The 277,815-nt window shown below is 50.7% G+C and overlaps 13 protein-coding genes and 1 non-coding gene across 39 annotated transcripts in view; 7 read left to right on the top strand and 7 right to left on the bottom strand.

Annotated features, from left to right (window-relative positions):
- Positions 1-65,338, bottom strand: part of MTMR3 (myotubularin related protein 3) — an 85,876-nt gene extending 20,538 nt beyond the window's left edge. For 4 of the 6 annotated variants that reach the window (XM_074921337.1, XM_074921340.1, XM_074921341.1 and 1 more), the window contains exons 1-13: positions 65,216-65,338; positions 33,426-33,506; positions 28,296-28,376; positions 27,812-27,901; positions 26,500-26,616; positions 19,140-19,222; positions 16,581-16,747; positions 12,703-12,799; positions 11,079-11,192; positions 4,303-4,508; positions 3,953-4,084; positions 1,823-1,934; positions 517-712 (exon numbers count right to left, since the gene is read on the bottom strand). In XM_074921337.1, coding sequence (XP_074777438.1) covers positions 517-712; positions 1,823-1,934; positions 3,953-4,084; positions 4,303-4,508; positions 11,079-11,192; positions 12,703-12,799; positions 16,581-16,747; positions 19,140-19,222; positions 26,500-26,616; positions 27,812-27,901; positions 28,296-28,298 — 1,317 coding nt within the window. In that variant the 5' untranslated portion in view covers positions 28,299-28,376; positions 33,426-33,506; positions 65,216-65,338. Of the gene's footprint in view, positions 1-516; positions 713-1,822; positions 1,935-3,952; positions 4,085-4,302; positions 4,509-11,078; positions 11,193-12,702; positions 12,800-16,580; positions 16,748-19,139; positions 19,223-26,499; positions 26,617-27,811; positions 27,902-28,295; positions 28,377-33,425; positions 33,507-36,844; positions 36,978-64,484; positions 64,529-65,215 lie in introns of those variants that run through there. The other 2 variants (XM_074921338.1, XM_074921339.1) reach the window with 2 other exon arrangements.
- Positions 65,339-74,645: 9,307 nt separating this feature from the next.
- ASCC2 (activating signal cointegrator 1 complex subunit 2) lies at positions 74,646-100,986 on the top strand. Of its 4 annotated transcripts, none has more exons than XM_074920858.1 (19): positions 74,646-74,758; positions 76,880-76,979; positions 78,050-78,208; positions 78,539-78,709; positions 80,403-80,532; positions 82,427-82,494; positions 84,182-84,292; positions 85,205-85,317; positions 87,379-87,453; positions 87,999-88,106; positions 89,669-89,737; positions 90,456-90,530; positions 90,798-90,984; positions 91,535-91,749; positions 93,349-93,468; positions 96,958-97,182; positions 98,991-99,102; positions 99,661-99,737; positions 100,251-100,986. In XM_074920858.1, the coding sequence occupies exons 2-19, from the start codon at positions 76,899-76,901 to the stop codon at positions 100,417-100,419; spliced, it is 2,265 nt and encodes a 754-aa protein (XP_074776959.1). In that variant the 5' UTR covers positions 74,646-74,758; positions 76,880-76,898; the 3' UTR covers positions 100,420-100,986. The 4 variants fall into 4 exon arrangements, with proteins under 4 accessions (XP_074776959.1, XP_074776960.1, XP_074776961.1 ...); XM_074920859.1 differs by having other exon boundaries at positions 74,652-74,758; positions 76,884-76,979; XM_074920860.1 differs by having other exon boundaries at positions 74,655-74,711.
- A 2,399-nt stretch (positions 100,987-103,385) lies between these two features.
- UQCR10 (ubiquinol-cytochrome c reductase, complex III subunit X) lies at positions 103,386-105,718 on the bottom strand. The gene is made up of 2 exons (XM_074920999.1): positions 105,546-105,718; positions 103,386-103,660 (listed from the first exon to the last, which is right to left on the bottom strand). Exons 1-2 carry the CDS (start codon positions 105,705-105,707, stop codon positions 103,622-103,624), a joined length of 201 nt encoding a protein of 66 aa, XP_074777100.1. The 5' UTR covers positions 105,708-105,718; the 3' UTR covers positions 103,386-103,621.
- Positions 105,719-105,728: 10 nt separating this feature from the next.
- Positions 105,729-123,139, top strand: ZMAT5 (zinc finger matrin-type 5). Its single transcript, XM_074920998.1, has 6 exons — positions 105,729-105,780; positions 110,290-110,491; positions 112,256-112,318; positions 112,547-112,627; positions 119,148-119,259; positions 122,892-123,139. Exons 2-6 carry the CDS (start codon positions 110,365-110,367, stop codon positions 123,019-123,021), a joined length of 513 nt encoding a protein of 170 aa, XP_074777099.1. The 5' UTR covers positions 105,729-105,780; positions 110,290-110,364; the 3' UTR covers positions 123,022-123,139.
- Positions 123,140-129,032: 5,893 nt separating this feature from the next.
- CABP7 (calcium binding protein 7) lies at positions 129,033-136,253 on the bottom strand. The gene is made up of 5 exons (XM_074921075.1): positions 135,459-136,253; positions 131,721-131,864; positions 130,096-130,208; positions 129,405-129,558; positions 129,033-129,267 (listed from the first exon to the last, which is right to left on the bottom strand). The coding sequence occupies exons 1-5, from the start codon at positions 135,565-135,567 to the stop codon at positions 129,140-129,142; spliced, it is 648 nt and encodes a 215-aa protein (XP_074777176.1). The 5' UTR covers positions 135,568-136,253; the 3' UTR covers positions 129,033-129,139.
- A 9,339-nt stretch (positions 136,254-145,592) lies between these two features.
- Positions 145,593-194,526, bottom strand: NF2 (NF2, moesin-ezrin-radixin like (MERLIN) tumor suppressor). 5 transcript variants are annotated; one of them, XM_074920888.1, is made up of 17 exons: positions 194,333-194,526; positions 182,866-182,991; positions 181,700-181,822; positions 179,374-179,457; positions 174,788-174,856; positions 174,208-174,290; positions 173,435-173,510; positions 173,001-173,135; positions 170,644-170,718; positions 169,105-169,218; positions 166,641-166,763; positions 166,039-166,256; positions 164,543-164,648; positions 159,376-159,506; positions 157,400-157,559; positions 155,563-155,622; positions 145,593-147,010 (listed from the first exon to the last, which is right to left on the bottom strand). In XM_074920888.1, exons 1-16 carry the CDS (start codon positions 194,444-194,446, stop codon positions 155,587-155,589), a joined length of 1,773 nt encoding a protein of 590 aa, XP_074776989.1. In that variant the 5' UTR covers positions 194,447-194,526; the 3' UTR covers positions 145,593-147,010; positions 155,563-155,586. The 5 variants fall into 5 exon arrangements, with proteins under 5 accessions (XP_074776989.1, XP_074776988.1, XP_074776990.1 ...); XM_074920887.1 differs by having other exon boundaries at positions 155,578-155,622; XM_074920889.1 differs by having other exon boundaries at positions 155,578-155,622; positions 159,376-159,503.
- A 933-nt stretch (positions 194,527-195,459) lies between these two features.
- On the top strand, positions 195,460-200,253 carry LOC141967306 (uncharacterized). The gene is made up of 9 exons (XM_074920959.1): positions 195,460-195,638; positions 196,304-196,379; positions 196,894-197,073; positions 197,708-197,780; positions 198,094-198,191; positions 198,295-198,398; positions 198,645-198,825; positions 199,653-199,749; positions 199,835-200,253. The coding sequence occupies exons 2-9, from the start codon at positions 196,311-196,313 to the stop codon at positions 200,161-200,163; spliced, it is 1,131 nt and encodes a 376-aa protein (XP_074777060.1). The 5' UTR covers positions 195,460-195,638; positions 196,304-196,310; the 3' UTR covers positions 200,164-200,253.
- On the top strand, positions 200,183-203,425 carry NIPSNAP1 (nipsnap homolog 1). Of its 2 annotated transcripts, XM_074920961.1 has the most exons (10): positions 200,183-200,347; positions 201,184-201,311; positions 201,455-201,500; positions 201,800-201,894; positions 202,068-202,138; positions 202,257-202,397; positions 202,586-202,617; positions 202,733-202,827; positions 202,932-203,015; positions 203,121-203,425. In XM_074920961.1, exons 1-10 carry the CDS (start codon positions 200,265-200,267, stop codon positions 203,183-203,185), a joined length of 840 nt encoding a protein of 279 aa, XP_074777062.1. In that variant the 5' UTR covers positions 200,183-200,264; the 3' UTR covers positions 203,186-203,425. The 2 variants fall into 2 exon arrangements, with proteins under 2 accessions (XP_074777062.1, XP_074777061.1); XM_074920960.1 differs by lacking the exon at positions 200,183-200,347 and having other exon boundaries at positions 200,368-201,311.
- A 458-nt stretch (positions 203,426-203,883) lies between these two features.
- Positions 203,884-218,076, top strand: THOC5 (THO complex subunit 5). The gene is made up of 20 exons (XM_074920918.1): positions 203,884-203,993; positions 204,402-204,515; positions 205,183-205,326; positions 205,882-205,995; positions 206,664-206,761; positions 207,624-207,770; positions 210,216-210,330; positions 210,811-210,943; positions 211,740-211,817; positions 212,188-212,228; positions 213,279-213,378; positions 213,866-213,974; positions 215,378-215,479; positions 215,661-215,757; positions 216,105-216,219; positions 216,720-216,823; positions 216,907-216,994; positions 217,130-217,245; positions 217,457-217,647; positions 217,871-218,076. The coding sequence occupies exons 2-20, from the start codon at positions 204,420-204,422 to the stop codon at positions 217,932-217,934; spliced, it is 2,052 nt and encodes a 683-aa protein (XP_074777019.1). The 5' UTR covers positions 203,884-203,993; positions 204,402-204,419; the 3' UTR covers positions 217,935-218,076.
- A 949-nt stretch (positions 218,077-219,025) lies between these two features.
- NEFH (neurofilament heavy chain) lies at positions 219,026-224,621 on the bottom strand. The gene is made up of 4 exons (XM_074921387.1): positions 223,794-224,621; positions 222,460-222,659; positions 221,577-221,701; positions 219,026-221,235 (listed from the first exon to the last, which is right to left on the bottom strand). The coding sequence occupies exons 1-4, from the start codon at positions 224,581-224,583 to the stop codon at positions 219,549-219,551; spliced, it is 2,802 nt and encodes a 933-aa protein (XP_074777488.1). The 5' UTR covers positions 224,584-224,621; the 3' UTR covers positions 219,026-219,548.
- Positions 224,622-225,658: 1,037 nt separating this feature from the next.
- Positions 225,659-252,624, top strand: AP1B1 (adaptor related protein complex 1 subunit beta 1). 5 transcript variants are annotated; one of them, XM_074920984.1, is made up of 25 exons: positions 225,660-225,948; positions 229,083-229,163; positions 231,026-231,139; positions 232,507-232,569; positions 233,663-233,768; positions 235,580-235,715; positions 236,527-236,772; positions 237,572-237,762; positions 238,348-238,569; positions 239,915-240,035; positions 240,256-240,351; positions 241,799-241,914; positions 242,771-242,936; positions 243,711-243,809; positions 244,196-244,455; positions 244,869-245,070; positions 245,970-245,990; positions 246,321-246,350; positions 246,460-246,606; positions 247,134-247,279; positions 247,838-247,967; positions 248,537-248,621; positions 249,129-249,215; positions 249,936-250,090; positions 251,460-252,624. In XM_074920984.1, exons 4-25 carry the CDS (start codon positions 232,533-232,535, stop codon positions 251,532-251,534), a joined length of 2,874 nt encoding a protein of 957 aa, XP_074777085.1. In that variant the 5' UTR covers positions 225,660-225,948; positions 229,083-229,163; positions 231,026-231,139; positions 232,507-232,532; the 3' UTR covers positions 251,535-252,624. The 5 variants fall into 5 exon arrangements, with proteins under 5 accessions (XP_074777086.1, XP_074777087.1, XP_074777088.1 ...); XM_074920983.1 differs by lacking the exon at positions 229,083-229,163; XM_074920985.1 differs by lacking the exons at positions 229,083-229,163; positions 245,970-245,990 and having other exon boundaries at positions 225,659-225,948.
- On the top strand, positions 247,404-247,508 carry LOC141967640 (small nucleolar RNA SNORD125). The gene has a single exon (XR_012634726.1). It is a non-coding gene; the product is annotated as a small nucleolar RNA SNORD125 (small nucleolar RNA).
- A 1,048-nt stretch (positions 252,625-253,672) lies between the features above and the next one.
- Positions 253,673-261,734, bottom strand: GAS2L1 (growth arrest specific 2 like 1). 2 transcript variants are annotated; one of them, XM_074921474.1, is made up of 6 exons: positions 261,611-261,734; positions 259,896-260,550; positions 257,277-257,384; positions 256,878-256,974; positions 256,240-256,567; positions 253,673-255,678 (listed from the first exon to the last, which is right to left on the bottom strand). In XM_074921474.1, exons 2-6 carry the CDS (start codon positions 260,538-260,540, stop codon positions 254,418-254,420), a joined length of 2,439 nt encoding a protein of 812 aa, XP_074777575.1. In that variant the 5' UTR covers positions 260,541-260,550; positions 261,611-261,734; the 3' UTR covers positions 253,673-254,417. The 2 variants fall into 2 exon arrangements, with proteins under 2 accessions (XP_074777575.1, XP_074777576.1); XM_074921475.1 differs by having other exon boundaries at positions 259,896-260,553; positions 261,611-261,727.
- A 773-nt stretch (positions 261,735-262,507) lies between these two features.
- EWSR1 (EWS RNA binding protein 1) lies at positions 262,508-273,965 on the bottom strand. Of its 8 annotated transcripts, none has more exons than XM_074921608.1 (13): positions 273,622-273,954; positions 272,111-272,278; positions 270,500-270,714; positions 269,793-269,973; positions 266,954-266,991; positions 266,388-266,420; positions 265,509-265,627; positions 264,868-264,997; positions 264,371-264,493; positions 264,110-264,278; positions 263,807-263,904; positions 262,872-263,145; positions 262,508-262,721 (listed from the first exon to the last, which is right to left on the bottom strand). In XM_074921608.1, the coding sequence occupies exons 1-13, from the start codon at positions 273,828-273,830 to the stop codon at positions 262,682-262,684; spliced, it is 1,797 nt and encodes a 598-aa protein (XP_074777709.1). In that variant the 5' UTR covers positions 273,831-273,954; the 3' UTR covers positions 262,508-262,681. The 8 variants fall into 8 exon arrangements, with proteins under 8 accessions (XP_074777709.1, XP_074777710.1, XP_074777707.1 ...); XM_074921609.1 differs by having other exon boundaries at positions 266,954-266,988; positions 273,622-273,953; XM_074921606.1 differs by having other exon boundaries at positions 264,110-264,287; positions 273,622-273,945.
- Between the last annotated feature and the right edge of the window lie 3,850 nt (positions 273,966-277,815).

Genomic DNA, 277,815 nt, shown 5'->3' with positions numbered 1-277,815 from the left:
AACAAAGGCATCTTGCATGTGGGCTGGCAGATGGAATCCAGCCATCACGTATCACACAATGCTGAAAAGTGATGGGGGAAAAAAAAAACTCAGGCTGAAAAAACAGAAGAAATATAACTAAGTGACAGAGGACAACGAAAATGTGAAACTGGAAAAACATGCAGTTGGGAAATCTAGAAAAGAGAAGGGCTTTGTTTCAATAGTTGGCTGAGAAATTGCAATGGTGTAATGGAAACTGCAATATGTAGCACTTTGTACTACATATTCCTAAACTAAGTATGTGGAAGCATAGACCATGACTGTGCAGTTACTGCAAAGGGGGAAAATATAATCTGCTCTTGAATTACAGACTATAGTTACACCTATATGTAACTGTATCTGCAGACTACTGTTTGTGAACTCCTAGCTTTAGTGGCCTCTCTAGTGGAAAAAAATGAAATAATTTACAGACAAACCTCCTCAGAAAAGGACCAAAGTCCAGGAACTACCTCATGCACTAACAGACAGTTTACAAACCTCTGTGGTCCTGTAATATGGATCTAGCAGCAGTTTGGCCAGGGCCACTATCTGGGGAGTTCGGTCCCAGCCGTCGGAGCAGTGAACCAAGACTGGTCGCTGGTCTCGGTCCACAGCGTGAACCACGAGTAACGCAGATTTCAGAAGCACAGATAAGTGCTGCAGCCATTTGGTACTTTCCAGAGCTGATAACCAACTAGAGGAAAACAAAGGAGGACAGTTTTTGCTCTTTTAAAAAGCTTTCAGGTTTGGATCTCTGAATTTATCAAGTCAAAGCTCCTATTTTTTTCATTATGTTTTGTTAACACTTTCCCAGATTTCTAAGAAACAAAGCCATGCATCCACCTCAGGAACAGCCAGTCTCTGGTATGCACTTTGCTGTGTAAGACTTGCAAGCCGCTTAAATAATATTTTCCCAGACAAGAGCATAACAAGTCACCAGCAACAGACAGTGTAAGCGCTACTGGGAAATCATTCCTTTCAGGAGCCTCTGCTGTCTCCCTTCCTCTGAGCTGAGGATTCAGATCACACAGTAGTCCCAGCACCACTGGCTATCTTGGGACTCTGCCATACGCTCCTGACAACTCTGTGCTTCAGTATAAGGGTGGAGCCTGAGGTGCCTTTGAAATCCCCTGTACCTCAACTATTGCCAGGCTTTACAAAGTGTGCTGAAGGTATCTTAAGAATCTCTACCCTATGAAGATACGCATATCCAGTTTAGCAAGGGTGGCCATTCCGGATCTACTTTGAAACCATGAAAGACTCTTAGCAAATTCAAAACAGGGAAGTGGTAGGGGAAAAAGAACTGGTGCAACTACAGTGTCCTAGTGAAGACCCAACCTCAGAAGCTCCTGAGATGGTGGGCCATTAGAGGTTAGTCATCCCATAGCACTGGAGGGCTACGAAACATGTCTCCTGAAATGACACTATAAATGTATGAAGTACATGGAACACCACTAGAATTTTCTGGAGAGCCAAGCTGTAAAGATTAAAGAACTGGGAAAGCAGGTAAGCCTACATGCTAGCACTTAGAAGCCCATCTGAAAGTAGTAACATTCTAGTATCAGCAATACTCAAGACTACAGTAGAAAATGAGATCTGAGATTATAAGTTTACTTCAATGATAATAAGCCAATGACTTCTTTCAGCTCAAATTCAATGGAAATTCAAAAATACAGCTTAGTGTTACTACACAGTAAAGTCACCAAGGGAAAGAAGACTGAATTTCAGTTTACAAATCAGCAGCAAAAGAATGCAGTTGCAGAAACACGTAAACAAAGGCAAAAACCACCAAACATCCACTTACTTTCCTGGATCTGGCATTTGTGTGCAGAGCAAACGCAGTGACTGAAAGCTCTTTCGGATAGAATGAATGTTTGCCATCCCCATGAACACTACTTCACAGTTTGGATAATATTCTGTAGGGAAATATCAAGAAAGAGGGAAGAAACTAAAAACTAAGCTAAGTTTAATTTCTAAAAGAAGCTTTTTCATAAAACCAAACCACTGTTGGTGTGGACAGATGAAATAATCTGTTTACGAATATTCTGTAAGGAGAAACTAGTACTTGGAGTTCGGTAGGTATTCCAGACATTACAACACAGCACAGCAAAACAGGAAAGAGTTAGCAAAGAGTTTGTGTATTTATTTTCAGTGTTCACTTCACATTACAAAAAGGAGAGTACAAACTTATGGGAATAGTGATATTGCCGTGCTTGAGGTTATAGAATGTTTTTAGAAGGCTGAGAAACATTAGAAGAGACTGTGAAGCATAAACAATACTTAACTGATAATTACTGATGTTCTTAAACGTGGTAAACTAATGTGTATTTTTATATAAATTATATACTCCTTTTCCTAACCACTCAAAAAGGCTGAAAGGTTGCTTCATTCTGAGTTTTTCTATTATGAGGAATAAGCACCACACGTGTGAGAGACACTCAAAGCTCAGGAAAAGACAACAGAATTGCTGAGCCTGCCTTCAGACGTTGCTATGTGATGTACTCAAGCAACTCCGCTCTGCTGGGCAGGCAGCCTCTGTACAGACTGGGTCTGCTGCTCAGAGGGAGCACCTAAGAAGATGCAGAAAAATAATAAAATTGATAGTCTTTGCTAGATTTAGTTTTCCTCTGTCCTGATGCTTCTATCTGTACAAAAATGACAAATGACCTTTTCCACAAGAGAAAAAAATAATTCATCAGGATTCAAAAATAGGGGTATTGAGTACTTGCACAAGAAAATGCAGCAGCCTCTTAAAGAGCATGTTTTATATTATTTGATTTCTTAACTGTTTATCAGCCCAACAAATTCTGGCCCAAACCAGAACATCCTGTTAGTGATTAGACTATGTACCTCCAGTCAGAAGTGACTGGCAATATCAGACAATTCAAACATTTTTTTGTCTTTTTACTGAACTATGTTATATATAAAGCACAACATAGATATTTTTATAGAGAGAATGATGCAAACTTGGCAATATCTGAAGAAAACTTATCAGCAAAAAAGGAAGCACTAAATGCAGGTCAAATTTATTGAAGGTGACAAGCTGCTTGGAAATTTTCTACAAAGAATTCAAGAACAAACATATAGGAAGAAAATTAAAATTCTTGTATACTCAGCTTTTCTGTTTTGAATTTTTACTCTCTGATGATGAGTTATTTAGTAGTTTTGAAGTGTTAAATGGAAAATTAATCTTTTCTTACTGGTAGCTAGATACCAAGGTGCAGCTACTGCAGCAAAGACCAGAACAAGAATATATGGTCTTGATATCTTATCTGTAGTTTTTCTGTCTGGTAATTTTTTCTAGACTCTCCACCCATGGAATTTTAACAGGCTGCATTCATATCCAATAGTGACCATAAAATAACATCTTGTTTATAATACCAACAATTTACAAATGCCAAAGAACACAGAAAGTGATAATTGCAAATGTATTACAAATACAAGATGAATCAGGATTTCAGATGCTTTGGGTTATGACACAAATGCTGAAAAATGTTTCAGCTTCAGAAAAATTGCTGAAAAGTTGTACTGTGCAGAACCATTCTAGAAAATTATTGTCCTCTACAGTTAGTGAATTTTTACAAGTTTGTTCAGGGTTTTTTTTGACATTTAGCACACTGGACACCTTTGTCTCACTCTAGTTTACATATTTGACTCAGCAAGGGAAAGCTAATCAGCATATTCTACACAGTTCAGCATTTACTGAACACTGTTACCAGCTGGTTTTATGCTCTGAGAAACAGACTTAATTAACAGCTAAACCTGTCCTTTTGAAGGGATGTGTGATCACTGCAGCGATCCAGAACTTTCAAATAGATGAACAGTATTTGGATCCATGCAGCCTGTCAAATATGCATTACTGAAGTATATCAGTATAGTGTTATTTGAGCAAATCCTTTTGATTAATAGAAAACTAAGAAGAAACATTGCTTACCTGGGCACTCACAGCCACCACCTTTGGCTCTATTTGCCACGGCTGCTGCGTAAGATCGTGCATCTAAGATCAAAAGCTTCTGAGGCTGTATTGCCAAACTCTCTGCTCCTGAAGCATTAGAGATTGAGGAATCTGGGGAAGAGGATATGAAACTGATGAGTAACTAAAAAGGATATTTCTGATATTGCTTGCACCAATGATTCATTCAAGCCCCACAATGCATATGCATTGCACATGCAAAAATTGGAGGATGCTTGATTAAATACAAAGGATTGGATCTCTTACAGTACATATAAGAGCTTTTATATAAAGCTCTGCCCTTTACAGAAAAAGAACAGTGACAAACTTACCAAATTCCACGTCAGAGAGGTCTCCTCCGTTGGAGAAATCTCTGGAACAATTTCCATTCATTAATTTGTTACTGTTGGACCTCGAATCTGAGGCACAGGCTTTGGCAACAGACTGGACAAGGTGTTCATCATCTGCATTCCTCCAGCCCCACCAACTGACCTCAGGCTGTCCACAGCGGGAAATAACTGCTCCATTGCTCTGGTGCCTGAAAAAGAAAAGAATAAAAAGAACAGTGGTGCATGACGTGAAGAATCAGCAGGAAAAACACAGAGGTCATGAAAAATTAAACGGTGCACTCCAGTAGTTTAATTCCCATTGGGGATCTCTCTACCTTTAAGCATTTATCTTCAACCTGTGATTCAGTGGCAATGTATTCCACATGCTTCCCTTCAAAATGCTGACTGCGACCCACAGTCACTGAAAGGTAGAAGTCAAAGCCGAGGTCAGTAAGAGAAAACAATGCATTTTCTTGCTCAGTATTGTAGCCTGTGGGCCAGTAAAAGCTGGAGAACATTCTGGAACTGCAGATGAGGCATTAAAGAGGTATTCAACACCTGCTGGCTAGTCAGGTCTACTGCTGCAATACCAGTGTAAACAGGAAAGTTCAATTTAACTCGTGCTAATCTTAAAGCTAGAATACAGGAGTAAAACCACAGATTATTTTTCTGATTAGATTTTAAAAATCAAAAGATACCACTAATTAAATCTGAAGAACGTTACAATTTTAGTAGGAAATACTGGCAGAATGTGGCACACCTTCTGTCTGATGATGTCTAATGGTAAGCCAAACCCTTACTCATGTACATTGATGGTATCCATTTCTAGGCATCACCTAGAAATCACAGGAGGCAGCCCTTGAACACTGCAGAACCATATCTAGAAGCCCATATATTGCAGGCACTGTTTAGCAAAAAGGATGCTAAACATCTGCAGTTTTACTCATTCTGAAGTTTGGTGTTAGCATCTGTTGGAAAGGAGTAGCTCTAGCATCCCCTTTTCAGCTTCTCCTCTATGTGGGGGTCTTCTCTATCCCCCTCCCAGAACCTCTCTGGGTGGTGTTTCACCCGCTGCCTTCAAACACGGATCACATCTAGCAGAAGCAGAAGCAACAGCAGCTCTTAGATGTAAACACCAGTGTGGTGCCAGTCATAAATAACAAAGTCCACAAGCAAGTAAATCTTGCTACAGACAGCTAAGTAGCACTAAAAAAAGGATATATTGTTTATTAACAGAATTTTTTTCTTCTAAAACATGATATAAATTGCAAGCACTCTATATACTGATAAAACTTCAGAGGAGTGGCAAATGGAGCAGAGAGATGAGTCTATCAATAAAAAAATATGTCAAGGTGATAATTGAAGAATGACCTATCTTGACCATAGACATCTTCTTCTGGGAAGTGATATTAAAAAAAAAAAATCAATCAGATTTTCTTTTTTAAATGTCTGAAGAATTAGTAGTAATTTTCTTAAATTTGAGCTAGCTTCTTGTACTACACATAAAAAACTGATTAAAGCATATCCAACCATTGCAAGTATACTTTAAAAAAGATTAAAAAACTCTCCCCCTGTAATCTACTATAAAGAAAGAGTACTGAAACATATTATCATTGTAATTTCACTTACTGCCTCCAGGCTGGTACATCCCACTGCTGCCAACAGAAATGTAATTCCTCATTCACTGAAGTGTTTACATCTGGAATTAACAATGCTCTCCTTGACTTTCACTAGCAGTACCCTGAATTCGGAGGACCTCAGCCACGGCAGGAGGTCAGCCATCAGTAGGTAAGTAGAAGCCCAGCTGTCAGTAAGAGGAGCTGCAGGTGGAGTGGCCGAAGCAGAGGAGAGACACAACTTCTCTCAGGCCACATGGCAAGTCAACAATGCTGAGGAATGGGACACCTAGAAAAGTTTACTCCCTACCTCATGGCACATCTGCAATACCCTACCACTTACCCACACACTGCTGTTCTCCATTTGAATGGCCTGCAGATACACATCCCTTTAAGCAAGGGTGCTTCTAGGCGATGCCGTTCTTGCTCCGGAGAGCCACCAGAACCCCGTATTTAGAGAGTGCACACGCCAATTACAGTTTCTATATGTTACAATGCAACAAAGGATTTCAGAGTCTTCCTGCAAACAAACTGGCCATCTCAGCTTCAATTCAACCAAGAGTTGTTTAATTCTCTCTAATAAGACACAGAATGGTGAGGGTCAACTGAATCTTTAAGCAAACTAAGAATTCAACTTGGACAGCCCTGAACAGGAATAAAGCCCACCCAAACCTGTAAATCTTAACTTTTTTTGCTCTTGCCACTCTAATAAATGTTTATGGAGGTGCGACAAGCTGGTTTATAATTTGTTTTCAGAGCTGTCAAGGCCCCGTCAGGTGCTGAGCAGCACCACCTCTGCAGTGTCACTGCGGGGCACAGCAGGAGGCGGCAGTGGCTGCCTTGTGCTACTCATTCAAAAGCAACACTTACATCGGGTTAAGGCTCCCTGTTGCAAAACTTCAAATTATAAAATAGGTTGTGATATGGTATTTTAAGTATTTTTCATAGCTCTTTTGTAACTGTTTCATATAAAATTCCTTCACCAAAAGGAAGCAACTGACACACTGCATTAACTGAACCAAAGGAAACACAATCTGAATGCCACGGCACTTACACCAGGTGCCAACTGACTGCATGTAAAGGAAAATGTATTTCTGCTGAAATGAATAGCCTTCCAGAAACAGCTCTATTGATATCAAATTAGTTCAGAAAAAAATACGTGCCAAACACTGAAAGACCACCTAGTTCCCTGCTATGCTTGCACAAATAACAAAAGAAAATAGAACATCATTATACACGTAAGAAATCTATTTTGAACACTTGGATAAGCTCATTTATTTTTCCGTATGTTCTCCCAGATTTCATTACTACCTGCCAGTGGAATCATTTTCATAGCTTCATAAACAGTTATATTTTCATCTCCAAGTTCCTGGCTCCCATTTATACCACAAATAATAAAGAATCATTAGGCCAAAAGTTGAGTTCATTGGTATCTGTGAAGCCCCAACACTCCTAAGCCTCCACAAATATGCAATGTTCAGATGTACCAGCAGAAATCAGCAAACAATTCTATTTACGGTAATGTTGGAGGTCTAAGGAATCATACTCATTCCAACTGGACTGGCCATGGGAACGAAAAACAGCAAATAGTTCAAGTGTGATTCTGAGGTCCCTAGAGATAGAGCTGGGGATAAGATGGTGTCACTCAGATCTCAGCAACCGAAAAAAGATTAAAAAAAATTTAAGCAAACCCACCACTGAAAATTTCCTAACCCTCTAGAGACAAAGCAACATGCAGCCTCCCTGCAGAAACAAAATAGTAAATCACCATTAGATAACCATAAAGCCCTTTATAAAGCACTGTATAACTGTGATGTACGGTACACCTCTGCACATGCTTAATCTTCCTTGTGTTCAAGCAACCTTTTGAGTACAACAATAAATCCACCAAGTCCTTGTAACTGCAAAGACAGGGAGGACTAATGAAGGTTTGAATAGCTCCCTCCCCAGCATTACTTAACTATTGGTACTTGCAACTGAAAAAAAATCATTGCTGCAATTCACAAAGATAATTTAGCAATCATGGTACATGGCAATCTTCTGTTTACCTTTTCTTCCTGTGCTGGCAGAAACGTTGCCTGCACGGGTAATCATCCTTCAGCAGTCAGCAAGACAAAAAGACGCCTTCAACACAGATAATTTGCAAGTAGGTTCTCATGAGTTTAAGCTGCTGCTTATATAACGTACGAAGTCCTCTCTATCGTCTTGCCACAAAATCCAAAAAGGCTTCTCCCTAACACTGATATTCTGGGACCAAAACAGATAAGCTACAAAAACCATGTTACAGGCCAGATTTATCTATGTAAATATGTGCCTAGATTTGAAAAAAAAAAAAAAAACCAACACCAAAACATGCTACGTAAATATATGCCTAGATTTTTAAAAATTGTAACCACAGAGAAAAACCCGCAGAAGCTGAGTGTGAGATTCTTCTAGAAATCTGATCATAAAATAGAAGCAATGTTCCTGACAGTCCAATCTCAACTTGAGTATTTTTGAAGCTTGCCTCTGAATTCAGCCCGCTCAGCTTTTCAGCCTGTTCACACTGCCATAGCTCTTGAATGCTTTACAACAACAGACAATGAGTTTTTTGTTGCCAAGTTCCTGTGTCTCTCATCTCTCTCTGTCCCAGTGTTCAGTATCTGAGACAAGTTATTGGATAAATGTTTAAAAAATCATTATTACATTTCTTTCCCCTGAAGTAAAGCAAAAAGAGAAGATTTTTTTAATGTGATCAGTAATGAAACTAGTAGTCCCAAAATCATCTTCAACAGATAAGAAATGCTGAATGAGCTTTTGTCCCTTACTTACCCAAAAATAAGAAAAAAGCTGGTTTTATGGCAACTTATACAGAGAGAAAACTATACATGGATTTCCAATCACACGGATCATCAACCACTAGCTGATGTGAGTTCTATTAGAGTACAGAATGATGAACTGGATGCCTTGAAAAATCTATTACTAAATGTCAAGATAAGGAAAAAGAGGAATCAAAAAAGAGAAGAATGTTTCTCCCACTGATTTTAAGATTACAAATGAAAAACTATGTGGTAATTTAACATACATAGTCTCATGAGAACTGCAGAGAATCGAATGCCAGGGATTAAACAATTTCAGTCTATGAGGTCTTTTGAGCATTTAAATCACTCCCCCATAACTTCCCCAGAAGGCAAGTTGTACTCAAGAATGCAAAGGAAGTGATTTTCTTCTCCTGTATAGCGATGAAAGGAGGAGGGATGCTTCCCTGGGTTAAGCATGCTTGCAGGTGAGGTGTCCCCCAATTATGTGACGACTGCATAAAAGGCACAAAATGGCTTGAAATGCAGCGTTCAAAGTTGAACACAAAACAGCATATAAATTACACCCTCTTTTGTACATATATATAATACACATTTTTATGTACTACCATAATAATAAAAAACCTTAAGTCTTAAAAAATTAGCATATGCTGGAAAGCACTTTTCCCCCCTCACAGAGCTGAACAGAGGATGGGGCAATTCCTTAACATTCAGAAAAAGACTGTGCTAACCCCTTTATTATTTGGAATAAAAAGGAGAAAAGATAGGAGGATTTAAAGATAATGGTCTGCTGCCACCAGCTAATTTGTTCTCCCTTCAAGAGCTCTTCAAGAACAAGAACTCTTAAGCTAGGTAAATAACGTTTTGTGGCCCACTCTTAACTCTTGTATGTTTGCTCCTCCGATCCAGGCCGTACGAATTTGTCAGATTTATTGCTCTCTAAATTTAGCTTGCCACTCAGAGAACAGCTTTCCCTTCTGTCTGTTTAGAGGTAATGGGTGGCTAGGCAGACTTAATGGAATTATCAAGTATTCATTATCTTTTTAATCCCTTTGTCATCTGATTTTTTGAAGAGATTTTAAACATTTACAGGAGGATAACTACCCCAGGAAAATGGCCAAGGTATTAAATGACAGGTTCCAGAATATTTGGGGAAAAAAAAAAACGCAACACAAACAGACACTGAAATATATTTCTTAGTAAAGAACTGCCAAAAACAGCCTCTCAGAAAAGCAATTTTGTTATGAAGAATTGCTGGAGTCAATCTAAGGAAGAGATGGACTGATTAAAACTATCTAAAATATCTAGAGATCTAGCATGTACATTCTTTTGTAATGTGAGTTTTTATCTCCTTTAAATAATTTCGGTATTTGTCCTTGTTTATACTGCAGTCTGAGTGTTAGCCAGATGACAATTAGAGAAAAATCAAAGGAGCACCTAGCCAGAGATGCCATTTATCATTTCCTCTGCAGCTTTGATGTCTTCATCTTACATTTTTTCATTTTCATATTAAGAAAAAATAAAATCAATCTTAACAGAGGTGACTACCCTAGGAATGACTTGCAGGAGATGCAAATGCTGAGTGCTCCTACAATATGTGTTGGGAATTAAAAGATACAAACCATTATTCCCACTCAGAATGTGAATGTGTAGTCAGTCTGCCTTACCTCACTTAAGGCTTGACAAGGGCCAATGTGTGCTGCTGTCTCACACATTCTTGAGTTTTGATTAGGTATAAAACCATACATACAGAAGTAGCAAATACAAAGTCCCCAAGCTATCAGGCCTAACAGGTCATACTTTGCTGTCAGTTAAATATAGGTCTGAATGTTTTCTCATGAGAGGGGATCCCTGTCTTCCTTGTTCAGTATCTAAAACCTTAAGGTGGTTTGTGTTTTGTTCCAAGGTCCTGTTCCCCACACCACTTCTGGGATCCCTCTGTCTGGAGTGGAACAGCAGGACCTCACCCCAGCCAGAGTCCCAGCGTGGATCAGCTTAGGTACCACTCCACCACGCAGCACAGAGGAGACTGCACCAGGTTTTGTTGCCTCTTCCCAGCCTAGTTCTCCAACTCTACCCTAGCAGGTCCTGGGCCTTCACAGAGCATCCCTCCACATCATGTTATACATGGAAAAATACAGCAAGATGCAAGCCAGGCTGCTCTTTACTTTGAATAAATTATATTATTTTAAAATACCTTTAACACTTTTGCTAAAGTCTGTCAGGCTCAGTGAGGGGACATCTAGGGCCCAGAACACCTTTTATTACAAGCCAAGCTTCCCAGTCACAACTTATTTCAGCTTTTATTTGCTAGGACACCGCATTTACACCCTGCTGAAACCTCTTCCACCTACAAGAGCCTCACCTGTACACAACAGCAGGGATGCGCTTCCAGGACCGAAAGCTTGCCACACTCTCTAGCTCTTTATCCGTGATCCAGGCAGGAACTATGATTTCCTGGGGGTAACTACCACAGAGCCTGTGAGAAAAGCGGTGCAAAGGGTTGAATGTAAGTGATACAGAGCAGTTACACACTTCCCAGACAATACACAAAATAAGCAGTATAAGCAACCTGACAGCTGTTCATCTCAGCAAACTGCCATTTTGTTAATTCCCATTTCATTGCATGTTAATAAACTCCTCCTTCAACTATACAAAAGCACTGTGAACATCAAGGTGCATAAATGCATTTCAGAATTAGAAGATTCAAGCTGGTGCTTTCTCAGGAAATTCGCATGTAGGTGGTTTTAAACTCCAGCTACTGAAATGAACTGGACCACAGAAAAGAAATTCCACACCTCTCCATGCTAAAGTAATAGAAGCAGAGCCACCCTGGGCTACTGGATACATGACAGAAATCTTGTGTAAGTGTGGAAAAAGTCCACTGGCTAATCAACCCTCGCTGAAGGCAGGAAATCTGAGTGCAGTGGATTATATCTGACTAATTGGAACTTTCTTCTACTAGATGCACCTCCTACTCCACTACTTAATAGAGCCATGACCGCCAATGAGAACAGGGCAAGCAGTCAGTAGTGACTGCAGTATATTGCTGAATCATAAACTAGTTCATACCCAGTCCATCCCCTTAAAGAGATGCATTTATTGCACAAGAAGGACAGACATGAACACGTGTCTAAGACTCTTCCATTCAGAAGTATGTATCAAATATCCTGAAAAAATGCTCTTTCCTCAAGTGCTGGCCACAAGAAAGAAAGGAGTTGTTTGTGTCATTCTGCTTCCATATGACATGTAAACTTTTTTTCCTTTTTCTTCAGTATTAAGTATATATGGGATAGTTATTTTTTTTCCCCTAGATTTTTAGACACCGAGACAGCTATTCTTCTTGCAGTGACACCAACCACCAGCTGCAAGTCATTATCCTGCAAAGAAAGAGCAATGAAACATGTTTCATCACAAAGTGTAACTGCTGGTTTTGCTCTGAATTGGATTAGGGACCAGCCAGTCCCCTCTGTCCTACCAGCCGCAAATAGAGGAACACCTTCCTCTTCTCCAGCAGCTAGAGAAGAGGACATTTGTGTATGCTTTCAGGACCATAGGAAGTGTTTTCTCTTATTTTCAGGATCTACAAGCTTAACTCTTCCAAATCACTTTTTTTTTTTTTTTTTTAATACAAGTCTTTGTCATAAATTAAGAATTAAAACACAATAAAAAACGTTTTTTAAAAGTTCAACCAAACCACTCTTCGCTCACTTAAGGCTTTAATTTCTTCCATTAGAAAGCTTATTCTCTAAGAAGTCCTCCAGCAAGCACATGAAAATCTGGTATTTCTAAGCCTATAAAAATTGTAACAGCTAATACATTAAACTTTAAGAGCACATTTTTGTCTATAAAACAACAAAAAAATTCCTAATTCTCATTGTCCCTTATTAGGAACTGTAGAACTTGGAAAAAGTTCCAGTAATATGCTACAACAAAATTGGTGTTTTGAGATGTCATTTGGCTGTGAATCAGCAGCCCACATAACTTACTTGTACTTCTCATTGATGTTGGAAATCCTCCAGGCATTGTTCATATCAAAACCCATCCGTTCCACTTCATTTTTAAATCTTGAAGTTACATGTTCTCCTGGATATCAAAAGCAGAGAGAGAAAATAAATGTGAAATCAGTAGTAAGAGTCTTACCTTTCAAAATAGTTAGAGAAAAACATCACTGCACTCAAAAACTGAAAATAAAAGGAACAGTCCAAAAACACAATCTACATTTCACAATCCAATTCTGAAAATCCATATCAGGAGAACCACAGCTTGTACCCTGGTCAATTCTCCAGAAATATCAAAGTCCATCAAGGGCTTTTTCTCTGAAATGACCAGCTTCTGTAAATTCATGTAAGAAATAATAATGCTGCAGACCGGAACCAAGTACATCAGCAAAAGCAATTTAGATCCATCAGCAGTCTTACTGGGAAAATGCTAGTAATTTTTCTTTTCTGAAGTTCAGAAGAATTTTGTATCAATGAGAAGGTGAAGCTCTGGTCTGACCAATACTTGAAGGGCTAATATATGGAATGTGGTCTGGAACTTGGGTGATCTCCATTTAGTATTTAATTTCAGCCACAGGTTTCCGGTATGACTGTAGGAAAGCCCTGTAATTTAACCTTCATCTCAGTTTTCCATCTGTAAATTGGACGTTATTCCTCTGCAAGTCATGTGGAGATATGAAGATAAATGCATAAATGACTGTTTGGCACAAATATCAGTCACAAGATTCTCACAAATTCCTGGGTTAATATATTAAAGGAATTGGAATGAACTCCATTTATTTCCTAACGCTTTTTTAAAAGTATCAAAATACAACTGAAAAATATACAACGGCAATACAGAATACTTATTCTGACAGACAGAAAGTCTAGAGAATTAGAAGGTACTCAATCAATATGTAGAAGAGAATAGCGTACAAAATTTCCAGGTTCAGAGCTACAACATGTGATAAATTTAATGAGCATGTGAGCAACACGAGATAAAAAGATTCTGAAAGTCTGTCCATTACTTGTCCCTTTAAATTACTGTATCATTAAATCATGAGGCAGAGCATCACCCAACGGGGGGGAAAAAAAATCTGTTGAAAAATTAATGACTTAAATATTACATCTTTCCATTATATATTACAGAAAAGCCCTACAGTTTTTCAATACCCAAGACATATGTAGATACATATTTATGTCAAAGATGTAAATGTACATGTCTAAAACAATTTTTTATGTGATATTACAGAACAATGAGAGATAAATATAGAGAAATAGCTAAATTAAGAATAAATATAGCAGCCTAACTACAGGACTTAAATAACCGTGAAAGAAAAGCTGTAATGTTATTCGTTCCTACTGGTCAGATCATACACTGAAAATGGTACTTTGCAAATCCAGACATGCTTTACAATATGGACAATGTGCAAGAGATCTGTATAATGAGTTTATTTTTCCTACACTTTTTGAAAGGTAAAATGTGAGAATGACACTGTGCAAATGGAGAACATTCATTCTTTAAGGCACATGGTGGTAAAATCTATGGACCTGAGTGACCTTCATCACTTCTTCCCCTTACATTATGCCACTGCTACAACAGTACCATAAAAAAGAAATAGTTCTGCCTCCCGTGTCATGCATTTTATGCAGAAGGCTAGTTCTGCATATTACACAGGCACTGTAGTTCTGCTCTACCTTCCCTATCACCAGTTCAGTTAGACTGGAGCTTGCCAACAATTTCCCGCTTCTCACATGAACTCTGCATGAGCTTGAATTTATGATCTTCTAGCCACCTACTCAAATAGATCAGCTGCTCGAGTCCCTGTTTCACAAAAGCTGGAGAGATGGCAGCTATGTGAGGAGCCCTCTGATCTTGTCAAGTGCAGAGGTGAAACTGGGACAATACATTCCAGCCAGACAACCACCTCTGTCATGTTCTTCCTTAGCAGTGACTTTTTTTTTTTAAAAAAAATCCTTTTATTGGAACAGCAGCATGCTCTTGCAGCACATGAGGATGGGGTTCATTATCAGGTGCTTTGAGGAATGGCCATTAAAACTCAGGATATATGCTTAAGGATTTTTCTGGATAGCAAATGATAATACCAGAAATATTCCCAATCATCAGTGCTGCATACTGCTAGTGGGTTTTAAGAAAAACACATACAACTATATGAAAATGCAATATTCTGTTTGATTTCTCCCTCTTAATTTTTTAGCTACTGTGGATGTCATGAAATCATACATTTTCCTCTGAGAAATTCAACTCTAGCCATAACATTTTGTCTGTTCCTCATGAAACACTGATATTTTAAGAGGCATTTTGAGCCAAGATGGATAATATTTTCGAAGCATCCCTATCAACTCTCAAAATCAGAGAAAAAGCAAGCCATACATTCTGTGGACTTAAGCCTTCTGACTATAAAAGCTGATCTTGTGAGCCACCCTTCATATCTCCCATTACATACGCTGATAACAATTTACATTTTTTCCCCAGAAGTTGATACTTAGATAGATTTTGAAGCAATTCAGTATTTTTGTCTGTATTGACCAAATATTGGGCTCCTTGGATGTAAAAAAATAAATTATGTCTTCGGATTCGCTTCTTCAATTACATAATTACATTCCCATTGATTTATTTCAACTATACTTCAGCTCTTAGGAGAATGCCTACCACCAGAAAAAAGCAAGTTACAGGGAAGAAAAAGTTCCTACGTTAAAGAGAAGTTGATAGACACACCTACAAGGAAAAAAAAATGATTGCTGAAAGTTAATTAAAAGGTAAATGCTGCTTCTCATTCCTAACCTTGTGTTAGGGTGAAGCTCATCTGTTTCAGTGAGGAAAAGGACTAGAAGACTTCACAATCCATCTACATGTCTGCTACCATCCAGTTCCTGAATTCAAGTAGGAGGGAAAAGACCTGGGTTTCAAATTCTGCTCTGAGGATTTGTTTGCCTTTTTTCAGTAACTGCTAACATAAGTGCAGCAACAGGAACCAGAAACACAGAGCACCTCCTACTTGCACACTACCTGTGGACTGCTCCTCCTCAGGCACCAAAGAGATCGTAGTCTTTGGTCAGCCCCAGACCAGCTTCAGTAATAAGGACAGAATCACACTAACATTCCTCAACCTCATAACTGGGACACTTTTCCCAGCAAGGTGAGTCATGAGTGAATTGTGAGTGGAGAGGGCCTGGAACTCAGATTTCCTTATATTTAAACAAGTGCTATAAGCACCAGCATCCCAATTTTTGGCTTTTATTTACTTGTGGGCTTCTAAAACTTTCCAGCAAGGATGGTATTTCACTAAAATAGGTCATTGTCTTGCAGCTGTGAATGAAGCTCAGGAGCAGCTTTGGGACTTCCTTCTCCTTCACCTCCTGCTCTTCAACATCCATGTTGAAGACTACTGCTCTAGGCAATTGCAAAAATGTGGGCAGAATCAATACAAAACATTTTAGATTGAACGTTGCTACCACAGTGAGCAAATTATTATTAGTATCATACATGACTGATTAAATTAAATCCACCGCAGTAATTTCCTCAGGATGTTCAGGTGCTGCTTTGCATATTGACCCCAAAGTAGCTATGGTGGGAGCTAATGTCTCCTTGGTTCAGCCCAAACACAGCTCAGTGTGGCAGACATGCAATACGTTAAAGGACACTTTGCTGTAAGTGAAGGTATAAATTACCACAAATGGTATGTTCGCCAGCTAGTGAAGAAGTGCAAGAACTTATGTACAAAAAAAATTTCCATACTGGAATATTCCAGGTTCAGTTTACAACAGCACTGACTAAATTTGTTTATAACTTTTTTTGAAAGTTCTGGATTTCAGCAGTTACCAGTCAACGCATTTGTGATAATCCCCAAAGTGTCTCCACGTACCTGGCCGACACAAATCCCCGTGCTGTTCCTTTTCACTAGCATATACCTCCATACACCAAGCGTGATAGGCAAATGAGAAAAGGTCTTCTATCTTCGAAGGAGGGCGGATGGCATTGTTCAGTCGCTTAAGCCAATCTTGACACTGCTCAAAAGTAGAAAACTGACACCTGTCCCAGAAACAAACATTTACTGATCAACTTTCAGTAAAAGATGCCAGACTACAAGATCTGACAGACTGACTATGAAAACATCCATGGAAGCAAGAAGTGAGAACATCTTAGTGATAACTTAGTTCTGCTTCCATTTACGTTCTATTATAATGGAGAGTAAAAATGAAATCTTTGGATATTAGTAAAGAAATACACACTCAGGAAGCAATGTTCTGTGACTGTGAATAAACCAGCAGTATGCCCTACCAGTCATGAATGAGGAAGACATTTATGCGTACATTTATTATAAAAACCAAGGACAACATCACTGAGTTCAGACTGCAAGTTTCACACAATCAAATACAGGAATGTGTTACAGGGACTTGCTGACTGGTGGTCTCACACAGAACCTCACAGAACCATCACATACATTATAATCTATGCATCGTATTCTTGTAAACAAGAACACATTTTTCATCAGACACAGGAGAAATATCTCTTTGATTAATGTACTTAATTTGAGACTAATGAGGACAAACTCCAGTATATGCAATCCTGCATTATTCCCCTATCTCACATGTTAAGATTCTCCTTCTGGCCTTGGTGGGAAGCACAGTGTTTTTGAAAGTGAGCTTTGCTTAACATTATGGACTAACAACAACCAGTGAGAACATTCTTTGCACAGGAGAAACTTATCTTCAGAGCAGTATATTAAAATTACATTAGCTTGTCTTTTTAGAGAGGATTCCTGGACCCTTTAGGATAAAAGGATGGAAGAAAGATCAGTGATTTGTTTTTGCTCTGATAGATTTCTTCAAGATTTTATCATTATAAAATATTCACCAAGTATTTACATTAAGCCCAGTCTGTATTCTACTGCATTCATAGTTAATGACAGCATCTGTATTCTCTAAGGGCAGGATTTATTACCCTTACCTGCAAATATCTTAAAGTCAGTCAGTGGAAGGAAAAAGACATGTCCAACTCATGAAACGTGTCTAAGTAGCTGTGAGGAACTGCAGCCTGGAGGTCTTTATTTCCCATCACTGAGTATAAAGCAAGCCAAGACTACTAGCTTAGATGAGATAATTCTCTATTAAATATCCAGAGTCAGACAAGATACATGTCACCCTTAAGATCCCATTTTCTTTCTAAATTCTTTTAAAGTTAAGTGTTGCAAATAACAAGTACTCTCTTCGCTTGGGCCCTATTATTCAAAACACACACTACCTTGTTCATGAAAAAGAACATGAACATTTTCTAAATCCAGTATCTCTGCCCCATACTTCATGATCTTCCAACTGCCAGTGTCACCAAGTACTGATTCTCAGAGATGCAATTTTGAAGGGCAATTCATAAAGAAGGGCATAAATACAAATAATTTGTATTCATTCTACAATTGAAGACAAATAACAAATTAATGTAGAGAGGAAGGGTGACTTTTTTAAATGTCAAGAGCTACAAGTTAAGAGGAAGTTAAATATTTAATTCAAATTAAACTAAATATTACCTCTAAAGTAAAATCAGTCCTCATCAAAATACACCATTTCAGGAAGCAGCTGGCCTGTTAAACATTCTGAGTGCTTAGATATGACTGGGGCTCATTTCATTATACAAAAGGTACTGCCAGCAAACATTTAATCAAAAAGAAATGTTCCTTTCTTGTTAATTAAAGTTTATAGATCAAAATTCATTTCTGCAGCAGAAAAGTAGGAAATAGCTGTAGCTCAGGCTCAGTAACTCAGAGACTCCTGGGGCAGACTCTGAAGTCTGCTGAAGGACAGACATAAATAAATGCTCCCTTCTACATGATGCTCTCTACTGTGTTATAGAGTGGGTTGCAAACCCGGCTTTACCTTTCTTTTCCAACAAGTTACTATGTCTTAAGGACAGCAGCTGTACCCTCACAGCTCTTAAAAATGCAGGGTGAATGATGCTACCCCCGACTGAAGGTTTCACATTGAACTGCAAAAGCCCACCTTGTGCAGATGAACCTTAACCCTCCGAACCCCAAATCTTGATTAAACACTCTTCCAGTAAGTATGCGTTTCAGTGGTTCTATCTAGTTCTGCATCTTGTAACTAATTAAAGCTTCTATTATAACTGATTGTAAGGCAGGGAAAACTCGGTGAGAATAAAATTAATTTCAGAATAAAATCAAGATTAGCCACTTAGGCTCAGGCCAAGGTTTGCTGCTACACTGTATCATAGCAAGCCAGAATGCAGACCAACTTGCTCCCATCCTCTTTACAAAAATGCCCAGCTATCACACATGAAATCAGACAAAAGAAAATCTTTGAGGGAAAGCAAGTCCACTAAGGAAGAAAAACCATTTCCTTAAAACATTACAGCTGTCCACATCATATGGAAAGCAAAGTTACCCCCCATTCAACATTCAGCCTATTCATACCTTATAACCTTGCAGTCTTTGCAAGTCAAATGAAGTTGAAATATATCACGGCACTCAACACTTTCTATAAGCTGCAATGGAACCTGCAATTAAAAAGATTATATCATTTCATTTCAAACGGTACTAACACTGTAATTTCTTTGCATATCTCACAAGGGTTTATTATAGGACTACATGGAATCTGAAAAGACAGAGATAAAAAACAAACAAAAAGTAAGTATAGCTCCTTCAACAGCTCTGAAGCACAGTACCATACATCAAGTAGTTTCAGCTCCATGACTGTACAGTCCGAAAACCTTAAGGGATCACATGAAAACAGCCGAGAAGATGGCAGCACTAGTGACAAATGTGAAGGCAGGAAAAGCAGCGGAAATGCACAAGCTCCCCTCTATGAAAGCATTTTTCTCTCTCATAGGTCCAAAGTTTAGGGATCTTGGGAATACCATTTTAGCTGTTGGTGTCAAAAATGAACCGCTAAGCCAGATCCCCCTTAACAGACTGTTGCAGTCTAAATGCTTGTTATATGGAAATATCCCCCATTTCCTCTTCAGGAAAAAACAACACTCATGATCAAAGCAGCCTTATTTAGAGTAATAATGCTGAATCATTAATTTTAAAAGGTGTAGTTAATATGCACTTATGTTTTATGGCACATGTAACTAGCAGAAGCTTGAACACGTAAGCACCTTTAAAGATAAGGAGAAACCACAAGATGAAAATATTAGTTTTCATTAATATTTTTGGACCTTTACCTGAGACAGGCAAATCTGTGTCATTAGCTTAAATGAATAAAAGTTAACATTCAACTACCTCATACATAAATGTCTAAATTCCAAACACAGAGTTTTAGCTACTGTAATAAACATAAAGTGTAAGACTGTTTGAATTGTTTATTAGATTATACTCAATATTACACAAGGCAAGAAAACCTCTCCCATTGAGATCCTTCAATACAAAGGCTAGCAGAGAAACATTCAAATACTCTGTTACCTTCTTTTGCCATCAGAGGAGTATGATCCAGCAGTTTAAGTTCTGCCTTGGGGCTTACAAGATGTGGCTGTAAGACCCTGCTCTGCCAATGCCTTTCCATATGACTCTGGGCAAGTCCTTGAAGGTCACCTCCAATCAAGGATCTGGGCTGAGGAATCAAGATAGCTTCTACTCAGGCACCACAAAGCTTAAAAAGTACCTGATTTCAGTGGAATGAAAAAAGGAAAGGGAACTAAAAACAGCAGGAAAGGGCAAGAGGTGTCTCAGAAATACGAACCACAAGAAAAGTTACTTTGAGCATGAAGATGCCTAGTGAAAGCTAGTGGCAAATGTGCCCAGGGGAGTGATCAACACTCCCGTGTCTCTCGGGAAGGCAGGCACACAGCTCCCAGCTACACCTCACGTTTCTCTAAAAGTCAGAGTCCAGAGTCCTTTTCTGAATGCGAAATCATTGCCCAAAGCTCACAATCCCCAAAATACAACAGGCAGGTGTTGTCTTAATACTCTAACTTTATCCTTGCCCCCACCAGACCACAACCAAGAAGCAGTGCTGGACTCTCCTTAGCTTGGAGAAAGTACTAACCCTCATCTCCCATGACCAGTGAGGCTGGTACAGGTAAGTTATTCTTTGTTCCACCAAAGAACAGAAAATTCATGCACAAGGACACTTGACAGCCCAGTAGTTTGAATATTCAAATAAAGCTGGAATTTTGTCCATGTTTTCAGTATTATTACTGTTTTAAGATCTATGATAGTCTGATATAAATTACCTAACTAGCAACATGAAGGGGCACATGAAATGAGGATTCCACCCTGCAAGATAAGCTCCTTCTTTATTTGCCATCCTTAAGCTCAACCTGACTGCAGTCACCTGCAGAGAGTATTTAGATACCAATGTAACAGATATTTAAATGCATTACAGACAAGATCAGATGTACCGTTGCGATAAGTTAATATTTTTATTTTAACTGCTAATTTCTTCCATGCCTTTTCCTACTTGATCCTACTCTGCAAGATAAGTTGTTGTGATAGTTTTGTCTAATAAATTAAGGGACTGAATGGACCTGACTGGAGAATCTTCCATTCTTTCCTCCCAACTGGACAGCCTCACATACACCCAATGAATTATTTAAATCTACCACTGACTTAGGTGACACCAACATGGAAAGTAAGATACCTTTCCCCAGTTAAAAGAGTTAAGACTCTAGAAGACTTGCTTTTTTAGTCAAATGCAGCTTTTTCTGTTAATATTTTTTTTTCCCAAGCCCTCTTTTACTGCATTTTTTCCCATGTCCATCTTCATTTAAGCAGTTCTTCACCTTGCTCCCTCCTCCTAGCAGTCTGGTTCTGGATACTCCTGCCTGCACTCTAATGACATACTAAGTATTCTTCTACTCCCGCATTGTTTTTTAATTTTCTTCTTTCAAAGTTGCTCTTTGTTCTATGACCTTTCAATTTGCCCTCTGCTCAACAGCCATTCTTTTTTCTCTTGACAGTCTACTTGCAGCTCACCATCTATTTCCTTAGAGTCTGCTGGTTTTTCTTCAGGGCAAACTTCGTATCAATCTTTTTAACTTTCTTTTCCGGTCATAAAAATCTGTCCTGTGATCCTCTTGCATTTTCAATCTCCTTCCTGTCCATTATTATTCTCCCAGTAAAATTGTGTAAAATTATCTGCCTTCATTCCCCATTATTTCCCACTGATAACCTTCCATTTTCATTATGTTTTTCAGGCTGATGCATGCAGCAAGTCAGACACCCAGTGCAGTTAGCCTGTTCTTGAAAGAGCCATCAATTCTATTTGCAGGCACTTCACCATATAATAATGGCTATCGCAATGAAGCGGTGGAGAAGCAATAATTTTTGCTTTTGTAAGAATAAACATGCATTGTTATCCAAGGCCAATCATATCGCATTATGGAAAGTACTAGAGCAGCATGCTCTTGCAGTATCTGTCCCTTAACTGTCTCTTCCTTAAATTTATCTCATTTTAAACAGTATCAACATTCTACAACTCAAACTTTTTCCTTTTGAACTTTTTTTATCATTATTTTAATTACTGGAACTGTCTGTTATCTAACAGCAGTACAAGATATATTTAGAGAAATATACCTCTGTAATTAGAAAAAGCACAAGTTATGTTTACGCTGCTGAAACAACCCACCCATGGCTCAACCCCTGACCACAACGCCAAGCAGTATGCAGTGGACCATGGCCAGGCTGCTCTAAGCCAGCCCTTTCACGAGGGACTATGCTATACACTCTACCCCGTGTACCACTTGGCCTGACTCTCTCCAGGATACCATGTGGCACGCAGGGGCCATGAGCTGTAATTAGTACTTTATTCTTGTTTTCCCAGTTCTGAGTCTGAAATAATGTCAGGGTTATGTTACAGACTGGTTACTTTAAACAGTACAAGGCCAAGGCTACGTGCTGTACGTCCTGAAGCATGGGATAATAGGACATGTGGAGGAACTGAGGATGCAAGGTCAGCTCAGAAGGTCTTCAAGGACTCTCCCAGGTGGAGGGAGTCAACCCTCCAGGTGTGATCTTGTTCATATAACCTACAAGGAGTACCTGAGGCAAATTTTGCTTTTAATTACAACTAATTACACTTAGGTTTTGTCTTGAAGACAATCACTCAGTCCCCCCCTCTGCTTTCACAATTAACATGCAAGCAATGTTAACAATTTGAGCATCAGGAGCTGAGAACAAAACAAGCACTAAGCTACTGTTCAGCACAGATGAAGCACAGCTGTGCTGCATATGTAAGGGAAACACCAAACCAACCACTTTGCCATTAAGGGCCAAACAAGGGAAAGCTCATACTAAAACTCACCTAATCACCAAGACTGAAAGTCTCCCTCAGCTTGCCAGTGTGACTTTTTTTTTTAAATACTGTGTCCAAAATCTACTATGTGAAAGAGGCTACATACAAGTTCATGGTTTCATAAACTACGCTAAAATGTTAATTCTCTCATAAATGCAATTAGGTTACAGGGAGAAAAATGTTTAGACAGAAACACCAGCTGCAAAGTTTGATTTTTCTTAAGGAAAGACAATCAATAGTGATCAGCCTGGGAACCAAACTTCCCATGTGTCCAGAGATCACTGTTGAGTCTGCATTTTTATCCCATGGATAAATGTAAGTCAACACTTTTGAATGTCATAATCCCTTCAATTTATGCATGGTCTGCTGGATCTTTTGTTTTTGCATTTAAAACACCATGTTCCTGTTACTACTGTGATCTAGGAAATTATCCATGGAAAAGATTTACGCATACAGCCGTTTTCTGCAGTGTTGCAATGTGAGCATTAGCAACTTTAAAATGTATTTATTTTCAAGCACAGGTGCAGCAAGTGATCCAGCAGCATTGTGCTACTTACTGAGGTTTCACAAGCATCATTTTGACAGCCAGTCTATTGAATTGTAAACAAAAAGAGAACAGTGAGGTAAAAAACCAAGGACCAGGAACCCATTTTTAACTGGATTCCATTTCCTTCATGCAGTTGCCTTTACTAAGGGGCAAGTAGTTGACAAGCATCCTGCTTTCTCTGGAAGACCATTTCTACCATGAGAATATCCCATCTATTTCAAGAGGAGATGCCTACACAGAACAGCTGCACATTCAGACACAGGGAATCAATTTGTTTTGTAAGTACTGTAATACAGATATTTGCTAAGAATCCTCTTTCTTACACAAAAGCAACTCTCTCTGCTGAGGTGACAAGGTCATTAGTGTGGCTGGACTTAGGATAGTGATTCTTATGAAAATAATTCAAAATAATAAAAAAAACAACTCCTAACATTAGTAAACATACAATTCTAAAAAAGGTCTTCTTACAGGTGTTTTCTAAACAGCCGTAGCTATATAAAAACAGTAAGAAAGAATCAAGATGAACTCAATCAAAAATTACTCAGTGAAGACTTAATTTAGAAAAATCACCATGTGATCAATAATTTTGATCAACAATAACCAAAGTGATTATTACTCCAGAATTTAACATTTTAAATATGGTTCCTAATTATTGCATCTAAGTTCTATCCTTAAAGAGACTCCAAATCCTGTCTGCCTTGGATTCCAGTACAGTTCAGACTATGTTATTAGTGATGGTCATATATGATTACGGAAGAATAATGTCTATTCTGCTCTACCTCATACACTATCTAATTGAATCTTTCTGGTTAATGATGGGATATGAAGCAGGACTAACAACCTTGGAGACATCAGACAGACCAAGAGGGCAGAATACTAGATAGGAAATCAGGGAAGCAAAATTAACATGGTAATACTGACAAAACATTTATGGACTGTTTCCTGAACACAAAGAATATTATTTAAGAAAACATGAGTTCTTGTTACTGTTCAAAAATAAACTGAAAATTCTTAAAAATTAATACTCCTAATTATCCTAAGGGCAGATATGACAGTAAGTGCAGTACATGCATTAGTGGCTTCTCTAATAAAGTTACTCTAACTTCCTGACATTCCTCAGAACAACTCTCGATTTCTCATGTCTCGGCAAGTTGTTTTTAAATATTCAGTCTTGTTTTGTCAATTCTAGTGTCAATTTCATACAACATTCAGACTCTGAATTAAGAAAAAAATCTAAAAGTAATAGAATATACACATTTATTGTAGCAGGCCCCTTGGCAGAATCCAGCCCTAGAATTCATGTTTGTATCACAAAGCAGCAAAGGAATCCTATAAAACACATGCCTTGTAACACATCTTCTCTGTTGCCAGCAGCATGTAGAGATGTCTGGCTGGACTGCACTCAAGGCATCCCAGCACCTAGCTGACCCCTGGCCACCATTCTGATGTGTGGTGGCACCTACTGCTTAACTTGTAGGCCTCCAGTTGTACTTCAGGATTGACTACAGAGAAGTGAAAAGTAAAGTTATGCTACCTCTGCATCTGCACATACTTCTGTCATCTCCTTTGTAGGGTCAGCAGTGGAAGACAATAGCCCTTAAATTTCCAATTAAATTTTTTGCCATAATTTTGCATAATTGCCATGTTCCGAAATAATACCTTTATTTGATGAAAAACCCCACATCATCATGAACTTCAGCACTTTAATGCTGTACGCAGATGTTCACCAGCCTAGCAGACATGCCTATTCAGCCTACTACATAGACAATTCATGAGCTAAAACAGCACTTGAAGTGATTAATAACTATGACACAGGCACATTTCAAAGTCTGGAGATAACATAACTATATGATTAGAGACAACATAAACCAGTAAAGACTGAGTTTCAGTTAGTACACAACATTTTTAGAGAGTTAATAATTCAGTTCTGACACAAAACAACAAAAAACCAATTTGAATTTAAGATTGACATGGCATCAAAAATTAAATGGTTAGGTGTACAGGAGATCTCACTGATGTTCCCAACCAGTGTGTCACTTGTGTCTCAGTCATGTATGTGTTGGACACTTGTCAATTCTTGTATTTTGTTTCCCTTGCTTTTCTCAGTTTTGGAGTAACACGCAGCCTTGGTGTTCTACACCTAACTAGCCACTGCATAGTTCAGGATTTGTGACTGACATGTGGCAGTTGTGAACTAGGTCAGGCCTTATCTTGAAATAAGGAGACCAGTAAAAAGCCCATCATCAGGGGGGTGGAAGCTTTGATTCTTTGGATTTCATTTTACTGGATTTATTACAGATATCCACAAAAGTATTTCTGTGCCATGTATAATGTCCTATCAAATTCTATATAGTTCACACATGGTATTACAACTAGCAAGACTAGTATACATCAGCATTATACTACTGCAAAGGACTATAAAATGTCCATTTATGTCTATGATCTTGAGCAGCTGGATACATAACAATTTTTAAGAATGCATACATAAGAGTAAAGCTCTTTAAAGAAATGGCAGGCATCTGAAGATGAGGTCAAATTCACAGATCTCTTACTTCAATATCAAACTCAAAATATCCAACTTCAGGCATGTAACTTCAGTAGCTGGACCTACTTCCACCTTTTGAAGCTCCAAGCAAGGCATGAATCCAGCTTAGGTGCTCCAAACAGCTCTTTGGAAGAACTTTTATTTCTCTACTGAGTATAGAGAGACATTAGGGAGAACAAATGGCTGACATAACCAGCTGTAAAAAGAACGTAAAGTTGAGTGATGTGAAGTTTCCTTATGAAGCCTGATTTTCAGAGGTGCTGAGTCACCTTTTGATGCCTAAATACCTATCTGTTCTCCCTGAAAAATGGGATTTGATCATCATAAAGAAATTTTTCCTTACCACTAACTTTAAAAAGGCAGGATCACCATACTCTTATCCTAAATTCTCTTATTTGGACTGCGTTCAGAATACTTGTATTACCATAGTAGCATGAATAACACTTACATTCACAACAGACTCCTTGAACTTGATGTGAAGCCTGTAATTAGAAAGCGCAATGATGGCATCCTCTGCTCGTCCTACATACTCTGTACTCTCACCATGGAGTTCAATGAATGGGACCTTCAGAATGGGAATAAAAATCTTTCAGAAACCATTTACAAAATATGTACCTCCAGTAAGCATACACTAAAGCACACAGTACCATAAAATCAAAATGAAACACTGCTGAGAATTCAGCCTAGCTATTACTGCTAAGAAGGAAAGTCTTGGGTAAGGTTGGTTCACAGGTTAATTGTCGCCTTTTTAAAAAATTATTCCTCATTTTCTCTTAATTTTCCTAAGTAGTAAGTGCTTGGTCAGGGAAAACAATGAATTTTAATGAAAAATCTGAGCAAAATATCCTCACATTTTGGCAAGCAGTCTGACCAACACCTTGATTTATGCTCTTGCTCCTTACTTAATAGAGAGTGGCATTTCCATAATGTTATTAAAATCATCCTAAAGTAGGCAAAACATGCAAGATGAATAATTTTATATGCTGTTGATGCCCAATATTCACTAAGCAAGCTCAGGCTAACCAGCTCAGACTGGATACTTAAATGCTACACAGCTGATGTCAGTTGGACAAATCAGTTTTGCTTCATATTTCTCACTGCAAATATGAAAATGGATGACATGCTGCTGTTTTATGAAGTAAAAAACCATGCAGTTGTATTATACTGCACATAGAAATTGCAACTGTTTAAAATGTGACTTAAGCCAAATTTAGCTGAGCTGGGTGAAAAGTGTATATGGTCAACTTGAAAATAACCTGGTTTTACACCAACTTAGCTTAAATCAATTAAAATATTTTCTATTAAAATGAAACAAACTACCTTTTCAGTTGATATAAGAGTGTCTACATTTGAACTAAAGTGACTGCAAAAGGAACTTTAGAAAACTATGAAACCAAAAAATATTTATTTTGTGCAACGTAAGACTTTTGGCTTCTCAGTAACAAGAAGTAATGGTAGCATTTAACGAGTTAAGCTTAGTGTTATTCTTTTAAAAAACAAAGAGTTCTAGACTACAGAATAAAACCTAGCGTCTGAAATTACTACACAAGTAATGGCCGTATTTTTCAGACACTCTAAGGAATCTCTTGTAATATAACGCACAAGTTCTCCGTCCTACCAACAGTATGTGAGTATTTAAAAAGAAAATGTGTTTCTCCTATTACTGTGCTCAGTTGCCAATGAAAATTCTATGGGAGAGGCCAGAGAATACACAGGTCAACTAGAGATACGGTGAGCTTAACTGGCAAACTGGTGATTACCTGAAGGTTCTCATCCTCTCGGATTAGCTGCTTCCTGGGAAAAATCTGATTAGCCTGGATGCATTCAAGGCTGTGCTGAGTCTCTTCATCCTGAGAAACAAAGCATTACAGTTAACTTCAGCACTGTCACTTGCTGCCTTCTTCACCACATAGCAAGCTATCAATGACCAATGAAAAGCTCAAACAGAATGAAGTGTTTAGAGAATTCATGTATCAGTAACTTACTAAAGTTACTAACCTTCCAAAGACAAGCACTCAAAACAATCAAATATAATATTAGAAACCAGTTTCCCTCCTGCAGCCCAGTTAGTAAAGTCATAAAAAAAAACACTTGTAATAGTATTAGAAAAAAAGCATTAACTAGCCTAGCCTAGTACTATACTTAAAATTCAACAACTCCCCACATAAACATTAATTCTCTATTGTTTTTCAGATTTTAGCCTACTCTGCTCTGTAACAGACCCTACAAACCCCTTTTGCTTACCATGACAGGCCCTGGATTGGAGGAGAAATCCTCGTCTTGACTCAAAATACTTTAAGGCTCTTCTTCACTTACTATTAAAATCTAGAAAACCAGAAAAGTATAATGATGAAGTTAAATTCATTTTCTTTTGGAAAAAAAACCCAAATTAACTTTCAAAGACTAAGAATTCAGCTGTTAGAAAACTGCAAGAAAACAGTAATTATGAAAAGATGAAATCCATATAAACTAACTCTCCTGAGAGATAAAATTGTTTCAAAATGTGTCTGGCTCCTTCTGTTCATTCTGAAAAATCATCTTTGAATGTACTGCTGGGAGAATACCCATCTGAATGCAGCAATTAGACCAATGTTTATATAATTTAAATTAAACCATGTTCATCTTTCTAGATCACTGTCGTGGTTTAACCCCAGCCAACAACTAAGCACCACGCAGCCGCTGTGATCACTTAGTCTGACCCGTTATGTAACACAGGTTGTCGGATCCCCCTGGAGTAATCTTGTTTCAACTACTGCATATGAATTAGAATTCATATACAGATAAAATTCCTCATTTTACAGTTATGACTCATCTTCTACATCCATGAACGTATCAAAATATTTCCTGCACCAACCTTTTCAAGAGCTCCAGATCACTATACACTGCTCTCCCCACTATCTAATAATCCCCCGATCTTTTATCATCTGCAAATTTTCTGGGAATATTAAAGAGCATACAGTCTTGAAGTTCATACAACTGACCCTATTAGGAACTTAATGATTGAAGTGAATCCTGAAGTTATAATTTGATTTTGCGATTTATCTTATACTCAGTTTTTTAAATTCAGGTAGGTTCTCCTCTTTTTTAAAGAAAAGGATTCATTCAGGTATTTTATGGTTTTTGCAGTCTACAGCACATAAAAATACAAATGAAAACACATCAGTCGAGTTCAGTCAGTTCTCAGTTCATATGTCAACTTATTTACAAAAATATTTCAAACTATCAGTGTTGTGGTTGACAGAAAAAATACTTCAAATCCATCAGCTCACAAGCACACCCCCACTGCAGGAAGTGCTAACTACATCCTGTGTATTGTACAGAATATTTACAAAGGGAAAAGGAGCATCAGATTTTGAAACATATTCTGAAGTGAAAACACCCTGCTGTCTAATGATGATCAACGAGAAGAAAGCATTACACTGTCCCCCAAATCCCTGTTAAATAGGAGCATCACAATAAACTGCCTGTATGTCCCCGGAGTAGGGGAGAAACAGTATATAAAAGCTTGCAAGTTGGTTCAAAAATCACACAGCTTGCAGAAGGACATGTATGTGTCTACATATATTTATATAAAAGGAGGAAATGATGAGCAGAATCGAGCTGGAGCTGGCACCAATTCACTAAAAATTAATGCAAAAAGTAAATATAAAACCCCAATTTTAAATAAGCAAGAAAACCTAGGAGACTTGATAGAAGTCTGAATCTATCAACTATGGAAATCAGTAAGGAAGAATTAAAAGCAGCACAGAAATTTCCACACCTGCAAGAACAATGGAAAATAGAAACATTCTTTTAAGTTATCAGAAATTAAGGAAATCTAGAAATGCTATCTACCAACAGCAAGATGAAGATGGTACTATTGTTAATATTGATTTTTAAAAGGCAGAATTATTTAAGGTTTTTGTTTCAAAAGAAGCAGAAGATGGTTCATTTGTAACCCACAGTGTATCCAATGAGAATATTCAAAGAATCACAATGATCGAAGCTAGAAAGGACATAAATCCATCAGGTTTGATCTTTAATGTATCAGAGGCCATAAAATTCCAGCCCTTGTATTCAGAACGAGATCTTGTGCTCATACCAGCATGACTTGGTATTTTACGTATGCTGTGTTTGGGTACACTTATCTTCCAAAAACATGTCTACTCTTCACTTGAAGATACCGAGAAAGGAGGGGTTTAGCAGGTCTCTCCAATGCATCTGGTTTCAGCTTCTAACCTTTGGTTCTCACTGAATGTTTTTCAAGATTACATGACGCACCATTCTCCTTGATCTACAAGATTTAAAAACAGATCCTCCCGCTCAATCAAATTTAAAATGATGGCTGGCTAAGCAACAGGCTTATTCATCCAATCTACCTCTATCATACAGCTCATCCATCAAGAAGGGTGCAGACTGGATTAACTTTAGAGTATATCCTGATACAATGAAGACTAATGATTCAAGAGAAGACGGGTTTAAAAACTGTAAGGTTTTCACAAATCTCCTTCTCCATCCTTAAAATGACGATAAGCTTACACATTCAGCTCTCGGGTCTAGAGCCAGCCAGCAGGAAGAGGCAGGAAGAGCCATGAAGAGTTTGGGCATGTTTATATGAACATTTTTGAGGAGGACATCTCAGTTACTGCTCCTGCAGACTGGTGGCACAACGGCCTTCTGCAGCCAACTACCTCTTCACCAGCACCAATTGTGCTCTTCCAGAATAGCAGCCACCGTTAAAGTCATTAAGACCAAATATTTCCAGCTCAATTCTAGACAATTTATGAATAACTTGAACAAAGATTTAAACATTAATAGTAAAGCCTTCTGAATATGAAAGATACCGTGCTATTTCAGAAAATTCCTTCAACTTCAGGCACAATTATCAAAGAAACATGGACCTAATTAAAAAGATGAGCTTTATTACAAATCTAAAGCATGCTTAGTGTTACTGCTGAAGTTTTGATATATTAGGCACTGTGCTTAACAAAATTGTTCTTTTATACTTCAGATTGATTAGATATATTTATTTTTAAAGTTTACTATATAACCATATACACATTAATAAAAAAACAGTATTAGCTTAGAAAATTAGGTCTTTTAAAATTTCTTACAGCTGTTCTCCTAAAATCCAGCATAAAACATGAACAAAGACTATCCCAATTACTGCAGAACAAGTTTATTATTCTAATTGCTGCATTCAGCTGCAAAACAGCTTCTATTATAATACTGTGGCTTTTTACATGACTGAGAATCTTCCTTTTTAGGGCGAATTCTGGGAAAGCTGTGTGAAAAAAAATGTCAGTTTCAGTTTTAATCAGGATTATCACATATAAAGTGTGATGTTGCCAAGACAAATGGCACAAGAACTTATAAGACAGGTTCTAAAACAAATAGTTTGCAGTCTCATGCTGCTCCTAGGTATTAGTGAAATGCTTCACCAACTCAACTGCCACAACACAAGTACTTCTAAAAATTGCTGGCAAAAAAAGCAAGAAACATTGAACTGTTAGAATTAAGTTCACTGATCTGATGGACAGTGAGTATACCAAAAGAAATAATTCATTTCCCATCATGTCAACTAGCTGATTCCACTCCCTTTGTGATCTCACAATCACTGGATTGAGCACAAAAGAAAGGAAATATGCCATGGGGACCAGGGACAGGGACCACACACTGTTCTCAGTAGAAGCCCATACTGAGATTGTGTGAATTAACTCTGAAACCACACTTTCAATCTCCATTTTGTTCTATACCAAAGCTTTCTAATCCATTTCCATGACTAATTCTTCCAGGTTAGTCATGTGAATAGAAAAAGGATTGTAGTGCTTGTGTGACACCTAGCAAGGAGGTTTCTGGCCCTCACTTTAAGAGCACTGCCTTAGAAGTAAGAACATGAACGTTCTTCATTTTGTCAACTCCAGCAAGCCACTCTGTTGAATTTTACCCATGATAATTAACACACTGTGCTGCTCTGAAGGACAGCTTGATACCAAGTGAGACTAGCACAACTGGCTGACTTGTGTATCATTTGACCAGTTGGCCTGTACCATTTTTTTTTATTAGTTGGAGAATGGAATCAGAATTCTTGTTTTGTTTAACTGCAGCTGGCAAATAATCAGCTCTTCCATGACAGTAAAAATCATTTCCCAGAAATGAAATGGAAACGTTCAAATACAGCTTAGATAATAACTGACCAAGAAAACGTCTTCATAAAAAACATCCACAAATTCAGGCTCCTACTTATAAACAGAATCACATATAAATAGTAGATAGCTTATACGTAGTGCAGTGAAACTTGCTTTTATTGTTAGAAATAGGGGTTTTTTGTTAGGACTGAGGACAGAAAAAGTTATCAATCTATTGTGCTGCCCTTTCAACTGTAGTTTCACATATATTAAATTACACCAAAAAAGAGGTTAGTCTTGTTAATTCACCGTGCTTATGTTCTGCTTGAAAAGACATATGATTAGTAAAGGTTGTAACCTCAGACTCTGTTCTGCCAGTATGGGAACATCTTAATTACCTTTCCTTTCAGATGTGCCTTCTGGCCTAAATTATGTATATAATTAAGACTAGCAATAACCATCTGTTTGTCAGTGATTCTAAACAACAAAGATTACATAAATATAGGATCACTTAAATTCAGATATATTTAAACGTAGTTGGACTTATGGCAAGGAAAAGAAAAACTGGAGGGGAAAAGAAGGAAAAGAGAAGTACCCAATCATTTCACTTTGTTCCCCTGACTTCCTCGTCCAGATCCTCAATTCCATTCATTTTAGTATATAAATCAAATGCAGTTGACCCTCAGTCTCAAAACATAGCTATTTACATGCTGTATCACAGTTGCCCTTTAAGTTTTAGATAGGAATCCAAAGGTTTTGACAAAGCAGCATTAGAAAATTTGAGAATTAAATGTTCAAGAATGTGATCTAGCTTTAGCAAAAGATGCTTCTGTTACAAACTGAAAACACTTCCTCCCCTTTCACAGGTGGAAGGAAATTATTCTGAGATAAGGATAAACACTTAGTTTCCCACGTTTCAATCCCTGACAGCAAGGTTTCCCTGCTCTTTCCTGGCACCACACATAGAAGTAACTGAATAGCTTTCAAAAGTTATTTACTGGGAAAGTAGCTAACAATATGGACATTTGCACATTACTCAGGAATATGAGCAAGATAGACAAAGAATCACACTGTGTACAGACTGTGTACAACTAAGAAGTCGCTTCTTTTATATAATTAAAGGTTGCAAATTCCAACTCAGTAAAATATTGATTTTTGTTTAACATCTTGGAAAATGCTTTATTTAATTAAGAGAGTAATCAACGATAACCAGAGAATCCACCTTCAACAGGCAGTTCATTTTACCAAAATAACACAATTAGCTTACCACAGAATGAGAGGTAATAAAACAATCCTCTTTGTCCCAGAAAGTTTCAAACGATACTCCTCCAATACTTCACATTGGCAACTGCAAATAAAAGGACAGTACTTCAAAACATGAACCTACATTAAAAAAAAAAGCTTCTTAAATAGCTAGCAACTTATACAGAGCTTGTCTTAATTAAAGAGGGAAAGTAAAAAGTACTAACTACTATGTAAGTCGTAACTACCGACATCTTAATGCACCCAAAGAAGGAACTCAGTGACTGGATTCTGACAGGTACATGTGTGCTGGTTAAGGCCTCTTTTCTGGAAAGGAACAGTTCAGAAGTGGTGGCCACGAAGCAATTCAATTTTTTTCTTACACTTCTTTAGTACATAGAAGTGAAAAAAAAAAAAAAGGCAATATAAGCTACAGGAGAACTCTTTTATAGGAGATCCAACTGTTTTTCTATCAATCTTCAAAAGTGTTTTTTAATTTTACACTAAAATTAGCTTTGTCGCCCCCCAAGCAGATGAAAGCCTCCAAACAGTGGTTGTTAGTACTTAGTACTTTTGGACAAAGCTGCAAAAAAGCCAAGGTGAACAGCAATGCTCATATGATACCATTCCTCCCAAGCACTATCTTTTTGACTTTCCAAGTGCTGTACAAACAGCTATTTCCTCAAAAATACATTTAAGTATTGTGTCCCAAATACATATTTGTCAAAAAAATTATATGGAGAAAATATCTGATTTGCTTCATTCCTATGTAGTCACTTCAGTAGGTATTTCTATAGCATCTGAATGACTGCTGGGACACAAAGTTCTATACTAAAATACCCAAACCCTGGAATTAAAGTTCCAGACTAAACCCAACCATTCCCAAAGCATGCAAGCAGCCAAACTGATGGAATACTACTCCCTTGTATCCAGTGTACCAAGAGATTTGTTCTTCACAGTAACTTGGAAGCTATCCAAATAGCATTCTGCATGTGTATGTGCCTGGAAGGTCTAACTTCTATACACATATAATCCTACTGCTACAAATAGTTTGCTGGTACTCTGATGTGCCACAAACACATTTTCCATTAAAAAAATAATCCTCTATTTTGCTTTTATTGTGTCCTTTAGTTTATGGCTTATGACAGAGAAAAAATAAAAAATACTTTCAGTACACAAGGATATATACTTTCAGGACTGACATAGTAGAAAGAAATAGTTTTAAAAGTACAAACAAATGCATCAAGCAAAAGAAATTCTAACATTTCACACAGTGAACACACTATAAGGGAATCTCATAGATACTGACATTCAGCCATTATTTTTAAAAATTATGATATTAGAATGCTCTGCTTTAACAGAAAACACCCTATGAATGATCACAGCTGTTAAAAACCTCAAGTAATCATCAGTCAAAACTTTGTAAAATAGTTCTAAAAGCAACATTTGTTACCTGCAACAGGGGTCAACTTTTTAAATATTAAAATCTCTCTCAACTAACAAGTCAAATGCCAACTCCAAGAGCTTTATGGGTTGATAATTAAATATGACACACGAAGCAGAAAGGACACAGTTTTACTTTGAGGTACCAGTTTGATCAAGCAACAAGTTCAACTTTACAGCTGCTTGGTTATACAAAGTCACCTTTGACGGGAATACTTCGCAAGCTTATTAAACAAAAAAAAAAGCTATGAAAGCAGACTACACAACTCTAGAACTACTCTTCAGAGACAGTTTTCTGGCTAGATCCTTGCTGTTTAAAAGGCAAGATACACATTTAGGGTAGCAGGAGGTAGACTTATTTTACGTGTTTTAGGTCCAAGAAAAAAAACCTTCACAAAATCTGCAACAAGCTTTTTATTGAATTTAATGAGGTTTGGAAGAAGCCACTGAATCTCAAGAGTTTTGTAGAGAGTTTTAAAAACAGGAGAAAAATGTTCCAATATAAGTGTTAATAATTCCGCTTTATTCCTGCCAGTATTCAAAAAACACTTCATGACACGCTCATCAGCATTCCTCTTGCAAGGCTGCTAGTCACAGATAAGCACCTCAAATGTTATCACTTCCTAAGTCAACAACTTGTGCCAAAATAAAATTTAAAAAAAAGCGCTGACTGTAAGAAACATTACTCTGAATTCTACTACCGTCTCAAAAACATTAATTACTCAAGGGAGGAGCAATCCCAAGTACTGGTGTATAACTGTTTAATTAATAGAGCTAAGCACATCTCAGTTTGCCGCCACTGAGGAGGGTGACGCAGCCTCCCCCTCCCTGTGCTCCCACCGTTTCCTCTGCATTAGCTCTTCTGTCGGATCCACAAAGAACAGATTCAGCACCGTTAGGAAAACAAAGGGTAAGAGATGAAAAAGGGAAGAGGAGGGTTTCAGTAAATCCTAATCTAGTAAAGAAACTGGCTTTGCACCATCTTTCTTATTATAATGGCTGTCATTATCAAAGCTGGTTTGGTTTAGATTTTTAAGCACAGGTGCTCAAGGACATATTAACATTGCCCAATTTGTAACAAATTCTGCCACAAAGCTCCAGTACTTAGGGTGATGTGAACACAAACACTTAAACTAAGATTTTGTTTTGAACCAGCTGCTTCAGATCCTTCTCTGTTGACTATTTGAGGAAGCTGGGCATTAGGTAAACACTAACTAGCACACAGGTCATGGCTCCATTGTTTTTTCTTAGAAGATGCTATGGGGAAGTAGTGGTGGGATGAGATATCAATCATACTGTAATGGTAAAACAAGTATAATTGCAGGGGGGAATTCAGAATAATGGTTGTGAAGGTGTAGAACTTTCATCCCTGAAGATATTTCAAACCCAAGGAGCCCTTAAGCAACACAATCCAGCATCAGTTGGCCCTATGCTGAGTAGTGTTGGACTACATGACCTCCAACCTAAATTATATCAAGAGTCTGTGACCATGATTTTCTTGACACTTATTTAAATAAAACATTGGCAAATAACTAGGAAAAACACTCTTGAGAAGTTTTAATAAACATGTTTGTTTAATTAGGAGATTGGAAAGTTGTCACTTCAGTTTCTTAGCTGAAAGGCTCTATCTAGCAGGAACAGGTGTGATTTGACAAGCATAAAGTGGAATGACAAAAGAGAAGAATAGCTTTAGAAAACAACAAATCCAGCTTTTCTCTACCCACAAAGCTATCCTCAAAGATGCCTACAAACAAAACCAACCCAAACTTCTAGCAACTGACTATTTTGAAGGTGTATTTTTTTCCTCCCTTTGCTGAAATACATCATTTCTGCATTGGTTATGCCACACCATGTCACAACCTTAATGTTATGCAAGTGCAGCTTCTGATTAGAAGTTCTCTATTTCTGTTTACATTTCTAACTCTGCGGTATTACTGTTCCCACATAACCAAGCTCTGCAGTGACCGAACCTCCTCCTGCACCATATTATCACACACTTACCATTTCATCACCTTTTTGTTTATCTGCTTTCTGCTCAGCTTTAGCTTGAATATTGGCTGTAGACTGTTCTCCTCTTTCCTTTTTATGTTCTTCCTAGTGGACTTTAGCTTGCCTCCACACCCCCATTTTCACCCTTATTCTTGGGTGCTCAAGAACAGGAACAGAGCGCTACTATCAGCTGCCTACCACTTGGGGTGACGTCGTTTGCTTGTGGCCAAGTTCAAAACCACAGAGGAGATGAGAGCAATGGGACTGTTCCCCTGAAGACAGTCGTTCCTGAGACTGGGTAATGCAAGGTTACTACTTAATAGAAAGTTTTAAAACATACACAGAGAAGGGGGAATGCTGATCTTCAGGGAGGTATTTTCGAGTTTCTACTGCCATGTGTCTTCTCTGTCATACACTTCCCCAGATGAAGTTACATAATTTCCATTTTGGAAAGCAGCTGAATATGGAGTGTACACATCCATACTCAAGGGCATGACAGAGTAAGCAGAGATCAACAGCCATACTGACGACCTTACTTTCCATTAACACAGATGGGAAAGTGTCCTATGTAAGAGCATTTCAAGAGTGTCTTACTCCATCTTCCACTATACCCACGCTTCTATGAGTGAAAAATAAAAATTAGTCTAGAGCATCAAAAAAGTTTCTGTCAACATGTATCACTGCACTGACTCATTAATGGTAGGTAATTTAGTTTCCTGTAGAACCCTTTACAGGTAGGCATATTAGCTTCATCTTCCCACTCAGAAGAGAGGCATTCATCTGTTTTTAAAGCAGTTTAAGCTGATTATCTCTGCATAATAGTTAAAAAAAGATCACATTACACTCTTCAAAAATTAAATATAGAAGCAACAGTTCAAAGCTAAACCAAAAAAACATCTCAAACAGTAAAGAAAGCTTGAAAGGGCAAAAGAAAGCAGTACAGAAGGCAGTAGAAGCACTTCCAAGACTGCACCTATCTAACAGTTAATGGCAGTAAAAGCAATTTGATCTTGCATTAGGAAAGGTCCCATTTTACATAACTGATGTAAAGAATAAAAAAATCAGTGTAACTTTAGGTGGGATTATAGTATTTATTCCAATACATAAGACTTAAGGAAAGTTTCTGAATAAAAGAGTATATTAATATTCTGCTTCACTGATCTCAAAACAGGTCAAAAGATCACAGGAAGCTTGAAACCAAAATCTGAAGAAAATGTCACTTTCTTCTAAGATTTCAGGTTTTTAATTCCTTTTTCATCCCGATAAAGCTGAGATTCAAATGCTGCAATTGTTCATACATAAGCCAGGACACAATTTACTTAGAGATGTTCTGATCAGCCACTGGAAGTTTAAAGCTCAAATTAATTACCCATTCCATCATGTTCATTTTATTTCAATTACTCCATATTCTTCAATTTTATGTGCATGACAGACAAGTAGTATCTACCAAGAAGGACCAACATGGTACACATGTTGGTCTGAGCTGCAAGGATGGGGGCTGAATGAAGTAGTCCTATATAAAAGTTGACAGGATGCAGAACACAGGCCAGGGCCTGAGCTGTGGAAACTCAAGACTTGTTTAGGGTCTAAGCTAAGAAGGTGACCAAGTGTGCTGCAGAGGGGCTGTTATGTGAAAAGGTATATGAAACAGAAAGCAAGTCAGCAAGACTGAGACCAGGCAGCAAAGTTTCCACTTGAAATGGCAGAACAAAATAAGAAGGGAATAATTTTACTCCTCATACTTCTCATTTTTCCACTGAGGTCCTCATAGCCCACTTGTCATAAGTCACCCTCCCTTCCATATTTCTTCCTTTCTAGAAGAAAGGCAACAAACAAGGATAAGAGGCTGTTAATCACAGGTTTTACTCATCCTCCAAAAACCACCTCTTCATCCTCCTTCCCTCATCAGGTAACACTTTGCTTTAACCCAGGCCATTCTGTTAGCTGGATGAATACTGGAAGAAGGCAGCTGCTGTTCCAGAAGAGCAGCATTACACAATACCCATCAAGACAGGCTCCTGACATATTGTATTTTATTGAAAGTCAATGCAACACTAAAGAAATATACAATAAAAAAGTTTCAAGAATAGGAAGAACCAAGAAGCAAATTTGATTTGAAGACTCCTTGGGACTTTCAAGTTATACTTCCATGAGATTTTTTTTCCCCCCCATTGAACCACTTTAGGACAATGTACACAGTTACAGCTATTAGCTCCCAAGTATGCAAGTTAACATCATTTTCACCATACTTTGGTCTGGCACAAAGCTTTTAAAACCTCTTCAGCAAAACACCACTCAATGCTTTTGTCATAAGAAAACTTTATTGAAATACCAAATGCCTGTAAGAATAAACATTTATTTCTCAATGCATTAAGTAGGTTCAGTTACTATAAGGTGTCCATAACAGGAAACTCAGCCCCCCACAGACTCAGAGCAATAGCACTGATCAGCTACACATCTAGGAAGAGGCAGGACAAAAAAGTCTGTTTTGTTATCAAGGCCAATAACAAGACACTTTCTTTTATTGCACACAGCATAATTATTGACTACTGTTTTAATCCATTAGTTCTTAAATCGCATTGAAAAAACCTGTTCTGTCAAGGAGGTCATATGAGTAAGATGCACATCCACCTTCACTGTCTTCATCTAGGAAGAGGCAGCCATGAGACACACTGTTCCGTGACTTACACCAGACTACTTTATACAAGCATGAAAGTTTTTCAAATGCCCTAACACTAGCACTTGGTAAAATTGTGCACAGTGCGTAGGTGCTTTAATCTGACACTTACAGTGGTTTTGCTCTAAACTAGACTATGTTTGCATTCTCTGAAACATGGTGAGCCATCAGAAAGAGTACTGCTCCCATACTCCACCCCAACAAAATGCTCCCCTTATCTTACAACAACTCTGACATTTCAGACCCCTTATGACATAATCTAACTCCTAGATACAAGACAAAGAAATCGGATTATGGAACCACTACTCTACAATGTTGTACATGTTTGCTTCCAGAGCAGATGCTGGTACAAAGCATAGTCTGAAAGCAACTGCATGACATTTAGAATTTATAGTTTCAGGCAGCTTAGGAATCATTTCGACACTTGCAGAAGTGACATTTTCTTTACAGAACTGGTCAATTAGCTTGCTCATCTCAAACTGTTTACACATGTATTTCTCCAAGCATTAAGCAGGGTAATTTTAAATGGCAGAGTTTACAGTTCAAATACCAGTTACCATCAAAAAGCCCTGATCTGCATTAGAGCTATTCAACATACAACTGTCTCCTGTAACAGGACCTCAAGTTGTCTTTGGGTATTAATACACAGTGGGATTTGTCAGCATCTGTAAACTCAGGAATGAAGAGCTAGTCTCTTCCAACCAACCATGGCAGGGTATAAGTAAATCTGATGACAGCATTAGTACTACTAGTTACAGTATGAAATAGTAGTTAATTCAAGAAAAGCACTGTTCAGGTATTTATTTAGTACATGCAAAGCAATCAGTATGATTACTTGATTTGATTGTCACTAGGAAAGAGCTGACCTAGGTAGAGAGCCAGGTTTATTCAGTCACGAGCCCCTTTTTATGAACTGACCACCTAAATTTCACATTTCAGGAGTTAATCAAGGATCAGGCTAGCTTTTCTAGGATCATAAACAGTATGTTTTCTAAAGAGCAGTCCAAACACTTGTTTGGGCATCATCCACAAGACCGCCAAGACATGAACAGCACTCAATGACTGTTCAACCAGCCACTTAGTGCATGTAAATACTGTAAGGCAAAAGTTAAATTATTAAGAGATAAGACCATGTGTGCTTGTGCATGATCAGGAGACCAGCAAGAGATGAGTAAGGAAACACTAGCAGCTTCAGTATAAGGAATTTTCTGCTAGCTCCTATTTAGACATCAAATTCCAGTTTAAAGCCAGACATATTTACCAGAACAGGTTACTGCCTTACATCTGATCAGCTAAGCCCTTCCAGACTAGAACAAACAGGTTATTGCATCAATCCATTTCCAGTATCAACTTCTCCAAACTCTGCAGTACACTCTGTTACTAGTCAAAGTTTCTACGGAAAGAGAGAAAACTCACATGAGCATCACCCTCCAGCTAGGCACTGAAAAGCTTCAGCTCCCTACATGTATTAAGACATACACAGAACTCAGATGCCTTTCCCAGTTAAGGAGAGTCCCTATATTTAGCTCACAATGGGCAAACTGGTTTGGCTGATCTACCAGCATACTGCCTCCAAGAAACATGCAGCTTGTCCTTTCTTTGGTCAGCTGATTCAATTCACTAAAGGAGAAAAAGCAGGAAGAACAAATACCTTTTCTCCTGTAGTTATATCACTTCAGTATCTTCCAAATATTAAGACAGTTTATTCCCATCTTTTTCCATTCATGGAAAGTAATAGTTACTTTCAGAAGCAGGAAATGTAACTGGCAAAATACTACTTTCCATTTGCAAGTTGCACTTAAATAAGACCTGGAGGTGGGACTCCACAACTAAAATAAGAGGCAAAGAGAGTCTTTAAAAGGGTCCTACAAACATATGTAGAGAAAAGGGCACTGAGCCATCTGCATATCAAACTAGGGTGAGGAGCTCTGAACAGCCAAGACTGCATCATCAAATCCCAAGGGTTTCAGCAGCATTTGTTTGATGTGGGAGGCAGGAGGCACAGTAAGCAGTCCTGTATCTCTTAATATCACCTACAGAAACCTGAAGCAAGTCTTAATGTGTTTCAATTTCCATAACTAATTTTGAAGAGCAATTACATACAAGTATCTAGTATTAAGTACAGAGGTCTCCAACAGACTAGTTAATTTTGTCACACTGCAAAATTTACTCCTCTAAAGGCACAGCACTGGTGTTTTGGAACTAGTTGGCTCTATTATGTAAATTGAAGCTTAAGTCCAGTACCCTCCAGCTACTAAACTGAGGTAGTATGCTATGCAACCATCTTGTTCAAATCTAACATGTCAAAGGCAAGAATAATTACCGTTTCTAAAGTCATGTTTCCAGACAACTCAGGGAAGCCGAGTTCAGTCACAACTCCCTAAAAATCTTTTCTCTGTGTAACAACTTCCATAATACTGAAAGTATACAAGCTTGACAGTTTACACTGAAGTTACACAGACATTCATAGCCAGGAAAGAATTTACTTGGATTAACAGAATATGCTTATTCTAAAAAACTAAACAGCATGAAGCCAAAGTTAAATATATTTAGGCATTTCAGAGAGGCACCTAAGAAGGTTTTGTGGTTAAGGCACATACATATATCTCAAAACACTGAATTTCACTTCGACTTGAAGTTAATTTCTGCAATAGACCGCAACTCTGATAAAACAAGGTTTGACATATCCCCAGTTAATATTTACTAGCCAGTCTCTCCCCCTCCTACACTTAAAGTTAAAAATCCATTGACCCACCAAATGTTCAGGCTTCCTTATGAGGATACCAGCAGATATTCGCCTTACGTGGAAAAAGAACTCAATCCTATATGGTTACTATATCTCCTTTGAAATCACTATTTTTATGGCAAGATCAATCAACATGAATTAATTTCTCTAGGGAACATGAAGATTTAAGTCTTGATTTCCTACCTGCTCATTTAATTAAATTCTAAATCTAGAATTAGATTATTTCACACAATTCTGTAGAGATGATCAGTTTTTCCCAAAAAGAGGTATTACTCCAGTATCCTACTTGATACTAAATGCCCTTTTAAAAAAATTGTGACAAAATAATGCAAGACTGTAACAAATGCCTGTATATACAGGCAAATGCATTGCTACAATTCAACACCAGAAACAATCTACAGAAATCTTTGCTTCGAGTGTTGCATTGTTGTAGCAATGCATTTGCCTGTATATACAGACACTCAGGTCCTGGTGAACTCTAATGGGAGTATCCAGAACACACTTCCCCCCAAATCTGGTTTAGTGTGGATTCATTCAAGTCAGGCAAACCTGGATTTAAAACCTCTATTTTCCCTAGAGAAACTGCTTCATATTGATAGATATACAAACCCTGAGAAGGAAGAACTCTAATAATGCAAAGAACATGTCATTCAAGTGTTTTATCCTTTAGAGAACATTAATTCCTTCCCTGTGTGACTCTAACCAAACCTAGCTTACTAGAAAAGACTTTGTTGTAATTAAGAGATAAACCATCATTTTAAAGTACCAACGAGTTTGGGCTCTTCAGCAAGTTACCTAAACACAATGCATCCACATCCCTCCCAGAAGCATTGTAGAAATGCATGCAGTTCAACAGCTAATTCTGTTATTGATGCATCAGGTAAGGTAATTTTCATTTTCAATATGGTTTAATCCCATAATCTTAAAAAATATGTACATCAGTACGCAGGAAACTTCAGTTACCCACTAATTTTGTTTTGCATTTGAATCATCAGCTAGCAAGACTTAACCTTCCTTTAAATATAAATATTTATAACCATCCTTACAGTAAATTTAGCATGCCCTCTTCAAGCTGTATTTTATAGACATGCAAGAACATGCACATATTGGTCCATGAGCTTGCTTAAAGATGTGAAAATAGCCAAGTTACACATTTGTAACACTTCAGTTCTTACCTGTGACTTGCAGAAATCAAGCTTCAATTAAATACACAGAAGTAGCATTTCACAGTAAAAATTAACTAGATTGGTCTATTTTTGTTCTTTATCCTTCAATTTGAAGTACCCTCTGGTAACCAATTTAGTATCAAAACCAAGTCTGTACATACTGAACACAAACTCAGAAATGTCTGTCAAACCCATGAAGGTAAAATATTCAAGTTGATTTGCTCAGATTCAAAAAGTAATTCAGAAAAGTTTTGGAAAAAAAGTAGATACAATGTAAATACGGAGCAACAAGGAGGCTTAGTACTTGAGGTTTGGGTCCTATTTACTGCTTTGCTCCTGATGAAATCAAGTGGCAAAAAAACCCCTGACCTCAACTTACATCATCTTGCTTCACGATGCATAAGCAGGATGAAGCTGCTGACATCGGAAGCACAATACTGAAAATCAGTTTGTTCAGGTACTTAAGGATCTCCTTGAAGATCCTGAGGTGTCAACCTTGGTCAAAGACCAAACCAAGAAAGGGCAGGAATTTCTTCCCTTCCCATAACTATAAAAATAAAAGCTGCCTGCAGTAAAGCTTGCCATCAGGTCCAGGAGGACCAAACTTTACAGAAAGCTTTCCTTCTGAAAGAAACTCAATTCAACACCAGACATTCATGCTGTTAACGTTACAGGAACAAGATTCAATATTCAATTACAAAAAAAGCAGAAGTCACTCTGCTCCTTTAAGCCCAAAAAGTATGAAGAACCAGGATAAATACACACAAAAAAATCCAATTTGGGACAACTGAACATCAGTTAGTCCAAGCCCCTATTTGACACAGTTCCAATCAGATCAAGTTGCAAAAGAGACTTGTCTAGCCAAGGTTTGAATATCACCATTCTTCCTAGACAACCTGTCCCAATATTAGGGTTGGAATCTTAAATGAAGTTCAGAAAAATACTCAAAGGCAAAGGAAGCCTTCACACTCTGAACAAGAACAGGGAAAAAAGGATAAGAATATAGGTCAGAGTACTTAAGTCTACCTCACTTCAAGAGGTTATGCAGTTGCTGCAACAAATCTACATGTTAAGACTGTTACTGATACATCAGGTAAGGTAATTTTCATTTTAAATATGGTTTAATCTCAGGTTTTAGAAGAAGATGTACTAAAAACTCAGAGATGAGATGAAAAAGCATTTATAATTTGGATAAACAACAGCTTGCTGTACAAACAACCTCAGAATTCAGGCCTTGTATGTCTGAAAGAACTTGCATACAGCTTTGCACATCTAGATCTAAAAGCCAGAAAAACAGCCAAACTCCTTTCCTGGATGAAAGGCTACATCTTTATGTAGAAAAGCTTACTTGGCAAGCTTAAATTAGTCTGTCAATCAAGTACAAGGATCTAAGGCATGTATGTTTTAATGAAAGTACCACATCTGTGTCATTAGCTTGGAAATGTAGTATCTCTGCATCAGTTTCAGATCCAGCTGACAGAACTGTTTTGAAAGTCTTCCCTGATGGTAGAGGCTTCCAGAATAACCAACAACATCCATGAACCAGCACTTGTACCCAGACTTCTATGTTCAGGCTGAACAGCTTGACATGAACTGAAGATGATCTTTTTTCCAGTTCCCATTACCATAGGTGCTGAAAAACAGATCTTCCAAAGAACAGGTAAGAGACAATGGCCTGTGTTGGCATTTTACTGCTTCACATACAACAGCTCAAGAAGTCAGAGCACTGATGTGTAAATGCTGCTGTAAAGGAAGAGATCCTTGACAGAGCAGGCATGCTTTGGTGATGGATTTTTGGACTAGGTAGTTACATGTAGTTGCACAGTAAAGTAAACAAGAGAAGCAAAGCTGACAGCCCAAGACCCAAGTATTAATGACACAGCAGATATTCTCACTGCTCATACATGCTGAGGAGATCACTGTGTAACTGCATCTTAATATGTCTATAAATACAAAGCATGGAGTGAAGAATTACACATTAGGAAATGCAAGCACTAAGGTCACCTGGAAAGCTTTTAGTTCAGCTTCTCTTGGAATATATATGATCTCTAATTCCCTTCTCCATCCTTTCCTTCCCATAAACCCCCACACTCAGCAAACTAGGTGGACAATACTCCCTGAATCCACAACTTCTACTTATATTCATTTTTATTAAATCTTGTAGCCAGTGGGGAGTTCTGAATCGAGTATTTTTTTTTTTTTTTACACTGCTCATTTTATAGCACCTCTTCTTCTGAAGATCTACGGTGCTTACCACAGTTTTCACACTGTCCCATATGGTTAAGTGGTAGTAATGTATTTTTAAAAGGCTGAAAAACTAAGCATAGTAAGAGTTCAAGGCACCAGAAGGATCTTCTAGCTTTGGTATCCAGAACAGATGCCTAAAGTCTAGTTCAAATACTTCAATTTTTATAGTATTCTGCTATGTATTTGGGAAATACAACTCCACTAGCTGGGGGTCTGAGCTGCAGAAATGAGCACTCAGGCCTGGAGTTGTGTATTTAACAAAGCCATAAGTCTACACACACCTGTAAAAGTTTCCAGTAACTTCCCAGCCCACAGCACAATCCACAACAGGGCAGGGACACAGCTAGTTCTCCAGGATGGCAGTCACCTGACTCACCAGACCACCACCTAGAACTTCTTCCTAGATAAAGTCACTATTCCCTCACCCAGGGCTTCTACAAATACTGGGTAATTTAAGATCTTACTGGGCCACCTATAAGTTCTGGATTTCTTCAGGTGTCCAAGCCTACTGCAGCCTCTTAAAATTATCTGTTATTACCTGTGGGGATGAAATACTGATGCCAGTGCACTCACAGCAACAGTCAAAAGATCAGACAGTTTGTTAGGCATTTGAATATCCAATCATCATTCCTCCCACAAACAGCTTAATCTGATTATATTAGTTTATTAGCTCAATTGCACAGCACAGATAAACCTCTTTTGGAGGGAGATGAACTCCCTGCCGAGCCTTCAGAACAGAACAGTACTCATCTGGTGTGATAGCTCCATCAACAGCTACAGCCATATTTACCAGGAAGATCAGGTCTTAAAGGACTCACATTAGAGCCAAAATGAGTCAATACACCTAATTCCCATAGAGGTCCTTTAAGAGCCAGCCCTAAAGCTAGGGGTAGAGTTGTCCAGTTTTACTATTCTGAACGTGTCAGTGAAAATCCCTTCACAAATTAGGTTATCTTTCTCCCCTTTAAAGTTTTCTTGCAGAGTAGCATATGGCAGTTTAAGCTGACAAAGCTGTGTACATGAGGGGGAAGCGTGCATGACACTAACACTTAAGGGATATTCAAATTTTATACATGCTCAAGCTACATTAATGCTAAAACTAGAAACCCAACAAGGTCCAACAGGCTCTTGTACCAAAACAGGAGCAGCTGTCCTTCACTAAGATGTTTTCCCTCCATATGGTTTATTGTTGCAGGTCCCCCAGTTTATTTGTTGGGCTCCCACACCTGCCCTGAAGCACTGCAATGCTAGGCTGAACATCACCTTTCTGTTCAACCAGGTGCAGCCTCCATGCCAAGACCATCATCTGACTTCTTTGAGCACTAGTTATTCCTCCATCAACTTTAGAAGCAGGCTACTTACTTTAAACCATTAAAGAAAAAGTCATCAAATTAGTTTTGAAGTCACTACATGTAATATACTACATGCCACCTGCCTCAGTGCCATGCTTAAACTTTGCCTGCCATAGCTAACTCTTGTTTATCTTATCAAAAGGATGTCTGAAGTCTTATGCAAGTTCACCTCTAACATGCTCATTATCCTCTTAGGAGCCACTGAATGAAATGTGAGTTAATGAATAACACAGTAGGAATTATTTCATTATCCCCATGGTGAAAGAGCCATCTAATTCTTGGATATGATGTCAGACTTGAGAACCAGCCAGTGATACTTACTCAGGCTTCCAGTGCTCAATCAAGTGCTACACCAGCAGCGTGCATAGTGAAAAGCTTGGAGGCTGCACTGGCAGCTCAAGCAAGACTGCCAGAGCACAAAGCAAGAGCTACTCTGATAGCAACAAGAGTGAGGAACTGAAGCCTGTCATTTTGCTTCCACAGGAGGGGAAGTTTTTAGTAGAATACTTGTAATGTACAGGTCTTGCACAGGTACAGAAACCAATGCAGTAATACTGTGTGAGCTCTTCACATTTTTCTCTTGCCTCACCCTCCACTTTTACAGTCTCAACCGCACTCCAAGTTACCATCTGTCTCTGGTACTACCTAAGTCAATCTGCCTATTGAACTCCACCAGAAACCCAAGACACTTACAGGGAAGTGTGAAACAACGTATAGATCCTCCATCAGTCATTGGCAGTCCTGTCTTCTGGCATTCAAGGCTACCTCACTTCCACTTTTAAACTAATGCTTTTCACTATAGAACATGATGCCTTATGACTTGAAGCAGATGTTCACACCCATTCCCTGCTAGTATGAGTAGCAAGGAGGACCACTGCAAGAAAGATTTCCTCAGCCTACCAAAGTTCTCCTTCAGGTCATCAAGACATGTGCCTGCAATTAAAAAAAGAAGAGCTTTAGATTACCTGAAGAGTTTGTATGTTTAAAAGACTGTCTAGCTCTGCCAAGGAGACCAGGCAGTTTAAGACAGTGTTTAGAGATGATATTTTGCAGATTTCATAACCATGAAGTCCATCCTCATTGACATTAGGGCAGCTATGATGGGCAGTGCCCTTCAGATAGGTTGACTCTTAGGATACATGTTCCTTCCTGTCTAGAACACCCTCAAGCTTTCTTTAAATTATGCAGTCTGGAGCAAGCAAGCAGCAGAGGTTTGCCCAGTTCATAACAATCCATCACAGAAGCTTGCAAGTATTACTTACCAGGTAATTACTTTACCCTTTAAAAACTTGACTGATGAGGAATAAACTAGTACATAAGCAAGCTAAAAACCTAAGTAAGAGTTAAAACCAGAAAACCTGCAAGACCAAAGCTAGAAGGCAGACATCATGCAGATGGAAAAACAGAACTGTCTGCTTGACATGTCATACCCAATGACAGCACCCAATGCAAGCAGGTTTCTCTGCATGGACTGCACAAACTGAGATGCATTCGCTTTTGAAGGAGTCAGATTTTCCCATAACCTGCAGCTTGCAGTCACTTTTGAGCAGCCACACATTACTGAATTTGCATAACACATCAAAAGCAAAGGATAATTGTACCATACTCCAAATCATTCTGAAGGAAACACTATCTTCAAGCCTAGCATGTGCTGTTCTGTGATTCTAACATGAGTGTGCACACGTAAGATGTATTCGTATTCAAGTCCTGGCATCACAACTACTCTCTCAAGAATGCAATGCTGAAGTATATTTAGCAGGATTCTGTTAATATGATAGCTAGCTTCCATAATGCCATTAAGGTATCCTAGGCTCTGAACCCACTATTGTTCTATAAGCATTCACCTTAAGTTCTTGAATAGTTGTTCAAAATACCTGTATTTAAGATACCACCATGGGATTAGTATTGTATCTGTAAAACAGAAGTTGGCTTTGGTGCAAGTTTCTATTATATTAGAAGTTTCTGAACCGGTATGGGACAGGATCTCTGCATGTGAGGAGCATCTGCATGCAGGCACTGCCTGAGCCTCTGCTCACCACCTCCACACAGGCACTTCCTGCCAAGCAGAAGGTCCTGAGGCTCCCCCAGAAGTCAGAGCCCATTCACCTTTCAGCTGCCCAGCAGAGCACAGCTGGAAATCGATGCCTAAAGGTAAGCACAGTAGTGCAGAGTGAGGTAAGAAACAAGTCTGAGATAGCATGCAATTTTAAGAGGGTAATGGGACAGAACCAATGCCCTCACTTGTGAGGCTGGAAGTGATACTGCTTTGAGTTTAGTCACGTGTTTACATTCCCCACTGAGTCAGAGCTGTCCTTACATAAGGCATCAAGACAAAGTTCTTCAGAGCTTTTCAGTGGGGTCTTAAGAGGCTGTACCTATATTTCTACAGCAGTGTTGGTTAACCAAATCTTCATGCCAAGAAAACTGGCAAAGCCATCTGCAGCCAAAAGAGATTGATCTTTACTGAAAGCATCCTCAGGACCACATCCACACCAGCTGTACACAGAAACTGCCCTAGAGACCTTAAGTAAGATTCTTCTCACCTAAAGCCAGATTTTATGTCTGACCTTGTCTCTTAAAAAGGCTCACATTCTATCACTTACTGAGCAATTCTTTTATATTTAGGACACTCACTTCAAGGGACACACACACTTGATTCAACTGTGTGGTTCAGTGGAAGGACACGGCAACAATACCTAAGTGTCCTAATGCTGCAGTTTCCAGCTTAAATACATCTAGATACAATCACTAGAACGAAGTAAACAGTGTCATCCAGACTGTGGAAGCATCAGTAATTAAAAAACATACCTGCACACAGCATTCTTTGGTGTTCAAATGGGAAGGACAAGCAGGGCACCAGACATTCCCTGTATTAACATAACAAACAGCTGTTAATCCTCAACAGCTGTAAAGCCACTGCAGTTCTTCACACACACCCCAAGCTTCTCACTAGCATTAAGTAGATGCTCAAGTGAGTCAGTTACAAAGTCATTCTATCACCACCACTTTTCTCAAAGCTTAAAAATTAAATCAAGTATTCCACTCCTGGAATTTTCATTACCAGGAAGCTGCAATAATGCTTATTACTTTATGGTTATTGATTTGTTCTCCCAATAAGATAACTCAATCAGTTCCATGCTTTGAGTTAATTATTATTGCTTAACTAACATTAATGCAAACAGAAACCTGAAAAGCATGAAATACACAGTAGGAAACCAAGCTCAACTACCTACAGATAAATGGAATACTTTGTGATCACCTGCAACTGTGAGGGAAATTCTCACACAGCTCTTAACATGCACAAGAAATTTAAAGCCCTGATGATTATATTCAGAAAATGGCCACATGAATATGAAACAGTAAAGACTCAGACTTTTTACTTTATCTAGACACTTTGGATCAGCAATGAAGAAAGGGTTATAATATATAAAAAGCCAGAAACTGGATGCAATATTTCCAGGATATTCTATAAGACTTTGATTCTCTCAGCAATAAGGCACAAATAAGTATGAAATGATTCTCTGAAGAGTCCACCAAAACTCCAGAGATACTGGTACTCTAGAGCTTCTTCTGTGCTGATCAAAAAGTACTTTCAGTCATACTCTTCACATACAATAGAGCAGATCTAGTGTCAAGGATGTGATGGAAAGCAGCAGTAAGATTCAGCCCTGGCACAGCCTTATTTTACAGATGGGGCTACCCATTGTCAGAGAAGTTTTACTGACTGACACTGACAAGGCTGAACTTGGAACTGTTCAAACAAGTACCTCATTTGAAATTGCCAGTATGAGATGTTCAGCCTATAGATGAAAGCCTCTGTACTTAGACAGTGGAAGAGACTTCTACAAAACAATGCCCTTCACTCAGCAAGAGCAGCATGCTCAGAAAATAAGTGAATAGACAACTAGAAAGAGTGATTTAAGTGTCAGTCTTCCTGAGACTAGCCAGGACAAAGTGCTCTTTGTTTTTACGTTTGAGATCTTGACAAATCAAAAATAGATTAAATGTGCTAGCAGACTAGCTTCTACCTCACAGACTGATACATGATCTCATGGAAGGGATCTGCCAAAACTCTGAAGTAACTTACACCAGAGCAAACACAGCAATGCATATGTTCTATTTTCCTTGTCAGTTTGAAGCAAATCATGCTTTTTCAGCATTACAGTAAGCTGACAGGTAATCAATAAAACCTCTGAAGAGCTAGAGGTCCTAACTCTATAGGCATTAAATAACATTAATAAGTTTGTCTTGTTAGAGCCAGAAGGACTATTTGCTTGAGTACCATTACCAATGAAGGCTTTATTACCTCTAGTAACAAGCTCTGAAATACATACATTTGCGATTTGAATGTTTTTCATTTAACCTTGCTAAGTTCACCAGCATTACTTTTTGCAGCTCAGTGACGAAAACTGAGTTACTGAGTAACTTTCCAGTATGAAGTTTCAGTGCATTAGCTCTCACTACTGAATTAAATACACAGCCACCTTAACATCCACAAATCCAATAACCCACTACACCATAACCCACAAGGACTACACACATTTTATCTGCAGAAAACACATGAACATATCAAGTAACATCAAATCTTACCACAAATACTAAACAAAAACCAGCACTTCAGCTGTTTCGGTTAACAATTAATAAAACAGTTCTGAGGAAAAGGAATGAATCTGCTTCCACTGGCTACACAAATCTCAAGCACAACTCAAGCAGCACCACAGGCACACAACCCAGCACCAGACAGCAGAAGAGGCAAACCCTAGGAGAGCTGCTGCATGCTCTGCAGGTGACACTTTCAAACTTAGTTTGATTGATACAGAACACTTTCAGGAGTTACATTTTTGAGGATAATTTGAAATCAGTAGTAACAGCTACCCTTTCAGCATTTAGACCTTCCTGCACCAGAAGTTCAGCTCAATACCCCAGTGCCCTAAGGCAAACCGTGCCCTTAGCTCCAGAGTTGCACAACTCAACGCAGCCCTACTACTCCACAGCCAGCCTAGACGGCAGCACCCTACCTAGTGAAGGCTGCTGTAAGTCAGCAACTAGACGATAGGGACCTACAGAAGCACTTGTTTAATGCTTTACTTGCAGCAACCTTGGTCTAGAAGCACTATATTAAAAAAATCCCCCTTCACAGCACATCAGTCTAGTCATACTGAACATGGCACTAAGACTAAGTTAAGATGCAATGGGCTGACACAACACTGAAACAAAGGTTAAGTTGCAGATTTTCACCTCATATCTGACTGCAAGAAATGCTGTCACTTCTGACAAGGAGTTAAAGACAACAAAGAATCACATTTCAGTTGTAATAAACTCACCTTAATTCCCATTCCACCAGCTCAGTAGGAGCAACATTTCTGGGAAAAGTTTACATCAAGCTACCTCAAAATACCAAGAAAGGATATAATTCAAGCCTACTGTTTTCCACAAAAAACCTCCTAGTTCTCCCTTTGAAAATTCAGTGAGACTTGAAAGTAGGGCAAACCTAACTAGACAGATTAGAAAACTTAGTCCCTACTTCAGAATTTAAGTCTTCAGACCCTTCCATTCAACCAACAAACACTTCATTTTTAAGATATTCCATACACTCAGTATGTGTTATAGTATTCAGACAGCCCATTTTCTTTAGACAATACATTAGTAAGGACCTTTCTCCATTCCTCCCTAAAAAAGAAAACCTGTAAAACTGACATCTGATACAACAAAATACATCACTTCCAAGTTAAGGTGAGGTTAGACACTTCATCTCAGACGTATCTGGACAAATCTCCAGAATTTCACAGGCAAAAACTCACCCTCAGACCAACTCCTAAATCCTAATTTAGAAGCTCAGCACTGTACATACACAAAACTGAAGAATGAAAAATGTGTAACAAGATAGGCACAGTTGCTTGTTTGCTACAGGTCGCATTTACTTCTTTCTGTTAAAGGAAACACCTACCCAGTAAGTTTAGAGTGACACACACCTTGGTATTTAAATAACTGAGATCTAGAGATGTAGGACATAGGTGAGTAAGTAGGAGCTAACTCTTTAAACAAATGCAGGTTTTGACAGGACAAATTCCTATTCTATACTTGAAGAGTTTAAAGGTTACAAAAAAACTGTGTTGGAGGAACAGATCAGCACTAGGCAACAAGCTTATGGCAAAGATGCTCCAAATTCCATGTAGAGGCTGAGCTGTTACTTGTGCAGCACCATCTATTGATTCCCACTTCAAACATTCAGAACTTTCTCTTCCACATTTTTATACGCAATAAAGTATCAGTATGTTGTTTAAACTCTTTAGGAGTTCTGGTTAAAGTGTTATTAAAAAAAGTAACCAAGTCAGCATTGGTTTTGAGAGGTTACAGGTAAAGCAGCTCTTCAGAAATCAACTAATGAGCAGCAGATTCTTCAGACAAGTTCCAAGCCATCATATTTGTTTCAACATGTACAAACTCTGCTAAGTCGAGTCTTTCAACAATACTTAGCATAAAGTCACCTAGGGGAGAATACAATGGCAAAACCTGACTAATTGCTATTGAAATATGGTGCTGATTGTGTTTTCTTTTGCAAGCATGATGGATGCACTGAGTTGTTTTACCACAATTGATGTTAACTCAGCTGAAGGAGCTTCTCTGCATTGCCCCCAGGGTATTTCTTCACCTTTTGTATTTTAGTTAGCTACAAATAGTTAGACAGATCTTAAGAACACCAACCCTACACAGGGACCCTTCCTCCTAAGTTTTCCACCCTTGGAAGTTGGAGGCTTGAAGCTCTTGAAAACAGGTGCTACAACACCAGTTTAAAGTTCACTGTTCATCAACCCATGAAAGTTCAAAAGCTGACCTTTTACAAGCAGTAAAAACACCCAGCTGGCTACATATGCAACTATGCCACAGATGTGCTTCACAGCAACATCCTCAGACTCCTAAAACTCCTTCCAGCAATAAACCCAAGACTCATCAACCTACCTGAACAGACCTGAGTGTCCTCTGCACCTGCAGAAGCAGCTATTGCACTCCAAACCAAGCCTGGAAATTCAAACTAGCTCTAGGAATTCTTTAATTGTCTTGGCAAGACTTAGTATAAAAAACTGTGGAGTTTAAGCACATAAATTCGTTTTTGGAAGGTTTTTTGGCATTAGGCATTTCTTTAAACTGTAACCTTAACCAGATACTCCCCAGCCCACCTGCGTACTTCTAACATGGTAATTCTCACACAAAAATATTAAGACCCTTCTTGCTATTTTCATTATACAAGTCAGTTAACACAGACTTTTGACAAGGCATATTTTAACTTACCACTCCCTGCCTTTGGTAAGTTAAGTCAGTTTAGCTCTATAACAAATGTTACTGGATCTGCAGCATATTTTAGAAAAATTATTTCTTAACCAGTATAAAACTTGGTCTGCTGGGATTGACACACAGTAGCAAGTGTTTATGATGAGACTAAAAAACTGAATTTTGATGGAAGAGCCAGAAAAAACAGCAACAGTTGTTAGGAACTGAAAAGAGATGACGTAGGTTAAGCCATATTGCAGTTGTGGGGCTCTTGAAATATACTGAAGTACACAAGGCTTAGCCCTACCAGGTATCTCATTTCAATGCCAAACAATTTGGGTCTAGGAGCAAGAAGCATGCTAGAAGCAGTAAAGGAACTGCATTCAGCAAAGGCTGACCAGATAATCACTACCTCTGTGTGAGCAGTGGCCCAGGCAGTTAGACATACTGCTAAAACAGTTTAGAAAGCTGGACAATAACCTGAAATAGTAACATTTAGAAAAGTAAGCTACAGGGCACAGTAGCACACAACTTACTCTTTAGTGAGCTGCCAAACCGTTTCCTCCCCAACCAGAACAAATCAAGTTGTCTTATGCAAGAGGAAAAGTCTTCATACCTTAGTGCTGAATGAGAACATGGCGGTCTAAGGAATGATGCAATAGCACTATTAATTTTAATAGGACTGCTCTCTGGGCGTGACCCTCAGAAAGGACAGGAGCACCTAAACTTGTACCTTATACAAACAGCTTATTAAAACACTTGTCTTAAAAATGAAAACAAGAAATAGCTCTTATTGTCCTTGTTATACTCGTCATATACTTGTCAAATCAAGCAAAATTCTTTCATCCTTTGTCCACAACTCCCCAGACTGAATCCTCCACATGACCACCACACCCACCCAGTTCAGGCATCAGCCAGGGCAGTGACAGTAATGAACCTAACCACCCTCCACAGGTGAGCATCATATCAAGCTGGTTTCAAGATTGCTTCCTACTCCAAGCTGATTACAACAGCAGGTTTGGCATTGCTTTTCTCTCAGTGAATTACTAAGAATTCCCATCCTCAGACCCTTCCACTGTTAGATTATTACCAGCCTTTCAAGAGTTCATACAAACCATGCAATAACAATACTGCAGAGGAGTTCAAACCTAGCAATGGAAAGCTAGACAGCTCTTAAGCCAGCCTACCAGTCAACACTGGGGAAGCAAAAGATAATTTGCCTGGAGTAATGAGCTAAGTATAGAGCCACTATGACTACAGCTCCCCAATTATTTTTGCATTTCTTTCAATGCAAATGAAACAGCTTGGGAAGAAGCAGGCTTCAGCTGCTAGTAGAATTAGTTACTGAAGCTACTCCAAGCAAAGATTGGTACTTAAGGTACCAAATTCTACAAAAGCAGCACCAAGAGTCAAGATCAGCATCTTCTAAATTACTGAGGATGTTTTTTACCATCCTCAGTTCATTATCATATTTCAGCATTTTAGGGAATCTTATTCTACTTTAGAAAACCCCAACAACATACTTATCTTGTCTAGTCCTCTCACTAGATCAGTGTTCAGCAGTTATCCTTATAAAGTATCAGCATTCATCCTGTCATTTAAAAGCCAAAATTCCAGTTTAATATGTGGAAGACATTTTGGTTCCAGATAGTTCCTGCAGAACTGAAGGAGGTAAAAAGCAACATAACAGCAACCAGGCACACTGGTACCATTATGCAGCTATACAAGAAACTGCTATCTTCTGAAATAATCTGTTAATGAATAATAACGATTTTTTTTACTTTAACAAGGCTTTATTAGCACTACTTACACAGCTATACCTCCACTGATGCCCCATATGGTCACAGATTCTGAAAGAAGGACCCATGATTACTTGTACCACCACAGTTTTCTTGCAAGGAAATTTCCATACAAGTACCCTAATACATGGCTTAAGCATTTTTAGGTATACTGGACATATAAAATATTGATATATTGAAGTTGTAGTCCTTTTATCACAAACTAAGGAGTTTTAGAGCAGAAATCTGATCTCCTTAGGATCAGATGCTTCCCTTTGGCTTTGCCAGAACACAACCCAGCAACAAAATATTCAACACTTGGACATGGAACTCCAAAACTGAAAATTTCCATGTGGCTTCTCTCTGCAGTCCCAATTTACTCATCTGTTATGTACAGGGATGCTCTGCAGCAATGAAGTACACTAACCAAACACCTCCAAATCATGTGATACCCATGCTTGAGTCTGAAGGGATTAAGAGATTCCAGCCCAGAGTAAAAGAAAACAAGCAAGCTATTGTATTCTGAATTAGAAAACAACTATGCCTTGACCATAATCCATTAGCCAAACCTACAAGGAAAGCCTAGCAGACCTCAAAATATTTACCTTGTTCCATCTTCCTTTTTCCTCAGAGAGTTCAGATTTTCCCAAAATGCGAAAAGGTGCATTCTTTTGGAAGTTACTCAAAGAAAGGTTCACTGAACATAGACAAAGATGATAATTTAATAATAACGGGTATCCAACCAGAATATAATGCCCTGTTCACAGCAAATTCCTGCACCAGCAGTGAGAGAAAACGAAGAATCTGAATTCTCAAATGCACTCAGTAGTATGCCCATCAGTCACCATACAATTAAAGAACAGGAACACTTAATCGTAAAGATGAACACTTGTTTGGTAAGGATTAATCATTAATTTGATGAAAATCTTATCCACTCTTAGAAAAACATACACAGTGTTTAGATGGAAAGCAGTAAAAGGTCTTACAAGTTTATTGCCTCTGCCTGCAGTCTACATTAAATACACCTCACTTGCTTTCAGCTTCTATTTGTTAAAGGAAAATAATCAAAATAACCTAAAAATGAACCTGTTTAGACATTTTAGTCAGGTTTACTGGATCAAGAGTTCAACAATGCCTACCTTAACATATTTGTTCTCAGAAAAAAAGATAAGGAAAATTCATGTAGAACAGTAAAATCAAAGCTATCAGCTCACAACACTTCAAAAAGGTGTTTTTACTCTAGTCAGACCACAGCAACCTGGCTGCAGACTGGATAGTACTGTCTTCACACTGATTTTCAAGCAAAGCTGCTCTGCAGTATGACAGGTGAGTTTTCTTCTCATAGCCTCTTGTCTTGGCTCATCTGTTCTTTGTCAGGAGATAGACAAGTATTTTAAAAGCCTGAACTTACAGAGGACCCACAGGACAGTAAGTGAGCTTTGATAACAGTAGTTTTTAAAGTTAGAGAAGGCTGGAGACAGGTAAAACTGAGGACAGTTTTCAGCTGCAACAAATCCAGAACTAGGTCTGAAGAGATCTCAAAGCAAACACCCTATCAAGGATGCAACAAACAGTATAATTACAAACAGAACTTCACAGCATCTCATTTTATCTCAGGTTTAAGTTTCAATGATAGCAATTACAAGCTTACCGATAGCAATGCAGTAAGTAAAGCTTTCACAGGTACACATTTAGGTCAATTACAGCTACAAGATGAAATCACACTTCCACAGCAACTAGCTTACTCCCTTTCCTGATCTACTTGCAGAGAGAACAAGGAGAGTCAGACTTGCTGGTCCCCTTTTAACTACCAGAAAGGAAATTCCAGGGGAACGCTTCCCACCAACTCCAAACCTAGCTGTAACCACTTCCATGAACAGCTTAGAACTTAAACTCATTTTGAAAGCACACAGCAGTAGCATAAGAGTGATAGGACAAATCTTAATACTAGATCAACTAGTAGACTGGATCGTTCTAACATTTTTCTGTACAACAAAATTGAGGCTTCATTTCAAAAGTACTGAAAGTTATCTTAATCATGTAACATCTACTGTAAAATGTTAAAGGTATTAAGACACCAGCCATAAGCAGTTCCAGTGTTACAGCAAGTTCAAATAAATTGTTCCTAATCTCTCTGGGTGTTCAGTCTTTTTGTTACCATTTCTTTAATTCAGCCTTCAGTTTCACTCTTTGATACTTTCAACTACAATTTCTAGCAACTAAATTAACTGAAATCAAAATTGTAGTAGTCTGCCCTTGATCTATGAAGTGTTAAACTCTACATGACAAAGACTCAAGAAAAGATCTGCTTTTCCATGTATTTTCTGAAATCCAGTCACTAGCTGTACAGAAATCCCCCAAAAATAAGACTCCTACTTGTGCAGAACAGTCAAACCACAGAGAAACTGAGGAGTCATACTCACAGGACTTGGAAGGCTTGTGATCCACATCTCCCCTACATAAAAGGCTGTTCAGAAGGGTGAGCTGGGGAGATGGCAAATGCAACACACCCTGCAGGCAAGTCCTGCCTTCGCTCCACTCCCCAAGGGTAGTCAGAAAGCCAACCAAGTGCATCTTGTCTTCACAGACTGGATTTCAACCCACACCTTTCAGCACGCAGACAGGCACTTCTGTCCCCTCCTCACACAGGTGGCTGAGAGCCATCTCCCCCACGCGCTTCCACGAGCGTAGAAAGCACTCCTGAAAGCAGTCTCATTCTGTCAGCAGCCTGCCCTTTCCCGATTGATAGAGGAGTCAAAACCTTCTTTTAAAAGGCACAGTGAACAAGAAACTATTTTTATTTCTTCCTAAAGATGTCCTTTCAGGTAACACTACAGAATTAATGCTTTGATTATAGCCCTAGTTTCCAGTCCCAATGTTGGAGAAGCAAATGAGGCCCACAAAAGGGCAACAGAAAACTGTTCTAACAGTGTTTCTATAAATAATGTCTATACCAGTGCATAAATCTCTGGTATTAGAAAGAAAAACTGCAAAGACTTAATCATGGCAATGCAGCAGTCCTTCTCCACAAATTCAACTTGAAGTGCATTACTTCTCCCCGTACCAACTATATATTCTAGGAACTAAGCATTACAAGGTAGCAGAACAATCAAAAATACTTAAAGGTTATTAGAGTTGTATATGCAAAAGACATCATACAGACAGGCACCCTAGCTAGATATCTCTATATCAAGCTATTTGGTTTTCAGAAATCTCAGTTAAAGCATGATGTATAGCTTTTCACAGGTTTTTCCTGATGAAAATCTTTCCACAGTCTTAAAATAGAGTAAGAAATACCACAAATGAGAGCCTTTGGTAGAAGTCTCACCCATGGAGATTGTGTACTCACATCATGGGAGAAACACATACAGATAGTAAGTTACTCTGATAATGTTGTTTGATTGAAAAGTAGGAAACTGAAATTTTAGTGAAAAAAGTCTTTTCCAATTCTCTTCCCAGTAAAGGCTAAACAAAGCAAGACCTGAGAAGGTAGATCCTGCACATCTGCTAGAGATAGTCCCAAAGCATAACTGTAGTTCTGACATTAAACCAAGACAAAAAAGCTCAAGATATCCAACATTCCCCAAGTATGTTCAGCCTTGAGTTTACTAGGTACCTGCAGCTGTAGATCCATGCACCTGCAGAACTGCCCCAACTCAAGAAACCAAATACCTAAGTCCTGCTTCTGCCTCACAGGATCTAACAGTAGGCTGATCAGCACAAGCCTTCTCAGGGACCCAATCCAGCGGGCAGAAAAGCACATTGAAATCGATTCTTCCTGTAACCAAGTTAAAATGCAATCACAGCTTCTTACTTTAAAGCTCTTCCAGAAGATAAAAAAAGACAGTACTGTAAGAGCTTTGACATTCATGCGCTTGCCTATGAAGAGCTCTCCAGCTCTCCTCACGCTGGAGGCTTCCACATTCCCCCAGAAGTACGCACCAGACAACACACTAGAGGGAGTTCTGTGAGAAGCGCGGCCTAACCCTGCAGAAACTGTCACTCTGCAGAAGATGCAGGAGTGGTTGGACTAAAAATCAAATGGAGGGGAGCACAGAACACACAGCTTGAGAGCAACATACACAACAGGAAGACGACAGTTAAATATCAAAGTTCAACTACCAGAACACAAATCTTTCCTACATGGATATTCACTGTCTTCTAGGCCATGTTCTGGAAGCCCAGAGGCCCATGGCAGCCTGCCTTGCTGTTCAGTCTCCAAAGTTCAAACATTTGAACATCCTCTGTCTCAGCTCTCACTATAAAGACACACCCCAGTCAGTGTGGTGGGCTGTTCTGACTGCCCTTTCAAAAGCTCAGCTCTTAAGTAGCCAGGGACTAACATTAAGATTCTGATTTCATTCTCACTTCAAGCTAATTCCACAGGTGAAAGGATAATTTTCCAAGCTATGCTCAGGCTTCACAGCCAGCACTAGTTCTGCTTCACACAATACACAGTAGCTCAAAACCCTGAAGTTGACCACTACCATGCTATTCACACACTGGACAATTTGATGAAGAATTGATGTCACAAGTCAGTGAAAGCATCAGCTGGATCAGCATCTCAGATGAAAGCCATCAACAGCATACCCAACATCATTTTCATCGTGGCTAGTCAGTCCATCACAAGGAACACTGAAAACAGTGAGATGTGCTGAGCAAGGCCAAAGACAACCTGTTTTGCTTTTCACCTTCCAGCACTTCTCTAAGGCTTGGTTTCTTTGATGTTCTGTCCTCTTTCAACTAACACTGAACTGCAAAGTTTTATTTTAAAGTCTTTGCAATTCAGTATTTTTGGTTTATCTAAAAAAGGGTTTTAAAGCTACTTAAAATTATCAGCACATGTTACTGAGGACACATTCCATTACTGGCATGACTGGTACAACAGCCTGCCCCCAAGCCATCCTATCAATGCTGCTTTACAGCTTTTCACTTCATCCCTAGCCAAGGGGAAAAATAACAGACTAATTTCTCTAAAATTCGGTTCCACTAAAATCTTGTTCAAAGTATTAACTTTTTCAGAAGTGGTAATACTTCAATACAGCAGCTTGTACAAGTTTAGTTACAATGTCACTTAAAGGCCGCTCAGCTTCAAGACTTCTGAAATCCAACTCTCCCAAGGGCAAGAACCACCTATTTAGAGACTTTTTCAGAGTTTAGGGGTTTTGCTCCCCCACACGCCACCCCCCCTTAACAGAGTTTGGAAGGGTTCCACCACCTACATGATGGCTATTGCAGTGTCGCTACTTGCCTCGCTCATGGACATACACACACAAACTTCAGAAAAACTTCAAACTAGACCATACTAAGCTTACTTTGTTGCAACTATTTTCAGAGGCCTTGTTCCTCCTCATGGGCATTAATGCTGAAGCACTCAGCTGCCCCCCAGTAAGACCACAGAGCATATTTCCAGTTAACAGCTTAACTTGCAGCCACATATCAAACCGACTGCCGCTTTCTAAACTTCAGATTAATATTCTGTCAGAGGTGTTTCAGAAGATGAACCAAAGGCAGGAATCAGCAACTGTGTTTTAAGCTAAGCCTTCAAAAACTGCTTTTTGATGGATATCTATGACCCCAGAAATAGCTTATCCATTTCAATTAACATTCCAGAAAGCCTTCTGCTTTACTCTTCCTCCCTAGCTCGCTTTGCATGGTGTGGCACTGCAGTTCCAAGCTTCACTTCCAGGCACATATTGCTGCTTAGTGAAGGGGAACAGAGCACCTCTAGCTCAGAGCAACACAACGCAGGCACTTCATAACAGACTAAAGGTGAAAGATATCACTGGTTTCAACAAGATAATGCCAAACTTCTCTGCTACTACGGCTGTTCTTCCCTCTAGTTCTGATTAGCAGGGACTGACCTGAGGCCTTCCTTATGGGATAAAACATTACCTCCAGAATCACTGCAGCCAGTTGGTATTCACCTCCTTTACACCACCACCAGAAACTACTAATCAGACAAGGGAAAGAACAGGTCTGGGCTACTCATGCTCTAGCTTACAATTAGATTTCTATGGTACCATAACCTGTCAGTCCTTCTCAACTGCTCACCCCAAAGCAAGGGGATGAAATCTTGGCTGTTTCTGTTACCAAATACATTCTGAATATGGACAGTTGACACCAAATGATGCTGTAGTTTGTGACCTCCTCCCATCCCACGAGCAGCACATACAAGCAGCTGAGATGCATGCAAGTCAATATACCAGTCAGGAAACAGCAGCCGTGCACCGTTCAGGATTACTGCATCCAGGGCAGCTGTGATGCATTAGGAGTTATTATCTTCAGTTTGTTATTGGGCATAGCAAGCCTCAGTAAAAAGTCCGTATTTCAGATTCCTGAATTAGCACTAACTTCACTTTTAGGTCTTTCATACAAGCCATTCAGTCACCCTGTAAATCTGAAGTACCACAAAGATAGTTACCTTTTAACAATCCTGTTAATTCACAATAATTACAGCATGCATTGAGTGCTAGGCATATTCCTAAAGTTCTCCTAACAGCACTGGGAAGTTGTGGCATAAATGTTCAGAAGGAGGGAAGGAATTATAAATCATGAAGCTCATTTCCCAGAGTTAAAACCCATATGGCATCTAACAGGCAGATCTTTACATCACCAGCTACTCGAGCTTGAGACAAATGCAGAAGAGTTGCACATTATGGCTTAAGACAATTTAGCACTTAGAAGCTTATTTTTGAGAGAAACGTATTACTTTGATTCAGCCAATGAAAGCAACTATGAAACAAATACATATTTAAGTATCTAGACTTTTCATCCTGGTTTACAGTATTTGGTAAGTACTACTGCACTGTCTGGAGTTACATGCTCTGGAAGACACCACCGATACCAAGTAGAAGACTCCAATCTCATATCCAGTTACACATCCCAGTAGAAAGCTACAAGAGCAGGAACAGCCATCACATTCCTTTGACCTCTGCAGGTGAAAAGATCTCAAATTTTGTGCTGGACACTAATCCAGGTTCCTCTAATTCGCTCCATGAAGACAATTCCTTTTTCCTTGCTACAGCAGACTTGTCAGACTCCTGCCTATTACTTAAGCAGCCTAACAATAACCTTTTGCTTGAGTTACTCCTTTTTTATGGGTTAATTGCCAGCAAAGCACTGCAAAGCCACGTTCCTCCTACTCTTGAAAGGCTGACAACATATTTCGCTCCACCATCCTGGGTTGCCTGTAGGTGGAATGAGATCTGAGATAAAACATTGTATCTATCTTCAGAAGCTTGGGCATGCTCCTTTTCCATCTCCTCCAGCTGTGGATGGCCATTTTTATGAAAAAAGAGAGCTTATCAAGCTGACCTATTCCACCTACTTGGTACCATCTGTGGGATGCACAGTATATTACTTAAGTAGGCTGACAATGATATTTTAATACTTTCTAGCACGGACAGTTTTTATAATAGATATTAACAGTATCCTAGATAGGTGCCTATAACACTGCCAGCAAGAGAACTAAACTCAATTCTCAATATATCACTCCTATAACTTGAAGCAGGACAAGAGCATCTTTAAGCACAACTGCTCAAAAACTCACCACTGCTCAGCAATATTCTTTCTGCACATTTGCCCCTCCCCAAACTCCAAAGCAGGCACACACAAACACTTGCCACTGAAGCATTTTAGAATCCCATGACCTGCCTTTACTTATCTGCAGAAAGTTTCAACACTTACAGTTCACAGTATTTCCTGTACTAAGAAAACACTTTTTCTATCTTCCAAAACCACTGTGATCAGTAACCGCTAAAGCAATGCGGATATCATATGTCAGCCTCCTCCCCTGAAGTTATCTACAAGCACTCCTTCATAAAGATTCCTTCACCTCCACCAAAAAGTTAATTTTCAAATACTACAGCACATGCTTTAATAACAAACAAAAGGCACCTCAGCCCTTTATCTTGAGCTTAAAGCATGACAGGTATTACAACAAACCTGCCATAGTTCCTTCAGTCACACTACCATCCCTTCCCAATGGACTCACCTCAGCATTTAAATATACCTTTATATTCATCATAAAGCCAAGCTGTACCACTACGCTCAGCACTACCTGACATGATTCACTAGACTGGCTCTTTTCTTCTAAAAGAAAGCCCATGGTTACAAGGGCTCTTCACACAAGAAAAACAGGTGAAACACATAGGAGAAGAGCACATATCAGACTTGAAAGTCTGTAAACAGAGTTATAAGCTTACACCCAGCCTTCCCCCCAGTGAGGAAAGTATGCATGGAAAAGAAAGAAATCAGTTTCTGGTACAAAGAGAGGTGAAGGAACACAAGGTCTCATCTGTTGATAAAACAACATTCCCTAAAAGACTCAACAGCAGAAGGAACAACTTCAATGCAAAAACTTAAAAATCCATGTTGGGGGGAATGGCAGGAGGGGGTCGCAAACCACTACTTACCGGAGAAGGGCAACATCTGCTCAGTTCTCAGCAAAAGAATAGGACTGTTAAAGAGGAACACGGGGAAGAGGCACAATTAAAGCCCCCAAACGACGTAAATAAAAAAGCCTTAACAAGTCCCACTTATAAAAGGGAAATTTTGACCCCATGCGCAAGGACAGTTGAACACAACTGATACCACGGCCAAAGCAGCAGGAGAAGCCGAGCACGGGACCACAGCTGCCAGCGGCATGAGGCGATCCCTCAGCTCAGCTACGCGGGCGAGAGGGAGTCAGCCACCCCCGCGGGGCGGGCAGGGAGGGGGCTGGCGCCAGGTGAGGCCCACGGACAGCGGCAGCGACCAGGCAGGGAGCCCACCTTCCCCCTCCCGCGCCCCGCCGCGAAGGGACGCGCCGTCAGCCCGCGGCAGGCCCGCAGCCGCGCCGCCGCCCGGGACGGCATCCCTGCCTGCCCGGGGAGGAGGCCGCCACCCTCGGCCGCGGAGCCGGGCGAGCTCCTCAGCCCGCCGCCTCCTCCCGCGGCGGCCCCAGCCGAGCAGAGGGGCGCGGAGCAGAGGGAGCCGGTGCCGGGTGCCCGCCGCTGCCCCTCACCCCGCCGGCCGAGGGGGCGTGCCGGGCCCGCGGCCCCGCAGCTGACAGCCCGGCCGCCCTCCTCCAGGCCCCGGCCCGGCGGGCCGACCCACCCCCCCGCAGGACGCCGGGCGAGCCCGGACGCCCCCGCCGGCTCCTTACCGCGGGGCAGGGCATGGCGCGGAGCCCCCACACCCCCCCGCGGGGCGCGGCCTCCTGCCTGGGCCGGGGTCGCTGGGCTCCGGGCTGCCTCCGCCGCCTCTCACAGCCACAACAACATGGCGGCCGCACGGCAGCGCCAAGCGCGCGCCCGACGCCGCCGCCTCCTCCCCCTGCCCCGCGGGGCGGCGCCGGGCGCGCGCCGTTCCCGCCCTCCGCGGCCCCGCCGGGCCCTCTGGAGCGGGGAGTCCAACGGGCAGCGCCGCGTCCCACGGGGTCGCCAGAGCCGCAGCCATCCCCACGACCCGGCAGCTGCTCTTCCTCGGCAGGTGAAGCTGCCTCCCCCTCCCTCCTTTTATAACCCTGGGGGGTGCTTACCCGTCCGCAGCTGGCGGAGGCCGGTCCTCGGCCCGGCCCTAGGCACCCAGAGCCCCGCCGAGGCAGGAGGTGCGGTGCGGTGCTACAGACGGTGCCTCAGGAGAAGGCTCCGCGGCCGCTTCGGCCAACCTGTAAGACAGGTAATCGGTGGAGGCGGGCTGGAGTTGAGTGCTGAGGGGAGCTGCGAGAGCAGGAGCTCTGTAAAGCCGCGGGCTGCCCACACCCCGCAGCATCCCTTTAGCAGCAGGGCCTGCAGTCCTGGGATCCTCCTTAGGAGTCCTCCAAAGCCCACGTGTCCCTTGGAGAAACACCCTGCACGACTACAGAAGTGTTCTTGCGCACAAGGTCTTCTGGCCGAGGCTTTCCTCTGCTTTTGTGACATTCAGCTCAGCTGTAAGAACATGCGTGGCCGTATGCCATCAGTAGACGCACTGTCCAAGCCACCCTGAGCAGCCCGCAGCTCCTAGAGCATGAGGTAATGGAGAGCAGGGAGCCAACGTGAGGCACAAGAGCCAAAAAATACATGGAAATTGAGAGACAAGTGATAAAAGAGTATGAGCGTCAAGCAACAAGAAAGGCACAAGAAAGCTTGAGAGGCAAAGGCAGCAGTGTCAGAGGCAGCAGGGTACAGTTGGCAGGAAGCGTTGCAGTTTCCAGAATGAAGCTGTAACTAAGCCTTGTGCAACGGAGTTCCTTTTCAGCAGCAAGATTTATATCTGGGTTTTGTTGCAACTGTGACGGATCATTAATGCTTTATTTTTATACATATCTTTAATTTACAATAGTGTATGTAGGTCAGGTTGTACTTTTGAGAGATATTTTCACCTGCTCCTCATGTTCGCCTTGATCTGAAATGAAATGCTTGCAAGTAACTATAAAACGCACTCCTAAATTATCCACAGGACTCTCCCTCTGAGTCCAAGGCTAGTCATTGTAACAGATGGACTTCAGTCTGTCATTAAGTCATGTTTAAGCTAGAAGCAGCATTAATGTTCAGAGAGAACAATACAAAATACAGGATCCCATGTCTTTAAACTCAGATATAAGCCACGCAGTGAGTTGTGTTCTAGTTTTGCTCCCTTGGTCAGGGACAGTAAACATTTGAAAGGAAGTTAATGCCCCTCTAAAGGGATTTTTTCCAACAACAAGCCATCATCTGAATGCAAATGTGATCTGAAAGTCAATATGTACCTTCAGAAGAACTTTGGAAGAAATACAGGTAACTGAAGGGAAAAACAGGATTCCTGGCCTGTTTATACCCAAAAGCAATGAAAAAATGTTCACCCAGTATAGCTGTATCTGAAAAGGATGTGTGTTGACCGCCTTAGGAAGCAGAATATGAATTTTGAAAAGTCCCTGTTAAATCATTGCCTTTTGCAGAATGCCTGGAAGGAGATCAAATGTGACCTACTTCAGGAAGCCAAATCCTGGAGACCTGGGGCTTTGGTGCAGCAGAACCTGCTGGTCACTCCTTCTGGTTTTTAAAGAGGGGGAACTAGCCAGAGTGCCATCACTGTGACAGGAAAAGCTGTGCACTTCTAGCTGCTTATTTCAGTGACACAAATCATCATCTTGGCATTATCTTTACCAATACAGTGAAACACATTGTGTGGAGACTTTCCATGTCTGAATGTGAACGAGTCTCTCCATTTCTTGTATTCCAGTACGGTTTTGAATAAATGTTAGGTATAACTCCATGTTAAATGGCTTTTGCCTCTATTTTCTATGATGAGCGGGGCAAAGGATGATAGCTAATAAGAATTATTTTATAGAAATGGAAATTACAGTACCCAAAGGGGGAGTGAGGCCTGGGAGACTCTGACATGCCACTCAGGGAGCGAGGTGTTCCCCAGCCCGTGGTTCCGACAGATCTGGAACGTATCCTCACTCATCCAGTACAAAGTTTTTAATTTGTCAGGTTCAGGGTGGTTATGAATTACCGGGGAACTACAGAATCACTAGTTGTGTTAAGCAGGAGGGAGAAAAACAATCCAGTTAGTCTGACCTCAAGAACAGCAGAAGCTTAGAAAATAATGGAAACAGTAGTTGGGGACAGACAAGTGGGAAATAAAGTAAAAATGTGACATAGTTTTACAAAAGATAGATTTCATTTAACTAAGATTATACCTTTGATAATTGTTTTCTAGACAATGGAGTATAATAGATTTAATCTAACTGGATTTAATATTAAAAACAAAGCCACACGGCAAATGTATAGTTCATCTGGGGAGCAATATGGTAGGTAAGAAACTAGCTACTACAGACAGGTGACAATAGTTAGGGTGGAAAGGTAGACTCTGAGGGTGCAGCTGTGCTCTGTAAGAAATGTCTTGGACACTACTGGCAGATTCAAAAATTCAATAAATTAATAGAGACCAGGTCCGTAAAAAAATAGCCAGGTGGAAAAGGTAGGGAAGTCACATCAAACAGACACCACCTGTGGATGTATGGGGAGTGCAAAGGGAGGAGAGAGCGGGAAGTGGCTGGGCTCCAGTGTTGCCCTAAACAGCGTCACTGGCTGCCCCTCTCAGGGACCACGGGGAGCACAGGCTGACCCTGCGAAGTGTGTCTTCCGTTCTTTTGATCTCGCACAGTATTTTTGAGGCAGGCCTTGGAACAAAGGGTAGGAGTGAGCTGATGGCACAAAGTTGGGAGGCACCAGCAGTGCAGAGGGAATAGCTGTATTGCTGGAAGAGTTGGATAACAGTGAATGCTGGCACATTGGAAATGGGATGAAATTTAATAGTGGAAAGTACAAGGTCACGCACTTGGGAATTACTAATGAGAATCTCTGCTGCAAGCTGGGAGCTCATCAGTTGGAAATGACAGAAGAAGAGAAAAATCTGGGTGTATTTGTTGATTTCAAGATGACTGCAAACACCCAATATGAAGCAGCTCTGAGGAGAAGCACATATCAACTAAGATATTTCCAGGAGAAGGGAAAAATGCTAATACCATTTACAATGGTATACAAAGCTCTGCTGCAACCTTCTCTGGAATTATGCATGCAGCTCTGGTCACTTTTAATCAAGGGAGACAAACATAAAATGTGACTGGAGAATAATTACAGGGTAATCCTGATTTTTTTTCTTATGTAAGGATCTTGAAATAATTTGTTTAGCCAAAAAACTGAATGCTGAGAAGGGATACAGTTGTTCTCTATGAAACTTCAGGGAGTAAACACAGAAGTAAACACATCTCCCTTAAGAGCAAGGGTGATGTTAGTGGAAGAGAAAACAAGTATCCGATGGCCATGAAAAGTCTGGGCTGAAACATGAGAACACCAGAGCTTCCAAGAGCTGGAGTCCCGAGGCTCTGGGTCATCCTTCCCAGAGCTGCCTTACCCGGATGCAGTTGCTACCAACAGCTGAGAACTGACCCGAAAGACCCAACAAGTCCTTTCCAAACCGCTCTTACTGTCTGAGATGCAGGCACTGAGTTACTTATGAAAAAGGGACACCTGATGTGGAAAGATACTCTTTGGGCTGCAGTTGTAACCCAAATGTCATTGGAGTTACTGGCTGCATTCAGCAAGGATGCATTTAACATCTGTGTGTGGTGGTGGTGGAGGCTGACAGCGTCCCGTTCGGGATCATCCCACCCTGGTGCCCCAGGTCAGCTTCCCACAGAGACCAGCTCTTGTGCCCACCCCGTACATGAGACGCGATCCTTGAGCAATCTGCACCTGGCACGGCAAGAAATGGTGAAAACAAGCGTGTGTCAGGTACTTTCTTGCCCATTACCATCCAGTAACCTTTAATACACTTTATTCATGTGATCCAAACAGCCAGACTCAGACTCTGTGGGCTGCTTCTGTTATGATGAAAAACTGATGGTAAGGTCAGATACGTCTTTAAAAAAACAAACACACCAAGTCCTGATTCTGTTAGAACAGTCAGACCATGAAACGCAGGGTAGTTTTCTTTCTCAGGACCCCAAACTGGCTTCTTTGGCCAGTTTTCTACCCAAAAGCAGCTCTCTTCATCCTTTCTCTCCCATTTTGTTTTTTCATCTTTTACCTTATTTTGATGTTTTACTCATTTTACTCTCCTTGTGTTATACGAACGCCTGAACAGAATGCTGCGCTCAGGCCCAACTCTGACCACTGTATTTATACTGTGTTCCTCGTTGTGTAGGTGCTTCCATTGTTTCTGCTCCTCTCAAACAAGCAGTTATTTCATTGTGCATTTAATCCAAACAGTGGGCGGTGGGGACATCAGGGCAGCACAGCGTGAGGCCACCCCGGATTAAGATGTGCCAGGTGAGAGGCACCCACCCTGTCAGTCATCCTGATGGAACCCAAAAAACTGATGCTCCGACTCATTCCCTTGAATAATTTGAAAATAATGAGATTTTTATTACCCATAATTTTTGTTAGAACATTGTCCCACAGTCTCATTTTAGGATTTTTTTGTCTTGTAGTAACCCTGTTTTAAAACAAAATGTACTATTAGTGACGCTTTGCTGAACGGAAGCTAGCACATGGCTACAGCTACACATCAAGATGATTATTAAAGGACTAATCAAATACGAAGATTTGCGGGACCCTGAGAACTTCAAACCCAGGGGAACAGCTACATTTTTGAGCAAACACTGGAAACGGCTCTGGGGGCAGTGTTTCCAGGTACAGCTCACAGCGAGGATGCGTGAGCTGGTTGGCCCGGGAGAACCCAGCTCCATCCCCCAGATCAGCCAGAGATGTGCTACGCCCTGAAGGCCAGACAGCACTTCATTCCAGAATTTATATTGAACATACTAGTTCTGCTCGGGTCCGTGAGCACGGAGCATTGCTCTGCGGATGATGGATGACACCTTGTTTGTGCAAGGCATTTCTGTACCTGGAAGTGAAAGCTGAAGACATCAATATTGAAGATATGCCAGCAGTTCGATGAGGGCAGCATGTTTGGAAGACATGTTTTATGTCTGCTTATATTACTTTCTTTTACTTAAAAAGACTAATAATCCATACTGTTTGCCTAGTGAGCTAAAAATAAGTAAAATGTTCAAAGCATTTAATGCTGCACATCTTCAGAAAAGTTAACTGACACAACTCTAAGCTGTGTTATGTGCTATGTTGCTACAGCAATGCTGTCTGAAAAATGTTTTTAATAATAAAGCATATGTATTTTTCTTAATAAGCACACTTAAGATCCTTCCTTAACAGGCTGAGAGAGTTGGAGGTGTTCAGTCTGGAGAAGAGAAGGCTCCAGAGAGACCTTAGAGCGGCCTCCCAGGACTTACAGGGGCTACAGGAAAGCTGGGAAGGGACTCTTGATCAGAAAGTGAGTGATAGGACAAGGGGTAACGGTTTTAAACTGAAAGAGGGGAAGATTCAGATTAGATACGCAGAAGAAATTCTTCCCTGTGAGGGTGGTGAGGCCCTGGCACAGGTTGCCCAGAGCAGCTGTGGCTGCCCCCTCCCTGGAAGGGTTCAAGGCCAGGTTGGACGGGGCTTTGGGCAACCTGGGCTGGTGGAAGGTGTCCCTGCCATGGCAGGGGGTGGAACTGGATGATCTCTACCTCCCAACCCAAACCATCCTGTGATATTCCATAGTAGTCTAATTCTCCTGAAGTTGGATAGTTGTTACTATCCTATCATACAGAAGAGAAACACCAGGCAAAGGAGGCTAAGAAGCTGTCTGCTCAGAGGAGCTGTTTCGAATATTCTTAGAAAATGGTATTATCTTAACTGACTATCTTAAGTGATAATTCTTTACTGTAGAAATAGACTGGTAATCCACTCAGGACTGCCAGCTGTGGTGCGCAAGTGTCAGAGCAGGGAGTTCCCACCCACAGGAACTTGCACCGTTAAAGCTCTGAGAAGTTGAGCAACTCCTTGGTTCCAGGGGCCAGGCGAACACTGTACCCGCAGCCTCTCGGAGGAGGAGGAGAGAACTGGTGTTCCTGGCCCTGTGCAGGCACAGTGCCACGCAGAGAATGAACTAAGAAGTATATTGGGCCATCCCTGGTGTCTTTCATTAGTGACCAAACTAAAAAGTATTCTATGATGACACTTTATGTTAAGAATATACTTAGAGGGGTTAATTGGAGAACAATGGGAAATTGGGAAAATAGTTAATAAATTATTGTAAGATCCATCAGGTCCATAGTTTAATGATAACACCTCTGTCTCTATGACTATCAAGAACATGCTGTGGAAGGCTTATAACTTCCATTAGCCCTTGGTAAGTTAATGTATGTATCACTAAAATAAAATGTAAAAAAGGAGAAGTAGAGCTGGTTTGAAAAATTACAAAGCCCAAGGCTATACTGATTCATCATTTTTACTGTAATTGCATTTCAGCTGCTTAGAAAATATAATGGCCAATTTCCACAGCTTTGCAATTTAGTACTATGGTTATGTCTTCTTTTAGATTACACTGACATTTTCCTCTGGTTATTTCATAACTCATTTTATTTATATTTTTAAATGTGTTTAGAAGTGACGGTCCTTCAGGGTTTCCTGCACTGTCAGACCTGCGTGTAAACAGTGCCTGGGCAGGCTGCTGGCTTTAACCCCTCCGTTCGTGGCCTTTTGGAGGAGAAGAGGGGACAGCAGGTGTGCCTCACCCGGCTTGCGTGCAGGGAAGAAGGTCACTGGGCCCATTAACCACTGAGACTGCTGTGCGATGAGGGGAGAAACAGCCATCCTCCCTGACTGCCTGAAGAGAAGCAGATATTCTAGCAGATAGTCTGCTGGGACTCAGGCAGAATTTGAGAAAACACAAGAACTGTGGAAATCTGGGTGCTGTTCAGGAAGCAGAGTGCCACATTGCAGCATTTGTGACAGACGGACAAAGAGACCAGACTGACCTTCGATAGCACATTCCTGGGGTCGCTCCAGCGTTTCAGTCCCGCTCTTGGTGCTTTTTGTGCTGCTTGAAATGAAAAAGCTGCTTTTGTGTCTTATCAGTGGCATTCTCAACGCACAAACAGAGGCCGGGAGGTTATTGGTGTGTATCTGTCAAGCGCTGACCGTGCTGCCGGAACCAGGGCGCTCTTCCCAGGCTTTGGCTTGTGACATCTGCTAATCTGCATTGTTACATTCAGTACTGAACAACTTCCTCCAGCCCGTGAATCATACCAAAGAAGATTTTTTTAATAAAAGCTCCTTTTCCAAAAGCTTTTTGTCCAGAGAAGTTCTCCACATGGGATCTGACCCGAAGCCCGCTTGCCTTCGGACCACTCTGGGTCAACCCTTGAAAGAGGGATTTTTCAGCAGAGCCCAGCAGCCTACGAGCTACTTTTATCCTTTGCCTTATCTGTGCAAGAGGGGCCAGCAGTTGCCCTGTGTGGCTGGGATTGGAAAGATGTGATTTGCATTAAGAGTTCAGATTCAACTTTTACTGTTGTGAAGTGTTAAATGTCTCTGGCACATTTTACACAGGTGAACGGATGCACTTTTGGTTTGCCAGATTAAACTTGATTTGTACAAATAATGTGTATACATATAATTATCTAACGGGGTTATACATACATAGGTAGTATCACCAGTGTTTTGGGCAGACACTTCAACAGTTCACAGTGCTTTAGGAAATCAAGTAGGTAATACACAATTGGTAAGGTAAAAAAAAAAGAGGAATAGTGATTCAAAACAGCCCGATGACAGATTCAAAGCCCACTGAGTCACTTGGAGTCTTGCCAGCACTGCTCGCACTGCTCTGGAGGAAGGTTGGCACAGGAGAGGAAATAAACAGATGCCTTTGCAAGGGAATCATGTTTCAGTTGCCAAATGTTATCCTCCGCCAAACAATCAGAGCAAACCTTGGTCTGACATCATTACTAGAGCTTTGTTCTGGTAGGTTGTTCTGCATAGTGTGTTGGTGCTGAGGTGCCAGTCCAAGGGCCTGGCTCATGTAGTGATGTTTGAGAAACAGAAATAATAAATATTTTATGTAAAACTTAGTAATTCAAAAGGTATGGCAAAGGAAGGGTGAAAATGGCAGGTTCTGGACAACTTGTTATGACATTCAAAGTGCAGATCAGAAGAACCCCACCAAATGTGATGGCCACAGAGCCTACCTGCATGTCGGTTGGCGAGTCGGGAAATGTCAGCCAGGGCAGCGCTGGGGAGGAGCAGGGAGCCACCAGCTTCCTCCACGGAGCTGTGGGAAGCCCTTGGGGGGTGCCCCCACGCCCCTCATGGGGGTCACGGGCATCCCAATGCCAGTGCACGCAGCTGGGAGACAGGAAGTCAAAATACAGACTACTCTGAGTGTGTGAGGGCTTGGATTGGGGGAGCGGGAACCTCCTTACAGCCCTAATTAGCTGCATGCAGAGGACATGGCGTGGTTTTTCTTTTAGTAAACTGGGACTCTGGCCTAAGTTTAGGAGGAGTTCTCTGGGGTCAAACAGGAGAACTGAGACCCTTCAGAGCACCCAAATCAGTGACAGTTGGACGTGTGCGTGCCCCCCACAGCCCCGATCCCGGGGTTCCCATGTGCTGCGTCACTAACCGCATCTTTTCTTAACACCCACGGTGCTTGTGTTAACGGGCAAGAATCATCCTTGTCCCGCAGCCTCACACCGACACGGGGTAACCCCCCCCCCCCGAGGAGAAGCCAACGCTGAGGGAGCGGGTGAGGGGGCTGCGGGGACTATGACAGCCCCCCTGTCCCCCCGGAATCCCGTCCCGGGTGTCCCTCCCGCCCGTGGCACCACACGGGTCGGTGCCTTTGGGTCGGTAAGCCCTGCTTTAGGAAAAAGGTGACTTCGTGAACCACCTGGTTTTCTTTCGAAAACCAACCACCTTGCAGGTGGAGCCTTTCTACCCCTCACAAAACAGCGCCACGGACTGTAACTGCAATTACAAAACCAGCACTGTAGCCTTGCACAGAGACGGGCGTGGGATTCGGGGCTAACACCGCCTGTTGTGGTTACCGCAGCACCGCCTGGGTTAAGCGCAGTCTCGCTCCCGGACCTCAGCTCCAGCCCTGGCTCCCGGCTCCTCGGAGCCGCCTTGCGGGGCGGCCCCGGGCCCGGCGGGACAGGCCGCGAGGGCGGCCCCGCCAGGCCCCGCCCGCTTCCGCGCGGCACCGGAAGGGCCGTTTGGCTGCGGAAGCGCCGTGCTGGCGGCGGGGGGACGTGGCTGCCCGGTAACGGGGCCTGCCGGGGCCTGGGAGTACGTGGCTGCGGCCGGGCGGGGTGACAGGGCCCGGGCGGGGCCTGGTAAGGCGGGGGCAGGGCAGGGGTCGCAGCTGGGGGGGCGGCGGTGGCTGCGGTGACCCAGAGCGGGGCCTGGAGCGACAGGGCTGGGCTTAACCGGCGGGGGCGGAGAGAGTGTCTGGGGCGCGCTGTGGGGCTGGCGGGGCCGGGCCGGGGCGGCCGGGCCTGAGGCCGGTGGCAGCGGCCGGTGGGGCGCTGGGGCAGGGCCGCGCCGAGCTGACGGGGTTGGGGCTGGCGGCGGTGGCACAGAGGGGCGGTGCGGGCAGAGCCCGGCTCGGGGCCTGGCTTGGAGCGGGGCTGGGGGCTGCGGGGGGCTGGCCGGGGGCCCTGGGGGTGCGGGAGCCGGGGAAGTTAGGCCTGGGGGTGTCCAGGCAGGCAAAGAGGAGAGGGCTGGGGCTGGGCTGGCTCTTGGGCCGCTGGGGGGGCTCTGGGGGGTGCCCGGGCCCCAGCAGCGCGGCCCTGGCCCTGGCTGGCCCCCTGGCTGTGCGGCGGGCAGGGCAGGGAGCGTGTCTGACCCTGGGAAAAGAACTTGCCTTGGCAAAAGTCGGGTTCATTGTATTCTTTGTCAGTCCTGTTTGGCTCTTACACTGCGTGCCTGAAATCACAGAGTACAACAAATTAATCGTGTCCCTGTAATTTAGACCAAAGCTCTTGGGGAGAAAGGCATGAGAGTGATCGGGGATAATCCTCTGTGCTGAGGTTATTCCACGCTCACGCTTATTCTCCAGGTGAATAAACTTTTGGCCAGGGGCCTGTGTCTTCCAAGATGTTTTTGTCTTGGACTGGCAGTTTTGATGCTTGGCATGCTTGAAATGAGACACTTGACACTTTTTTCCTTGTTGCAAGCACATGTAGTTTTCAGAATGACTCTAGAAATTTTAAAATCTAAACTAAATATATGACGAGAACTAAACAGCTTGGCTTATTGTACTGAAAAGTTGCTTGTTGGGTTTTTTTTTTTAAACTGTTCATAAAAAATTGAAAACACTCATCAATATTCTAATCTTTAAACTCCCTTGGAAAGACGTAGTTATTTTGAGTTTTCTAAGCTGCGTGTATTGGTGTTGCTCTGTAACTTTTTAATTTTCTTTTTTTTAATTGAACTCTAAAAAGTTAGATGGCTTGAGTTTTTACTAAGTCCATAGGTGGAAAATTCGCTGGAACTAAAACTCTTTCATTTGCTGTCTAAACTGTGTTCTTGCTCCAGAATCAGTATTATTGAACTATAGAGACACTTTTCTTGTTTTAATTGTTATTCTGCCAAAGCAATGCGGTTGTAATTAAATATGTATATAAGGAGACTTGTGATCTTAGACCTTAACAAGAACATAACTTTCTAGTGCCGTTTCACAGAAATCATAATACTGTAAATTCCCCAAGAAATTAAAAGCTCTGTTAACTTGCAATTTTTTGGTTTTGTTAATACCTGAACTTTTTTAACAATGCATGTAACAGCATACTTTCTTCTGAATTACTCTAATGTTCGACTTACAGTTAATTTCAGAGTTAATTGAAATATTTCTGAGCCTAAAAATGTTGTTGCAGATTAAACCATGGTTTTGTGAGCATGTGTGAGTTGGCAGGGGAAAAGAAGGCTGTGTTTTGTAGGCTCACTCTGTATACCTTATCTGGATGAGTACTAAGTGATTCTGCCACTTCAGCACCAAAAATATTCTTTTAATAGTATGTTGGCAGGATGTGTTTTGATTGCCTCTCCTATTTATACTGTCAGGAGATAGACTGCAAGCATTAAAAAAGACTGCAAAAGCAGAGAGTTCAGCCTAACTCTTCAGGAATTGGATTTAAATATCAAACTTCCATATTAAACTATGACCCAAAATGCTTTTTGTTGCCCTGGAAGGTATCTGTGGCCTCTCAGTAAGGACCTGGGATGAAAGTATAGCAACACATTACAGGTTTCTTCTGAGGCATGTGCAGGTGGCTCTTGGGTGTTCCCTCAAGGTTTGGCATTCGCGTGGTGTATAAATTGCTTTGTATAAGGATATTTCCAGCCGCTCTGTGTATGTGTGTTACACTAAGGCTGTAACCTCCTTTGTTATGGTTTTGGTTGACTGACCTTGTAAAATGTATCCTGTGCTGCTTTTGTTTTTCTGTTTGCTGAAGACAGGAATAAGTCATCACAATGCCAGCGTTGCCTCTGGATGAACTCCAGCTGACAGAAAGGGATCCCAAGACAGGAAAGCTGAGAACTTTACCGGCACTGGTGAGCTCTGTTTTTCCTGAAAGCAAGACAAAACCTTTAAGAAATAATTTTCTTATGTTGAGGCCTGGGCAAACTATCCCTTGGTCCAGGATATGATGAAATTTGGTTAGCTTGCCTGTTAGTGAAATTTTCTTTGTGTTTTAGTGCATTCATATAGTTGACATTTCATTTACCTGCCACTGGAAGAAAAAACCCAAAAACCTTACTGTGTTCAAAATCTGTAGTAAACTGTGTTCTCCTGGAACTACTTACTCTCCTGAGGAACAGCCCGATTAGCAATATAAACTTTGCTACAACAGAGAGAATGCTCTGGGAGCTTTTATAAGCTCTGTGTGAAGTTTAGTCTGAGCTATAGCACTGGGATAAGTCCATCCACTTACTGCATCCTGTGGCTGCAGCTTGGTGAAATCAGAAAAATTAAATCCACAGTAGCCTTTTTTTCCTGGAAATAAGAAGGCATGAAGAGAGCCTTCTGGGCACGTTGCAGAAGAGAGACATGTCGTTAATGATGCTTGCTTATGAGGTTTCCTGGGCATACGTGTGGGTTGAGGCAGAGCTCAAAGCTGCTGCTAACTGCTCGACATGATTCTCATTCTAGGATGGGAGTATTTAGGCAAAGCCTGTTCAGTAACCCTTGGGAAGGGCAGTGAAATGCTTCTCTGTTTTTGGAGGTCAAGTTGGTTTGACTTCATGAAATGTTGTGCAAGAACCAGGTTGGAGGAAAAAGAGTGTGCAGGCCACATTTCAAAGGCATGACATTAAGCTGTTGCTGTTTGTTTTGAAGGTGTGGGAGGATTGCTTTGAAAGGCTTTTGGTTAATAGAATGCAAGGAGCAACGTGTACCAAATCATGAAGGTCTGAAACTATTGCTGATAAATAAGGGGACAAACCCACTGATCTGCTGCCTTGAAAGATCAGAAAATGGGAAGTTAGTAGGGAACTGAGTGTCAGATTGTATTAAAATGTGATTTTGTGTTGGTTTCCTAAAATGCAGTGAGCAGTGCAAACAGTAACTGGGCATTCTCGTCACTTGATCTGTAGTTTTAATACAGTGTTTTGGCTTTCTGCAGCACCCAGAAATAAAAGCAGATCGGTCTTTTGTGCTATACAGACCGCCACCTGTTGTCAGAGACCCTGCTTTAGTGGAAGAATTCTTGGAGCGAGCAAAATTCATTGCAGATGACCTGAACTGGCTTCTGGCTTTGCCTCATGACAAATTTTGGTGCCAGGTAATAATTGTTTTGTGGACTAAAGACAAACCATGAACAATCTAGGTGCTTGTAAAAGCCACAAACTTTAAACCAGTTTTCAGAAAGACTTTTATATGCTTCTATCATTTGTCAAACATTTTAATTTCAATTACTGCACCTTAGATTGCAAAGAAAGTAGTATTTCCGTATAGATTTTAAGAGTTTGCTTGTATTTGATGCATATGTGAATCCTTCTAGCACTTCTGAATGATTTGGATTGCTTTTAAATTTTACTGGGCTGCCCATGAGCACAACCTATGGATGTGTGTCATTCCCTTCTTTCCGTTTTCTTGTCTCTTGTTGTGCAAGGTTATATTTGATGAGACACTTCAGAAATGTCTGGATTCCTACCTGTGCTATGCCCCTCGCAAGTTTGATGCGTTGTTGGATTGCCATCCAGAGGTGAATGACATGCAGAAATGTCTTCATCGGAGCGTCTTCCTGACGTTTCTCAGAATGTCCACTCACAAGGAATCCAAGGTAAATATTTCTTTGCCTTGCAGGTACTCTGGGCTGTATGGCTTGAGAAAAAAGACAATTAAAGAAATTAATTGTGTTTCTTACTTGCATGTCCAACTGCATTCCTCTCCCTGGCTATTTTTATCGGTCTGTTTCTCCATATGGAGATGATACTTCAGCTCTGAGTGGTTATCTGAACTATGCAATGATTTCTTAGGAAGGAGATCCAGGCAATCAACTAAGTAATAGCAGGTTAGCCACGCGTGGCGTATGATACATCGCTGTAAGAGAGGAAAGAGCAAGTTGGGCTCTGTATGGCTGCATGGAACAGAGGCCCTTCAGGCCACCAGGAGCTGAGTGTTTGCTCCCTCAGTGCCACTTCCTGTGCCATGCAGGGTCGTGTCATGTCTGCTCATACTTGTCTCTCCTTGAACTTTCCCCAAGTTTTGGACGCGCAGTGAAATTGGTCTAAATTACTGTTTTCTTGGCATCATAAATGTAAAACATACTCATCCCTAATTGTGTGAGTGCAACTCCCATCAGGAGCTGTGGAATTTTCACAAGGCCTTTGGGCAGGATGAGTGAAGCACCTTGTGTTTTAGCAATTACTCCCTTCGTATCCTCATTGGTTCATGGTGTGTTATTTACTGATGTATTGATTCTCTTGTTTATCACAATGGTGACATTCAGGACATTTTGAGGAAAGGTCTTGGAGTGGGAGTTGGAGGACTGGGGCAGGAACAGGTAGAAGGAATGCTGGAGCCTGCAGCTGGCACCGCTTCAGCAAAAGTACTTGACACCTCTATGGTGTCTTTCATTCCAGGATCTGATTAAATCTTACCACTCCAATGAGGCAGACAAGCATTTGAAACCATTTTATAGTTGAGTAATTTGAAGAGAATGAATAGTCTGTTGTCATGCAGGCAGTCAGCAGGAGTTCTAGAAATTGAATCTAGCCAGCATAAAGCCCTGTCCCCTGCTTTAGCAGGGAAAATGTGTGTACTGCCTTTCACAGTGATTGAAAACATTTGCTATCACAGGCAAATGTGTCTTCTGAAAAATACAAAATCATGTTTTAGCTTGCTTGTTTCTCAGTGTCAAAGATGATGGAATTTTTGTCATCTAGAGTTTTGGAAGAAATTCCTTCTGTGTTATGAGTCACATGTTTTTGACACATTTGCAGTTCCTGAGGTTTTTTTCCTACTTGTCACTGATGCAGCTGCCTTGATTCTACTCTTCAGGGGTACCAATAACCTCAGGCTGTGATCTCACATGTATTTTTTCAGCATCAGTGCCAGTTAAGCTGTGCCAGTTAAGCTGTGCTTATGCCTGGTTACTTGTTCCTGCTCTTGAGCTGAGCTGTTTTTGTGTCAGCTCAGCTGTTTATTTGGCCATGTCACGAGCCAGGCCTGGGAACTGAACACACTGTAGGTAGCTTTTTGTTTTAACTTTTATGTCGATTGATTCACTTCACGGGGCAGCCTGGCCCTGTGGGTGGTGTGAAGCCAGTGTGGTGGATGGTGTAGTGGCAGTGACAAGTAGCTGGGAATATGGAGTTGGAGGGCTCTGCATGAGCTGGTGTAAGCAGAGTTCTATGAAACAAAAACCTTAAAAACATCCCTCAAAGGTGTATTACAGGTGTTACTATAATGCTCAAGTTCTTGTAGAGTAAGATATGGATTATCCTTTAAATTACTTTTTTTTTCCTTTGTAGGATCATTTTATTACTCCCTCTGTCTTTGGAGAAATTATTTACAATAACTTCCTGTTTGACATCCCTAAGATTCTGGATCTCTGTGTGCTTTTTGGGAAAGGAAATGGTCTCCTGCTCCAGAAGATGATTGGTTAGTTAAAGCCAAGAAACAATTTCTGGCATTTAGGCTTTTACTTTCTCGTATAATGAGTGGGGTTTTATTTTTATACCACTGTTAGTGCTCTGAAAATGAATTGTTCAGTAGCAGCTAGAATCTGTAACTTCTAGACCAATTTCTAGGTCGGAATACTTTTTTTCTTTTGAACTGCATTTATGTTGAGGAAAGCATTATGTCCTGGTGCTTAGCTGTCCTGGGCTGGGCTTGTGGCATTAGGCATGAACCAAGGCTCAGTTACGCCTCAGCAGTTGTTTCCCATGCCAATTAAATGTGTCCTGAGCCACTGTAAGAGGACCACGAGGGCTCTGTAAAATTCTGGTAGAGATGGGAACTCAATTCCTAGGCAGGGAGGGAGGAGGCTTAGAAGATGGGGCACAGTCCAACTGCTCATATGAATGCTTTTGTTCCCAGAGTTGGAAGACAGGTGAAACGTGCAGCATGAGGTAATCGCTGGTCTATGATGTGGGAGAACTTGAAATTTCAGTGCAGACATTGATTTATATAGTGCCTTCAAACCACAAAGCACTTTAGAGCATTGCTCAAGCTGTGCTTATCCCTGGAGTTCTCTGTATCTATACAGGCAGTCTTAGTGGCAAGTGCATATTAAGTAACACCTCAGCCTTGGACGCTAGAACCTGCATAGTGAAGACAGAGCATATTGGTTTAGCTTCTGTGTTTATCCTGTGCTCTCTTCACAAGAGAACCACTTGTGATCTGTACATCCACCTGAGCACAGATGGAAGAGTACCTAACCTTGGACTGTGAGCTCTTCCTAAACTCTAACCCGCTTTGCAGGTCACATAATGAAACTTTTTCCTTGCTTTGGTAGTTACTTTTGTCTCCTTTCCAAGTTGACTAACATGAGAAGCATTAGAGATCATGTGATGCAGCCAGATTTCCAGACCAGAAAATCTTAGATAAACCTTTGCATTTTTTAATCACTTTATCCTTTTTCAGTAACTTCCACTCTAAATTCATCTGTCAAGCCTCAGAGGTGGAAAAGAGGCATGACAAGATTGATACTTCTCTTTCAGATGTGAAGCTTAGATTATCTGGATCCTAAAATATTCCAAAGAAGACCTGAGTGTATGAAACCTCATTTGAGTTATACATATGCTCTGGAGTGCAACACAATAATGCTGCACGCAGGTGACCAGTGATTTGCTCACCTGATTATTTGCATTATGTTGTGACAGTAATGGCATGAGCCATTCTGGTGTGTAATGCATAACTTGATAAACTTTAGGTTGTTCTCAGGGTATAAATTTTTCTGAAACCTTGTCTTGTAACTCTTACCTTTGCTCTTGCTGGAGGACTCTGTTAATTTTTGTTGTCAGAAGAGTAATTCAGAGGAAAATAGGGAGCCTCTGTGCTTACTTGGTGAGGATTTATGGTATGCCATTACTCAGTGAAGTATTTTGTAAAGATAATGAAGTCCTAGTAATATAATAGCAGGTATTACTAAAGCCTCATTACCTTTAAGAAATATTCTGCAGAACATTTTCCAGTGTATGCTGAGCTGTTATCAGTAATTAAAAGTCAACTCCAGTTGTCAAATAAAGGAACTAGGAATGTTTAGCGATAGTATTTGCATTATTCATTGGTTCAGCCTCTGGGGCATGAATGATCTAACATCTCGTTTGCTCTGCTCTGATGAGCATATTCTCATTACCAGTTCTTCAGCTGCACTGAAGAGTTGATGGGCCAGCTTTATAGAAGTGAGCCTGTGCCCATGTCCTAAATGGTTATTAGCTCCAGGGGGTGGGGGTGTCAGTAATAATACAAGTACATCTTCTGGTGCAGATTTCCTTGCTGGCATGAATGCCTGAACTAATGGCAAATGGTCTCCTTCCCCCTCTTTTCTCAGAAAATATCTTCACTCAGCAACCAAGTTACTTCAGTGACCTAGACGAAACTCTGCCCACTGTCCTCCAGGTACTGCTTTCCTGCTTGGCCTGCTCAGATTTCATCTGGAAATGTGGCATGGCTTAGAGGGTGAAAGGGACCAAATGTGGTCATAGGCAAGCAGAATCTATTTGCTATTGCTTACTTTCTCTAGTTCATGCTAATATCTGTCAGGTAGGTTTTGAACATTTATCTAAAACTGATTTGCTATTACCTTCCTTCAGCTTCTGGCCTTCTCTGCAGTTAATCTCAAGGAATTTTCATTAGGTGGTTCCAAAAGTATTCTCTGTATCCCCTCCCCCAAGCGGGGGAAGCATTGAAACTTGAAACAACAAAACAGAGACCATGAGAGGTAGCTAAGACATGGTGTAGTAGAATGGGTTAGCATCAACACTGCAGGTTCTCAGGAGTGAATGAAAATCTGTTGGAAGGGATGCATTGTTGCCATATAAAAGGTATTTAGCACCTCTCCATGTCTAAGCTTTCATTTTTATAAGCAGCTTTTATATTCCCCAGACTCGGTAAGCAGGATTCACACTTAACCTGAAGGGGAAATCAAGGGGTCTTGACATCTTTGTGCCCTGAAAACATCATGTTTATGTCATGTTTCTGTCCTCAAAAAGCTCACCTATGCACAAAAGTAAGCAAATCCATTTTACCATTTACCCCAAGGCACCTGTAATGTCACTTAACTTCTTGGAAACCCACATTCTTCTTTTTTTCCCATATGTTAAGAAACTGTTAGGTAAATCTCAGAGGTGGTATCATGTTTAAAAAATATTCTAGGATGCAAGACCAAACCTTCAAATGAATTACTGGGGAGGAGAGCAGAGATTCCATTTGCTTTTTGTGATGTACCATGTTGGGGCAGTTTCTCTGCAGAACACTGGTTTCTTTACGGTGTTTTGGTAAGCATTGCAGGGTGATGCCACTGTGTCTCAAGTGTATGGATAATAACAGCTCAAACAAAAATGTGTCATTACTAGTTCATAAAAGTATTTATGTGCTTACACTGTCACTGAAAGGAGTTGATACCTGTGCAGGTTTAGGAGCTTACATGCCCTGTAGAATAGTAACATTAATCTCAAGAATACAACTTCAGTACCTTTAGCCACCCATTCACATACTTCTGAGAGGAGGGTTTGACAGATCTCTCAAGGTGCAAATGCAGTGGAAGTTGCTTTAAAGCCGGTCCTACACCAAAGGTTGTTAGAATCCAGAACCTAATTCTGTCAGCTTCTCCGCACATTCTTTGTCCATAAATAAGAGCCACAAAATCTGTCCTGCTAGCTCAGGGGAGAGGGCAGGAAGGCTTGGGGACTAGCTCATAAGCAGGAGATGGTATTAACTTCCCAGCTGTCCCAGTGCTCTTTTGCAAATAGGGATCCCACATGTCCTCCCAGTGTTGGCCTTGCTGGCTGATTTTTCTCACATATCTAAGGCTTTGGATTAGCTGCAATCCCCATCTTGGCATCACAGGCGAACGCAGCTCCACTTTACATGACTTGCAAGTTGCATGGTATTTCAGAAGCATGGTGTGGCCCTTCTTGCTGTAGCCTGCAAGAGTCTGTTGCAGCTTTCATCTTACACAGCTCCATGCTCTATGGAAATAGTCCCACACTGCCTATGTCGTCATAACAGCGATTGCTGACATGATAAAACATGTCCCACTGCTTTCTCCCATCTGTTTTAACACTGTTCTGTTCTCTTGGTTTAGGTGTTCAACAATATTTTGCATAAGTGTGGTTTGCAGTGTGAAGGAGCCTCTGCTGAGCCCCAGAAGTTGGAAGAAAAAGTCAGTGTGACCCCAGGGAACATGCCCCTCCAGGTAGAACCACTGCCTCTTGCACTTTACTGTTTGTACTCCTGCAGGCTAAACGGCCCATGGAGCAGTAAGACCAGAGGGTCATTCACTTCCCAGATACCTGTGGCTCATACAGCACATGGCTCTTTGTCATTGTCTCACTGTTTGTCATATGACTTATGATAAATCCTTTCCACCGTTAGTGCTTTGCTTGTGTGCATTTCAGCCATATCCATGCATTGAGGGTTCTTTTTAAACTTGGCATCTTTTTTGCTTAAACAGCTTGTAAGTAATGTTATGGAGTATCCAGCACAAGTCTCCATGTAACCCTGACAGTGATCAGAGTTGATTTTTTTTTTTTTTTTCTTCAGAAATGTTTGTTTAACAACAGTGTACTCTAGATAATTAAGAGGGATTTTTTTTTTTGTGCTGGGTGCTGTATAAAGACAGCCGCATGTCAGTGAGCATGGTCTTCTACAAAATCTTAGTCATACAATTTGTGGCAGGAGTTACAGCTACCCTGAAAGGGCATCTTGCACTGAAGTGAACCACAGAAATCCTCCCTCTAATTCCTGTATTACTGCTATGCAGTGATTCCAGCTCGATGGGGAAGAATACTGTATGTGGAAAACATATTGAGGACAAAGCCACTGTCCAAAACAGGGTATGATGAGGATTCTCATAATTTCACAGAATCTTTAATGGGAGTGAGCAGCTGGGACTGCATTATACATCTTTAAGGATAGAAGTTTTAGTAGAGGTGTCTGACTCTAGACCTGGTAACATGTAATGTGTTTATAACTGATAGCAGTCTCTCTTTGTGCAGTCAGGAAAAAGTCTTGGTCTGAACATGATGTGTCCCTGTTAGTGACTTACAGTGTGTTCCTAGGAAAACTTTTCTGGCTTTTCTCTCAGTAATTGCTCTTTCTTTCTCAGGAGCTGAAGGATATTGTGCTGTACTTATGTGACACTTGCACGACACTCTGGGCATTTCTTGATGTCTTCCCGTTGGCTTGCCAGACCTTCCAAAAACATGAGTTTTGTTACAGGTACATCTTGGACTGCAGACAGAGCTTGTCTTGGCAAAGTGAAAATACTGAATGTGCTGCTGTGTCCTGTCCAAGTCCCTTCATTGTTAAAAGCATAGATAGATTTAATGCGACTAGAGGCTGCTAGGTTCACACTGACAGGAATATAGAATAATAAAAAATGAATATAGGGACGTCTAGAGTTTGTCTGTGTTCACCCTCATCATTATGTATGAGTGATCCTAGAGCCAGCAGCCATGAAGATTTCAAAACCCAGCTAAACAGTACTTGGTGTGCTTTGGAAAGAGTGGAGAGGGATGAGCAGAAGAGTTGTGGACATAAAGAGCTTCCTGCCATAGGACCCAAAGCAAAGGAAGTAGAAAGTGTTTCAGAGTGATAGTCCATCAAGGTCTGAAAATAAACATTTCTGTTTGATATTATGCCCAAGTTTTATGCTAGAGAATATTATTGAGGTTTGCCAAAAGCTGAGCGTCTGGGAAAGAATGACAAGCCAGCGCTGTCGCAGCTGGGGTGACTGCTAACTCCCTGTCTAACTCTGGATCACAGTGGTGATGAGTCAGGATGGTCTCAAAGACCAGGCAGCAGAGTGTGTTCCCACAGAGGCTACAAGTCCTCAAGTGGCACTTACCTGGTGTGCTCCAGGTGTTTTAAGCCCCCCTGATCATCTTGTAGAGAGTCTTGCCATAACAGCCTTTGTTTAGGACCAAGTGGAGTGTTAATCTGTTGCCCTTATTTCCACTGTTTTGTTTGCTTGTTAGTGTGAATGAACACACATTTGTATTTTGCTTTTGTTTCCAATCATGTTGCAGACCTCCGAAGTCTTAGAGCTGGCAGTGGTTTATGGACCACAGGTTGAGTGATGCCGCTCTGGGGTGTGTAGGTTTCTGTCCTCTTTGGGTGTTGTTGAGTTGGTTATTGAAAGAAGAGCAGATTGGTGGACTGCTGGTGGCTGTTTGGATTGGCAAGCAGCACTGCTTGCATCCTTGGTTACTCAGAGGAGGAAAGCCTTTTGCTTTTAATTCTACTGTTGATGTCAGAGATGTGCTAAAACAGTCTTGATCTCTGTGCAGTGGGACCACAGCAACCTTGTCATTACTTCTCAGTATGGACTAATGGCTGGGTCTTTGGAGTGTGGGGAGGGAAAACTGATTTACGTGTCATCTTTTTGGAACCTCTGAGTCTGAATCAGTCTGTTGGCACTTGCTAATTTATCCCCCTGACTAAAAGTATCAACCAGCTTCTGCTACATTTGCCTCAAGAATACTCATTTAGCATGTTTGGCTGTTAATATGAGACATGGACATAATGTTCCTAATGGAGCCTCCGCTCATCAGTTCAGCTTGGCTTTTGTGCAAAGTGCTGTAAACCCTTATTTGTAACATCTAGCTACTGATGAAGCAGTACTGGCTGTTACTCTGTGAGGGTGTTTCTCAGCATCTCTTGGTGCTCCATCCCTAATGGAAAGGGTCTGTGTGGGCTGCCTGGCACGGGAAATGTGAAACTGGAGCAAACTGACTTTCTGTGTTGCCTCCCTGCCCCATCCTGTTGAAAATTCTCTCAGGCTTTCTGCATCTTAGATCCCTTCATCTAAACACCCACCTAGAGCAGATCTGAATAGCAAGACCGGTAGGAATTTATTGGAAATCATACCCTGTTTCATACCCAAGATATACAGCAAGATAGGGCCATAAGAATATTGGAGCAGGAGGGGCTTTTTCAGGATGAACTCAGGCATATCAGCTTTTTGCAAACTGCAGATTTGTGTTTGGGGTGTTTCTCAGTTGGGCAGATGGTTCTTCTGTTGGGTAGCATGGCGCTTTTCAAATGCATTTCTTTGCCTACATCTTCAAACATACTTTGATGGTTTCCTTAGAGTGCTGCTCTTTGTCTAGTGCACATTTGCTTGCTTGTGTTTCAGGGAACAAATAACAAAAATGGGATAATGCTAATGAGTACTGCTAGTGAGAAGAATCTAAGGACGTTAACCATTTGATTTGTCTTTTACCAGATGATTTTTGAAACGTCAGTTGACAGTTACTGTTTTATTGCCCCTTTCTACAGATTGGCTTCATTTTATGAATTGGCAGTTGTTGAGCTGGAATCTGCAATTAAGAAGAGGCGTTATGAGGATAACAGGTGAAAATGTCTTCAAAGGCTTGCCATTTCAGTAAGGCTCTCCCAGGGCTTAGTTAAAAATTCACTTCATGCTGCTTTACCCACCTCTGTGGAATCTTTCTATCTTTTTTTATGCTGCTTCAAAGAACTCTTAAGAGATGGCTTTTCTAATTCTAAATTTTCCTGGGCAGTAGGGTGACTAATGATTTCTTTCACTGCTGTCTAAGAAGAAATTTGATGGGAGATGCATTCAGATTGTAACACTGTGAAAACAAATGATATCTCCATGTATAGATTGGTCTCATTTTAAGGCACAGACTGTCCTGGTACAGTTGAGATAATCATGTGTCTAGCTGTCAGGACAATTGGTGATTGAGACCAGTTTTGTTTAGAGCATGGATTTTCCTTAATTACTATGAAACGGCTCTAATCTATGGTCTTTAGAGCAAAGAAATGATTATGCTAATGAAATTCCTACTCCAGAGTGTTAACTCTGGAGTAAAGGTGTGTTGAAGATTCAGATCTCTTGTGCTGACACCAACAATGTCTTTTTACTCTCTCTGAAGTGTTTTTGCTGATTTATGGAGGAGAATTTCGCATTCCAGAAAGAAGATGATAGAAGCTTTTCACATCCTAATAAACCAAGTCTGTCTGCAGCCCATCTTAGAAAGCAGGTATTGGCACTTGGGCTCTGTGTTACTAGCCAGTTATTTGATTGCTGGTGGGGGGGAGATTGTTTCCTCATTTTCAGATTTACTGGAGAAAATGAACAGATACTGCTGTTTGTTTTGGGGTTGTAGCCAAAGACTTTGGCTCCCATCAAAGTCTGTTGTCCTGCACAACAGGAATGTTCCAGATGAAGCTGTATGATTTAGAATTGGTGAGGTGAGCTGTGTGTTGACCCCGCTAGAGTGGGATTATGCTGTGGTCCAACGAGCTTTCTAAACTCGGTTTATGGCAGAGATGCAAATTCTAATGGTGTGTGTAGACACCTTGACTGAGATGCCATAATAAAAGTGATGCAGTGTTATAGATCACTGAAAACAGTAATTTAAAATCTAGATAGTGGTGTCTTGACCTAGTTCGTCCCCCCTTGCTATTGTGAAAATGGTTAACTGATAGATCTATGAGTAATCTCAAAAGGAAGGCAAGTACAACTATCCTTATTTTAAAATAGGGAAATGAACTGAAATGACCCAGAGTCCCGCTGCATATTGTGGACAGAGCCAAGAACTTGGATCTTGATTGCAAGGCTAGTGCTCCCTTGGGCTGGGCTCTCTTTGCCTGTACTCGTTACAGGTTTTGTAGATTACTGGTCCCAGCAGCTCTTGTTCTGCTTGAATATTTTCCCTGGTTTGATATCAGTAGAGTTGTCCAAGAAGATGAGGAGGGTCTGTTGGTGAAATTTCTTATGAGACCCCTGGATTTCATTCCTTGACTTCCTCTGAGACCTGGGCTTTTACCACCAAATCTGTGTGTGCTGTAAATCCAGTCTGTAAAGGAGCAATAGCGGTCTTGCCTTACCCTCGCTTACCTGAGGAATATTGAAAGTATAAATCAACCAAAGAGTGTAACGTGTTCAGATTCCACAGTATTAAGGACTATATATACTTCAGAGATAGGAAAGGACAGCTCCAGAAACTCATTGCCAGTTTGACGAGAGCTGAGGCTACTGTGAAAATGTGTCTGGCTTCTAGAGGAATATGTTTTTCTTAACACTGATCTACTTCGGAGAGCATTCTGTCCTGCTGTGAGGCTTGATGCATCAGCGGCAATGGGAAGTTTAGGCATTATAACAGAAAGGTTGCAATAGGAGTTTGCTTGGCATGTGTTCTTACATAGGTGAGCACATACTTTCTGGGACATTCACTGGTATAATCGCAAGACATATAATAAGAGCACAATTACAAAAGCGCTACACGCCCTTTTCTGCTTATTGCAAGTCTGAGGCATCAAACTATGATTTGTAAAGTCTGTCTCAAGTCTTGTAATACTATGATACAGCTTTAGATCTAGCTGGCTGAAATGTTTGCTGAAGCCATAAAAGAAACTTGTTTCCATTTGACCCTTTGCTCCTGTGAAAGCCAAAATGTGGTCTGAAATCTATTTTCAAGTGGGATTTTCCTTTGATGTATAAATGTGACTAGTTTGGCTAGTGAGACAGAATGGGGAGATTGTGCAATGTGGTAGGCTTACCACACTGAGTGTTTCACTGTTGTGCCATTGTTTTCTGCAGCTGTGAGAATATTCAGCCTTTTATTGAGGAATTTCTACAGATCTTCACTTCGGTGCTTCAGGAAAGGAGGTGAGTCTGGCTGAAAACAGGCCCAAGGGGAGGGTCAGCTTGCCTTCCTCTTCCATTCTTTACAATAGAACTGCCTGAGACATTGTTACGAGGCATTATGATGCATTTGGGAGTTAGAAATCATTCTAACTAGTTGGGAGAACTGCTGTGAGAGGATTTCAGACTGCACTGTAGAGGTGAGTAGGATATTGCATGACGCTGGAGAATGTTATTCTTCACTCTCTTTAATCCAGGCTTTTAAAGTGGAGGATAGCAATTTAGCTATTAGCTACCTTGACAAGTTAGACTATTATTACTGATCTGTGCTTTTCAAGTGGGGTGACCAGACCAGAAAGATATTAAGTGCTAATGCTGAGGATGCAAAGTAAGTGGCAGAACTGGGAATTGGATCTTGTCCTCCTGACAGTGCTGTCATTCTGATCATGTTCAAATCATAAAACATATTTTCTCTGTAATGCAACACTGGGTTACAGGTCTTAACATCATGAGGAGTGTTGCAACTGGCTCTGATGACTTGGGGAGAAGTGTTGCTGCAGTATAATGGGAACAAAATCAGACATGGCAACATGCGCTGGAATCCAGTATTGCATGAGAAATTATATGTCTTCCTTGCTGAGCAGTGAGGAAGTCAAAGTGGCATGACAGGGACAGTAGTGTGTGACAGGTCTGCTGGTAATTTATTAAGTTGAACTGATTAAATTTGCTTCTGCATTTTCAGATTTCTCCGTGACTATGATGAGCTGTTTCCTGTTGAGGATGATGTCAGTCTGCTTCAGCAAGCATCCTCCACACTGTATCCTTCACTGTCACCTTGGGGCTTTGCAGACCTGGCTGCTCTTAGATTCCTTCACGCCTGTGGCATTTCCACTGTTGCTGCCTCTGGTTTAAGCTGCATGACTGGCAACGAGTGATGGAAAGTTTTCTCTAAAAAGAAAAAAAGGGGTCGCGGGGAGAATGTTGATGTAGTCACAGTCTTGGGCATTGCTGCAAATAGCATAGTTACCTCAAGGCAAGGTCTGAATATGTGCATCTAGAAATGTCCTTAATGCTGTCCTCTTAGAGATGAGACCAGGACAGCCTATATCCTCCAAGCAGTGGAAAGTGCGTGGGAAGGGATAGACAGGAAAAAAGCACAAGTCGTTAAAGATCCAACACCACCAGCAGCATCTAATGGAGCATCAGCAATAGCAGAGAGCACTGCTGAGGACATGGAAGAGCTTGGGGCTGCATATGCATCAGAGGACGAGGTGAGTAGAGCTGGGCTCTGCTCTTTCTGTCCTTCATTCGTCTGCACAGAGAGGATTGCTTTGCTTTGGTTCTGGGGATTACATGAGATTGAGTCTCATTTCTTACGTTTGCTAGACTTCAGTGCAGCCCATGTGCCTTGTGAAATGAAAACCAAAGCTACACCTGAATCCCAGTTTTATCTTTGAGCAAATTGCTTCTTAGTCCCATTTGCCTGGGATTCCTGTTGCTGTGGCTTATTCAAATACTGTGCTTCATCGCTGTAGTTCATGTGCATATTTTTTAAATACGCAGCTCGTGTTATTTGAGGAGAGGATTCTCCAGGGTATCCTTGCTGTCTCAGGGACAGACAAAAGTAGTTATGTGCCCAAGTCTGTGTCATAGACCTTGTGTAGTGTAAAAAACTTAGCTGATTTCTTTTGACTTCAGTCTCTGACTTATTTGTATTTAAATTCTGATAACCCAGATTGCTGCTTTCCATTTTTTTAACGTGGCTTCCCTCAGCTGCTGACTCTTTCCAGTAATGCCACCGATTCTGTTTGGTACATGTAGTGTGCTGGTGCAGCTGCTGCGCCCATTGCCAAGGTGTCAGGGGTGGAGCTGGACTCTCTGATCTCTCAAGTGAAAGACTTGCTGCCAGACCTTGGTGAGGGCTTCATCCTGGCCTGCCTGGAAGAGTACAGTTACAATGCGGAGCAAGTGATCAACAACATTCTAGAAGATAAGCTGGTGCCATACTTGGATAAGCTGGATCGAACAATGCAAAGGTGTGGGACAACTTCTGGCATGGCTTTGATACCTTTTGTTTGTGTGTTATCATTTAACATCATTCTTACTGTCGGTTAGACACTTGTAGAGCTCTAAGAAGTTGCATGTGTGTTTTTCTTAGGGTGGATAGCTGCAGCAAGAGCTTCTCATTTCCATCTGCCACTCGCTTTCTGCCCTCGTTGTGTCCCTGCAGAGAACTGGAATGTTCACTGCTCAGCATTTCAGTAGAGCAGGTGCTGGGTTGTGTTTTGTGACGGGAACAAAAATACTTGCACGTTAAATGCTCAAATAAGAACCATTAAAATTCCATCATGAGGACACTGGCTTAACCTGGGCCAGGCAATTGAATGTGTTGCCTTCAAAAGTTACTTTGCTGCAGAGAACAGGGTCATAGGTGTTAAAATCCTAGCTGTCCTACAGGAAAGGGCATCTTCGAAGGAACTAATTCAGCTGAAATTCAATGTGCAGGGTCAAATACGGTATTTGACAGACTACTGTTTTGCTGTCAAAGTTAAACCAGAGAGAGCTTGGAAACAGCAAATGAGATCCATTTTTATCTACCCTTTGACAAACTTGCCAAGCTTTTGCTTGCTTCTCTGGGTTGTACATGGGATGTAGGGTTTATAGCTGGCAGTAGAATTGAGTTGTTTTAGTTTGTCTGCAGCTGCTAGCGTGTGTTTGTGCTGCAACAGCAGTTTCTGACTGAGTGTCAGGATGTGAATGTGCTGTTTGTTCACATTTCATGGAGGAATGAGCAGACTGTCTCATTGTTGCATTAAAAAAGGAATGCATCTTTATCAGAAAAATGATGTAAAAAATCTTAGTTTTGCAACAATCTTCACGCTTTCACAGTCAGATCTGCTGACTTTGTCACAAATCACGTGGGGTGGGCTTTTGGAAGGGCTGGGTTTTTTTCTGCACAGCCAGCAGTTACAGAAGATGGGGCTGGATTTTTTTTTCCTGCCTTTTGCATCTTGAAACAAAACTGTCAGTTCAATAGCAAATGTAGAATTTTGATCACTGCTGATTTTAGAAGTGAGCACAGCAGCATTTTCATATGCCCAGCTGAGCGAACAGCACCAACAAAATGAATGTAAAAATAATGGTCTTTTGACTTGTAAGTTGAACAAACATAAACCTGGAACCCTGAGAAAGAATTAAGAAGGAACCATAGGGAGATAAATATCCAGAAATCAACAACGGCAAATTATTGGAATTTTTTCCAGCATATAATTCATCATACTTAGTGTTTGGCTTTACTGAGTCACTGTTTTGAGACCAGGCAGTCTGTTGAATATTCCATGCTGCTGTACAGTTTTATTTATTCTTAAATGAACAGAAGAATTTTCTTTTTGATTTCTGTAAGTTGCTTTAGTTTCCCCACAAAAGATAAGCTTTGAAAACTGTGCCTTTTATCTTAGACCAATGCCATGTAGTGATTGTGACCCAGTCAGCCAGAACCACGAAGAGGATCTTGGCATGCTGTGGATGACTTTGAGGCTGACAAAGAGTAAACCAAGGTCTTAGGAAGGAGAGGACTTGGTCTTCCTTAGTTCACCCTTGCTTTTATTCTTTTTTTTTTTTTTTTTTTTTAACAGGCAGCTGAAGCCAGACCCTACTCCTCTAGTCACTTCTCGCTATAATGTTTTCCAGAATGATGAGTTTGATGTTTTCAGTAGGGATTCAGTGGATGTTTCTCGGATACAAAAAGGCAAGCGGTGAGTATCATGCACCCTTAATTAACCCTGTCTGTCAGGAGCAATAAATATCTACAAACCTGCAAATTTATTTCTCATACAAACCTCCCACAGGAGTTTGTTGGCAGGGGGTAAGGCTTATCAAAAATGTTTCCACCTGTTTCTTCTGTTTCTCTGGGAAAGTAAAATTAAATATTATTAGGAGGTTGGTTTCAGTTAGTATTTTTCCTAATTGGCTTTCCTCTGTATGCTGCTAGAGATTGCTCTGCCAAGCTCATTTATAATGTCAGGCACTTGCTTCTTGGTCTTAATGTTAAACCTGTACCGAACAACAAACCTTGAAAAGCAACCATCTCTACGAGCCTGGGGTCATGACTCAGAACTGAGAATAAATAATGATATGGTTTAGATCCAGGTGAAGCTTCAACATCTATCAACTTCAAAACCTGAAGACGCTCAGTGGATTAGACTACTTCTGTTGTTCGTGCTGCTGTAAGCTTCCTGCAGAAAGGCTTTTCCTTTGCCTTCTGCCTAGTTTGGCATTCTGTGCTGTGCCACGCTCTGTGCAAATTTTGGTTAGGGCATTGCCCTGCTGCTCCCACTGGTGTCAACTGTATCTTTATAATATGGTTGACTTGTTTCAAATTCTTCTTAAACTCTTTCTCTAACCAGCCAAGTGTGATCTGTATATCTGTACGTATTTACAGAGAATGTAAGTAAAAGTCTGGCTGGAGACTGAGCAATGTGACCCTGGGAACTCCCAGTTAAGGTTTTGGATGCAAAGCTGTATCAGACTCTTAGGAGAAAACCACTTTTGTCCTGAAGTCCGGACAAACAGCTTCTCGGTAGCTTTGCTATAGCATTTATACTGGCTTGGCTAGGCAAGAAAATAATTTCTCTCTGGCCAAGGCAATGACTTTTGAAGTGTCCATAGCTAAGAATTCATAGACTCGATCTCTCTCCTCATCGTGTTGCCTTGCTCAGAGTGCAGGCAGGCACCTTGTCAGCAGGACATTGTGCACAGGTGTGCTTGGTTATTTCCCATCTCCCCAAAGTCTTGCCCATGTGGGTAACAAAGCCTGAGAGCACTCTGAGTTCAGCACAGTGCATGCAGTGTATGGAATAACCCTGCTTGGAGCTCCCTCTGCAGATCACTTGGAGAGCTTTAATAGCTTTTAAGTCATCCCTCAGTTGGGCTATGGGACCCTGCTCCCATGACATTGTCTTCTGGCTGCTGCCAGGGAGCCTCTGCCTCCTCTCCATTGGTAACACCACTCCCTGGGACAGTTGTCAGCTCTTCTGCTGTACTCTTAGATGACCTCTTGGGATTATCCTCTTACTGCTGCTGTTCCTGGTGTCTCTTGGCCTCCCTCAGGCTATGTCTTCATTTTAAAACAGTTCTTATGCTGAGAACACTTTCTGGAGGACTCCAGACATGTTAGTTATGTTTTGAGTGGTTTTTAAAACCTGGAGGCTGTGATCTGCAATGTACACCCTTATGCCCAAAGTTTACCATACCTAAGTCAAAGGAGAAGCTATAGTACCTTGCTCTCTAGGATTTAACATTCACAACTCCATAAATATGAAGAGTGTCCTTTCATCACTCAAAGTGCAACTTCCTCAGTAGTCCTTGTTCTACAAGCAAGAAGCCTGATGTTTTACCCAAGCGTTGGGGTAACAGGGTTCTCCTAGGCAGTTCGAGATCTGCTTTGGCTTCAAATTGTATCAGTATTTTTTAAAACTTTTTTTTTTTCTCCTTCTTAAAATCTTTTGCTCATCAAATTCTGCTTGTGTTTATAGTGCTGCTGCTGCCTAAGCATGATATTGCAGTAGTGCTTCAAGAGCCAGATCAGGTCGAATCCCATTGCACTAGCTGCTCTGTGGATATGTGGAAGCAGTTTGGGGCAGGGACTGTTAATGTGAAAGAGAAAGCCACACCAGGATGAGGAGGGACAGAAGCATGAGGAAATGAACGTACTAGCATATACGTGATTCTCTGCTGATCCTGAAAAGTGATCACGCTTGTCTGTGCCTGTCCAGCCATAATTGCTAGCTGAATCTGTCTCTTGAAGTCAGAGCATGTCCTGAACACCATGGGACTAGAGGAGTTGTTCCGCTGTTTTTCCTGGAATTGGTGTCTGAAACACTTCATTGCAGCTCTTCTGCAGTTATCAGACCAGCTCAGCAGGAAACAATTATCTAATATACTTAGTTCAGTCTCATGCTGAATACCACCAGGAGCTGTTATCCCAGCCTAGGTATGTGTGAACTAACCCCATGCCTTGTAGGGCATTTTGCAGCTAAGTGCAGGTATGTAACAGAGTGAGTCACGGAAGAGAGGAGAACCACATCTATCTGCAGTGTTACTTTGCTTTGGGATTCTTAATGAAAATCGGGCTGCTTAGATCACTTCCCCAGTGCTTGCTAGTATGTCACGTAAGCCTATCCATCCTTGAGTCACTGACAGTCTGCTTTGGACAGGTTCTTTCTCTGATAATATCCAGATGCCAAATAGTGCACTGATGCATGTTCCTCCTAGACTTTGAGGACTGCAAATTGTCCTGTGAATACTTGACAGCGGAATCCCTTGTTGCTTTTCTGTAAGGATGTACTTGGCTGGTCTGAAAAATGGGACTTCAAAGAGTTTATGCTTGTGCAGCTTGAGACACAGTATCTCAGTGGCTGGTTTTTAATACCTCTGGCAAAATTCTGTTTCTTGCTCTTCCCTTCTTTAAAATGATTGTAATTTACTTGCCTCCTAAATATCTTTAAAAGAATTGTAAATGCAGTGCTTTGAGATAGTAGACTAGTGATTGATTCCACCTCTGTTTTGTTCTTTTCATTGTTAGTTGTGCTTATTCTAATCCTTACTTGCTGCACTGGTAAATTTTTGGCTCTTTCCATCTACATTCATCTTTTGCATCTCGCATTTCTAAGATGAGGTTCTTGACTACAGGAACATACATGTCTGTGCAGCAGTTACTCTAATGCAGCCCTGGCCCGTGATTTGCAGCTGTGCGTGCTACCGCAGTGAGACGATACTGCAGCATGGTGTTAGAGGGCACTCTGGGCCTTGCAGAGCTGTCTTGGAGACTGGAGTCTTAGCCCTAGCAGCTTGCCATTCAAGATTCATGGGACTACTTGTGTTGTTTGGATATTGGCCAAATTTCAACTTGAGTATAATTGCATTTGGCCTCCTGTAAAAGCTTCCTTTCTGTCTCAGATGACAGTGGCAGTCTCCAATTCCTCTTCTTATCTGCTGTGTAATCTTGCTGGGCTTCTGTTTAAAAATTACTTTGTTCCAAGCCAGGAGTGGACAGTTTTAGTAGCCAGACAAACAGCCCTGTTGTAAATCAGAGGGGAAATAGGTATGCTTAAGTAGTGCTTGTGGAGTTTGAGATGAGACTTCTGTTGCTTCACCTTCCGCTTAGTAAAAAAAGTAACTTCCCTAGAAGATCTTTACGCTGCCTTTCTGTATCTGCCCCTCTGTTCCCGTGCTGTGGAGTGCAGGAGGGAGAAGGACACGACCAGGAGTCTGCTGAACGACAAACGCCTGGTTGCTGAGCAGAAGGAGCGCTACAGCCAGTACAGCGTGATTGTGGAGGAGATCCCTGTGCAGCCAGGGGAAGCTCAGCTCTACAGAGAGGACTATGAGGACGAGTACGATGACACTTACGATGGAAACCAAGTGGGGGCAAATGATGCTGACTCAGATGATGAGCTGATCAGTAGGAGGTAGGTGCTGTGGCGCCAGGGAATGGGAGGTTGGTGGGAATCACCACCTAGAGTTGTCTGGCTTGCACAAACCTGTTCAACACTGGGTTTTGACTCTGTTTCTCAATGAGGACGTGCATGCTTCAAACCACCCCTTTTTCTGCTGCATGCTTCAAACCACCCCTTTTTCTGCTGCATGCTTCAAACCACCCCTTTTTCTGCTGCTTTCTCTGTAACATTGGGACTCTAACATTTGGGTCTCTCTTCTCCTGTTGATAGGGAGTGTTGCTATGGGATGCACCCAGGGCCTTCTCAGGCTTCTGCTTTCTGTGTCTGCAGGACAGCCATTGCCTCAACTAATTAACAAATCTAAGAAGGGAATTTGCCATTGTGTTGGAACTTGCACTCAGCAGTGCTTCCGTTTACAGAAAACTACCCTGCAGCAGGGGAAAATGGACTATCTTGACTAATCAGGATTGAGTGTAGCTGGGCAATGTAAAATGGTGGGTTAGCAAAGGAAAACTTCAAAATTTGGAAAATTGTAGAGATGGACTACTTCTCCTTGCCAACCCCCTCTGACATCTCAGAGCGCTGATGCCTGGAATTCAGTCCCTGATGGACCCGCACAGCGCTCTGCACAATGACTGACAGCTGGAGACAATTAGCTTTTAGGAAGCAAACGGTTAGTTTGGGATGGGGGTTGTAGAATATTTTAAAAGTAAGAGCTAGAGATAGAAAACATGTTTTAAAAGCTGGTTTAACATTTCTGAAAGTGGCCTCTTGAATTCTGGTGTATTAGGAAGTTGCCACCATTTCTAACCTCAAACCAAAATGCATCTTTGGAGTTCCTTTGTCCCTTTTCCTTTTTTTTTTTTTTTTTTTTTTTCCCCTCCTAAAGCATGGTGAGGCTTCAATTTAAATCCTTTTTGTGTTTGCCTGTAACAGTGTGGCACTTGCATCTTTTCCCCTTTTCCAGGTGCTCAGTGCTCACTGCTCCTAGAGAGGCAATAGGAACAATTAGTGGATGTTACTGCTGAAAGCTAGATCTATAGGTTTGAAGTAACAAAGGCTTTTATGCTTTAACATTTATTTCTTTGACAGTGGATTGGTGGATCTGAATTCCAATATAATTTAAGCATACACACACCCCTATATATATTAAAGAAGAGCTACAGGCATGTGGTAAATTCTGCCTGAACCCCTCAGGCCCTTTGCTGCTCTATGTGTTCAGGGTGATTCATAAAGCTTGATGGATTTCTCCAAGTATTTCCCCTTGTATGAAACTGGGGCACAGCAATGAAAACGGGGCTCCATGGATAACCACTGACCAGTCATGGAGGATTTAGAGCACAGCACTTTTCTGAACATTAATGTTTCTGTCTGCTTGAGGTCTGAGGGTTTGTCTTTGTACAACAGATGCTCCCTGACTGGTGAGCTCAAGCCTAGCAAAGTATACTCCTTACTAATGCCTTGGGGCTGTGCCTGGATCCTCTTCTACGAGAGGAAGCAGTTGTTTCCTTGGAGAAATTCCTTGTGAGGTTTCAGGTTTTTCCTGACCTGCTCCTTTTTTTAACTATTATTATTTTCAGTAACAACTTCATAGTGAACATTCCCCAGTGAAGAATATGTGTTCGTTAATTGCCCATAGTAAATATGTCATTAGCTATTAGGTCTCTTTTTTTATTTATTTTTTCAGAAACGAGCCCATGAAATTTGTAGATTCTCATTTTTGAAAGACGTTGCAAACCAGAAAGGATGTGCTGTTCAGTGAAATGTTTGTGGCTGTACTACTGTCTTCATTGCTGACTGTTTTATGTCTTAATTCTCAGGCCATTCACAATTCCCCAGGTCTTGAGACCTAAAGGACAGGAGGAAGGACAGGAGGAAGAGGAAGAGGATGAAGAGGAGGAGGAGGAGGAAGCTGAAAAGGAAAGAACAAAGGTGACATTTAGTTTGTAGTTGGAGCTGCGTTAAGATTTACCATATGTCTTATCTGCTTCACTTGCAGAGCGATATGGAGCAGATTTCCTCTTTCAGAGAGTGAATCTTTTAACAGCAGTGTGGAGAGTGAGCTGCTTTTCAGAGTGGCTATTTCTGCAGTCTGCTGGACTGTGAAATGTCCCCTGAGTACAGCCATCCGCTGCTTCCTAGGTTAACCATACTGGAGCAATGACACTTACTCCATGGAGAGGTTTAATCTCTTATTCCATAGGCAGATGATGCCAGCAGAACACTCTGAGGGTCACTAATGCTCTGTTGCCATGGATATACTGAAAATAGTGATGTTGATGGTGTTGCTGGCAGAGGTAGGCTGTGGGAAGAAGTATCAGTTTTTCTGCCAGGTTTTGTATTTAGAGTCACTGACACCAACGCTGCTGGCTCAGCTGGAAGAGATAATGAACAATGACTCTGTTCCATGGTCCAACAGAATCACCTCCTGCTCTAGCCTTTTGCATGATTCTGATGAGTTTACTGACCTCTCCTTCCTTCCCATGGCAGGACCATTTTGTGCAGGACCCAGCTGTGCTGCGGGAGAGAGCTGAAGCCAGGCGGCTGGCCTACCTTGCGAGGAAGGGGTAAGTAAGCATCTCCCTCTGTGGGGTGAAACCATGGCTCTGCAGTTAGCAGGTGTTTTGCTGCTGACTGGAATTGTTGAGGGTATACCTGTTCCTTAACATTCCTGTATATCAGGGTCACTACCACAGTGGTGGTAACTTCCTCAGCCAGCTTTTACTTCACTGCTGGTTGTTCTATCCCATCAAATGGGTGGGCATGTCCCTTTATCATAAGCAGCAGAACCTTGTGCAAGATAGGATCTTGGAGAGCACAGCTTCCCAGAGCTTGAACAGCTCCCACGAGGATTTCAGAACAGTTTAGTATCTGGTTTTAGCTGCCAGACTCAATGTGTAGAAGGATGCAGTCATTGTATGGCTAATGCTGATACTCAGCTATTGCAGAAGCCCTGGAGAGCCAAGGCTCAAGGCCTGACAGCTGAACTCCTCACACCCACTTGTTTCGCAGGATCGGTGTATTTTGCCCCCCAAGCATGCAGTGTGCATGTTGTGATGTCCTTTTTCTCTCTACTCCAGGCACAAGCATGACAGCTCTGCTGTTGTTGGGAATGTGAAGGGCCACGGGCAGAACCGGGAAACAGTGCAGGAACGAAGGAAGAAGGAAGCAAACAAAAGCACAAGAGCTAACCATAATCGACGAGTCATGGCTGACAGAAAGCGGAATAAAGGCATGATTCCTTCCTGAAAGACTCTTAGTGCAGGCGTTGCATCATCCCCAGTCCTCTGCTTAGGAGGAGGCAGCTGTGCTGCGTTCTCTCGGCACCCCCTTTGCTTATGGGGACTGGATGTTCAACACCTGGTGCCTCGGCTCCTGCGGAATTGCAGGCCCTGGGGGAGGGTGACCGCCCCTCCAGGCAGACCCTGGCTGCTCCTCAGTTCATAGAGACGTGTGGGTGACAGTGGGCTGCTGTGCCTTGGACAGGCTGTGCCAGCTGCTCTTTTCCTTTTGTACTATTTATAATTCTGAGAATTTTATTTTCATACTGGCTCCTTGCGCCCTCTTTGCAAATCAAGCGGGCTTCCAGGCCCCACAGCGGGCAGCTCTGAGATCAAGGCTTCCCTGGGACAGCCCTTGCAGCTTTCTGCTCCACTGAAATGCCTTATCCTGAAGTCCAAGTTGAAGGTTAAAGGAAAACACTCAGCCTGTTTCTGTTGCCAACAGACACAGGAGTTTGGGCAAATAAAACCTTATCATAAATTTCTGTCCCTTGAGTGAGGCGTGTGAAAACAGAATGTGCAAATAAATGATATAAATCTTTCAGTTGGTGTTTCAGGCTCTTACGAACTGTATTGATCTTGAACTTGGGGGAATCTCAACAAACCTTTCAATGTGCTGTATCTGCAGGCAGTGAAATTTCAGTTGCTGTTTTGTGTTAGTTTAATGTAATGAGATCTAGCCATAGCCACTGAGACTAAAGACACTTGAAAATCAGGATCAAGATGACAATAATATGGAAATTGGAGTTGAAGGCAGCAGGGTCAGAGTCCCTGGGGGGCTGCCTCCTCAATAACCACTTGTCACACTCTGTGAAGCAGAACTGCCCTGATCATCATGTTTGCTGTTGGGAAGGCTGTGAGCTAATAGTAAACAACAGTTTGGACTTGCTGAAAGGACTTCTCCTGAGGGCTGTCTTCTGTTATGGAGTTGTTCCCTAGGCAGGGAGACACACAAATGACTGAGTTTACTTTACAACCTGTTCATAAGGTGCTTAAATGCCCTGGAAGTGGCTGCTACACTGTGCCTAGGTGAACCTGGAGTATCTGCCAGCAGCTGGGGATAAAACTGTTCCAGTCACTGTTGTCAGGGGGCATTAGCACATTTTTGGAGTGCTGTCCCCATCGTGGAGATGAACTTCAGGTAAACAATTAGGCTTTGCTTGGTTAATCTGCTCTGAGGGCCGTGTCCCCACCACCACACTCTGTGTTTTTTCTCATACTGCAAAGGTGCCTGTGGTTGACATCCACGTGCTGAGCAAATTAGCAGTGGGTTTTGTAGTGGCAGAGCTGCTGTTCCAGCTACTTGGGAACGCTGCAGAAGGAGCATTTCACTAATAAGCTCTGTAGGCACGTAGGTTGCTGCCTAGTTTTACGCAGAGGGCGGGGACTACGGGGGCTGTATGATTAGCGCTGCTGCCAAACACCATTGTGCTGGGGCTGTTTCAGAAAGTGTAGAAATGGCTGTCACCGTTACGCAAATAAGACCAAGTCCGGAGTGCTCCGAGGCCAAGATTTTTCTTGGTGTATCACTACTGCCTAAACCCCCTTATGCCACAGCCTAGGAAAAAGGGAATGGAATTTACCAACTTCCCCAAATCCACTGTCAAGGGAAATCACATGCTAGGAGAACTAACTCTCTACTCTTCTATCGCTACTGTTCTCAGGACTAATAGCTTCATTTGGTCTCTGCCAGTCTGCTACAATGCTGTCTCCCCCTTCCTAATACTGCATTCATCTTTAGTTTTGCTTCTAAGAAGCTGCAAATCTCTATCACCTGCTCAGCATAGCGTGAAGCTATCATCACCACTGCAGAGCCGGTAGTAAAGCAGGCAGTCTTACACTGTACAAGATTATCCCAAGAAAGCTTAAACCATTCCTCTTAAGCATCTCTATAAAAGCACTGCTGGGACTGTGAAAGCTCTAGTGTTTTGCTCAAAAAAACACCAGCACAATGATTTTTTTAAGTCCTCTTTGTGTTCTTAGAGTAAGCTTTACTCCTGACACCTATTTGCAAACCCTATAAAGCTGCTTTCATTAGTGCAGGCACTAATTTGCTCTGCCTCATCCATTGCTAAAATTCCTCCTTATTAGTGAAAATATAGTGAGGAGGGAGAGTCTTGGCTTCTGGGCTGGTATAGTGGGAAGAGCTCGAGTCACTCAGCCAGATCTTCCTACAGCTGCCTGAGAGCCCAGAGTGATTAACTGAATCATTACCCCAAACGCTATCTGAATTGCCCTTCCCCACGACGATGTTTGAAATGGCCAGAGAAGGGGGGTGGACTCATCAGTGAAGCCGCTGAGGAGAGTTACTGCCAGTTCGCTGCTGGAGCTGCACACCCAGCCCGAGGGCAGAACGCTCTGCAGAACCAACCCCTTCCTCTCTGCTCAGAGCAGAGGAGGGAGGCCTGTAACTACTACACAAGCCTGGCAAGATACTTCTGTCCCTCAAGTTGCTTGAAGAGCCAGAAGGCACAGAAAGAGCTAAGAAAGAGATCTGCATCCTATTTCAATATAAGCTAAGTTACCCACCACCCCAGCACATGCCTTCAGGGGCTGGCAGGGCTGGGGTGAGGCAGCTCTCCCTGGGTAAGGCAGGGCTGGCAGTAGCACCGGCAGCTGCAAGAGGATGACAGGCCAGGAACTGGCCCAATCCTGCATCAAAGATGGAAGATTTTAAGTCCCTTGTCTTTCAACAAGACTAGAAGACAGCAGACAACTCCTTAGCCCTCTCTTAGAAGATCTCACCAGGCAGAAGCCAAGGGTAGTGTCAGCAGACCACAGCTCCTGCAGTAGAGGGCCATACTGAAGCATTCTCCTTCCCCTGGGTAAGAATCACAGAATCATCTAGGCTGGAAAAGACCTCGAAGATCATCTACTCCAAATTACAAGAAATTACAAGCGGGCCAAAGGATAAGTCAAGTGAACACACAGACATGAGGCACGGACCAAGAAGTTTTTATTTAATACAGTAAGTTTGAGTACAGCAGCAGAACTCCTTGAGTCCATCTTGGTTTACATCATATCAGTAGGTGGCTGATACAATCTGGCTCGGAGTTGTTCAGTGAGGAATCCATTTCTGTTTTGATACAACCAGTTTCAGGAGGCCGCATCCTTCTCTGCAGTGTCTTTAGCCACCCCAGGCTGGATCCCGCTGCTGAGCATTTCAATCTTCACTTCTCATACTTGTGCTTGATGTGTTTCCACAGTTTCTGTATGCAAAACAAACAAACAAGAAAAACCCAGTCATCTTAGACAGCTTTTCAGTGGTCCTGGAACAGTTTCACTTTAAAATGCAAGTTATCATGTAAACTCTGTAACAGGCAGCAGCAAGAGGGGAAAGATGAGTTTGTACAAAATCACATCCACAAGTACCACGAGGATACAGGATGGCGTGGCCCTGTCACCCTGCACTTCCCTGCTCTGCAACAGCGAGCCCCACACAGAGGTTTCGGGAGGAGCAGCTGGACAGCAGCTGAGAAGCCACGACCCCGCTCTGGGGGAACGAAGGTGCTTTCTGCTGTGAAAGTTTGTTCTCCTACTGCTCTGTCTGTCCCTTCCACCTTCCTTACCTTTCTTTCAGGGCTTAGACATGCCTCAGCTCCCTCCACCCGTCCTGCCTGCGGAGGAGGTGGCTGTGCCTCGGGACAGGGAATGCACACGGGGTGCTCCCCAGCTTCTAGACTAGACAGGGAGGAAGCTGCAAACATCCCCGTTCCACTCTGCAAGCCAGAGGTTATTAGAGCATTCCAGTCACACTGCCTCAGCTTCCCACGCTGACTGGAGAGGCCATTTCTGCTCCAGATATACAGGGTGCACAAGAGACTCCTACTTCAGGGACTAAAATCTGCCAGCACAATCCTGACCAAGGGAAGTGCTGCGCAAGGGCGAGGTAAGTATTGTGATTTGCTGTTTGTTGTAGACAATGCTTTAGATTTTTTAAAAAGTTAACTTTCTTGATAATTTTCCAATCCTGCTTGAGAAGACGTTAGCACACAGAAAATTAATACTACACTTAAAAAGAGGAGTTAAGTGCAAAGCTGAAGTTCAGATGTGATTCCATGTTAGCTTTTAACAAATTACTTTTGCTAAAACGGAGAAGACAGGGACCCTGGTCTTGTTCTTCACTGTATTTCCTCAGGTCACCCAACCCTGGGGTGTTCCTTCTGGGCAGAGAAGCTGTCACTTCGTGAAGTATGAGTTTCCAGCTGACTTCGTGACCTGGTTCAGGAGGCCAAAGAGCAGACGTGGTGCTGTCAGGGATGGCGCAGAGCACCTCTTTCCAGCCTCAGAGCTGTTCAGGTGACCTGGCTATCCTGGGAAATTACCCTGTGTGCTCTGAGAAGCACATCAGCACTGCAGGCCAGAGGACCATGGTGCTGCAGATGGGAATGTGCAACACATTAAAGGTTTTCTGTATTTGGTTTAAGAAAATAACAGCACCTCCTGACTTCTCTCACGGTACACACTGCATCACCTCATCCTGTCCAGGGAGTTGTTATATGCCCTGTCCGTGTGACCCAGTGTCCAGGCAAATCTTATCCCACCACAGCTCTACCTGGAGATATAAGGACGACTCGACACATCTTGTCTAACGCCTATGCCCTGGACAGCAGACTCGGCTGTCCTGCGCAGCGCTGGGCGTCCCAGACACGTCTCAACGGGGCTGCACGTTCACCGGTCGTTATCCCCCCTCTTCTACGGGCGGATGGTGAACGGCAGAGGCATACAGACCTACAGAGCGCAAAGCGAGCTCAATCCATTTTCACCTCCCTGCATCCCCCCGCCGCCTTCGACACCTTGTCCCCAAGCGGCTCCGCAGCCGGGGAAACCCGTGACCACACCGAAGCCCCAACTGCCGAGCGCCACGACACCGGCAAAGCCTCCACCGGCGGGGCAGCGCCGAACGGCGGCCTTGGCGCTCTGGGCTTCCTCGGGGAGGTCGCAATTGAGCCGGGGGAGGGCCCGCCGCCCGCCCGGGAGGCCGGGGGCAGGCCGAAGCGCAGGGCCCCGCGGCAGTGCCCAGGCGGGGCCGGCCTGACCTTCAAGGCCCAAGGCCTGCGCCCGGGCGGGCCCGCGGTGCGGCCCCTTCCTTACCCCCTCGTTGAGGTGCTCGAAGATGGCGTCGGCGCCCTGGTCGAAGGCGCGCTCGAAGAGGACGGCGCCCAGGACGATGGTGAGGGCGAAGGTGGAGGTGCGGCGGAAGAGCGCGCCGTACACCTGCCGCAGCAGCGCCATCTTGCCGCGCGCTCTGCGCATGCGCCGGCCCGCGCGGGGCGCCCTGGGGGGTGTAGGCGGCGCGCGGCCCGGCGCCGGGGCTGGCGGGAGGCGGGTGAGTGCGGCCGCGCCGGGGGCCGGGGCGGGCGCGCAGGCGGCGGGGCTGTGCCGGGGCTGTGCCGGGGCCGTGCCCTTCCCTTCGGCGGCGTTCGCTGGGCAACCCGGGTCTTTATTTCCTGCTTTTCTGCGGTGAAGTCAGCCCCGCTGGCGCAGGCCGCTGGGCTAAAGCTCCGAGGCGCGGTGGGCGAGGCCCTCCCCGGCTGCGACTGAGGGTGGGGCGCCTTGCTGGGGGCAGGGGACGCCCCCTGCCGGGGTCACCTGCGAGGGGTGGAGAAGAAAGGGGTTTATGTTCATGTCCTCTTCTGCTCCCCCCCCCGCCCTCGGTGTTTGGGTGTTTTCTTGTTGCTCGGACCAGCTGCGGGGGGCAGTAAGGGTCATCAGTGAAGTCCGAGCGGGCGCTGTGGCTCAGAAAGCCAGAGGATGCTCAGGCGGCTGCTGCAGAGACCACAGGAAAAGCCTGACGTGGCCCCGTGTGTCGTTAACCGAAGTGAAAACGTTCCCGTTCCTTCTTGTCACCTTCTCCTGTTTTTCTTTCTGTTTCACCTCAGCGAGGGCAAAGACGCCCCAAGATGACTCAAGCAGTGATGGGGAGGTACATTTGGGGTTGGAAAAGGAGGACAGACAAGGGGGTGGGGGAATCTTGAAGTCGTCCCTCAGCAGGATTCTTGTTGAACAAACATCTACATTAAATTTCAGAACAGATCCTCAAATGACACTCGCTGTTGTTTCATTTGTCTCAGCCACTCAGAGCACATGGTCTGGCTGCATAGTCATTTCTCTTAATTTATTTATGTTTGCTTCCCTGTATGCAGCTACTGAGGAGATCTGTGGGATTTCTGGGGTAGGACAAAGCCTCTGCTTGTGCTGGAAGCCTGTACAGGGGTTGGGAGTACCTGACATTCCTGTGCCCTGTGTGTAGTGTTATCCCTTAGGCCAGCCCTTTGAAAAGCTCAATTATTATTTTTTCAAAGTTAACTGCTAGGGAATTGTCTCTAAGACAAAACTCCCCAACAGCCAGTAGACCGCTACCCCTAGGATGGGTTGGTGTTAACCCTGAATCGAGCTCCAGGTTTATGCCAGGTGTGGTGAAAATTGGAATGTGTCCCTCTGTCATTGTGAAGGTGCTGGCAGACTCTGCCAGTATTTTGCATGTTCCTGTAGAGATATGAGCACATTTAAATTGGCAGCTGAGTATCATAAGCTTGACACTCGGATTTAATTAACTTCAAATCTGTCTGGATATCCAAAGTGGCTGAAATGGCCCCAAGCCTGGGCTGTAAGAAAGCAGGAAATTGAGGTCAAGGCCCAGCTGCAATTTTCAGGGTTCAGTGTGGAGAAAAGCAGTTACACCCAGATGAAAACAAGACTGCTGTATGCCTGTGTCTGGGTCACCTTCCTGCCTCTGTCCACATCTCGAGGAAATCAGTGAAAGAACCCCCAGAGAGTCCTAAATAAAATCTGTAGCTAGTAGAGCCCAAGGTGGAGTGTCTTGGCAGCAATTTGAGAAGGAAAAATGTAGGATGGTGCACACGAGATCTAGCCTGGAGTTTTACCAAGCACCTCAGTTAGATGAGTGAAACACTGGCTAGGTGTCTTAGAACATGCTATTTCGTATAAAACATTGCACCAATATAAGCCTCCAAGAGGCTTACAGCTGAGGATTTTTTTGTTAATACTTTTAAGCATCGAGATACAAGACAAAGCTGTGGGTTTTTTTGTATTTGGATTTATGCAGAAAGACTTTTAAGCTGGTACAGAGCCTGTCTGAAATCGTTTATGGCTGCCTGTGGGTCCAGGGGTCTATTCGCCTGAATTCAATTGCAAATTAGGGTCTAGAAACGTTAAGAGGAAATGGAAATGGCCAAGCTGAAGCAGTTCTTTATAAAGCAGCTACATTTACTTTATTTCATAATGACTAAGATGGATTTAATTAGAAAACATCTCTGTTTTCAACTGAATAATGCTCTTTGTTTACTGTTTGAGCCATTTGGGAAAATGGAAATAGGTTAGCCAGTGTTGCTCAGAAGCAGCTTTTATTCCTACGTACTAGTTCAGCGCAAGGCACTGTGGATTGCTGATACTGCAGAGTTGTCAGAATCCAGCCAAGATAATCCATTGAATTCTTAAAAAGATGGAAATAAGCGTTCGGTGTAATCTTTGGAGGGGGCAGTCTCTGGGAGAATCTGATGCTCCTCTAATTGCTTTTTTTATTCCGTTCATCCCCTGCAATGGGAACTGCTGGGAGAATTTGGGAGCCAGCACCTCTGGGGTGTGGGATCTGCCTGCCTGAAATCTGTAGGAGCTTTCTGCCCTCGTTGTGGGGAAGGAGGGGGAACAAGCTTCTGCAATTATTGCTGTCAGGGTGATGAAAGGAAAAGTTTGAAATACAATTTCAAAGCTTGGCTGCTGCTGGGCTTCTGCAGGCAGAATTCCCGTTGAGCACAAGGAAACTTGTGTGGGACCACTGCAGAATCTCATTTGTTTTCCCCGTTCACAGCAGCTGCTTCTGCAGAGATGGAGTGCCGGAGCTGGCAGCTGAAACAGGGAGCTTTTATGTTACCAGAAACTTTGGGAGACTATGGCATAAGATGCAAAAGGGGGGTTTTTCAATACTTAAAAGCCACAGCAGAGCCTGCCACTGGGCCAGATGCTGAGGGTAGGAGCGTTCTCTTTGGATTCCAGCAGCCCCAGCACAGTGCAGCAAAGCTGGCTGCCAGGCTGGCTGCAAAACTCAGATGGTCTACTAAAGGGTGAGGGAAAATTATGGTTTAATGTTCATTAAGCAGCATTTGGGCTTAGTTTCTTGGGCTGGAGTAGGACAATTTCAGACCTCAAGCTCTACAAAGCTGAGTTCTACCTTCCAAGCAAGAGACAGGTCTGATTGTGTTTGCAGATTCAGGTGTCTGTGTCACAGACGGATAGCTGGCTGATCAGCATCACCTCCCAGCGAGGTTTTTCACCTGGAGAACAAAGAAGGGACCTTAAAAAAAGAGATTTCGAGTTTACTTTGAGTCTCTGAACATTTTACCTTTGGTGTGGAGTTTTGCAAGCTGATTCAAAAAAAACCCCAGATCTTTCCATTGGATGCAGATGGAGGGGACTACATTTTAACTTATGGTGTGAGGCCTGAGAGATTTCCAGGGACTTGATTTTGAAGCAGCAGTTCTCGGGAGCGGGGAAAGGAGGGGAGTTTGGCGCCGTTGCTCATGAGGTGCCAGGATGGATGGCTGGCAGGAGGGCTTGGCAGAACTGCCTTAGCTCAGCATGCTTGGCTCTGAGGGATTGCCTGTTGCTGCTGCTCTGCCTGCTGATTTGGAGGAATTGTTAGGGAGGCTGTGATTGATTCTGACCCTGTTTTATTTATAAAATCTTTATTTCTTGCGCTGGTCTTCATGCCATTTTTTAATGCATTTGGCTGTCAAGGTGTCAAAACCAGGAGAATTGCTTTTGGAGTTTATCTCCCAGTCCATCCATCTTTGGCATTTATCAGGTAGCTTTTTATCACTCGGGAGAGAACTTACAGCTCCTTCAGGGTATCTGTTGCACCTCCAGCAAGGACAGCTGATGGGAACAGGGCGGCACTGAATCCCAAACCCCACCTGCCCTGCCAGGCTCTGGGCTGCTGCAGACCCAGCACAGATCAGAGCAGCCAAATTCTGTCCTGCTACTTCTCGATGCTCCACAGCAGAGTCTCTGGACTGCAAGTACATGTGTGGTAAGGCCCTCTCCCCTGTGGGAGGAGAAGGACCAGGCATCTCCAGGTTGCTTTCAGTGGCCGTGGAGATGGGGGCTCTCTCCTCCTGGCTGTGAGGCTGTTGTGATCTTAATTATTGTAAATGCTGTACTCGGTGAAGCAGACACATCTTGCTGCCACGGGCTGGGGAGGATGAGGATGAGGAGAGCAGTCCATGTTGTACAGGGGTAAATAGGTGGCTGGATGAACTGAACAAAATGGTATGTCCTTTAATGTTTGTAATGCAGCTTCCCACCTGCAGTAAAGGTGAGATCAGCTTTTTTTTTTTCATCTTTGAGGAGTTGCTGAGTTTCTTCCTTACGTTGTAGAGATGGATGCAGGGGAATTTCCTTTCTCTTGCATGGTAGCTTGGGGGGCTTGTCTGTGGTCTGGAGTTAAAGTCCTGGGCCCCAGGTGGAGACTGTGGCACTGACCTCTAGCTCCTCCTGTTTGCACGTTGGATGGTTTCTGCTGCACCTTCCTTGGTGCAGGTGGTGGCTGAGAGTCTCTGCTTTGTGTGATCCGAACTCCAGCGTGCTTGGGGAAGGAGAATTCTGACAAAAGAGGTGTCGTTGCTTTGGGTAACGGAGGTAAGAAATGCAGCTCCAAGCCTCTTCTCCAATGTACCTGGAGTTGATGCTGCCTTACCAGTTTCTGGTGGACAAGAATATATACTATTGGGTCTCCCCTCTTTCTCCATCTGCCAACCCTAAATGATTTGAGTTCTCCTTTGGAAGCAGGCACTGTAAATCTTGGATCCTCTGTCCCCAGGGCAGGCATGGCTGAATGCCGAGGATCTGTCTGATGGTTCCCAGGCTGCGCTGATGCTGCTCTGCCAGAAGAGAGATGGGAAAAAGATACTTCTGTGACTACTGTGACAGGTCCTTTCAGGACAACCTTCACAACAGGAAGAAACACCTCAATGGAGTGCAGCATCTCAGGGCTAAGAGAGTCTGGTACGACTTATTCCGAGGTGGGTAGTACAAACTGTCTGCCCCTCCCTTTCTGGGACTGGGGAGATGATGGGGGGGGAGAATAGATAAACTAAATCAGCACTGATGATTTATATTAAGATTGTCTGTGCCAGTGAATTATGGACTTCATACTGTTGCTGTCAAGCAGTCTCAAAGGCAAAATCCTCGTGTGTCTGGATGTGGGAAGGGGAAACTGCAGGTGTCAGCTGGGACTTGAAATGAGGTGGAAGAGATAGGGAGGTTGTTTCTGAGACCAGGAGTTGAAGATAAAGCTCTCTTGGCATCACGAGCAAATCTGAGATGGGAGACGAGAGAACAAAGTCAGTTACAGTTTCTGGAGGTGAGTTAGGTGCCTTCTGCAAACCAGAGTTGATCTCTGACATGGGAGGAGCAAGGAGTAGGGAGGGGCGTGTGGAGAAAGCAGGCTGGATGGCAGGCTGGATGTGTGTGGTGTGAACGGACAGGAAGCTGGCAGCAGTGCTCTGCACGGGGAGATGTCGGTGTTGAAGGTGACTGGGGAAGAGGCCGAGGAACCGACTGCTTGACTGGAGAGCACAGGAGCATGAAAGGGCTGGGGAGAGAAGCTCAAAGCACTGGAATGCTCAAACCTGTCTTAGCAAAGGGGGCAAACGGAGGAGGAGGAGGAGGGCTAGGTGCATTTAGGTTTTGTCAGAGGAGGAATTCTGGTGCTGGAGGCTGTGTCAGGACGTGCTGGGAGGAAAGCCCTGTGTCTTTTGCCTGTTTAACAGGACTCTTCTCACCCAGTTCAGCGCTCTGACCTGGCTCGCCATGCAGTTACATATTAGTCTTTACATAGTCTTTAGTGCCAGCCTGATGAATGTGGTGGGAATGTGTGTCCAGGGTCTGAGAGAGAGAGCAGAAATGGGTATTTTGGCAGTAGCAAAGACTTAGTTTGGGTTAAACTGATCGTGCAATCATTTCCTCTATGTTCATCTGCTTCCTTCTGGTTCCTTGGGATCAGAAGTTGTGGGCTGAGCTTGTCTCCTGTCTAGCTGGGTGAGGAATACCCTGCGAGCTCTGGGTGACTTTGCTGTCTGCTTACCCACACGTGGAAACTGGAAGGGTTCTCTGTACTGGCCAAGTGTGGAGGACTAACAGCCCCAGCCCAGCACAGTTCTAGCTGGGTCAGTGATGGTGAGGCCCATCACCTAGTACTTGTCTTCTTACCAGGCTGCAACCCTTAATTTTCCTCTGATAAAATTCCTCATGCCACCCCTGATTAGGGGATTTGTCTCCTCTTATCGCCAGACTCTGTGGCCTGGCATCAGCCAGTTCACGTTCTTCCACAGTCTGTGGGAGCTGCTCTATCTTTGGGGCACACTTTCCTCAGGATGTCTCTGGGAGGTAAAGGACCATTTCAGTGGTGTCCACTGGAGACTCAGCACAGGGTTCTGTGAGGCCTCGCACAGAGCTTTTCTGAGAGCTCTGTGAGTCTGCCTGGTCTTTCTCTGCTGCACAGAAGTGCGTCGGCGTCATTGCTTTCATGTTACAGTTCTTTTTCCATCCTGGTGTGGGGAGAAAGCATGAAGCAGAAAGCAAAGAAGGTGATATTTGCAAGCCAGTGAAAAACTGAGGCCAGGGGTGCAAACAGGAACTGTTAACTGTCAATTTTTCTGTGGCTTAAGCTCCTGGTTGTCATGTAAAATGGCTTCCCACTAGGCAACTGACCCGTTTGGGACCACCATAGGATGGGGTATTGCTGCGTGAGATCTTCACCCTGGTTTGCCCTTTGTCTCCCTCAGATGCTGCCGCTATCCTGCAAGAGGAGCAAACCAAGAAACCATGTCGGAAGTTTCTGCAAACAGGTGAGTTCTTCTGAGGTAGAAACAGCTGCCTGAGCTCCAGCAGTGCCTTCATGAGCTGACCCAAGGCTGGTCTGGAGAGCCCGGGTATGCGTGTTTGTCTTGGAGGGAGTGAAGGTCTTGAGCGTGTGTCCAGCATGCGGGTGTAATGGACCTCGGGTTTGCATGCACATTTATAAGGGAAGACCTTGTGTGTGTGGCTCTCATGGAGCCCTGTGGCTTTTGTTCCAGGACAGTGTGATTTTGGGTCCAACTGCCGATTTTCCCACATGACAGAGCAGGACTTGGAGAAGCTGAGTGCCCAGGTTCAAGGTGAGTCCTCAAACAAGAAAATGGCTCAGGCTCTCTGAGGAGGGGGAGATGCTGCAGGGAGCGTGGGGCTGCAGAGGGGTGTGTGAGGGGTTGTACAGTGAGAGCCTGCGGTCCCGTGCTGCCTGTACACAGCGAGCCGAGCGTGCATCTCTCCCGCTTGCCTCTCAGTGCAGTGTGAGCCTGTAGCATGGCTTTAAGTGCTGCCGTTTTTCATGTGCTTTCTGCTCTTGATCTGCTGGCACAGACACAAACCTAGAGTTGAGCAATGCTGTTACTACTTAGCAGCAAGCATCTGAAGCAGGGAGTGGGCTTTCTGAGCCCTCGGGGTTCTGTTCAGTCAGGGAATAAAAACTGTCAGCAGCAGAGGGCACTGGTACATCACTTCCCCTTAAATTTATGGATTTGATACCCCCGCAGCTTTCCACTGTTACCAGGGAGCTGCCACTTCTTCCACTCTTGGGAAGAGCTACCCTGCTGTCAGTTGTGTTGTCCTGAGGAGAGGACGTGGGTTCTTGGATACAGAAATGGCCTTTGCTCACATGGCTTTGGGTGGAACTGAAGTTTGGGCAGAGGATAAATGGCGGCTGCTCCCCTGCTGTGAGCCTTCAAGAGCACTTTCGAACTTTTTCATTCTGGGATTATCGCCTTCTTGCCCTAAAAGGGGTAGCAGCTCTGTTTTCTCCATGGGATTCATTACTTCGGTTGTTAGAGAAAACGTGAGTGAGGTGTTGGTGAGAATTTATGGAATGGTTGAGGTCTCCACTGGAGATTGTCTAGTCCCAGCCCTGCCTTGCTGAAAGCAGGGTAGACTAGAGCAGGCTGCTCAGTACCATGTGCAGTTGTGTTTTGAATATCTCCAAGGCTGGATACAACCTTTGTGGGCAACCTGTTCCAGTGTTTGACAACATTTGCAGTAAAAATGTATTTTAAAAAAATATTTAAATGGAAATTCCTGTATTTTGGTTTGTGCCCGTTGTCTCTTGCTTTTGCTGGTCTCTCTCCAGTATGTCGCTGTCTCTGTGGTACTGGGGAGCCCAGCACTGGACACAGCACCCAGGCATGGCCTCACCAGCATGGAGCAGAGAGGAAGGGTCACTTCCTCGACCTGCTGGCAATGCTCTTCCTAATGCAGCCCAACTTCTGAGCAGATCTTGTGCCCACACTGCTAGCTGAAGCCAACTGTTGTTTTGCCAATAGTCTGGCAAAAACAGGCTTAAGTGTTGGAAGTGTGTGTGCATATATAAGAGATTTGGGGTGTATGTGGGGAGGAGACTCTCCTGACCTTCTGAGGGATCAGATTTGGGGAGGCAGGGCTCTGGTGAACCTGGGGGAGCAGGAGGAAGGCAGGCACTACAGAACTATTCCAGTCCTCACCGTTGCTGAGTCAGTCTGTGAGTCCCCAAGGCGACTCTGAATCAATCGCTGAACAACTCTGGCAGTCAATAAAACCCATCTCGTCGGGCTGCGTGGGAGATGGAGCACTCCAGCCAGCCCTTCTCGGAGCAGCAGTGCTGGGCTGGCAGTCACACTCCTCTTCCCTGCCACTAGCCCAGAACCTCCCCCTGACCCTTCTCTGCTGCGGGGCTGAAGTACTGGCCTCCCGAGAGGTGGCACAGGATGCCAGCGTATTTGCAGGAACCTGTAGCGTTTCCAGTCAGTGAAGGCTGTTTATTGCAGGGGAAGTGAAAGCTCCTTGGAGCAGAGCGGAGCTGCAGGGGAAGGCTGGCAAGCTCCTCTGTGCTTGGGCAGGTTTCTTTGCCAATTACACTTGTTATTGGATATTGACTTCTGTCAAATGGGTCAGGCGTAAGTGGAGAATTGGCTAGTGAGAGAGCTGATTCCTGGGAGATTACTTGGAAACCTTGCATTTGTATTACCAAGTCAAACATTTAATTAAACAATTAGACTTAAAGAAGCAATGGCCAGGGGACGGCAGGGTGCCTCATCCTTGACTGTGCTGCTATAACATGAATGCCTGGTTGTAGAGTTAAATCCTACTCACCTCTCTCGTGGTGCCGCTCCACAGAAATCCTGTGTGAGCCAAGTGAGCAGGCTGAGCATCACACAGACCCCTAAATCTGATCAGTTGAGGCCACCGAGAGCTTGGAGGGTTTTGATGGAGGGAACGGAGTAGCAGGACTTGGTGGAGGAGACGTACAGCCTGTAACATGGTAGACTGGATGGAAGGACCAACTGCAAAAGCCAAGCTGCTGTTCGGTGTGTCAGGGGGACATTTCACCCCTCCTTAGGCTACTGAGGCACCAGTGTTTCAGACGGTGAGGTTTAGGGCAGAGTTTAAGACAAGCTGGTGTGATGGTAGGTTGGACCGCAGGTTGCGTTAGTCGGGCAGGAGACGTGACCCTCGTAGCACCTCCATCAGCCACCTCTGTCAGTGATGTCCCAGTGGGCGTTAGCACCTAGTCCTGGTGTTTCTGTGCTGTGGGGCATCGCAGGCCATGGCCACTGAGATGATACGGTGCCAGTTAGAGCAGTGATCGGGATCGGGCTGCTCCGCACTGGATTGTCAGTGTCCTCAGAGATTTCACGTCTCAACCCACAGCGTCGGGGAGATTTTGGCAGGCTTGCGGCCTGGGGTGGTCGGAGATTTGAGATGAGCTGGGAGGCTGGAAGCTCCAGAGCCCTCTCACCATCTTGTGCAGAGCCTTGTGTGACCATGCTGGAAATGACCACGCTCTGCCTCTGGTGGGGTAAAAGTGGATGGGCTCTTGGTGAGTCCACAGTGCTGTTTAACTCTGCGTTCCTCAGCTCTGGTGCATGGGTGTAGAAGCAGAGGAGCTGCCAGACTGCGTTGAACCCATGTCTCCCCTTGTCCAGGGGCAGATGCTTCAGGAAAAGGTGCAAAGAAATCCTGTAGTGCAGTGGCATGACCCGTGTTAAGGGGTGGGTTTGCATCCTAAACTAAAGCAAAGCCTTTTCTGACTTTTTTTAACACTGCTAAACTGTGATGGCACTTTCTTTGTCATGTAAATATTGAACCTGTCCCTGGATCCCTGTTAAGTGTTTGGTGTTGGTAGTTCTGTGTCAGTGAGCTCCCTTGCTAATGATGCATTCTTATTACAGCCAAAGGAAACATTACATTATTCTTAACATTTGGCCTTTTTAATGCAGGGAATTCACCCTGTTGTTTGTGTTAGTCTTGTGGGTTATGTAGGAAGATTTCTGGACGATTCGCTGTTCTGTAACAGCTCAGAGCATGTCCTAGTTCGGCTTCAGCATTTCTGCACCCTGTAGAATATACTCATCAAGAAGCAACAGTTTCCACCTTCAGCAGGGAGGGAGGCATATTCCCAGCTGTTACCGCATCAAAGCATTAGCCTTCTGCATCTGCTGCATCATTCATCAGCAAGACACTTCCAGGCTGTCATTTTAAGTACAGTCATGTCAGGAAAAGTCACTGTCAAATTGCCATCTTCTTGCTTAAAGTTATTGGCTCCCCACTAATCTGCGTCACTTCTGCTGGTAGTATTGACACAACCCAGCCTCTTTGGTGAGCTCCAGCTAGCCAGAGCTGCGAGGGCACAGTTGGGTGAGTGTTTGCAATATATCCGTGTGATTGAAAGAATCTGCGTGACCCTGCTGGGGGTGGCTGTCGTCAACCAGCTTAACTTAGCCATGAGCAGGAAAAGGAGCGCTCTCGCAGTCGGCTCCCACTTCATGGCTGCGGGGTGGTAACTTCTTAAGCTGCTCATATTGCAGGGCCTCATCAGCCTCGTCTCTCACTGCAGCCTGCTGCTGTTTGTGTGCTCTAGAGGAGTTTGGGCTGCCACATCTCCCAGCCCAGGGAGGGAGCTGAAGGATTACCTGTAAATCTTTTTGCTGGGTGACCTGCTCTGTACTGCTGGTTGCATCTTGCATATGCTGGTGCCTTGTTCAGGAAGAAAACTCATGCTAGAAGTTGCATGGGGAGAGAAGATAAATCTGGACTCTCACTCTGACATCATTAGAGAGACACTTCATGACTACAGATGCTCTTTTAATTGCCTGTAATTAGACTCTGAAGCAAACGCCCCAGTGAGAAGCCGGGGGGAAGCACCTTCACACCTGTCTTGCTGCTGCAGTCTGGCTGCACAACCATGCATGAGGAGTAAGGGCTGGTAATTGTGTTTCAGAGTTACATCTTGGAATACCTGTTGATGTTCAGGGGGTATTTCCAATCTCATGGTGGTTTTGGTGGTCTCTGGATGGGATATGTGTACTTAAAGAAGGTGAGATGAAATATCTGCCTTTTTGATGGGCATGCATCAAGGTGGACAGAGCCAGACAGCTGCCAGTACCTGCTGCTTTATTCCTCAGCCTGAGGGTTGGAGTGATTTGGAGCAGTAACTCGTGGAGCTGCGTGAGTGGGGAGCCAGCTGGATGCCTTTCTAATCTGGACACCTGGGGCCTCATTTAGGCCAGCGTGAGTCTGGATTTGTTCCACTGCAGCTTTTCTGGGCGAGACAGGGAGTTGTGGCTGCATGAGTTCCTGGTGTGGCACTTAAGGGCAGTGGGCTCGGGGCTCCCTGCTCTAAAGAGAGAGGCTTTGGCAGTTTTTGTCTGTTCTGTGTTGGGGCTTGGAGTGGGATGAAAAGGAAAATCTTGGTGGTAGGTAAAGGTGGGAGAAGTCTCTCTTGTGATTTTTTTCCCTGCCTCATCGAAGCCTCTCATGACCACTGCTTGTCCCCTTGATGAGGTGGCATGTGCCAAGGCAGAAACCTGGAACAAAGGGAATTAAGGTGGCTGTGGTCAAGGCTGCCAGGGAAATCTTACCCGGGAGCTGAATTCACATATCCTGAGTCTGAGCAGCGCCCAGTTCACCAGACTGAGCTTCTTGCCTCCTGGGTGCCCTCACCTGGCCAGGCTGTTTGGTTGACCCCAAGTAGCTGTGCACCTTGGGAACGACTGTGGGAGACTTGAACAGCCCTGTCTCCGACCATATCCTTATGGCCAGGTTGCAGAGCAGCACCTCGACATCAGGACCACAGCAGGCTGTCTTTGTGGTGGCAGTGAGTACATCGTCACCCCTCCCAGCAACAGCAGATGAAAAGGCTGGATGACAAATTATCCATCTCCGGCTGCTCATTGTGTAGCACATTTCTGCCATCCTTATTAATATTCAACAGGCAGATGAATAATTGGTTGCCACCACTAGGATGAAGTGATCCTTCACTCTGCCCAGGCAATATTAATTTCACACCCTGTCTGGGAACGTATAATATTTTCCTTAAACATGTGACATATGGTGGGTGGGTGTGGAGCAGGCTCCTGGCGGGCACGGCCGCAGGTGGCTGCTGTGGTTGATCTCTAAATGGGATCAGGGTCCCCCCAGAGCGCTTGTCCCCAGAGGGTTTGATGAGTGGGGCAAAGGGGAATGACACATGGTGGCCTCAGCTTCCTTCTTATTAATATCAGTGTTTGTTTTTCAGAGTATCACATTCCATTTTCTGTTAGGTGGGAACTTTCCACTAGGCTGGAGATCTAATAGCTCTGAGCATCTCCTCAGCCCGCTATGCCTGACATGCTGTGAGGAGTGTGACTGTGTCATTCGTGTCAAGGACTCATGCTAGACCCTGTGCTCTGCTAGTATCCCTTCCTGCTTTGTCACTGCTGCCAAGGGGGGACCAGGGAGCTCTACTAACTGGGCAGCTGCAGATTCCTGCCCAGTGAGAGGGACTGGTGAGTGCTTGGCTGCCCCGCGGGCTCTGTGCTCTTCTGCCTAGGGAGGACAGTGCTGCAGGATGGGGTGCCTGTGGGCATCTGCCCCACACAACCCCCCGGGGTGATGGAGGGGTTGAAAGGACCTGAGGCTGCCCTGTCTCTTGGTAGACAGCAGAGGTTTCCTACTGGTGCTGCCTTGCCTGTTCCTAACTTGCATGAGGAAACGCAGGATCTTGTTCCCCTCCCTCCCTCCGCTGTGGTCTGCTCCGATTTTGCACCTGGGCTGCGCAGGGCTGGGTGACAGCCTCCCACCCTGTCTCTGCAGGGGCTGGGGATACATCACGCAGCATGCGCCTTAAACAGACCTGACAGCATCTCTGAAATCCCCTCTCCTGATTGTACGCGCACTCTGAACCTCTCAGACTCTCGCGGCCTGCCAAGTCTGCATCGATCCGAACAGACGTCCCTGTCACTCCCGCCTAACTGGGCAGGGGTGGCAAAGTCCCTCCTGCCAGTTGGAGGGACACGTCTTTGGAAATGGCTCAGGGCCAGCAGAGGCGGTTTCAGGCGAGGATGAGGACGATCTACCCCGGGGGGAGATGTCAGACTCCCCTCAGTCAAGTGCCTGAACTGCCGCTGTGCTCACTGGCTTAGTTCGTGTTCCCGGCTCTGTCTGGCTGGAGCTGTCACCAGTGAGGAGGCCACACATCAGATGGCAGGTGGACAGTGGAGGAGGAGGGGCTGCCACAGGCAAACTGCAAACTCTCCACCATAAGAAACTATGCAGGGTAACGAGCAGCGGGTTTAATGGAGTGAAAGGACTGCAGCACGAGCGTCTGATAGCCTTCTCTCTCTCAACCAGGGGAGCAGAGATCGAAGGAGCTGCGGCAGGAGGGAGCAGATGTCCCGCCTGGCACTATTGAGGACTGGCTGGAGAAGAGAGCAAAGAGACTGAGTGCGGCTCAGAGTAACAGGTACTGGTGGCCGGGGAGCATCCGCGTCAGGGCTGGCTGCTGCTTCTGGCCCACACAACGCAGAGCAGGGATCCCACAAGGACGAGGGGTGTGAGTGGGATAGGAGAAGGTGCAGGTGATCAGAGGTCCCAGCTCGATGGCACCTCCCAAGCTGCCATTCTGCACTCTGCCTGCCAGCACTGTTTGCCTGCTCTTGGCACACGCTACAGACACATGTATGGATCCAGCCTTGCGTGCCCACATCAGAGGGGTGTGCACATGTCTCCCCATGTGCCCCAGGGACGAGCCAGGCCTCGCTGCCCATGACTGGCTGCCCTGGGGAAGACAAGCAGAGCAGAGGGGTGCTCCTGTGCTCTCCACAGCCCGCACAGACGTGCCTGGAAGGACAGTGCCACCGTGGTGCTGAGTTATTAATGCCCGGGGTTCAGTGGCAGGAGCCTGGTCTCATCTTTTTGACAGCTTCCCCATCCGCTGCCTGCCCTGTCTGCACATCTCTGCTGGTCCCTGCCAGTGAGAGGGTGGAATTAGCTCCTCCTCGTGGCATTCATTCGGATTCGGGCGCCTGCCGGTGCCTGCTGTTTCCTTGCTCACCTGACTGTGCCGCAGGCTTAATTGGATGACATTTGGGAAGGTGCCAAATCTCTTTTGTTCTTTTTCTATTTGCTCCTGTCCTCTCTGTGTTTGGTCTGGGCAGGATCTTCCTTCTGGTGCTTGTCTGGGCTTGTTGCTTTTCTATTCGCTCCATCCATCAGCTTGGCTGCCCTTAGCTGTGCTCACTGACAGCCCTAAACTTCCTACCCCCCTTACACTTCATTTGCCCCATTTTGCTTGTCCTGCCCATGACTCCCTTGATCTTGGGGTAGATCGTCTCTCACAGAAGATGGCCAGTGCTACACCCAGAGGAATTTCCAGACCTTCAGAACTACCTGGTCCCTGCTGCCTCCAAAGCTGCACAAGACCTGAGATTTCTAGGGTTGTTGCTTTCTGCCCAGCCTCTCTGTCCCTGCAGGTTCAGAAACCATCTATTACAGGAACTAAATCCCAGATATTCAAAGCCTCTCCCCTCTACCTGGCCTTGTTGATGCCTGCCCCTGTCATTTCTCTTCTCCCCTTGTGCTCTCAGGCCCCAGCATTGTCCCTCGGAGCAACTGTGTGTTTTGCACTGTCTGCCAGAGTTGTTTTGCAGTGCCAGGGAAGAGGGCCTGTTTTAGGCAGGTCCCTGTGCTCCTGGTGCCTGGGGACTCTGTGTTCCTCCTGAAAATGCTTTTAAGGACAAGGAGCTTCCTCTCCTGCAGTCCTCGAGGTCCCTGAAGTGTGGCAGAATCTCTGGCAGGGTCTAATGGTGCTTTGGGGAATTTGTGGTTTTGAATGATAACCTGCCCACAGGCTGCCTTGCCTGGCTGGTAATGTCAGTAAAGACCATTAGTGTGCACAAAACAGTAGAGAAAGTTCTCTCGAGGCCAGTCACCTCCAAAAGGAGATGCTAGAGACCCAGCTACACCTCTGTCTTCTCTGGCAGCACTGAGTAGGAAGGATTCAAGCTAGGATGGAAGAGGTCTTGGAAGCGTGATCTCCCAGTGTTGCTGTGCTAAGCCTCAGCCTGCAAGCGTAGCTGGGATTCTGTCTCAAACTTGTCAGAGGCTTTCTAGCAAGATACCCAGCAGGCAGTCACAGGTGGAGCTACTGCCTTGTGCATCTCCAAGCACACCACAGTGAAAAGAAAATGCTGCACTGGACTCAAAGTGGCTGTATGGCCAGGTACTGCCTTGCTGAAGGGTAGCGCCTTCTTAAAGCAGCATTTCTGACTGTCACCTACATTAGCCCCGTGGATGGAGAGTTGCCACACTACCTCCCACCCATGGTTTGTGCGTCTGCTCTCCCAGCCTGGCCCGGCTCAAGGAGACAATGTTCATTTGGAACCCTCCGCTTGATGCGTATTTTCATAGTCATGCCGTGCCGTTTGCTTTCTGGAGAGCTGGGGTGGAGTTGGATGGAGTTTGTGTAGTTCTCTTAGCGGTGGAGCTCTGCCAGGGTGTGATCGATTTTTAACCTGATTTCCAAAGGAGACAGAGCATGTCAGTGCATGTGAGCGTGTGCTGCTGCCATCACTGCTCTGGAGCCCACATCCTGATTCCCATCTGAATGGGGGCTGAGGCCTCAAAGATACCCAGATCCTACAGGTTTTGTGAATGTGGAAGTGAGTAGAGGAGGGGGATCCCATTAATGCCTTCGGAAAGGAAATATTCTTGACCCTTGCTAGACACTGGAGAAGCCACATGGGACAGCCATTTGGAATGCTCCAGCTGCAGGTAAACCTTTGATAGCACTTGTATCTTATGAGACCCCAGGGAATTGAGTACCCAGACAGCATCCTCCCTATCGATTCGTTCTGCTGTTCACAGAAGAGCTCATTAGTTGATAGCTGTGCTGTTCCGCCTTGCAGCATGCCTTGTCCTGCTCCCCGCCCCACCCCACCACTGCTGTGGGGGCTCCTCTGCCTGCCTGAGCGACAGGGCCTGGCTGTAACAAAAATATTCCTGCCAGAGAGGGGCTCGGTGTGTGGCCTAACAGTCTTGTCTCATCCTCGGCTCTGAAGAATCCCCATCAAGCGGATATGCATCAGAGCAAATGACTTTGCTCTGTGTTAGCTGCCTAGACAACACTGCACTCAACTTCTGTAGCTGGCTTTTGGCCACATCATCGGCCCTGCAGGGAGAGGAGGGTGCTGCTTCCCTGGAGCATTATGTAAAGGAGTTTGATTAGATTTCTTCTGGCATAACAATTAAAAAGATTCATCAGGGTCAGAGGTAGAGGCCTGAGAAGCTGGAAGGCTGCTGTCAAGGCTTGTGCTAAAGAACAAATGAGTTTCCTGCACTCAGGAATTAATGGAAGAGGTACCTTTCCCATGAATTTAAACCTGCCCTGGCCAGACACTTTCTTCAGCTGGAGACAAGGGATTGATGCATCTTTCTTTTGCGCTTCCTTAGTCAGGTGTGTTGTTTGCAGTGGCCTCAACTAGGAAACTTGAGGGAGAGAAACAAAGTGTTTCCCAGGCCGTGAGATGGAGGAGGAAGCCTGTTCCCTCTGCTGAAGGGTGCTTCTGTGAAAACACACCATAGTTTTGGCAGTTTCTCCATTTCCGATGGGTCCTTGTCCTTGGGGAAGTGGACAGCTGGCTTGGGATTCAGGCTGCTTGGAAAGAAACATCTGCTAATTTTGTTTGTTCTTCTCAAAACTCAGCTGTGTGAAGAGTTGCGAGCAGCTGGGGGTGGGAAGGGACGGGGCCAGCCGTGCTCCCAGTGCGAGGCCTCTCCTGCCAGCTGCTGTGCCTGGGGCTGTTGGGGGGGCTGTGCCTGCACCCCCTTTCCTTAGTGCTCCCCCCTTATTTTTCAGGGGCGTGCACTACGTTAGCAAGATGGAATGGGCCAGGGGGGTTACACAGCAGTTCTGCTGTTGGGTTGGGGCTGGGGGGGTGTGACTATACCTGATTGTTGATAACCAAACCCCTCCGCTGCTGGACCCTTCTCTTTTGGGGGCTAGTGGGGGGGCAGAGGGAAGCTCAGCCCCTAAGCAGGGCCTTGCTGTCAGACTGAGACAGCCCCGTCTCACCTCTGCCCCTTCCGTCTCCCCAGTGCTCTGCCCGAGAAACCAGCACCTTTCCAGTACCCGCCGGGCTGGCCGCCAGCGCAGGATCTGCCCCTGTCCCTGCAGGCCCCCCCACCTGGAGGGTGGCCCGTCCCGCCCAACCTGCAGTGGGGCTGAGGCACAGGGACCCCCACAGAGGTTGTGCTGGAGATGGATTTCTCCCTCGCCTGCTCTAGGAAAGGGACTGAATTATTTATTCACACTTCCCATCAATAAAAGCCTCCCCACTCTTGCAGCCTGCGTGTGTGGTGTTATTTCTCACCTGGCAGCCTCCCGTGGGTTGTCTCCCCGCCACGGGAGCAAGGATCTGCGCTCGGCAGAGCTCTGGCCCCACGCAGGGGCTGTCTGCTGTGTCCGGAGGGGCCAGCCCCCCCTTTCCAGGGGTGGGATCGGGCCCCCCGCACCGCGGCTGCCTGGGCCGCGCCCTGCACTGCCCTGTGCTGCCTGCTCTCGGCCCAGCTGCACGCTTATCCAGGCCGGGGAGGAAAACTGTAGCCAGGCTTTTAAAATTGGTGTTTATTATTTCCTCCAGTGTTCATGACTTATGTTTGCTTCTGTTAAATTCAGTGTGTAAAACTGCTTTGGTCCAGGCACCGGAGCTCCTAATGAGCTTGAGTTGCTCCCATAAGCCCTCTGTTCCTGCTCCTATGAGGCTGAAGGTGAGAAGCAAAGAGAAAAAAATATCCCAAGGTTTCTCCTTGTCCAGGAAACAACAAGCAGTGAGTGCCTGCGGGGCAGATCCCTCCGTGGGTCACTCCCTGCTCTGGGATCTGCCTGGTCAGGCCCGTGTGCTGGGGCCTGGCGCTGGGAAGGGGCGAGGAGCGACTCCGTGACCCTCGTGTCGGCTGTGTTGAGAGCCAAGGGCCAGGCACAGGGGCCGCGGGCGCCAGCCTGCCTCAGCTCCTCTCTGCTGCTCTGGAAGAGTGCCCTGGGGAAGAATGTCGGGGTGCTTTTAGGGCGCAGCTTTGGTACGGCCAAGCCCAGCTGCACGGCTGCTGCGGTGAGCATTGTTACAGAGTCATCCCTCCTCACCGGGAGCGCGAGGGATGGACGAGGCCTTGGCTTGGCTTTCTCTGGAAGGCGGGTGGGTGCTCTCGGCATCAGGGCAGAGCGGCCGAGCGCGCGGGGGATCCCGGCCAGAACCACCCCCCCGGCAGAGCGGGTCTGTCCAGGATGGCAGCGCCCGCTGCCAGCGCATTCCAGGTTTGGCCGCGCAGGGAGGCGGTGGGTCCAGATTCGTGAAGAGCGCAGGCAGGAGCCAGCTGCCTTTGGCCAAATCTCGCCTGGATCACGCTGGGGCAGGGCAGAGCTCCCGCCTCGGGGTGTGCAGGCAGGTGCTCATTGGGAGCCACCAGCCCCAGCACGGCCCATCCTGGGACTCATCCTGGAGCAGGGGCTGGATGCGGCCGCAGCGTGGCTGGGTGCGGAGCTGCGGGAGCCCTGCTGCAGCGGGGAAATCACCCTCAGCCAGAGGCTGGGTGAGGTTTAAACCGGACTAAAAGGGTGTTTCTGTTCCCCCGGTGTGACCGTGGTTGCTACGCCAAGCCCTGTGTGGGCTGGTCTGTGAAGGGGGAGCCCGGGGGCTTGGGCTCAGAGGATGCGGCATCAGCCCCGTGTCCCACCCTCAGCTCCCTTTACGAGCACCCACGTGGCACCTATTTGGGGGTAAATCAGAGTCCCCTGGAGGAAGGGGACCCTTGCCCTGAATGCAGAGGTTGCACAGCTGCCTGAGGCCAAATGGGGGGGGAACCCCAAAAGGGCTGTAGGATGCTCTGGAGTGGGGGTGTGAGCTGCCAGGCTCTGCTCCCAGCCAGCACAGGAGCAGCTTTGGCTGCTCTCTCCAACCTGCTTTGATGTGCACCCCCGGCGCCGGGGGAGAGCCCTGGGGAGCTGGGGGCTGCTGGGGGGGGCTCAGCCCATCGCCCCCGCCGGTCTGCTGACTTCAAAGGGCAACAAACTGCTTTGCTGTGAGTCTGAGTGGCAGCGGCAGCCAGGCCACGCGCGCAGGCACCCTCCTAACCAGGCCACGGCCACCACCGCCAGAGGCAAACCCAAGAGCCACCGCTCCCGTCTCTCTCGCGGATGTTTGGAGGACGGCGTGTGCCGGCTGTTTCACGATCAGCGCTCAAAAGACTTTGCAGTTCCTCACCCGTGTTTGGAGATGTGCTTTCATCACCCCCCGGCTCCCCTCCCTGCTCCATGTGCTCCAGTCCCGGAGTGTTTTGGAGCATCCCTGGGACAGCAGCTGGTCCCGGAGGTGTTGCTTTACCCAACGCTCACAAGCTTCACGGTTCCGAAACTGCTCCCCAGATCCAGCTTAGTTTTGGTAGAGAAACACATCTCTGGCCAAGCAGGCTGGAGCACCAGGCAGCTCCCTGGGCGAGCTGCAAAACTGAACTGTAAATGAAAATTACAGTGTAAAACACAAACACAGCCCCAGCCCCTCCGCACTCTTCCTCGCCCCCGAAGAGACGAGATGCTCGTGACGCAGAAACTCCCGATAAAGCCTGAAAGCCGAGAACGGGAGCGTTCCCTGCCAAGCGCCAGCCTGGCCGGGAGAGGCTGAGAGGGGCTGGCGAGGGGGTTTAATTAAAACCACCGGGTTTTCCTTCAAAAGCTTGCATGATCTCAGGCTATTGAGGCCGACCGTCGAATCGCTCGCAGGGTGTTGTGTATTCATGGAGCCGTGTAACTCCCAGGTACTTGTAGGAGCCTGTAAATTACAGGCTTTTATGGGGGTGTATTTTATAGCGTGGTGTCAGGAGATGTAATGATGGCATGTATCACTGCCAGGGACAGGACGCAGCTGGTGCGGGCTAACCTGGGGAAAAAAGGCCGTTTGCAGAGAGCTGCACGGCGGGGAGGACAATGCCAAAGCAGGACAGAGCTCTCGGCTCCTCCCTGGCTCCTCCACAGCCCAGGGGATGGGCGGCTGGTACCCGGCTCCCAAAGGATGCGCCGGGGATGTGCACGGCCCCGCGGGCCTCCACGTCCTCGGCACCGTCCCGGGGTGGGCCGTGAGGAGCTGCGGGCCGTTAGCGAGGGCACGAGCCAAAGTGCCTTTTATAGAGCAAAAGGAGGAGTAATTTATCGGGAAGCTTTTAGGGAAATGAGCAGCTCCTGGGCCCCTGCCAAGGCGCAGCCCTGCTGGGCTCTGCCCAGTGTCCTCTGGCAGCTCTTGCTGGGAGAGGAGGGGGACGGGGATGGGGATGGGAGTAGGAATGGGAACGGGGACAGGATGGGAAAGGGGATGGGGATGGAGATGGGAGCAGGGATGAGGACAGGGCAGGGACAGGGCTGGAAATAAGGATGGGAATGGGGATGGAGAGGATGGAGATGATGGGACAGGGATGAGGATGGGAGAGGGAACAGGGACAGGGATGAGGCTGAGACCATCCCACACTGCTTACAGCCCCAGAGAGGGAAATAACCTCCACCAACTTCTTCCCTTCCTCTCCCAAAACACTTCTCAGTGCTATGGCAAGCTCAGCCCTGCAAACCTCTGTGGTTTTGCTGCCAGTTTTCCTCTGTCCAGCGCGGACCGACGGCAGCGCCCACACAGGGTCCTTCTCCCTCACACCTCCCCTCACCCACGGCAGCCCCGCACCTCCCCAGCACCTTCCCTCATCCCACCGCAGTGCTCGCGTACTGAGATTTTTTTTTTCCCCCTTCCTAGCGAGCATTTAATTAAATTAGCGAGGAGCATTGCTGTTTCACAGCAGCCGCAAGGAGCCGTCCCCGGCTGCGGCAGAGCGGCGCAAGGCCAGCGTGGGGGGGACACGGCTGGGCCCCCGTGCTGCCCTCCTGCAGCCACTGCTCCTGAATCGGGACCTGCCATCTCCAAACCTGCCTGAAGAAATCCGTTCCCCCAATTCCCATCAAAATTAATTGAGCAGCTTTGAAAAGCTGAGCTTGCGGGATCACATTATTCCTTTTATCTAATTTTTCTTTTATGTTATTGTATTTTCTAGCAAATTAAATTGTCCTCTTTTTCTTTTAGGCCCCCTTATGTTTATTCACAGTGTCTATAATAGACCTGGTTAAAAATACACATATATACACATCTCCGAGGCCACGTGGCTTCCTTTGGAAATGCCAGTTTATAAAAAATCAAAACTTTCTGTGGGGAGATGGATGAAATTTCATTATGGGTGCGGAGCTTCCCCCAATTTGCGAGGCAGCCGAAATGATTTCATTGCCGTGGAGCACTTCCCATTTTCATTTCTCATTTGGACGTTCAGTTCAATTTGTTTGATAAATTATACAAGATCAAAAAAAAAAGCCAACCCACACACCCAAACCCCAAATCAATAAAACGCAGCCGATTCCTCCTGGTATCCCAAAACCAGGGTCTCCCCCCGCTCAGGGCTGGGGAGGCCCCTCTGGAGGGTGGGAAACCTCGGGCAGGCGCAAGGAAGCGTGTTTTCCCCCTGGGGGGGTCAAACAGGGCTCCGGGGAGCTGAAGGCTGGGGTTGCTCCAGCCCTGACACCCCGGGGATGGTCCCTTCCAGCCCCATTCCCCACGGGGGGGACCCCCCAGCACCACCCACGGCAGGGTGCCACAGCCTTCCCTGATACACTCACGGCACCGAGAGCTTCCCCCCCTGTTTTTATTTATTATTTTAATCTATTTGCCATTAAAAATGCATCACTTGGGGGCTCGGGGAGGACGATCCATTAGGCAGGCGCGGGCGCCCCTGAGCACACGCAGAGGTGATTGCCACCGCGGTTTGCATGAGCATGGCTGTGTTTTCATCAGCATGGGGGGGGTTACACCTGGGCCAGACCCCACCGTGGTGTAAATCAGGAGTAACAGGGATGCTCCCCTTCCTGCCAGCACTGGGGCAGAATCCCCAGCCTGGCCCAGGTATGTGACCCCCCTAGAGTCTCTCTGAGCCCCCCCATGCCCCTCTCTGCCATGGGCCGGATCCTGGCTCCCCCCAGATAATCCAGGTGAAAGTGCTTTTGGGAAGGGGCTTACGCTGCGTGTTCTCGCCGTTGAGGCACTTCGTAAGGCAAATGGCCTCAAAACAGTCATTAGCTGTCAGCGTAAAATACCGGGGCACAGAGATGAGGAGGGGGGAATAAAACTGCTCTGTGTTTGCACCGACCCCTGGGAAAGGGCAGGATCCACGGCCAGACTGGGGTAGGGTACACAGGAGTGTAACCCACCCCCCCCAGCACTGGGAGGAGCTGCTGGGAATGAGCTGGGTCCCCTCCAGCCCCAGGTTTATGTTGGGGGGCCACAGAGCCCAGGCCATTGCCCCCCTCCGTTGCCAGGAGGACTCATCCGCACACTGTCAACAGCTCAGCGGCACCCACGTGTGCTCCCATGGCAGCCATCACATCCCCCCCGTGTGCCCCCCACATTGCCAGGAGCACCAGCAGCCCAGAGCGCTTCAGAAATCCCAGTTTTATTTCAGATCGGAAACAACCAACCAGGAAGAAAGAAAAAAAAAACAAACAAAAACAACCAAAAACAACTCCAAAGAATGAGAAACGGCCCCAAATCCGAACCAGTCCAGTGCCCAGGTGGGTGCTACATACAGGCCGGGGGGGCTTGGGGGTGTGCAGGGCAAGTGGCCCCGGCTGGTGCGGGGTCCCCGGCCTCGGGGTCACTCCAGCTCTTCCCAGGAAGATCGGCTCAAGATGCATCACGCGGGAGGTCAGCGACATCCCCCCATCTGGCAGGTGGGGAAACCGAGGCACGACACGGGGCCGGGGCGGGGGGGCCGGGGGGTGTGTGTGTGTGAAATCCAGCCCTTGGCAGCCAAGTCCATGCAAACGCTCCCATCTCTAGAAACCATCTCAGGCGCGTGTATTGCTTAGGGGATGATTTGGTTTGTATCATAAATATAGAGCTATAGACGATAGTATCGGTGTATCCGATGGGATCCTACGCCCGGGGGGGGCAATCTGCCCCCCGGCGCGGGGAGGGGGCAGCACACGGGGCTCCATGCACGTTACATGCACTTACGGTTTGGGGTTTTTTTTCTGGCGAGGGTCTTTTCTGTGTGTGTTTGTGTGTCTTTCCATGTTCTGCAAACAGCCATGCGATCGCATCGTTCCAGACAGCGGGGACCGGCACAGGTCTTCCCCCCTTCAGGTTTGCCCCCCTCCCGGGGGGGGTTTTTGCGTGTCTGATTTGAATATGGATATATATCTCTCTCGATACTCCTCGCTACAGGTGTGGCTCCCCGTCGGTGGCCGGAGGCAGGCGCTCGGGGCGGCCCCGCTACTTCATGCCGCTGCGCAGCACCTGGTTGGCGGCGATGAGCATCACGCTGATGATGAAGGCGATGGCGAAGGCGCAGATGAGGCTCTTCCGCACACAGGTCTGCCGGATCTGCTGGCTGGAGCAGGCTGGGGGGAGAGCCGGGGGGTTACCCCAACACCCCCCCCCCACTCCGCCCCCTACCCCAGGTGCCATCCCTGTGGCGTTGGGGCTGTGTGTGTGTGTGGGGGGGGGTGTTTGGCATCCCCAGGTGCCTGGCACTCACTCTCCACGTCGACGGGGCACTCCTCGGCCGTGCCCATGTGGCTCTCCTCCTCCGTCATGATGATGTTCTCGATGTCCTTCATGGAGAGGTGCTCGCAGAAGGTGTCGTACAGCAGCCGCTTCAGCTCGTCCACCGTCAGCTTCTGCATGTCGCACTGCGGGGAGCGGGCAGGGGGGCTCGGGCAGGGGCTGACCCCACGGGCAGGGGGGCACGGTGATGCTGTGGGGTCCCCCAGCACCCTTGGGTGCTGTGTTTTTCCCCATTCTTGGCAGGGAAAGGTCTGGTGTCCTGCCAACCCCCCCAGCAGAGCGGGGCTGGCTGCGCCTGTGAGGGGCACCCGGTGGGTGCTCGCACCATCCACCACCCCGTGCCGTGGCGGGGACAGAAAAGCTTCAGGCCAGTGTACCTGACCCTGACCCTAACGCTTACACTAACCCTAACCTGGAGCCTGAGCCTGAGCTTGACCCTCACCCTAACCCCAACCCTGACCCTAAACCTGATCCTAACCCTCATCCTAAACCTAACCCTGACTCCAACTCTAACCCTAAACCTTAAACCAACTCTAACCCTGACCATAGCCCCAACCCTAACCCTAACCTTGACCCTGACCCTGACCCCAAGCCATCCCCCCGTGCTCTCGGTGTGGGTCCAGGGGTGATGCCCCCCAGGGCGAGGGTGGGGGTGTCCCTACCTTCCAGAAGACGGTGTCAAAGTCTGTGCCATGGAACTTCTCCGGGATGCCCGAGGTGGACAGCTTGGGCCCCAGTAATGTCACAAACTCCTCGAAGTCCACCTGCCCGTCGCCTGTAGAACACAGAGGCGGCTGTCACCCCCTGCCCAGGCACGGGGGCACATGTGACACCCAACTCCCCCCCCAGGAGGGTCCCCATGGGGCTGATTGAGGGGTCACCCTTCCTGGAGTTGATGATGTTCAGATGAACCCCAACTCCTGTGCAGCCTGAGGGGGTTCTGCTCCAAGCCTCAGTGTTTTTTTTGGGAACCCTCCTCCTGGGTTTGGCACTGCCTGGGGACACCCTGCTCTGGGCAGCCTGGGTGGACCCTGCTTCTGGGCACAGCACTTGGGGGGCTCAGGCTGTGCCCAGAGTCCCCCCATCCCACTCAGGAGTCATTAACATCCACCTGCAATGGCCCGGAGCAGCAGCCGGTATTACGGGACCTTGGACTCTTGAACTTCACCAGCCAGGGACCCCCAAACTGGCTGGGAACCCCCAGTACCAACCAGGACCCTATGGCTTGTCGGGGAGCCCCCAAAACCATTTGAGGACCCCAACACCATCTGGGGACCTTCAGCAAAGTTAGGGGTCCCCCCACATTGGCCAAGATGCCCAACACTGGCTGGGGTCCCCAGTGCCAGCCAGGACCCCAATGCCATCTGGAGAACCCCCAGTACTATCTGGAGACCCCCAATACCAACCAGGGACCCCAACACTTGGTGGGGACCTCCAACCAAGTTTGGGTTCCCCAACACCAGCTGGGAGGCCCAACACTGGTTGGGGTCCCCAGTGCTAGCTGGGACCCTTAATGCCATCTGGGGACCCCCAGTACTGCCTGGTGACCCCCAGCACCATCCAGGACCCCAAACACCATTTGGAACCCCAATTCCATCTGGGACCCCAATGCCCCTTGGGGACCCCCGTGGTGGCCGTGACCCTGGGGGGGCTGGGAAGGGGCGGGGACAGGGTGCCATGGGCTGGCCTTATCCTGCGGCTGCGGACGCTGGTGGCGGGGCTGTCAGGTCACCACTAACGATGAGTAATGAAGGGAGCAGCAGCTTGGCAGTGCTGCCGGAAAGGCTTTTAAATGGGTGAAAAAAAGGAAACCAATAAATTAACGAGCTCTTTAAGGTCCTGTGAGTGCGGGAGCAACAGGGACAGGCCGATGGTGGCAGCGAGTGTTGGAGATGCACGGCCAGCCCGCCCTGCTGGGTGCTGAGGGCATGGTCCGGGGCGCTGGATCCACCCCAGGGTGCAGGATCTACCCCAGGGTGCAGGATCTGGCCCCGGCAGCCTGGTCCCAGCAGGTTTGCAGAGCCAGGAGAGGTGCCCACAAACACTCCAGGATTGTTCAATCCTCCTAAACAAAGCTGCAGTGGCAATGATGATGATGATGACGGATGAGCGGGAGACTCTGGGCATGAGGCAGAGCCTGGATCAGGCCCTCCTGCATCCCCCACCCCACGCTGGGTCCAGCAGCCACCAGCCAGTGGGGTGGAAATGGGGCAAATTGGGTGTTTCAACAAAGCAAGGGGCGGGGGGTACCGGTCCCTGTCCCCGTCCCGGGGCGCTGGGGTCCTACCGTCCATGTCGAGGCGCTGGATGATGACTTCCAGCTCCACCTCGTTGGGCATGTAGCCCAGAGAGCGCATGGCGGTGCCCAGCTCCTGCTTGGAGATGAAGCCGTTGCCATCCCGGTCGAACACCTTGAAGGCTTCGCGGATCTCTGCGGGGGGAGCGGGGGTGAGTCCGGCTGCCCCCCAGCCCCTGTCCCCACAGATCCCCCATGGGCAGCGCTGGTGGTCCCCAATGAATTACCCATCCCTCTGGCCATAGCGGGGTCCCCCTCATGGAGGGAGAACGGAGACACGGCAGGAGGAGCTGCCCCCGACCGGCAGGGACCAGAGCCCCCCCAAACAACACTCTGTGTGTGTGTCCATGGTCCTGGTGGGGAGTGTTACAGGCTGGGGTGTGTGGGGGGGGGTGATGGGGATGTGTTGGGGTCTGGGTGTTGGCGGGTGGGGGTAGTTGTGCAAGTGGGGGTACAGGGAGGGGTGTGTAAGGCAGGACAGGTGTCTGTGCACACACACACATGCTGACTCCAGCAGTGTGCACCCCACAACCTCCCCGAGAAGGGTCTGACCCCCACAGGACACCAACGGACCCCAAGGTCTTTGCTCCAACTCCAGCCACCCACTCGCAGCACCCACCCTGCCCTTGCCCTGGCCTGGACCTCCACAGCCAAAAACCCAGACTCCTTCCCCAAAAACACCTTCCCTGGCCATGCCCGAGCTTGGGGCGCCCGCCAGGGTGGGGGCTGTGCGTGAGGAGACCCCCCTCCACTGCTGCAGCACCCAGCTGGGAGCATCCTGCGCCCCGGGTGCTGGCATGGGCAGGGTGCTGGGTGCCGCCTGTGCCAGCACCCACAGCTTCCCCTGGGGACTCTGCGCCCAGCCCAGGGTTGCAGATGGGTGCTGCAGCTCTGCCGCGCTTCAGCCACAGAATTACCAGCTCTTGCTGGGGTCGCCTTGGTGTCCAGCCCTCCCCCCTGCAGAGGAAGATAGGATGGAGGAGGGAGAAAATGTAAGGATTCGGGGTTTCTGGCTCAAAATGAGCCCCTCAGATGTGGGGGAAGATCCCTGCAGCGTGACAGTGGGGAAACTGAGGCGCAGCACTTCCCACGCCACGTGGCTATTGCTCAACCAAAAGCCTCACAGCGCCCATCAGCTCCATCCCGCTTGGGACTTTGCTCCTTTTGGGGGGAATTTCTGCCTTTTTGATACCCCTCGACACGTGGAGCTGGAACCAGGCCGATGGGAAAGAAGGGACTGGGCAAGTTGGTACTGGGAGCACTGGGAAGCCAGGCTGGGGTGTTGATGCCTCTTCCTCTGCAAGAGGCAAAGCTGCCTGTGCCGGGCGGCAGAACCGCGCGGGTCGGCCAGTGCCCGGGGGCTTCGTGTTGGAGGGGTCGGCTGGGAGAAAATGGGGCTCAGACCTTTGGTTTTGGGGGGTAAAACCACGTAGGGTTGTGCTAGTGATCCCCAGTGCTTGGGCACATCCCTGCCTGGATGATGGCCCATCGGTGACATCTTCTGAGGTGTTTGGGGGGAGTTTTGGGGGGTTTTGGCCTACCAGGCTGATGGGTGAAGCTTCTCCATGCCCAGCATCCCTGTCTGGGCAGGGGGATGCTCCTGGTTCCCCCTGCGCTCCTGGGGAGGCCCGCTCTGGTCCAGACACCCCCAAAATTCATCCTTCACAGATGCTCATCCCCGACCACCCAAAGGTGGTTCCCCATCACCCAGCTCAGGGTGTTGGGGGAACGACAAGGCCACCCCAACACTGGGGTCCCAGCAAGGTGTCCCCCTCCTTGCGGGGCACCCCGATCCTCCCCGGCCGAGCCAGTGTCACCCTGCCCCCGTTTGCACCCTGTGCCTTCTGAGCCCCAGCGCGGAGCCCTGAGGGGCTGCTGCGGGGCCGGGAGGGCGGCGGGGTGTCACAGATGTCCCCTTGAACCAGAGGGTGACCAGGAAGAGGTGGTGTCTGGCACCCTGGGGTGTTACCTCGGCGCTCCCACCGCTGCCATCGATCCCCACAGCCACGCAGCGCAGAGGAGGGGGCACGCGGCCGCAGGCGGGGTGCTGGGGGGGGACCCCGCTGTGCTGCAGGAGGTGGGGGTGCACCGCCACAGTGCCCCGGCACGGGCGAGCGTGCGAGGCCACGCGCAGGCCCAGGGGTGCGCAGGCGCATGCTGCAGTGAGGCCGGGCACACACGCACCTCGGAACGACGCGCTGGTGCGCACGCACAGCCGGGACACACGCACAACTGCGGTGCAGAGCTGCTGCGTGTGTGTTTGTGTGTGTGTGCACGCACACAACCGCCTCGCACACAGACGCACACACACGACCACCGTGCCGTGCCACTGGACTTGTGTGTGCGCACACACACCTCGCACAGACGCCGGACTTGTGCATGTGCCCACACGGGCACACACGCAGCCGGAGCACAGCGAGATGCTTGTGCACACACACCCCACCTTGCAGTGATGCTGGACTTGTGCGCACACACACACACACGCACGCGCGCTCTCTGCAGCAGGGCTGTGAGTATGGACCCATCCTGCTCCGTGTGCGTGCACACACCCTGCAGGGGGGCTGTACATGTGCACACACGCGCTGCAGTGATGTGTGGACACACACACACAGACACACGCACACAGAGACACCCCCTGCAGCGCGTGTGCATGAAGCCGTGTGAGCACACTCGTGCAGCGGGGCTGTACATGTACACACGCGTGCACACACAAGCACAACCCCTGCAGTGAGGCTGGAAACAGGCACATAAGCACACGCAGCCTGCAGAGCTGTGCGCACACACTCACACTCACACTCTTGCACACCCGCTGGGAGCCCCTCACCCCCTCACCCTGGGCTCCTGGCCAGGCTTTGGAGCAGGAGCCCCTCACCCCCCTGCTCAAGCCTCGGAGCTCCGTGCCTCAGTTTCCCCACAGGGAGTCCCCAGGCCCGATGCCCACACACACACACACACACACACACACACACACCCACACACACCCCGGGCCGTGCGTGGGGCTGCCCGGTGCCTCAGTTTCCCCTGCGGTGCCAGTGCTGGCGCTGGGGGGTGCTGGGGGCCATGGGTGCTGCTTGCCCCAGCAGAGTGGGGCTCCCCTGGGACACCCCGAGTCGGAGCCGCCTGGGGGTACCGGTAGCGTCCGTCCCGCCGCCCCGGCAAACTTTTGGGGTGGAAAAAGCCATTCTGGCGCTAGCGAGCTGAGATCGGCCCCGCTCATCGCACGGGTGGGCAGAACCCCCCCCCCCCCCTCCCGGCGGCAGCTCCTCCCGGCCAGAGCCCGGTGGCATCGGGGCTGCGTGGGGCCGCCGTGACCCGGGTGGGGTGACCCGGGTGACAGCCGCCCCCAGGGCCCCCCGCGCCGCCAGCCACTGTCATATTATGACAGCGGGGAGGGTGGCCCCGCCACGCCGGGGGGGTCCGGCCCCGCGCCGCCACCGCCGGTCCCTGCTGTGTCATATTGTCACAAGGGCGACACCGGGGCCGGGACCCCCCCAACCCCCCGCAACACCACCCCCCCCCACCCCCCCCCCCCGCTGCCGGGCTCTCTCCCACGCTTTCCTTCCTCCCCCCCTCCTCCTCCTCCCCATCCATCCATCCATCCATCCATCCGCATCCCGCTCGCCTTCAACCTTCCCGCGGCACCGGGGCGGGGGGGCCGCGCACCCCAACACCCCGCACCCCACATGGGATGCCCCGAGCCCCCGAGCCCCCCCCCCCCGGCCCGCTCACCCTCCAGCTCGTCCTCGGGGATCTCCACGGGGTGCTGCTCGGCGAGGATGTTGGGGATGGTGTAGATCCCCCGGTACATCAAAGCCGCCGTCACCGGGTGGAAAGGCATCTTCGGGGCTTCCCAAAAGCCAAAGTTTAAACCCAAATCTCCTCGAGGGAAAGGGGGGGTTCCCCAGCCGGTACCGGGGTACGCTAAGAACAAGTTGCCGGTGCCCGCCGCCCCCCGCCCGGCACCCACCGGCTCGAGGGGGCCAGGGCGGGCGGGCGCTCCCCGTCCTCCGGGGCCGGCGGCGGGACGGGGCTGGCGGCGGAGCCCCTCACCGGGGAGTCAGGGCGCCGGGGGGGTCCGCGCCGGAGGAGGCTGGGGGCGGCCCGGTTCCCCCGCGCACATGCCCGCCCGAAGTGGAAACGGGAGGCGAGAGCATCCAGGCACCGGCTAAATCCCGGCGGCGGCGGCGGCGGCGGGGGGGACGGGGCTGGCCATGCCGCTCCGGGGCCCCCCCTCCGCCAGCCCCGGGCCGCTCACAGCCCCCGGGGGGCCGCTGCCGCCGGGCCACGCTCCCCGGCGGGGCCCGGCATGGCGGGGCCGAGGCCGAGGGCGGCCTCTTCTTCCTCCTCCTCCCTCCTCCTCCTCCTCTTCTTCCTCCCCCGCTAAGTGTCCCGGGCAGGGCCGGGGCTCGGCTCCCCGCCGCTGGCTCAGCCCCCGGCGCCGCGCACACGCTCCCCCCCCGCCGCCGCCGGCAGACGGAGCATCCTCGGCCGCGGCCCCGGGGAAGCGGCGGCGGAATCCGGGGAGCAGCGGCGGGGCCGGGCGGGTTTTGAACGGTCCCGCCTGGCAAATGGGGCTGGGGGCGGGGGGGGCGGGGGGTGGTGCCTCCCCCCCGGGTTGGAGGGGGAGGTAAGGGGGGGGAGTTGCGGCAAAGAGGGTGTCACAGCCACCCGTGAGCGTCCCGGGCCCGATCCTGCCCCGGTGGGGCTGGCGGAGGGACCGGGGCCCCCGGCCGGGGTGGGTGCTCGGGGGGGGGGGCGGCTGGTGGAGAACGGCAGCCCCGGTGCCAGCGGCAGACATGGGGGGTCCCTGTGCCACCCCCTGCCCGGACCATCATCACCCCGAGGTCCTCACAGACAGCGCCCCAGGCCCCCCCACCCCCCCCCGGTCCCTGCACACCCCCCGCGCCAGCGCAGCCGCCACCGCGCGTGGCACCCCATGCCCGGGCACTTGTCACCCCCCGGGTCCCCGTACGTGGTACCCCAAGCCACCACCCCCCAGGTCCCTGCACACAGCCCCCTGGGCCAGGCAGGTGTCACCCGCAGGTCCCCGGGGGGCTGGGGGGTGGCAGGGCCACCGCGGCCAGACCCCTGCTCCCGCACTGGGGCAAAAACGAGCCGTGGAAGAGACGCGAAGCAGGGCCGAGAGCCTCCATCCACGCGCCCACTCGCCCCCGGCTTCCCCCCGAGCCCTGATCACATTTTTCACCTTATTTCTCACTTCGTCACAGCCGGGCTCACACGCCGGGGTGGGTCCCCGCTGTGTCACCTCCCCGCGGCGTCCGTGGCCCCGTGGCACCCGTCTGCACCCCGGTACCCGGGCAGGGATGCTGCCCAGGATCTGGGACCCCTCTCCTCTCAAGTGCCACCATCCGCCTTGCCTGGAGTGTCTCCCTGAGCGGGGGTGGCCCCGGCAGACCCCAGCCCGTTGGGAGATGGGGGTCACAGTGTCCCCCACGCCTGGGTGGCACCTCTCTGTCCGGGCATGGTGATGTGGGGAGGCTGCCAAAGCCCCGGCTCCCTGCCGGGGGGCTGCCTTCGGAGGTGCTGTGGTGGAGGGAAGGGGTTGGGGACAAGGGGAAAAATGTCCCCAGAGCCATAACGGGGTGGGAGAGAGGAAGGGGGACGGCTGGCACCTCTCAGGTGTTCATCGGAACCCCCAGGTTGCTCGAGAGCGATGGGGAAACTGAGGCACAGCTGGACAGGCTCGAGATGTGCTTCGTGTTGGGACTGTCATGCGAACCCCCAAAATTTCAGCACTGGGTTCCTGACGCTCCAACCCCTTCATCAACACCCCCCCCAGGACCCCACAGCCACCTCGACACGTGCCCAGGCTCAGCCATCGCCTCGTTCCGTTCAACGGTGCCGGGGATTTTAGGGCCCCTGCGCTGAACCCCCCGCACTCCGGCGGGAGCCTCGTCTGGGTCCCCACCCCGGGCTCCCCAAAACCCATCGCCCTTCCCCAGCCGCCTCCCGGCTGCTCTGCCTGTGCAGCCGACGGTTGATTTTAACCAGCTGGGGTCCCCTTTAAGCTATTTTTTAGCTGGGAAAAATTTCTTTCTTCGGCAGCGGAAAAGCACCGCGGCCGCGTTCCCTCCCGAGCCGGGGAATTTCAGGGATGATCAAATCCCCGCTGCTGCGGGGTGTCGCTCCCAGGGCAGGATCCTTCCTCCCGGAATGTTCACGGCTCGGGGGTGGCTTTTTCCAGCTCTGATAAAACTTCATCCTTCACCGGGGCTCGGGATGGTGCTGGGACACATAGACCTGCACCCCATGGGGAGTCTCCAGTGTCTAATACTGCGGTTGAGCTCACAGCACAGCCCTGAGGGAGACAGTGCTGATAATAATAAGGTACTTTGGGGGATAAAAAAAGCCCAAAGAGGCAAAGAAGCTTAATTGAAAATCTTTTCTCTTAGTGGATCAATATGCTCCTTAATGCTAACAAAGTTGCCCTCCCAATTAATTCTCTGTTTGCCCACTGGAGGCCCCGCGGTGGAAACTCATTAATTTCCCACCACCCAAACCCCAGCAGGAATAACACTGCAAATTTCTGGGCTTTTCCCCACAAATCCCCGCAGGAGATATCTGCGCTCGGCAGCAACAGGGACCTGTTGGAGCATCCTTCCCCGCGGATGGGGGAGGCAGCCAGTCCAGCCCAGCTCCTGCTGCTTCATCCCTGGGGATGGAGGGAGGGCGTGAGCACGCGGCGGCACAGGGGAAAACTGAGAATTAAACAACAGCTTAATTGCATTTGAAGTTGTTCTTGGGTTTTTGTTCATTAGGGATCACCGGCTGAGCACGCTCAGGGTTTTCCCTGAGCTTGGCTGGAGACCCCTCTCCTGCACGGCTGCCCCGCTCTCTTCCTCATGGGACGAAGGCTGGGACCTTCCCCCGATCCCGTCTGCGCCATCGCCCACCGCTCTGCCCCGCAGCCCTTTTGCTTCAATTTCCTCACTTATTTTGGGGTGAGAAGCTCTGAATTTTCTCCCTCAGACCTCAATCCTGAGATGACAGAGTGGAGGCAGTGGCATCCCTGAACCCCAGGGATTTCAGCTTAAAATTCCAGCCACAGACAGGTGATTTACACATTTCCCATACCGTTGGGACATTGCAAATGTTCCTCCTCATAATGCCTCCATTATTAGCAGTTCCTCTTCACAATTCTCCCTTTATTTTATTAGGGGCTCAGGCCAGCCTTGCCAGCAGGTTAATGCCACCTCTCCTCCCCATCCCTTCATCCCTCCTGTGACAGCAGCACCTTCCTGACACTCTCAAGTGGTACCCTCATTAGCTGATGCCACTAACGAGGTGGGAGAAGCACGATCCAGGCCTGGTGTTTTGCATCTTATTTGTAGCTTTGCACGGATCTTGCTCTCAAGAGCGCTTGCTCCCGGGTTTCCATCCCGCCATCATCGTCTTTATTTCACTCAGGAAGATTGGGGGGGGGGGGGGGGAATTAAAAGGAATAAAGCCATGCTGGCACAGAGATGGTTCTGATTTATCTTTAATTTAATCTTCTCCTCCTCATTTAATACTGTGCCTGCTTCCTCAGCCTCCCCTGGCAGGGCTGAGCTGCCCTTCTTGCTCCCTGCCATCCCCCTGCCCAGATCCTGTGCTGGATCCTCTCCCCATGCTGAGCAGATCCTTCCAGATCTGTTTATCCAGGTGTTTGCAAGTCCAGTCTCTGCCACATCCCCCAGTTGAAATTCCCATTGTCCTTGTCGAGGAGAGAGGGAACTGGAAGGGATGGGATGGGCATGGGCATGGGATGGGGATCCCTTACAGAGATGGGGATGAGGATGGGGATGGAGATCATTCACAGGGATGGGGATGGAGATGAGGATGGGGATGAGGGTAGGCTTGAGGATCACTCACAGGGATGGGATGGGGATAGAGATCACTCACAGGGATGGAGATGAGGATGGGGATGAGGACAGGCTTGAGGATCACTCACAGAGATGGCATGGGGATGGGAAAGTTCACAGGGATGAGGAAACCTGGCAGGAATGGGATGGTGCAAACCTGGCCTGGGTGCCCTCAAATCCCCCAGGACAACCCCACGGATTACTCACCCCAGGGCAGTGTGAGAATGCTGGGGGGCTGTGACACCACGGTGTCCTTCAGGATGTAACATCACTCATGCTGAGCACAGGGAGGGGACGTGAGTGGTCCAGGGTGGCCACTGTGTCATTTTAAAGTCACCCGCTGGCGCTGAGCCCTCGGAGGCACCAGAGGCATCAATCTCCCAGGGCCAGTGCTGTCAGCTGGGTATTTAGTGAAATGATTCTTAAATGAATGCTTGATGGAAGAAGAGGGATGGCTGCAACGTACTGAGCCACAAGGTTGTCCCTGCTGCCACGCTGGCTGCCAGCTTGGAGCACCTGGCGAGGGGTGGCTGCGCATAACCCACTGGGGAGGTTTTGGGACCTGCTACACGGCACGGCTGTGACCGTTCCCTCGTGGGGATGTATTTCAGAGTAAATCACACCCGTGATGGGGGAAACCCTGGGCAAAGCTCCAGGCAGCTGGTGCAGGTGAGGAGGGAAGGGAGAATGGGAAAGGCTTTGAGACCCCCATGTAACTTGGGGAAAGTGGGGAAATAGCCTCTCTGTGGGATGAGGCAAGACTTCTGCTACAACTTGATTTTTCTTTGTGAAAAATTGAAATGAGCCTGTTCTTGTCCTTCCAAGCAGATGCAGCCTGGGATGCTGAGAGTGGCGGTGACTCCACTTGCTCCTGCCAGAAGACTGAGCAGGTAGACAACTCCCAAAGACCTCAGTCAAGGACCTTCTTAAACTCATTAACAGCATAAGAAAGGATCCATGAGAAGGGAAGCCTGCCCAGGAAGGAGTGCAGTAACTCAGGGTGGGATCCAGCTTTTTGAAAGGGGCGCACAAGAGGGGAGCAAAGGCAGAGCTCAGTCCCAGAGGCACCACGCAAAGGTGAAGCCATCCCTGACCTCACCCGGCTGACCTTCAGCTCAAATCCTCAGTGATAGCGGCAGGAAGGGGAATAAATGGAACAAAATCCAGATTACAGCACCTGTGCATCTGTGACACAGGCGGGTGCTGGTACCAGGCTGGTCTCTGAGGGGCTTTTCTTCACTACAGCCAATGCTGAAGTCAGACTCCAAAACAAAACCCTTGGCTGAGCAGTACAACTGTTTAGAAACGGCTTCCATGTCTTCCTCACAGCATCCATAGGGCTTTTTCCTCTCTGTACGCACCACCTCAGCAACCCTCCTTGCAACGAGCTTTGCCTTCAGGACACGGCTGCCAGGGGCCAGGCTCTGCTCCCATCCCACTGTTGGCACGCAGGCGATGCTCACCAGCAGCCGCCAGCACTCAGCTGTGCCACACCAGCGCAGCCACCTCAGGTAGTGACATGGGCTCCACCTCTCCAGGGTGCTGGGAGCTGCTGCCCCAGGATGCCTGGCAGGATGATACCAGGACCCAGTGGTACCTGCTGCCACGAAGCCAGGAGCTGGGGTACCCAGGCCGGCAGTTGGCAGCATCCCCACAGGGCTGTGACATGCCCAGTGTCCCCGCAGCAGGTGATCCTGTGTCTGGGTGGGAGCAGGACTCCAGCATTCCTGTTCCAGATCCGGGCTGGTGCTCCCCAAGCACCAGCGGCAGCAGAAGCCAGGGGGAGGCTGGGAGGGATGATGCTGCCTGAGGGGATCAACAGGGGAGTGAAAATTAATGTCGAGGGTGAAAGGGTGGGATCCTGGCTGGTGGGATCTTGGCTGAGGCCACGTCTCTTTCCCCAGGGACACGTCCCCCTCAGGGCCACCCGTGTGCTGGTCAGCAGTGCCAGCTCACTCTCCTCCGTGCCCAGAGAGATATTGGCCCTTGAGCTGTTGGGGCAGCAGCTCCCAAGCTCTCCTGGACCACGGCTGGTCCTGAGGCTGTGTTGCATGGTCCTACACCAAATCACTTTGCCCTGCGTCCTGCATCCTGCCGCATGGTCCTGCAGCAGACTGCGAGGTCCCGCTCCCCACGCGTGGTCCTGCACCAAACCATGTGGTGCTGCAGCCTGCGGCACCATCCTGCACCAGACCACGTCATCCTGCAGCTGCTGTGCTGTTCCGAGTCCCATCATACATTCATGCAGCCCACCACCCCGTCCTGCACCCCATCGCACAGTCCCATACCCCATCATATGGCCCTACACCCTGCTGCATGGTCCTGCCCCAAACCACAGCACCCTGCATCCACTGTGGGGTCCTGCACCCCACCACAAGGTCAGGCACCCCACTGCATGATCCTGCGCCCCACCACGTGGTCCTGCGCCCCACCATGTTCTCTTACAACCCATCACACAATCCCATACCCCATCTCATGGTCTGGTACCCTACTGTGTGGTCCCGCATCCCATCACACAGTCCTGCACCCGCATGGTCCTGCATCCCACCAGCTGGCCCCACACCCCATGGTGTGGTCTTTCACCCCATCACGAGGTCCTGCCCCCCACCCTGTTCTCATACCCCACCGTGGGGTCCTGCACCCCATCACACCTCGCCCAACATCCCCCTGCTCAGCCCGAGCAGCCTCCAGCAATTCATCCTCCTCTCGCAGGGAAACCAGGGTGGCTGGAGAAGCTCCACCTGCTTTTTATTTTATAGCATCCATATATTATCCCCTTCCTGGTGCTCTGCCTCGATGGCTGAGTGAGCATCGCTGGTACCAGCCAGAGGTTTCACTCCAGAGCTGCGCCCTCCCCACTGCCAATCCTCCCTCCTAGCCCGTTAAGCCCCTAGTTAAGCCGACAAGACACACATCAGACTTTTAATTACAGCCTGGCGTGGCTGCTCCAGAGGAGGTGTCAGGGCAGGGGGAGAAGCACTGAGCTCGCCAGGTCTCTGCTGGGACCAGGGCAGCCCCGGGTGCCACCCAACACAGCGAGGCTGCCTCTCCCCTTCCTTCTCCCTCTTAATTTCATTTTCTTCCCCCTTTTTCTCCCCAGAAGACAAAGGGCCAGGAAGAGGGAAAGGTGGAGGGACACAGATGGCTGTGCCAGTCATCAGCTCATGCCAGCAGTGATGGATGAGGATGGATGTGGCCAGTGGGGATGGTGCAGGGCGGGCAACCACTGGCCAAGGAAGGAATAAGGCCCCCACATCCCCAAGACATTGTCCCCAAAGAGCAGGACCCCAGCTGGCTTTGACCCCAGGGGCCAGCGTTTCATGTGGTCATCCTGCAACCAGGACCCAAACCACGTGGGAGCTGAGCACCCATGGGTGCTCTGAGCTCCCCGGGGTGCCCAGGAGCAGAGATGGGGTGTCCCATGGGCTGCTCCCCTCATTCCCACCAGTCTGTGTCCATTAAGTGGTGAGCCAGAGCCGGGTCAGTGCTAACACCTGTGTGACAACCCCAAGCACCCATCCTGTGTGCTGGGGTGCCCGGCGCACCCCGACATCACTGGGGTGGACGAGTGCACCTCCCTGCTTCACCGCCCTGTGCACATACACCTCCCTGGGCACACACACCCACATGCAGATGCCCTTTCCTCGTGCATCCACACCCCCGTAATGCAAAAACACCCCTTGTGCAAATGCAAACCCCTTGTGCAAGCACACATCCTACGTGCCAGGGCCCTCCCCTCGTGCAAACACGCTCCCCATACGAGCCCACACATGCAGGAGCACCCCAGGCCCCCGCAGCCGGCCCCAGCCCTGCCCAAGGATGTGCCAGTGGCTCCCTTGCCCCACTGATCCCTGCTCCCCACTCCTCTCCTCGGCCCCCCGAGGCACCCAGCACCTGGGCAGCACCCAGGGGTGCAGGGGGGCAGCCGGGGGTGCGGAGCAGCCGTCGGGGTGGCAGCCCATGAGTTACAGAGGGGGAGGCCTCAGGTGCTGCCTGGCCTCCGGCACGGCAGGACAAGGCTGGGCTACCGCTCACGTTCCCCAGAGCCGGACGGCCATGCCAGCAACAGCCCTGCCTCAGTTTCCCCATCCATTCCTGTTGATCCCCCCTCCCCAAGGCCTTTTCCTGGCAGGTTTTGCCAACCAACACTGTGCACATTTTGGGTGAGCACCGAGTCAGCACCCCAACCCCCCCCAGGGCTCCTGGCCCTGACCTGGCCACCCACCGGCCACCCTGTGTCCCCTCCACCCTGTGGCAGCAGTGACCCCTATGTCCACAGGTGCTGTCCTGCTCACAGTCCCAGCTTCTTGGTGTTTCTTTTTTTTTTTTTTTTTTTTTTGAGAATATTTGATGGTTTGGAAGTGAAATAATGTGAGTTGAGGAGGATTTGGGGACAGGGACACTCATGCGGGCAACAAACCGCCTTTACCTGGGCACTGGGTACCAGCCTGTCCCCAAACTGGTGTCAAGGCCACCTCCAGTGTTCGAACATGTGGAGAACTGCTGCCAAAATGCTCAGTTGCTGCCTTGGGTCATCAAAAAACCCCAATTTCCTTCCCAAGGAATCCATGGCAGGAGGAAGGCGTTGGAAGAGGTACTTGGGAAATGGTGTTTGATGAGTTTTTTTCCCTTGGGCAAAGTCATTTCAAGCCAACCCACACCCGCTCTGCTGCCACCTCGGCTCTGATGAATTTAATTTTGCTAAAAAGGAAAAAAATCGGAATGAAATTTCCTTTGAAAGCAGAGAAATGGCCCAGCCTGTGGGGCAGGAGGGCAGGCAGGGAGCCGGCATGAGGCTGCCCGCTGCAGGCTGCGTGTCTGTGATGCTGCTGGTGTGCGAGGCTGCAAGTGTGAGGCTGTGAGCGTGCAAGGCCCTGAGCACGCAAAGCTGGGAGCATGGGATGCTGTGAGTGTGCAGGGGCCCCGGTGTGCACGACCCCTGCGGCGCCCCCCCGCCTTGGAGGGGACAAGGACACCCCCCGCGCTGGACCCAGCACTGGCTGCACCCGACGCATTCCCCCTGCGCTGCTGCCCCGGCATCGCGGCCTGGGCTGGAAAAATCCCTTTCGACTTTGCTTTAGGGCTGAACCCCCTGGTGGAGGCTCTGCCTGAACCCCGCAGGCAGGGCACAGCTGCATTATTGACACCGGTGGCTGCGGGCAGCGCTCCTGCCCCATGCGTGGGAAATCAGGTCACCCTCCGCTTCCCTCATCCGCTGCCTCCCAGCAGCCCCCAAATCCCCTATCAGCATCCCTTTACAAAAAAAAAAAAAAAAATCCCACTTCCATCAGCCCTGCTTAAAACCACTAAAAAGGGGGATAAACCACCCAAATCCCCCCCCAGGCTACCCACTGGCGCCTGAGGACGAGCCCTTCCTTGCCAGGAGCTCTGCTTCATCTCCTGGGGTTCTGCTGCCGGTGAGCAGATAAACAAGCGCATCCATCACCGAGTGCATGAAGTCCTGGGGGGGCCGGGAGCAGCCCCCCAGGGTCGGGTCTTGCCCAGGCCTGGGGCGTTCGGCAGAGACGGTGGTTTGGTGAAGCCCCACTGGCCGCCCCAGCTTGGGGCCAGCAGCTCAGCTGGGTCCCTGCGTCACTAAAGGGGTTTTATCCATAATTAATTAAAAAATTGAGGTCAATGCAGCATATCATTTATTTATTCCAGGCAGGCCGAGATCAGGCAGCGTCGGGCAGAGCCCCAGGGATGGCGAACAGGGGGCTCACACCTCCCCGGGTACCCCAGGAGGGGAAAGGGAACCCTGGTGCAAGCAGGGATGGAGGAGCCCTGAGGGACAGGGGGCAGCAGGACCCCCGGAGTGATGGGGGGCGGGGGGGTCTCATCCCAGCCCTGCAGGTAGCTGCCGGAGGGATCCCAGGGCCGCAACCGTGCTTCCAATTAAAACCTCCCCCCGGTGTCAACTGCGGCAGCAAAGGGCTTCACGAGGTTCCCCCCGCCGCCCCCCCCCAAAAAAAAAGAGACCAAACAAGTCCCAGCTCCCCCTCTTAGTGCTTTGAATTTTTATTAAAACAAAGGAGAAAACCATTATTTCTTCTGAGTACAACAGTCCAGGGGAACAGGAAAGCGGCTGTGCCAGGCCACAGCCACCCGAATCGCAGCCACGTGTGGGGTGTCGATCCGAGGCAGCGCTGGTTTTAAATTAAAAGGGTTCAGGACACGATCCACTACACACCAAGCCCCGGGCTAACCCTCCGACTGACTCTGGTGTGGCTGTAGGTCAGCTGAGGTTGTGGGAGGGAGGAATTGGGCGTCTCGAGAGGATGTGGGGGATGCCCAAGGCAGCACCGGCTCCGTTAAAGGGTAAATCGCAGCTGGGAGGTTTTCCCCCGAGCAGAGGGCAGGGTTTGGGACGGAGACACGAAGGAAAGGTCAGGGCATCCCCGTTTCCCCGTGGCCACGGCCAGGGGGTTGGAGCTGTGAGCAAAGGCACCTTGTTAAGGCCAGGCAGGAGCAGGCAGACCCAGCACTCACCTGCCAGGACACAGAGCCCGGCGAGGAGCTGGGGGGTGGCCCACATTATATTCAGGGGTGCTGGACCTGGGCATGCAGCAAAAGCCCAGCCCTGAGCCCCCAGGGACACCCCCCCGGTCTCAAGCTGCCCAGGTTTGTCACAGTTTGCAGGAAAAAAAAAAAAAAGGTTTCATTTGGTTGGCACTAGCTGTTCGCCTGCTCCTTACCAGAAACGAGGAGGAGGATGAAACCTTCCTCCCCACGCCCTGCCCCTGCCTCCTCTCCCTGGCGAAGCCGCAGCCCTCACCCCCACAGCCCGAGGTCCCTGCAGCCGCTGCCTGCCCGCTGCCTGCCCGCCTGCCTTCCCGGGCGTGGGGAGAGCCGGCGCGACGGCCCCTGATTTACAGCACTCCACTAGGACATGCTCTGGGTGCCTAATGGGGCTCCCGGCACTGCCAGCACCGCTGGCACCCAGCTCAGCACCCCGCAGGACAGGGACGGCGCCCCGGCCAGGGGGGACCCTTCGGCACGCTCCTCCGCTGGCTGCTGGCCTGGGGGGCACGGCCACAGCCCCGACCCCGGCACTGGGGGAAATCCTGGAGGGCCAAGCCAAAAAACTATGCTAGAAAAATAAGAAAAAAGGCTGGAAAAAAAAAAAAAAACCAAAAAGAGGAGCAGGGAGGAGGATGAATGGACACTAAGCTAGAGAACATCACACAGTCCGTGGGCAGCCGGGCCTTGAGTCCATCGGTGTGCAGAGGCTGGCAGCACCCAGGGGGGGCCGGGGGGCAATGCCCGGCTCCCCAGCCCTGGTTGGGGCACACCGGTCCTGGGGGGAGGCTCCGGCTGGTGGGGGGGCCGGCCGGCAGGCAGCAGCGGTGCGGAGCAGCTGGTCGCTTCCTAGAGCTCCTCGAAGAAGGCCACACGGGACTTGGTGCTCTGTAGGGTGAGCTGCAAGAGAGCAGAGGGGGCGGCTGAAGGGGAATGGGGCTGACCCCCTCCTTCCCACAAGGCACCCAAACCGCAGCTTCACCCCCCGGGTGGGCACCGGGCTGAGCAGGAGGGAGCTGCTGCCTTTACCCCCTCCTGGCCGGCCCCTGCCCCTCTGAAAGTCCCAGGGAGGGCAGAAGCAGGGATGTGGCGCAGGCCTGCAGCAGCCGAGCCCCCAGCTGCAAGAAGCACGGCCCAAAGGCAAAGCGTGGGGCATGGGGAGGTGGGCTGGGCTGGGGGGAGCGGCGGCTCGCTGCTGCCCACATCACCTTCCCCCCGAGCAGAGGCTGCTGGGGGGTTCGATCAGCAGCGCCAGCGGGGCCACTGTGGGGTACGCAGGGGCCCGGAGCAAGGGTGCCAGTCCTGTGCCCTCAGCGTCCAGCGTGCTCCCGCCTCTCCTTGCCCTGCTGGGGGGGGCGGAACACACGGGGCTCTTGCAAAGCCGGTGGAGAAACAATCTCCATCAGCTGAGGACAGAGGGAGAACCACACTCATCTCTAAAGTCACAGCTTCCCCCAAGTCCCCAGGCCAGCCATGTCAACTGTGTCACCAACATGTCACCCGCTAGGGACCGTCTTCTGTCCCATGCTCATGTCCAACCCCAACCCACCTCCCTCCATGGGACGAGCCCACGTGCCCAGTTGGTCCGAGCAGCCACAATGCAGCTCGTCGCCCCCATCCCAGCACTGCGAGGGGCTGCTGCATCCCCCCGCCCCTGGACCTCATCCCAGACCAGCTCGCTCCATCCCGCAGCAGGATGGAGCCAGAGAGCCCTCGCCTGTGGGACTGCATCCTTGGAGCCAAGGCTCTGCAGGACTTGGAAACCCGGCCCAGAAAAGCTTTCTGCAGCGCTAGCGAGGTTATCCGAAAAATAATACCCCACGGAAGGACAGCGAGCCCATTTTCTAACTGGCCAAATGAGAGATGAAAGAAACACCCTCAGCGCCGAGGAAAAAATTGCAGTATTTACAGATAACCACCCAAAGGAGCATGGTGGGAGAAGTGCCACCTTCCAACCAGCTGCTGAAACACCGCAAGAGTTTGCCAAACCAGCCGGCTAATTGCAAAGGCTTCGTTTCAGCTGGGTTAAGCAGCGGTGCCTTCCGCCGGGGACGCCGGTTTTGCTGAAACAGGAATCCTAGGATCACGTTACAGTGAGTTAAGCCAAGCGCTTCCCCCTCCCTGCTTCCCCCCACGGCCTTTCCTCAGTAATTCCTTCACAGCTGTAATGCCATTCTGAAAAAATCTGTACTGCAGAGGAAATTTCTGCAGGAGTTTAATACTCTTTGCTGACAGCATCTCCTGGGCCAGGGCTGGCTCTCCTCCTCCTTAGTACCCCCCTGCTCCTCCAGCAGCCCCTCCAGAGCTGGACGGAGGGTGGATGTGACGGGTCAGGGGCTTTGAGTGCTATGGGCTGCTCTTTGCCTCTCCTTCAAGGCTGGAGAGGCAAAAAAAAAGGAGTGGGCTGCCCCAGCCTGCTGCCAGCCCCACTGATAGCCCCACTTTGGCTCCTCCAGCAGAAATCCTGCCTGTGATCCCAAGCAGACACCTGGCTGGGTCACAGGCCAGAGAATTTGGCATCTAAAACCTGAGTGGACATCTCGGTCTTTCCCTTTGAGCAGGGCCCTGCCTCCTGCTGCAGTGACCTGGCGCAAGAACAGGGACTGCTGCCCCTGGCAGAGAAGGGCGGTGGGTGAGGGGGTGTCAGGGGGCTGAGAGGGGTGGGTGAGGCTGAGTGGTCCCACGTGTCTGCCAGGGCTCACACCAGGGCCCCTGCGCCCACCACAGCCCAAAACGGGGCAGTTTTGCTTTCCCATTTCACCTCCGAGAGGCCAGACATCCCCGAGGAGGAACATTTACGTGCCAGCTTTCCACTTCCTAACACCCTGTCACTGAAGTCATCTCTTCTGCAGGTTGGATGGTGAATCAAAGCCCCTCAGCCCCTCCCCGGCCCACAGCAGTGCCGCTCCATTAAAGCACAACAAGGGGAGATGCCACCCAGGTCCCCCCCAGCCAACTCAGTGCTCCGATGGAGAAGAGAAAGGAGCCAGCTACAACCCCCGATGAGGTGGAGAGGGAAGATGTTTCCCCCAGGGTTGTAGGGAGATTAGTCTATTCTGCTCTCTGCCTTTAGCTACACACAGCTCTCTATTGAACCCCCACGTGCTTTCGCAGTCCTGGGGTACCTCAAAGCACGGCTCGGGCAGCAGCCTCTGTGCCCAAAGCTGCACCTTCCCGAGCAAATGCTGCTGCAGCGTTGGGGGAGCACGTGGAGGCAGAGCTCCGAGGGCATCCGGCACGGACACAGGGAGAAGGAAGAGATGCAGCCCAGCTCTTGAACCAGCAGCTTTCAGCCGTGACTTTCAAAAGCTCCCTGAGACGCTCAGTGTTGTTTTAACCTATCCAGGGAAACTGAGGCACGGGAAGAGCAGCCCAGCTGTGGGCACAAGGGGAGTGGGAGCCTTGATGAGATGGGGTCCCGCAGAGAGGTGCGAGTGCCGACGTCCCGAGAGGGCCATGCCTGGGGCTCGGTGGCACTCAGCAGCAGCCAGATTTTGTCACCTCAAAGGCAAAGACCACAGGGATTTCAGTGGTGACAGAGCAGGCACCTGCACTGTCCCCCTCGCTCCCACCATGCTGAGGCACCCCCCCATCTCTCATCACCCCCACGTTACACTCTGGCTATTTCTCAGAAAGCCAAAAGGCTTGTGCAGTGCTGGCGTCGGGGCAGGAGGATTTTTTCCCATTTAGGCTCCCCAAAGAGGAGCCTCTGGCTGTCTTTCTCCCCAGTAACCCGGAGGGCATCAGAAAAGCATCGCACGAGCGGGATATGGGCCCCGTTGGAGCATTTCTCATTAGCAGGAGCTGGGTTATTGCCAGGAGCTTGGCGGCGGCTTGGGCAAGGGAAGGGGCCAGCAACTTCAGGCTGCTCTGCCTCCACCGGCCCTGGAGCAAAGGCACCTCCGGCAGCTGGCGCTGGGACCTCCCGCCCCGGGAACCGGGGCTGCCCGGCCCCGCTCAGGCAGCTGCCTTCTCGCATCCGATTAGTCAGGCACATGAATAATCCAAGAGGAAATTAAGATTGCTCTCGACTGCACACTGACCCTCTACTACCCATGCTCTGCTTATGCCTGGAGGGAAAACTGCCCCCCCTCCTTTTTTCTTTCTTTTATTCTTGTTTTTCTTGTTGTTGAGCAATTGCAGGCAGGGCGCTTCTCACTCCCGTCGCAGGTGGGAGAGCTCTGCCACTGGCCGGTGTTGTGGCCTCGACAGCGAGCCTGGCATGGCTGCAGCCTAACAAAACCCGAGGGATGCGCTGGGGGGAGGCGCTGGAGGAAGACGGGTAGAGCCAAGGGAAGCCCCTCGGGGCAGCCTGAGTCATCTCCCCCAGCGCTGCGGGGGCACACGAGGTGCTGCAGCAGCCTGCGGTGGGGGGAGCCCTGCAGCGTGAGCCCCAGACAGCTCTCGGCAGGGAAATCCCACTCCCTCATGCAGGGGGCAACCGGTTTTGTTCTTTTCTGCAGCGGGACATAAAAGCGAGGAGCAGAGCAGCTGGGGAGGAGAGTGCTGCTCTGCCCTGGCCTCTCCACCATCTGCTGTGGGAAAGCCCTAAGGTGGCCTCCAGCACCCCTGCAAACTCCCCACACTCTCTGCCTCCCCTTTGCCCAACCAGGCAAAAAGAAATAAATATATATACCCATAACCGTAACGTTGTGCAGGCGAGGCAGAGTGATTAAGAGCGAGTTACATTCTTGCCAGTGCGGACAGGGGAAAAAAAAAATTGATTTACAAGCAGTATTATGATAATCTCCTTTCTGCAGGAGGGAGGGTGGGCTCCACAATGCACTACCAGAGCCATCAAAGAAAATTTAGAGAGAGAGAAGGAGTGCAATTAAGCTGCCAGAGCTCAAATGAATCAAGATATGAGAAAGGGAAGAGTCCCACTCCCTGCATTCCTACGCTGGGGTTCCTCTAAGCTCTGCTTTTACCCAGGGCTGCTGGACTGATTTGATTTAAGAAAAACAAACAAACAAAAGCAACCCAATAAGTCCTTCATAGCCAAATGCAGTTTAGAGCGGCTAACCCAATAACTGCAGGCACATAACTTCTGCTGGCTGGGCAAACTGAATAGAGAGAAACCGCCCGGGCTCTCTGCGAGCCCACGGGAGCCGGTGCCCTCCCCACACACTGGAGACAGGGCATGGGCAGGGAAAGGGGCTGCAAATGACATCAACCTTCCCCCATCCTCCCGGGACCCAAGGAACTAGGAGAGGTTTCAAATCGAACTTTTCCTTGCCGTTTCCTTGTTTACCCTGCAGCTTGGCCAGGCTGGCGGAGAGGGGCACCTGTGCCACTCCCAGCAGCATCACCTTGCCCCATGCAATGCCGGGGATGCTTTCTGGCTGCTGGCCGGGAGATCTATGGTCCCTGCTAAATCATTACCTGGTGCTGCATACAGTAAATCCTCCTTATCCCCTTTCCCTCCTCTGAATGTGTTTCTCCATCCCTGCTCACTTCCCCGACCCCACCGCACAGGTGGACCTTTCAATTCCCACATTTACTTTTGAAAGCAAAACCTTCCTATTTTTCCCTCCCCACCCCCCTTTCCAGTCCCCACCTCGTCATTTCTCTCTTACTCCCACGCTGTCGTTTATTCTCTCCCAAGCACAACTTTCCCCCGGCCTCCAACGCTTTGATGAGTGCGTTTAAAAGAGAGAAGATGATGCTCCATTTGAAGGAAATGCTTTTCAAAGGCTGCCACAAAAATAGCTGATAGGCCTGATGTTTCCTAGTTTCCTTTCACTCCTTGTAAACAAGGAAAGGAGGCTGCCGTGTCCCAGTTTAGCTGCCAGGGAGTTTCACTTCCCAGCTCCGAGGAGAACAAGGGCAGAAAAAAAAAAAAAAATGAACCTAGCAGGGACACAGCCTTGCACACACGGTTACGTGTGGGCAAGACCCACGTGGGATGTGCCTCCACCTCCTCCTGCACTCAGAAAATGTGTGTCCAGAGGCGTCTGGAGCCGCTCTGCTCACTGGGTATCTCCCGGCTCTCGCCTGCATCCAAGCCAGGTGCCAGGCAGCACAAAAAGCCAGCATCCTCAGTCGTCTTTTCCCTCTACCCTCACAGCTTCCGAGGGGATGGGGAACGCCGGTGCTGCTTCTCCTGGAAAGTCCCTCGCTGGTCGCGTGCCCGCTCTGCAGCACGCAGCCTTCCCCTCTCCTGGTGGGAGTGGATTATACAGTGATGCCACAGCAATGCTGCAGTTCTGCATGAGACTGAAGAGCACCTCACCCGTGTGCGGGCTGTCACAGTTTCCACAGGAAAGGATGGATGCACCTGTGTGCGGCTCAGCCTCCTCTGTACCACCCAGGCTGCCTCCTTTTGCCCTTCCCAGAGCAGAAGTGTTTCTTGTGCTGGTAGCCTCCCTCTGCAGGATGAAACTCCAGAGGCACAAGAACGTTCTTCCCTGAAATGGCCGTGGTTCTCCATCTCCCCAGCAAACCACTGGAGCAAAGCAGACCCATTTCAAGCAGGGGAGTCTGCAGGTCCCACAAGGGGAGAGGTGAGGAAGGAAGGCCCCAGGAAATGACAAAGAGACCCCACAAGATTTATTGAAGTCCTCGAGGGACATGTTTCAGTGATCCTTAGCAAGATGCTAGCCAGGCACAGCTGGGGAATGGGCAGAGGGAAGCCACCTGCCCCAGTACCAGCCTCCCAGAAACCTTATGCCTGTCCAGATGATTAAGTAGCCTCGTGACATTTGGTGGTAGCACAGCAGCTTTGTATCTGCATCACGAGAGACTCAGATGGCAGTGCCCATCACTAATTCACTGGTGCCCTTATACTGCCGTAGAGGACAGACCACAGTGTTTCCTGAAGGTGAGAGGAGTGAAGACAAGCCTGCAGAAGTGCTCTGCCTCACTCGCCCCTCCATGCTTGGCAGCCAGGAGCTGCTCACTGCCTAAACTTGAAGGGGACAATGCTGGGTCCGTAGGGACGGGGTAGAACATGACTGTTCATGGTCCAATAACAGAGGAAGCCCAGACTAGTCTACTGGTGATAAATAAGCAGATTTGAAGTAGCTTATCCAAATCTCAAGTGCCTCGATGATAGGAAAAAATCCTGTATCACCAGAGTTGAGGGCAACGCTGCACCGCAATTAGGATCAGCCAGGAGAGCAGCCAGCAAGAGCACGTCAGCAACAGCTCACCCCACCACCAATGTCCACGCAATCCACATGGGCACCAAAAGTGCTGGTCCCTAGGTGTGAGCTCGAGCACTGTGTCTGACAACAAACGGAGAGCCAGCCGAGAGCCTGGCGGGGAAAGGCCAAGCCTGTCCGCTGAAGGACCAGAGCACTGCTCAAGGACAAAGCCGCTTGTCTGGGAACAGGCATGGAGATTTGCTCCTTGCATGGATACTTCAAAGGGCTTAAATCACAGTAAATAAGCATGACTGTGCAAGAAGAAAGCAACTGGAATGAAAGACCCGATTGTGTTTTAGAGCAGCAGCCTGTCCTGGGAGCCTTCCTACACCAGAGGATGCGAGGAAGAAGTGGGTTTTTTCATCTTCTACTACAGCCTAAGCAGTACACCCTCCCGAAGCTGAGCCAGCTGGAGTCAGCAGCACCAGCCCACGGTGGAGAGCACTACGGAGAAGGGAAATCAGTTTCCAGATGAGGTGCTTCTGCTGTGCCCACAGAGCTCATAAAAAAGGATTAGCATGTTAACCACGTAATTAAACATGAAAAACTTAGCAGGCGTCTTCAAAGGCAGGCAACAAAACCCAGAGGTCACACTGCAGCACTTGCTGTGCATCTGGTTTAATTATGGGGGCTCCTCCCAGGCACCGAATCTCTCCCAGCTGCTGGATTAGTCTTTCCACAAACTGTCAGGGCTTCATTTCACTTCCTCATGCTGCAGCCACAAGTGGATTTCACCCCAATTTCACCTGCCACAGAGTTCCTCAAGCCAGCTGGGATGGGACAGCAGGTTTCAACCACAGTCAGCCTGCCCCAGAGACACATCCAAGGTGGCCCAGACTTGTAGGGTCGCCCCTTGTTTTAGCCTCTTTCCCAAGGAAATGCTTATCAATGTGAGCAGCCCGTCTTGGGAACACCTGCAGCCCCCCTGAAGAGTGGTTGGTGGCAGCCAGCCAGCACAAAACCCTAACTTGAGTGATTTACAGCTCTGCCTGCAGCCCTGAAAGGGCTGGTCCATTCAAAATGGCACAAACCTGTGCTGATCACTTCTGGGTACCAGCCAGGGGGAAGTCTGCATCTAAAGCATCCTCCTGCCTCTGCCAGAGTTCCAGACGTGATGAGAAAATGCTCCACCGTTGGCTGTGTGTGCCTGCTATGCCAGCAAGGCTGTGCAAGCCCTCAGAGTAACTTTTAATGAAAGCTTTTTCCAAAGGCACTCACCACCAGCTTTGGCACCCGCCTTCGTGAGCACTGCTACCACAGCATCCGTGCTGTTCCTTCCCTTAGCGCTACCACTCCAAACTCGCTAAACCCTGTGGGTGTGCAAGAACCATGGTCGAGGAAAGAGCAGAAAAGCCTCCCCAAACTCATCCTCCCAAAGGAGAGTCAACGCTCTGCACACACACAGCCTGCAGATTGAGGGCAAATCCTCAGAGGAAAGCAGGCTCTGGAAAGAAGAGAGATGGCATTAACGGAGCAGGAGTCACCGGCGTGCTGAAGGAGGCAGGGGACAGGCAGAGGCATCGCAGGCAGGAAGGAGAGTGGTGCTGACAGCCGGTGTCCCCAGGTGCAATGGTACCAACAGCACTACCTCCAGCACCACCCCCAGCTGCAGCCTGGCCCAGGAGGTACCTGCAGACACCGGCTGTCCTCAACCGTCTGCTTCACGTTCCCGTGACACTTCTCAAAGAGGCAGACGTGGGTAACGCGTCCACGTGCTGCTCTGCTCTGAGACGGAGGCGTGTGTTTTTAGTCTGTTAGACAGTTTTGGCAACAAAGAGTTGATGGGGTTTGTTTGTGGTTTTTTTTAAATCCTGAATTTCTTTCTACGGCAAACAAGGGGGAAGGTCCTGGTTTACTTCATTAAAGAAATCTTCAAAGGCCACCGTGCACCTCCAATAGATTCCCAGCCACCAGCAGCCAAGCAAAACCAGGCATGTTTAATTATTTAAGCATCTACGCCTGCGCTCCCCCACTGATGCTGCCAACTCAACTTTCTGCCAAGAAAAGACGCTTCCCAGCATGGAGGGTCAGGTGCAAAAACAAACGCAGAGACGCTGCGAATGCTACCGAGGGCATGGGAGCTGGGCAGGGCGGCTGCCTGCGACATGCTGCAGGGGTCACCGCGGGGACGGGCAGGGTGCTGTGCCATGGCCAGCCCCATCTCACCCCACTGCACCCCGCTGCCGGGCCTGAGGAGGGTTTTAGGGGTGGCAGCAAGGGGCGCTGGCTAGAGCGGTGCATATCGCAGGCAAGCTCATGCACGGGTTAGTATTACAGCCAGTGATCCCATCGTCCCACACAGAGTACCTTGGAATAACCTACTTTGAAGTCTCAAATGCAGATAGGTCTTCTGCCCTGGGCTTGAGGCTAAACCAGCAAAATAAAATGAACAACAAAAAAATAATCCTCTGTGATATGAGTAATGTCATTTGTTCAATCTGTACAGATTGCCTGGAGCACTGAAGTGATCAGCAGCTTCCAGGTGGGGCAGAGGGTTGGTATTATTTAAGTATCGCTAAACTGCTATCCCCTTTTCCATTTCCAGTGTCTTGCATTTTCCTTTCCATCACAACTGCAAAGACAAAAGCCCTCCTGACCTCCTGGAGGCATGAACAAAAGCAGTCTGTAATTTTATTCTGATGTGCTCCACTAATAGACTATTATTTAAAAACCTTTGCTCCTCCAGCTAGGATGCAGGAGCCAGGAAGCTTTGGTTCCCTCCTGAGGGGAAGGGACAAGACAAGACTCCAGCTTCAAAGTAACGAAGACTGACCGCACAGTCCCAATTACAGCAATGAGCTCTGACAGACATCGGAATGATTGCCCAGCCACCTTCTTTAACTGAGACAAATGGGACCATCAGCTCTCTATGAACTCGTCTCTGTCAGAAGTGAAAATTTAGCATTCTCCATTTCAACTGAGGATTCTAAGCACGGAGACAAAACCTACCAAAACCTATTGGGAGCAGAAATGTCTTCAGATTCTACGATGACAAAAGGGTCTCTGAAGATCTTTCTATTCTCTGCTCTGGAGGGACAGGAACCCGAATAGCTCAGGGCCAGCATGGGGAAACCAGGAAGTGAGACCACTAGATAAACTTTCCTGCCCTAATTCAGTGATCATAAACTCCCAGCCATGAAAGTTACCGTGAACCGGTATTTTCAAATCCTTTCAGACATAACTCTCACCAGGAGCAGTACATTTGTTTTTAAAACCTGGAGTTGCTACCACAGCCTGCACCCCATGCCATACAGGAGTCCTTCACCAAGATAGCTGCTAGCAGAAAGCCAGCAGGGTAAAAGCCTCTGCAGGCGAGAGGGGCTGACCACTACATCCTACCATACCAATTATGGATGCACCCTCAGCCCCTCATTTCACCGAGTCCAGCTGGGAGAAGAGCAGGGCTATTAAGCAAAATGAAAAGGACAGGATGTAAAAATAAAGAACAGGCTTTGTTGTGACCTTTCAGGTGTGAGCCCCAGGCTAGCAGACCAAGCCATCCTCACTTTTTGGCTAAACTACTCATCTCAACCCCATTTCTAGAGGCAGGTGGTTCCAGGGTCCACAGCACAGGGAGCAGACATCTCACACACATCCTGCTAGCAAAAAGATTTTGCTGTTAGTAGTTGAAGCTGCACTACAGGTTTCTCAAGAACAGATTAAAAGAAAGGACGAGGCTTTTGGCTTTTTCTACTGAAAGCCCCTAAATCAGGAGTATTTTTTCCCCTTATTATTTACCAGACCAGATGAATACTGCTTCCTTGCAATGCCTGCAGGGAATGGCTGCAACAGGCAGGTGGGGCTTTTCCTGCTCCTGGGGTCACTAGGGTAGCAGATCCCTTCTAACAGCACCCCTGTACAGCTTTTGTTAAGGTTCAGCAAGACCTTCAAACCTCGAGATTTTTGCATCCCTTCACACAGCACTGAAGAGACAAGGCTTGGTTGTGGCAAATATAAGCCAGAACCACCAGAAGCTGAAATTCTCTGCACCCTGCTTCAAAGCTAAGCAGCCGGGGAAGAAAGCCTAGGTCAAACAATTTTATTATAACAACTTGTGCAAAAGTTAAATCAAAAATAATGGTTATTCGGTTGGTTTTTTTAAAGGCTTTCATCAGGCAAGATACAAACTGGAGCCCTCCGATACCTTTTTAATAGTGTTGTGCTTGCTGTTGCCTCGGCTGGCATTCTCGTTGTGCAATATATCCAGAGCTGTCTCTCTCTCCTTTAGCTTCAGTGCCTCAATTTCTGTTTTCAGTTCATTCAGCTGCTCCTGCAGGTGCTTGCTTTTTTCCATGTACTCTACCCTAGCACACACAAAAAAGTCCTGGGTTAGTACTGGCCAGCTGCACGTGGTGACACGATACCATGGCAGTCAATTATAATAGGAAATTGGCAATTATAACAGGAAAACCTTATCTTCATCATTTCTAGTGTGTGGAACTGACAACATTAGCTTACAGCACACAGTAAACTACTCCAAGCAATGATTTGTTCGTTATTAAAAAGAGGACCCAGACAGCTGACCAGGAACAAAACTGTATGTTACAGTACTATAAAAAATAAAGCCAAGCTGGAGCTGCTGGATGATATTTCTAAGTCTCCCCATTTCTGAGTGAAGCTGCACCAGGACATAGGTGAATATTGCACAGTTTCAGTCTACAAGACAGCGGTTTAAGCAGCGCTGCTCTACTCTGCTGCACCCTCTCAAACACAGCTCACAAACTTGAAGGCACAAATCCTTCCAGTAAGGAAGGACCCTGATGTAATGACTTCTCGTGTTTTACAGGGATTTAACTTGTAAATCGTGTGGGAGAAAGCACTGCCCCCAAAACATCAGGTATCTTGTAGACACACGGCATCCCTGGGAGAGAGAAAGGTCTCCCAAAAAAAGAAAGAAAGAAAAAAAACCCACCACCAAACCCAGCCATTCTTGGGACTCGTCCCTGTCTTCCATGATGAAGTACTGACTGGAGAAAAATCACACCATGCCAGCCTTGTACCTGTGATTAAACACCGAGACCCTGGTCAAAGTACCAGCAGACTAACAAGAACCCTTTCAGAGTGGCAGAATTTGTAGCGAGGTTTATCTCAGCACCCGAGGAAGGCGAACAGTCCCAGAGAAGTCAGCAAAAGCATGCATGCTATTGCTTTCAGAATTTGGCAGAGCCAAGCTCTTCCTGCTTAGGAGAGTGGGATGACCTAGTTAGCAACCTGGGTACAGAACCAGGAATTATCCTGTTATTTTTGGCTTTTTTTTTCCTTCTGGCTTTAGGAAAAGTTTTTAATCTTTGTCTCTAGCACAGTGGTCTGTTATTTCATACATAAGAGAGGGTACTGAGCAGAGGCAAAATAAACCACCCTCTGGGATACAGGGCTGTTTCATTCCAGCCCCAGGAAGTTTTGGCCAGAGTGCTATGGCAGAGCCCTTCTAGCTTTGATCTACTACCCAATCAATGAACAAAGCACATTATTACTACAGAGATTAAAATCTGATCTGCTTTGATTTCTGCTAAATTTGTAATTTTGAAGGCTACACTTACACCCTCAGGAAAACACAAGATCAAAGCTTGTAATCACATCCAAACTTGCTTGCGCACATTTTTATATATAAACATGACACAGATTCCAAGAAAAAGGGGCTAAAGCCCTAACACGGGACCTTAGCACACACTCCAGCTACCTTTTCATTCTCTGGACACACTGCAAATGCACAAGCACCAGCCTGCAACAGGTCAGTGTGCACCAGCAGTCAGACCGCTGTTAACTCTTTCTGCCAACATGGACAATTCAAGCCTGAACAAGAGCCAGGTTAACCATACGGAGAGTAATTGCCTGATGCCAGGCTCAGTGTGCTTAAACTTGCCCTTAAGTAGGCAGTGGAGAAGTGTCTGTGACACCAGGTCCCCAACCAGAGAAATGGTCAACCAGTAGCTACATCATGCTCCGGGCGGAGCTACTAATGACCTGGGGAATGTGAATCCAAAAAACTTCTCCCCCTTCCACCTCACACTGGTGCTCATCTGGGATGTCAAAGTCATATTCAGCCCCAGTGCAAGCCCTCCCACTGTAACCAGGACACAAATCCCATCCCTGGCCCAGACTGGACATGGGGCCACATACTTCTCTTTCTCGATTTCCATTGAAAGCCTCTTCATGTCTGTATCCTTGAAGTCAAAGGACAGGCTCTCGTTGATGAGGTTGAAGCTCGGCAGGTCGGTAGGCAGTGTTGTTGTACTTGAGTTCATGGACTGCTAAAGAGAAAGAGGACAAATTAATCCCTTTTGGCCACACAAGTGTTCCTATCGCAAATGTTCTGTAACAGAAGTAAAATCAGAGCAACACCTAAACACACAGTACAAGGGGCTACTTACTAACACTGTAATAAGGTCCTGATCTGCTACTCACACAGGTAAGCACATGCTCTTCTTGGAGCTGGGTCTATTCTACCTTGCAGCGGCACTGAACTGGGAGGATCTCACCATTCACATGGGGAAAGGGAGGGGGGCACGTGTATTCATGAGACAACACAGACCACAACCCTATTTGTCTGAACCAGCCTCAAACTTTCTGGGGAGCAGATGATGAGGCTCTTTTTCAGCTGGTGATCTTTTAACAGAAGACTTCAAGTGCAGAAGCAGTGTCCCCCAAGCACCAGATGAGCCTGAAGACCATTCCCAATATGCTCTTAAATTCAGGACTATTACTCCTCTGGGACCCTGCTCTTTGTAGTCGTAAAGAGGAAACAAAACACCACCTGCCTGCAAACTCTATTGACAAAACTTGGTAAAATCTAGATTTTATCACTGCTGTGCCACTTAAAACAATGTCGGACAGAAGGGTGTCTCTCGGGAAACATCTGACATCTATTTAACGTTAAATCAAACTTAAAAAGCACAAGCTGTGGAGAGGGGCAATGTAAGACCCTGTATGACAGTAGAGTCCTGAACTCTGCTGTTCCCCAAAGTGTGGGCAAAGAACAATGTAACCCCAAGGGTTAACTTGGGATGCAGTTTCAGTAAGGTCCATGGAAATGCATCGATACATTTTTATCTTTGCAGTAATTTTCAGTTCCAAGTGTTTAGGAACCACTGCTGGGTTCAGTTGGAAATGCAGAGATAACACAGGGAATCACTCATATCACACCTGAGCAAGGATTTGGGACTTTCTTCCTCCTGCAAAATGCTGCGATATCCCCCACTGACACATACTGCCAGGCCCTCAGATTTTATCTTCCCCTACAAAAAAAATAAATGACTCTTCTCTCAGTCAAAAGTTGTCACACCTCTAATAAATGGGCTCATTAGGGTAGTGGAAAAACACCCTGACTCAAGTCATCACTCTGCTCCTGCGATACGTTAGGTGAAGTCACAAGCAGCAGCACACATCAAACACGGCACAGCGGCTTCAGGTGACAGACTGTGCAAGGATCTGAGTCAGTGCTGCCAGCATGCTCAGCCCTCGTTCTGGACAGGAGAAATCCAGCCCGACATCCAAAAAGTCACCCACCTCTCTGCTAGATCCTGCTTCTTGCTTTAAGGGATTCCTGCTGTGAAAAACACATGCCCAAACCAGCCAGGACCAGGGGGGTGGCAGGAGATGGTGCTGCAGAGACATCTGGCAGGATGGTTCTAGAGAACCTGCTCCAACAAACAAGATCTTGAGCTTCAGCTGGTTATCTCCCTCCCTCACTTCTCCTATTTGGGATACTCCGGGGATTGTTAGCAGCTAGCTCCGCTTCAACAAGAACCACTAGCGCCAGGGCGGTGACAGATTTACTCTGCACAATAACCTGCTTCCTCCCTCACCGCCAGCCTGGAATTCACAAACAGCCAGGGCTTGTCCCCTGCTTGCTCTTCGGCTGGACAAACCTGAGAGGGACGACATTTCATCTACCCTGCAGAGTCAAAGCTGGAATGCAAACACCTAGTACAAGCATAAACAAGGCAGCACCCAAAACTGCATTGCTTGGTCCAGCTGGAGCATTACAGGTAAGTCAGACTCACACGACAGGGAAACATGATTCCTTACTCCTGTTTGTGATCGCTGCTAGTGCAGTACACAGCCGCATTAATTCTGGAGCAGGCACTGAAAGGGACAGCTGAGTACCTCAATTCCAGTCTCGAAGGAAAGGGAACAGGTCTGCCAAAGCACTTAACTGATTTGAATACCTGCATCACATTGACATTCAAGTCCCTTCCCTGTAAGGCACACAGGTGTTCGCAAAGCCCTTCCCACGTGAGGGTCTACAATCTCTGTGCAGGGGAGCCACGAGCATCAGAACCAGCCCGCTGGCCTTCAAACAACATTTAGCATTTTTTTCAACTGTTGGGTTTTGTTTTAAAAAACCACAAACAACAGCAGTTAACACTTGACCAGGAATTTCAGTTGCTGCAATCATTAAGTCCAGATGCCAGCTTGTCAGGATTACTACAGCCACTTCCTCACCCGTCCTCAGCACTGCTCTTTCATATAGCAATGAAAAAATCTGCAAAGTCAGAGAGCAGCAGCAGTGAGGAAGAGTGAGGAAATAGCAAGGGAAGAGCACGCTGAGGGTTTTCAAAGGCACAGGCTTAATACCTGGAGCAAAGCTTTTCCCTGCCAAACGCAATAATCTTGGGCAAGTCTCGCACAAAGTGCAGACATTTTTTAATCCAAGGGATGTGCTGTGTCACTGGGACACAGACCTGTTCCCTTATGTGCTTCCTCACCTTGAACAAACTGTGTAACCCTGTTACTGCATTAAAGCAATTTCCTGCAGTTAATAGAGCAAGCACCATGCTGACAGTGGTCATCCCTCTGGAGCACAGACGATACAGAGGAAGCACCGAGCAAGTCCTGTCATGAGGCTTCCCCCGCAGGAAGAGCTCCTGTTGCTGCCACTGCCTTTACTTCGCTGCTCAAGAATGTGGGCAAGCTCAAGACAGCCACTTACTACTTCAAGAGGATCAGAGAAGAGATAACTACCTTTAGTCTTGCCCATGACTGGTACCTGAAGGGCAGTGAAGAAGGTGAAAAGCCAATGCCAAGGCAGTAAAGAATGAATTGTTCTCCCAGCCCTGACAATCTGAGACTCAGATTCATGTCTTCTTTCTCATGCATCACCTACCAGTCCTGTCACAAAAGCAGCCTGGCCTTCAAGGACTAAAAAGACACTGAAACAAGCTTTAAAGAATCAGGATGGGAGACTGGAAAATTACAAAAAAAAATAAAATTTAACTGTTTCTTGCCTTTCTGCAACACATCCACCCACTTCCCACTTCCTCTCCTGCTCTTGTTTCCCCAGAGGGAAGTCCTGTTTAGCTCTCGGTGCCAGGGGACAACACAGCACAAGCACTGGGACTGCAGTAAAGAACACACTCAAGTGTTACACCCTCATTAAAGAAGTGAGAAGCTGGAATCTTGCACCGTTCATCAGAGCTGCCATTTACCTGAGGGACACAAGCCTCCCAACAGCAGCTTTCAAAACTGCTTCATCCCTCAGGCCACCCTGGGCTTATTCCCTCCCTTGGGCTGCACTTGCCTGCCGGGTCCCTCCATGTGCTGGCAGGGGAGGAAGGTTTGCCCAAATCCAGCTCTCTGAAGTGGAGCACAGAAACAAGATCTCTGCACATCTCACTTGTCTAGCCCCAAACACACACGCAGCGGAGCGATGAGAGAGGCCACAGGGGAAGGGAGAAGCGAGGCAGGCGTAACAGGGGATGGAAGGCCCAGCAAGGTGTCGTCACCTGGATACGGGCACAACGGTCACACTTGCATCCTCCTGACCTTGGAAAAAAACAGCCATCGAGTCTGTGCGACCGGGCGCTCCTCCCGGGGCTACAAGAGGGGCAGGAGGAGCAGCAGCTGCATGGGGGGACCCTGCCACCTCACTGGGGCATGTCCCCTTCCCTCCTGGCACCAGCAGCCATGTCAGGAAGGCCAAGGCTCTTTAAGGAAGGCTGATGCAGCTGGAGGGGTGGAGCGGAGCTCCACACAACCCTACAACACCCCCAACTAAGGAGGCTTTAACTCCGCAGGCAGGAACACAGCCACATACACGGGTAGCTGGGGGTCTGCCTGACTGACTAAGGATAGACACAGCAACATGAGGGAACATGGACGTATAAGAGCTGCCAAAACAACACTGAGCTGATGTAGCCATGCAGCAGTTTCCATGAGGACACTCCACCCTCTGCACAAGTTAAAACCAGAATTAAAGAACTGGTGGATCCCAGAATTCTAATGCCGTGTAAAATAAGGAGCACTCCAAAGCTAAGCTTTATCAAGCGCTGAGGTATCTAGCACTTGACTGAGTGTCCCATAGCTAAGACCACCTGAATGTTTTCCACCACTGCCATTTTTAAAAGCTCCTGAACATTTCTGCAGGGAACTTCAGAGAGTTGGGATGAAAAGCTGCTTCATCTCAAGCCCTCTTCAATCTGCTCCTTGAAAGTTTCCAGAGGAGGGGGGAAGGAGCCTGCAGGTACAAATTAAAACTTCAGTACTAGATAGGTCAATATCTCCCACGTATGTCTGTCGAGTTTATTCCTGAAGCTGTCGAGCTCTTCCCCCTTCACCCCTCAGGCCAGCGAGGCAGCTGAGCCAGCATCCCTGGCAGGTGCGAGCTATGGGAAGGGGAGCACTTGATGGGTTTTGCAGGCCCTGCAGCACAATTAGAGAAGTTGAGGAAAGGAACTGCCAGACGGATTGGAGCAATGGTCATTCAGTCTGGCGTTTCAGTCCCCGGCAGCAACAGGGACCAGATGCTTCAGAGGAAGGTGTGAAATCCCCTTAATGGGCAATTATGGAATAATCTCCCTTCAAGGAAGTTTTTTTCCAGCACATAGAGACACAGTATCCAGTTTATGCCCATAGAATGAATTTACAGGTTCTGAACAACCTCTATCCTACCTAACAAGAAGAAGGACATCCTCCATTTCATAAGTATTTAACCCTGTTTTAAAGGCTATTGCTGAGATGGTCACTCCAAAAGTGCTAGCAAAGCATGGCTCTGGCATGTGTTAAATTGGCTTAAAATTTGCTGTCTCTAATTTCACCAGCAGCTCTTGTAGCGTGAGGCAGGGTAGGTGGAGGGAAAGAAAAAAGAGCAAAGTGATCTTCTGCTGGACAGGATGCCTGGACGAAAAGGGCAGGCACTGCTAAGGGCTTCTGAACAGCTGCTAAGCAATGCAACGAGACAGCTCCACACCCTCCACCGACAGCATGGCGACGGGAGACTCCACCAGGCTACAGAGGAGGGCACGTTCATGGGCTGGGAACTGGGGACTACAACACAGATCGCTCTTACTGTGTAGGACGACTTGCTGGTGATCTCCAAAAGCTTCTGCTTTGCTCTCCGCTCAGACTCGCGAGCCTCCTGAAGGTCTTGCTTTAGCTGATCAGCTTCCTTTGCCCTACAGAGAAAAATAGCAAATGGCAAATATCAGACTGAAGTTGAGAGGAATGAGAAGACAGAGAAGCAGGATTACAGTGTAGGTGTGGAATAGGCTGAGATTTGTCCTGCAACAAGTCCCAAACTAAGAAATCATTTGAGCAAGGGAAACACCAGAACCATTGACATGTGGAACGTTTTCATTAGCACAAAAATCCAAGCTACAGAAGGACAGCTCCAACATGGGCTCTGCACGAGCATCAGTAAGGAAGGCTAAGGGCTGGAGAAGCATGCCAATATGCCAGAACGGGGAGAACAACTTCAGAAGTTAAGCTCAGACTTATAGGAGAGGCAGTTTTCTGACAGTAAGCCTCTGCTAATGATTATTTACTGCATTCAGAAATGGAAAAGCACCCAGATTGCACAGCTTTGCCCACTCGCAGAGCCCAACAATTTTAGTGCTAGTATTTACCCTTGAGGTTCAAGGGCCACCACCACCCCCCCCCCGCCCAACGAGAAAGCCAAAGGAGGGAAGGACACGTTCTCTGCTGCATTGAAATCTGAGTGGAGACCTCACAAGATAGAGACCAAGGCAAGAAGAGATGGACAAGGGCAGCGTTTGTCTAAGCAGAAGGGCTGACGCCAAGCAAGCTCTCACACGGCAAGGAGTAATCAGTTGGAAGGAAACAAGAGTGATCTTTTACTTGCTCACTACCAAATGTGCCATGGGACCTGGGCTCTGGTATCAAGAGGACAGAAACACCAGTTTTAACAAGAAGCAAGGACTCCAGGAGCCATGGAGACCTCAAGGCTAACTTGAAACAGAGAGCTCACGACTGGTAAGGAGAAATAAACAACGAGAGGTAAATAGAGGAATAAAGAGAGCATAGGGAATGTAGCTCTACCATCCAGAAGAAAAAAAAAAAGTGTTATTAATGTTGTCAAGTACTTTGGGGAGTGCAGTGGGTGTTTGCAGAAATCACCCAAAAGTGGAGCTGGCTTCCACTGCTGCTGTCAGGGCGTGAGAGGTGTGGAAGGCAGAGTGCCAGGGACCACGGTACCTTCTCCCCCGCTAGCTGACGGCCCCTTTCCCTGCTGCTTTCACCACAGTATCTCTCCCAAAGAAGGCTTCAGAGAAGGGTCTCCAGCTCCAATCCAGGGAAAGATCAAGGCCGCCACTGCTCTACCAGCACCTCTTCCCATGCAGGGACAGCCCAGCTGTGGCAAACAGCGAGATGGAGAGAGAAACCAGCTGAGCCCTGGGGCCATTTGCTGCTGTACATGCAGGGGAGGCCAAGGGCTCACTGCAAACCATCAGATGGACTCACTCAAACCGTGAGCCACCGTTCCTGCTAAGTCAGAAGGGGGTAGGAAAGCAAAGCAGAGGCAGCTGCAAGGTTGTACCCTCTGACCTCCTCTCCGACTCCTCCGCCATTTTCAGTGCCAACATCTCTGCCTCTAGCACCTTCTGTTCCATCAGACGCTTCTCCTCCTCCGTCCGTATGGCTGTGGCTTTGATTCGCTGCATCTCCTGTTCAGCCTCAGCTGCTTTCTGAGCCAGGAGCTTGGCCTCCTCCTCTGTGATCTGAGCCTTCTCAGCCAGCAAGTCTGCTGTCTCTTCAGACCTCATCTGAGAATCAAGGCACATGAAGCCATTAAATGCACTGAATATCTCCCCAAACGTGCTTACAACCCTCAGAGCAGAGGCCTGAGCTGCTCGCTCCACACGGCCGCCATGGCCCATAGAGTCCCTCCCTTCCATGAAAGCCTGCAGCCTTCTGCAGCCAAGACCTGGATGTGCCCAGGCTCGGTCCCAAATCACCCTCCTTTGTGCTCCTCCCACAGCAGGCTAGCAAGATGAAATCCATCCCATCCAGCCTCCTGCTCACTGTCCACCAGCAGCAGTTTGAGAATAGCCATAGTACAGTCACAGTGTGCCTCCTAAAACGCTTCAGCAGTGGAAAGAGTGAGGAACAGATGCAATGCCTCGGGAAACAGCCTCCCAGAGACCTACCAGAGCTTCGTTGGCCATTGTTGCCTCTTCCTTTAACTGCATCAATCTTCTCTCCAGCTCATCCCTCGTCCTCTCAGCCTCTTCTCTCATTTTCTTCTCTCGGGCCAGACGCTGCCGTTCCATCTAGGAAAAAGGGATCAGCAAAAGCAAAGAGAAATAACGCACGTTAGAAAGGCTTTCCATAGGATGAGAAAGGGTCACAGTGTGGGGGTTGGAGCACAGGATTCCACTGCTGCCTCCTCTGCTTATCAACACAGGCAACGTCACTGAACAGGGGTGACCTGATGCACCCTACTCCCTTGAAACGTGCCGTTCCCAAGACAATCCCCTATCCTCTGATCAGGCTGTTACCCACAGCGCTGCCGCACGAGCTGCCTGCAGTTGATTACGTCCCCAGACCGTGCCCTCCTGCGCTGACTCACAGGGTGGACTCACACAAGTTGGGTCCCAAGAGCTCCAACTACGCCTGGAGTTTCTTATGGCAAGTTGAACAGACAGTGAGACTGGGCTTAGGGGTAGTCTGAGGGCATCTTCAAAATATCAAACACAGACACAGCACAAGGCAGGAGTTTGAACGTGATCAGACATCTAACCCAGTATCCTGGAAACTTCACTTCCACTCATTTATAGGGATGCCACAAAGAGTGTGACCACCTCTGTCAGTTCCTAGATACAATGAACTCTCTGCCTCCAGCTCAGTCTGCAGGAGATAACAGCGCTTCTCCAGGAGGGGAAGATCCAAGCTACGCTGAGACAACCCACCAGAGTATGCTGAGAGTGCTGTGCAGACAGAGCGTGCCCAACAACTGCCTCTCTGCTAGCCGAGTGCCCAAAGGGAGTCATCGAGCTAATTAACACACCTAGTTTAAAGCATTTCAGTACAACAGAGATGGGTGCATTATAAATATCCACACTGCAGCTAGGACTCCCAGCATTGCACAGGCCACCTGCTGAGTTTAATAAGGGAAATAAGTGCGACAAGACACATTTCTTTGCTCCTTGGACACCAACTGTGTTCTGAAAGCAGGACGCCCACTGTTCCAACAGCTCTGCTTCCTTCTATTAAAGGTTCCCCCCATTAATTATCATTACAATCTGTATCCCACTCAGTACTTCCATTAACAAGAATTCCCAATATAAAAGGACTGTCTGGAACCAGTTAACAACAGCAGATCCTGGGGAGGGAGAAGAGAGCGGGTGAGGCAGCATGGTGGCTAGCTCGGGAGAGGGAAGCCTGACACAAGTGCTCTGGATTTGAGATCTCAGGAGATGCGAGAATCTTCCACTCTTTCTGTGCCCTCACCTCTCCCAGATGTCCAACTAAGCCCAGGATCTCAGGTCTTGCTGGCATTATTCATAGGCATCAAAAACTCACGGGACTGTAAAACTTGAAGCCACCAGTGCGGACACCATGCTGCTCCTTCCAAGGAGGACCTTTTGCTCCACTAATGCCAACTCCATATTGCCCAGAGGAATCCCCACAGGAAGCAAGATGCCCCCCTTCCCCAGAGGAGCTGGCCTGGTTGCCCTTGTAGTGACTCATGCCCTGTTCTTTCCTGCCACCCCACAAGCCACAGGAAGGAGAACTGCTTCAGGAGGTGCCTGCAGGATAACCCATGGCACATCTGCAGGTCAGCTGAGCACGTCAACACCACATCCGGCACCATACAGGGACCTCTGTGGAATGCTCGAATCCATTAACTTAGCAGTCCCTTGAGCATAAGACCCTCCTGAGTGCAAGTGACTGTTTTGGCTTCTTCTGCTGCTATCTAGCGGCTTTATTGCGAAAGGGACATTTATATTCTAAGCACCAGGACTCAGATTAGCTGTGCAGGTTTCAGGGAGTAGAAAAGGTCTACAAGCAGAAAACAATGATTCATACAATCCAATTTGCTGATATATGCTCATCGGCTACACGCTGCTGCCTCCAAAGAGCCATTTTCGCCGCCTGGGCTGACCTGCAGCAGATAAAGGAGGCCAGCACCGAATTAGCATGCAGGCTGCACGCCCCGAAATGTCAGTGTGCATTCCATCATCATGTAATTAGAAAATGAGGTGAAAAACTACGGCAAAGCACAGCTCCCCCTCACAGCCCCTGCTTTAATTACAAGCAACTACCCCAGCATACTACATCTTTCCAGCTACGGAGCCCAGACACAAAGTGAGGCAAGGAAGATGCACACACACTTGTAGGACACCCAGATCAGCTCTTCCCTCCCATCCTCCCAGTTTGGTTCCCCGAGTGTGGTGGCTGGACTCGGGCTGCCAGGCTGCCATCAACCTGCAGAGCCAAGTTGAGAATGACTGGCAATGTGGGAGCAGGACACTAAAAAGAGATGTTCAGCTGGACCTTCCCTCAAAGCTGCTCTGTGTGCTTGATGTCATTCTGGAGACTGTTCCTTCCCAAGTTCATTTGCATTTCTGATTTTGGCTCACAGTCTCGTTATAACAAGAGGTCTCTCACCTGCTTCCTGGCTTTCTCCTCCCTGGCCTGTGCTTTCATCTGCTGGACCTCCAACGAGTCTGCCTTCCTCCTCCTCATGAAGAGGTCGTGGTTTCCAATACACAGCTGAAGAATCTATTCCAGTCAAGGGTGAAGAGCGGAGAGAAACAGCTGTACACATGATGACGATGAGGTGGTTTGTATTCTTGACACACAAAACCACTAGAACTGTTTTGGTTTGGTGCTTGTAAGCACTTCCACCCACTGATCCCAAACTCTATGAGCTCTCATACCCATATGAGGGGCAGGGAGCCAAGGCAGAGCCAAGTCCCATACCAAACATCAGCTCCTGGGCTATCAGCTCTTGGCAGAGACCAATTTTCTGCTTTCTGTGCATCCAGTACAGCACAGTTCTGGCAAGTTTCATACCAGCCCTAAAAAGGCCAAATAATGAAACAGAAACTTCTACAGCTCTGACCAGTTCTCTGATTCTTACTGCCCCCTTTCTTCAGGCTCAAGATGAACTTGCACCTTCTCCCAGCTGCATGTTTAAAGCACTGAGATTAAAAAATTTTAAAAAAGAAGGAGGAAAACCACTTTCCATCTTGGACAAACAGAAGACTTATATCAAAAGCTTCCTCAGACATCTTCAGATACCTTTGCTGAAGGGTTCTGAGCACCAATGTGGTTTCCTCTGGTCCTCAAGGAGGACAAGGAAGGTGGCAATACTAGAGGAGGGTTAGCGAAGGGGTGGGTACACAGAAGAGAGACAGCTCTTTTCAGCAATAAAAGCAGGTTTCTAAACTCGGGCTCTTTTCTAAGGACTGATTCACATGCCCATCTTCCATTTCACAAGTCACATATTACTTCTCCAGAGCCAGAGGAGCTTCAGCAGTACGACCCTGATGAGTGCAGTGAACGAGGCCTTTGCCAGGAAGCCCCACTTCCCTACGGTACGTGAAGTACAGGCCAGCAAAGATCCTTTGTGCAACCTAACAATGGTGCACAGCTACCACAGAATCTGGATCAAAATCTCCTCCAGAAACCAAATCCAGAACACTAGCTATACATAGTCTCCAACACAGATGAAGAACAGAACAGCTCAATGGAGCCTCCTCCATCCTTGTACAAGGAGAGTGTCCTCAGAAGGGACCAGCCTAGGAAGAGCCAGGACTGTGACTCTGGTAACAGTGCATCCCAAAAAAGGGAGATCTACGTTACAGGAGAGAAAAGATCTGCAGGAGAAGAAAGGGGGTCTGGAGCAAAGATGGGGCTGATGAGAAAGTTTTACTCACTAAGTGCTTCTGCCATGCAGGTCAGCTGTAACCCAAGAGCTTGAAAAGGGAGCACAAAAACAGGAGAGCGGGGTGAGGTTCTGTGAAGGAGCTTGACTTGACCTTCCCCCTTCTCTTCTAGAGGCTATGACCGCGTAGTAACTGCTATACCAAATCACATCTGCAGTCCAGCCAGGCCAGCACACTCCCTCCCACTGCTCAAAGGAAAAGCCCCAAAAGAAACTACTGCTGCAGGCGATAGAAATTACTCTGTCTGTAGACTTACCAGCTTATTCACACGCAGCTTTGATGAATTGAATTTAAAAACATCAATCTTTTTGTCCAATGGCTTAATCGTAAACTGAAAAGGAAAAAATAAAGAGGGAGAGAGTTATCAGAGAGCGGTGCATTTAATAAAAACACAGCTATAAAAGTCTTACTGAAAGCTTTGGCTCAGAGGAGGTCAGCAGTGTCAGACAAACAAGGCTGAGAGCTGTCCCCATGGCTTTTAGCCAAGCAAGAGAACTAGTATCAACAGCAACCAAGGAGACAACTGTTCCCCCAGTCAGAAAAATGTGAGTGCCACACAGAAGCAATGAGAGTGCTGTCCACCTACAGACTGCAATGCCCGACAGCCGACGTCCTCTGCAGAGCACCTTGCAGAAGGCAGAGACAGCTCAGCACCTCCCGAGGAACGGCAAGATGCTGCTCTCCTGGCAACTGCAGAGAATGGAGAAGGTACAGCAGAAACTCATGGCACTTCTGAAGGGAGGACGGACCAGCTCAGCTGCCCGATGGATGGGCAGGAGGGTTGTATCAGGAACACAGCAACAACCCTTCCCATTGACATCTCCGCTCGCAAGGGCTCCCCAAAATGATTTTCCATGCATTTTGTTCTCCAGAAGTCAGCCGTGTCACAAGACTGCTCCGCAATTCAAAACATTATTCCCTTGCTCTATCCTGTATTTACACTCCATGTGCCAACCTAACAGCTGTAACCATGGCCTGGATTTACCCTCTCCAAAGAGCTTTCCCACAGTGGGTCTCTCAAGAAGATATAGGTGGCATCGCCCATCGCCAGGCTCAGAAGTTTTGGTAACACAGTCCCTGGATAGACAGAAGACTCTGAACTAACAAAAGGATACTTGAAGAGACAGAGTGCTCCACAACACCGCATTTTTTAGAAGGCATGCATCTATTCCATCACTCCCCCACACACTACAAAAATAACCGGCTGAAGAGATAGCGCTTGAGCAGGCAGTCTGTGTCCATTAAAGTAGGTCTATTTGTCAATACATTGTACTGCCTGAAAAGGCTCAGCAGAACTCGCCCTGGCAGTGTTTTGTTTTGTCAGTTTAAGAGCCAATCTTTTAAGACTTTCACACAGGCAGACATGCGTGAACGTCCCTGGACTTGGGCTCTGGCAGAACCCACACCAGTCACTGAAAGCAACAGCAGAAATATGTCAGGAGAGGAATTTCAGTTCCATGTAAACAGTCAATCTTTGTTTCGACAGATTAAACCCCTCTGTCATGTCGATGCAGCTGTCATACCCAGCTATTAAGCCTGTTTACTATCACATCAGGTCTACTTGTGGTCATCTTATTACACAGATGATTGACCTGATGGAAGGTGGCAGTCCTTTCCCCCAAGACAAAGCTCTATTACAGTCTTGTGTCAAGGCCTGGTTACAGAGGCTTCAATCCCCAGATTTCTGAGGCAATGCCCAAGCAGACAGCTTCCACTGCACTCATCTGTCACGGGCAGGAAAGACTTTGAAAGTCACTAAGTGCTGGGTTGTTTTGCAGAGTTGTGAAGCTCTTTATTTTTAAGGAGTAAAACAAGCAAAGAGAATCCCAGCACGGCCTTACTACTTGTAAAACTTCACAAGACATGCAATAAATGCAGCTGATGAGAAACCTTTAGCTTTTACCCTGATCAATATCACGTTTAGAATGGAAAACAATTTTTAATTAAGAAGCTAATTTTCTTCCTTATCATGATGGCAGCTGGTTTTCTTTGAGCAGCTCACTCAGACTGAAAATTGAGCAGATCAGCGTTCCCTCCACAGCCAATTTCACTGTTATTTGCAACTAGGTTTGGTGGCCAGTGATTCAGAAGATTTGTATTTATGCTCTGGATTTAATAAATATCTATCCAAGAGCAGTCTTAAATTACTCAAATTCCTAAAAAGATTCCAGCTGTTATGCCAAGCCCGGCAGGCTGAAAACTCAAGATGATGTAATGATATGGCAAGAGCTCTTCTCGCCAGAAACACATCTCGCTATATTTCATAGAACAGTATATATACACAGTAATATATACTGTAATGCATACAGTAAAGCAGAGATCTCAACTTTTGAACTTTGATATTTGAGCTAAGCACATCAACAGCAATTTTGGGTTTTAAAAAAAATTACATAGGGGGTTTGAACGTACTCTCAAACCAACAGGAGAATAGCCCCCAGTTGACCTCTTGTACACCCACTCCTGGAAGGTTTCAGAAAGGCTTGGAATTAAGGTTTCAATTGGAGAAGCTGAACTGCCCTTAGCGGTGATAGCAAGCACAGAAGTGAGAGAAGACAATTTAAATTGCAATTGTGTTCTTGCTGCTCTCAGGGAAGAGGGGAGATGCATCCATACCTCTTTATCGCTGTATGAGATATTCCGGATCTCGTTCCATGGAAAGGAGATCTTAGGGGTCAATCTGTTGTCTGGGTCGTAAATGTGAAGACCCAAGGCATCAACTCCAAGGAGCAGTTCCGTGCCCTTTTTATTCTAAGGGAGGAAAGAGCAGAGCAGAAAACCCTTTTATTCCACCTGGAGGGTCTGACATGAGCCACTGTTAGCTACGTGCAGTGACCCACCAGCACTAGGTATTAAAGAGAGTTCCTGCCACCCTGGCAGCTAGCAGCGAAACACGCTGCAGCAGGGACTCTCACCAACAGACCGCAGCCATCCCCCAGGTCTGCTGCCTCTCCGAAGCTCCACTCACCCAATCTCAGAGCAGCACAAAAGATGAAGACTAACACAAGAGTGACATCAGCAAGTAAAGATGACCCGCAGCCTACACTCACCCTAATCGCAAAATAGTTCACTCCATACATCTCCAAGTCCTGAGCTATCTTCAGATACTCCATTTCAGCTTCATCTCTGTCAGACAAAAAAAAAGGCCAGTGTTACAATGTTTGGTAGGATCAGAGAGAGGGAGATGGCTGCTCTTTCTGATCCTAGGCACACACAAGGCTTTAAAGCCTGGACTGTCTCTATCACACAGGTCAAGCCTGTCTTTGCTGGCAGGATCAATAAACTCCAACAGCAAATCCCACTCTGCAGCTTGCCGGCATCTTAATGGCTGCTGACGCCTGCCTGGCAAGACGCAGCACTTCAAGCCTTGCTTTCTCCACCTCCCAATCCCTCAAGCATAAATATGAAATCCCTGGCTGGGAGGCCCCTGTTTCAGATCCATCTGACTTTAGGCTTATCCCCCACAAGGAGCATTTTACCACCCAATGCAGCAGTACACCTCGTCAGTCTGAATCCCCATTTCTTCTCCTGGCCCAAAAAGGGCAGGCAGGGCTGCTGCCTCCCTGCCCCTCTGCAGGTGGCCCCTTACTGACCATCAGTCCTAAATTCTCTCGAGGACACCGTCAGCAGTCAGGGGACAGCAGGGCAGATGCAGAGCGATCAAAACAAGCCCTCTGCCCTCCATGAGTCTGCTCCAGAGGTGTGGTGGGATCAATGCTGCTGTCAGCAGAGCTCATCCATCACCTGCCCAAGCTCCCCAAGCCCTGCTGACTCTTCAGGCGAGGGGACTGACCCTGACCCACCACTGCAGCACACAACTCACCTTGCTCTGCCTCGGTGCTCTGCGTACCAGGCCGTTATCCTTTCCTCCCACATCTCTGGAGTCATCTGGTACAGGTTTATTACCTGAGGTACAAGGGGAGGCAGAGAACAGGTCACACTGCTGCTCTTGTCAGAGTGTCCTCAGGCAGCAAGCAAGCCAGAAACACCTGAGCCCCAAGCAACCCCTCCCCAGCACCATGTCCAACCACAAGACAGGCACCTCTGAGCAGGGCAGTCTCAGCCCCGCACTCTGCGGACCCCCAGCGCTCGCTCAGCCCTCTCAAGCACACAGGACAGGCAAACTGTCCCCAGGCCATCGTGAGGAGACGCAGGCAGGATGAAACCGTGAAAAGAAAGAAAACATTTGCTTCTGTTTTTACTAAAATATGTCAGAAAGAGATTGATTTCTCCTTTCTCAATACATCTTTTGGGATTGCTTGCCTTGGTAAGGAAGCCCAAGGAAAGCGAAGCAGGGTGCACACCGCAGGCAGTCCCACAGAGACCTTCTCTGCAAAGGGCTCTGTTACACAAAACACCACCAGGCTTGGAACCCTACTCGTCCGCTCAGCCAAGCTCCTTACCCGCTTTGGAAGCAACTCTTCTTGGGCCAAGAAGCCTCGCTTGTGAACGTTGGGATCGTAATCGCCGTACTGGAAAGAAGCACAGACATCGTGCCCACTCCACGTTAACAACACAGAATCATCTTGATTGGAAAAAGACCCTGAAGATCATCTAGTCCAACCATTAACCCAGCACTGACTGTTCTCAAGTCTACGGGCAAGTAAAACTCTTCACCCTTACACACCCACCCCTTGGGGAGAGAAAAAAATGCAGACTGCTTACACCCTTCACATCACAACCTGTTAGAGCAGAGAACGCACGCTGCTCAGTAAATTTAATAATTATTTTCTTTGTTGTTTGATAGCCGATGGAAACTAACACCCTCCTTCTACTCACGCGGCAAAGGGGGAAGCAAATCAAAACTTCCCACCATCAGCTGATGTCCACCAGTTGGATAAGATGATCACTTCCAAAGGAATTATTCTAATTACCATGCCCAGAAAACACGTCCTCTGCTGCAGGGAAAGACTCACTCTATAGCTGTGAGGTCCTTGCCTTCCCACAGGGACAGGGAGTCAAGATATGGACAAAGACCTGTCGCCAAAGGCTGATCTACAGCAGGTGAGGCAGATGGTGGCTTCTGTGTTGCTGCTCACCACCCTCACGAACAAATATTAAAAAAAAATTACAGGAGTTTGACAGACAATTGCAGACTGCTCTTGGGCAGCTGTCAGCGTTTCAGCCTGAGGGTCTGTTGCCCAACTGGGTCATGGAATCCAATTCAGATTTAAGTGCATCCAGTAATTACTACTATTTGTTTAGATTTACATCTTTTTGAGCAGCATATAAAGTGACTGAGAAATAAAACTGCTTATTAACAGATTGAAAAGCCAAGTGTCCCTGCAGTGCATGTGAAAATGAATTTACCTCCCGTACAGCTTAAGAGGGCAGGAAACAGCCAGAAAACAGCACCTCAAATAACCTAGCAAGTTCAAGAGAAGAGGACGATGGATGTGAGGCACGTACACGCAATGCTGTGATTTTCATTCACCTAGCAAACAGGACTTCTGCAGCGACATTACCCAATTACACATGACACAGCAACGTTTGCTCAAGTCACTCACTTTGCAAGGGAGACGGCCCTCCATCCCTGCTTTGCTGAGGAACCTCAGCTCAGAAAGTACAAAATGGTGACAATTTTTAAAACTAAGACCAAGACACACATGGTGCTCACGTATTAAGTCAGGAAGCTTTCTGTATCAGCCTCCTTTTAACGCCAGAACCATCACGCCGCACGCTAAAACCAGAGCTCAGCATCACAAGTCTACACATACATCCCCTCTGCAGTCCGGCAAGCAACGTTTCATAGACGACAAGCGGGGATTAAAGACGCAAATATTGATTTGGAGCCAATGCAGATGTGAAGGAAGCATGCAACAATCAACACTGACTCAGACTTCAATTAACATAACAAAACCGCCACGGATTTCATTCAGGAGGGTGCTGAGCAGCAGCAACTGTCTGTCTTGCAAGGTCTACAGATGCTCAGAGCTTCTCAGAAAGCAGCGCATTGCAGATACACGTCCCTTGAACCCACATCAAAAGGGAACAGCAATAAAAACGTGGCACTGGCAAAGGAAACAACTCCAATAACCTTGCAGAGGCAGAAAATAAATCACTTTTAGGTGATGAAAATAATAGCAAATAGGATTAACACAATTATTTTTTGTTGTGATCTACTGTGGAGACCCAAGACTAAGTATGGATTATGTGATTTTCATGTGGTGAAAAATATTGCCACGTCCCAAAGGAATATTTGTACTGAGAGGGAGTCTAGATGAGAACATTAATTATTCACGAGTCAAAAATCAACAAATGGTTTAAGTATTGCAGTATATGTTGGCTCAAACGATTCGGCAAACAAACTTTTAAAGACCTTCTCAATTAAATAATTACTTCAAAACTGTCATGAATTTCAGCTCCTGTTAATTGAACTACATGATTAATATTCATAGTTACACATGGAAGTAGCCTTTACCTCATTCATATACCTGGCTTACATCGTCTTGGATAAACACAGGCATGTTCAGCTTCAAAGTGTGAACATCAAGTATTGTCTGTTTTGGGGAAAAAAATAATAAAAAAATAATAGAAGAGCCCTTTGCTAAGTGCTACAAGATTTGAAGTGCTGAGAGGGCTGCAGCATGGCAGCTATCTGCCTTTAAGGGGCAAGAAATGGAAGAACCTCGTGGATGTGACCATTTTCTGCTGGGAGGCGTTTTTCAGTAGATTCCATGTCTCTCCCGGCTGTTTAAAACCTGAACTGCCTCCAATATCTGAGAGTAGTGTGGGTGGTTTGAATGCAGGGCTAGAGGGGAAAACACATAGTAATTCCCCAAATCAACACAACGATATAGAAATAAATAAGCTTTTCTTTTTATGACCCACACGCTTACTTTGTTATTGCAGGTAGGTGCGCAACGCAGTACAAACCAAGCTGGCTGTCAATCAGATGGCTGCAAACACACCGCTATGTCAGGCTATTATGCCCCTAATCATGCAAATCAGCAAGTTATTAGTGAAATTACTGTGCTCAGTGGCTGCTTTCTTGTCCAGAAAGCACATCATTATCCTATTTAACTGGAAGGAGATGACCTGCAACATCTTTCTTTCCAGCTCCGTACTGAAGACACGCTTTCAGCTTTCTCCTTTGCCGACAAAAAAGCAGAAGGGGAAACCCCACCTGGAGGGGCAGCAAGGAAAAGCCATGTCTGATGCAGACATGAAAGCACATTAGGAAAGATCAGAAAAGGCATCCCTCCTCCACCTTCTCACAATCTCTGTGCAGAATCAAGATGCGTGAGGTTAGGAGAACTGCTCTGACTCGAGCTGACCTCCTCCAGACCAAGCGTCAAGCACGTCAAGCGTGCTACTGAGCCCAAGGTCAGCGGCCACACTGCAAGAAGAGAAAAGGGATGGCACAACAGTCCCGGACCAAACCACAGCCTGTTCCGATCGCGCAAGCTGAAGCCGTCACGGCCAAGAGTTAACAGCGCTCAATATTTACCCAGTGGTTTATTCATTTTTGGCAACAGGAAAAGTCATCCCCTACGTATCCTCAGCTCAGCAGGTCAATGGAGAAAAAGCCAAGTAAGTGTTTACTCATGCACTCCAATAAGAGCGATGAATGTTTCAGACAAGCAGAAAAGTGTTCTTTCTAAAGTAACTTGTCTTTCCCTGGCTGATGAGTCTCTTGAACAAAATACGGTTTCATCAATATTCTGACTATAAGGAGGAAACATCTTTTTCTAGTAAATTCAAACATTCATCATCAAAGAACACCACTGCATGTCACCCAGGGCTGCCTTCAGACAAGCCAGGCATGGACTAAACAAGTATGAGGAAGATTACATGGCAACATGGAAAAAGCTGCAGTGAAACACTGAGGACTGGTCTCTGTTTCCAACCAGCCTGGATCGGGCCCTCTCTTCAGGCAACAGAGCCAAATCCCCCCTCCGGCACTGCCAGCTAAGGTGGTCTCATGGAGCAGAGAGCTGGCCTGCTCCTCCTCAACTGCTCAACAGCTGTGCTCCTCAAGGACAGGCCAACAGGCCAGACCCAGGCATGGCCACCTACCTGTGGTCCTGCAAGCCAAAATGCCTCCCTAAATTGCATCCAGAGAGTCAGAACCGACTACAACCACGAGGCTCCAGTGATAGCATAGCTGAGCTGCAATTGGACTCCAGTCACTCCTTTTCCAGAGACATGATCTTTACACACATAAACTGGAGATTAGCTAGAAGACTGGTTAATTGAGCTGCAGTGCATGTCGTGCATATACAGTGATAAATTACTTCCCTTTCTGCAAGAACAGGAAGCTCGAGCTGCTCTCTACCCCAGGGGTCCCTCTGCTATGGGCTGCTGCAAGCTGTCCAAGGCTGCATGCTTCAGACTGAAAAACAGAGTGCTCTTAAATAAATCCTCAGCAAAACACACTGACTCTGGGTCCAGAGAAGAATTCAGCCAAGGAACGAGGGGAACTTAATGAGCATTGACGACTTCTCTTCCTCTGTCTAGTAAGGCCAAACATCCAAGATCAAACCCAAGATATATGGAGAAGCCAGAAGAGCCCTTTAACACTGCAATAACATTTACGTGGCAAGCTGTAGTAGTCAAAATAAAGTAGTTATCATGATGACAAGTATTCTGGGGAAGCAACGGAGCTGCGAGTCCCATGGCAGGTTTGCCTCTGGCTACAACAGCAAGAGCAGGGAGGAGATCCAAAAAAGCATGGGCTCGGGGAATTCACCTGCTCCAGTAGTAAGCCACACTTGAGCAGGCACTGCAGCTCATGAGCTGCGCACTTGCTAAAGAGTCCTGGAAAGAGAAAGCAAAAATCTGTCCAACGTCTGAAGGCAGCCAGAAACCAGCCACGCAGAGAAGGCAATAGCGCGAGTGTCATCCCCTCACTTCCCAGGTTTTAACAACTTTCCCTGCCTCCCCCTTCCTCAGGAAGCGGGTACATCACGAAGGGCCTCACTTCCCAGGAGCAACGCTAACCCACCGCCAACGCCAGCAGGCCCTGGGGGAATCCCCCTGTGCCTACCTTGGCTTGGACGGCGTAAGAGGCCAGCAGGACAGAGGCTTCAGGAGGACAGTAGATCTTCTCATCCAAAATCTGCTTCTTCACCTGCACGTAGCAGTAAAGGACACATAACACACATTTAGTGGAGCAGTGCAAAGCATGACTGTCACAGCAGATGGTTGCAGTTTGTTTTAACTCGAGCTGTCAACCACACAGTTAACAATTTTCCTAACACTAATTACAATTCAGGCCCAGGAAGTCTCTGGTGGCTTGGAAGGGAAGGGCTCAGGCTTTCACAGGCCACCTTTTTCAGACAGGTTTGTGAGAAGAGCTAAATTTATATGTGGAAAATGACAGAAACTATATTCCATTGCTAAAGGCAAGCAGGGGGGGCAAAAGTCTTGAATGTAAACATGAAGATAAAACCTCTTAAGGCATAAGCTATGGATTGATACAACATCTATACACGCCACTAAATTAAAAAAGAAGTTTGCAGCCAAGTCTCTGAGCACACAAAGGTTTTGCTCTGGGATATTCAGGCCTCATTATCAGTCAGTGCTCACCTGTGCTCAAGGCTAATTCCCTCCAATCCCAGCGGCAGCAAGGAGAGCTGCAGGTCACCTCCGTGGCAGTGCTTTTAGCAGCAGGCAAAGCCCTGTGCACACTCCCAGGAGAGCCAACGTGCAGTTCCCAAAAGCCACAGCTTTATGTTTCCTGGCTTCTGTGCATTAAAAAATTAAGCCTGTCATGTTCAATATTTTTTGGGTTTGCACACTTAATTTTCCTGAATAAAGATAGAAAAAAGAGCATACTATTTCCTATGAGACTTCAATGGATTGTCACAGAGATGCAGTAACACCGATTTGAATTTATAACATGTTTTGAGCCTTCAAAGTTGGTTACAACATAATCACAGAAGATATTCTCCTGCATTAAGATAAAAACAGGAGAGTTTGCAAGCTTACATGTGCTCCCATTTCCCATATGCATTACAGGAACCCGGGCTCCTCTCATCATCAAAAATCCTAGTAGAAAAGTCACAGTCTGCATTTATAAAATGCAGCTATAACTGCTTTTCCTCTCCAATTTTCCTTTTTAAAGATGACAACAGCATTTTTCCTCATCAAGGAGAAAGCCCATGGCAAATCAGACATTTAAAAATAGCCCTACAGAGACACTAGTGCCTGAGACAGACCTTGGAAATTAACAGCAATACTTTGCATTTAGAAGTCCTTCAGCTCTGAAGAACAAAGATGAACTCTGGAAGACCGAGGAGTACCAAGAAGCTGGTGAGCTCACTTTGATATCCATTTGAAAGGGCAGGGCACGCTGAAGTCTACAGTGGTACTTCCCAGAGCATCCAAATACAGGTTCCCTCTACTTTCGTGTAACAAATGTAAGAATTATTGTCTTTTTAAAATTTTTATAACTTATTTGTTTTAGAAACTTCAAATTAACAGCCACAGAGCAAAAGAAACATCTCACTAAGTACCTAGGGGTCTGAGTAGGACTACTCTATTCCTTGTAATCGTAGCTGACACAGGGCATAGTTTGGAAAACTAATCTTGTGTGAAAGAGAGCTCCTGTGATAGAAACCCTCCATTACTAGCCACACAGCACTGCTAAAACACCAGGTGAGCTGATTTCTCCAGACACAAAGTTTTGTAATGTATTTTAAATAAAAAAGAAAAAAGCCTGAATATGCATTCACCAGTTTCCAAATGCTTAACATAAGGGCAGGAGTTACGGGGGCAGATAGTACCATTGGGCTTCCCCATCTCCCCTGCTTTTGCCATCAGTCTCTGATGGAGCTGTGTTTCTGGGATTTTCTTCTGCTCCAGTTATATGAAGGCCGTTTTGCAAAAAGGTGAACCTTGCTACACAGCCTGAACATGAAACAGGTTGGCTGCATTCTGTTCTTGAGGACAAAATTCCCCTGTTCCACATAACGATGCTATCATGTACAAAGGCAACTGCCATCCCTCAGCACAACTGATATCCACACCCTGCAGAGAGGTGGACTCCAAGGCTGTGTGTGTCATTCAAGCCCACATCTGACAGATTCATTTCCCCTAGCTACCACACTCTAATGTTACAAATCACCTAATCATTCCTGACAGCCAGTTTACGAGGTCTGCAAGTCTGGGCATCTGTGACTGCTTCATCCAGACAAACCATCTTGGACCTATTTTAAGAAGTTTTTGTTGTTGAAGACAACTCCCATCAGAGAGGTGTGAACATAACACTCCACTGACCAACTTTCTGACCCTGGAACCTTCTCATGCTTCTGCTCATCCTGGCTCCTTCTCCCTCAGGTTGGAGAACAGAGTACTGACATGGCTCCTACCTGCAGGAAGAACAAGTGCTGTGTGATTTCCTGGACCAGTTCCTCCTCTGCATTCTCAGGATAAAATTTGGCCAGGAAGTGAAAGGTGACGGGCTCCTCTGTTGGAACGTCGTGATCCAGAACCTATAGGATACAAGAGCCATTCAGCTACTCTTTCCAGCTCCTTCAGCGCTTGGTCTCTTGGAGCCAAGACACAAGCTCCCTCCTGTTCAGATCAGCACATCTTTTGTCAAGCACTTTAGATATCTAGAACAGATGAAACAACCTAAGTAGTTCAGAAACCATAGTTAAAAAAAGAAAACAAACAAACATTTCTGACACTCCTAACTATGCAAGAAAACAAACAAGGCAGATACAAACAGCATGCGAAATGAGACAGTGAAGGTTGATTCTGATCTCTGGTGTGCACGTCACCTCTTCTGAATCTGCCAGAGCGATGCTATATCCTGCTACGCCACCATCCGACTTCTCGCCGTTTCCCTGCACTGCCTCCTCTTGTATTTATTCCAGTGTTGTTTCTCACTACCTTTCTACTGTGCTGGCACTGTTCAGTTCAGGTTCGTGTTAGTTTAAAACCTTGGCATGACATGTGAGACAGACAGATCTCTTTTACAGTCTTGATTACTGTCTGCTTTTAGTGTAACATCCTTTGGATGCAAACAGAACCACACCTGTCACTTCTCTAACCCACCCCTTGGCAACCTGGAGGCTCACATATTTGGGAAGTGTTTCCTCCCTTACCTCCATCTCCTTTTCACTCCTTTGGTTCTCTTCCCCTAGCTCTTTGTACATCTCAACCACAAAAGTCAGGATGCAACTTCACTTTTCCACTAAAGGTTTTGTCATTCAGGGGCACAGATGAGAGACTTTTAGGTTTCATTTACATTACAGTCACCCTAAAGTCCAGCATCCTAGCATGGCAACCTCCAAAACGCCTCAGGGGGATTCAGTGTGCATGGTCTGAGGCTTCACAGCTCAGGAGCAGGGGTGGGCTATCTCTGCCAACTCTTCCCTGTTTAACTTACAGATGCTATAGAATAAATACACTTCACCCAGTTTACTTCAATACCACACGTAACACGGCCTTGGGTAAGCAAAGAAAGAGGAAAAAAGTACATTCTCCTTTGCCATCCCACACGACCTCTCAACCAAAATGGGGTTCCAACCTTCTTGTCCATTTTGAGCCAAGCCACCGTATCCTTGATAGTGTATTGAAGCCCAAAGAACCAGGTTTCTCGGAGTCCTAGTGTCCTGCATACGAGATCGAACAGGTCCTTCCCTTTCCACTTCACCTGCAGGAAAACAAACAGGAAGCAGAGTTATAAAGATGGATTTCAGAACTTGAGCTCTGTTCAACCAAATGCATTCTTTTTTCACCACACAATACCTTTGGAGAGTGTGAAGAAGGCATCTGGTACAGATAAGGAAACATTTTTATATCCTTCCATCTGATCTCATCTGCCAATCACCAACTCCTCCCTCATTAGGAAACCAAGATGAGATTTTTTTTGCACCCCTGCAAACAACGCTGTAAGTAAAACCCCCCTGTTTCTTCCCCTGGCAACCCACTGACATTCAACAGAGGACCTGAAGGGTTTGTTCAGGTGCCTTTTGCATCACACACTGACAGTTCCCAGCAAGAAATAAAAATCACTCTTAATTGCCCCTTGGTGGCTTTAATGTCCCTATCTATAGCCCCAGGAAGCGCTGCACAAACTCCAGCATCAGTAACAGGGTTTCACAGACAAAAGCACAATGTGCTCCCAAAAATCACAAGTGAAATGATCTATGTACAAAGTGTGTTCATCCAGAGCTACCGACCCTGCAGAGGTAAAAAAAAAATGTCACTGAAGTCAGCGGTTCTCCTGGAGCATGTTTTGATAGAGTCAAACTGCGTTTTCTGCTGAAATTGTTGGTGACAGAAGCAGCTCAGGAGCAGAGAAAATTGTTCCTGCTCAAAGACTGTGTCCTTCGAGCAATCTTGCAGCTGCATCTATGTTGTTACTGAAGTTTGCTCATAAAAACAGAAGGCGTTGGGAGGCAGAAAGGTGAAGAGGGACATAAAACAGATGAATCTAATATGCCAAAGCCACTTTGGTCTTCCATCTGCACGGTGGAAACAATTGCTGGACCGAGACATATGGCCATTACTCTAAAGCCCTAGGGCGAAAGGATCTCGGCACATTCTCTTGTCACTACGACTCAATCTTGGTGCCACCTGGACAGCATCAATTTTAATGCTCAGGCACGGCAGAGGCTGCTGGTGCAGGCGTCCTGCCGCTCCCGCTATCACCCACTGCCGCCTTGTGGGCAAAGCCGCTGAGGACAAGCTTATTGCCATTCTGCTGGTTTCCTTTAAATGAGTATATCGCTATATTCTCCCCCTCCCAGGGCGCACACACAACACACGCTGACAGTCCCAGAAAAGAATAAAGCCGACGCTACCCTCCGAAAAAACAACACCCCCGGACGGCTCTCCACAGCCTCTCCGCAACTCATATCAAGCGCCGTCAACACCTTGAGGTCAAAAACACCAGGAAGAGCAAGTTTTGCAGTGTTGTAATTATAAAACCCTAATTTCACACATTTAGCTAGCCTCCAGTCCCCATGATGAGCTCCAGCTCGGCACAGGATGGCTCAGATTGCAGAAGATCTTTTCCTGACTATTATTTTAAGAGGGAGGTTAATTTGAGGGTTCAGACAAAACAGAGCGAGACACATTTAAACAGCTATTTTGTACCATTTCTGTAAGCACATAAAACCAGGCTACCATCAAAGGGCTATTTCTTAACTAGAATTAAACTGCTTTGCATAAAGCATTATTGGCTGTTTTTTTCTGTCTGCAAAGACCACATTTCAGCCTGCTGCTTTAGAGGAGCGATCAGTGCCTGCACGCACACAGCCCTGCACCAAACCTTTCCCAGGACAGGCTCCTGTGTGCTGCCGACGGGTGCGCCTCCTCCCTAGACATCGCTCCACATCCCACGGGATCAATGTTTTGAACAACCCCGGGGCAACCCCACCGATTCCCCCACAACACCCCGGATGGGATTTCCACCAAGCCACCCCTGCAGAGTTTCACACAGGCACCCAAACCTCATTCACCACACTGCATCAGCTGGCACGATCCAAAGCTTTTCTCCCTAAAAGCAAGCTGGCAGCTAGTTTTGAAGACCAGCAGCAAGCATTAAAAAAAGAGTTTTGTGGGTTTTCCCCCCCCTGCAATTTCAATTTGGTGACGGGAATATTTTAAGCGATTGCTTCTGCTGTTAAGATTTTACACCGCCACTCTGTCATTGTATGCGTACGTTATGGCAGAAATATATATTTAACATTCCTGCCTGCACAGTGCTAAAGTCTCCAACCGTAACACCGCACAGACATCCTCCCCGACTGTGCTGAATTACCTTCATTAAATATATAAATGGAACAGCAGCCACGTTTATTTCAACATACATGATTTCATTCCACACCTCGGTACTTAAAATAACGATCTGCATTCAAGTGGCATCTTTTGACAGCTGAACTCCAACTGTTTTACAGACGTTCAGGACCTCAGCCCTCCTCATCCTTACTCGATAGGCCTCATATCATTAACTACCACATTTCCTGGCCATAAAACACAAAAAAGACCCCCCCAGGCAAGAGGAGGCGAAGAGAGCTGCTGTCCAAGGCTGGCCAGAGAGTCTGGGGGAGAGCCAGGACAGGCTGGCAGTTCCCCATCCCATGCTCTGCCCGTAACATCATTCCCTCATTCTGCACTAAAGTGACACCTGAAGCACAAAGACGACTTTGCAAGCTGTTACGTGCTCCTGAAAACAAAACAAAAAGGCTCTGAGCAAAAAAATCCGCTTTCAGCCTTACGCCAGAGCAGCTGGCACGATGCTATAATAAAGCTCAATCTCGCAATAAAAAGCTGCATCACGATAACCTTAACCCGACCCGCAGGATGGAGCGGGATGTGTCGCTTCAGCATCCTTGATCAGCTGCAGGCATCGCCTCTTGCATCTGCAGCTTTGCGTTCTGCCATTAGCACGATCGCACGGCGGGTTGTTAGATATATTCGGCGAGTCGTTGAAGGAATACGTGGACGAGCTGCTTTATAAACAGGGTAAGTGCTGCAAGGCTGTTATTCTGCAGAGCTGGAATTTATGTTCTTTACTAAGTACAGAGCGCTTACAATTTATCAGCAGAGCGTTTTAAGTAAACAGCACTAAACACTTAAAACTCAGCAGCCAGTGGCTAGAATAGAGTACTTCCAGTACAGGTTATTGGCATCATCTTTTTCTCCAGCAGAGACATCGCATTTGGCATCTATTAACAGGGTTTGCATTATTTATTAACCTGCACCAAGAGTCATTTCCAACTAGCAGGCAACTGGACAATTTATTTCAGTGCACAACCTTTCTGTCAAGTTTCACAACCGCTCCTTTGCTAACAAGTCGATAAACCAGCCGCAAAAACGAGCAGAAGGGTTATGAGAACCTCTTGTCACAGGGTGATAAGGAGGAAGGCCAAGCACTACAAAAAATGGGCACCAGGACACAAGAGAGAGCAACCCTGCACGTAGAGGCTTGAGCAGGGGCTCTACAGAGAAAAGCGATTCCCACCACTGGCATAGGCTGATGCTTTTCTTCCAATGATGTCAAACTGGATTTACACCAGCTATGAGGAAGAGGGAGGGCCAGGGGGGAAAAAGGACATATTTTATCCATTTAAAATTAAGGTTCCTCACACAAGAAGCTCTCCTCAGACAACAGGGATGTGCCCAAACTCCAGGGGACAGAACCTGGCTCTGTCCAGGGCTGGCGGATGGAGAGTTTGCTTCCTTGTCCTCACAAATGCAAACCATCAGAGCTTCAGCTGTCCTTGGGGTCTGGCTGGGGAACAAGGGCACAAACAAGCAACTGGAGCAGATTAAGGCAGTGCTCAGCAGCTCAGCCCAGACACGCTGCCTCCCAGAGCAAACCTATCGCAACAGTCCCTCCATATCCCACACCACCCAACCACTTTGCAAGAGGCACAGTATTGGGTTACAGCACGACCTTGAAGAAATTACTAAACACCTATAAAATATTTTACTGCATCAATTTATCCTTAAATAATGCAGAAAATGGCTTTTCACTGTAGCAGATCATTTCATTAAGCGTTAGTTCTGTGCTAGAGATGAGAAGAGAGCACAGAGCCCCTGTTGGGATGACACGACAGTCTAAAAGACCACACAGAAAAGGGGGACCAAGCCCCAGGAAGAAACGCTCAGCTTCCACTGCGTGATGTTATTTCCATTTAGAAGCAAGCTTTAACAAGAGGATGTGACACCTCTGCACTGGAACAGGGAGGGGGATGGCAGAAGGGAGAGGGCAGGGGCTGAGCAGAACATCCTGCCACTAATGATCTGGGAATCAATAAGTGGGTAGTCTGTGGATGTTCCTCATCCCACCAGGAGATGCCCAAAACACCCACAACAGTTTACAACCGAAACGGAGATAACTTTGAGACTGCAGACCACATTTATTTCTTCTTCTGGACTTGAATGGTAACAGAGTGCCACAGACAATCATTTATTTGGATTAAAGTCCATTTGGAGCAAAGGGAGAATCAAATATGCAATATTCTTCCATTTTTTTAAAAATAAAGTGATGTCAAATACATTCAATTGCCACTTACTGAGCCACAAGACAAGGCTGTAAAAGTTATTTTTATTTACTAATGCTACACGACAACTCGATAATGAGCTTTTAATTAAAATCTATTTCTGTTAACCACCGAGGAGGCCGAAAAGGCGCCCAGGCGTAATGACACAGATGGTGCAGCCAAGCACATTTCGTGGTGTCTGCCCAAGACAGAGACAGAGCAGAGTACATGGGTGAACACGCTGCTGTGGCTCTGGCCAGCCGGCACCAACGCAAGTGGGAGAGGCAGAGGGGACAACCACCGATGACGTCCCAAAGCCTCATCTCACCCCGCAGTTGGGTTTGCACAAATTAAGAGTTATGGGGTCAAACAGCAGCTCGATGCAGGGGAAGAAGTTCCAAGAGGCTGAGAGAAGGATCTTGTTCCTGCAGGACCGCTGGCTTCCCGTGCCAGGAATTCACAAAGATACAACGCTGGACGAAGCCATCTCCGTGCCGCTGTCGCACGGTCAGACTGCAGTAGAGCACACTCCTCCCCGCCCCAGGAAGGGCCACGCAGGGTGGCAATCAGAGTTGAGCCTCACACCTCTGCGGGAGCCCACTGCCAACACACACAGGGTGTTTCAGCACAAGTCTGACCTGCTCAGATGATCTTTTGCACACTGATGCACTCTGAAAACAGACAGCTTACCCCAAGGAAAGCCAAGCTAGGCTTTAAGAAACCAGCGCTGTCAGCCTTAAGAGAGAGGGTTAGCCTTGCTGCAGCAACAGCAAGTTTACCTCTCAATGAAGCAAGGGTAAACCACGTATACTGTCAAATGCCCCTCCCAGCCTTAAGGGCCGTTTGATTTTCTAAGAGTGATGCCTGCCAGCTTCAAGTAGATTGTTTTCAGGGCTGCTTCCCTGTTCAAGCACTTTTAATTTCACAAACCACCTGCTTGAAAGACACTGTCTGTAGAAAGGGTAAAAAAAAAAAAGTATGTATTAAACAGCATCAAAACTAGAGTCTATATACCAAAAGACAAAGATATGCTGTCTCAAATGCCTTCTCTCCTTCCCCTTTCCATCAACACACCTCCTCTGGATGAGCCACAGAGACAGGATTGGCAGCGGTTTTGAACCATCTTTGGAGGGAAGTGGATAACATGGAGTTTCATAACCAGCTTAGAAGAGGCTGCAATGGGACACAGGGGATCCAGGGAGCGTTTCAGATGCAGGGTGCAGGCAGAGAGAAGCCAAAGGGGATCTGTGTTCATAATAAGTCTCATGTGACTTGCGCACAGCCTAAGAGAACGCAGAACTGAATGGCACCAAGCAAGGCATCTCTGAAAAATTAATTCCCAAATGACACTGTTGTGAATCAGCAGAATTTCTGACTTTTTTTGGCATAAACCCCTCCAAGACACAAGTGAGAAAAAGCTCTTACCTGCTGCGTCTTGTATTTAAAGAGAGAACAGCAGCAACGAAACGGCACAAACTCCCGAGCGCTCGCAGAGCCGACAGAGGATCGGGGCAGATGGGCGCGCTAAGGAACCAGAACATTGACTTGACAGCTGGTATCCCAACAATTTACTGAAGATCATTTTGTAGCTGAGGGGGATTATTTCTCTCAGCTTTTTAAAATAGCTGTTACTGCCCACAGATTCGTCTTTTCCAGTTAACTTTCTGCCTGCTTGCAGAAGCTTAGCAGCACCGAGAGAGGTCACAGCCCCTACTAGCATCACTGAGCTGCTGCTAAACGTTTAACCAGGGATGGAAGGGTCTTTATAAAACCCCTTCCTAGTATTCGGCAACGCAGAAGGAAGCCGAGGGCACCCCGCGCCCTGGTTTCCTTCTCTTGCCTTTTCATTTTGGGGACAGAGCTCAAAACTCACCCCTGATTTACTGCACCAGCTCTTACTCAAAAATTTACTTGGTTGCAGATCTTCACCACCAAATCTTCGCTCGCTCCTGTTTCAGAGATGAGCTTTTGCAGCTCAGCTACGTAACTCCCCATGTCTGTTACAGAGAGTAACGTCTGGCTGCACACTACTGAAATTGGATCTCACAAGCAAACAGAAAAGCTTTACAACCAACCTCATCCAACCGGCCCTGCACCGAGTGGGGCACTGTATGAAAACGACCCCTTCCAACCAAGATTATTCTCTGGACAGAGAGGGAGAGCTTAAGCACGGAGCAGTAACAGGATGCATGTTTAGACCAGCTGATACATCAGTCCAAACTTGCCTTGTCTTGCTGCTTGAATGCTTAAGCTGTTTCTCTAGGTTGGCTGTAAAGCTTTTCCATTCATTTTTAACTTAAGACCCACAGAAGCTGCTGTTTGAAAGGATTAAGGTTGGGAAACACCTGGGCAGCTAGCTGCACCTCAGCTCCCTGCAGGAGTTTCAGGTCCGAGATCACAGGCATGGTAGAAAGGGCTGAAGAAAAAACACACCCTTCAGAAAAGGTGCTGTGGCTCCGGAGATGGAGAGCCACTAACCCACCTGACCACTGCAAGAGGAAGAAATGGGCAAAGACATGCACCAGACCAGAAGATAGACTGATGGGTTCTCCTATCAACTAGTGAATGTGATTCTTGGAGGAAAAAAACCGCACATCAGAATGTGTGAGACCAACTTGACAGCAGCCACACCACGCCACCACCACCCCGCTGGAGGGACGAGACAAACGATGCCTCGGAAGGCACAGACTCAAAAAGACCACAGGGTTTTAAGATGTTATGCCTGTATAACAGATAACTGATGACCTCATCCAGAGAGGCACCACCAAAATCAAATTACCTTTGCCACATCAACTACTTTAATTTGGTCTGGGGACACCGTCAGCAAGTTTCACCATCAGGGTGGCAACTGCAGAGGAAACCATCAGGAACGGCAGGCTCCTGGCACCACACTCTGAACTGACACCAAGCCATTAGTGCAAGTACCACACCCTGGCAAGCTCTGCTGTACACTAATGCCACTTAAAATAAGCTTCCTGAATCGGTACCCAAGCAGCATACCGCCTATCACGGCGTTCATCGCAGAAGAACATCAACATTAAATGTCTTTCAACAAGATTTCTCTTGTGCTGCTCTCCAAGCACAGAAAGCTGAAGGACCACATGGACTATTTGAGGGTGTTCTCAGGAAGGTAGGGCAGCTAGGGAGTGCTTTAAGATGGGGATTTTAAGAGCTATGCAAATGTCTATCCTTCCTCAAGATGCTAGCAATTAATTAGGTACCAGGCTCAGACAGCCATGATGGAAGTAACAAAAGGAAGACACTCACTTTGTGCCTTCAAGATCTCCCCAAACAAATTATAAGTCTTTAAAGTGAAACCCCAACTGTGATTATTAAGCTTCATCGTCATGTTAGAAAGATTAAGATGTCATTTCTATGAATTATTTTAGATTTAGGCTCAATTTAGAGACATCATTTGCAGAGTAAACAGATGCAAAGCAGGTTTAATCTCTTCAAATACACAGCTGGGGATTTCTACGGGGCAGATTGAAAAATTAACACAGGAAACTGAGGTCCCTCCAGCTATGAGGGTGTTGGTGGGGTCAGAAGAAGAGGGACTGCTGGGACAGGAGCTGGGGCTCTACAGCTTGCACCAAGTGACCTTCAGTCCAGCCCTGAGAGCCAGCCATCAAGCCAGAGTAGGTTACAGATTCAGATCTCTCAGCTGCTCCACACGCCCTCCGCGGGCCAGGGCAGAGCTCACTAGCCCTAGCTGCTCACCGCACTGCCCAGGCAGCGCTGCCAGGTCTTACACTCCGTGGCCTCTGCCATCTCCAGCTGCTGGGCCAGCCTTGAGGTCTCAGGCCTCTGCTGTCACTTGCCTCGAGGTGAGGACGTGGCCTCTGTCCTGCACAGCGGGGCTGGGAAGTTTAACTCATGACAACACAGAGCACGCCTCGAGAGCTCTGGAATAAAGTTTAAACAAAAAACATCAGTTATATTAATCCCACACAGAAAAGCCTTTACAATAAAGTGCTGACTGCTCAAATGTGTTTACCAGCAATGAGATCAGTACCCATCCAGGAGGCCACTGGTTAAGCTATGCTGAAGACCAGCACATGTAGCATCAGGGTCCCCAGAACAGTCACGGGCACTCCGGACCAATCACTGGCCAGGCATCCACCTTCTGGAGAAGGAAAAGTGGGGAGAAAGCAACACAGCAATGCTGGGAGCACAGAGGTAGAGCACGGAGACAAGCAGTGATGATCTGCAAGAGGGTGGAGGGAGGATGGGGGCTTCTGGAAGCGGATGGGACCAAGGACATGACAAGACGGCACAGCAGGATGACAGAAATCAGCCTGCTCTGCCTAGACTGCAGCCTTGGCACGTGGAGGATGCAGGAGGGAGCAACAATTTCATGCTGCCCCATCCTGTTCTGAACACCCACCTCACAGCTCCAGAGGCTTAAGCAAACCGTGTTCCCCAGATGGCTGCCAAGCAGGCAGGCTGGCTCCCTGGCAAGGCTATCTGGGTGGGCAACCTGGGGTGAAGCCAAGGTGTCTGTGTGGATTAGGCAGAAAAACACTCTTGCACTCCTTCCTCTGCCTGACGGGCTGCTATTCATAGCCGGGTTTGAAGCCCTAGGCAGGGAGCAGGCTCCAGCACCCCAGGTACAAAACAAAACCCAACCCAAGGTACAACCCCAGGACTACCAGCCTCACAGAGGAATTGCTGAACCCCCGGCTCATTCCCTCAGTGAAGCCAGGAGATGCCCATGGCCAAAGACCAGCAACGGCAAAAAGGGAGGGAACAAGCACAGGCAGAAGCCAAGAGGCAGCTGTGGTTCCCCCTGTCCAGCTCAGCAGGGAGCAGCGTGCCCCCAGGAGCAGGCTACCAACGAGACCTCCAACAAGCCATCAGCTCTCTATCCCCCTCAGCACAAGGTTCCACTCACAGGCTGTAAAAACAAATCTCAAGAGCTGCCCAAATCGCACAACAGCAAGACTCCCACCACACTTCCTTCCACTAATCCTCTAAAGAGTGTTCATGCAGCAGAGGTTTCCCCTTGCCCAGCCCCCTGCTCGGGTCAGCAGTCCTCCTTCCCATCCAAAGAAACCCACTGCATCAACGCACACAGATACTCGGACAAACGTCGTGTCACTCTTCTCCCATCTTGCCCTTCCAGGGCCTTGGCAAACCTTTGGACAGGGGCCGGATCCCTTCAGGGAGGAGCAGGTCATCACCTCTCCCACCCCTCTTGACTTTCAGGCAGTGCAGCCGAGACCACCGCGAGCACAAAAGCTCTACTCCTGGCTCCAGGTCTCACCTTGAGCTGCTGTGGTGAGGAACAAGCCAAGTCCTGCCCTGGGCCACCTTCCCGTCCCCTCCCTCACACCAGCCCCTGCAACTCGAGGCTGAAGGGTGTGTCTGACCCGTGTTGGGTTTGCTGCATTTCTGCATAGTCAGCAAACCAAGGAGCTTTCCCCAAAGCTGTGCAACTACAAGACAAAGATGGGGGCAGGGAGCTGGACTGCTTGAATAAAGCTTGAATAAAACTCACACCTCAGGCTGGGCTGCCCTGCGCTTGAATAAAACTCACACCTTGCCTGCACCAAGCATGGTGTGAAACAGCCCCATCACCCACCTGTATCCAACTATTTCCCTCCCTCCCCGCTAAACAATGCCTGAAGTCCCCCATACATCCCTTGTGTGCAAGCTCTGACAAGATACAGGAGACCCAAGCAGGACCATACACGCAGCTCGTGGGTTACTTCCCGCACTCCCAGAAGGGCTTGAGAAGTTTATCTGCAGCAACAAGCTTTTTTGGCAGGAATCTACCAAAAAAGTCATCTGAAGATACACAAGTTGTACAGTCAAACCCCCCTCCCCGAGAGTGTTGCCTGACCACTGCACAAACACCCTGATCCTAACATGAAACAACAAGTGGCTGCACCACTGAAACAAAAAGTTATTTACTTTTCATCATATGTTATTACTGGCAGCCTCGGAAAAACATGCAAGAATGGAGCCAGGCCACTTAAACTCTCCTGGCAGCTTAACGGTGGGAAGCTCACACAACTACTGACTAAAATAAATCCTTAATCCCTGGGAAAGGCAGAAAGTTCTTCAGAGCTGACAACAGATTTCAAGAGCAAGAAAATGTATGAAAACAAACACCCCTTGGCTTATGGGCACTGCAATTCCATCACGGTTTGGATAAGATTTAATAAATATGAAATATTAAAAAGAAAAGTTAAACTGGATAGAGATGGATTTCAATGTTTGTGTGTCCAGTTCCTCTAGATCAGATGAAAACGAAGCAACGACAAACCAGACTCCTGGGGCTTAACAGCAACCGCCCAGGAAAGAACATTTAAGAATAAAAAAATGCCCAAAAAAGGAAAGTATCTATGCAAAACCAGACACGACAGGAGTAGGCACCAGGACACAATCCCCCCAGGATCACTCCTCACACACGGGGCTCAGCTGACAACTCATGGAAGTGTGAAAATGTCATTCGTGTGCGTTTGTTGAGCACTTTGAGTTGGACCCTCGCGGATTCGAGCCTCAACACCTGCGATAGCACAAGCCCCAGGCTCCTCACCACAGGTGGGGGGGGGGGGGCTTTAGCTGTGACAGCAAAATAAAGCTGAATTATAAGGAAAAGAAACCTGAATAATAACAAGAATAAACCTGAATTATAACCAGGAAAAAGCTGAATTGCACACAGAGGTCCCACCCGTGAAGCCCGCCGAGGGTCGCTCCGTGACCGTACACCTCCCACTGGAGGCCGGGGAGCCCGCCCAGCGCAGGCCCGACCCCCCGAGAGCCAGCTCCCGCCTCACCGCCGCCCTCTGCGGGGGCCCCGGGCCCAGTCCCCGCTCCCGCCGGCGGCCCAGTCCCACAGCCGGGCTTAGGCCCGCTGCCGGCCCCGGGGCATCCGCCCCGGGTGGGCGGGAAAGCCGGCGGAAGCCGGCGGGGGTGCGAGGGGCGCGGCCCACCTCAGCGGGGCCCCCCCGGAGCCCCGGCCCGCCCCGCCGCCATGGCCCCGGCCGTCACCTCGCAGCTGAACTCCATCTCGGCGTCCATGGTGGCGATGCGCACCGTGAAGGTCTTGGGCTGCTTCCTCTTCAGCGAGCTGAAGCTCATGCGGGACGCGATGGCCCCGGCCATGGCGGGAGAAGCGCTCAGCGCGGCGGCAGCGCCATGGCGGCGGGGAGGGCCCGGGCCCCCGCCGCTCCGGGCCGCGCCGAGCTGTGCCCGCCCTCGCCGCCTCGCCATTGGCCCCGCACAGGCCTGGTCCCGCCCCCACCGCGCGGGTCGCGCGGCATGGCAGCCAACGGAAAGGCCTGTGATGGAGGAGAGGGAGCGGGAGCGACTGTGATTGGGGAAATCGGACGCCGCTCAAGGCGGGGGGCGGTGCGAGGTGTGTCCACCTCCCAGCACTGTGGGACGGAGTGGGGCGGGGTGGTGGCGCCCCCTGGCGGCAGGCGGAGCGTGCGACACCCCGCGCCGTGACGTGCTGGAGGGCAACAGGCGCATGCGTGGAATGGGGGAGGATGGGCACTAGGACCCGGCAGGGGCCGAATGCCCGGGACCCCCGCACGCTGCCTGGACTGGGCGGCCCCGCGGTGCCGCGGGTGTCCCCGGTCCGGGGGTGTCCACGATCCGCGGGTGTCCCCGGTCCGGGGGTGTTCACGATCCGCGGGTGTCCCCGGTCCGAGGGGTGTCCACGGTCCGCGGGTGTCCCCGGTCCGAGGGGTGTCCACGGTCCGCGGGTGTCCCCGGTCCGGGGGTGTCCACGATCCGCGGGTGTCCCCGGTCCGAGGGGTGTCGACGATCCGCGGGTGTCCTCGGTCCGGGGGTGTCCACGATCCGCGGGTGTCCCCGGTCCGGGGGGTGTCCACGATCCGCGGGTGTCCCCGGTTCGGGGGTGTCCACGATCCGCGGGTGTCCCGCAGGACGGGCTGTCGCCGGGGGACGCGGGGACGCGGTGCTGCCCCCCCCGCGGCAGCGCCCTCCCGGACTCCCGCGGGGGGCAGTGCGGGGTACCCGTGCGGGGGGACCCAGGCGGTCTCGGGGGGAGCCGGGCGTCGGGGCTCGTCCCGCCCCCGGCGGGCGCCGCCCAGTCCCGGCCCCGGGGCGGGTGGCGGCAGAGGCTGGGAGCAGCGCGGGGAGAGCGGGACAACGGGACTGGGAGCAGAGCTGGGACAACGGGACTGGGACCAGTTCCGGGACAACGGGACTGGGACCAGTGCTGGGACAACGGGGCTGGGACCAGTACCGAGACAACGGAACTGGGAGTAGCACTGGGATAACGGGACTGGAACCAGCGCTGGGATAGCGGGATAGAACTGGAACCCGGGTAACAGGACTGGGACCGGGGGGGCGGGACCAGCACTGGGAGGGTGTTATGGGACTGGGACTGGAACTAGCGCTGGGTAATGGGACGGGACTGGGAACAGAACGAGCAATAATGGAGCTGGGACCAGGGGATGGGGACCGGCACTGGGATGATGGGATGGAGACTGGGACCGGTACCAGGGTAAAAGGACAGGACTGGGACTCAGGTCAGCGTGGGGATAACGGTATGGGACGGGGACCAGCACTGGGATAACGGGACCGGAACTGGGACCAGTACTGGGATAACAGAACGGGACTGGGACCAGCATTGGGATAATGGGACAGGGACTGGGACCAGCACCAGGATGACAAGTTGGGACTGGCACCAGCACCGGGATGACAGGATAACGGAACAGTGACCAGCACTGGCATAACGGGATGGGAACTGGGACCAGCTCAGTGTTACTGGAAGGGAAACTGGGACCAGCACAGAGCAAGGGACGGCAGGAGCAGGCGGGGGAGGGGGACCAGCGGGAGGCGAGAAACCCCCCCGGCCCTCCCCAGCTGGCCGGGGAGCAGCCCCCGCCCCGCCGGCCACAGCGGCCCGAGCGCCCCCGCAGAGGGAAGAACGGGGCCTCTGTCCCCGCGGGGACAATGGGGACATTGATGCCCCCCCCGTCCCTGCAGGACCCCCATGGCAGACGGTGACGAGCCCCCCCGCTGCGCCCTCGCCCCCGCTGGCACCAGTGGCCCGGGCACCCAGGTGGGCATGGGGAGGGTGAGGGGCATGGGGGGGCGTGAAGGGGTAGGGGGGGCTGGGGGGGGGAATTTGGGGGGGACATGGAGGCCCAAGAGAGCCCACGGTCACCGAAGAGGCATGGGGAGCCATGGGGGCTGGGGGCGGTATGGGGTGCCTATGGAGGGGCATGGGGGCTCAAGGGCTGGGGGGGTCATGGGGAGCTACGGGGGGGCCATGGGCGCGGGGGGGATCATGGGAAGTTATGGGAGAGCTATGGGGGCTGGGGGGTGTCATGGGAAGCTATGGGGGGGCAAGGGGCGCCGTGAGGGACACAAGGTAGCTCAGGGGATCGGGGGGGGGGGCCTTGGGAGCTATGGCGGGGTTTGGGGGGGCCCAAGCGACCCCAGGGGTCCATGGGGACCTATAGGGCACAAGAGGACAAGGGGGGGCATGGGGGGCCCAGGGGAGCCCTGGTGAGCTGAGCGGGGGGGCTGTCATCGTGGGATGTACAGGTGAATTGGGGTAGGGGGGTTGGTAGGGACCCTGGAACCCCAAGGAGGGAGGTCGGGGGGGGCCCTTCGGAGCCCCTGCTCTGGTTGAAGCCCCTGCCCAGCCCTGCCGGCCGGTGCCGCGGGTCCACGCCTTCGGGAAGGGGGGGCAGGCGCTGCGCAGGGACCCCCGCACCCCCCCCGCCCTGCGGGGCTGGCTACACAAGCAGGTGAGGAGGGGGGGGCATGGGGCTGGGGGGCTGGGGGGAGACCAGGGGGGTGCATGGGGGTTGAGGGGGTCTGAGGTGGGGGGGGGTATGGGGTTTGGGGGGGTCTGGAGTGGTGGGGGCTGCTGCGGGGTTTATAGGGTTTGAGGGGTTTGGGGGGGCTGGAGTGAGGGGTCTGGAGTGGGAGGGGTATGGGGTCGGTATGGGGTATCAGAGAGAGTTGGGGGGTCTGGGGTGTTGGAGGGTCCTGGGGGGGGTTATGGAGTTTGGGGTGGGTTGTGGGGAGTCCTTGGGGGGTTACGAGTTTGGGGGGATCAGAGATGGTTGGGGTGGTCTGGGGTGATGTGGGGTGGTGGTGGAGTTATGGGGTTTTGGGGATCAGAAAGAGTTGGGGGCTCTGGGGTGTTGGAGGGTCCTGGGGGGGGGGGTATGAGTTTTGGGGAATTCAAGAGGGTTGGGGGGATCTGAGCTGGGGTGGTAGGGGTGTTATGGGGTTGGGGGGGGGACTAAGATGGCAGGGGGTGCCAGAGGGGTTATGGCCTGTGGGGGACCAGAACGGTTGGAGGATCTGGGGCAGCAGGGGGTCCTGGGGGGATGATGAACTGGGGGGGGGCTCAACTCCGTCCCCCTCCCGCAGGACAGCTCGGGGCTGCGGCTCTGGAAGCGCCGCTGGTTTGTGCTGGTCGATCTCTGCCTCTACTACTACCGGGGTGAGGGGGGCTGGGGGGGGCAGGACAGTCTGGGGGCATGGGGACCCTGGGGTGAGGGGGGACTTGGGTGACCTGGAGTCCCTGGGGGGTCAGGGGTCCCGGAGTGATCAGGGGTCCCTGGGGTGGTTGGGGGTCCCTGGGAGGCTGAAGAGGTCACTGGGGGGGGTCTGAGTTCTGGGGGACCCCAGAAAGTTTGGGGGCAGCCAGGGGACTCAGAGGAGGTCCCCAGCTTCCTTCCAATGGCACTGGGGGTCTTGGGGTGTCGATGGGGTTCCTGGGGGTTCCCCTCCCCTGAGACCTCTCTGCCCTCCAGACAGCAGCGAGCAGCGAGTGCGGGGCGGCCTCCCCCTGCCCGGCTACGAGATCCGTGTCTTGCCCCCCGCCCCCCGTGCCCCCCAATACCTCTTCACGGTCAGTCCCAGCCCCCTGGGTCCCTGGATCCGGGAGTGCTCTGGGTGGGGGCGACAAGGCCTGGATGCCTGTGTCCTCTCCACCATGGGCCCCCCTCCCCCAGGCCGAGCACCCCGGGATGCGAACTTACTGCCTGGGGGCTGAGACCCCTGAGGAGCTGAACGCCTGGGTCTGCGCCCTGCGCCAGGGGGCATCCCCCCTGCCCAGGTGAGCGGGGCACCGGGGGGCACCGGGAGGCACCAGGGGGAACTGGGGGACACCGGGGACCACGGGACCCCTAGGTCCATGGAGGAGCATGGGGACTTGGGGCAGGGGGATGGAGTTGGGGGAGGTTTGGGGGATCCTGGGGGCAGGGGGTGGTTGGGAGCTTTAAAGGCGGTCACAGAGGGTTTGGGGAGGCATCTGGGGGGCAGTTAACCCTTTAACCCCTGTTTTCTCCCCCTCCCCTTCCAGCTCCCCCCACTCCCTCTCCCTGCAGATGCCCCAGGAATCCCGGAGTGCGAGTTCCCCCTCACCCCCATTGCCCACCCACCCCCCTGACTGGTGCTCCCTGCGCCCCCCGAGTGAGGAGCTGGGGGGCACCCCCATGCCCCCTCCTCATCGCCCCCCAGTCCCTCCACTGCCCTCCAGCAAGGTGAGCTCCCTGGGGGGATGCTGCGGGACAACCCCTTCAACTAACCTTTCCCCCCAGGTTGACCTCCAAACCAACCTCCTCCCCCCTATCCTGTGACATGTGGGGACTGGGGGTGGTTGAAGTAGGGACCCCCAAATCCCCCTCCTAGCCCCAGGTTCCCCCTAAGCTCTTCTGATACCCTCTGTCCTGGGGTCCCATGGGTGCCGGGGTGTCTCATTGGTGCTGGTGGGTGCCACAGTGCCCCCAGGAGCAGCATCTGAGGGGTCTGGCCAGGATGGCATCCCCCTTCCCCGGGGACCCCCACGCCCCACCATGGGGGATCATGGGAGTCCCAATATTCCCACAGCAGAACCTGGGGGACCCCAAGCACCCCAGGGCTGGGCAGGGATCTAACTTCTGCAGGGACCCCAACTCCCAGCCCCTCCAGTGACCCCCCAGCACTGGGGACCTCGCCCTGTTCCCGATCCCCGGGCTGTGCCCAGCACTGGCTGTGGGTGCTAGAGCAGGACAAGGGGGCTATGGGCCACCCTGACCCACAGCCGGCACCGCAGCACCCCTGGGACCTGAAATGGGGGGCAGGGGGCAGGTACTGGGGTTATTGTGCGTTGGGGAGGGGCTATAGGTCAGGCTGGGGGGGCTGTGGGGTGGGGGGGTTATGGATCAGAGTAAGAGGGGCCGTGGGTCTGTGGGGGCTGTGGGGTGGGAGAGGGTTATGGGGCTGCGGGGGGGGGCGGTGCTATGGGGCCAGAGGGGCTACAGGGGGAAGCCATGGAGCAGGACGGATCAGCGGGCGCCCCGTGACCTCACCGCGGGCGCCCCCACGCCAGGAGGAGGCCCCGGGCCGGGGGAGGCCCTGCGGGGCGGAGGACACGCAGGGGGGGCGGTGGCGGGGGCCCCCCGCGGGCGGCGCCGTTCCCGCAGCAGGTTGGTCCCGGCCCCGCCCCGAGCCCCCGGCGACCCCGCCCGCGGGCCCCGCGGCTCCGCCCCGCCTTGACCCCGCCTCCCCCAGGGAGGAGCCCGAGGGAGCTCCGCCCCCCCGGAGCAGAGACCAACCAGCGGCCGCGCCCTCTGGCCGGCAGGGGGCTGGATGCGGCGGAGCAAGACACCGAGGCCAATCAGACGGTGCTCTCTCCAGACGGCTCTTCTGATTGGCTGCTGGCAGCCGAAGGCTCGGATGGGGCCCCGCCCTCGTCCGGCACCGCCTCCCCGCCGGCAGCCAATGAGACCTCGCCCTGGCCTCGGGTGGGGGCGAGTGGGCGGGGCTCGGAGCGAGAAGGTGTGGCCGGCCGCGGGGCGCGGCGGCCAATCAGAATCACCCTCCTCCAGGCCAGCTTCTGAGGGAAGGGCGGCGCGCCCCGCCCCGGGGGGCGTGGTCGGACAGAGGGGGCGGGGTTTATCTAGCCACGCCCCCTCTAGGCTCCGCCCCGCTGCGGGGGAAGATGGCGGCGGCGCGGGCGAGCGGGATCGTGGCGCTGCGGCGGCTGCGGCGGGGCGGCGGCGGCGGGGCCCCCGGTGGAGCGCGGTGAGCGGGGCTGGGCCGGGCCCCCCCGTCCCCGGCTACTCTCGGCTCGACCCCCGCCCCCATCCCCCTCCTCGAGCCCCGCTTGTCCCCTCAGACCCCGCGTCCCTCCTCCCGGTTCCCGTCAGCGGGGGCCGCTCCCGGCGGGCGGGCGTCGGGCCCTGGCGCGGTGCCGGCGGGCGCGGGCCCCGCTGTTAATGCCTCACCAGGTGGGGCAAAGGTCCAGCCAGCGGCGCGGCCCGGGGGCGGGGGACTGGGTGGAGGGGCCCTGCCCACCCCGCGCCTCCCTGTGGAGGGTCCCGCCGCATCCCCCACCCCAGAGCCCACCTGGGGGGCACCGGCGAGGCGGGGCCGGTGCCATGGGGCAGCGGGTCTGCCCCACCGCGGAGGGCTCACCGCCGGCTGGAGCAGCTCCTGGGGCTGAGTGTGATCCCTTGGGGCGCCGGTGGGGGCTGCCCCCCTCGTCCCCTCGGGGCCAGCCTGGTGTCCCAGCTGCCGTCGGGGCAGCGTGGGCTAAAAGCCCCCCCGCCGCTGAGGTGGGGAGAGCTGTGCCCTTCATTTTTACTACCTACCCCGACAAAAATGAGCCGGGCACTGCCGTGCCTTGGCTCCCCCTGAGATGGAACTGAATGAAACCCCCCCAAGATGGACGGTGCTCCCCGGCAGCCAGACGATGCAGGCAGCTGCCTGCAGAGCCAAGAAGGCAGGATCAGCAGCGTGGCCTTTGGGTCCCATTTTGACCTCCAGCCGGTCCATTCCCAGGCAGAGCTGCCAGTGTTTCCCCCAGCGAAGGGGGTGCTGGCGGGTGCCCCCCCCGGCGCTGACCCGCTGTCTCGCAGGGGGTACTCGAGGGACGCTGAAGGCAGCTGGTTCCGCTCCCTCTTTGTGCACAAAGTGGACCCCCGCAAGGACGCCCATTCCAACCTCCTCTCCAAGAAGGAGACCAGCAACCTCTACAAGATCCAGTGTGAGTGGGGCTGGGGGGTGAACGCAGACAAGGGTGCACCCTTCTGTGCTGGCCCCTCCTCACCCATGGGGACCCCCACCTGGCTGTTCTGCCTTGGCCCCCGCCGCCAGGTCCCTGGCAGCCCCTCTCTCCTTTCCCCGTAGTCCACAACGTGAAGCCGGAGTGCCTGGACGCCTACAACAGCCTGACGTGAGCCCTGCTGTGTGTTGGGGGGAGCACTGCCCGGCATCCCAGCAGGGTGTTGGGGTGCCACTCTGGAGCAAAGAGGGTGGAGGGGGCTTGTGTGGAGCACCTTGAGACCCTGGGTGGGTCTGTGCCCCTGCTCCTTGCCTCAGTTTACCTCCCTGTGAAGTGGGTGCACCCCCAGGGCAACTTGGGGTTCTATTAGGGCAGACCTGTCCATGCACAGACCCCTCAGCTGGGAGGTCAAATGGGTGTATTTTGGAGTGGTTTTGCCCTCCCCATCTGCTCCCCCTGTGCCCCTGCAGAGAGGAGGTGCTGCCCAAGCTCCACTCGGATGCCGACTATCCCTGTGACCTGGTGGGGAATTGGAACACGTGGTATGGCGAGCAGGACCAGGCAGGTGAGAGCAGGCAGTGGCTCCCGGTGCCCACACTGCTGGAGGGGTGAAGAGCAAACGTAGAGCCCTCGGCTTGTGCTGGGGGCTGGCTGTCATGCAGGGGGAGAGGGGTGGGAGCTGCCAGGTGGGCTCTTGGGGCGCTGCCCTCCCTCCCCAGCCCTGTGCTGTCCTTCCAGTGCACCTCTGGCGCTTCTCGGGCGGGTACCCAGCGCTCATGGACTGCATGAACAAGCTCAAGCAGAATAAGGTATCGCTGTGATCTGGGCGAGCTGCCTGAGCTCTGCTCCTCACCTCTGCCTGACACCCCCTCGGCCTGGGTCGTGCTCACCCCCACCCCAAAACCCCCTGTCTGGGGCTGTCCCCAGGAGTACCTGGATTTCCGCAAGGAGAGGAGCCGCATGCTGCTGTCCCGCAGGAACCAGCTGCTCCTGGAGTTCAGCTTCTGGAACGAGCCCCTGCCCCGCCAGGGACCCAACATCTACGAGCTGAGGACCTACAAGCTGAAGGTGAGCGGCCGTGGGGGGCCAGCCCACGCCTTGGGGCGGCCTTTGGACCCATATACCCCTGGGGTGCGGGTCCTGCCTGATGTTTCGGAGGGCAGCCTTCTCCAAATTCCTCGGTGAGGAGACCCCAAGCAGGGGGAACAGGCGGGATCTGGCTGCTCACTCTGTTTTATTTTCTCCTCAATTTCCAGCCAGGGACCATGATTGAATGGGGCAATAACTGGTAAGCGACTGTTTTCCTGGTACAGGGGTAGCCAAGATGGGAAAAGGTCCCCTTGGAGCAGGGTGGGGCCCCTTGGGCAGTTACCCCCTGCCCCGTTTCTCCTGCTGTGCGCCAGGGCTCGGGCCATTAAGTACCGGCAGGAGAACCAGGAGGCGGTCGGCGGGTTCTTCTCCCAGATCGGGGAGCTGTATGTTGTGCACCACCTCTGGGGTAAGCGGGCTCCCCGCTGCCCATGTCCCCCCTCCTGGGGCACCCCCACATTGGGGCTGTGCTGGGGGGGGTCCCTGGGTGCCAGTTCCACCCCCTCCCCGCAGCCTACAAGGACCTGCAGTCCCGGGAGGAGACGAGGAACGCGGCCTGGAGGAAGAGGGGCTGGGATGAGAATGTGTACTACACGGGTGAGCGGGACCCCCTGCCCACACCGGGGACCCCTTGCATGCTGGGGACCCCCTGCCCGCACCGGGGACCCCCTGCCCTCACCTCTCTCTCATTTCCTTTTCCAGTCCCGCTGATCCGGACCATGGAGTCACGGATAATGATTCCCCTGAAGATCTCGCCCCTGCAGTGAGCGGGGCTCTGCGCTGGGGTGTCTGCCTGCACCCGGAGGGGCTCGCTCCCTGCCTGCGTTCCCTGCCTGCACCCCGGCCCTGCTGGGGAAGGGCTGTGGGGGGAGGGGAGGTGTCTCTGTGCCCCCACAGCTCCTGGCTCTCCCCCACACCCTGTTTTGGGGTGCCCTGTGAGGGATGAGAGCGGTGAGGGGTTTGCGGCTGGGGAGGGGAAGGGCGGGAGCCCCACAACCTGCGGCAGGGGCCAGCACTGCCCGGGGGGCTTGGGCAGGCTGCAGAGATTGGGGGGGGGGTGTCCTTAATTATTCCTGATGGTCCCCTGGGTGCCTTTCCTGCCGGGAGCCAGCCTGGATGCAGTACATCGACAATTAAATATTTGATATGCCAAGGCCTGGCCCTCTGTGGGGACAGGGTGGGGCGGGGGGTGCTCGCCCCCATGCAGCATGGGGACCCCCAACCTTTCCTCACCTGGGGGGGGGACACCCTGCCCTGTGCCGTGGGTGCCCCCTGCACCCATCGGTGCCTTGATGCACTGGGGTCCCTCCCCCAGCGCCATTGGAGACCCCGCACCGTGCCTCGATACCCCCAGTGCCACTAGGGACCCCCAGCCGCGGGCCCCCTGTGCCCCCACACCGTGGGGGGGGCGTTGACCACGCCCCTTTCACCGAAGCCGCGCCCCCTACAGCCGGTGCCAGTCGCGGTCCTCCGGAGGAACTCTCCGCTAGGGGCGCTGTGGAGGCCGCCGCTCTGCCCGGCGCTCTCGGTGCTCCGCCGGTCCCATTTCCGGGCGGCGCTGAGGCGCGCGGCGGGGTGAGCGGGGGGTGCCGCGGCCCGGGGGGGGGACCGGGGCGGCCCGGGACACACACACACACACACACACACACACGCGTCCCTGGGCCCCGTGTGCTGGGGGTCTGCGCGCGTCGGGGGAGCACAGGCCCCTGGGTCCGGCGGGCTCTGGAGGCGCGGGGGCCGCCCGGCTCGGTGTGCCGGGCTGGGGGTAGCGGAGGCCGCTAGGCCCAGTGTGTCGGGGTCGGGGGGAGGTGAGAGCTCGTGGGGAGAAGGCCTGGGACCGGTGGGCGGAGAGGAGGAGCAGGGGCTCGCTGGGCTGGGAGGCTCCGGGGTCCGAGGCAGGCTGGCGGAAGGGAGCCCGGGATAGCCCCGACCCCCGGCAGTTTTGGCTCCCCGCAGACGACGGCTTTGCCTCTTGTCCCTCAGTCCCTGACAGGCTGCAGCATGTCGTCAGACTCCAGCAAGAAGAGGAAACCCAAAGTGATCCGCACGGATGGGGGCCCGCAGGAGGGCAAGCGGGGCAAGGCTGATGCCGACCAGGTAGGGCCCCTGGCTGCCTGCGTGTGCAGGCAGAGCCTGCCGGCTGTGCGGGGATACTTGTGTCCTGCCTTGCGAAAGGCTCATCTCCCACCTACTCTCTGCTGGCCTTATTCTTCCCTTCAGGAAGATGCAAGACCGTTCCCCCAGAGCCAAGCCAGCTCCCAGTGCCTCTGAAACTCCCACTCTGGATTTCAGAACCTGCTTCCATCTCCATGGGGAAACACAGTGCTCAAAGGGTCAAACTCTTCTTTGCAGATGTAGGGAGAGTGAGCACAAGGCTGAAAGGTCTCTTGGGGGGTTGCAAGTCATCTTAAAACTCTCTCACAAGCAGCAGGGTAATGGGTTCAGCCAAAGTGGGGTTCACCTTCCCAATTCATCCTCTGTAGTCACATAGATGGATGGGTGCAGGATGGATACTAGCTGAAATTTATAAACTATAAAGAGCTATTAAAAACTATATAAAATACAGTTTGAAGTTCCCAGGCATTTTAATACCTTGTGGCGTTTGTGTTTGGGATTAACTAAATCCTCTCCTGTGTATAAAGTATCCTTGGGTGTGGGATTAACAGACAAAGCCAGGAATCAAGACCCAGCAGTTTGTTTTCCACTGCTGTTTCCAGAGAAGGTGGAAGGATCCAGCTGTAGAAGGTGCTTTCTGCCTTTGCAGGATGTTAGGTACTACAGTGAGGAGTGTGAGGTGGATCTCCGTGACCCTATCAAAGACTACGAACTTTACAGAGAGACTTGTCAGGAGCTTCAGAGACTGATGGCAGAAATCCAGGAGCTGAAGAGCAGAGGCATCAAGGACAACGTAAGGAAAAGCCTTGGTGCTTGATTTTATGTGGTCTGTTCTTTGATGTTTTCCCTTAGTCTGAGAGGAACGGGAGCAGCAGTTGCACTGTCTTCTGGGGAGAATCAGGAAAATGGAGCAGCCTCCCTTAAATAAAGTAAAATATTATTTAGCTGAGGCATTGGTCTTGACCGAGCAGATGGGATTCTTCTAAAGCATGTCTGGGCTCCTGCTGGCCCTTGCTGTCCCATGGAGGCCCAGCAGCCTCAGCCATGGCTGGGGAAGGCTTGTGCTGTGACTGCCCGTGCTGTTGCACAGCAGGGTTCTCTGTTCCTACTGGGAGAAAAGTCACTAGAGTGAGCCTGGAAAACATCCTCTCCCCACCAAGTTATTTCCAGTGGGTGACCTGTGTGTCTGGCAGCTGGAGGCTCCCTCGGAAGCCCCGATGACATTAATCGTGGCGCCTTAGTGAAGCACGGAGTCCCCTTTGTGACAGAACTTGCAGGAATTCCATGCAGCAAAGGGGCTTTGTGTTGTCAGTCAATGTGCTTCAAACACCTCTCTCTTGCCATTCAGGCTTCGGAGATAGACGAGCGGCGGATTCAGAGTTGCGTCCACTTCATGACCTTGAAGAAGCTCAACCGGCTGGCTCATATTCGGCTGAAGAAAGGGAGAGATCAAACCCACGAGGTGCAGCAGGGCTGGGGGTGGCGAGGACCAGTCGGGATTTAGTGGGATTAGAGATGGTGACGTTTCTGCCCAGTCTGTGTATGGATGTGTGACAGGAATTAAACACCAGCCAGGTCATAGTTTCTGAATTAGAGGTTTATCAGGAAACTACTGCCATGAAGTGGGAGCTGTAGTTATAGTGAATGATGGTGTGGTGTCTGCTTCTGTCTCAGATACAGAGAGGAGTAGCTCTGTCTTGAGAGTCTGGTGTGCTGCAGGCCTGAGAAGTGTGTATGTGGTTGGCCCTGAAACTCCTTACCCAGACATCTCAGAGAAGCTTTTCACAGTTTCTAAATAACACTTTTCTTTGTACCACTGAGAAAACTGAGGCACAGGGACAGGAGGAGACTCTGTGTGCCCCACAGGTCTGCCCTGTTCCATGCCTTGTCCCCAAAACATGGTGCCTCCAGAGCACAACCAGTTTGATACAATGAGTGTTTGCTTTCCCAGCTTTTGAAAATGTCTTTTTACCCCCCAAAAGTTGTTGCATACCCTAAAACCTGCCATCGCTAGCTGGAACAGCGAGGGGGGTGTGTGTTGATGACTCTTACGGGGGCGGGGGGGGGGGGCGGGTTGCTCGCTGGGAGGAAGGTCACAGAGCTTCATCCCCAGCTGTGTCGGTGTTTCAGGCAAAGCAGAAGGTCGACGCTTATCACCTGCAGCTCCAGAACTTGCTCTATGAGGTGATGCACCTGCAGAAAGAGATCACCAAATGCCTGGAGTTCAAGTGAGTTTGGCCGGGGAGGAGAGGGAGCGATGGGGTACCTGAGATGGGGTGAAGGCCAGGTGCCACCACGCGGGAGAGACGGAGTGTCTCTGAATTCTTGTGCTGGGTCAGGGGGGGAAGAGCCTTGTGTAGGGAAGAGGGAAGAAGGCATCTATTGTGGTAGAGGGACAGTGGAGGAGGAAATAGGTAAATGTTAAAGATGTAGCCATGCTAGACTCTTTAAGGATTCTCTGGCCTCTGTCTATCAGGAGTTTTCTTCCAAAAGCTGAGCCTTTCATTGTGCCTGTTGTGCGGGCAGCACTCTGAGCTGCAGAAGGAGGGCTGTGTTTAGACTCATGCCTCACTTGGTGCTTTGGTTAACTGTGTGGGGAAGGTGTCTCTGGGAAGGGAGGGACCCTGTTCAGCCCCTTCTCACTGCAGTTCAGCTCACCGATAGCGTGGTACCTCACGTAGCAGACTGTAGAGAGGTTGGTGCTGGTCTCTTCTCACAGGGGATTAGTGACAGAACAAGAGGGAACGGCTTTAAACTGCAACAGGGGAGGGTCAGACTGGACAGTAGGAAAAAAATTTTCCCAGAAAGAGTGGTCAGAGAGTGGAATCGGCTGCCCAGGGAGGGGGTGGAATCACCATCCCTGGGTGTGTTTAAGGGCCGCTTGGATGAGCTGTGGGGGATGTGGGGTAGGGGAGAACTTTGTAGAAGTGGGCTGATGGTTGGACTCGATGATCCCGAGGGTCTTTTCCAACCTGAATGACTCTGTGATTCTGTGACTGACATTGACCACTCTCCTGTGAGATATGGTTGAGTTTGGCCCTGCTGCAGCATTTCCCACCCTTCCCTGGGCTGATCTGTCTGTCCTTGCAGGTCAAAACACGAGGAGATCGAACTGGTGAGCCTGGAGGAGTTTTACAAAGAGGCCCCCCCTGAAATCAGCCGGCCTGCCATCACCCTGTCAGAGCCCCACCAGCAGACCCTGGCCCGCCTGGACTGGGAGCTGGAGCAGCGCAAGAGGTGGGTCAGTGTCAGCCTGTCTGGTGCTGAGCATGTGGTGTGTGCTGAGCTGCAGGGCTCGTGGCAGACCCCAGGAGTGAGCTGCACAGCTTCTGGGCAAAGCAAATGTCGGTGATAAAGGTTTAACACCCTCTTGAAATAATCAGCTTAGAACAAGTGACAGATTTCTTGTGTAACTGAGCCCTCAGCATGGAGGATCAGTCCGTGTGTAGAGCTGGGCTTGGGAGGATCCTTGTTTCATAGATCAGGGAGTTTTCTTTCACCTACCTGATGGAAAAGAGCCCCAGGGAATCCTGGGGAAAAGAGCAACCTCCAGACTGGTGCAAGAGAAGCCTCGAGTCTGCCACAGCCGCTGTGCAAGAGAGGCTGCATGGCTGGGACCGTGCCTTGTGCTCCAGGTGGTGACAGCAAAGGCATCTTGGCTCTCCTGATAAGTCCATGTGTTCTCTCACTGAGGCAGCGAACATCAGCACTGGATCTTGGGTATCAGTGGGAGAAAATGAATTTTATAGCTTGGTGTTTCCCTGGTGTCTGTGTGTTGGTCCTTGCAGCAGTGAATGGGGCTGCCCACCACCGGGGTGATAGTGCTTCCATCCAGAACCTGGTTCTGCAAGATGTGCCACGCAGGGCAAAGCGATCCCTGTTTTGTCTGCCTTGCTGTGGTGCAAGGAACAAAAATTAAGCCAACCTAGTGCTGCCACTGCTGCTGGTCCTGCCTGCCTGTGCTCCTAATGCTTGCCACAGTGGGGAGCTGCCTGCGCGGCGCTGAGCTCGGCTGAGCTGCGACAGGCGCTGGTGTCCTGGTGCTGGCAGCCACCTCCTCAGTGCAGGCACTAACCCTCCGGGTCCCTTGGCTGGTGCAGGCAGGCCAGGTGGCTCAGCTGCTCCCTCGACTCTTGCCCTGTGCAAAAAGCAAACGTGACGCAACGTTCCTCTGTTTTGATGACAGCCAGCAGCTTTTTCAGCCAGGCAGCAGCCGAGACCAGCCTTCAGGAAAGATCAGCTGGAACCTGCTGGTAGGCTCTGCCTGAGCAGGGCAGCTCAGCAGAGTAGACTAGCGAGGGGTGCTGTGTGGCTCTAAACACCACGTGCTTTGTCTCTCCCAGACCCCCCGTGTCAAACCCAGCTGCTTCTGCCTGGTGGAAGGCACCCGTTCATGCTGCAGCTGAGGTCCTCTGGACGACTCTGCCTGCAGCACAGGCTTGCAGAGGACCATTCAACCTGGAGATCTCTTGAGGATTCTCCTTAAAAGTGATTGTTCGTTACAAACTGTGGAGAGGGCAAAGACGAGCTGACCTGAGCGTGCCCTGCGGTTGCATGTTGAATTGTTGAGAAGCCTTGCAATTCCCAGTCTTTGCCCCATGGTATCTAGGGAACACCACTGTTTACTTCTCACCACCATTGTGGTGGGAAATGGCCTCTTCAGCTGCCTCAAGAGCCAGTAGTGGTTTGGGCACTTTCTGATGCTGTTGGGGTTGTTAGTGTCCATCCATAATTGTCACATTGTGGAGTATTGGGTTTGTCTCGGACTCTGTTCCAAAAGGTGCCTCTTGAATGGTGTTACAGGGACCTTGGCTGCTCTCACTACCTCAGGGAGCTCAGGAGAGTTGTCTGAAAGCTGGACTTACAAACTGCTTTGTGAGGAGCCCGTTGGGTTGTGCGTTGACCTAACACAAATAGAGTTTTGCTTGGAAGCAGAAGTGTTTCAGTCCCGCAGTGTCATGTCTGTTGTTCCTGCTCAGAGCGGGTTTCCCCGGCACTGCAGGTGCTCTGGTCCGGTGGGGAGCAGGGTCCTGAGAGGAGGGTTTGTGAGCCCCCCCACCAGGCCACTGCGGTGGCTTGTCCTGAGCAGCACACCTCCATGCCCAGCTTTCCCTCCTCCTGCTTTCTGCTGGGCAAGAGGTTGAAATCAACAGCAATGAGGAGATTTCACATATCCAGGGCTTGGAGGGTCACGCTGAACTTGCATTTTCCTGGGCTTTCTACCCACTCAAAGACGAGCACTTGCTAGTTTATTAGACCTCAACTCTCATGAGTTTAACTAAGGAGTTGATGTGATGTGAAGTGACACTAGTGATATGAGGTGGAAAAACATCTCAGGAGCTTGGCAGGGTCGGCAGGGCTCCGTCAGCATGGCTGATGGCCGCAGAGGCTGGCGCAGGAGCAGGTCTGCTGAGGGAAGACCCACTTACTCTCCCTTCTCAGAGCACAGCATGAGGCTGAGCTTCCCCTTTCTCTCCCTGTTTGTTTTCCAGCTCTTATTGGTTCCTTTCTGCCTTTTCTTGCCCTTGGTATAAAGAGCTCTGTGTTTGTCACCATGTCTGAGCTCTCCTGGTTTCTGCAGTGACTTTTGTCAGGTCAGGAGAGCTGGGGCCCATGATCCAGGCAGACCCCAGCAGGCTTTGGAGCTGTGATATGTGGCAGTAACCGAATTTCTACCCCTAGGCTGGCAGAGAAGTACAAGGAGTGCCTGACCAGCAAGGAGAAGATCCTGAAGGAGATTGAGGTGAAGAAGGAGTATCTGAGCAGCCTCCAGCCTCGGCTCAACAGCATCATGCAGGTATTTGAGCTCTGGAAGAAGGGAAGAAGGCCTTCAGGGCCAGAGCTGAGGCTGTGTTAGAGAGGTGCCACGCCTAGACTAATTCTGCTCCCAGTCAGGCTGGACGAGGAGTAGATCTGCCTCGTGCTGAGACTCCTCCAGAGTCTCCTTGTTTATGCGGCAATTCCTGCAGAACTGCGGATGGAGGAGTCATTAAATGGGCCTTTCCCTAGAGTGACATGCAGTTCCAGCCCCTTGTGATTGCCTTGGGAGGGAAAAATGAGAAGGAACTGGGTTATTTTCAGTTCCAAAAGTTTTCCAGCAGAAGAGAGCTGCCAGCCCTTCCCTGGGGCTCGCCGTGCCCGTGGCTGTGTTTAACCCTGCATGGCAGCTGCTGTGCTGGTTTCCAGTCTCCCATTTACCAGCTGGGGGTGAAGAAGGGGGTGAGGAGGTTGAACTATTCTGTACCAGTGACGAAGGTTAGCCCTTTTTTTCCCCCAGGCCTCCCTGCCTGTCCAGGAGTATCTCTTCATGCCTTTCGACCAGGCACACAAACAGTACGAGACTGCCCGACACCTCCCACCACCTCTCTACGTTCTCTTCGTTCAAGCCAGTGCCTACGGCCAGGCCTGTGGTGAGCACCCAGGGGGGGTAAAAGTCCTCAGCGACACCACGAGGGGCTATGCCCTGCCAGGATTGGGGGGCAATTCTCCCCCAATGGGCCAGATAGTGCTCAAAGCACTGCTTTGGGAGGTCATTTTCCTTCCATCTGCTCTGCTGCCAGATTCTGCTGAGCCCAGAGCAGTGGGGTGGTCTCAAGGGCCAGCACAGTGAGGCAGCAGCATTTGAAACCTTGTTTGCTCAGCTCCCTTGCTGGAAGAACTGCTTGGGAAGCTCGCTTCCCACCTCTGCCCCCCCCCTCCTCAAGGTCGCCAGGGACGTCCCTGCAGCCTGCGAGCTGGCTCGGTGCTGACATGGCCACCCCAGAGCTGTCGCTCTGGGAGTGGGGCAAGCGGCAGCAGAGCGTGGAAGGATCACGCCGTGCCACTTGGCCACACCAGGTTCTTGCTGATGAGTACCTGCAGCCCTGGTGACCCAGCTCATCGCCTCCAGCTTGTGCCAGCCAGACCCCAGCCCCTCTTGGCTCCTGATAAAGATCTGGCCTTTACAGTTTCCAGGGACAGTCCCTCAAAACCCAGCATTTTCTCTCCTCTGACCCCATCCTACCCAGGAGATGAGCCCTGCAGTGGCCTCATGGAGCCCTCTGGACAACTGCCTCTTCCCACTGACCCTTCGTTTGAGCTTCCTCTGCCACAGGGCTCTGCCTCGTGCAGCCACGAAGTGGGAGCTTTCTGGGGCAGGGCTGCTTCTAACTGCATTTCCCATACAGATGTGGGGTTCATAGCTTAGTTTTCACGTCTCCTCTGCAGATAAGAAGCTTGTGGTGGCCATTGAAGGGAGCGTAGAGGAAGCCAAAGCCCTGTACAAGCCGCCTGAGGACTCACAGGGTGAGTTGGGGTGGTGTTGCCGTAGGCAGGCTGCCTGATGCTCTGTGCAGGAAGAGGGGCTGGGTAGAGAAGCGAGTGAGTGCGGAAATGGCGCAGTGCCTGATGTCTGCACTGCTGCCTGAAAACCCTGGCAGCTGATCCCTTCTGTCCCCAGCTTCTCCTTCCTGAGAGATGTTCACAGCCTGCCGAAGTGACCCCTGGTACTGAGGACATGTTCCTGTGTGTCTGTGTCCTGCTAGAGCCCTGCTTTGGGGGGGATGGTGATGTCTGGGGTACCTGTGCTCTTGGAGAAAGGGCTGGTAGTCCTGCTGGCTGTGGGAAAGCTGCTGAGCCCCAGGCAAACCCCGCTTACACCCCTCTCTTTGCACAGATGACGAAAGTGATTCTGATGCGGAGGAGGAGCAGACCACGGTAAGGAATAGCCTTGTCCCCTCTGGGTCCTCTCCCAACACCATATCGTGAGCAAACTGACCAGCTCCTGCTAACCGGGAGGAGCTGGGAACTGATCCCTACACACGCTCTGTGTGTGTGGAGGTGCACTGGTGTTAAATCCAAGGTTTAGACTGGCTCTTAGGAAGTATTTCCAGAAGGGGCTGCTGGGCGTTGGAATGGGCTGCCCAGGGCAGGGGGGGAGTCCCCATCCCTGGAGGGGTTGAAGAGTCGGGCTGAGCCAGCGCTGAGGGATCTGGTGGGGTTGGGAACGGTCAGGGTTGGACTGGAGGAGCTTCAAGGGCTTTTCCAACCCAGATGATTCTGTGATTCTGTAAATTCAGCCATTTCTTGTGAGCAGAGAGCTGCCATTTCTAGTTTCTGACCCGAACACAGTAGAACCTGGGGACAAATCTGCCCAGTTCGTGTCCTGCCTGGCAGCAGTGGCCACCCGGGAGCTTTCTGTCTGGAGCTGTTCCACTTTGTATAAATAGTCTGGGGCCAGGGAGGCTGGCTGGGGGCTGGCGTCCAGCAGGGAGGGATGCCTGCTGGGGGATCACTCAGCACTCCCTCGGGGTGGCGTTTAGGTCCTACAGGTTGTACCTCTGGGTGCTGGGGAGAGGCTGTAGGTGCTGGCTGCCCACAGTGTGGAAGCCCACAGCAGGTCTGTGCCACCACCACCCAGCAGCAGCACCTGGTGCTTCGGGCTGCTGCTGTGGGGAAGGGCCTCAGCTTCTGCCCCTCATGGTGAGGAAACTTTTGGGACTAGCAGGTCCTTGTCCCAGTCTTACAGGAGTGGGGACACTCCTGGGAGCTGAAGCAACACCAGGAAGCGGAGCTGCTTTGTCCTTGCCCTGCAGCAGGTCAAGGGTTTCAAACTCCCCTCCCTGCCCAGGGCTGCTCCCTGTCTGGAGCACTGAGGGACTGAGGAGCTAGACTAGAAGGAAAGAGCAGTGGGAGGCGGGGGGTGGATTGTGGGTTGCCCAGAGTTGGGAGGAGAAGGGTCTGACAGCTCTGTTCCACCCTCCCCAGAAGCGGCGCAGGCCCACCCTGGGCGTGCAGCTGGACGACAAGCGCAAGGAGATGCTCAAGCGTCACCCCTTGTCTGTCACTGTCGACCTGAAGTGCAAAGGTAAGCGGGGTCTGGTGGCCCTTGGCAGAGAACGCACGGGAGCGTGTGACAGCAGGTTAGGGAGCAGCCTGGCAGCAGCTTGGGTTCCTCAGGGAGAGCTCGGGGTGCAGAGAGCTGCCCTCAGCCCAGCTGCCCCAGTAGGGATAATGTGGCTTTCCAGCAGAGACTGAACAAAGTGGTTTATCAGCTCTGTCTCCCAGAGCTCCTTTCACCCACACAGGTGGAGTGATGTGCTCTGAAGCTTCCTTTCTCTAGTTGGGAGCTTTTCTCTTTTGTGGTGGGGTTTTGGGCATGACAGATAGATCCTAGCAAATGCTGGTGGGATGGTGTTAGAGGTGTTGTGCGTCAGTTGCCAGTTATACTCCCCCCCACGTTGCCCCTCTGCTCCATTTGCTGTTGTCCTAGCAGGGGGGCGTGTATATCCTCCCCCTGCGGAGTGCTCCAAGCTAGAGCAGACATCAGTGTTGCCCCCTCTCTGTTGGTGCAGATGAGAATGTGCTTCACCTGACCTTCTATTACCTGATGAACCTCAACGTCATGACAGTGAAAGCCAAGGTGACCACTGCTGTTGAGATGACAACCGCCATCAGTGCCGGGTAAGGAGAGCCCTGTGGGCACGGAGCCCACAGCTCGTCGGGCAGTGACCGCTCCGCTTGCCACCAATGCCCTGCCCTGGTGTCCTGCCGTGCTCTGTTCAGAGTGACCCAGGAGCAGGAGCAGCACATGGTGGCAATGTCCCTTATGAGCCATAGTTCCTGTGCCCCGTGAGCTGGTGCACTTCACACCCAGTTGCCTGCTTCCAACTGGTGAGGGTTTAACCTCAGTCCCTCCCCTTGCCTTTCCTGGGGCACTTCACGGGCCGTTGTGCAGCGCTGTGGTTTCAGGGTGCTGTCTTGGCTTGTCCTTTGATGGGCAAAGGAGACCCCAAAAGAGCACAGCTCCATCGCTGCCGCTGGGGAGCGCCTTCAAGGTGATCTGCCCCCCTGCCCTGTGATGCCCTTCCCCTTAGCTTGCCAGGAGCCCTGCCAGGCTGCTGCAGCCCCAGATCATCCTCCTCTCCCTCTGCCCCGACAAGCCAGGGGCAGGGAGGTTGGGAACCTCTTAGGGCAGTGGTGCCAGACCCATTGAGCTGGGGGCGAACCTCTCCTGCTTGCCGCGTTCAGTCACACTCTTGCAGCCGCACCGCTTTCCTCCCTCCTGCAGCCTGTGCCTGGCAGCTCCCTTCCCCTGCTTGCTCTGCAGGTCACCTTGTCTTGAGCACCAGAGATAACGGCTGCCTCTCCCTGGGCTCCCTAGAGACTGCTGGAGCTTGATTTGCGTGAGGAATAGCTGAAATGGCAGCTGTGGGAGCCTGCCCAGGGAGCTGCGATCAGCTGCTGGCTCTCTGGTGGCTCTGCTCAGGCCAGGAGGAGGTGCCTGAGGAAGAGGGAGGCAGAAGAGGCTGGTCTGGGCTTACCTGGAAGCATGTGCTGCCTCCCAGCCTGTCCCATGTGAGACCTCCCAATCCTCCTGGGGTTCTCTTTTCCCTGTAGCTACCCAAACCCCTCTGTGACAGCAGCTAGAGTCTCCGCAGCGTTCCCATGCAGGGTGCCCTTGGCTGTATTACCCCAAACACTACAGCCCATTATGCTTGGTCGAGCTTGTGAGTACAGTCAGACATAAAGAATTTTATCTCATTAAGAAGAATTCCTCTGCTTTAAGCTTGTTGGGTGGCAAACAGCCATCAGGCCTGTGCTGGTAAAGTTTTCTCCAGGCACATCAGCTGGTTTTGAAATTAATGTGCTGGAGTGAGCAGCTTCCTGGGAAACAGGGAGATGGTGCCCTCTGACTTCTATCATCACAGCCATGGAGGAGATGGATCGTCTTTCGGACTGGAATTAGGGGAAAGCCATTCTGATCTTGAAACCCAACTCCTGGAGCTTGTAGCCTGTTAGTGGGCACCCCAGAGAGACATGGAGCCCAGGCTGCTGGTGATTAATCTCTTCCCTCCTCCTGCCAGTGACCTGCTCTCCCCAGACTCCCTCCTCAACTGCCTCTATCCAGGAGACCATGGGAGGAAAACGCCCAACCCAGCCAACCAGTTCCAGTTCGATAAAGTGGGGTGAGTGGGGCGCAGACAGTTGGTTTGTCTGGGAGGGCTCGGCAGCCGGGAAGACGGTGTCCTGCCAGTCAGCATCGGGTGGGCTCATGGGGCACGGCTTGGGGCACAGGCCAGGTGGCAGGGGGACAGGGAGGACAGGAGTGCTTTGGGGTGGCGTAACCCTTCCTCATTGTCCCCACAGCATCCTGACCTTGAGCGACTACGTGACAGAGCTGGGGCACCCCTATGTGTGGGTGCAGAAGCTGGGCGGGCTGCATTTCCCCAAGGATCAGCCTCAGGCATGTCATACCCCCTCCCCTCTCCATGAAAATGCCAAGCTGGGGTTTGGGGAGGTTTGGGGGACAGTTGTGTCATGTCCTGTCCCCTCAGACCCCAGAGCTCCTGCTGACACCAGCCACTCCCAAACTATGCTGCACCCTTGGCTGGGCCAGGCTCAGTTAGGATCAATCTGTGTGATGGGGCCACACCAACGTCATTTACCCACCGTGTGTGAGAGTCTAAGCCCTCTTATGGACACTGAGCAGTGACTTGAGCATGTGTCTATCCCTGTGGCTGGGTGGGGTGGCTCCTGGACCGTGGGGTCCCCACAGGCTGGCGTGATGGTGACAGCCCCTCCTGCCCACAGCACACGGTCGCTGCAGACAACTCGCTGAGTGCCAGCCACATGGAGCTGACTGTGAAGCTGCTGCGGACGAGGCTGCAGTCCCGCCTGGCTCTCCACAAGCAGTTTGCATCGCTTGGTGAGTGCCTGGCTCCCCACCCCATGCCTGGGGATGGCAGGGGTGCAGTAGCAGGGTCCTCATGCAGAGGAGAGCTGACTGATGTCACTTCTAATGGTGCTGCAGATCTGTAGTGCCACCGAGTCGTTCCCACTGTAGTAGCGAGGGCTGCCCTGGTTTGGGTGGGAGAGGAAGGCTGTGTCCTCTCTCGATGCCCAGCACCCCTTTGGGACCGGCCATGCGTGTGCTGGGAATCAGCTCAGGCCGTGGTGGGAGATGAAGCACACCCCCACATGTGCTGTGTGCCCGTCGAGCAGGCCATGTCTGCGCTGCCAAGGCTGTGAGCTCTGGTGGGATGGCAGCCGAGGCCTCCCCTGCTCCCCTCTGGGCACCTGATGAAGGTGTCAGAAAGGGTAACGATGTCCCCACATCCCGGTTTTGGAGCATCCCCACCCACAGGACAGTGACAGAGCTCTGTCCCCAGCCCTCCCCTGCTCAGGTGGCCTTGTCCTTGGTTTCAGAGCATGGCGTGGTGCCAGTCTCCAGCGAGTGCCAGCATCTCTTCCCCACCAAGATCGTCTCACGCCTGGTGAAGTGGGCTGCCATTCCCTATGAAGATTACGCGGTAGGCGCCGAGCACAAGGCTGTATCCCCCCCAGCGCCCGCGCGGCACTGGCAGCGGCTCACTCCTCTTGCCTCCCCTCGCAGGAGCTGCCCTACACTAAAGATGTGATAGAAGCCAGCTTGGCTGAAGACACTCACCTCTACTACATGGCCCTGATTGAAAGGGGAACAGGTAGGTGTGTTTCCTTCCCCTGGGAATTTCGAATTTCCACACCGGGCGTCCCCAGAGCAGCTTCTTGGGGGTCTTCGTGGGACCTTTTGGAGGTCCTTGGGATTGTGCGTGACATTTCTCCCCTGCCCTGCTCAGCCAAGCTGCAGGCAGCTGTAGTCCTGAACCCTGGTTATTCCACGCTGCCACCCGTCTTCAGCCTGTGCCTGAACTGGAAAGGAGAGCGAACCAGCAGCAACGACGACAACATTCGGGTAAGCTGGGGTGGTGGGAGAGGAGGCTGGAGAACCGCTGACTTTTAGGGGGCTGTTCCCAGTGGTTCTGTGTCCATAATAAGTGAGTTGTTGGGGTGAGCTGGTGGCCAGGCAGCTCTGGGCAGGGCCCTGAGATCTGCCGGGTGCAGCCATGGGCTCTGGGAGGGCTGAGCAGAGACCCAAGCCTGCTCCATACTGATCCCTCTGCCAGGCCATGGAGAGCGAGGTCAATGTGAACTACAAGGAGCTGTGGGGGCCCAAACCCGGCTACCAGCTCCTCACCAACCAGCTGCAGCGCCTGTGCATGGTGCTGGATGTCTACTTGGAGACGGAGCCCCACGACACCAGCGTGGAGGGGCCCAAGGAGTTTCCCCAGGAGAAGATGTGTCTGCGCCTGGTCAGGTGAGAGCCCGGCACCCCAGGGCAGGGAGGAGCTGGGGTGGGGGGCAGGGGTGCTGGCAGAGACGTTGGTGGCACCCGGTGCCCACCCTCCAGCCTCTCCTTTAGCTGTCAGGGGGGATCTGCCCCCCGCAGCTGGGCAGTGCCTCGGGACCAGGCCTGTTCTGTTGGTGCTGAGGGCTTCCTGACACCCATGGGTCAACGTCTCCCTCTTCTCCTCTTCCAGGGGCCCCATGCGCCTGAAACCCTTCAAGTTCAACTACCCCCAGGGGTTCTTCAGCCATCGCTGAGCACTGCCTAGGCATCACTCTGGGCTGGGCCTCATCCTGTCTGTGGGGAGGAGCACCCCCATCACACTGTTTCAATTTATTTTTCAAGGTTTTGGTTGAAGGTTTTGTAGCCAAAGGGATTAAATGCTGAACTGAAAGAAAAGAGCGTGTGTGCCATGTCTGGGCAGAGGGCTGGAATGAGGGGGCCCCGGGAGGGCTGCAGCAAGCCCTGTCTCTGGTCTCTGGCCGGCATCTTGCTGCTGGACATCCCTTGCCTGGAGTGCTGCCTGTCTCCTGTGCTCCCTCCCCACCTCAGGGCCTCGGGACTGACGAACAGAGATGGCTAAAAATAGCCCTTTTCCGGAGCCTGCACTGCAGCCCCAGCCTGTCCTTCCCTGCGCTGGCTGCCAGCCAGCTGACTTGGCACAAACCCTGCAACAAGGAGGGGGGCTTTGCTGCTTCCCTGGCTTGTGATGGGGGGAGCTGGGCAGTGTCCTGTGAGAGGCCGGACCTCCCAGCACCCTGCGATGGGTTCAGGCTTGGGCTGGCAGTCCCAGCACACCAGCTCACCCCTCTCCAGCACCTCACAGCTCCCCACTGTGGGTCCTGTCCCACAGCCAGGCTCCATTCCCGCTTCCAAGATCCTTGTCGCTCTTGGCCCCCAGCTTCCCCCTGTCTCCTCTGTGGGCAATTTCCCCACAGGGAACACTGATAGGCCCTCTCCCCCCTTCTGTGCAGCCCCTGCTGTTGGTGCAGTGCAGGGCTGTGCTGCAGTGCCTGGGTTAAACCAGGCTCTACCAGCCCCACTGGGAGCTGGGCTTTAAAACGTAAAGAAGGAATAAAACGTGCTGAAATTCTGTGTGGAGGGGGGTGGGGGGGCTGGCCCTCTTTCCAGCCCCTGTGAGGGAGCCCAGGTCCTTTGTGCCTGCCAGGAGGGGAGGCTTCCCCCTGGAAGGCAGCCAGGGTGCTGGAGCGCCCCATATCACCCCCAGAGCCCTGGGTGACAGATCCCAGGCCAGGCTTTCCCACCCTCCCTTCCTTACCCCCCCCCCCCCACCCTCCCTTCCTTACCCCCACCCCTGGACAGGAGCTCAGAAGAGCCAGGTCTCTGTAAGCACTTTTATTTGGTTATTGCACAGAAAGCAAATAAGAGTGGGCTGAGGTTCCTAGTGCACTGTGTGTCTGTGAGCGTTCTGGCAGCACCCAGCCTCTCCCACTGAAGGCAGCTGCAGCCTGGGTCACCGCTCAGAGGGACAGTTGTCACCCCCAGGCCAGGGGAGGACCCCACCAGCCCCCTCCCAAGCAGCTAGAGCTCTGCATTGCACTCATCCATCAATTGCACATAACATTAAATAAATGCACTTATTGGAGAAGGGCAGTCGGTTCCCCTGGGGTCTCTTCTCCTCGGTTATAATTCAAGTGTTTAAATGTGGCGCTCGGCGAATATCACATTCTGCTAGGGAAGCTATCGGCCAAACCGCCGGGGCAGGGCAGCAGGGGGCTGCGTCTCTCACACGGACATATTGCTAAGGGAAAGCCCGGCCTGGCGGGGCGTCCCCACCCCGGGCTCGGCCGTCGGAGGGGAGCGGAGCAGCTCCCACACCCAGAGGTGCTCTTTGGCGCCTGGGGCTCCGCTCACTTCTTCCCCGTGGCGGGCGCCGGTTCGGTGGCTTTGCCCTCCTTGCTGGAGGGGGCCTCGGCCTTGAGGGGCTCTTTACTGGCTTTGGGCTCATCTTTGGGTTTTGCTTTAGCTTTGGGCTCCTCCACCTTCTCCTTCTTGGGTTCCTCAGCCTTTGGCTTTGCAACAGCCTCCTGCTGAGGTTTTGGTGGAGCCTCCTTCTCAGCCTTTCCTTCTGCAGGTTTGGGGCCTGGCTTGGTGGTCTCCTTCACCTGTGGGGCCGGAGGCTCTGGCACAGCAGCCGCCTTCTCTTTGGGCTTCTCCTCCCCCTTGGCCGGGACATCCTTCTTGGGAGCCTCCTCTTTCCTGCCCTCCTCAGCTCCGGGCTTGGAGGGAGCCTTTGCCTCCTTGGGCTGCTCTCCCTTCACAGGGGCTTTCGGCTCCTTTGGAGGGGAGGGGGTGGGCTCCTTGGCTGGGGCCACTTCTTTCTGCGGAGACTTGGCCTCCTCCTTCACAGGAGATTTGATTTTCTCAGGGGACTTCACAGCTGGGGTTTTGGCCTCCTCCTTTGAGGGGGTTGGTGGCTTCTCTGGGGACTTCACAGCTGGGGTCTTGGCCTCCTCTTTAGAGGGGGTTGGGGTTTTTTCTGGGGATTTGACAGATGGGGTTTTGGCTTCCTCTTTTGAGGGAGTTGCAGGTTTCTCTGGGGACTTCACAGCTGGGGTCTTGGCCTCTTCTTTCAAGAGGGTTGAGGGTTTCTCTGGCGACTTGACAGCCGGGGTCTTCGCCCCCTCTTTTGAGGCGGGTGCAGGTTTCTCTGGGGACTTCACTGTTGGGGTCTTGGCCTCATCCTTTGAGGGCATCAGGGGCTTTTCAGGGGATTTGACAGCTGGAGTCTTGGCCTCCTCCTTTGAGGGGGTTGGGGGTTTCTCTGGAGACTTCACAGCTGGGCTCTTGGCCCCCTCCTTTGTGGGGGTTGGGGGTTTCTCTGGAGACTTCACAGCTGGGATCTTGGCCCCCTCCTTTGAGGGGGTTGGGGGTTTCTCTGGAGACTTCACAGCTGGGCTCTTGGCCCCCTCCTTTGTGGGGGTTGGGGGTTTCTCTGGAGACTTCACAGCTGGGCTCTTGGCCCCCTCCTTTGTGGGGGTTGGGGGTTTCTCTGGAGACTTCACAGCTGGGCTCTTGGCCTCCTCTTTTGAGGGGGTCGCAGGTTTCTCTGGTGACTTCACTGTTGGACTTTTGGCTTCATCTTTTGAGGGGGTCACAGGTTTCTCTGGGGACTTGACAGCTGGGCTCTTGGCCTCCTCCTTTGAGGGGCTTGGTGGTTTTTCAGGGGACTTGACAGTTGGGCTCTTGGCCTCCTCCTTTGAGGGGGTTGCAGGTTTTGCTGGGGACTTGACCTCTTTTTCAGGAGACTTGGCCTCCTCTTCACCCTCTGCTTCAGCCTTCTCCTCTTCTTCCTCCTCTTCAGCTTCTTTCTCAGCTGCCTCCTCCTCCTCTGTGACCTCCTCGGTCACCTGGATTTCCTCTGTCTGCTCCTCCACAATCACCGTTTCCTTCTCAGATTTTTCCACCACTTTGATCTTCTCCTCACTCTTCACCTTGATGTCGGTGGTGATGCTGGGAGCCTTAGGGACCACCTCGGGGAAGGAGAGCATCCCATAGCCAGACTCGATCCGATATTCCTCTCCTTCCAAGAGCTTTCTGCCAGAAAGAGAACAGAGTAGGGCAGTCAGTGACTGCTTCTCACCTGCTCCCATGACCAGGCGTGCCATGTAGTTCCATCTCCCTCCTTGTCCCGTTTTTGATGTGCTGGCTGACCCTCCTGCTTCTACACCCTGTTTCCTCGCCCTTCCTTCCCCAAACCATGTGCAGGGCTGGGCCACCCAGCTGTATGTTGCCCACCATGGTCTTGGAGGATGGGTGGTCTCTTTCTCAACAAGAAGGGCCCAGGTGGTAGTGAGGGCCCTTGAGGAATGTCCCCAGAGACACCAGCACTAGGGACTCACTGGGACCCTCCCACCTTCCCCTCGCCCTCCCCTTACCGATAGGCAGCAATTTCAATGTCCAGGGCCATTTTGACATTGAGCAGATCCTGGTACTCCCGGAGCTGAGCTGCCATCTCCCATTTGGTGTTCCTCAGCTCACTGTCAAGCTGCTGGATGGTTTCCTGCAGGCAGACAGAGCAACTGGTGACATGGGGGGCCAGTCCTCAGGAGCAGAGGGACACAAAACACCCCTAAACAGTCCTCTGGTCTCCAAGGAGGGACTGCTCACCCAGCACCAGGGTGCTGCTACCACGGGGTCCACAGCCACCTCCCCCTGCAGACACAGAGGGAAGGGGACATGTCTAGGGGCTGTTTCAGTGTGTCCAGTTACCTTGGGAGAATGGGAAGCAGCCCTGCACCCCCTCAGGCAAGAGCTGCCAGCTCCAGGCCCCTCCCAGAGCTCCCTCCAGCAGGAACAAGCTGTGGGAACCTTTCTAAGATGGGTGAGTCTGGTGGCCACCCAACCCCAGGCTGAGGCTGATGGGGATGGAGCATCACCCTGGGGACAGTGTTTCAGGCCACAGCCCCCACACGCTGCAGCCCTCTATGCTGCACTTCCCTGCTCTGGGAAGTAAGACATAGCCTGAACCCTGGGCACGGTTCAGTGGTGTTTGTGACCACCATCGTGGGAAGCTTGAAGCCCAACAGAGACATGGGGCAGCTCCATCATGGCTGAGGGACACAACAGCCCAGATGCAACCTCAGGCTCTGAGTACCTGATCCCCAGGAGCTGGGGAAGGCTGGTTCTGGACACAACCCAGTGTGTTTGCCCCAGGTCATCATCTCTGCAGCCAAAGCACCAGGGCTGCTCCTCCCCCACAGCTGGATGGTCCCTCCCCACCAGATGATGTCTGGGCCGCTGCCCAGTGCGCCACATTACCTGGTAGGACAGGACATCTGCATGATGGCGCTCCTCCGAGTCCTGTCGCTGCCTCTCCAGTGACTCCTGGGTCCCTTTGAGGGCTTCAAGCTCAGTGGTTTTGGACTGGAGCTGGCGGCGGTACTCGCAGATCTCCTCCTGGGCCAAGCGGATGGCATCCGTGTTCACCTTGGCAACCTCCGAGAGCTTGTCCAGCCTCACTGCAACGGGAAAAAGGAGAAGCTGCAGGGAGGGAGGGAGGCTGCGGTCTCCCCTGCTTGGGGAACCTCAAATTATTTAATACTGCACGGCCCCTGCCTGCGTGTCCTCTGCAGAGCCAGACCCTTGGGGGCTCCCTGGGTGCTCTGGCTTCACCAGCCCCTGCTCTGTCGGGGCTCACGCTGTGCTGGGGAGGTGAAGGAGAACGGGCAGGACGGGCTGGGGGGGATGTTTTCTCCATCCTGGACTTTACCCAAGGCAAAACCACGCTGCAAACCGCCCCCTCCTCCCTTCAGCTCCTGCCACAACCCCAGGACGGAAAGCTCTGCGGGCTCACCCTGCGCACGCTGCCTTGCCAGGCCCGGTTCTGCCGCAGCCACCCCGGGGGCCGGGGGGGTGGGAGACAGACAGACCGACCGACCCCGCTGCTCCCACCACCCTCGGGGCAGCCTCCGCCCCGCCGGACAATGCCCCCATGGGTGCTGAGCCGCCGCTGTCCGTGGTGCTGAGCCGCCGCTGTCCAGGGTGCTGAGCCCAGCGCGCCCATGGGTGCTGAGCCCTGGGGGGCCGATCCCCACCCTCCTCCCCCGATTCCGTAGTGCCCCACCCAACAGCGCGGCAGGGACACTCCCTGCCCGACCCCCCCGCGTCAGGGATGCGGCAGCCCCCCCCCGCCCGTAACCCCCTCCCTGCAGCGCCCCGCTAACGCTCCTAGCCTCGCTGCAGCGGGGAGGGGTCGGCAGGACACCCTGCGGCACTAGGCGGGGTCTGGCACCCCGAAAACTTGCGGGGTGCCGGGGCAGTGACCGCGCCACCCTCCTCGAGACGCACTGCGGGGCGGGGGGGGGGCAAAGCACCCTCAGACACTGAGGAGCCGGTGGCAGGGGTGAGGTTACCCTAACGCCCTCCCAGAGCGCTGGATATCTGGGGTGCGGGGTCCCTCCACCCCCCGGGGCGCGGCTGCTCTAACGCCCTCCCAGAGCGCAGTACATAGGGGGGGTCCCTGCACCCCCCGGGGCGCCGTTACCCGAACGCCCTCCCGGAGCGCGGCAGCCCACGGGATCCCCGCAGCCCCGGGGAGGGGGGGGCGCTGCCTGCGGAGCCCTCCGCGCGGTGCGGGACGGGGCGGAACTCACCGCGGAACCACTCCTCGGCCTGCAAGGTGCTGCGGGCCGCCGTGCCCTCCAGCTGGGCGCGCAGGTCGCGGAGGGCAGCGGTGACCCCGGGGCGCAGGGCAGAAGGGGGCTCGGCGGGGGGCTCGGGGCGGGCCCCCCGAAGCAGCGCGCCCACCTCGGCGCGGTGCTGCCGCCGCAGCAGCTCCGCCTCCTCCCGCAGCGCTCGGGCTCGCTCCTCCAGCGGCCCCCGCGCCCGTTCCGCCTGCGCGGAGCTCTGGGCCAGCCCGCGGGCCGCCGCCTCCAGCTCGGTTCGCTGCCGGGCCTCCTCCTCCAGCCGCCCCCGGAGCGTGGCCACGTCCTCGGCCAGGCGCGACCGCTCCAGCCGCAGCTGCCCCTTCTCGGCGCCCAGGCGCAGGACTGTGCCCCGCATATCGCGCAGCTCCCGCGCGTACAGCTCGCCCATGGCCGAGCGCCCCGCCTGCTGCTGCCGCAGTGCCGCTGCCTCCGCCGCCAGCGCCCGGTTCTGCTGCTCCAGCGCCCGCACCCGCTCGATGTAACCGGCGAAACGATCGTTCAGCACCTGCAGCAGCTCTTTCTCGTTCCGCGCCCGCGGTTCCCCGTTCAGCGAGTCCAGGCTCTCGGTGGAGGAAGCGGCCGCGCTGCCGCCGCCCCCCCCACCCCGAGCCCGCCCCACTACCGGGCCCGACCACGAGTGGAAGCCGCTGGAGGCGGCGGAGCGCGGGGCAGCGCGGCCCGGGTCCTTGCGGAGCCCCCCTGGGGGGCCCAGCAGCGTCTCCAGCATCAGGCTCATGACGACCCCCGCCCTCGATGCGGCACCGTTGCCGCCGCCGCCCGCTTTATAGCGCTCGGTGCGGCCGCTCCGCCCCGTCACCGGCAAAGGGGATGGGCACCGGCACCGCCCCGTGCCGCCGCCGCAGCCCGCGGGGGGGGACCCCAAGGCCACGCCCTGGGTGGGGAGCGGGGACCCGTCCTGGGGAACGGGGATCACCAGAGAAGGGAGTGGGGTCCCCCCGGAAGGCTAACAGGAGCCCCCAGGGTGGGGCAGGAGCCCCGAGAATAGAGAGTGAGACCCCCCGGGAAGGGGGCGGGGAGCACCCAGGGCAGAGCAGCGCCCCGTGGGGGGGAGTGGGGATCCCCCGAAGGCAGCACGGACCCCCCGGGCAGAGAGCGGGACCCCGCGAAGGGACGGCCCAGGGCAGAGCGGGGTGAAGGAGAGTGGGGGGAGCACAGGCACCCCCGCTTCCACGGGTGGGTGCCAGGGCAGGGACCCTGGGGGGGCTCAGCCCCCCGATCCCCCACGCCGTGGCCCCCCGGGAGTCCGGGCACCGCGTGGGGCCAGGGCCGGGGGTTCCTGCTGGCTGGGGGGGGCGTGTCCCGGAACCCCCCGCCCCAAGAGGGCAGGGTCCGGCCCGGCAGGGAGGAGGCGGGAAGGCCGGGTCCACCATCGCGGCCGGGGGGCTGGGGGGGGCTGGGTGTCCCCCCCGCCTCGGCCCCCCCAAACCTGCCCCGCGGGGTGACGGTGGGGCGGGGCAGCCCATCGGCAGGCAGGAGCCGTCTGGCCAATCAGCGCTCGCGGACAGTCTGGCTAGGCAACTGGACAGGCCAGCTGGCCAATCAGCACAGCTAAGCCCAGCCAATCAGCACACACAGAGCTCAACCAGTCAGTGGGAACGTCCAGCGCAGCCAACCCGCAGGTAAGCTGAGCTCAGCCAATCAGCAGCGGGGTACATCGAGCGCAGCCAATCAGCGCTCACGCAGCGCTGGCGGGGTCCCGGCGGGGCGGACGGGTGGTGGCCAGACCTCTCGGTGCGCCGCGGGGCATGCTGGGACGGTGGGGGTGCCCCGGGGGAGGGGCCCAGCCGCGGGGCCACCGCTGTCGCCCGCAGCCACTGTCCCGCCGCGGGGTCCCAGCACCCCCCGCTCCCAAAACCAGCCGCGGAAGCCGGTCCAGGAGCGCCCGGGGGTTCCCTCTGCCCGGCGGGGCGGGGCGCGCCGAGCACCCTCGGCGTGGCCGTGTCCTCCCACGGCCCAGCCCCGCTCCCGTTCCCGCTCCCGTTCCCCCGCCCGCCCCCCGCCGTGGCTCCGCCCCGGAAGCGCTCCCCCGCGCGGCGCTCACTTCCGCTGGGCCGGTGGCAGCGGGCGGCGGCGGCAGCAGGTACGGGCTGGGCCGAACCGAGCCGGGCCGGGGTTGGCTCCGGGCAGCGCCGCTGCAGTGTCCTCCCGCGTGGCGGGGGCTGCGGCTCCGGGCTGGCTCCCACCTTCACGGGCTTCGCTCCGGGCTGTTGGCCCGGGCCCGGGCCCTTCCTGCCCCGGGTCGCTGTCCCCAGTCCGGTCTGCCCGGGCGCGGCAGCACACGGGGCACCCTCCAGCCGGGAGCCTGGCTCTGGCCTCTCCCCTCCGCCCCAGCAGCGGGCCCAGCCTGGGTGGGTGCTGGGGCTGTGCCTTCTCTCCCCCCTCCCCCCGTGCCCTCCCGTAGCTCCGTGTCGCAGCTCCTCCGTATCCGCCCCGGGTGCGTGCGCGGGGTCAGCCCCGGGATCTGCGCCCCTCCGCCAGCCGTGCCCCCGCCGTTGCATCCCGGGGGCCGTGTCCTCGCCGGTGGGAACGTGGGTTTCCCTGGCAGCGGCGGCTTTGGGGACTCGCTTCTCAGGACCGCGGGCACGGCCTCCGTGCAGGCAGCACCGCGGCTGGAGCACCAGGCACCATGTGGATCTGTGGGAAGCAGCCGGTACCGGGCTCTGCTGAGACACGAAATAAAATGGGAAGGGGGCATGGGTCAGACGGGGAGATGCCCGGTCCGATATCCTATGCTGGCTGCCTCCTCTGTGAAGGTTTTAGGGGAAAAAAAAACCAAATTTGATAAAAGGGAGATTGTGAAACAGCTTGTGCCAAAAGGAGATAGATTATAGGTGCTCTCTTTCTTATTTCCAGGTGCTTGGTATCATACAGAGTTTGCCAGAGTTCTAAAACTTGTCAGGGATGCCATCCCTGAGTGGCGGCGGGGACTCACACGGGGTTTTGCCGTCGCTCTGCCTTGGGCCGTGCCATGTTAAGTGGGTGCCTCAGATAAGCAGTTGGTTCTATCTGGTTTGCTGCCCCCCAGGCCTGGCTATGGGAGCTGTGAGCTGCTTCCCGTGTGGCTCAGGCTGCCAGACTGAAGGGACTTGACGCTTTGGGATCCCGAGGGGCTTTCTGGAGGTGTTGGTCCTTACTTGGGTTAAGCCTGGCAGGGATCTCCGTGACAGGAGGTATCTGGCCTCGCAGCCCTGTGGATCCAGCTCTCCTGGGATGAGAGCATCTGCACTTGGGGCTGGTGCTGTGTCTCCTCCAGAACAAGGTCCTCGGCATCTCTAAGGGTGCTCAGCTGGCGTTTTGAGGGTGGGCACCGCAGGAATAGGGCTTGTGCTGCTTAAAATTGCTCTGGCTCTCCAGAGCACAATGCTTTAGGCCCTGCAGTGTTGGGATCCCTGTGCCCTGCTTTGCCCGGCAATGTGTAGTGTGGGGGACACCTTGGGATTTTCCTTTGTGTGTTTGGGGGTTTTATTCCCCAGTTATGATAGGATGTATGACTTGCAACTCGTTTTTACCGCATGCAGCCACTCCCGTGGCCCTTCTGCCATCTGGGTTAACTAAGGGCCAGATGTTGCCACTTCGGAGTTTCGGATCACTCAAGTGGCAGCTCAGCAATTGAATTGATGTGCCATGATTTTGGGCACCTTGCTAACACCACAATGAGTTTGGCAAGGCTTTTACCCATGAGTTATTAAAAGGGGGAACCTAAACCCATTGGTTGATGGGAGACAGACTCCCTTGGAAAGCACATGGGTTGGTCAGCAACAGGTTTGTGAAGAGGATGTGCTGGCTGCTGGCCCGCTGGGTTCACAGAGCATTGTCTGTGCTTGTCACTGCTGTTAACTGGTGGCTCTTATTCCAGAAGGTGCAGGAGAATTTGTGGCACTTGCTGGCTTTGGGCAGTTCTTTTGAGGGGGATATATTTACACTTTTGGTGGGAGCTGCAGCGTCTTGCCAGCCCTCGAGGTTTGGTGGCACGGTGCCGGTTCTGTGCTGTGGCAGTGCAGGTGGGTTGTTTCATGGCTGGGCACAGCCTGGCTGGTGGAGGGAACAGTCCTGATCCCTTCAGGGACACGTGAAGGTTTGAACTGAGCACAGGATGCAACAGCAGGCTCACAGTCCTGCCTGGCTGCAGGGCTGAGTGTGAGCTAATACTGGATCAAGTTAGGCCAGTCCTTAGGAAAAATAATCTTCCTAGGGAGCATGTATGGGGCTGGTGTGAGCTCTTGTGGCATTGTGCCAGCTGTGGGGAGATCTGTGGGGCAGAGGTAGGGTTGAGCACGGGCATGGGAGCTGTGCCTGTGGCTGCACACTGTCTGCAGGACGGGGTACACCACGTAATTTCACTGTTGTGAATGATGAGTAAAAAAAAAATTTGGTTCAGTACGAGGCTCTTTAGCTGCTGGCTCTTGTGTCCTCAGCTGCTCGTTCTCCTCTTCAATGCTTGGGATTTTATCTTCCCCCACAGGTGTCTGTGCCTGGTCTGGGGGGTTTATTTGCTGAGGCTGGGGATATGCAGCTGCTCAGAGGTGTGGGGAGCTGTCACCACCTCATGCCTGCCCGGCCTTTTGCGTTGCCTTGAATTTGCTTCATAGCAACAGAGAACAGTGAAGTCTCCACAGCTTCAGTTACCCATCTCAGTGTTTAGGGCTTTTTTAGTCTGCCTTCATTTTCTTTAATTATGCCAACTTGCTGGGTTTTACTGATCCACCTTAAGTGTTTTATTTGCAGCTGTGAGAGGGTGCGCTGCTTACTCGTAGGAGTTTTCTTTCCCTACTAACCTTTAGCTGACCCTCTGTTTTCTAGGTGAGCTGTTTCCTAGAAGCTTGCCCTTTGAGTTCCTGCTCCTCTTTGCCTCTCCCTCCACTTTAGGTGCCAGTGTGCACCCCCTGATGGGCACAGGACGTGTGTTGTGTAGGGCTGGAGCAGTTGCATCTCCCTGTGTTTGCTTCTTCAAGGGCTGGGAAGGTATCGAGGAGGGGGTTTGCACCCAACCCAAGGGATCAAGGAGGGGGCTTGCACCGTGCTGTGCCCGTACGGGTGCATCACCCGGTGGCTCCAAAATGGGGGTCCCAGGAGGAGCACGGTGTCCTGCGCTCAGCTGCCGGAGCGCCGCGTTCTCCTTCAGCCTCCGAGCGCTTTGTGAGCAGCAGAAAATCAGATGCTCCAAACTGGTGCTTCTGCCAACTGGGCCACGGACTCTTTGGTGCTTTATTGCAGGAGCAAAATAACCTGGTTAAAGCTGTGTCCAAGGAAGGTGTCTGTAGCAGTGCCTAGCAGGACCCTTCTGCTGCGTGTCACGTGAGTGTGGACAATGTTTTCCACCCTGAGGCAGGTGGAGGGGGAACATGGCAGATAGAGTGATGTAGCCAGTCATTCTGGGGGTCTCAGGAGAGCAGTGTTGCTCTGGGTCTTCTGAAGCTCTTGAATTTAGTCATTCTGGTTGAATAAGATTGGGATAAAACGCTTTGGAGAGCCCCTTTCCTCCCAGAAGCTGGAATGGGGGCCTGAGTGGTGCTGAGCTCCCCACAGCTCCATCTCCACTGAGCCTGGCTGGCAGAGCCTGCGAGGTGGGAGATCCAGGAGGGATTGCTGATGGCACGTGTTCTGGTTTCATCATTAAGTAGGAGCTTTGGAGAGGACGCCTCCCACCAGCCGTTGGCTGCGGGGACCACCCGAGAGCAGAGGGCTTTGTAGCAGGGCAAGGCTCGGGTGGTGCGGGAGCCCTCGTGCCCTGGGATGGTGGGTCCAGGGTCCCAGGGAGGGTGGTGGGCTTGTGCCGCTCCAAAGCCTTGTCCTCAAAACAGACCCGTGGGTGAGCTCTGGGTGCTCCCCTCCAACACCCAGCCACTGTTTTGCTACCAGATCCTTACAAACGCTTTCAACTCCTTGAATCCAGTTTGCAAGATGGGATTAAAATAAGTCTGGCAAGAAGATAGGGTCAAATTTGAGCTGCCACAAAGTCAGGGGCTTTTTGGCTTGTTTTGTTGCTGCAAATCTTGGAGCCTGCTTTATCTGATTACTGGTGCTGCTTCCAGCTGTCAGGACCTGCTGCTCCGCTCAGCCCCTTGCTGGGAAATCAGCAAGTGTTGGGACATTTTTCCCAGCCTGGAAGGGAGCTTGGTGGGAATTGCTGGAGCCGGGGGAGCAAACGCCTGTGCTCGGCTCCCAGCTCTGCCTGGTTGTGGCCTGCAGATGAGCTCCCACTGCCTGGTTTTGCTCACGGGGTACAGGGTGTTTAGCAAGGGCAGAGTATTTGCAACTTGCTGTAATGACTCTAAATGATCAGTTCTGTCCAGATGAGATGATCGAGGCTTTTGGTTCCGGATCTGACACCCGCCCTGCTCCTGTGTGCCAGAAATCTGGCTTATTTACTGTCAGACTCCAGGCCAGGAGGGGGGACCCTGCCCCATCTGTCCATTTGTCCAGTTCAAGGTGGACAAAAACATGTGTGGAAGAAGATGGGGCAGTGCAAGAGCTGCTCTGCAGTTTCTGAACCGTTTCCTTTGCCCTCCTTAAAACTGGAGCCAGGCAGCAGTATTGGACCCTGCCCAAGGGCTGAGCTCAGGGGAATTCACCTTCAGCAGGGCTGTGCCAGCAGCGGTTGCGTCCCTGGGCTGGCAGGCAGCCCTGCCTCCTTGCCCTTGGTTAGCCTGGGGAGACGCACACGATGCAGGGTGCTGAGCACCCAGCTTTGGTGGGTGTTTGGACTTTGCTCAGCCTCTCGTCACCCTGCTTGAGGTGCTGGGTCGTGTCAAGTCTGGTCTTGCTGCTGGGGAGGTTGAGGTGTTGGTGTGGGGAGTGAGGGGTGTGCCTTCATTCTTGAGCTCAGGCTGGAGGAGGAGGCAGCAGTTTGCTTTTTGGAGGCTGCTGTCAGCACTGCAGGGCTTAAAGGAGTGGGGGAGATGGGTGGTCATCTCTGTCTCTGAAATTAGTGGGGTTTGGATGGCTAAAAGACACGGTGCAGTACCCGCGGGCTCTGGGGAACTGGGAAGCTGCAGGAAAGCAGCCGGCGTGATTCATGTCTCTGAGCCGGCTGCAGAAATTCCCTGGTAGGCTTCAAGTTTGCTTTCCAGGCACTTCTGCAGAGCAGGGCTGACTGCGAGCCAGGCTGGTGAAATTGGAGGGACTGCAGTAAATCCTCCTTCCTCCCTCTCTTGCAGGACAGGATCTGCAGTCAGGCACAGAGAAGTGCTGCGGCGCTGCCTGGGAGCTCCCGCTGTTCGCTGGAGAGCCATCGACCTAGGCGGGGAAAAAAGGCTCTGAATAAACCCCAGGTAACTGAAGCAGGGAGGAGTGTTGTCTTGCATGAGGCTGCCTGGGAAGCGGTTTGCTCACAGGACAGCCTCGCCTGCGCTGGGCTAGCACAGTGGCAGACTTGCCCCCTCTGTAGCAGCATCGGGACTGCGCTGCCAATACCCCAAGCAAGCCCCGAACTGATGGAAACTCTTCCTGTCTTACTGCCTGCCAAGCTGGCTCTGGCTGTGTGCTTTGCCCAGCGGGCTTGGCCCCCAGATTTTCTTTTTATCCCTGTTGGGGATCCCTATCCAGCTTGGACAGGGAACAGAGGACACAATTCCTCTGGCCACATCTCGTGTGCTCGCAGGGGATTGCTGCATTTGGCTTTCAAGATGCTCATTTACATTTTAAAACTGTTTGCAAGCTCTTTTTTTTTTTTTTTTTTTTTTTTCTTTCCCTTGGCTTTGCTTTCCGTGCTCCTGCCCCTCCAAAACAACAAGGCCACTGCGGGGTTTCAAGGACACTCCTCTGGTTTCTTTGCTGTTTGAAGGAAAGATGGGCGAAACAGCCATAAAAGACAAATCCCCACTGACCTTTAAGAAGGTCTGTCTGCTGCCTGCGCATTGGGCTTCCTCAGCCTGCCAAGCTGTAAATCTGCCCTAAACTGCCTGAATTATATAATATAGCCCCAAGTGCTGGGTGGAAACCCGCTGAATTTAAAGCAACACTGCTGGAGAAGGAATGGTTTCTGGAAGAGGCTGCTTTTGATCTTGCTGGCGTGTTTGGTCAGGTGCCGGCAGATCCGTGCTACCCTGTCCCTTTGCTCCAGTGTTGGCCTGAGCCTCGGGTTTTGCTCAGTTCCTCTTCCCACCCCAGAGCTGTTCCCTGTGTAGGTGTGAGGGAGGGCTGGGGGTGAATTTTCCTTAGAAAAGTGTTTCTTGGGTGAGGAGACACAAACCCAGGGGACATTTCCCGAGCCTATGTGGTGGGGATGAGGGCTGCCCAGCTCTGCATGGGATCGGGCGAGCAAAGTGGCTGCTGCTGCTGGTAAGAGAAGCAAGTCAGGGCTAGAGCCTGAGCAGGGGTGAACGCTGCCGTGTTCAGCGACTGCTTTCCTCCTCCTCCTCCTCCACATCCTCGTTAGCAAACCAGCTGATTCCCTACTCACCAGCAGAGCCCGTGGTGCGCCGGCGTGGCTGCGAGGCGCTCTCCCTCCCCAGGGGAACGGGCTCCTCTGGCAGCACAGGAGCCAAGGGCTTCTCTGGGTGCTTCATCGCCTTGTGACTCTTCCCATGAGATCCCGAGCTTTTTCCCTCCCCCGGATTTTCCTTCCTGGAGCTCTCTGTAGTGACCCCAGCAAGGAAATTATCAACTCTCAAGCTCTCTGGTCTGCCTCTATTCCCAGGGACGTGCTGCTAACTGGAGACCACCATGACGGACTCGAAGTACTTCACCACCACGAAGAAAGGTAAGAGAGGAAGCCGGAGGGTTGCACAGTTTTTCCCAAAATAATCAGGCTTTTCTCACACCTCTAAGCCAGACAGGGAGAGCTGTCCCTGCAGTGAGAGGCTGATGGAGGTGCTGGCTCTTGTGGGAATACCCTGAGCCCATGTGGCTGATGCCCCGCTCCTCACTCCGATGCAGCCGGGGTGTCTCCTGGGCTGCTGTGGGGTCGGAGCACCTCGTCACCAGCTCCTGAACCCAGACAAGGCTGTTGGCAGCAGCGTTATCTGCTTTAGCAGCTCAGGAGTGGCTGCGGGACACGGTCCCTCCCTGAGCTCCCTTGGGCTGGGACAGAAGCGCTTGGAGGGGGTTTGACTTAAGCACTTTCCAGGAGTTTTCCAAGGAATTAATGTGGAGGAAAGCCATGTGGCATCTTCCTCTTCAATCTGCTTGCTCAGGAGTGAATAAAGAGCTCAGGGTGGGAGGCAATGCCCTTGGGCTGGGCCCAGAGCCGACTGGTCACCCCCAGCAAGGCGCTGGGCTGGGGGATTGCTGCCACATGCAGAGTGGGATCTGGGAGCCTCCATCCCTTGTGTGGGCTTGAGCAGTTCCCAAAACCCGCCTGTGTTCGCTGCTGTGGGTGTCTGCGGTGGGCTCCCCAGGTAGGGGAGGGCCTCCCAACAGCCCTGTGTGAGGCTGGAGCTTCATGTGTGCTGTGCTAACAGCCCCACAGCCAGAAATACCTACCCAATAAACCCTGTGTCCTGTGCTTGGGGTGTGTGGTGCTGGTGCTTGTCACTTGGGTGGTGTCTCTGGTCCTTAAAGCCCTCTGGGGCTCTTTTGGGGCTGGAGGAGCCACAGGGATGCACTAGCACACTCATCTCCATTTCCACGGGTAATAGCTGAGCCCTCAGAGCTGCCCTGGCCCTTAGTGAGACATTTGGGAAGTTAAATCCCCCTTTCCGGCTCCTGGCACCTCAGAACACCCGGGGTGGCAAAGGAGCCCCATCACACAGCGGGTGGGAGCATTGCTCGCCCTCCCCTGGGAGCAGCACGCAATGGAGGGGTGGGTGTCCCATCCCTTAACCCCTGAGCTCCCTCTTTTCCCCTTCCTCCAGGGGAGATATTTGAGCTGAAAGCTGAACTGAACAGTGACAAGAAAGAGAAGAAGAAGGAGGCCGTCAAGAAGGTGATAGCATCCATGACTGTCGGCAAAGATGTCAGGTGAGTGATGGAGCTGTGCTGGGGGTGCCCAGGCCAAACCACACCGGGAGGGTGCCTGGACAGCTTGTGGGCTCCCATTTTCCCCTGTTGCCTCTGAGGGGCTTTTGTCTCAGAGGGGAAGGACAGAGCGAGCTCCTGGCTGCAGTTATACCTCCTGCTACGGGAGGAAAAATGTTTGTGTAAGCATGGCCGTCTGGCAGGTAGGGGCTTGCCTGGCTTTGGCAGTAATCTGGCTAAAAGAGGATTGGTCTGGCTGCCAGATAAGTTTGTTGGGATTATTGCCACTTCCTTCAAGTGTTACTGAAAACAAGCAGAAACCTCCTCTGAACCGTTATGGCAGAGGGTCAGTGCTGATAAGCCTTTTGCCGCCACTCCAGTCCAAAAGGTCGGGCGGCTGTTTTCCCTCTTCTTTATCTGCCTGACTGAGCAGCACGTGGCCCCCGCGTCCCCTCCTCCCCACACAGACCTGTCCCCGCACACCCTTGGCATTACAAACGTCAGCGTTTTGCTTTTCACGGTTGCATTTGAGAAAATTTTGATGGAGAAAAACAGTTGTCTGGGCTGTGTGTTTGGTAAGCTGGCATGTCCCTGGCTCCCAGAGCACTGGCAGCAGCAGGTAACGCTCTGTCTTGGGACCACCGTGGAGAAGATGACACTAGACATGGCAGGGACGTGCCTGAGGCTGGTCAAAGCTACATCAATTGAAAAGGAAATATCGGCTGTAGCAGCCTTTTTTTGGGGGGGGGGGGGGGGGTGGAGTGGGGTGTGTGTGGGTTTGTATTTTAGGCTGTTTATTAAGTTCCCCTTTCCTTGGGAGGTGCCAGGAGAGCCTGGTTTAGCCTGGGGTGAGAGCAGCTGAGGTGTGTGGCCGCTCTGCCAGCAACAGGAGCTCTGTGAGAGAACTAGCAAAGCACAGTACCCCGGGCTCAGGGCCCTGGGCTTGATCCTGTAAGCAATGGTTGGGTTTGTGGTGGCAGAGAAGCTTCCAAGAGCCAGGGGGTGTCTGTTGGGATAACTCCCACATTAGCCCTCTGATCTTGATTGCCTCTCCTAAGGTGGTTTAATAGTCTGATTGGTCTGGTTTTATCATCTGTGGTGAAAAATCATCTCTAGCATCCGGCGGCTTTAGGGTATTTGGGAAGGAGAAGCCCCAGCTCCATGCAGGCAGCTTGGCAGCTCTGCTCCATCCTAGCAGAGCATCGTTGTGCTGCAGGGCTCACCCGGCGGAGAGGGGCTGTTCCCTACACTCAGTCCTGGGTGTTTATGTCTCTAACGTGATGTTTGTCGCGTAGGACATGGGGTGAGCACTCAGCAGTTTGCAGCAGGACAGGTTTAACGTCCACAGAAGCTGAGGATGGTTTTGGTAGGGCTGTGTGGGAGGGATCGTGCAGAGGCAATGGAGGAAACAGCTCGTCTCCCACGTGCTCTCACAGGTGCTGGAGGCTTTCGCATCATCCCATGAGGGTTGGGTGATGCTGCACCTTCTGCCAGGGCGGTGGGCACGCGCTGGAGCTGGGATACAGCAAAGCCATGTGGGAGAGCTCCACTTCAGTCCGTGAGGGTCTGTTTTGGGCTGCTCTTAATACAGATCCATAAAGAAACCCCACTGGGAATGGGTGATTTAGACACATCTGCTGCAGGGTGGGCTCAGGTCCTGGGAGAGTCTTGTGGCTTCGGGAGTGGGTTGAGCTGTGGGAAGGGGATGGCCACATGCCTGGGGAAGTGTGGGGTTCTGGAGGCAGCAGCGTCTCCTTCCCCAGCCTCAGCAGCCTGGCCGTATCCTGCCTTCACAGAGGTGCTTTGTGTTGCAGCGCTCTCTTCCCGGACGTGGTGAACTGCATGCAGACAGACAACCTGGAGCTGAAGAAGCTGGTCTACCTCTACCTGATGAACTACGCCAAGAGCCAGCCGGACATGGCCATCATGGCAGTCAACACCTTCGTGAAGGTGAGAGGAGAGACTTGCGTGCCTGAGAGCTGCATGCTGCAGCGGGTCCCTTCAGCCCTCCACGTGCATCCCCACTTTCCTGCAAGGCCACCACGCTAAGCTACTCTGTACCCTGCTCCAAAGAAGGGAACGTGGGCAGGTTTCCAAAACCTCTGTCTTCAGGAGCAGGGGCTCCCCTAGGTCTACATAACTAAGCAAATTTGTCCAATAATGCAGAAGAAAAAAAATTTTTTTGGCAGCTGTACTGTGCTACTTGCTCTGTCAGTGTAGCTTTGGTTGTGGGCAGCTCCTGTGATCAAATTGGTGTCATGTGAGCTTACGTGCTGAAGTCTCTGCAGCTGAGAAAGCCCTCGTGATCTTCCAGTTAGAGTTGGGAACTGAAGAGCATGTTTCTTAGGAGCCAACATATTGCCACATCACTTTGTGAAGAGGCTTGGGCCTTAAAGGGAGTTTTGGCTTTTTAGGAAGAAAAAAACCCACGCAATAAACCTGATAGATGCGTTTCCCAGGTCAGGGGGCCGTTCTGCAGGGTGGCAGCTGACTTCAGGTACATGGTGTAAGTGATGAAGACATCAGATTCCTGGAGGTGTGTTTGGAGTGAGAACTGAGGGTGTTAAAACTCTGTGGGTGTCAGATTGCAGAACAAGAGATCAAAGTTCTCTCGTGGGTGTCTTGTTCTTGAGAACTGAGTGTTAAAACCTCTAGACTTCAGGTACCCAAACAAGAATAAAGGTCCCAAAGCCACAGCTGATGCCTGTGATTCAAGGAGCGGCAGCCCAGGCTATCTAACCTCCCCCTGTCATCCTCGCAGGACTGTGAGGACCCAAACCCTCTGATCCGGGCTCTGGCTGTGCGGACCATGGGCTGCATCCGTGTGGACAAGATAACGGAGTATCTGTGCGAGCCCCTGCGGAAGTGCCTGAAGGACGAGGACCCTTACGTGCGCAAGACGGCAGCCGTCTGCGTGGCAAAGCTCCACGACATCAATGCCCAGCTGGTGGAGGACCAGGGCTTCCTGGACACCCTTAAAGACCTCATCTCAGACTCCAACCCCATGGTGATTATTTTCTGCCTTCTCGATCTTCTCTTCATCCAAATGGCAGTAAATGCTCTCCATCTTCACACGCTGACTCCATTCCTCCTATGTTCCCATTCACTCTCTTTTTGGTGCTTAACAGACCATTTCTGGGGACAGCTTGTTTCTGAGGTCTGCAGGCTGTGTTCCTTGCCCTGTAACTCTGTTTCCTGGATGGAAGGTTTCTCCAATTCCTTGCCAGTGCATTATTAGTCTGTTCCCCGTGGGGACGAGGCTGCCCTGGCCAGCTCAGAGCAGGGGATGGTGGCAGAGGGGAGCTGATGCTTAGCTCTGATACCACATAGCCAGCAGCTTTTGCCACTGGTGAGGCTTTTCTGGCAGCTAGGCTTTGGCTAGCACTTTCCCCAGGCATGAGAAACTTTAAAGCCTGCTTTCCCCAGCGTTTCACTTCCACCAGCCTTTGCTGCTCTTCAGCTCTTGCCACAGGCCCAGCAGTGAGCCCAGGAGCTGCCAGAGAAAGTGCTGGGGCTCTGCAGAGGTGCCCGGGGAAGGAGAGAGAGAGCAGGTTCCTCTGAACTGGGCATGGGGCCAAGGCTGACTCCTGCTGAACATGTGCAAACCGTTGGAAGATGTGGTGTGGGTGGTGGGACTGTGCTGGTGGTGATTGCTCATCTCCTGAGGATCAGCTGGTGGGGAGGAGAAGCTGGTGCCCAGATGTCGCTGGGATGCCAATACTGAGGGTGCAGCTTGCACTAGTTTTCCCCCAGGCTGTTGAACCACATTTGGCATCACCAAACACATGTCCTGTCCCCTCTGGCAGGTAGTGGCCAATGCAGTAGCGGCGCTCTCAGAAATAGCAGAGTCTCACCCAAGCAGTAACCTCCTGGACCTCAACCCCCAGTCCATCAACAAGCTGCTCACAGCCCTGAACGAGTGCACTGAGTGGGGACAGATCTTCATCCTGGACTGCCTGGCAAACTACATGCCCAAGGATGACCGGGAAGCCCAGAGGTGAGGGAGACTGGGGACTGCTGGGGCAGCGCTGCCTTTGAGGCACCACAGACTGGCCAGAGAGGGGCTGGAACAGGGAGGGGGACAAGCAGGTATGGACTGAAGGGCCTGAGGCTGCCCTTTCTCCTCTTAAGAGGCATCTTCATCCTCCTGACCCTTGGAATCCTGCTGTGGGAGGTGGGACAGTGGGCATCTGCTGGCCACTGTGCCGTGGGCACAGCCATCTGGACACTGCTGTGGTCCTGTGGCGAGCCCTGTCCCTATGTTGGCACAGGGATTGTGCTTCTCGAGTTGCTTCAGAATGTGGCCTTACTGCACAGCAAGGGACGGCAGGCGCTAGGGACCTCTGAAAGGGGGTCACTGCAATAGGGTTTTGCAGAGGTTGGGAAATAACCTTCATCAGGGCCTTTAAGAGCCAGTTCAGCATCTTGGGAAGGTCTTGCGTGCAGCTCAGCTGTCCTGCTGCAAACTCTGCCAGTGTCTTGTTCTTCTTCATCAGTGCTGGCAGTAATATTTAAGCAGGGAGACGGGATGTTATTGTTTTCTTTCCCTTCTCTTTCCCCTTCACTCCCACAACACCTCCAGCATTTGCGAGCGGGTGACGCCCCGGCTGTCCCACGCCAACTCGGCAGTGGTGCTCTCGGCGGTGAAGGTGCTGATGAAGTTCATGGAGATGCTGTCGAAGGACCTGGATTATTACGGCACGCTGCTAAAGAAGCTGGCCCCGCCGCTGGTCACCCTGCTCTCTGCAGAGCCTGAGCTGCAGTATGTGGCTCTCCGCAACATCAACCTCATTGTGCAGAAAAGGTGGGTGCCCTGGCACGGCAGGAGGGGCAGCCTGGCTTGGGCTTTCCTTCTTCTCTAGGGGTGCTGCTTCCCAGTGCGTCAAACCCTCTGACTGTAGCAGTGTCAGGGCTTTGCTGACACAACTCCTTGTATGGGTTTTTTCTTCTGTTATTTAAAATTCAAGGGCTGAGCACAGAGGGTCAGGTGAGGCAATGAGCAGAGATCTAAGCTGGGATCTCCAGGAGGGGTTTATTTTAATTTATTATTTATTTGGGGGAATAAATGATGGAAATGCTAGAAGCTGGGACTTTGGTTTGGTCATTAAATGTCTAGTGAGGAATTTTTCTGATACCAGCTTATTTTATGCTGTTGTCCTCTTTTAATAAGTGCTGAGAGTCCTTTTGTCCCTTTGCTGATCTAAAATTACTGGTGGGCAGGAGGTGTCCAAGGCCCCACACGTGTGCCCCGAGCAGAACTGGCCAGCTGGAGAGCTGTGCTCTGCAGTGACAGTCCCGATCAGATGATCTGTCGTCCTACCAGTTATCACCGTGGTTGTCCATTAAAAATAGCAGCAATTTCTGGGAGAAGTGGAAAGCAATTAGTGTCCCTGGGAGCAGAAATGTGGAAGGCAGGTTGGCTCCTTGGAGCTGGACCTGGCCTATCTCTTTCCCAGCTTAGAGGATGATCTGGTGAGAAAGGTCCAGCCTAGCCCTGGGGTCTGGGTTTTCATCCCTGCTCCCTGCAAGACATCCCTTCCAACCTTGGCAAGACGAACATCCCATGTTGCCTTGCATCTGGTCTTCGTTTGCGGCAAGGTTGTGCTCTGTCCCCCGTGCGCCAGCAAAGGGGAGCTCAGGGACAGAGTCCTGGGGGATAATCACAGTATCTTGGACCCCCAAACCTTGTGCTTGTGGCCAAGGAGCCTCATCCTTCTGGCTCAGAGCTGCTTGCTCTCCAGCTCCAGGTTTCCTCAGCTTATGTCTCTGGTATCCTCAGGCCCTCACCAGCCTTGGCCAGGGAGTGATGATTCATGCTTGGAGCTGGCTAATGAAGTAATGAATTAGCACTGTCTCTGGGAATTAGCTGGCTGCAGGGTCAGGCAAATGAATCTCCATCTATTTCCTGACTGGCATGCAGCTTTCTGGGGAGCACAGCTCCCTTTCTGCACTGCTTTGTTTCCTGGTCGCTGCCTGGGTCAGAGCCTGGAGGTGGGAGCCGAGCTCAGATCTTGCTTCTGCCACTAGAGAAATCATCTGATAGGAGTATTGGGTGTCCAGAAAGCTCTGGAGAAAACCATGATTTCTCTTTGTGGTCAAAGCAAAGCAGTGTGTGTCTCCCTTAATCACTGTCTCTCATTGTCCTCCAGGCCTGAGATCCTGAAGCACGAGATGAAGGTGTTCTTTGTGAAGTACAACGACCCCATCTATGTCAAACTGGAGAAGCTGGACATCATGATCCGTCTGGCTTCCCAGGCCAACATTGCTCAGGTCAGGGTCTGCCAGACTCTGTTGGGTGGGCACCAAGGGAGACGTGCAGAGGGCTCCAGCCCCGCCAGGAGGGGATTTGCCTGAGAAATCCCAGACCCAGCTTTGCAGGATGTGGACAGGAGCAGCTGTACCACCTGGTCTGCTGCTGCTGGGTCACTGCCCCGCTTTTCTGGTGGCTTCTCTTGCAGCTGGGCTCTCACTGTCTTGTCCCTTCTGGCAGGTGCTGGCAGAGCTGAAGGAGTACGCCACAGAGGTGGACGTGGATTTTGTAAGGAAGGCGGTTCGAGCCATCGGCCGCTGTGCCATCAAGGTGGAGGTGAGGGCTGGGTTGCTTCGGGTCCCACTGGCAGCTGTGGTTAGGCAAGGCATCGCTCTCCAGCACGTGTTGGATGAGCTGGAGATCATCTCACCCCAGCAGTTAGCATCGTCCTGATGAGCTAGAGCCTTCCCGGGCCTGGGGATGAGCCACAGTTGTTCCATGGGGAAAGTTCTGTGGGTAAGGAGGGTATTTCATCCCCTTAACCTTTTGCACTGTGGCTTTTTTCAGACCCATGCTCTGTTGCAGACCCAGCTGCCTGCAGCTGTGCCCAATGTCTTAATGCCGTGGATGATCCAAGTGACTTGTTCAGGGACTGCACTGGGGGCTGGGAGGGAGCTAATCTCTTACTGAGGGGCCAGGAGGCTTTTCTTCCCCTCAGGAGTAATTTGAAGAAGGGGATTATTCAAAACCTTGCTGTGGCCTGGGTGCAGGCAGGCTCACAGGCAAGGTGGTGTAGCTTTGAGGCAGCTGATGCTGCATCGTGTTTACCGCAGGGCATCCTCAGTCATGAGACAAACGGCTCGGCACCAGCGAGCTGGGCACCCGTGAGAGGCAGGAGATGTGCTGGGGCTGGCTCGGGCTTTGCCTCCCACCGGGAGCTGAGCTGGCCTGGCTCTGCCATTAGATCGATCCTTCCCCTCCGCGGTGAAGCTGGCCTCTCCCAAGGGATTTATTGCCATGGCATCAGCTCTGGTTTTCCGTCTCTATTAATGCTGAGCCCTGTGGCTGTGCAGATCCAAACTAAGGCAAGGTACAAGACGCTGCTGCCCTGGCAAGCTGAGGTCTGGGCTTGCTGCTGCCCTCCTACACCCAATGGCGTGAAAAATGCATCCCATGGGAGCAGGGAGAGGAGGCTCTGTGAGCGTGCAAGGGGGATGAGGAGGAACCAGACCTGGATGGGAAGGGGAGACCACGTTCATGTGTTCACTGTTCTGGTCCAGGTTGGGTTTGAGGGAGGTATGGAGGGGATAAGGCAGCAAAGGGGGAGTGTTGGCAGGGCAGCAGAGGCTTTGGGGTGGGGACGTAAGAGCATTAGCTCAGACTGTTTAGTTTGAGGAAGAGAAGGCTGGGGGGAGACCTCATCCCTCTCTGCAGCTCCTGAAGGGACATTGCAGAGAGGTTGATGCTGGGCTCTGCTCACAGGGGATTAGTGACAGAACAAGAGGGAACGGCTTTAAACTGCAATGGGGGGGGGTCAGACTGGGCGTGAGGAAAAAATGTTTCAGAGAAAGAGTGGTCAGAGAGTGGAACAGGCTGCCCAGGGAGAGGGTGGAATCCCCATCCCTGGGTGTGTTTAAGGGCCGTTTGGATGAGCTGTGGGGGATGTGGGGTAGGGGAGAACTTTGTAGAGTTGGGCTGAGGGTTGGACTTGATGGTTCCAAGGGTCTTTTCCAACCTGAATGATACTGTGATCGCTGCTTGACTGACTGAGTCCCTCCGACAGCAATCAGCCGAGCGCTGTGTCAGCACCCTGCTCGACCTCATCCAGACCAAAGTCAACTACGTGGTGCAGGAGGCCATTGTCGTCATCAAGGACATCTTCCGCAAGTACCCCAACAAGTGCGTGACAGCTGCCCACGAGCCTCGGGGCCTTAGGTGGATGCACCTGGTCCTAGAGGAGACCCTCTGTGCTTGGGGGGGGCCTTGCAAAGACCCAGGCGTGGGTGAGGGATGGGCTGCTGCTTCCTCCTGGTGGGGTGCTCAGTGCTGAAGCCACCTGGAGCCTCCCTGTGCTCAAAGTGTATTTTGGTTTTTTACCAATCAGGGTTGTGTTCACCAATCAGTGCTGCCCCAAAAGGGTAGCTGGGGGCAGGAAAGCTGGCTCCAGCCCTGGGAACATCCCCAGCCCCACAGTGGCTGTCCCAGATCCAGACACCCAAATGAATAGGAGCTGCCAGAGACTCTGATGTCCTTTGCAGCAGCATTAACCATCTCTGGCTCTTAACTCAGCGCTCCTGATGGTGGAGCAAGGGCAGCAGGAGGAGAGGGAAGTGTTCCAGCTGAGCCAGGATGAATAGGCAACTGCGTGATCAGGAAGTCGTGTACTAATAGTGGTAATAAATGCTAATGAACTGAATTAGTAACAAACAGGAACTCTGCACAAATAGCCAGCAACTCAGGGCTGCTGCAGAGAGGAGGGAGAGCAGATGAGTGGGGCTGAAAAGTTAATTCAGCAGTGGGGCTGGTGGATAGGGCAATGTGCTCTGGGACTGGGGAGGGATCAGTGTGGGCAGTGTCATACTGTGCCACAGTCACAGGGAGAGGGGACACCCCCAGGCAGGTGGCAGGGGCTCTTGCTGATGCCCTCAGCGATGTCCTGGTTCTGCTGGGGGCGATGGGATGTGGTTTGGAGTTAGAGCAGAGCTAGGACTTGGGTTTCTTGCTTTTAATGAACACGTGTCCTCTCCTTGGGAAGGTACGAGAGTGTCATTGCCACTCTTTGTGAGAACCTCGACTCCCTGGACGAGCCCGAGGCCCGGGCTGCCATGATCTGGATCGTGGGAGAGTATGCTGAGCGGATCGACAACGCCGACGAGCTGCTGGAGAGCTTCCTGGAGGGCTTCCATGATGAGAGCACCCAGGTGTGGTGGGACGGGGTGCAGCCCCCATGCGATGGGGGTGTCTGGCAGCCAGCAGGACCAGCTGGTTGAGGAGTGACCCTGTGACAAAGCTTGTGCTAATCAAAACAATTTGCTCTAGCAGAATGGTGAAGGTATTTTTCTTGCAGGTGCCTGGGGCAGTGCTGTCCCACTGCAGCTTTGGGTGTAGAATGTGGCCCATGAAATGCCACCATGGTGGTGTCCCAAGTCCCTTCCCCCCTTCATAGTTGGGAGGGACCAGGGGGTCACCTGGTGATTCCTCTGTGCCAGGACAGAATCAGCCCTTTGGAGCTGCAAAATGGAGTCAGACATCTGAAATGAGCATAGGGAACTGTGCCTGCCCCTTCTGCCAGGGTGGCTGAGGCCAGTGGGTTTCCTGTGGAATTGTAGGGAGTTTCCATCTGTGGAAACTTCTTAGAACCGTGCTGTGCAATACACTGTGAAACTAAGTCATGGTGAACAGGGGAAGGTCTATAAATGCAAATAACAAAGCTTGTGATCCCATCTGCCCTGTCTCAGGTCTAAAGGGACTGTCGGAGGTGAATTGCTGCTGCTTATCCTCATAAAAGTCAGAGGATGCTCTGGTCTTTGTCATTTTGGGACCGTGTAACCTGGTCCCAAGATCTTTCCCAGTAACCTCTGTCAGCCTGTGGCTTTGGGCTGAGGGTGTTTTAATCGCCTTGAAACGGGCTGCAGGCCTGGCTGCACAAAAATGGTGTAATCTGCCTGTCCCTAACCCTGCTGCTGTGCCCGCAGGTCCAGCTGCAGCTGCTGACGGCCATCGTGAAGCTGTTTCTGAAGAAGCCCACCGAGACACAGGAGCTGGTGCAGCAGGTGCTGAGCTTGGCCACGCAGGTGGGTAACAGCTCCTGCACGAGGGAAGAGCTTCGCCATCCCCCTCAAGGCAGCGGGAATGGCTTGGTAATGCAGTGCCCGTGGTAGGAGGCAGATAATTGGAGCTTAATTCTGGAAAAGCTGATAGTTAAAGTCCTGGGGAGTGAGGATACAGCCTCCCGTTGCACGGGGGACATGTGCTGTTTCCTTGCTAAGGCTGGTGTAGCAAAGCAGTGTAGCCTCTGTGCAGCAGAGGTGTGGTGTAAATAGCCTTAACTTTTATCCCCGTAATCCCTCTTAATACTACAGCAAGGCTTAGATGGGGCCAAGATGCTCTGAGTTGCTCTGTAGTAGCCGCAGCTTCCCCTGCCCAACGGTTTCGGCACTAACCCCCGTGCTTCCCGAAGGACTCCGACAACCCCGACCTGCGGGACCGTGGCTACATCTACTGGCGCCTGCTCTCCACTGACCCCGTGGCCGCCAAGGAGGTGGTGCTGGCGGAGAAGCCCCTCATCTCTGAGGAGACGGACCTGATCGAGCCCACACTCCTGGACGAGCTGATCTGCTACATCGGGACGCTGGCCTCCGTCTATCACAAACCTCCCAGCGCCTTCGTGGAAGGGAGCAGAGGGGTCGTGCACAAGAGCTTGCCCCCGCGAACGGGCTCGTGAGTATCTCCGGGGTGATTCCCAGCTCCACGCAGCGACTTCTGTGATTGCTTCCCTGCGATGGGCAGGTTCGATGATGAACCCAGGGGCTGTGGGGCTGCCCACAGCACCGTGCAAAGCTGGCTGTGTCCGCTGGGCTCGGAGCTGAGGCCTCCCCCTCCCGAAGGGGAGATTTGCTGTAGGAGCAGGGCTGTACGGATTCAATACTGTCCTTGCAAGGCTGAGGAGTGATCTCAGACCTAAGCAGAAGGTGATGTCAATGTGTTGAAGCATTGGGAGCGATGCTGGGATGGAGTGTCTCTTGAAGGCTTGCTGCGAAGCCCAGCTGGGTGAACTGGTGTCTCCAGCAGGACCTGCTGGCTCAGCCAGAGCTCCTCAGCCTCTCCTGTCTTTCTCTTGCCATTCCCTCTAGGAGTGAGAGTGCTGAGAGCCCCGACACAGCCCCCTCAGGCGTGCAGGCAGCAGAGCAGCCGGCTGTCATCCCCACTCAGGGCGACCTGCTGGGTGACCTGCTGAACCTGGACCTGGGCCCGCCGGTGAGCGGGCCTCCCCTCGCCACCTCCTCTGTGCAGATGGGCGCCGTGGACCTCCTCGGAGGTGGCTTGGACAGCCTGGTACGTCACAGCCCCGCGTGCTCCTTCCCCGACACCCTGGTGGCATTGTGCTGGGTTTGATGCTGGCTCCTGAGGACAGGATGGATTTGTCTGTCCAGAGACGTCTGGACTAGTCCTTGCCTTCTACAGCTAGTAAAAACAGAGGAGCGCTGCACCCTAATTTATCTTGTCATCAGATGGCTGGAGCGGGGCAGGGGTTTAGTGCTCCTGAGTGGCTTTTCTCTCAGTACCTGAGGTCTGTGTAGATGCTCCCACTGTCTGTACTGTGCTCCAGGGGTAACAGTTCTTCCTGGGCCCCCCTCTGAACCCCACACCTGCATGAAACAGGGGTGTGCTCTAAGCTGCTGCAGGGCTGGGCCGAGACATGCCTGCTCCCAGCCCACAGGGTGCTTTAATGGGTGTCTCCTTCGCCGGGAGATCCGGAGGTGACAGCTTGTCCTCCTGGGAATGCAAACCAAGAAGCGGTTTGCCTGCAGGATGAGGAGGGATGAAAACCTCTGCCTGGCTGGGAATGCCTGCCCCGGTGATGGTCCTGGTTCCCCAAAGGAAAGGAGTTTGGAGTTCTCTCCACTGCTCATACAATCCAGCAGACACCCCCAAGGGGAGGCAGCGTTGCTGGCTCTTCGCCTGCTGCCTCTCCTGGTCCGTGAGCCCCCAGGTGCCCTGGCTCTCTGTGGGCTCACAGGATTGGTAACAGGCTGGTGCAGAGTGCAGGGATGAGAGACTCGGTCGTGCTCTGTCCCCTGGCTCCAGGGCAGCCACAGACGTGTTGGCAGTGTGGCAGGACTAATCTCTCCTCCTCTCCTTCTTTTCTCTCTCTTTTTTTTGGTCTCTTCTCTCCTGGCTTCTGTCTGCATGTGGCTGGCTCTTCTCTCCATCTTGCCCGCTTCTGCTTGGAGATGGGGGACGAGTCGGAAGGGGTATGGATCAGCCCTTTTCTTAGCTCTCTCGACCATGTGTAGCCCCAGCACCCATGCCCGCCCCTGGCTGCCCCTGCTCCCCCCATGCAGCCCAAGCCCTCCCATTGAGTGCCCCAGTGGCACCTCGCTTCCCTCTGGGGACAGCCAGGCCCCCAAACAGCTCCTGGCATGTGGGGTCTGGGGCTGCTGGACCCTCCCTACCAACTCTGGGCCCTCGCTAGCCCACTCTGATGCTTTTAGAGAGTGCCCTTGATGGGGTGTTTTGTGGGACCCCTGTGCCCTCGGCACGCTGGCCCCTGCCCCTGCTGATGCCCCTTTCTTCTCTTGCAGCTGCGAAGCGATGTGGGAGGCAGCCCTGCCGTGAGTGTGCCCTCGCGCCCGAACCCCTCTCTCACCCTCTGCATCCTCCTCTTCCTCCTCTCCCTCGCCCTGTGGTGTCCCCCTTAACCCGCTCCCTTGTCCCCTGCAGATGGGTGGCAGCAGCACCTTTGCACCAGCGCCCAGCACCACGGTGCCTACGACCCTGGGGGCACCCCTCGGCAGCAGCCTGGGAGACCTCTTCGACCTCACCGGTGGGGTGGGGACCCTGTCAGGATCCTACGTGGCACCCAAAACGGTGAGTGGGACAGCCGAGCTGCTGGTGAAGGTCAGGGCTGCGGCATTAAGGGGGCCAGAGACCCCCCCCGTGCCTGCTCCACACTGCGGAGCCTCCTGGGGGGAGGTAGAAGATGAACCCCCCTTTTTCTGGCGTAGTAGCAAGCCAAGCAAAAGTGGTGGTTTGCAGGTGGAGAGGATGTTACAGCACTTGCCTGGGCATGGGGGTGCGGGGCAGGGGTCAAATGCACGTTCCTCCGGGTGGCACGGAGCTCTGAGCAGAGGACAGAGCAGGGATCTGCCAGGTCCCGTCTCTGGTTCGGGGGCTGTGCTGTTTCCTGGGGTGCGGGGTGAGGTTTGGAGGCTTGGCAGCAGCATCCCGCAGCCCTGGCTGGAACGAGGATGACTGTGCCTCTGCCGACTGTGTGTTGGTAGCTGTGAAATGCTACAGGTTTACAAACACCCTTGCGTGGGGCTCTGCCAGGCTGGAGAGTACCGAAGGGTTCGCTTTGGGTAAAACCCTAAGGATTTCTTGTCTCCTTATCCCAGGTGTGGCTCCCCGCCATGAAAGCCAAGGGGCTGGAGATCTCTGGCACCTTCAGCCGGCAGGTGGGCTCCATCTCCATGGACCTTGTGCTAACGAACAAAGCCCTGCAGGTCATGTCTGACTTCGCCATCCAGTTCAACCGCAACAGGTGAGATCCCTCCTGGGCTGTGTCAGCAGCGACCTGTGAAGGTGTTGCCTGACACCTCCGAGCTCAGCACGGGAGTGCTTGCATGCAAAGGGTGGGAGGAAGGGGCTGTGACGTGACTGCAAGGGCTGGGAACAGCCTCACATGATGACTCTTCTCTCTCTGATGGCTGTGGTGGTGATGATCATCAAACCAAAGCCTCTAAGAAGTTGACTGAAGAGGCTGTTCCTTGGTGGTCTGACCACTGTCCTGTTGTTTGTCCTGGTGAACTGATGCTTCCTTTTCCCTCAAAGAGACACAACAAGGGAATGGTGCAGGAACATTAAAAATGGATGTGAATCTGTTTAGGAGGAAGGGGGGGGAACTCTGGGGCTACCTGTTGCTGCCCTGGGGTGGGGTCTTGGAGGTGCAGGAGCAGCAAGATGAGCTGGGGTGTTCCTGGGGTTTGGGTGGAGGAAGGGAGGGGGTCCCGAGGTTGGCCCGGAGCAGATGGGCAGTGCCTTCTGCCATCATCTGCTGCCCCCTGCCTTGACCCTCTGCCCTCTTCGGATGTCCCCCCAGCTTCGGCCTGGCCCCAGCAGCTCCCCTCCAGGTCCACGCTCCTCTTGCCCCCAACCAGTCCGTGGAGATCTCCCTTCCGCTGAACACCGTCGGCTCTGTCATGAAGATGGACCCCCTGAACAACCTCCAGGTGGGGAACGCCCCGGGGTCTCCCCTTCTGGGGAGCTGGGGATGGGGCAGGGTCTGCCCCAGGACGAGTGTGCTCACTCTGGAGGGAGCTAGAGGGAGGTGTGAAGGCAGGAACCAGGCGAGAAGAAAGTCTCAGCTCATCATCTTTGCTGTCGGAGCTCAGTCTGACTCCAATCCGACATCCAGCTCTGGGCAGACTGCTCCCTCTCTGGAGGATCATCTTTGCTGACAGCAGCAGAGCCGTGGCTGAGCATCTGCTCGCAGTGTCCCACATGGGGGGAGACGCTGGAGACAGGGCTGGGTTCCCAGGAGGGAGCTGGGAGAGAAGGCTGAGGGGGTGCAGCCTCGGCAGTTTCCCCTGTTTTCTCCTCTGCCCTGGGGACATCTGAGAGCGCTCTGGCGTGTGGAGAAAGGAGCTGGAGAGGCCAGCAGCCAGTCTCTTGCCTCTGATGCTTGCTGGGTGATACCTGGCTCGAGGGATTGCTGGGATGGGGTGGGATGCTCACTTTGGGAACCACTCGCCTGCTGAGATTGGAGGAGGTGTTGACGTCCCCGTGTCCTTTCATCCAGGTTGCAGTGAAAAACAACATTGATGTCTTCTACTTCAGCACCCTGTACCCGCTGCACATCCTCTTTGTGGAGGATGGGAAGATGGGTGAGTTGGGGTGTGGGTGGCTGTACCTCCTGCAAGGTGCACCGCTGCTACCGGTCTGTAGGTGCCATCCCGGCCCCTGAAATCCTCCCGGCAGTGTTGCCACCCCTGGGGACAGAGCAGGGACCCTGAGGAGCTAGATGCCCCTGGCAGTTGCAGGAGGGGACACTGCCATGCCAGCATGACCAAGCTGTGGCTGCCTGAGGTGGCCTGAGCCACCTTCTAACTCCTCCCTGCCAGGGAGAGCTTCACTTGCTGTTTATTTTGCCTTCTCTGGCACTGAGCAGCCTCTTCCCGAAGCCAGCGTAGCTTGCTGACCCTCCCCAAAGCAGGGACCTTTCCTGTGGCTGGGTGAGGTGGTCTTGGGAAGCTGCTGGGGGTGGCAGTGCTGCAGGGTGAGATCCCTTCAGCCACCCGCGACATGGCAGCGTGGCCCCTGTGTTGTACCACCTTCGGGGGGCAGCTGATCTTGTCGCTTCATCACTGCGGTGGTTTCGTTGCTCTCTGCAGAGCGGCAGATGTTCCTGGCCACTTGGAAGGACATTGCCAATGAGAACGAGGCCCAGTTCCAGATCAAAGACTGTTCTCTCAACGCAGGTGGGTTTAAACCCTTCAGAAGGACCTGGCTTAGCTCGCCCTGGGTGCTGGTCACCAGCTCATCCTAGTTAGCCCAGTCCAGGCTGCGGGGACGTGAGAGCTCCTTCCCCCTGTGCCCAACCTGTATCTCCAGGACTTGCTGTTGGCTAGTTGTGGAAACTTGGCAGCCTCAGAGACTCTCTGCCCAGCAGGGATGTCCCTGATGCCGGGACAGTTGCTGTGCCCTCGCTGGGATCAGTCTCAGTGCAGAGAAACTGAACTGGATCATGACCCCTGAGGCTGCCCAGCCTCGCAGCAGCCAACCCGCGGGCAGGACAGCGGTCCCGTGCTCACAGGCAGCTGTGGGCAGGAGCCAGGGCCAGGCTCCTTGGCGCCTCCAGGCTCCCCCAACTCCTTCTCTGGGAGATCTGGTGCCAAGCAGGACATGCAAACCCCGGGTGGGGACAGCCAAGTCCTTTCAGTCCTGCTGGCAGCAGCGAGCTGACCTTTGTGGAGGAAAGCGGGGCGGCTCTGCTTGTGAATTGAACTCTGGGCTCCCTGGGGAGGACCTGGGAGACGAGTTGAATAGAGCCCTTCTCACTGTGTGGGGACGGCGGGTTTTGTGCTGCATCACAAAGAGGGGGAGAGGGAGAGGAGGAGGAGGAGATGGGTCGGGAGCTGGTGGTCAGCCCAGTGCCCTGCCCTGAGCAGGCCCCGCAGCAGCGCTCTCCTCCCACACAGATGCCGTTAGCAGCAAGCTCCAAGGCAGCAACATCTTCACCATCGCCAAGAGGAATGTGGAGGGCCAAGACATGCTCTACCAGTCCTTGAAGCTCACCAACGGCATCTGGGTGCTGGCAGAGCTCAGGATCCAGCCCAGCAATCCCAGCTTCACGGTATGCCCCTTCCCCTGCCTCCGAAATGGCCCCATGGTGGCTCCAAGCCAAGGCTGCTGCCCACCCTGCTGCCCATCCTGCCTTCCCCGCTCTCCCCTCGGAGCTTGGATTGGGCTAGATGGTCCTGTGGCACGTCTGTGGTGGTGGTGGGACCCCCCCAGCTGCTGTTGGTGCCAGCTCCCTCCCCTGTCCCAGTGCTGGTATCCCTCTCGCACAAGGAGGGTGAGACACAGCCTGTACTGGACAATGGGACTCTGCAGCGACACCCTATCTCTGCTGGGCTGCCCTCCTAACACCGGGGAGGCACCGTGTGGCAGCTAAAGGGAGCAGAGAGGTCCCAGCCCACCCGCACAACTCCATTAAAATAAAAACCCCAACCCCATCCCCTTCTTGGGGCATCCCTGGCTCTCTGCCTGTGTGCTGGGCAGCCTGGCCGCAGGTGCAAACAGCCTTGGAGCAGATTTCTGTCCTCATGTCCTGCTTTCCCTGGCCTGTGCCCTTCCCCACCTTCCTCGCAGCCTGTTTTCTTTGGGTTGGGATGAGCTGTGTCACCCTGACTCACCTCTGTATCTCCATACCTGCTGCCTGCCTGCCCTCGCCGGCCTGCCCGCTGTTGCAGGATTTGGAGGTTAGCAGACTGGTTTTTACCCCAGCTTTGGGCTGTCTCTGGTTGCTGCCTGGTTATTTCTTCCCCTGATGTTTTTACCTGCCTGCCGGCTGCCCTGCCAGCCTTGCCTGTCTTTTGGTGCCTCTTGCCTCTCCCTCCCAGCAAGGCTGGCACAAGGCCGGCGCCGAGAGTGGAGCTTTGTTGGAGGTGAACCCTTCAGAAGGTCAGGGTGTTCCCACCACCCTCCTGGGTTCACGTGGGGTGAGGATAGCTGCAAATCCTTATCCTGGAGGATTCCCGGCTCAGCACCCCTGTGCTGAGCTCTCACTGCTCACCTGCGGGCTGAGGAACTAATTGAGTTCAGAGTCATTTAATATTAAATTGTTGAGCAAATAACCGAAGGGGGCTTGTACTGCCTAGGAGAGGAAGATGCTTTTGGGGGAACTGTTCACCCTTGAGCTACAGGCAGTGAATCAAACCCCAAGAGATGAAGTGTGTGTGCATCTGCCTGCCCTCCCTGCCTGCGCTGCATGTGGATGTCTCTGCTCCTCAGCTGGGGTGGGGGGAGCACCAGCAGCCTGGGGGAGGGTGTTTGGGGGCTCAGTGACTTTTAATATCTTACCCAGCTGAAATAAGGAGCTGGGGCTGCCCCGTGCCCTGTGGTGGGGATGCTGCAGCATGCAGGGCTCTGTGCTTTGGGGCTGGTGGCCCACCGGCGTGGGGCGAGATGCCGTGACCCCCTCTCCTCCTCTCTCCCTGCAGTTGTCCCTGAAATGCCGAGCGCCAGAGGTGTCCCAGTACGTCTACCAAGCCTACGAAACCATCCTGAAGAACTAAGGTGCTGCCGTAGCCCCTTTGTCCTCCTCTCCGCCCTTTCCCGCCCGAGGAAGCGGGGCAGGACCCGTGTGCATGTCTCCTTTCCATCCTGCCAAGGAACCAGCCCCTGGGCATCTCCCTCCAGCCCCAGGGCCCTGAAAACGGAGCCAGTGCTCCCATGTCCGGCGGGGCTGGGGCGAGCGGAGGAGGCAGGGGCACCCTGGCCAGTTCCTGCATCCCTGTAGAAATCTGTGTGTGAGTGATGCGGTGTCCTCCTTGCTGATGTTGCCCTGTCAAGAGCCCTCTTTCACCCTCTGGGTCCCTGTGACTGCTTTTTTTTTTTTTGAGCCGCTACACGTTGGGGGCTGCTCTTCTCCCTCCCTGCGTGACCCCCACCCTGCAAACATCCACCCCCCTGCTGGTGCTGGGTCTCGTGTCTGCCCGTGGTGGTGTCTGGTGAAGGGTTCAGCACTCCTCAGCTCTGGGAATTGCCCCCCCCGGGATCACTCTGAGCCTCTTTGGTGCTGGTTGGGGCCCAAAGTGCCGTGGGCTTGGGTGGCTCTTGCTGCAGCTCCCCCAGGAGCCCTGGGGCACCTGGGAGCAGGTGGGACACAGCTTTGGCTTCTTCCTTCCCTGGCTCCTGCCTCTCCCCTGTTTTGTCCTCTGGTTCAGGAGAGCCGTGGGTGAGCCCCCAGCCCTTTGGAGAGGGTCTCCAAAGGTCCCAGAAGGGCTCAAGGATCTCAAATTTGAGGTGGTTTAAAAAAAAAAAATTAAAAAAGGGCTTTTCCAGCCCCATCCAGCCCCTGCACTGGGGCTGGAAGGGTTCTGAGCATCAACTCATTCTGCCCTCACACCCGTCTGCCCCCCAGGCTGGGGCAGCTGATCCCCTCCCCAGCCCCACGGCTCCCTCTGCTCCCTGCTGTCACCCATGGGTGCTGGAGAGGACATGCTACCTTCTCCTACGGTGACACTACTCCCTTCCCCCAGAAATAAAGCCATGGGTCACCCCTAACTAGAAGCGTTCGGTGCAGGAAATATCTAATATATGAAATATAAATATATTGTATGTTCACTTGTTTTAAGCGAACGTTGAATAAAGGTGACATCTGCCCCTGGAGCTGCTGTTGGGGGGGGTACCCCAGGTTCTGGGACTGGGCCGTGGCCTGGGGAGCCCGAGGGAGGCAGGATGCTGTGACGTCCTTTTGGCAGTGCCCTGCTCTCACAGGGAGGAGATAAGCCCTGTCAGGGGTTGGTGGCCATGGCCTTTGGCTCGGCAAGGCCTGAAGCAGCAACTTGCCTGGCACTGGGCCTGCAGCCAGGGGAAGTGGGGCCGGGAGCCTCACGGGGACAGGATGGTCTTGGGGGAAGTTGAGCAGCAGCTCTTGGCCCTGTGCTCTGCTACTGGCTGATGCCTGAGCCTCTGACAGCTATGCCAAGGCCTGTGGCAGCCCCATACCAGTGCATGGTGCCCAGTGCCAGCCCCCCAGTTCCTTCTGGGGCCAGGGACAAGTGCAGGGTCCCCAGGGGCTGCAGCTGGTCCCCACGGGGTGACAGTCCTGGCCCTGGTGTTGAGCAAGGATGGGCACCAGCACGGAGTCCTGCTCTGGGACATCCCACCAAGCACCCCACTGCGTACTGGCACTGCTCCAGGACACCCCACGGTGCACCGGCACCACTCTGGGGTGGCTGGACACCAGCCTTGCTGCTGGGGGAGGTGCAGGGCAGACTTCTGGGGAGCACAGTGGACACCCCACTTTGGGAACCCAAAGTCACAATGGAATGGCCACCACCAAGTCTAGACCCCAGCGTGACCCCCAACCTGCCCAGCCCTCAGCCACCTTGGGCAGCAGCAGAGCATGGCCGTGGCACCCCAGGGCCAGCAGCTCTCTGGTGAAGGCTCTTGGTTCCGGGTAGCCCCAAGGACTTTGGGGACCTGGAGGGGTCCCAGACATAGCTAAGGGGTCCCCATGGCTTCCGTGGGGTTCAGAACTGGCCACTGTTCAGAACTGACACTGGCCCCCCCTGAGACCTCCTCCCTTGTGCTTGGTGAGGTCTCAGATCCCTCCTCCTCACCACTGGCTCCCCCTCAGCAGGTCCCAAACCTCTGGGGAGGGTCTTACACCCCCAGAACAGATGACTGGACACAGCGGGTTCAGCTCTCTTGGTCTTTACTGGCTTGAGGGGACATGCAGGGCCAGAGGGGTGGGGGCCACAGCGGCCTGGGCAGGGGGGCTCCATGCACAGCCCTGTCCCCTGTTAGGGACATCAATGGACAGTGCTGCGGCCGGCCAGGGGCTGACGGGTGCTGGAGAGGAAAAAGTGCCTTCCCCCTGCCCTGAAATACAGGTCGTGACAACAAGCTGCATGTCCCTGACTCATCTCAGATGTGGAGAGAAGAGGTAGAAGAGGAAGAGAAAAAGAAGAGAAATAGAAGAGAAGGCAATCAAGAAGAGGAGAAGACAAGAAGATGACAAGGAGAAGGTAGCCAAGAAGAGAAGACAAGCTGAGGAAAACAAGGAGAGAAGAAGAATGAGGAGAGGCAAAAAGAAGAGACCAAGATCAGAAGAGCCGGTTGGTCTCCAGCCCTGTTCCTCAGGCACCCGGGACATGGCGCTCTGCTCCAGCCGCCACCACCGTGGCCACACCATGGGTGCCCCCTGTGGAGTTGCTCCCCACGGCACCAGTGAGCGTCGGGGACCCTTTGTGCCTCGCAGGGCCTGACCCCAACAGCCAACAGTCACTGAGTGACGGAGTCTCAGCTCCCCGGCCGCCCCGGGTCCGCGGCCATCGCCTGTGCAGGTGGCATCCCCAGCAGCAGCTCCATGATGTCCCCAGGGGTGGCTGGGGGGTGCTGGGGGCTTCTCCCCATCCTGCCTGCCACCCGTGGCCACCGAGCTGGGTGTCTCATGGCCAGGCGTCCTCGTCCAGCCCCTCGTGCTCCCGCGGGACCCAGGCGGGCTCCAGGAAGGAGGAGAGGACGCTCTGCAGAGTCCCCCAGGGCTTGCGCTCCCCGGGCTTGGGGCTGCCGGTGGGGGGCCGGGGGGGGGTGGCTGCCCCGTAGCCCCGCGGGGTGGGGATCCTGGAGGGCTTCTTGTGGGGCTGTGTGTCCAGCCGGGGCTTGGCCCAGGGGCGCGGGGGCAGCGCAGGCAGCGGCTCGGTGACCCCCAGCACTCCTGGGGGACCATCGGCCACGGCAGGGGTCTCCTCCGTCTCCGTCAGCTCATCCTCCCCCGGCACCCAGTCGGTGTCGGACTCGGGGCCCCCTCGCGTCTCCCGGGTGTCCCAGGAGGCCGGGAAGCAGCTGCTCTCATCGGAGGAGCTGGAGAGGGCCGGCCGGCGCCCCACATCCGCCGTGTCGGGGCCCACCGGCGGCAGGGGGCCGGCCCCGTTCCCGCTCCGCCGGCCGTCCTCGGCGGGGAGGCCGTGCTTAGCGAAGACGTTGAGGGAGGACGAGGAGGAGCTGGAGGAGCAGTAGGCCGAATCGGTAGCGGTGCTGGGGGGCGGTGGGGGGGCCACGGGGGCGTTCTCCCCATCCTCCAGCTCCTCCATCATCCGCGTGTTGGCGAGGAACTCCTCCTCCAGCCGGCGGAAGAGCTGCTGCTCCTGGCTGGGCTCCAGCCGCAGCGGGGCCCGCAGCCGCCGCGCCAGCTCCTCCAGCTCCCGCTGCAAGGCCTCCCCAGCCCCGCCGCCGTGGGGGGCCTCCCCCGGCCCCCCCACCCGCCGCCCCCCAACACCCTCCTCCAGGGAGGAGCGGCGCGGGGCGGGCGCGGGGCTGCGGGCGGCCGGGCGGGAGGGGGTGCGGCTGCGGGCAGGGCTGCCGGGCCGGGAGGGGGTCTCCGCCCGCGCCCAGGAGTGCTGCCCGTCCTGCCCGCGGCTGATGAGCAGCAGGGGCTGGGGGCCGGGGCGGCCGTGGCTGCGGGCACGCGGCGGGGCACGGCCGGGCCCGTTGGGCACCCGCGAGCGGCCGCGCTCCTCCGGGGCCGTTCGTCCGCCCGGGGGGGGTCCGGCGTCGCGGGGAGGCTGTGGGGGCACCCCCCGGCTGGGGTCCCGGCGGCGGGGGGTGCCCCCGTCCCGAGGGCCCGGGGGGCCGCTCTGCGCGGAGGAGGCCGAGGAGTCGCTGTCGCCCGAGCAGCGGCGGGAGCGGGCGGGAGCGGGGTCGCGGGGCCTGTGGGGGCGCGGGGAGAGGGAAGGGGGGGTGGGGGCGCACTGCCCCCCTGTGCCCTCTCCACTGCGCACCCCAGTGACGCCCCCTTCCCCATTCATCCCCACCGCCCCCCATGCACCCCCCCACTCCCCTTCACTGCGCCCCACTGCGGCCCCCATTGCCCCCCACTGCACCCCCCCGCGCCGCCAGGGGCCGCCCGCCCGCCCTGCCAATCATCGCGGGGGGGCGGGTCTACCACAGTCCCCGCCCCCGCGCCCCCTGCGCCTGCGCGCTGGCAGCGGCGGGAAGAGGCGGAGGCGGGGGGGGGGGGCGGATGGAGACCCCACGGCTGCGACCCCCGAGCACGGGTGGCGTGGGGCAGGCGTGGGGCACAGGGGAGGAGGCCTCCGCCCCGCTGTGCGGCTGGGGCTTGCCCCGAGGCTGAGGCCTCGCTGCGGGGCCGGGCACTGCCATGGGGGTGGTGGGGGTTCCCCAGCCGCGCTGGACTCCCTTCTCCTGGCGCAGGGTGACGGGAGGTGCTCGTCCCCCCACCCCTCCAAGCAGCACCCGTGGGTGCCCTACCTGTGTGTGCTGGCTGCCCGCGGCTCAGCGGGGCTCCTCGAAGGGCTGGCAGAGCCGGGCAGGGAGGCTGGGCCCCCCCGCGGGGGCAAACCCTCCTGCTTGGCGCTGGACGGTGCCTTCGGGATGCCCGTGTCCCCGACACCCTTCAGCTGGTGGCTGCCCCGCTCCGTCCTGGAGTGGCTGCTGTCCCCCCCGCCCGATGCGGGGCCAGCTGCACGGGGGCGGCGGGGGGTGCTGGGGCTGGGGGCGCAGGGTGCCGGGGAGAAGCTGCTGGAAGCTGGTTTCTGCGGGGAGAAGCCTGGGGCGCGGGGCTGGGGCAGGCGGTGAGCTGGAAACAGATGCCAGGAGGTCAGGGAAGGGGCATCCCTCGCCACCCACCCCCCCCCATGGAACACTTTTGTATCCAGGGTTTCCTAGGCTGTGGGTTAATCACCTCAGGAATTAATTTGGCTGAAATCCCACCTTTCCTCACGCCTCTTTACCCCTTTCAGCCGGATCAGCACCCCGAGCTGCCCAGCCCCAGGGAAAGGAGCCCCACAGGGAGCTGGGAGCAGCGAAAGATGGTGAGGTGGGGTGACACGGGCCGGGGGGTGGAGGGTGGGGGGTCCCTGGGCCTCGGTATCCCTGGAGGCACTCACAGAGGGAGGAGCAGCGACACGGGTCGTGCTTGTCCAGGTAATGTTCCAGTGTGTCCCAGCCGCCACCGACGCGCACCATCACGTGGCTCCTCAGCACCTGCGGACAGCCCAGTGCCCGTCACCCTGCCCGCTCTGCCTGTCCCCCAGGATGTGCCCAAAAAGCCACCCCACTCCTGAGGTGTGGGGGGGGGAGAGCTACATGCGCTGGCCATGAACGACCCCCACCAGGTCCCCAACGTGGGGCAGCTTGTGGGGAGTAACTTCAGCTGAGGGCCCACCCCACCGCGCAGCCCCTCAGGACGGGTCCCCACCGTGCCCAGGAGCTGGGGAAGGAGGGGGGGGGGGGGGGTCCTGGTGTAGGGGTCACGATAGGGCGAGAGACACGGCGGCGGCTCTTACTCGGACGAAGATGAGCGTGCTGGAGTCACCCACTTTGTACTTTCCCTCAGAGACCTTGACCATGGGGAACTGGGAGGGGCAGGAGCAGCAGCCCAGGATCTCCCGCACCTGCGGGCAGAGAGGGGAGCAGTCAGTGGGGCGCGGACCCCCAGCTATAGGGCCAGCCCCTATAGACAGGTGCATGCAGAGGGGCTGTACAGAGGGCATCTGGCTTGTTCCCGGCTTCTTGGCTGCACCCCTGTGGTGAGGATGTTGTGCCCCACCACCACCCCCCAAGTCTGGCAGCTCCCCTCCTTGCTGGGGGGGGCAGGCCCGTGGGCAGCGCTGCCTGTACCTGCCGGGAAGCAGCTGGGTGGGTCCGTGTGGGAGCCCAAACTGGCAGCTCCCACCGCAGCCTCAGGCAGTGGGGAGCACCCACAGCACCCACACGCTGTGGGAGAGGGGCCCAGGGGGCTTCCCACGGCAGGCTCCCCACAAGCAGGCTGAGAACGGGCACAACTCTCTTCATCTCCTGCCAGCCCCACCTGCTCTGGGACGCCCGTGTGTGGGGAGCTCAGAGCCACCCCAAAACTGGGGAGGAGGAAACACCCCCCCCACACCCCCTGGCTCCACTAATCCCAGAACCACGAGGGATTTGCCCCCCCGAAGCACCCCACTATGGGGCAGGGACCTCCAGTGCCCCTCTACACCCCACATCCACCAACAGAAAAAGGTTAAAGCCCCATTTCCCCCCCCCCCCCCGCCACTGTAACATCTGGCACTGATAACAAGCCAAAGGGAGGACTGGGGGGCCAGGCAGGGGACCCCCATGGTGGTGGGGCTGCCGGACAGTGCTGCCTGCCCGGCTGCTGCCCGCCAGCTGCCTGCTCTATCTGGGCCGGCCGCCCTGCCCGCGGCCTGGCCAGGGCTGACGTCAGGGATTAGGCAGGGAGCCACGGGAGGACTTGGGGACGCGGCCGCATCCTGCCCCGGCCCGGGGAGGGGGACACACAGCGCCACCTCTCTCACCCCTAAATTTTAGGGATATTTTTATAATTCCTTTTTCTGGGTTGGTTTTTTTTTTTTTTCAGTTCTGCCTTCTACCCATCGCAGGGGTCCAGCCAGGGCAGGATCCGGCCGCTCTGGTTCCCATCCGGGGCAGTGGCTGGGTGGTGAGGTCAGCCCCAAGCAGGGAAACTGAGGCACGAAGGGGTGGGGGTGGGGTGGGGGGCGCGGGGGGGGTGTGCTGAAGTGAGGGGGGGTCCTGACCCTGCTGCCATCCGGGGGGGATGTGGGGACCCGCCGGGCCGGATCCGGCCGTCAGGCTCCTCCCCGCCTCCAGCGCTGCCCATAAAAGCCGATGGCAAGGAATTACGCAGCCCGGAAAAATGCAGCCGGGGTTGGCAGCGCCCGGCCAGGGGGGCTGGGGGGTTTTGGGGGAGCAACAGCAGCGCGGGGGGGGCCCCCTTTGCAGCGGCACTGGGTGCTGGGGGGTGCAGGACGCTCCCCCCTCGCCCGAGTATGGCGGCTGTGGGACTGAATGAGGAATTGGGGTTTCAATTAAAAAACGGCTTTGAGCTTAGGGAGTCAGGGGAGGGCAGACTCCCCCTGTCCTGTCCCCCCCGTGTGTCCCCCCCGTCCCCGTATTAATCCGCTGCCTCGCGTGCGGGCCGGATCCTGCACCCAGCCCGGCTTTAATCCCTCCTGAGCCTCCCAGCCCTTGGGGGGGGGCAATCCCTGCACCCCAGATTGTGGAGGGGGCCCCCTGCTTCTCGACACCCCAAATCGTGGCTGTGAGCAGCCGGGATGTCCCCACGTCTGTCTGTCTGTCGGTCCTCAGGGTACTGAGAGGAGGAGGGCCGGATCTGGGCAGGAGCAGGTTCCTGGGGTGGAGACCACTGTGTCCATTCCCCCTCCCCGTCATGTGGAGGAAGTGGAAGGGGTGGAGGTGACACCCATGTCCCCCCTGGTGATTATGGCCACAGCCACCAAAATAACTTGTCCTGCTGTCAGGAGGCTCTACAGGGCACAAGGGCCTGGCGGGGCAGCTGAGGACCTCCCACAGCCCCCGGTGAGCCTGGCCGGGTGGGCACAGAGAACCTCCCACAGGCCATAAAGCACCTGCTGGGTGGACAACAGGACCTCCCAGAGGCCAGAGAGACAGATGGGACCTCCTGGGGACCATAGAGCACCCTGTTGGGTAAATGGAGAGGACCTCCCATGGGCCATAGAGCACCCCTTTGGGTGGACAGACAAGACCTCCCAGGGCCATGGAGATAGGTGGGAGCTCTCATAGAGCACCCTATTGGGTAGACAGAGAGAACCTCCTGGGGACCATAGAGCACCTCATTGGGTGGACAGAGGGCCTCCTGGGGACCATAGAGCACCCCATTGGGAGGACAGAGAGGACGTCCCATGGGCCATAGAGACAAAGAGGATCTCCCAGGGGCCATGGAGATAGGTGGGACCTCCCTGGGGCCACAGAGCACCCTATTGGGTGGACAGAGAGGACCTCCTGGGGAACCATAGAGCACCCCGTTGGGCAAACAAAGAGGACCCCCCTGGGCTCCAGAGCAGCTCGCCGGGGGTGCCGGTGGGCCCCTCACCCAAGCGCAGGGCTCCCGGGGCAGCGCGTCTCACCAGCTCGTCCAGGTTCCTCAGGTCGCAGAGGGCGACGGGCCGGGCCCCGCGGGCGTAGGCGGGCACCTGGGGGTCGCGGCTCTCCTGGCGCGTGCCCGGCGCCCCGTAGGCTGTTTGGTCCCTCATCTCCTCCTCGATCTCCTCCTCCATCTGGATGAGCATGGGGGCCAGCATGCCCAACTTAGAGCCCCTCCTGGCCACCTCCAACAAGCAGAGCACAAAGTTCTTCTCGTTCTTTTTCAGCACCAAGTCGTTGGTCTCAAACATGAGGACGTCCTGGATGCCGAGGTCCTGCCGGCACCACCGGATGAAGTTGGAGACGTTATCCCGAGCGATGAAGGAACCGGGCACCACGTTCTTGGCCTGGAAGACGACGTCGTTCTGAGGGAGGCGCATGCGGGCGGCCGCCTCGGGGTGCCGCTGCTGGAAGTCCAGGGCGGCGCGGTTGACGTTGTTGGCGTGGCGGCAGAGGTGACAGCCCGTCTCCAGGCTCTCCAGGAAGGTGTCCACCTGGAGCTCCAGGTCGTAGAGGGTGTTGAACCACTCGGCCAGGTCCTCCTTCATGGCCTCCAGGTACTCCTCGCTGGAGCGGAAGGGGCGGATGCTCTTGGAGGCGGCCGACTGGATGTGGCTGGGGTCGGCCATGGTGAGTTGCCTGCTGGGGTGGGGTGGGGGAGCAACAGGCACGGTTACAAGCAGACAACACCCCCTGCTGCCCCCCTCCAGCCTGTGTCCCCCTCAGCACACGGCTGGCAGCAGAGTTGGCCACCCCCCGTCCTCTGTGACTCAGTTTTGCCCCCCCGTTCTTTACCCATAGGCAGGAGGGTCACCACCACCCTGCCAGCACACCCCCCCCCACCCGTGTCCCCCCTCCCCGTGTCCCCCCTCTGCTCCCCTCCTCCGGGATAATGAGTCACTTGTCACCGATGCCCCCCCCTCCCTCGCTAGGCCCCTGCTGTGGGATGGCAGCAGAGAGGACCCCCCCGACACCCAAAGCTGCCCAGTCACGGTGGGTGTCACCATCCCGGCTGTCACCACCGTGGGAGCAGGTGCCACAGGGAGGCCCCCCCCACCCCCCCCCCACCCTGAGTGGCTGCCCCCCAACTAGGCTCCAGTGTGTGTGTGGGCGGGGGCTGCACTGGGGGAGCCTCCCCTGCCCTCCCTGACCTCGGGGGGGTTACAAGAGCTGGTGAACTCCCACTGCTGTCCCCCCCCCCCCCAGCCCCACACCCAAGGGAGGGGTCCCTGCTGCTGGGGGAGGGGGTGTCACTTCACCCTGGAGGGGGGGGGCTCTGCTTGGGGAGGGGCAGGACGGGACTGGGGGGGTCTCCTCTGCTTGGGGTGGTGTCTGCCGGGGAGTGGGGGGGCTGCTCTGTCCTGGGGGTGTCCCTGCTGGGGGGGGTGTATCTATGCCCGGGGGGGGGGGTGGGGGTGCCCCCTTCCCTTGGTGGGGGGCGGGAAGTGTCTTTTTCGGGGGGGTCCTCTCTGCCGGTGGGTGTCTGCTGTGCGGGGGGGCCCTGCCCGGGGGGTCTGTCGGTCCGTCCGTCTGCCGGGGCGGGGGGTGGGAGGAGGGTCGGCACCTGCGAGGCAGATGCCGGCTTGTGGGGGTGACACGCGGGGGGGGGAGGGGGACAGACACGGGTGGGGACACGCGGGGAGGGAGTGGGGGGGCACAGGGACAGGGACACCCCGCGCACCCCCCCCCCAGCACTCACCGCCGGCTCCGCGCTCCGCTACCGCCGGGCCGGGCCGCGCCGCCCGCCCGCTCCCCGCTGCGGGCCGGGCCGCGGCTCCCAGCGCCGGGGGGGCCCCGCCGCCGCCGCCCGGCCCCGCGCAGCCCCCGCCGCCATCCGCCGCCGGGCGCGGAGAAGCCGGAGCGGAGGCCCCGGGAGCGGAGCGGGGGCGCAGAGCCGAGCCCCCCCTTCCCCGCAGCCCCGCGCCGCCGCCGCCGCCGCGCCCCGGCCGGGAAGTTGGAGGCGGCCCAGAAAGGGCCGGGACGGGAGCGGCGGGCGGGGCCGGCCCGACACGCGGGACACGGGCACGGGGGGGAGACACACGTAGAGTGACACCCTTCCCTGCGCGGGGGGGCAGGGGGCACGGGGCTGAGGGGGACACACACGCCCTGGGGACCCCCGGCTTGGCGCTGACACCCCCCCCGGCCCGGGGACACAGGATCGGGCCCTTCCCCCGGCCGGGGAGAAACTGAGGCACGGGGCAGCGCGGCCGCCCCCCTGCAGCGGGGGTGACTGTGTGTCCCCCCCCAGGGAACAGGGGCGCACCCGGGGGGGCCCAAATTGCAGGATAGAGGGATCGATCCCCGCAGCTCCCTCCCGGGGGAGGCAGTGAGGGGGGGTGGGGGTTGTGGGGCGCCCCCCCGCCGCCCCCCCTCTCGGCAGGGATGCTCTCAAGAGAGGCCAGAAGTGGTAAGGTTAGAAACATCGGGAATTTTATTTAAAAAAAAAACGTCACAACCGTTAACATCGTTACAGCTCGGTCGCCGCCTCCGGGGTTTGCGCACAGCATGCTCACGAGACGGGGAGGGGGGGGTTTTGTTAAACAACCGCTTTTAAAAGAGGAGGGAGGGGGGGCGCGGAAAAGATAACTCAGCACGCTACCGTTGAACTTGGTTTTAATGTTTCTCCACAAACGGTGAAAAATACTAAAGTACAGACAAGGAATAATCATAATGTTGTGGCCAACATTATAAATATGGAATTATAAATTTAAAACATTTTCTGGTTTAAAAAATAAATCTGGTAGTAAATGCAGCTCCGCGGGGTCCGTCTCTAGTAGGGCCGGTCTCTGCGCTCCTGGCGGTGCTCGCCCCTGTGGGCCAGGGAGAGGCTGCATCAGTCGAGGTACCCCGGGGTGACCCCAGGGCTGGGGGGGTCCCTCCTCCCGCCCCCAACCCCCCCCGGGGGAAGGAACAGGGCCCGCAGGGCCCCCCCTCCCCTCTCTGACCACCCCCATACGCACTTGTCCATCTTTCCGGGTCCTCCGCGCCGTCCGCCTCTGCCTCCGCCTCCCATCGACTCCATCAGGGGTCCGGGGGGGCCCCCGGGTCCTCCTCCCCCTCGCCGGCCACCTCCTCCGTAGCCACCTCGGTCCATACCGCGGCCTCCTCGGAATCCACCTCTGTCCCCACCGCGGCCGCCTCTGAACATGCCACCACCGGGTCCCCCGCGGTCCATGAGGCCACCTCCTCGCCCGCCTCGCATGCCCCCGGGGCCACCTCGCCCGCGGTCTCCGCCTGGGAGAGAGAGTGGGGGGGGGAAATAAGATAGAACCAGGGGGAACGGCTTTAAACTGCAACGGGGGGGGTCAGACTGGACAGCAGGAAAAACCTTTTCCCAGCAAGAGTGGTCAGGGAGTGGAACAGGCTGCCCAGGGAGGGGGGAGTCCCCATCCCTGGGGGGTTTAAGGGCCGTTGGATGAGCTGTGGGGGATGTGGGGTAGGGGAGAACTTCGTGGAGTCGGGCTGAGGGTTGGACTCGGTGATCCCGAGGGGCTTTTGCAACCTGAATGATTCTGTGATTCTGTGAGAGGCTGGGAGGGTGCCGGGCAGAGCCACCCCTGCCCCGGCCACATCCAGCACCGGCACCAGAAGGTGGGAGAAGGGCCGAGGGCAGCCCCGAGCGCACACACCTCGCCCAGCCTCTCCGCGGGGCTCGGTAAGAGGGCGCTGCCTAGAGAGGTGAACGCGGGTGCTTTGGTGCTGAGGAGCCCCGAGGAAGAGCTGTGTGTGTGGGCAGAACGGCCCTGGCCTCCATTTTGCAGCCTGAGGAGGAACGACGCCCCAAGTAGCTCTTGGGGCTGGAAACAGTCGCACCCCGAAGAGCCCCCAAACCAGCCCCGTGCAGCCAGCTGGAAACGCCGGTGCCTCCGGCCCTGGCCCTGCCCCACACACCTACCTGGAGGGGGGAAAGGAGGCGGCAGGAATCCTTCTGGTTTTGGAGCCTTGCACTGGTTGCACTCCGTTCTCCAGGCGAAGTTCTGGTTCCCACATCCCCTGGATAAAAACAGCAGTCGGCAGCGGTCGGGCAGGCGTCCCCGGCCTCGGGGCACGGCGAGAGGGGACACGGGAGCTGACCAGGACAGGGACATGGTGCTTCGTTGCAAGGCCCAGCGAGTTACTTTGGGTCCTGGCCAGCACCTTGGAGAAAAGGGCCCCCCCGGGCGCTGCGAGAGCGGAGGCGGCGGCGTGGGGTACTTACGGGTTGGGACACTGCCAGTCGCCGGCGCGGTGCTGAACGCTCCCGCCGGAGGGGTTTCCCCTGGATCCCCGCGGGCCTCGCGAGGAGAAGCCGCCCCGGTCTCCACCTCTGCCTCCCATCCGACCCATGGGACCGCTCGGGCCGCCGGGCCCCCCCGGGCCACCGGGCCCTCCCGGGCCTGCAAGGAAGGTTGTGTTAATGCCAGGAGGCGCCGCAGCTCCGGCCGGGCGGCCGGGGGGCCGAGGGGCAGCTGAACATTACCTCCGCGGAGTGGGGGAGGCATTCCCCGCTGCTCCCGGGGGGGCAGCCCTCCCCGCATGCTGTTCATCGGGCCCTTCTTCCGCGCCAGGGCCACTTTGAGCTTGCTGCCCTGGAAATCCTTCCCTAGGAGGGACACAAGAGCAAGAGAGTTCGCTTTCTGCTGCGACCACGACATCGCACACAACCGCACTGCATCGATAATCATGGGGGAAGATTGCCACAGCAGAAGGGCCAAATTCCACCCGTGGGACTGAGATGAAACTCTGGCTACAGGAGAGAGCAGGTGAGCAAAGCCTGAGGACAACCATCCCCCAAGCACCAAGCTTGTGTTCCAGTTAAAACCAGGAACTTCCTAAGCAAAAGCCTGACCACCTAGAGCTGCGATCTGTGACTACGATCCTCCGCACATCGAGGACGGAAATGCTGACTTTGGTCAGACTTAGTTCTGCAATTGAGAACAAAGTGATTCCACCCCAAAACGCACCCCCCGTACTCACCATCAAACCATTCCACAGCTGTTTTGGCGGTAGACGGGTCATCGAAAGATACTGTGGCATCTCCTTTTGGTTTGCCGGTTTCTTTGTCGATGTAGAGGTTTATCATAGGCTGCCCAGTCCTCTTGTTCATCTAGCGGGACAGCAAAATGTCACCTCAAGACACACCTCCCCGTACGCAGAGCTGGGATCCACTCTCCTTTGTTCTCCTTTTCACTCGGGACAACCAGACTCATTTTGGTGACCCCGTGGCAGAAAGGGCCCCTCTGTGTCACCGCGGGCAGCAGCTACTGCCCAGACAACCCAATGGATGAAGGAATGGCCCAGAGCAGCGCTGCCTGGCCACATCGGCCTCGCCTGCGCGTACCCGGCAGCGCAAGAACCGAGCTGCAGCCTCCCCACATCCTCCCGGGCTCTCCATGCCGCTGCTTCCGCGAGCCTGATCGCTCGTGTTGAGGGACAAACCCTGCCAAGGTGCTTTGGGAAAGGCTGAGCTTGGTCAGCGCCAGGCTGGGGTCATCCCACGGCCCAAGCAGCCCGCTCCGGGGGACGGAGGGAGACGAGCCACGTGCAGGCGGGGCGGAGATGGGCCATCCCTCTCCCGACACTCTACCAGCTGGCGGCCGAGCTCTGTCCCCCCTCACCTTGACAACACCGCACTGTTTGAAGAAGTCTGCCAGATCCTCCAGGGTCACATTATCATTGAGTCCCTGCACATAAACTGAACTGTTGTCCGAGTCCTCATCTGGGTCCATAGGTGGGCCTAGGAGATAATTCACGTGTCATTGCAGGGAGGACAGGCAGGGACACAACATAACGGAGCACTCTCGTCACATCATCCCCTCAGCCAGCTGCGGCTTCGCTCTCAATGAGCGTATCTATGAAGTGACATGAAACCCCAGGCACTGGGAGGGTGACTCCACACCACCTCCTGCCCGCAGGCTGGCAGGACGGCGCTACACGGCGCTGCCCGCGTCCTTAAGCCACCTGGCTGTTAACGGGAGACATCCCAGATGAGGCGTGAGGGAGAGCCATCACGTCCTCTGGGCACCCGCCCCCCTCGCTGCACTAACAACCCCCCTTTCCGCAGCAACGTGCTGCTCCTGGAAGGCTGACGCATAACTTCCAGACACGCCTGTGCAACAGGAAGGAAAGAGCTGCACGGCCACAGGCCAGAGGTGGCACAAGAGGAGGCTACTGGACCGGCGCACACAAGCTCTGGGCTCAGGCTGCCTGGAAAAGGTTTTCTGCTGAGCCAAACAGCTCCAGAGCAGCTCCCCCCAAAAGCCCCCCTAGTTCCCACGGAGAAGGGCGAGCGTCTCACAAACACGTGCGGGTTTTCCACCAGTCCAGCTGTTCTGATGAATCGGGAATCGTGAAATAAATGACGTGGCCAGACGGAGGCTGCACATGGCGGAGCGTCCTCATGCTCCGTGGGGCTACACGGCCCTTGGCCCCAGCAGCCAACAAAAGTCTCAATTTCACGAGCTCGGGAGAGAGTCCGAGCAGTTATTGGCAATTACCTAAATCAAGGTCCGGTCCTTCTTCCATGTGTCCTGCCAGTCAGGAAAGAATCATAAGAAGCTGTGTTAGTGCACGCCTTGCGGGCTGAAGAACCGACACACACAACACTATCTACTTATAACCACCATTCGATGGCGCTGGTTAAACTCAAATTGACCTGCATTGCAAAAACAGCAGCAATGCACCTTTACTTGGTGATCGGTTTGCTATTTTTAGCAGCCTTTCAAACCATTAACCACTATTACACTTTTTTTTTTTTTAATGCTTTACCAGGCCAATCAGTTTTACGTTCATTAATAAAAAGTTACTTTACAAAAAATTTATTAAATCCAAACCATTTATTTTCCCCAAATTACAGAAGTGGTTGCTCAATTCTTCCACGTTACCCTGTGTCCTGTAACCGCATACCCCTAGGCATTGCCGGCAGTACCCATTACAGTCTTGTTGCATATGTCATTTTAATCACTTAAACTAATAAAAATTACACTTTGTTCTAAAAACTGACTGCAAATTTTTTTTTTTTTTTTTTTTTTAACACTATCCATTGTAATGCTCAAAAACTTACCACCAGGCTTATTGAAGCCACCTCGCTCTCCAGCGCTGCTGGGGGGATAAACGAAGAAATGAAGGCCTTTCCCTTTACAAAGCCAGTACCGCTCTGAGCCTCTGCGGCTCACTGGGAAGAAGGGCACTGGCTAAACATCTCCAAACAATGCATCTGTCTCTCTCTCTCTCATCTCGGCACTATGCCTTTCTTCAGGGCAGCTCGCTCAAATTTCCTTTACATATACGCAACCTCGCTTGTCTGGTTTTAGACACCACTCTGCTGTCGGTACCCTTGCATTACTTGTACGGGTATTATCAGTGCAATACTTGGCAAAAAATGTTTTCGAGCGTTATAAATTGGGCTTTCGCTTCAGAGAAATCGTGGAGTTGTTCACTGGTCAACTCCCTCCCCTCTGTGTGTACATAAAGGTGCACCCTCAGCCTCTCGCAGCACGAGAGCGAAACGAGCCCGCGGGTCCCTGACATTAACAGTGAAAAAGGTAGGAGACAACCATACGCGATACCTACAACACAGTTCAGATGACATTTCCGCTAAAAACCTCGGTATAAAGCCATACATTCAGGTCACTACTGAATTTAACAAGTCTCTGTGGAGGGAGAACTTACAGAATACAGCGGGGGCTCGAAGGCCTGGGGTGCAGCTTTGTGGACACAGACCAGAACGGCAGATTTCGGTACGCGCCAATGCAAACTGGCGGCCGCGGCTTTCGGCGAAAGCTTTGGCTGAAGCCTTCAGCTAAGGCTGCTTTCAAGCGCTGGTTAATTAGGAAAATGCCACCTGAAAAGGATTTTGATGTTTCTTGGCTCTTTTTGGAGAGACAGAAAGCTGTTTGGAAGGAGATGAGCAGAGGAGGGAGAGCACCGCCTATTTTCTAGCAAGTATTGCACCTCTAATACTGGAAAAAAAAGTCGTCAATACACAGTTTCAAGCTGTTGCATGCAGCTTTGCCTCCTTTTGTTAAAGTACACACCATTTACGTAATGTCTCTCTTTTTAAACATATACTTTTACACTTTTTAACGTTACACAATTCTAAAGTAGTATACCTCCTCTGGTTTTATTACCAAACAACAAGTATGCAGTTACCAAAGTTACAGAAGGATTCCATTTATACAATGAATACATTTGGTTAAAAATATTCTATGTATATTTTTCCTCTCCATATGGACACCGTGTCTAGTCCCACTTTTCATTATGCTGCCGGCTGAGTACTGAGTACGGGTACTTTTTAAGTATTGAAGTGTATACAAGGCTCTCACTTTGTAACCTGTAGCATATAAATGCGACAAAGCATGTTAAAAAGTTTCCATGTTTAACAGCCAATGAAAATATAAAATAATTGAGTCAATGAAAAAGGGCACGTTAATAACATCGAGCTCCTTACCTGCCGGAGACACTGAAATCCATCACCACAGCATGATAAGAAGGGCCGAGTTCCCCTACCTGCCCCTCGGCGTCCATAGGAAGGCCACCGTTCCTATGGACAGCAGAAAGTCTACGTCCATAAAGCAGGGGGCCCTTTGTAATGGTCTAGTCAGGTGGAAATCACTACGTACACAATTTAAGCTCGGATTAGGGTGTCAAATCAGAGACGGATGACAAATCTTTTGCATGAGAAGCTCCGAAGGGGCTAGAAATTTTAAGATGTGATGATAGACATTTCAGGTGTCTACATCTACTTTAAACCATTAAATACATCATGGGTGAAATCTTTATGCAGAACCACAGAACTCTGTTCCACTCGAGCCAATTTAAGCCACAAGTGTTCCAACACAGGCCAGTCTTTTTGTTCTCTTTCCATACACCAGTAGTTGTATTTCTCCGATAAAGATTTCATGCCATTTCAATTCATTTCGACAGAGCTATGCAGAATGGGGCTATCGATCGCCAAACTCCGGTGGCCACCAGGCTGTAAAACACCTTAAGAGGTTGCCTATCGAGGGGAAGCTACAATTCTGGCTGCCCTGCCAAGTACCAGGGTGAGCACTGCGCATCCCACGCCACAATTCTAGCGTGCACCTAGGGACACTCTGCATAGCTCTGAACAACGGTGCGAAGGGATGGAACACACACAAAGCTACATCTTCCTTCTCTTAGGAGCATCGGGGGTTAGTCCTCCTTCCTCGCCTCTATCAAAACAAACATCACAGACAGGGAGACACACTGCTGACCTGAAGGCATAGGTTTACCAAACCAGATTTTGCCATCAGTTAAAATGGCCAAACTGATTTAGACCACCTGAAAGCTCCGAGGGGGAGCAGTCCTGGGAGCCCAGCCAGTTCTCTTTACATTCTCGGGGTCTTTCTTCACGCTCCAGCCAAGCTCTAAGTGTTCTGGCCACTCAGAGTCATGGCTTCCACAGCAGCAACCTGCCCAAGGCATACACTTACAGACGTAGCTCCGTGTGCTACTGCTAAGGTGAAGAGGCCGACACGAGGCTTCTGCCTTGTACATACCTGAGCTGTCAAGATCCTCACTACTGAGGCACAGGGAGTGACTCCTGGACCTGGTGGGAGGTTTGTGTGTGTTCGATCCAGAGTTATTGTTACACCCCACAGAGGATTTCACCTCTGCGTGACCGCGAAGGGAGCTGAAAGTTCCAGGTTTAGCAATACCCCTAATTCCCCCCGGGCCCCAACCAGCTGCAGGACAAGAAAAATAGATCCTGCTCCTATTCCCCCTTAGGATAATATTTCCATGGATTAGAAGCAATGCTGCTACAGAGGTGTTCCCCATGGAAGTACCTTTGGGAACATCAACCTTTCAGTCCCTTCTTTCAATTTCAGATCCTTTGGGTAAACCAGAATTAGATAAAAGGAGAAAAGATTTGCTCTTACCCCATTCCACCGCGTCCTCCTCCCCGCCCACCTCTGCTCATGCCTCCACGATCATATCCCCCTCTTCCCCTGCCCCGGTTATCAGGGCCGCTCATATTCCGGTTCTCTCCTGGGCCTGAAAAGCCTCCGGATTCCTGTCCATATACGTTCATGCTGCTAGGATGGTCCTGACGGAACGAGCCTGAGGAAGTGTACAACAAACGTGTTAGGGAGCTGCAGACAAGAGTGGGTCGAAGCCGCCTGTCCCTTTCAAGCCCTTTTACCTGCCTTCAGCACCAGAACATAATCATGACAATAATCTGCTACAGTACTTCCAGCGACAGCGTTAGTTTAAGGAGAGATGTGCTGCTTTCCGTGTGCAGAATCGAGTTTTACGTCAGGCCCTACCAGTCTGACCTCTGCAGAGCTGCCACCTGGCCAAACAGCACCGTTTCCAAACAAGTCTTGCCCACTCCAGCCTCAATGGTATTTTGTGCTTCTGTGTTTTTCAACCCTCCATTTGCCCTCACCATGCTGAGGGGAGCACTACGATTTGCCACCACACCAGGCAAGTCATTTTTCAGTGAGAAAAGGCAAAACCCAGCTCCAGCAAGCTCTGCCTTCAACACCGCTGCAAGCGTTGGACCTAAAGTAATGCCAAGCCTCTTTCAGGCAGCCCACCCCGCAAGAGCGAGGCTCTCCCCGGCGGCCCTGCAAAGCACACTCACTCTGCTGGCCGTAGCTGCTGCTCTGCTGGCTGTACTGGCTGGGGGCCTGGCTGTAGGATCCCGTCTGGGGCGGGTAACTAGTCGGCGGCGGCTGCTGCCCGTAGCTGCTTTGCTGGCCATAATTAGTCTGTTGTCCGTAGGTGCTCTGTTGCCCGTAGGTGCTCTGCTGGGAGTAAGTGCTCTGATCGTAACTGCTTGGCTGTGTAGAGGAATAGCTGGGAGACAAAAGCATTGTAAAGGTAGAAAGATGAGTCAGTTCACTGGCACTGTGCATTAGGCTGCAGAGGGGGATCACGCTAGAAGGTAATGCAATTATAAGCCATATGTACTGTTGTAAACCATTTAAAAAGGTGAAGTCATCCTATGGAGGCCAGGCTGGTGGCAGGAGACAAAATAAACCTGGTAGACTGCTAAAAGCAAAATCCATGCAACCATTCACAATTCATTCACACCTCTAGAAAGAGGCAGAAGTGCCAGGGCAAATATCAGTGGCAATGCAAGCAACACGCTCCCTTTCTGCCTTGGCACTGAAATGTTTTCAGCGGATGGATAATAAGTCCCCCCTCACACATCTCAGGCTTTGAGAATTTCAAAACATACAGTTCAGAAGTCAGCATCAGCATATTAAAGACATCTGAGGGGAAGAGGTGAGCCCCCTATCAAGTGTATTGGGTCTGCATGGCAAGCTTTTGGTATCAGGGGGGCTACAGGGGTGGCTTCTGTGAGAAGCTTCCAGAAGCTTCCCCCATGTCTGTGGGAGCAATGCCAGCCGGCTCCAAGATGGACTCAGTGCTGTCCAAGGCCGAGCCCATCAGCGACAGTGGTAGTGTCTCTGGGATAATGTGTTTAAGAAAGGGGAAAAACCAACTGTGTGACTGCAGCCAGAGAGAGGAGTGAGAATATGTGAGAGAAACAGCCCTGCAGACACCCAGGTCAGTGAGGAAGGAGGGCAGGAGGTGCTCCAGGCCCGGAGCAGAGGTTCCCCGGCAGCCCGTGGTGCAGCCCATGGTGAGGCAGCTGTGCCCTGCACCCAGGGAGGCCCACGGGGGAGCAGATCTCCACCTGCAGCCCATGAGAGACCCAGCACCGGAGCAGGGGGATGCCCAAAGGAGGCTGTGACCCCATGGGAAGTCTGCACTGGAGCAGGGTCCTGGCAGGACCTGTGGCCCCGTGGAGAGACGAGCCCATACTGGAGCAGTTTGCTGGCAGGACTTTTTGTTATATTCTCTCTCCCCTGTCCAGATGAGGAGTGACAAAGCAGCTTTGGTGGCCACCTGGCGTCCAGCCGGGGTCACCCCACCACACAAAGCCATTTGTCAGAAGGCAGCAAAAGTCACTATTACACATTCCATATCTAGGAAATTTTTAAAAACCATTTGTCATCGTTACACCTTGCTGCTGCAGGTGTATACACAGAAAGACTTACGCAATCACAGCCTCACTTTCCCTACAGGAAGAGGTACACCACCACCACCACCTCCCTCCTCCCAGGACACCAAACCTCCTTTTACATCTGTTTGGTTAAAATCCCTTAAGAAAAGCCCTTTTGCCCAAGCTAACCTGAAAGTTCCCCTGACGGCTGCATGAGGCTTAGCCTGCAGGGAGCATTACCTGGTAGGAGGATAGGAGGGAGGCGCGGTGACTGGCTGCATGGGGTAGCTGGCAGGCACCTGAGGATAGCTGTAGTTGCTCTGTCCATACCCTAGGCTGGGCTGGCTGTAGCCTGTCGTACTCGACTGTGGCTGGTTGGTGTCTGCTGGTTTGCTGCCATCCTGGGGTCTGTGGAGCAGTATTGAACAAGAAGGAAACATTGGTGCAAACCCCCACCACTGGCAGCAGCGAAGGTGCTCAGATGCCCCCAGGACAGAACAGCACTACCTGTGTCTTTTAGGTGACTGACACTGTGGCAGCAGCTAAAATACGCTCATTAAACACTAAACATTTTAGCACCTGCTGATTGGGTGTTTGCACGTTCCCCTGCCGTCAGGAAAGGCCTGGGCAGCACCCTGAAGAGAGAGCACAGAGCACTACAGCTTCTGTTCTCCAGTTGCATTATGAAACCGACGGTGAGGGATTCAGACTGGCTCCAGAATGGAGTCAAGGGTGCAAAATGGGCAGGAAAACGGCCAGCAGCACCGCCCCTCCGCTCGAGCTGGTCTCACACCACGCTTGGAAACCAGGAGCTCAAGAGCAGCCAGAAATGCTGTCAGTTAAATGCACCATTGTTTGTTTCAGAATCCAGTGCAAGCAGATATTGCCCCATATACATTATCTGATGAAAGGGAAAGGATGCCGGGGGTTGGACTAGATGACCTTTAAAGGTCTGTTCCAACCCAAACTATTCTATGATTCTATGTTGAGTTTTAACTCTCGAGGCGTGAAAATAAAGAGAACTGTTTGCACATGACTTGCATGTCCCCTTCTTTTGTATCTGTTCCCTACCATTTACAGTCTCTAAGTTTATCAGAGCGGGGTAAAAAGAGTTAAGCTACTTTTGTTGTACAAGCTGGGAAAAGATTATTTTAAATGATGTCAGGATTCATGCTTAAAGTGTAATCTGACAGACATAGACAGAGCAAGCTCCGCCCTTCCTTACTGGAGTGGTTGCTACAAACATCATGTAAATGAATAAAGCAGTTTCTACTCACTACTAAACAAGTCTCCATTATGTATTCTAAATCTTTCATATCCTGAGCAAACAATTAAACTAAATATACTCTTGACAGTGCCCCGACACAAGAGGTTTAAAAAGGAAATTGTCTCCAGCATGTGCACCCACTCAAGACACAGCACGTAGCAGTATCCTGCCTGACCCTGTGACTCAAGATCGGATCAGACTGGCCCGTTTTCTGTTCTACATCATGAGTCAAGAGCCCATTTTTGCTGCTTGGTTGCTCTCCTCATCTCCCAGTAACCACGCTGACTCACCGTGCCAGAGCAGAAACTACCCACGCGGCTTCCCCCGGCCCTGAGGATGCAGCAAGAGCAAAGCTCAAGTGCAACAAGCAGAGAAAAGGTGCAAGCAAAACCAGCAGGTCCCAGTTCAGCTGGCGGTGTGCTGGGGCTCCCCCCAGCAGCAGTGCAAAGGCAGCCTGGGGAGGAGGAGAAGAACCAGACGTTACCTTGCAGGAGCGGAGGCTGCTGGCTGCTGCCCGTAGGCTGGGTAGGCGGGCTGGGTGCCGTAAGCGGACGGCGCTGCGTAGGAAGCCTGGGTGGTGGTAACCGTGGCAGTGTTAGTATCGTAGGCGGCTGTGCCGTACCCCTGGACGGGCTGACTGTACGCTGGGGGGGCAGTCGGAGTGGTATAACCTAGAACAAACGACAGCCTCATCAGATTGGTTTGGCCACCTTTGCTCGTCACGTTTCAGACTGGTGATGGTTTATCAGACCTCGGGTACAGCACCGATTTTACCACTGCAAAAATATCACTGATAACCTGAAAATGATGAACTAACCCAACACTGTCCCTCCGCCTTCCTCGGAGAAACCCCCTGCCCTGGGAAGCCTCAGCCTACAGCCCCAGCTCTACCCTCACCATCCAAAAACCACACTCCGAGGACCCTTCCCGAAGCCACCCTTCAACAGCATCCAAAGGCTGCTTGTTTACAGCGACCGAAGCTCACGGCTAACGCAATAAAGCACACGGGGGGCAAGCTGAGGCATGCAGCACCTTCTGAACGCAGGAAGACTGAACAAAGCTCCTGGCAGCTCTAAAGAAAAAGAAATCCAATCGATTCAAAAACTACAGTCCTATCCCTTCAGCTTTTTGAAAGATAAAAGCACAAAATGGCACCAGGCTGACTTGAGAAGTCTTTTTGAGGCATTTATTAAGTCTTATTTGAAATCAGTAATTCTGGAGACAAAAGAAAAGCACTTTACATTTGCTTTAACTTAACAGAAAGGTCAAAAAAGACACATAAGGTAGCTCCTGATGTTTTATGTACCTTCACTTTTCTTAGAATTTCAGTTTGGTTTAAGTAAAAGGCTTAGAGCTCATACACTTATTTCTAAACAATTTTACAAGAATATCCAAGATCCCAAAACAGCTCCACCTAAATCAGTCTTTCCAGCAGCCACCGCTGTATAATTTAACGGACCATTTGGCTTGTCACAAAGGTGAACTATAAACCCAGTATTAACACAGTGGCTTTTTACAGTCAAGAACCTTGCGAGCAGATTTTCAAATTATGAAACACTTCCTTTCAAATTATGAAGACTTACATGAAAAAAATATCAATTAAGGTTTTTTTTTAGCAAAAGCTAACTCACTAAAAATATGAAACATCAATTGCCAAAGAACAGCCAACTGGTCTTTGCCTTATTGATGTGATCTTAATTGCATCAATTAAGATAACAGCTTCTCCCATCACTTATTTTTAATAAACATAGGACACTTGCGACAAACTCCTTCCAATTATACAGCATTTTAGGCAAATTGTGCTGTAGCTTTTTATTTCAATTCCCTAATTTGCAAAACAAAGGTACTTCCAGCAGAATACAGCGTGCCCTCGCGAAGTACCACAGTACTTCCACATCTTCTTGTCCCTGCTACAAAATCAGGATCCTTCCCAGTGAGTCTCTGAATCAGCAAGTAAAGCGGAAGGGAAGTGAGAGGAGGAAGTTTGCACAGCACATTACTTAAAAAAACAAACTTCAGCTTTGTGTCCAAATGTTGCTCTTGAGCTTTGTGGTTAGCCCCAGGATCCTGATGAAGGGGCTCCATGGGGACACAAGCCTGTCCACTCTTGTCACCTGCAACAGCTAGTCTAAAAGCCCCTGCCCGCTCCCACAAGGCTCATTCCTCCTGCCCTGGGCCCCCCATGCTTGTCCCACTGTCACCCTCCTGCTGATGCCACAGACTGGCTTCTGCATGGCAGGGCTGCCAACCTGGAAGCATCAAAGAGAGAGTAAGCTGGTCTCCAACAAGGAAACAACTTGCACAAATCACTAGCAAATCAGTTCTCATGGTCATTATTCCTTTTTGCTGAGAGGTTCTCTGAAAAGCAAAGTCCTGTTCTGAGTGTTGCTGAGAGGGTGAATGTTGCTGAGAGGGTGAATGAAACACGAGCATGATTTTTAGAGCCTTGGGCAAATTTACACAGTCCAAACACTTAAAAGGGAGCCAGCACAGCATTTCCACAGAGAGCACCGACACCAGAAGTTAAATGAATCCTTATTTTAACTGGCCGAAGCCTGACCACATACTAAAAAAGCCTGCTGTTTGCCTAAGTACAGCCTGCAGTAAGTGCTGCTAAAGCCACAGCCCTGCCCTGGGCTGTTCTTGTCAGACCCAGAGCCACTGGGGGGTCCTCCCACATCTAGGCCCCCCTTCTCAGTACTATTACTGGCAGCACTAACCTCTCCAATCAAGCAAGCGAGCAGGTTTGCTAACACCTGGCTCTGCACAGTCAATAGAATGAAAGGGAGGAAAAAAAAATAACCCTGGATTTTAATGCTTCAGCTCTAGATGGAGCATTTCCCTTGTGCAACTGTGCTCAGCAGGAAGGGTTTGTACCAAAGAAAGAATAGGCAGTGATTTAACATCCCACTGGTCTAAATTTTCATTTCAACAACTTAGTTTAGGTACTCTGCAAATCCTCAAGACCTGTATTTTTGAGGGGGGGCATTTACATCACACCACTTCTTTCTCCTCCCCCCATCAGTTAGTAAGATAAAATGTATGTGCAGAACAGCTACTGTAAGAAAAAGGTAACAGAAGAACTTTGACAACCTGCTTAAGAAGTCCACTTACATGGCTCAGTTTTCTCTCAAAGTATCCAAGCCTGCAAGCAAAACCTTTATTGAAGTCTAGGAATTCCTCAGGCGGAGGGGAAGCTTGCAGGATTTGGTCCTCAGAGAACATCAACTGAAAATACTGGATTCAAAGAGATTTATTCTGAAATAAGCAGGCTTCAACGTCAGCTAGCAGCAGTTTCTGAAGGCTTCTGATGCAAGCAGTATTAAAAGCTACCCACAGGGTCTACGTGCCCAGAGAGCCAATTCCTGTTTGGCACGAACACCTTCTACGGTGAGGGTCTGGAGAAAGGGACGCAGAGGCTACCCTCTCTGCTCTATTTTGGTGTAAGTTATTGTGGTAGCCAAGACAGCTATGGGTGTGTTCATTTCAAATTCTGAATACATCAGAATAAAATATATATAACCCTAAATTTCATGGGTAAAAAGAGAAGTGGAGGCTGGCTGTCTTTAGAGAGTAATTCCCACTCAGCTGCTTAAAGAAGATTCATACTTGGACATTTGAAATGATGTTTCTGCCTCCAAACGACACTGTTAGAAAGCCAATAACCATAACAGATGCAGCTTTCTATTTACTTCTTGTAATTCATGCTTATGCACCGCAGTGATTAAAGAGCAAACCATAACCAGAGATCTGATGGTGCCAATTAATCCCCTCACCCAGTTGGAGTCCGTGAAGCTGCAGGGGAGCCCACAGGCTCCCAAACCCCTTTTCTCCATAACAAAGCAACAGAGCTACTCCAAGACACAAGACACCTTTTCCTCCAGCCCCAGGGAGGGAAGAGGCACAACCTGGGCGGTAACTCTCACCTCAGGTGGCCCCGGAGTCAGGGCAAGGCTGGGTGGCAGGGGGCTTGGGACAGAAAGGTCCACGAGCAGGCTACACCAGCCCTCAGCTGAGGCTGAGACAATGCAGAGGAACTGTCTCTGCCGTTCTGGCAGAGACCTGAGAGGGTGTATCTGCACAGGATTTGAGTCTTCCTGACCACAACAGCATCTTACCCAAAAACCAGGCTGTTAAGACAAAAAAAGGCACTTTGCTTTTAAGTAATTGCAGACATCCCTCTGCTACAAAAAGCCAATACCTAGGGAAAATAAATTGACATTCAACTGCAAAAACTGCATGTCTCTCAGGGCATAAAGATGTATGCCCCAGGCAACACTCCGGGCTTTATTTAGTATGAAAGGCAGAGACAAGAGAGGGAGACAGGCTTTAAGCACTATCAGTCTCATTTGCACAGCTCTGGCTCCTCAAGAAGAAGCAGGTGTGGGAAGAATAAATACAACCTGGCATTCTGCCTGGAGAATAACATCCACAGTTCTGCCACAGACCAATGCTACGCGGGTTGAGGCAAATCGTATTTGAAGGTCTGATATGATCTTTTTTCCTTGACCACTTCCTGAGTTGGGTTTTTTTTTGATGAAAAAAAAAAGAAACTTTCTGCCTAAAAAAAAAAGCAGCTGTGCAGAAAAGATCTCTAATATAATTCTTGTAGAAAATATACTCTTAAGGAAAAAGCAAAACCATAAACAGCACAGCTTCCTGTGACCAGTGCAGGAGT

The sequence above is a fragment of the Athene noctua genome, chromosome 17, assembly GCF_965140245.1.
Source record: "Athene noctua chromosome 17, bAthNoc1.hap1.1, whole genome shotgun sequence".
NCBI lineage: Eukaryota > Metazoa > Chordata > Aves > Strigiformes > Strigidae > Athene > Athene noctua.
The sequence above is the reverse complement of the archived record's forward strand: the minus strand, read 5'-3'. Positions and strand labels throughout refer to the sequence as shown.

Bases quoted from the DNA above. Each gene is read 5' to 3' on its own strand.
- ASCC2 (XM_074920858.1), top strand. From the start codon at position 76,899: ATGCCAGCGTTGCCTCTGGATGAACTCCAGCTGACAGAAAGGGATCCC. The intron at 85,318-87,378 runs GTACATCTTGGA...CCCTTTCTACAG, and splicing joins AAACATGAGTTTTGTTACAG to ATTGGCTTCATTTTATGAAT. The intron at 97,183-98,990 runs GTAGGTGCTGTG...CTTAATTCTCAG, and splicing joins GATGAGCTGATCAGTAGGAG to GCCATTCACAATTCCCCAGG.
- UQCR10 (XM_074920999.1), bottom strand. From the start codon at position 105,707: ATGCGCAGAGCGCGCGGCAAGATGGCGCTGCTGCGGCAGGTGTACGGC. The intron at 103,661-105,545 runs GTAAGGAAGGGG...TTTTGCATACAG, and splicing joins TCGAGCACCTCAACGAGGGG to AAACTGTGGAAACACATCAA.
- ZMAT5 (XM_074920998.1), top strand. From the start codon at position 110,365: ATGGGAAAAAGATACTTCTGTGACTACTGTGACAGGTCCTTTCAGGAC. The intron at 112,319-112,546 runs GTGAGTTCTTCT...CTTTTGTTCCAG, and splicing joins TCGGAAGTTTCTGCAAACAG to GACAGTGTGATTTTGGGTCC. The intron at 119,260-122,891 runs GTACTGGTGGCC...CCGTCTCCCCAG, and splicing joins AGTGCGGCTCAGAGTAACAG to TGCTCTGCCCGAGAAACCAG.
- CABP7 (XM_074921075.1), bottom strand. From the start codon at position 135,567: ATGCCTTTCCACCCGGTGACGGCGGCTTTGATGTACCGGGGGATCTAC. The intron at 130,209-131,720 runs GTAGGACCCCAG...TGTGTTCTACAG, and splicing joins CCAGCGCCTCGACATGGACG to GCGACGGGCAGGTGGACTTC. The intron at 129,268-129,404 runs GTGAGTGCCAGG...CTCTCCCCCCAG, and splicing joins GTGCCCCGTCGACGTGGAGA to CCTGCTCCAGCCAGCAGATC.
- NF2 (XM_074920885.1), bottom strand. From the start codon at position 194,446: ATGGCCGGGGCCATCGCGTCCCGCATGAGCTTCAGCTCGCTGAAGAGG. The intron at 169,219-170,643 runs GTAAGTCTACAG...TGACTGGAATAG, and splicing joins AGCTGCGTGTGAATAAGCTG to ATTCTTCAGCTGTGTATTGG. The intron at 166,764-169,104 runs GTGAGAGACCTC...CCTTTTTCCTAG, and splicing joins AGGAGAAAGCCAGGAAGCAG to ATGGAACGGCAGCGTCTGGC.
- LOC141967306 (XM_074920959.1), top strand. From the start codon at position 196,311: ATGGCAGACGGTGACGAGCCCCCCCGCTGCGCCCTCGCCCCCGCTGGC. The intron at 197,074-197,707 runs GTGAGGAGGGGG...CCCCTCCCGCAG, and splicing joins GGGGCTGGCTACACAAGCAG to GACAGCTCGGGGCTGCGGCT. The intron at 198,826-199,652 runs GTGAGCTCCCTG...CCCCCACGCCAG, and splicing joins CTCCACTGCCCTCCAGCAAG to GAGGAGGCCCCGGGCCGGGG.
- NIPSNAP1 (XM_074920960.1), top strand. From the start codon at position 200,990: ATGGACGGTGCTCCCCGGCAGCCAGACGATGCAGGCAGCTGCCTGCAG. The intron at 201,312-201,454 runs GTGAGTGGGGCT...CTTTCCCCGTAG, and splicing joins CAACCTCTACAAGATCCAGT to TCCACAACGTGAAGCCGGAG. The intron at 202,618-202,732 runs GTAAGCGACTGT...GCTGTGCGCCAG, and splicing joins ATTGAATGGGGCAATAACTG to GGCTCGGGCCATTAAGTACC.
- THOC5 (XM_074920918.1), top strand. From the start codon at position 204,420: ATGTCGTCAGACTCCAGCAAGAAGAGGAAACCCAAAGTGATCCGCACG. The intron at 213,975-215,377 runs GTAAGGAGAGCC...TCCTCCTGCCAG, and splicing joins ACAACCGCCATCAGTGCCGG to TGACCTGCTCTCCCCAGACT. The intron at 215,758-216,104 runs GCATGTCATACC...TCCTGCCCACAG, and splicing joins TCCCCAAGGATCAGCCTCAG to CACACGGTCGCTGCAGACAA.
- NEFH (XM_074921387.1), bottom strand. From the start codon at position 224,583: ATGAGCCTGATGCTGGAGACGCTGCTGGGCCCCCCAGGGGGGCTCCGC. The intron at 222,660-223,793 runs GTGAGTTCCGCC...TTCCCGTTGCAG, and splicing joins GGCCGAGGAGTGGTTCCGCG to TGAGGCTGGACAAGCTCTCG. The intron at 221,236-221,576 runs GTAAGGGGAGGG...TCTTTCTGGCAG, and splicing joins ATTGAAATTGCTGCCTATCG to AAAGCTCTTGGAAGGAGAGG.
- AP1B1 (XM_074920983.1), top strand. From the start codon at position 232,533: ATGACGGACTCGAAGTACTTCACCACCACGAAGAAAG. The intron at 235,716-236,526 runs GTGAGAGGAGAG...TCATCCTCGCAG, and splicing joins CAGTCAACACCTTCGTGAAG to GACTGTGAGGACCCAAACCC. The intron at 237,763-238,347 runs GTGAGGGAGACT...CAACACCTCCAG, and splicing joins GATGACCGGGAAGCCCAGAG to CATTTGCGAGCGGGTGACGC.
- GAS2L1 (XM_074921474.1), bottom strand. From the start codon at position 260,540: ATGGCCGACCCCAGCCACATCCAGTCGGCCGCCTCCAAGAGCATCCGC. The intron at 257,385-259,895 runs GTGAGACGCGCT...CTCTGCCCGCAG, and splicing joins TGAGGAACCTGGACGAGCTG to GTGCGGGAGATCCTGGGCTG. The intron at 256,975-257,276 runs GTAAGAGCCGCC...GGCTGTCCGCAG, and splicing joins GCACGCTCATCTTCGTCCGA to GTGCTGAGGAGCCACGTGAT.
- EWSR1 (XM_074921606.1), bottom strand. From the start codon at position 273,830: ATGAGGCTGTCGTTTGTTCTAGGTTATACCACTCCGACTGCCCCCCCA. The intron at 270,715-272,110 runs GTAATGCTCCCT...TTTGTCTCCCAG, and splicing joins CCCTCCTATCCTCCTACCAG to CTATTCCTCTACACAGCCAA. The intron at 262,722-262,871 runs GTGCGTATGGGG...CCTGGCCCACAG, and splicing joins GGACCCGGAAAGATGGACAA to GGGCGAGCACCGCCAGGAGC.